The 243,793-nt window shown below is 40.0% G+C and overlaps 1 protein-coding gene across 13 annotated transcripts; it reads right to left on the bottom strand.

Moving 5' to 3' along the window:
- Positions 1–60,254: 60,254 nt before the first annotated feature.
- DISP1 (dispatched RND transporter family member 1) lies at positions 60,255–234,319 on the bottom strand. Of its 13 annotated transcripts, XM_072948690.1 has the most exons (12): positions 234,202–234,301; positions 178,016–178,222; positions 177,190–177,259; positions 175,349–175,448; positions 166,174–166,314; positions 111,610–112,135; positions 82,067–82,096; positions 75,450–75,573; positions 74,491–74,618; positions 74,035–74,132; positions 71,338–71,435; positions 60,255–63,882 (listed from the first exon to the last, which is right to left on the bottom strand). In XM_072948690.1, exons 5-12 carry the CDS (start codon positions 166,244–166,246, stop codon positions 60,274–60,276), a joined length of 4,686 nt encoding a protein of 1,561 aa, XP_072804791.1. In that variant the 5' UTR covers positions 166,247–166,314; positions 175,349–175,448; positions 177,190–177,259; positions 178,016–178,222; positions 234,202–234,301; the 3' UTR covers positions 60,255–60,273. The 13 variants fall into 13 exon arrangements, with proteins under 13 accessions (XP_072804791.1, XP_072804789.1, XP_072804790.1 ...); XM_072948688.1 differs by lacking the exon at positions 178,016–178,222 and having other exon boundaries at positions 234,202–234,312; XM_072948689.1 differs by lacking the exons at positions 177,190–177,259; positions 178,016–178,222 and adding an exon at positions 207,792–208,002 and having other exon boundaries at positions 234,202–234,312.
- Between the last annotated feature and the right edge of the window lie 9,474 nt (positions 234,320–243,793).

Genomic DNA, 243,793 nt, shown 5'->3' on the forward strand with positions numbered 1-243,793 from the left:
CCATGGCAGGAACTCGCTCGGGCTGTGGTCCTCTCAGGCCCCACAGGTCTGGGCGAGTGTGACAAGGAAGCGTTATTCCTGAAACTGGGGGCCCTGCTCCCGCAGGCTGGAAACAGTGTTTCTTTTCCCAGCGCAGGCACGTCACCTCTGCAGGCCCCTGTTTTCCTGTCTCCTCCACCGGAAGGTTGTCTCTCTGAGACGTGATAAAATCAATGACATCATGTCTCATCGGGCCCCAGCCACCTCAGGAAGCAGGTGCTTTGGTGTGGTGGAGCCTGGGGCGTTTTTCTGTGGAGCTGACCTGGGTTTGCTGCTCAAGCAGCTCTCAGGACCTAACGCTTGAGGCCGCTTTCATGGTTTTTCCAATGACCTTGGCCATGAATGGGTCCCCAGCTCTTTCCCCAGCTGCAGCTGTGTTGTAAGGCCGGCATCTTCCAGGCCTGCAGGTCTTGCCAAGCCTGGAGGGATTTGCAAAAATAAGTAACCAGTGTTTCTGTGCTCCAGAAAACACTGTGAAAACAAGAGAGCCCTTTTGGAGAGGGGACCAGGAGTCACCACTGGTGCTTCCTGGGAGGACCTTCAGGCTTAGCGTCCAACAAAGGAGGGAGCACTGGCTGGTGAAGGCACCGCCTCTAGCTGGACTCAGTCTGCAGCCTCGAGTGAGCCTGGGGCAGGCGTTCCCCAGCTCGCATCCACCTCAGACACAGCCATAGGAAACGCTCAGCTTGGAACCCGGAGATGTCCTGTCTGTGTGTGGTTTCACTGCTTGGAGCGTCAGGATTTGGTTTGTTGTTGTAATTTCCCCCCCAGGATTAAAAAGTATGTAGAAACTAGTAGCACAGTTCTAGCACAAAATAAATGCACATTAACACCTGGCGGCTGATGGAGACAGGGCTGTGTCGTGTAAATCGCCCATCCAAGTTTCCCTGGTTCCTTGGATCTGCCTTCAGTTCCTCTGCTCTGTCCCTGGGGTGAAACTGACCTCTTTGGAAGTTTAGGCAATGCCTTTGGAAATCTGAGAAGGAAATCCCTGAGCTGTTTGTTTGTTTGCTTTAAACATAAAATGAAATGGACAGATCCTAACTATATATACTTCAGTGCCTTTTGACAACTGTCTACACCCATGTCATCAAGACCTCAGTCAAGATACAGAGGACTGACATCACTCTGGAAAGTGCCCTCTTACTCTTTTTGGCTAGTACCTGCCCCCGCCCCAACTCAGATAACCACTGTCGTGACTTCCATCCGCCTGCATTGATTTTTGCCTCTTCCCGAACTTCACCTAAACGGAATCATTCAGTCAGTCCTTTGCATCGGCCTTCTTTTACTTATGACCTTTTGAGATTCTTCAAGGGGTCACATCCATCAGCGGTTTGTTCTCTTTCACCGCATTGTGTGGATTTTCCACCATTTATTTATCCCGTCTCCTGTTGAGATTTGTTGTTTGCAGTTACTTGCTACTGCAAATAAAGCTACCAGGGACCGTTCTTTTACAGATGTTTTTCTGGTTGTATTTTTATTTCTCTTGGGTAAATATCTCAGAGTGAAATTGCTGGGTCATAGGGTAGGATACATTACTTTGAAGAAAAAAAAAATTGCCAAGCAGTTTTCCAAAATGTTGAAGAACATTTTGCAGAACTACCAAGCAAGCATGAGGTTCCAGTTGTTCCAGGTCCTTGCCTGCACTTGGCGTGGTCGACCTTTTGCATGTTAACCTTTCTAGTGAGTGTGAAGTGGTATCTTAGAGTGGTTTTCATTTGCATTTTCCTAATGACTAATATGTTGGATACCTTCTCACGTGCTTGTTGCCCATTTGCACATATTCTCTTAATAACTGTCTCTTCATGTCTTGGGTCCATCTTAAATGAGTTGTTTATCTTTTCGTCATTGATTTGCAAGTGTCTTTCATACCCTCTAGGTACAAGTCTTCCTCAGACATATGAATCACTAATATTTTCTCAGTTTACAGCTTGCCTCTTCATTTTATTAACAGTTTCTTTAATGAGGAAAAGCTTTTCATTTTGATGGAGACCAATTTATCAATTTATTTTATAGTTGGTGTTTTTGTGTTCTTACCTGATAAATGTTTGCCTGTATCAAGGTCATGAGGATATTCCTCTGTGTTTTCTTCCGGAGTCTTTCTACTTTTCACGTTTATATTTAAATCTGTGCTTGCTGCCCTGCTTTGGGGGGCTGAATGCACAGCCCCAGGGAGCTGTTTTAGCAGGAGACGCACCCCAGCCCAGGGGAATGCTGACCGGACACTGAGGGGTTGTCCTTTGCTTCCTTATCCTTCTTCCTTCTGAATAGCAAGGAAGATTTAGAAGCTGTAGCCTCAGGCTGAGTAAAGGCACATGAAAGCTGCTGGGAGCATCTTTTTTTTTAAGCAAATGGCTGTCTCTGCCAAGGAGGAAAAGAATGAACATGTTTTGGGCGCTTCTATTGCTGGTCTCCTTGCTGGGAAGTCCACCTAAGTCATCTCACCTGAGCCCCAGGGCAGGCTCGGGTGATGAGTGGTCACCTCCCCACTCACGATCTCTAATCATTGGATGATCTTCCGCTCTTTTACAAGAAGGAAACTCAGACTCAGGTTAAGCAGGGCGACTGTTAGTGAGTGATTCAAATCTGCGTTTTTCTCTTTTGGGGGGGTAATTTTATTTTTTAATTTTTGGGATTTTTTTTTCCCTTAAGGGAGGCATGGGGGATTAAACCCAGAACCTTGTGCACACAAAGCATGTGGGCTGCCACTTGGCTACACCCCCCACTCCATGCAAATCTGTGTTTTTCTGGCTCTGCTTCTTCTTACTGGGCCACTGAAATGCTTGCTCAGGGAGGCTGCTCACTTTGCTGGGATCTCCCTTGTTCTTCCCTCGTTGCCAAGACGTGACCGCCCAGTCCTAGCAAACCACCAGAGGACGCCTGCTCTCGGAGCTGACTGCAAACATTTGCCCTCCCTGCACATCTGCTCTTTCTTTTTGTTTCAGTCAGGATTCAGCTGGGAAAACAGAAGTCACCCTAGGCATTCAAAGTTTCAATTTAGAGAATTAAGGGGTACAGTGAACCAGAGGGAGACCTAAGAGAGTGGAGGTCAGGGAGGTCAATGCCAAAGGCCAGCCTGCAACATGCAAGTAGGCGGACCCGGAAGTCACATCACTGCCAAAAGCCTTTAGGAAGCTCCCACCCGCTTCCTGTGCAGCAGCTCAGGGATGTTGCCTGAGAGCACTCCAGGAAGACATCCCAAATCTCGGCTCCCACAGCTCTCGCTGCAACTGCCTCCAAAGAATGACGGCCTTTCCTCTTCCTGCTTCCTAACTTTAGTAGCATCTCTCATTTGCAAACTCTAACCAGGAACCAGGCAGGAAGGGCATCAGGGAAATGTTCCTGGCTTTGCTCTTCTCTGCAGAAGCCGCCTTGAAGGTGGGGAGAGGTGGTGATTCCTGGTTGTCCTCAGACCGTCGGGTGCTCCCTCGAAGAGGTGCTCCAGCCCCTGAGGGGACTCTGAGTCCTCTGAGTGGTATTTTCCGGGCCCCCCATGGAGCTGGGGCTTGGCGTGCTTGTGTCCCCACAGGAGACGTGCAGAAGGAGAGTGATTCTGGGCGAGCCCAGACCTCAGAGACATTACCTAAGGTGGCGGGCCCGGGCAGCTGTGAAAAGAGCCACAGTGTTACCTGAAAACATCGCGCAGGGCAGCAATCTGAAGGGTCCATCCTGTGTCCCCTGCAGGCAGCCCGGGCCCTGCCATGGGGCTTCTGTGGCCTCAGAGGAAACAACACACACTGAACGACATGCATCCAGAAGCCTGAGCGACTCCTGCAGCCCCAGGGGGAGGGGACCGGGAGCTGGTTTGGGAACGTGAGGGGGCTCTCCTACCACAATGGCCAGTTGCTCAAAGGAAACCATCATAGAAACGAAAAAAATGTGGGCTATGGAGCATCACGTGTTGAACTGCACCCCCTCAAAAGCTCAACCTCCAGAGAGCGAACCTGCAGACACTTGATCTGGGACCTCCAGCCTCCAGAACTGGGAGACAATAAAAGCCTATTGTTTAAGCCACTCAGTCTGTAGGAACTTGTCACAGCAGCCCTAGGAAACCAGCACAGGGAAGGTCAATCCTTCCAGAGATGGGAGAGGGGTGAGGTGTTCCTGGCTGGTCTGACACAGATCGGGAGTGCCTGGCTGTGGGTTGGAAAAGAACTAGAATCTTCTACTGATGTCTCAGCATCCCGTTCCATCACATCACTTGGGCTTCAGTCTTGCTTGGCTAGGGAATCCCGTGGCCCAGGTGCTGGAGGTAGCCAGCAAGGAGACTGGAAGGCTGATAGGGTCCCTGGGCCAGTGGAGCTGGGCCGCGAGCAGGCAGAGCCCTGCTGTGGCTCCCTCGCCCCATTGTTGGTCCGGACCCCAATCTGCCTCCAGGATGTACAGTGTCCACAGGGTCTGCCTGTCCCCTGAGTCCTGCCCGCCCTCCTCTGCCCATAACGGTGGAGGAGGCAGACGGAGAAGGCACAATTCCTATCCACAGCCCTTCCATCCTTCATCCAGCCCTTGATGAGAACCGGTGTGAAATGCTTGGGCCGGTGGAATTTCTGCAGCAGGGTGAGGTGGTCAAACCTCTCACTGGCGGAGTTGGACTGATTTGGTTTTGAATCCCAGTGGTTCCGCAGATTAGATTTGTGAGTTTGGGCCAGTCAATGAACTCTCCTGAGTTTGCGTTTCCTCATTTGTATTATAGGACTAATAACAGAGTTTTGTGAGTCTTATTTGCAATAATCCACGCATTTGGCATCTAGCCCAAGTGCAACGGCCTCTAGTGATGCACACTATTTCTCCTGCTCCTTCCCCGGCTGAGATGCGCATTGATATTCCCTGCTGGGGAGAGCGGAGTCTTCTTCCTGGGAACGGGAGCTGAGTCAGCTCCCTTGGGACTGTCCAGGCGGCTGCCCTTTCCGCACCCCGCAGAGGAGAGCAACAAACCGAGCGTGCTCACTCGCCTGCTCTGTAATTTTTAATGTGTTTTTATCTTTGCATGAAGGGAGCGGATGCTATTTTTTTTAATCTTGAATCTTTCTGCATATGTAATGATTGACCCCTGCATATATTCTGTCTTCAGGTAAAAATCGATGGCGTTTCAATGGTGTCATCACCCCTGCTGCTCAGACTCCAGGGAAGCCTCATGGTGAGTCCATGTTTAAGATTAGGTTTATCTGTCTGTTTACACTGTGTGAGTTCCAGGATTTCAGGGCTGATGCAGGAAAAGAGCATGACCACTAGGTGGCAGTGCACACAGCGCGCTTTATTTAGATGGCACTTGGACAGGTTACCTGGGAGGGAGAGTCCCTCGCAGCAGGAGAGCTTCCAGGGACAGAGGCTCAGGGCCACCACCCAGAAGGGGAGAGAGCAAGGGCACTACATGTCTAGGTGAGGTCATTCAGCGGCATGGTGCAGAGTCTTCAGGCCAGAGAGCTCCGAAGGGCAGCCACAGTTTGGGGTCTTTTATAGACCTGGGATTTGTCTTCTCTACGGCCAGCAGATGTTGGGTGCAGGTTTGTGAGGTTATTAAAAGCAGGCAGGCTCTAAATGGGTTTAAAAAAAAAACTTATCTGGGCTATATCTAAAGCCATTGGGTGTGTAAAAATTTGACTTTGGTGCGGGTGAGCATGGAGCTAGTGGTTCTGTACCACTGTGCAGAAGTGAACAGCCTAGGGGCCAGTGCACAGGGGCCATTTTAAACCCATTTATACAACACAGCCCTAAAGAAAATTGTGGAAGGCACGCAGGACCTATTTGTCTGGCCTCCTTAGATTGTGTTGTAGTCTCTACCGCCATGGTGGTGAGTGTGGATGAGCCCTAGTGGCTGCCCAGTAAAGTTTACAAACTACTGCCCAGCCCAGCCCAGATCCTCAGCTGTCACGAAAACACAGTAGAAGGAAAAGCAGGAACAGCATAGAAGCAGTCCCAGCACGCTGGGGATAGGGTTGCCAGCCCCAGGGTCACTGTCTCCACAGGAAGTCCCTAGGCTCCTGCCGAGGGTCAGCACAGACCTGAAGTTTCAGGGCAGCAACAATGTGTGGGTGTCACAGCCTCAGCCGACAAAGGGCTTGCTTTCTTCATTGGCAGATTTTTCATTATTTCCATGAAGCAGATGATGATGTATTTGGCCGACAGACATCTTGTTCAATGGATTTCCAAGCTGGTTATAAAAATAAAAGCGAAATAATGCCATCGTATCTAAGATGTCATTGATTACAAGCTATTCCTTTATTGGATGTACCACTCATATATCTTAAAAACTGCCATTTAAATAATGGCAATTGTTTGTATAATGCATGCTGGTCGCTCAGTGTTAAGTATGAAAGAAATGTGTTTTGGAATTGATGAGCTGCAGTACTACAAACTGCTCCCTTGTGGATGAGCCCACACACATCCTCCCACACACACAGAGCCCGTGGCGACAGAGAAAAGGTGCCCTTTCCGCTCCCACATCCTGTGGTTTTGGTCCAATGCTTTCCTCGTGGGAGGCTCAGCATGTTTCCATGGGCCCAGATCCCCCGCTGGAACAGGGAGTCCCTTGGGGTAGCACTGTCAGAGGTTCCCCAGGTCTCAGACAGCAGGATCTGACATTCTTAAAAATGGAACACACTGAAATAGTGTCATTATGTAATGAGTTTATCCTCTGTTCCTAGCTGCGGCGCGAGGATTAGAGCAGAGGCTTGGCGAACTGACCCCAGTCGGGAGGGACCACCATTTGCCCCTGTAGAAGAGGAGAAATCATTTTCTCTCAACTGTTCTGAGTTCTTAGCTAAGACTCCTGTAATAAAAGACAGATTAACAAGAGAAGAGCAAATAAGTTTATTAACATGTGTACCTCCTGTAGACACAGGAGATACCCAGGGAAAAATGAGTAACTCCCTGAGATGGTTTAGAATTCAGGCTTAAATATCATCTTCATAGGGAAAGGGGCGGGGGGATATAGGCCTCTTAGGGGAGAGTAAGTGATTCTGGGGACAGGTGAATGGGCCCTCGGGAGACTAGACGGGAGATACGGTTTGTGACGGAGTCTGTCTGGATGCGGTGTCGCTGTCTGGTCTCCTGTCCTGTGATGAGTCAGTCTTCCCTGACTGATGAAAGTCCCAGGGAGGGGATTTATGACCAGTTATGTTTCTTTTGGAGGAGCCGTCTTTAGGCAGATAAAGGAAGTTCAGCTAAAGCTTTTCTTTGCATTGACTGTTTCTCAGGTGTCTGTAGCTCAAAATAATCAATATGCCAAAGCAGCGTATTTGGGGTGCAATATTCTGCCATCCTTCACCTCCTTGACCAAATCAGGAAAGCAGGGCACATCCTGGCCTTCACGTCCTGCCTCAGGTCCTCCGGTGCAAGCCATCACCACTCTCCGTCAGTGCTCTCCAAGTCCGGTTCACTCGCCCAGGTCACTGCAACACGGCTCCCGGCTGGTCCACAGCCCTGGGCCCGCGGCAGAATCACCCCGGCAGCTTTTCAGAAGTATACACACCCGGGCCCTGCTCCAAACAAACTACGCCGGACTCCCTGGAGGCCAGAGCTGGGCATTGTTTCTAAGTTCCCCCAGGGGGCGCTCTCTCGTGGGAACCCGAACTAAGGCATCAAGGATCACTGTTACCCCTTTTTGGCGCTGTCAACCTCTGCTGGACAGCGGAATCACTGTCACTCCCGTGGCCTTGCTCACACCGCAGACCCAGCCCGCCGCAGTCACCCGGCCTGGGTGTTTTGTGAGCTGTCCCGGGGCTCCGTCGTGCCCCAGGTGCTGGCACTGCTGCTCTGGGTGCTCCTCCCCTCTTTTCACTCCTCTCCCACACAGTAGCTGGAAGACCTTTCCATCCACCAACCCAATCCTGTCCCCCTCCAGCTTACAGTCTTTAATTGGCATCTTCTTGTTTTTAGGATGAAATGTAGACCCTACCTTGGCATCCAAGGCTGTTCCTGAGATGTGGCCAAGGTACCCACCAGCCTCCAGTAAGGGGCCCGGGAGATGACCTGGACCCGGAGCCCTGCACCACGCCCCACCGGCGTGTAAAGGCCGAGCAGGAAGCAGGCAGCTGAGAAGGGGAGGGCGCTGGAGGCACAGGGTGTGGACCAGGGAATCGAGGAACCCAGGAGCGATGCATTTCAGTACTTGTCACGCCGCATTAAAACTGTTCTAGGATGTGGCTCCTCCCACATGTGTGTGAACCTGGAGAGCAGGGCTCCTGCTCTTTGTCTGCTAGTGTGTCTGCCGCCTCTGCTCTCAGCGGCCAGCACGGCGCTTGCTGGCACAGAGGAGAGATACATGTTAAAGGAGGAAGGCTGGACGGGAGGGAGGCCGGACTCTGGGCCTCAGCAGGGCTGGGCAGGGAATCTGGGCTGCCTGGGGAGGGCAGAGGTCAGAGGAGCTGCCACAACCCACTCCCAGCCGAGAGTCCAGACTGTGTCTGTCCTAAGAACAAAGAGATGTCACTGAAGTGTTTTAAGACAGAGGGGACATGACAGGATTAGCATTTTGAAGAAATAATCCTCCTGCAGTGAGGAGGAGGAGGTGTGGGAAACATACCACCTGAGGACAGAGGATTTTAGTTAATAGACTTTTTAAAGAATTTAAATTAACAAAAATTGTAGGAACTCAGGCAGAAAAGAATGAGAGCCCAGGACTCTGACCTGAGCTGGATGGGGGTCGGCTTGGCAGCTGCTCTGGGATTGTGGTGTCAAGCACAAAGGGGCAGCCAAAAGCAATATTGGACCCCTCAGGCTGGACTCCCTAAGAGGCTGTCCACATGAAGGGCCAAGAGAAACCACTTCGGGCCTCGATTTTCCCATCTGTAAGATTGAGGTAATGTTAGAACTGAGCTCATAGGTTCTTGTCTCAGCACCTGGTACACAGTAGGCGCTCATTACATGTTAGCTGTCATTATTTCAACACCAAGGGGCTGCAGTGCGGGTCAGTGAGAAGCAGGCAGGTTGGGGCATGTGGATTGGAGGTCGAGCTGACCCTCTCTTGGGTAATACTGGGCTCCGTTCTCTGAAGGCACAAAGGAGCCATTAAGGGGAGGGATCTGAACTTGACCAAAGGAGAAAAAGAGTCAAGATGACCCCCACCCCAGGATTCTGGGGCCATTTTCTGATCACAGAGTGAAGAGTGGGCTGCAGATAGGATGATAACTTTGAATCAGAAGACCTGATAGTGGAGGGGCCCAGGGGGTTTCTGGAGCTTAGGGAAGAAGCCTGAGCTGCAGACTCAGTTTCGAGCATCATCAGTATCAAGGGAGAAGTTGAGGCAAAAAGTGGAAGGGTGTGGACAGAGAGCAACCCCAGGGTCAAGGACAGGGCCCTGGATAACACTGATATTTACGGGGCAAGTAGAAGAGATGCTGGGAGAGGGGACTAAGGAAGGGCAGCCAGAGAGGCAGGAGTAAACCAGGAGACAGCAGTGTCACAGAAGCTAGGAGGCTGGATCCAAAAACGGAGACACGTCAGACATCTGTGTGGTGGATGGATGGATGGATGGATGGATGGTTATGCAGGTGAGTGAATACATGGATAGATAGAAGGATGGATAGATGGATGGATGTGTAGGTGGGTGGATGGATGGATGGGTGGATGGATGAGTGGATGGGTGTATAGATGTATGGATGGTCATTGTCAAGTGCTATATGAAAATCCCAGAAGAGGAGGCCCGGCTTTGGCTGTGCAGAGGTCACTGATGAACTCAGAGCAGGGTCAGGAACCCACACAGCTGTTGTTCGGGCAGTGACTAGTGGAGACCGCAAGTGTGGACTGCTCTAGCAAGCAACTCAGTTGTGAAGGGCAGAAAATACGTGCGGTGTTTAGGGAGGGCGATGCGGCAAAGAGAAGGGTTTTATTCAACCTTAAGATGGAAGCGCCTGGAGGATGTTGAGTTGCTCATGGAAAGAAGACCCAGTGGAAGGGGAGAACTGAGGACCAGGAGAAGCAGGAGGTCCGTAGATGGGGGTGGGTAATAAAATGGGAGTGGGCGAGGGGAGGAGGGGAAGGACCGGGTGAAGTCATAAACCTCACCACAAATGCCTGTGCCTGAGCTCGCAGACAGGACCATAAGGATACTTTTGAACTTGGAAGAAACGGAAGTCAAGTACAGATAGGCTAAAAGGCAGTCTTCACAGAGCTGGCTTAAAAAGCGTTTAAGCTGTTCTGCATTCAGGCCTCTAACCCATCCTTTTGAGCAGACAGCAAATTTACTCATGGCTGAACTGACGCCTCGATTTATGTGTTTTTAAGAGACTTTCTTCATCAGTATTTTCAACGAATATAATGTGTGCATGTGTGTGTAATTTCATCGTGTTGAAAATTACAGCTGGGAAAATTAAGCCATGCAGATTTGTAATGGAAAGAAGGGTTCACTCCTCATAATAATCTGGACATGGGGGGAACAGGCCATGGATCTGTTACGTGTTTTATACGTGTTTGTCAGACTGCAGCGTAATTGATGGCACAGCAAACACTGAGGAATTCTTTCTGCCCACAGCTCCCTCCTCGTTAACTGCAGTTAACTTTCACAGGAAAAAATTTTCCTTGACGTGTTCCACAATGAGTCAGTCTTGGAGTGAATCTTTTGGGGGAAAAAGTGAGCTAAAATTGCTTCAACTGCCTTTGACCGATGGGATGTTGGAAAACATACACACACACTTTTTTCTTTAAAGAGAGGGAAGAAAAAGCACTGGCCTATTTTTACCGCCACATAATGCGCTAACGTGAGCAGTAAACTCCAAGCCTGGCAAGGCTGGGGCTGACATCTTTGAAGAAGCAGACCCAGCTGGCTCAGAGGAAAAAGGCCACAGACATCACAAAAGTTTAAAATCCTGCATCTGAGCCTATGGAGGAAACATCTCCTACCCAGAATTTCAGCAAACCTCATTATAGGAGCCCTACTAAAAAGCTTCAGGGATGTTGCCAATTGCCAGTTCTTTTCGTTAAAAACAAATCTCAAAAGAAGAAGAAGAAGAAAAAGAGGAAGAGAACAGAGAGCAAAGCATCGCTTATCACCCAGCAGCACGCTGGGAAGGTGACAAACGCCAGAGCCTGTCTTCAAAGACCTAAACTCCTGCCGACACCTTCACCGACTCTGGAGACAATTGCAAGAGTTTTTCTGAACCAATGCAGGTATTTCAAACCTGCACGTGAAGGCACATGCACTAAGTCCCAGGCACTGGGAGGTGGACTACTGAGCTCATGAAAGGAGTAAGGGGGCCAGCAGATTTTATTCCCCCAAGTGCATCTAAAAATTCAAGCACAGTGGATCTCCTATTAAAGCATTTTCTTTGCAGGGCTGTTGTGAGTCCTGGTACATAGTATGTGTTCAATAAACAGCTGAATGTAGGAATAATGGGAGGAGGGGCCCAGAGACACACATTCTGCCTCTGCTAATTACTTCTGGCTCTTCAGGGAGCCCCAGCTTCCTTGGGCCTCAATGTTCTCATCTGTGAAATGGAAATGACGATGATACCAGCTTTATCTAAAGTACACTCCTTGACTCCCCAGTGTTCCTCATTAGTGCCTGGGGGAGCTCCTGCTCCCAGACTTAGGGATCAACTCATAAATACACAAAAGGATTTGTAAGCTGTAAAGTACTAGAAAAATGTCAGATTGTGTTTATTACCACTACATGTTACATGAAAACATAATGTGTGAAACACGTTACACGGGTGTTTATCCATCCCCAGTGATGGGGGTGTGCCTGGAGCCTCCTCTCGCATCAAGCCCACAGCAGGGCTCCCTGCCTCTTGGTTTGAACATGGGCACCCCCCAGAGTCCCGGGGGCCTCTGAGACCAGAGCCCTCAGCAGCGCCAACTCTCCAAAGCAGTACGGCTGCTGTCACTGTCACTGGCTACCGGCCCACTGCTAGTATCACTGCGCTGGCAACCAGGAGCTCTCAAGACCCGATTTGCTGGAACAGCCTCGAAGAGGGGCTCCCCCAGGGCTCCCCCACTGGCCTTCCTGCCTTTGTGCTGTCCTCTGGCTCTGGCAGCCCCGACCCATCCCTCTGCTCACGACATGGCCCCGCTCCAGCTCCAGATTTGTACCTTCCCAGAGTCTAGATGGGCCATGTGTCCTCCTGCGTGGCCTGACTCAAAGCCAGTGTCAGCGGGTCTGGCAGCTGTGAACTCGTTGTTCTCCTGACCGGCCCCATCCATCTCGAACACGTTGTCCCTGAAACCATTACCATTCCTTTCAAACAGAATTTATTAAGTGGGAAGAGATTCTCGGAGACCATCAGACAGATTCCATTGCTTCGGCGCCTAAGGAAAACAGCCCCTGGGAGCCTGGTTTAGATCTGCCGGGGACGCCAAACGCTTCCCGGGGGCGCCTTTCCCCGAGGGCGGGCGTCAGATCAGACAGAGCAGCAGCCACAGACCCTCCTACACACGGGGCTTTTCTAGCAACTTCCAAACCCTCCGGGGCTGTGGCCAACATTTGTGAGAAGGGAGACATCTGAAGAGGACCCTGGGTGAGCCTCCCCCAAACTGAGGAGGGACGAGGTGTGCATCACTCTTCCCGCCGACACGGGAGGCTCGGGGCCAGCCTCTGGGGGGCCTGGGGCGGGTGTGCAGCCGGCGCCGCCTTAGTGCTGGTGGGAAGGAACGTGAGATGGGCCCGGCCTTCCAGCCGTCCGCGGTTTACAGAAGCATGCTTGGAGCACCTGCTGTACACAGGGCATGTTTTAAGCACCATGAGGGTGGGATTGAGGGAGAAACAGGAGTGACTTGTGTTTGCATGGGGGTCACTGACCATTCTGAACGCTCATCTAAGAACCAGCTGGAGAGGTAAGACTGACAGCGAGCGTGATGCCGGTGGTGGAAACAGTGTGGATGATCTGTCTACTGTGATGTGGGTGTTTTTGCTAGAACAAAGGCAGCTCTGCTGTGTGGGGACGAGGGCCGAGAGCTGGTCCTTGAAGGGTGACTAGATTTACTGGGGCTCCCCCAGACCCCGCAGCAGTGCCTGCCTTTGAGCTGATTGGCGTGTTTCTCGTGTTGCTTCCCCAACAGAAATCTAACTCCAGTCTGGACATAAATAAGGTAACAATTGCTAAAGTTTTCCAAGGAGATGGAAGAGAAATTTACCTTACACCCCAAGCAGCAAAACCTTCCCCGAAACCACATCCTACCACGCATCTCCTGATCTGTGTCGGAGTGTCTGTTCCACAACAGCTGCCTCGCCCACCCCCACGTCCCCCCACATCTCCATCTCGCTGCTCTCCAAGCTTCCAAGCCATCTTCCATTTCAGAAATCCATTCCCTTCAGCTTCCAGGTTCCATCTAGCAGGAGGAAGAGCCTGGTGGCGGCCAGACCAGCGCTATATACTGTTATGGGCTGAACTGTGTCCCCTGAAAATTCCTATGTCGAAGTCCTAATGCCCAGTTCCTCAGAATGTGACCTTATTTGGAGATACCGGCTTTAGAAAGGTAATCGAAGTAAAACAAAGTCGTAAGAGTAAGTCCTAATCCAGTTTGACTGGTGTCCTTATAAAAAGGGGAGGTTTGGAGACAGGCCCGCACACGGACAAGAATGCTGTGTGAAGAGACACAGGGAGAAGACAGCCGTCTCCAAGCCAAGAGGAGAGCCTGGGACAGCTCCTCCCTTGCAGCCCTTGTGAAGAACCAGCCCTGCTGACACCCCAGTCTTGGACTTCAAGCCTCCAGAGCTGTGAGACTGTGTTGTTTAAGCCTCGGGGTCCGAGTGCTTTGTCACCGCTGCCTGGCTGACTAACGCAGCCCTCCAGGGGTCCCCTGTGTGGGGGAGGCACCAGCTCACCCTGCTATGGTGAGAGGAGCAGGGCAGGTGTCCCAGCAGGGGTCCCAGCCAAACCCAACGCCTGGAGGCAGAGCATCCAGGGAGGCCAGCAGCCGGCTCTGGGGCAGAGGTGGTGACGGGGAGCATCAGATAACAGGGCAGGCTGCGGGTCAGAGATGTGAAATGCATCGCAATATTCATTCCTTCTTTGTTGCACAGAGATTGCAGGCAGCCAGCAGCTCCCAGGCTCTACAGGTCACTCTCTCCACCTCATGCCCGCAGCTTCGGTTCTGGGACATGCAGCTCCACACTCATTGTGGCCTTATTCTCTGGCTGGCCTCTCTCTCTTAGATTGTAGGTCCCTTCTGTTCCATATGTCACCTGAGCCCCTCTGCGGGTGCCCGACCGCCGCCCTGCACGGTGGGGCGAACCACACACTGCAGGACCAGAGTGGGAAGAGCTCTGGGCTGGGAGTTGAGAGATTTCTGAACTTCAGTTTCCTCACCTATAAAATGACCAGGTGGACTCCAGTCTCCCCAGTTTGAATAGTCTAAGGACCTGTATATAATTCTTACCTTTTAATAAGATATTTGGACAAAAAGTGGGGCAGGGAAGATGGGAAATGGTCTTCTAGTTACTCTGAAATCCCCAACAAGGCAACCCCAACGGAAGCCCAGGCTTTCAGGGTGAGTTTTTTTTCTGTCCACTGATGGAAACAGGAAACAGGTCCCCAGGGTGTCCCACAGGACTAGGGAGCCTCCTATGGGGCTGCCCTCTGGCTCATCCTCCAGTGGCCATTCTCCTCACCGCCCCCAGGTGGCGCTGCAGGACCACAGCCCTGAACCATCCTCCGCCCAGGTTCCCCCAGAGTCCTTGGGGATGAGAAACCAAAAGGCTACAGCGTAAATCCAAGGCCTGGCATTCTTCTAACACTCCAAAGCCTACCAAATCAGTTGACTCAGGCATCTAGCATGTCCTTGCCAGCTGACGTCAGAAGTGGCAAAGAGCGGAGAGCCTGGCTGCTGGAATTCACAAGAGCCAGCACCCAGCCCGTCTGAGCCCACTCTCCTGCAGTCTGTCCTCTTGCCCAGAGGGACCACCTTCCCCTTCGCCTCCCTCTCCTCCAGAGAGACCAGCACCACATCCACAGACACTCTGGCCTCAGGGAGGAAGACCTCTGTGAGTCTCAAGCTCACAAAAAACAAACAAACAAAAAACAAAAACACCAGAAAGTCTTCACAGATGGGAGACTTCTGGCTGGGAAAACAACTCACTTCTGGAATGCCTACCTCCTCAAGGGGGACCCACCCCACACACACACACCACACACACTCATCACACACCACACACACACACACATACCACACACACCACATAAACACACATACATACACACATACACCACACATACACACCACATACACCACACACAGCATCTCTGAAGTGTGAACCCAGAAATGGCCCCTGTGTGAAATTCACGCTGTTAAGGTAGCAACTGAGTGATCATCATCCTTCCACATGAAATGCTCGTCACTAGAAGAGCTGGCCAGCCCTCCGTTGCAGCCCGGTCTGCATTCACCTGCAGAACTTGCACACCTGGAGGCAGAGAAGGACTTGGGAATTTTCTGGAAAGTCTGATAAATGCACATTTCCTCAGACCTTTGCTATTTTCGTGGAGAGTTCTAGGCTATAGAAAGTAAAGAACCATTTATGAGGTAATGGAAAGGAGAGGATTAAAGCTAATAGACCCCAAAGCACACCTTTTACATATTCAGTAACCTTTTTGTCCTAACCCTGGGCTACTAATGAGGGAGAATTTTCTTCCCTTTTCTTGCAGAGGAAGGTCTCGTGTGACCCAGGAACAGTGTTCGTTCCCTCCCAGAATTCAAGGGCAGGCCACCACTTGGCATCAAGCCAAGAACAGGGGCCAGCAGGACCACTGGGACCCCAGAGGCCAGAGACCCCACGGAGTCGGCCAGACTGGCATGAGGGTCAGGGGCTGGCTACCTGGCCTCCAGGCCCATCTGCTGCTCACAACAGTCAAGGGGCTATGAGGGCCCGAGAGAGAATGTGGAGAGACCCCCTCCCTCCTCCACTGCCGAGATTGGGCTCCTTGCAGATATGAGAGGCCCGAGCACAGTCTTGGGGCTGGAATGATGGTCGATACAGTCGGGAGAAGCAACAGGTGTGGAGTGCCTCCTGTGAACTGAGCTGCGTGTCTCCTCCAGCCCATCTCAGCCGAAGGCCAAGCAGAGAGAGCTGCACAAGGTCATTCCTTGAGGCCCAGGTTCCATCCAGGCGTACTGAAGCGGAAACACTCAAAGCCACTTGGACCCACCTGACTGGTTTGTCATTAACTCGGTGCCCAGGTAGGTAGGATTCAACCTGCCAGGCCCTGTTTCTCAACAGTGACAAAGGATTGTCCCCCAAAACAAGGATTGCCAGGACTTGCAGAACAGTAACCATCACCAGCAGGGTCCAGACAGTTAGAATGAAGGGTAGTTAAAGGGCAAGGGGTTGGACCCGAGCCCCTTCAGGATGGGGATTTGTTCTCATTCTCTGGCAGGGGTGATCCAGCTTCTGCTTGAATACTTCTGGGGACAGGAGGCTCCCCCTTTCTAAGTCAGCCTGCTCTGTTATTGAGAGTTCATTCTTACATTGCTGTAAAATCAGCCTGCTTTCTGGAACTTTAGCCCATGCGTCCAAATTCCACATCTGAAGCGTCACAGAAGGGCCTCCTCTTCCCATGAGGCAGAATGACCCAGAACTTGGTGAATGACCACTGCTTGCAAGGTGGAGGGGAGGGCAGGGGGTGGGTCCCGTGCAAGGGAGCTGCTTGATCAAGAAGTCACCCAGAGCCAGCAGATGGGGGTGGGGGACAGGGCTTCAGGGGTCTCAGATTCTGTGGGTTGAAAGGATCCAAAAGCTGGCAGCCACAGAGAAGTTCATGGCTCCTGGGGCCGGACTCTCCCACATGGAAAGGCAGATGCATTGAACTTCCTGAGACTTGGTGCCCCTCATGCTGAGTGGAGATAGACTCCAGAGACGGCCTGCAGCAGCTTCCACATAGCAGCTTCCACATACGCACCACTCACTGGTGCCAGACTCTGGTCTGGTTCTGTGGCCGGCCTTGGCCAAGAGAAGGCAGCAGAAGTGACCACACTCGTTCTAGACCTAGCCTCTAGAAAGCCTGCCAGTTTCCACGGTCTCACTGGGGGCCTCCAGCCCCCTCCTGGAGAGCCACCCTGACGGGTCTCCTCAGTGATGAGACCCCCGGGGAAGAGAAGATTCCACGGCCCTCCTCTGGCCCGTCTGGGTCATTGTCCATGGCCCAGCTCTGCCCAGCCCTGCAGCCCCACCCCCCACCCCCCGGCCTCTGCCCTCGTCTCTGGCTGATCCCCAGCCCTTCCACCTGCCGCGTGCCCAGGCCGTGCCTGTTGGAGGCCTCCCTCCTTCCCTCCAGCCTCCCCTCCCCGGCCTCACACGGCCCAGGCCCAGTGGAGACACAGTGTTGGCGGCCAGAGCAGGGCGATGTCCAGAAAAGGTCACGGATTGGCTTTGATGGATGGAGTTGCAGGTTTCCTGAAGGCCTCATAAATATTGATCCTGTTCCCGCTCTGGCCCTCACAGCTTTACTGCAGGCGTAGCATGTGGGGGCCTTGGCGGGGCACAGGAGGGAGGGGGAGTCTGAAGGCGCGGGGCTGTGCGGTCCCATCTCCGCTGCGGAGCTGTTACAGACATTACCTCATCTCTCTAAGACCTGTCTCCACGTCTCCAGGATGCGAGGGGAAAGGGACTCTCCTTCCCTCCCTCCTTGCCCTGCTCCCCCCACCGGCCCCCGGGTGGGCCCAGGGAGGCCAGGAGGGCCTGGAAGGGCAGAGCGGGTGGCCTGAGGGTGCTCCCGGGAGAGAGCAGGACCTGCCAGGGTCCTTCCCCACAGCCCCAGAGAAAGGTCCCTGTGAGCCCGAGCTGGACCCAGACGCTGCCCCGTGGGGATGCAGGGGGCCCTCTGGGCCGGGCTTGCTGCCCGGCACCACCTCAGGCCCCAAGATTTGCTGGTCCCGCCTGTCTTCACCCCGGCACCCTGGCCTTCGTGTCCAGCTTAGCTGCGCTGCTCCGGCCTCCCCGGAACAAGGACTTGTATTCATTCTGGTCTCTCAGAGACCCTTGTGCAGGCCGTGTCTTTTATATAACAGTTGCTCAGTAAGTGAGATGTTAAATAAAATGAAGCAAATTAGAGTTTTGTGGTGTGGAGCTAATGGGGAAGCACCTTGACCCTCCCCGGAACCCAGAAGGTGGACTCCAGGCCAGAGGCCTCATCCCCACCCAGCCCGACTGTCCACAGCCGTGACCAGCAGAGGCTGCACGAGGCACAGGTGCCGGTGGGAGGCCACGGGGGTGCTGGGACACGTATCCCCAACCACGCTCTGCTTGTGGCGTGTGCTGGGGGTCAGGCTGGCCACAGTGGTGGCCTGGTGGCTCCCTGTGGCTGCAGAATGGAAGGGAGAGATTTCTGGAACAGAGCCCACCTCTTGAGTTGCGATGATGCCCGTGTACTTGGCCTACTGTTGTTTTCCTTCCGTTCACAGGGGGCTATTACTGGCATTTCCCACTCATCTTCAAGACTTTATGTGGAAACCACATGAAGAGGAGGTGGGAGCGGAGAGGAGCTCCACGGGCCCACTGCTTCTGAAAGTCACGGATCTCCAGACAGGAAGGCTGGTCTTTCCTGTTTAGACATCACCACGTCTGGCAAGAGGAAGTCAAGACCAAAGCAACAATTATAATTACATAAACCTCTGACATGTTAACATCGCTCATATCAAAAATGGCTCTGCCTTTGTAGGGCCTGCCAACCCCAACGGGCACAGCTCGGCTGTGGGCTGCTGTGAGCAAAGGATGGGCTGTGGAGCCTGAAAGACTTGAGCGGGGAGGGGATCCCTTAGGTACACCCCTGGATGCCCAAGGGACCTTTCAGGACCGGGGAGGATGGGCCATTCGGCAGAAGAGGAGAGCGGCTTGGGAGAGTGGAGGGGTGCGGGCTTCGCTCTCAGCCCAGGTTCACACACCGGCCCAGCCCGTGCCAGCTGAGGGACCAGCCTAGCTGCCCGGCTTCTCTGGACACTGAGCTGGAGAAAATACCCAACTCCTCTGTGTACGTGGCTTATACTACCCAGACCCTTGAACGTCTCTGAGCCACCTTGAGCCAATTGGAACAAACACATAGGCTAACGGTGCAAGCTTTATTTAATCTTGAGAAGAGAATGGTTGGATCCAAAAAGGGCAGAGGGACTTGATTTCCAATGGGAGAAGCCATCTCCTGTGGAGCCATGTGTCTCAGGCTTGATTCAGCTGCCCTTGGGGGATGAATGGCTTCACCCAGTGAAACCCCCAGCCCATTGCTGGTGACCTCTGCCAGAGGCAGTGACCATCCCCACCCAGCCCCGCCCCATGTGCTCAGCGCAGCTCAACTCCAGACACATTTGTTGAGAGCTGACCCCATGCTAGGCAATGTGTCTTGTCTGTACATACTAAGGGAACCAGGAAAAGAGACTAACAATTGTTCCCTGAAATCCAGCACTGCCCGGAGGGGGACAATCTCTCAGCTACTCCTTAACTACTGAGAGTGGGTTTTTCAAAGAATTTAAATTAATAGAGTATTAGAGGGGGTTCTAGTGAAATGCCAGAAGGTACTTCCTGAGTATGAGGTTTGTGCGTGGAGATCTCATGTCTTTCATTGCTTTGTCTCAGTTCTTCCTAGGATGTTTCAACTCCAGCCCTTTACAGGAAGGAACTAACAAGGAAGGGAACTGAGGCACAGTGGGAGGAAGTGGGCACCCCCTCCTCACACAAGTGATCCGAGGGCCCATCTGGAGAGCTGGCGGATGCCCAGTTTATTCAAGTTAATGTCGTCTCCTGTCCTATCACAGTAAATAAATTGGATCTGTAGGGCTGTCTTGATTGTTTAATCTAATGTTTTTTGTTTAACTGTGTTTGATATCTTCATGAGAGACCATTAAGATATCAAAAACAGTGTTCCCTAATCTAACAAATTGTTAGCAAAAAGATATGCATTAAAAGCTAATTGTTGAGCTATACATTTTTAACACACTGCTGATGAACCAAGAGCCTTTTAACAACAATTGAATAAATAAGCCTTTAGAACAGACCCCAATGTTCATAGCAGCACTATTTACAATAGCCAAAACATGGAAACAGCCTAAATGTCCATCAACAGGTGACTGGATAAAGAAGATGTGGTGTATTTATACAATGGAATACTACTCAGCCATAAAAACCGACAACATAATGCCATTTGCAGCAACATGGATGCTCCTAGAGAATGTCATTCTAAGTGAAGTAAGCTAGAAAGAGAAAGAAAAATACCATATGAGATCGCTCATATGTGGAATCTAAAAAACAAAAACAAACAAACAAACAAACAAAAACAAAGCATAAATACAGGACAGAAATAGACTCACAGACAGAGAATACAGACTTGTGGTTGCCAGGGAGGTAGAGGGTGGGAAGGGATAGACTGGGATTTCAAAATTGGAGAACAGATAAACAAGATTACACTGTATAGCACAGGGAAATATACACAAAATGTTATGATAACTCAGAGAGAAAAAAATGTGACAATGAGTGTGTATATGTCCATGAATGACTGAAAAATTGTGCTGAGCACTGGAATTTGACACAACATTGTAAAATGATTATAAATGAATAAAAAATGTTGAAAAAAAAAAAGAACAGAGGCAGTGAGTAGTCAAGGCATGCGTTTCTCATTTGCCGGTTGCTGGTGGACACAGAGCATCCATGCCCCGCCCCTGTCCCCAAATACGCTGCCCTCGAGCCAAAGACAGGTCACATGGGCCCTGCGCAGCCCATAACCGCATTGTCATCGGCTGTCTTCCCAAGACCACAAAAAGCAAACTATCTCTTTCTAAAGAAAGCAGTGACCGCCCAGATGGGGTGCAGGGCACTTGCCCTCCTGTGGCTGCGATCACCCCCCGAATGCTATGTTTCCCCAATGTCATGGTCACTCCTGGTCACTTAGGCTCCTCTCCAGCTGCCCCCACCCACATACCCTCCCAGACCCTGGAGATTGACAGCTTCGCTCCACACATCAGGGACCCCTCTGAAGCCAGGAAGTTTGCTCTCCGTCGACTTCTATTTTGGGAGCTTGGACTTAGCCCTGGAATTTTACAAGCCTAGGAGGAATTGGCGAGGCCTCGGCACTTTTCTTTGCTCCTGCCTCCCCTCCGCACAAAGCCCCTGTCCTCTGCATCCCCAGGAAGAGGGATGCCCAACACCCCCGGCAGACTGTGGGAAAGCCAGCCCCCCGTGCTGGTCTATAGTTGGCGGGGGTAGGAAGCTGGGAGGAGCAGAGTCCAAAACCTAGTGGGGAGGAACCCGGCAGCCTTCAACTTTGCAGAAGGCCACCAAGGCAGGGAAAATCTAAAACTTTGTGATTTTCAGCAGCAAAGGTTATGGTCCAAGGTGAGCACTACATCCATTTCTGAGCTTATGATACCGAGCAAGGAGGCTTGTGAATGAGCCCCTTAGCGGAATGCCTTTGTTTTCAGGAAATAAAGCCCCAACCTTGACAATCTTATCCTCAACTTGGAGTCCCTCCTCCTCTTTCCTCCTCTATTCCAGAGACCCACAAAAGCCTGCCTCCGGCCAGTTTCTTCTCTCCAAGGAGATGTATAGCCTTTATGTACCTCAACAGAAACATAGCAGGCCAGATTGTGGGACTTGCCTTTGTTAATTTCTCCAGCATGTTAATTTCTCCAGCATGTGTCCTGAGAACCATGAATAAATGCCCAAAATACACCGGTGTGACAAGAGGTCTCACCAAAGTCATCCTTCCAGAGCGAGGAATAAATCAGCCCAGAAGTGCAGCCTGCTTCTCCTTTTAGAGCCAAATAAAGACAATTTTGATTACTTTTAGAATAACCCTTTGCCTCTGCTTTCATGGGCTCAGAAAGATTGAGGCCGTCTCAGAGCACCTAGCTACTTGATAAAGAAAATACATTAATGATCAGGAAAGACACACCCATCTTTGAAATTGTCATTTGCCAGGCAGGAAGCTCCAATCTCAAACTGTGTGCAAAAAGCTAGACTTCTGGCAAAGTCTGGGCAGCCCCAGTTGGCAAGCCAAGAAGTTCCGGTTTCTGGTCTTTTGAGAATCACACAGTTGGTATCAGCGGTTTTTGGAGATTATTCCTCAGCACAGGAAGACCAGGAACTCATGAACTGTGGGGTCCCTGGGAGCAGACACGTTGTCCCCAGCACCCTGCACGCTGCCTGGCTCTCACTGAGTGTCCACTGAGTCAATGTTTGTCACTTGGTACTGAGCTGACACCCCCTCCCTCATCCCTGTTGCCTCATTTCAGACCAGAGACATTGGCATTGTACATGGTATTAGGATAACCAGTTTTCTGTACCTTAACCATCAACTCCTCACAATATTATTCTTTCTGGGAGCTACATGTAGGGCCACTTAAGGCTTGGTCAACCCGCACATCTGCCTTAGTCTGTCCAGATTGATTTTTTATGACATGTTGAGACCTCTCCCCACGCATCACCTTACAAGCTCCCGTGCTAAGAATGCCACTCTTGCTCTTTGCCTGCCCTGTCTGCCTGTCCTCCACCCACCTTCTCAACACAGTCCTTCCTAATCACTCTCAGACCACCATGATCCTTCCCTTCTTAGCTGTCTGAATCACCCTTTGGGACTTATTCATTGACTGAATAAATACTTATTGAGCACCTACTATGCACTAAGTGCTGGAGATGAAGGATAAATCAATCCTTCAAAGGTTCTTGGGAATCTTTGATTCCTCATAATCAAAGCTTTTTCCCTCTTTCAGCTCTGGCCTGATACCGTCAAATGTTCAAGTGCCTATCCCCTGGCTGTGCTCCAAGCTTAAAGACTAGCTTCTAATTGTCACTTAACTTCCCAAGCAGCCTAGATCTAGAGTGAGAACTCAGCAGACCCTTAAGTGGTTAAGGGTTTCATCTGGTCTATACATCATCCTCTGTGAGTTTGGCTAATGTGAGTTTGGCTCAAGAGACAGAACTATTCTTGTATGCTGACAGCAAAGTTTCTGAGCATATGAGGCTGAAAGCCAGACAGTGGGATTGTCAGATTCATGAAGAGGAAGCCCCCATGGGATTTTCCCAAGTTCATCTCTTCTTGTCACTTTGTACCTCCACAGACTGATCACAGTAGTCTCAGGACTGTGAGGAAATGCAGAGCACACACAGATCACTGTGGGGCATCCTCATTAGTGTGCATACACAGACCCCAGAGCATTCACGCTCTGATGGATTGGACCAGCTTGGATATCGTCTGGCCTCTGCCCTGCAGGGTCTCCACAGGTGTTTGTTCAGGAGCAAAGCACTGATAAATGCCTGACTTAGAGCTTTAAAGAAGCCCAGAAGGTTAATTAAAAGGAGAACATGCTTTCAATGACTTGAAAACAGTGAGCACAAGACAATTAAGTTAATCAGCCTCACTGTTTTTGTGCTCAATTAAAGTGTTTTTAATTCAATTACTTCTAATTCTCTGTCTATTAACTCAACAGAAGGAGAGTTTTACGATAATTAACTTGTTCTAAAAAATAAAATTTCAGACACAGCCTGAACCAGAAAAAGTCAAACCTGAGGAGGAATGTGCAGAGAGTTTCTGCGCTGGCCGTGCTTCAGGGTTATTCGCAATACTCGACACGTTGAAATTCAGTGATGCTAATATGTGATAATGGTGTCACAACTTTCCATTTGCTCATGGGAGTCTGTTCGTTAATTGACTGATGTTGATTTTAGCCAATGCTTAGACCTTAGCCAGACCTTCCCGCTGAGCAGCTGGGGAACTCAAAAAAGAGGACTCTTGAGTTCTTGGGACCCTCTTGTGAAAATAGCAAGAGGATGGCTCATGGGCAAGGTGAACCTCCAGCTTGTTACAATTCTACACGGAAACCCAGCCCGACTCCTGGCACGTGGGCCAGGCCCAGGGACAGACACCCTTGCAGCTCAGGACAGCTCTGGGATTTGCCAGGCCCTTCCAGTATTTCACACACACACCACCCACAACCCTCCAAGTTCACATCACGCATAGATTTGCAGCCCCACATTACAGATGAGGAAAAGAGACTCAGAGACCATCCCAACTTCATGCAGCTCATATCTGGACACAAATCCAAGTCTACTGGTTACCCCTGCAGTCTGCTGGGACAAAGAAAGGAAGGGTGTGGTCTCAGTGCTGGAATTAGAAAGGTCCTCTGAGGCCATCTAGTCCTCCCCCACCCTTGCAGGAGTCTCTTGGGCCCTGGGCCGAGAGGCATTGCCCAGCTGCCCTGGCTCAAGTGTGCCAGGCCTGCACAGTCAGTTTCCAACAAGACAAGCCACACCACTGGGGACGGCACGATGCTCGTCCTCACTTACTCATCTGGAGACGGCTCCACTTGAGTCTGAGCTGAGCGAGTCACTCAGAGCTCAGGCCAGACTGCAAAGCTCTGGGAGAACACGAGGACAGGCCCTCCAGGATTCTGCCAAATAAGCCACATCGGCGCCTCTGCTAGTCTCATGCTGAGGGCAGGCTCACTGGTGTGCTTCCAGATCCAGAATCCCCTTTGCATGGCCTCTTTTTGCAATGGGCAGTGAGGAGCATGCCTGCCTCTACTGCAGATGGGAACTGTCTGCTGTGTGTGTAACAGGATCGTATGGATACCCAGGAGACAGAACATGCTCCAAGAAATCAACTCAAGAAAGCCAGTCCGGTGGCATCAAAACAATGGCTATGAATAAGCAAGTCACAGAAGAGGCGATACAAATGGCTAATTAATACACAAACATGTGCTCAACACAAAATAATTTTAACCTCACAATAAGACACCACTATTCACTGGTTGGCAAAAATTTAAAAGTATTGGTGAGGATGCGGGAAAACAGGCACTTCGTGGGGATGTGTGCTCATACAGACCTCCTGGAGTATATTTTAGCTGGATTTATTAAAATTTAAAATATGTGTTTGCTTAGAGCTGTGCTATCCAATATATAATAGACACCAGCTATGGCTGCTCATTTAAATAAAAAGTAAATTAATAAAGTTTAACACAATTACAATTGCACTTCCTCAATTGCACTAACATTTCCAGTGCTCAAAAGCCATGTGTTAGCAAGTGTCTACCATCTTGGATAAGGGTGGAATAGAGCATTTTCGTCATTGTAGAAAGTTCTATTGGCCAGCACTACCTTAGACTCAGAAATTTCACTTGAAGTTATGAAATCTTTAAGAAATAATAACACATGAACCCAAAGTCACATGCGTAAGGGTTTTTTCCCTAAAACATTGTTTGCAATAAGAAAAAAATAGAAAAGCTGGAAACCAGGACCACGAGTAAGGGAATGGTTAAATCATGGCACATCCGTAATGAGGATGGAGTGTAGCGGTTAAAAAGAACAAGGCGATTTTCCATTTTACCAACATGAAAAGATCCCTCAAATGTAGTGTTAAGCAATAGAAAGCCAATTGCAAAATAATAGTATTACCCCATTTGTATAAAAATTTTTATAAAACAAAATTTCAGATTTCTGTAAGTTGTGTGTGTGAATGCATAGAAAAAGATCTAACCACGGTGAGCACCTCTGGGAAGAAGGTAGGCTTGGTGGAGATCAAAGGGGGACTTTAGAGAATATCAATGACCCAGGATTGGAAGAGAGGATTGGATCTGTTGTCAGCACAGTATCTGACACCCACTGGGCTCTGTGCTGGCTCCACTGAATCACACTGGGATCCAGGCCAGGACCCTCAAATATTGGGCATCTAAGTGTAAAAGCACCAGTGTGCACAGTGCGGGCACCAGTGGCCTTGGCAGTCATCAGCTCTCCGTCAACATGATGGCAGCAGAGGCCAGCAGTCTCGGGCAGACCCCAGGGCCCCCCTCCACTAGCTCGCCCTGGCCAGACCCAGTGAGCAGTGGGGTGGCATCAGCACCTTTGCCAGTCTCCCACCATCCACATGGCTTCAAGTTTGGCCGCAATGTGAAACATCACCGTGGGCGGGAGGGCAGACGACCATCTACTTGGGGGGGCTGGAGCAGGCAGAGTCATGTTTTCAAGACTCCAGAGAGATTCTGAGGAATTGGAGGACAGTTTGGGATGGGGATGGATTTGGAGAAATTATGCTTTATGACTGTGAACCACTTTATTCCTAGACTGGTATATTAGTTGGCTCGGACTACCGTAACAAAACACTAGGACTGGGTACCTTAAACCATCGAAATATATTTTCTCACGGTTCCGGAGGCCAGAAGTCCAAGGTCACGGTGTCAGCAGGGTTGGTTTCTTCTGAGATCTCTCTCCTTGGCTTGTGGATGGCTGTCTTCTCTCTGTGTCTTCTTCCCTCTGTACGTGTCTGTGTCCTGATCTCGTGTTCTTCTGAGGACACCAGGCATACTGGATTAGGATCCACTTAACTGACCTCCTCTTAACTTAACCATCCCTTTCAATGACCTGTCTCCAAACACAGTCACGTTCTGAGGACCTGGGGGTTAGAGCTTCAACTATGAGACCGGGGGAGGGGGACATGCTTCAGTCCATTACATTGGCATTGCCTGGGAAACACCGCTCACTAGTGCTGCCCGTCACGTGTTCACTCCAGAAGTGTTTATGGAGCACCATCTCTGGGGCAGGCCTGTGCCTCAAGAACCTTGAAATAAGGAGACAAGTGCACAATTACCTCAGTATAACACAGAGAGACCTCCCTGAGCCCAGTCACCAGCAGTCCGCTGACCTTCTGTTCCAAGCCACCAACCCCTGTGGACTCTCCTAGGCTCGGCTCTGCTTCCCCACTGGGACATCTGCCACTTGCGTTCTCTCTCTTTAATGCAAACTTCTTGCCTGAACCAGAACCGGAAATTGCCAGTGCCCCTGGACGTCATCCATGATTCATTATCCTTTTATCCCACACTCATCTTTTAAGCACCTTTGGTATGCCCAGTTCTGGACACTCAGAGTTGTAAACAGGCAGATGAGTCCCTGACCTCAAGGAATTTATATTCTCAAATAGGGATCATCTCACACACGATGATCAACAACAAAATAAGTATCATTGCTATGATGAAAATGGACTCAGGCAAGGGGAGGTAGAGTGATCAGAGGGGCTATTTTTAAAAAGTGGTCGCCAGTCTGATGAGGTGATTTTCGAGCAGAGATACCCGAGGACCTGGGAGCGTGATCCTTCTGCTATGTGTCTGGGAAATGCATTGAACCACGCAGATAAAACAGCCAGTGCTTAAGGTGGGGGCATAGACTATTTGGGGGGCAGCAAAGGGGCCAGCGTGGTTGTCACTGCATGGGGAGATGTGGTCTGGCACAGAACTGGGAGGCACTCTCCTGCAGGGCCTGGTGGGCTCTGGTAAGAAATTTTGCTCGGCTCACTCTGTGTGCTATGGGAGACCTTCACAGGATTTTGAGTGTGATCACTCACACTGCCTGTGCAGAGGGGAAACGACAGCAAATACTGGGCAGCTATTTAAGCATCCCAGGGAGGGAAGATGAAATCTAACACTTGGGTCCCAGCTCTGGGGGTGGTGAGAAGTGATCAGATCCAAGGCAGAGCCAAGAGATGATAGGATCAATGATTCAGATGGGCTCTCAGTTTTGTCTTGAAAGGGACACAAGACCTAGAAACAGAGTCAGTCTCCCTCATTTCAGCTTGCTAGTTCAAAATCAACAACCAGCATCACGAATGGGGCCAATGGCGATACTTTGGAAAGACACTCATGATGCAATGTCTGATTTTTATTAAATTTCATAAGCAAAGGATTAAATCCTATAGAAACAAAGGTACAGGCACGATCACAGCACAAATGAATTTACTCCCAGAGCTCAGCACAGGACTAACCAGAAGCCCTCCTTCAGATCTGACATCCAAAATTACTGTCAAGAACCCAAGCCAAAGAAAGATCAATGTTCCCATCCCACAGACGGGGTCCGAGGGGCAGAGCAGTCTCCACTCGTCCCAGTGCTGCTGGAGAGGGTATTCTACTCTGAGAGTCTCTGAAATGGTGATTGTCAAGAAAACCAAAACCATCTCAACTCGCAATTTCAGATCACAAAATGGGACATTCAGGCCTGAATTCAAGCACCAGCCCAGCCCAGTCCTACTCATATATGGTCTCCGGACAGCCTGACCCAAGGGACTGGGCAGTGGGTCAGCAGGCAGGATAGATTTTGGTCCTACTTCTGCTTTGATTGAATGCTGTGACCCAGTTTCTCCATTGATGGAGTGGTGATGGTATCCTCCCTTTCCTTCCTCGCTGGGAGACGAAGGCCCTAGTTCTACCCAAAACATTAATGCAGTGTTTGGCAGGACCCAACAATGCTGATTGGATTGCTGTCTCTGTACAGGACAAACAGTATTGTGTAGGGTCAAATGCAATTACTTAATCTTGCGCAAGAGAAGTGCTTTTATCATCAAAGCACTTTCTGCCATTATTATTGAGGAAAAGTCAAGAATACCCACTGTCACCACTTTTATTTAACATTGTACCATAAAGCAAAAGAAAGAAAGAAAAATGTAGAGCCTGCCCAGAAAAGAAGTAAAACTCTCTGGATTAGGAGATGACGTGATTGTATATGCAGAAAGTCCAACAAAAGAATCCACAAACCATTAGAATTAATAAGTGGATTTAACAAAGTTACTGGATAGAAGGTCAATATAAAAATTAATTGTATTTCTATATACTAGCAACAAAGAATTGGAAAAGAACATTTTTAAATGGAGGTATAGTTGATTTATAATATTATATTAGTTTCAGGTGTACAATATAGTGAGTCACAATTTTTATAGATTATACTCAATTTAAAGTTATTACAAAATATTGGCTACATTCCCTGTGCTGTACAACATATCCTCGTAGCTTATTTGTTTTATACATAGTAGTTTGGACCTCTTAATCCCCTACCCCTATCTTGTGCCTTCCCCTCTCCCTTCCCCCCCCTGCTAACCACTGGTTTGTTCTCTATATCTGTGAGCCTGTTTTTGCATTGTTAAATTCATTCTCTTATTTTATTTTTTATAGCCCACATTTAAGTGATAACATATAGTATTTGTCTTTCCCTGTTTGATTTATTTCACTAGGCATAATACCTCCAGTTCCAGCCATGTTTGTACAAGTGGCAACATTTCATTCCTTTTTATGGCTGAGTAGTGTTCCATTGTATATATACACAAGGCATCTTCTTTATCCATTCGTCTATTGATGGACACTTAGGTTGCTTCCATACCTTGGCAATTATAAGTAGTACTGCTATAAACATTGGGGTGCATATATCTTTTTGAATTAATATTTTTTTCTTCAGATATATACCCAGGAGTAGAATTGCTAGATCATATGGGAGTTTTATTTTTAATTTTTTGAGGACCCTCTATATTGTTTTCCACAGTGGCTGCACCAATTTACACTCTCACTGGCAATGTCCAAGGGTTCACTTTTCTCCGCATCCTTGTCAACAATTTGTTATTTGTGGTCTTTTTGATGATAACTCTTCTGAAAGGTGTGAAGTGATACCTCATTGTGATTTTTTTAATGTATTTATTTTTAATTAATTAATTCATTTTTAAATTTTGTTTGGGGGGAGGTGCTTAAGTTTATTTATTTATTCTTAATGGAAGTACTAGGGATTGAACCCAGGGCCTCTTGCATGCTAAGCACACGCTCTAGCCCTGAGCTTTACCCTCCTCCCACACTGTGTTTTTGAGTTGCATTTATTTGATGCTTGACCATGGTGAGCATCCTTTCATGTACCTGCTGGCCATCTATATGTCTTCTTTGGGAAAATGTCTATTTAGTTCTTCTGTCCATTTTTTAATCGGGTTGCTTGCTTTTTTGATATTGAGGTGAATGTACCTTTTATATATTTTGGATATTAACTCTTTATTGGTCATACCATTTGCAAATATTACCTCACTTTCAATAAGTTGTCTTTTCATTTTGTCAGTGGATTTCTTTGTCAAAAACTTTTCCATTTAATTAGGTCTCATATGTTTTTGTTTTCTTTTGTTTCCTTTGCCGTAGGAGACAGATCAAAAAAATATTGCTATGATTTATAGAGTGTTCTGCCTATGTTTTCTTCTAGGATTTTAATGGTTTCTAGTCTTACATTTAGGTTTTTAAACCATTTTGGGTTTATTTTTGTTTACGGTGTGAGAAAACATTTTAATCTTATTTTTTTTTTACAGGTAGCTACCAGTTTTCCCAGCACCACTTATTGAAGTGACTATCTTTTCCTCATTGTATGTTCTTGTCTCCTTTATAATAGATTATTTGACCATAAGTATGTGAGTTTATTTCTGGGTTCTCTATTTTGTTCCATTGATATATGTGTCTGTTTTTGTGCCAGCATCATACTGTTTTGATTAATGTAGTTTTGCAATATAATCTGAAGTCAGGGAGTATGGTACCCCAGCCCTGGTCTTCTTTCTCAAGATTGTTTTGGCTATTCAGGGTGTCTTATATTCCCATACGAATTTTAGAATTATTTGTTCTAGTTCTGTGAAAAATGTCATTGGTATTTTGATAGGGGTTGCACTGACTTTGTAGATTGCCTTGGGTAGTATGGCCATATTAACAATATGAATTTTTCCAGTTCATAAACATGGTATATCCTTCTATCTGTTTGCACCATCCTCAAGTTCTTTCACCAGTGTCTTACAGTCTTCCAAGTACAGGTCTTTTAGCTCCTTAGATTTATTCCTAGGTATTTTATTCCTTTTGATGTAATTGTAAATGGAATTGTTTCCTTGATTTCTCTTTCTGATAGTTCATTGTTATTGTATAGAAATACAACAGATTTCTGTATATTGATTTTGCATCCTGCAGCTTTACTGAATTCATCGATGAGCTCTAAAAGTCTTAATATTTTGAAGATGCCAATGTCACCTAACTGGATCTATAGAGCCAATGCAATCACAATCAAAATCCCAGCAGGTTTTGTTTTTTTTTTGGGGGGGGGTGGATTATTGAGAAGCTCATTTAAAAATTTATATAGGAACCTCAAAAGATCTAGATTAATCAAGAGTGTTTTGAAGAAGAATAAAATTGGGAAACAAATTTCAAAGTACAGTAATTAATTTCAGAGCTACAGTAACTAAGAGAGTGTGGTGAAAGGACAGATATATAGACCAATGGAACAGGACACAGAGTCCCAAAATATTTCTGATCACTTGGCTTGTGACTGCAACTCAATGGGGAGAAAGAAGAGTCTTTTCAATAAATGCCACTGAGCAATTAGATATCTACAAGTAAAAACATGAATCTTGACCTCTGCCTCACTCTATATATAAAAATTAATTCAAGATTAATCATAGACCTAATGTCAAAAAAAGAGAATAAAACTTCTGGAAGAAAATATGAAAGGATGTTTTCATGACCTTGGAGTGAGCAAAGATTTCTTAAATTAGACATAAAAGGATGAGCCACAAAAGAAAAGTTGGTAAACTGCACTTCATTGAAATTAAGAACTTCTGCTCGTCAAAAGACACCATCAGCATGAAAAGACAAACCACAGACTGAGAGAAGATATTGGAAAACATATAACTGATAAAGCACTCGTATCCCAAATACGTGAAGAGCTACTAAATCTCAGTAATGAAAAGACAGCCAAACTCACTTAAAAATGAGTTTTTAATGTGTATTTAGGACAGTGGATAATTACTGACAAGGGACAGGAGAATATTTTCTGAGCTAATGAAATGTTCTAAATCTTGGTCTGGGTGGTGGTTAAACTAAGGCAGACATATGAAAACATTTATCAAGCCGTACACTTAGGGTTAGTACATTTTCTCCACTTTGTGTGCATACATTTTGCCTCAATAAAAAGTAAATAGTAAGAAGAAAATATTTTTTAAAAATACCTACCACCTAGGTTAACATTCCCCAAATGGTGTTTTAAGGCATACTGACTTTGCACTGGAAGGTAATAGGTTTATCATATAAAAAATGTTCCATTTTCAAATATGTTAATGAAAAACTTGTGTTCAGCAAAAAATAACCCAGAAACTTCTCAGAGCTTTTTTCCATTAACATTTTGACAAATTGTATCTTATCTCTTAGTGCACGTGTAACAATTGTTCAGCAAAACACAGATTAAGAGATGCTGACTTGAAGTAACACAGTTAAAAGTATAACTCAGGGGGAGGGTATAGCACAGCATTAGAGTGCGGGCTTAGCATGCAGGAGGTCCCAGATTCAATTCCCAGTACTGCCATTAAGATAAATAGATAAATCAACCTAATTATCTCCTATCTCCCCCCACCAAAATTTTTTAAAGATTAAAATAAATAAAACAAAATTAAATTAAATTAAAAAAACATATAATTCAGATTCCAGGAAATCAGGGAGTAATGATTTTTCAGTATGTCAGTTGGGTCCTTCTGGGAAGCAGACTCCAAGATGGAGTTAAGAGTGCAAGAGATTTATCAGGGGTGAAGCCTGTGAAAGATAAAGGAGGGGGAGCAGGAGTGAGCCGTCCCACTGTGAGGACTGTGATGGGGACAGGAGAGGGGGAGGAAGGAGAATGCGGAAGGAGAAGCCTCTGGCTGATGTGCTGCTCCAGGAAAGTCCCGGCCAGCACAAAGGGGAGCGCTGGTGAAAAGTGCCTTTAGCAGAGTCCCCAGTTGGACAGAAAGAGCTATTCCCTGGGGCCTCTGCCCTGTTCTGTCACTGGCTGGGTCCTGCCTCGGAAGAGTGTGGCACTGGCTCAAGCACTGCAGCTGGAGGTTGACAGCTGGCTGCACACCTCAGAGATGACTGTCAAGTCCTTTCTTGGACGGAGATCCAAGTGGCGGATGTCCATGGTTGTCACAGGAAGCCTACAAGCTCTTCAGGAAAGATGAAATTCCCCACTGCTAAATTCTAAGAAGAGGGGATGACATGAGGTTTTTGTAGGGAACAGTGAAAAATACAACAGATCCAGGAGGAGACGTTGGTACAAAGCACTATTCAGTGGTTTATCGTAGCATTTGTTTTCAGCTTTATAATCCATCTTGCCAAGCGTCGTCTTAAATTGAGTGCAAGAGTCCCTTGTTAGCAGCTAGGGCATATCTTGTAAATGTCGTCCTTGATGTCAAATTGGAACATTCCATCTTTCTCACGGATCTTTTAGCACCTTCAGGCATTCTTGCAAGTACAAAGCCTTACAAAGAGGACTTAAATGACAGGCCCACTGGCCACATAGGGTCTGGGGCCAACACTGGCTTCCTGACATCATAACGGAGGGTAAGTCCACGGGAGCCTCCTGGGTTCTCCAATCCCTGCCCAATCTCCAGAGTCTCCACTACACACTCACACACAATCACTATTCCCAGCTTCTAAAAGGAAACATCCAACCCTCCCACCCATGGGTTCTGTCCTTTGCCCTGATGAAATCTGTCTTTTTCTCCAGGGATATTATTTCCCTTCTGCCTTCTCTTATGTTCCAAGACCATTATTCCTCTGAATAATGTTCATATTTTATGTGAAATGAGTCCTGGGTACGTGAGATTATGATGCCTAATGTAACTGATAAAAAAGAATCCTATTAAAAGAAGCAGCATAAACTAAAAACAAGAGTGACAGAAAAATAGGGAAACAAATAAATACTTGACAAATAAACAGAGCATCTGGAGTGGTATCCTGCTATGCCGAATGGAATTTACTTAATTACAGAGGGAAGGGTGTGATTTTTCTCAGGGAAATTTATTCTGTCACATGTAGAAATAATGAACCATGAATCAAAGAACATGTGACTTCCATTTCGACACCAAATTTCCTAATACACTCCCCAAATTACATGGTTTGCTTATTCGATTTCAAGAATTAATCCAAGTTGGGCTTCCAAATGCATATTTTGGAAAAGCTGAATATTAAGGAAAATCCAATAAACTACAGGCCTTGAACAGCAGCCTGCTTCTCCCGGGGGGATGAGGCTCAGGAGCCTGGCAGAGCCAGTGTCTGCTCTTATCAGCCTCTCCCTCTGCCTAGGATAGAAGCCAAACGCGAGTAGCTCCCGCAAGGCCGGCCCACGGGGGAGGCAGCTTCCATCACCCAACGCCTCTCAGGTTGTGTAGCATAAAAACAGTAGAAGACTGGTACTAAATCCTTGTTAGAAGTATGACTTTGGGCGACTCATCTCAGTCTCAGTTCCCTTCCCTGTAAGATCAGGTGTTTTCAGGGTCTTTTCAGATCTGACACTCTGAGTTGGTAAGTCTGCTAACTGACACGTGTTGGGGCCACAGAGGAGACATGGCCCGACTTGCGGGTTTTGCCACACAAGGAAGGCCAGCCCGGCTTCTCAGAGCCCCCCATGGCCTCCCAGGTGCCCAATCAAAGCCCACATCCACCAAGTATGGTTAAGAGCAGGAGACTCATGCACATTTGTGAACAAGGCCGGGCCCCAGCTGCCAGGCTGACTAACACATTAGAGGCCGAAGCTGTGGAGAGACCCAGACACACAGCACCGCGGCGGCCCAGAGAGGGCCGGCCTGCGCAGGAAAACACACCGCAGCCGGTGTGCCCCGCCCGCCAGGTGGGGAAGAAATGTAAGGAGAAACTAAACGGAGACTTTCTTGGATGTGGGGCTTCGGGACTGTTTCTGTTTGGGATTTAGTCATAAATTCATCCTCCACAGAAGCGTCCCCCAAAAGAGAGCCCAGGACAAACATTTCAATGTTAGGTGACGGAATAAATCTCCTCCCGGTTCCCAAGGTGCAGCAGAGCTCTCCTCCCTCTCAGCTTCCACGTCACCCACCCTCCTGTCTCTCTCTTCCTCCCTTTGGTGAGATGCCCGGAGTGTGGAGGCAGGACTCATTCTTCTGGAGAAAGAGGAGTTTGGGGCAGGAAGATAAGTGGTGGTTATGGCCGAGGGAGGCAGATAAACCTCTGTTTGATTTGGCTGTACTCGCCCAGCCCTGGTCCCTGCCCAGATCCTCAAAAATAGAACTGCCAGATGCTTGGAAGGAAAAGGACACACAGTAGGCATGCTTGTAAACAGATTCTAAGGGGAAGGTGAGGGAGGAGAGGTGGGCTGTGCAGGGAGCCCTCTCCTCCTCCTCCTGCCCCTCCTCTCACAGGCCCGGAGGGCGCGGGGCACAGGAGCCTCTCGGGGGCCTCACCGACCTCACAGCAGGTAAGGCGGGTGGAGCTGAGCCAAGCGGTTGGAGGTGGCAGATGAAGTGAGGGGATGGTTTACAAGTGATGTGGGTCCCCAGCCAGGGCCTCTATCCTGCCCCCAGTGGAAACATCCTGCAGGGACCATCAGCCCCTGTGCACGTCATAGCCACTTCCCCTTTGTGCCAAATGAGGCCCAGGGTCCCCACCACCTTAGACAAGAGGGCGTCCTGTTCTGAACCCTCCCCTGGGCTTCCTCAGGCTGCAGTCCTCCCTGCTGGGCGATCAGTATGACCAAAGGGATGGCCCTGCCTGGAGCCACGCCCTGCCTTTTAAAATCTCCGTCATGGTGGTGGAGACCTTGGGAGCTCAGGAGAGGCACATAGCCTGTGCTGACACACTAGCAATAGCTCTCTCCACAGGCTGTCAAGCCCACTTGAACATCAAAGACTGAACAGGAATCGCTGGGCCCACAGTCAAAACAGCTGAAGAGGACCTTCTCCCACAGCCCCGAAGCCTTTCCCCAGCCCTAACAGGCAGCAACTTTAGCTGAGGCAGGAGGCATCTCCAGGTATCCCAGGAGCAAAGGGCAAGTTTGGAGGTAATTGACCTTGCAGCCTGGGACCCTCCCTGCATCAGGAAATCTTTTCCTTCTAGCCGCCGCTTAACAGCCTCCAAAGTGCAGCTGCCTCTAGAGTTGACAAGGTTTCCAATCACTCTCCCCTGGGAGAACAATGTGGGAAAGTTCTCAGGAGACCAGGAGTTTAGTCTTCCATCAGCTGCCAGGCAAGCTGGCCTGGAACTAGTCCCTTAATCTTTGACATGCATCTTCTCATCCGTCAGAGGCCCCAACTTTAACATCTTTAAGAGACCCTATCTATTAAATACTCTGAAAAAGCTGAACATGAAAATAAGGTATCCTTACCATTGCTGCTGTTACTGCATTTAACATAAGAATAAAAAAGGACATGAGTTAGAGTGAGGCTCTCCACAGAGTTCACTACAGTGTATCACAGTGTAAATTTATTTTTATGTGTCTTGTTTATGGTTCATTATTTCCTGAATCGAAGGATTCATATATTTCATCAATTAGGGAACATTCTCAGAAAAAAAAAAGAAATCTCTTTGAATATTACCACTTCTCCCAATCTCTACTGTCTCTTTCTGGAGCGCCAATTATACCTATGTTAGATCATCTCATTACCTCCTCCAATTTCTTTTTCATATTTCCCATCTCCTTTCTTCTTTGTACCAAGTTCTGAGTAATGTCTTCAGATCTATCTTCCAAGTGACTAATAGTCTCTTCTATTTATAAACAATTAATTTTTTCAGTTGTGTTTTTAAATTCCCCTGGCTATTTTATTTTGAATCTCTGGAAGTATTTTATTTTTCAATTGACCTGGTATTTTTTTTTTCACTATAGTACGTTTGTTCTTTTCTCATATTTTCAACTTTACTTTCAAGTTTCTATAATAATTCTAAGCATATCTATTTTATAGCCTACATCTGACAATTCTACTATCTGATTTTCATGGGGATTTAATTCTTCTGTTTGTTGTTTTTGCTGATTCTTGTTCTTGGTGGCTTATTTTTGTAGTTTGAAAATGTTGAGCTCATGTTTTCAGGCTTTCTCCAGAGGACTGTTGGCCTGGAATAAAAGCTTCATCCTTCACAAGGGATATGTGTTTGTTTCTATCAGGCACCGCACCCACCCACTAATCTTTTTAGTTTGAGTTCTTAGAGATTAGCAGGCCACATCGTATTGTTTCTCTCATTTCTTCATGACTGGAGTGGAGTCCTTGTTTACTTTACTTTTTAACTTTAAAATATATATACTTTAACTACATGTGTTTTTGTATGCATTCATTGATTTGATTCTTACAACATCAAAGAACTGGAAATAACCTAACTATTCATCATAGGAAACTAGTAAGTAAATTGTGGTACATCCATTTGATGGAGTACTATTCAGTCAGTGGAAAAGTGAGATGGATCTATATATGCTGATGTAGAACACTCTAAAAAGTTATGTGGGAAAAAAAACCCCAAGATGCAGAAGAGCCTTATAGTTTGCTGATATCTACATTTGAAAATGATATATATAACAACATTATATCAGAGTACAATGTTATATATTATATAAAGTATATTATATAAATTATATTATATAATAGATTATATAAATTATATTTTATTTTATATATATTAATTAGGTGTATATATAATTATTTATGTATGAATATTCTAGAAGAATGCTTTTGGTTACTGGTAGTTAACTCTGGATAATGAGACTGAATAGCTGTGGAACATTTGGACTGATTGGTTTTTAAAAATGGGAATATATATTTTTAAACTAGGGATTTTTGTTCATTTTATTTATTTAGTTGTTTGTTTAAAGATGAAAGATGAGAGAAGAAATGTCAAAAAAGACAAGAGACCCATTTCACAACTTTGTCATATGGTTGCTTCTATCCCATATTCAACCAGCAATGAAGTGCAACTGGTACCAAAGGAACAATCATAACTCATCTCAACAGAGCACTTGCTACTTGCACCCTCATCCCAGCATCTTTACCAATAGTTTTATTAGTTCCCTAGTCATTCTCCCTACAAGATGCTGAGAACAAGAGGAAGAGCAGGCTTTCTCCCTCTTGGGGGAAGGGGAAGCTGGGCAAGCCCTAAATCCTTAGGGAGCAAACTGGACACAGACGCCATGTTTCTCTGCAGCTCCATCTAGACACATATCTCACCTGGGGTTTTAAGAACTTCCTAAAGCAGGCTTTGCCCTGTCAGTCATCTCGCATCCCACGTCTTTGAGAGCAGGGCAAGTCCTATTTCCAGTTAGCCTTAAGCACCCTTCCACTCAAAGCTGGACATCAGAGAGATCTCAACATACTCTAAATTCTTGTGTAGATGCCAGGCATAATGCCTGCCTTCAGGACAAAATTAACCCCCTGACCTTCTCAAGCTTGATCATATGCCAGTAAAAACTCATGTCAAAACCAGCAGTAATAAAGCACAGCCCCAGGCACGTGGCAGGAAGCAGACAGATGGGCCCTCCGCACAACAGCCTCCTCCTCTTGTGTTCACTGCTCCAGGCCAAGACCAAAGAGTGTGAGCGGGACACGAACTGCAGGGTCCCTGTGCCCTCACCCTGCTTCGTTAAGGACAACCTCGTCAGAAAACTGTTAAGGAAATTAAAAAATCTCTTGTTATTTCCATTCAGAGATATTACTGTCCAGGTTTTAGTGGCATTTGGACTTTTTCAAGGTAAAAGCTCAGGAGTCATCCCTGACGTCTTTGTGTCTCACCTCCCACATCCGACTCATTTGCAGGTCTCATCAGTCATGTGTCCCAGGTACTTCCCAAGTGTGTGTATTTCTCCCCATCCCACTGCCACCACCTCAGTCACCAATCTCTCTCTCCTCCCCCCACAATCAAGTCTCCTACCAGTAGCCAAAGTAAGCTTTTAAACAGGTGAGTCACAGCAGGTCACTCTCTCGAGCCCTCTAAGAGCTTCCCAGCCACACTTAGGTCACATCCTAACTATGTATATGGTCCCCCACCACCTGCCTTTTCTGCCTCCCTCCAATCTCAGCATCCCCCCACCAACCTGGCCTTTACTTATGACTCTCCAACAACGCACCGGACCCCTTGAGCATGACAAACCTGCCCCCGCCCAGGGGTGCGCTTTCTAACCTCTTTACATGGCTGGCTCTTGTCCTGGTTCCGATCTCAGCTCAGGTCACCTCCTCAAGACAGGCCGTCCTCGGTCATACTTTTTGGTCCCCTGTCGCCCCTACACACCCATGGCCCGGTTTTCTCTTCACTGAAGTAGCACTGTCTGTAATTAATGCATTATTTTATTTACCTGCGTGTCCATGTCCCCCCAAAGGTAAGCACTGTGACAGCAGGAACCTGGCCTTGCCTGCTTGTTCACCTTTGTGTCCTGGAAAGCTGGGTAGTGCCCAGGAACAGCATAGAAATGTCTTCAGTGAATGGATTATCTTTCCAGAAGGGGAATGGTCCACCTTCTGCTGCTGCGGGGTCAGGGCTGGTGTCTGCACTGGGAGGGGATGACCTCTTGTACAGAGCTACCCGGCCAAGGCAGGAGACTAACCAGAGCATGTGGCCTGATGACACTCCGTCTAGGCCAACTTTATCAGTGAGGTCGTGCCTACGTCAGACACACACATATTCCTGAAAGTGGGGAAAAGAGAGCACAGAAAATCATGCCCTGGCCCTGGAAGCTTCTGCCTCCAGTAACACAAGTCACCTCCGCTGACAGTTCCTTGGCCAGGAACTGTCTATGTCAGAGCCTCATGGGGCCAAAGTGACTACTCCTCTTTCCATTTTTCTCTCCTGCACTGTGATCTCCATTTACTACTTTTTGGGGGTTGGGGAGTGGGGATTAGGTTGATTTATTTATTTTAATGGAGGTACTAGGGATTGAACCCAGGACCTCATGCACGCTAGGCACGCACTCTACCACTGAGCTATACTATCCCGCCCCTCTGTTTATTACTCTTATAGTCAGAAAACAAAGCTCTGTTGGATAAAGAACTGCATGAACCCTCCCTTACAAAGACCAGGCTTTGTCTTTCCTTCAGTTTTCAAGTGGAAGAGCCCTGGTGGGGAGATGCCACCAGAGCTGAGATGTGGAGAGGCCTCTCTGCTGATTGGAGGGAACTGACGGGAGTGGGCGGGACTGGAGACAGGTGAGCAGTTAGGAACCACAGCTGTCCAGGTGAGAAGGAAGGAAGAGGTCCCACCAGGACCTGTTTTGGTCGTTTGAGTGATGGACGTCACCCTTCTCTGAGACAGAGATATGGGGAATCTGTGGGCGTGTCAAGAGGTCCCGCCAGGACAGGTGCATGAAACCAGGGCAAGGACTCCATCCAACCCCAGAGGCCATGAACACACCCCACCTGCACTGTCCTGTGACGCCAAAGCAGCAGCCTGCTGGGTTGCCCAGGGCGCAGCCAGCAGGGCTGGGACTGGAATGAGGGGAGTGATGTCCAAATTTAAAGGTGCTCCCCCATCGGTCTCAGGTCAGGCGAGAGCAGGGCTGGTTCTGAGCATCATGCCTCCTTAAATTTTGCACCCTTGCACCTTGCTCTCCTCACCCTAATCTTGACTCTGACAACCAGAGTGTCAAGGGCCTAAGACACTCTTCCCAGGGGCCCCGTGAGCACCATTTCTGATCTGCTGGTGCCAGGCTCAGCCTCTACTGGGCCCCCGTCTGGTGGGATGGCTGGGCATTTACCTGGCCTTCCTGGTCCCTGCCACTGCCCTCTCCAGTGCCCAGTTTCATCCATCTCTGACGTCTTGCCATCTGGAGTCCTGTGTCCACTTGTCTGGTCCTTACTAAGCAGCCTGGACATGACAGCCCTCTACCAGACACTCCTCTGGGCCCCAGGACGGGCCTTGCCGCTGCTCCGGGGGCCCTGCCAACAATCATGGGCTAATGTGTGGAGGCTGCCAGCATTCAGAGGCCATCTGAGCATCACAAGAACTGCTCAAGGGCAGCCAAAGTGGAGCTGGGCCATGGGGCCTCCCTGACACGCAGTGAAGGCATTTACACAAGCTGGCTGCCATCCTTTCCTGGATCTGGAGGAAATAGGTCTGCCTAGTTACAGGACTTCCACTAGCACAGCAATGCAGAGGGAGGAAGGACCAGAGGCTCAGAAGCCTCCAAATTTTGTTTAAAAGCAGAAACACCCAGTTGAAAAAGCCACAGGGTGGAACATGCAATCACACCTTAAAAGGTGGCAGAGACCACGTTTCCAGGAGAAGGAGGAGCAAGTGGGAGCTAAAGCGGGAAGATTCGTGAGTAGACGCCGGTCACACCCTGAGCTGGGCCTCGCAGGGGCCAGGGTCCTCTGCCAGGGTCCACCAGAGGCTGTCCCGGCTCCTCTCAGACACGAGGAAAAGCCTCCAGGAGCCGACATCTCCGGTCCAGAAGTGAAGAGACGTGACAAGCTCAGCCGTCCTTCACTGGGCCCTGTCCTGTCCCCAGAGCCGCTTCTCTGGCAGGAGCTGTGAGGCAAACACAACTCCTGGCCCTCGTCTTTGGGTGGCACTTGCTCCCTGGGCTCAGCGGAGAGCCCCGCCAGGGGTGGCCCTCTGGGCTTCCCCTTCTCCATTGTCCCTCGGAGGATGGGCCCTTCTCAGGGCTGCAGGAGGAGGAGGCACTGTCTCTCCCCCACCCCCACCAGCCCTGCCTGCCTGGGGTGGGATCTCAGCCCCCAACCCTCCTTGCCTGTGTGTAGACTGGGACCAGGCTGGGCACTGGGAGCCAGCACTCACCCTCCTCTCTCACCCCTCTTTCCTCCTGCCCTCCCCTGCTCTCTCCTTCACCACTTTCCTTTTCTCCTTCCCTGCCCGGACTTCCCTGGTGGGGATGGGGCAGGCAGGGCCAATGTCCGGGTGAAAGGCAGGACTCCCAGTTAAATCCGAATGTCAGAGAAACAACTGATTGTTTTTGGTACAAGTATAGCCCGCATTTTATTTGCTGAGTTGTCAACCCTTCCCACAGGGGCTGGGCTGGGGAGGCTGCCAATGGTGGGGACCCAGGGCCCCCAGCCCCTCTGTCCCATTCAGCCAGTACCTGGTGACAGAGGTGTCGGTCAGTGCTTGCTTTCCAATGGCCCTTCCAGGGCAGCTCTTCCCAGAAGCCGAGTGAGCATGGGAAATTGGGAGGGGTCAGATGGCGGCTGGGAGAGGAGCGCCTAATGGCTTCAGTATGGGCGAGTGCAGAAACCAGATGGCTGTGCAGACGGACAAGTCCATGTTCAAAACCCTGCTCTGGCTCTCACTGTTTCTGTCTTTAAGGAAGTCATTTAACCTCTCTGAGCCCCAGTTTCCTCACCTGGAGATGGAAATTCTACTGCCTAGTTGAATAACTAGGAGCGATGGCTGTGAAGTGGCAGGTACACAGAGACCTGGGACACACAGAGCCCATCGCCATGTTCATTGCTGGCTCATTAGTGGCCGCCTTGTGGTAATGAGGTGTACAAAGACCCCGCACTGTCCCTTCTCTTGAGGAGCTGATGGTCAGCTGGGGCAACAAGCAAGTCCCACCATGTAAAGCTCTGGGGACAGAGGCTTGTCCAGGTCCTGCTCTGGAACTGGCCAGGTGGGGCGAAGCCACCCAGAGCCACAGTGATTGCCTGAGAGCACCTGGAAAGTGTGGGTGTGGCACTCTCATGCCCTCAAGTGGCAGGTGCTGCCCCCGACACCCTCACAACCCATTTCCCCTGACCTGAGTGTCAGTCTGGTCACCAAAGAACCCCAGACCTGCAGGAGCTTCTAGAATGCCCTGGAAGCCAGCCCCGGGCTCCCAGAGACAGTCTGCTTGGGCTACAGCCCACCCAAGTGTGTGTTTCCCAGCCCAGAGTTCCCAGGGAAGGCAATTCCATGGCCCAAGACCTTAGGGAGGATGAGGGGAAGCATTTTGCTGGGGAACACCTCTTGACAGGGGGTTCAGTCGGGGTCCTGGCTCTGCTGGGTGTGGGGAGGGCTGACCCTGGAGGTGAAGGGTCAGGCCAGCCTGCCCCCTCCCATGCCCAGGACTCCCAAGGGGCATCAGAGATGAGGTTCCAGCTGCTCTTGGAATTGTTTGTCTCTGGGACCAGATGTGGAATCTGCAACAGTGCTGAGAAGGGGCCGCACGCCTGCCTTGTGGATCCCAAGTGGTTTTGGTCGTATTTCTGTCAAACCCAGCTTTCCTCACTACCAGCCCTGCCTGCGGGCTCGTCTCGCTGCTGTCATCTCCCGATATAGCATCCAATTTGAACTTATCCAAGCATCCTCCCTTCAAAATGCTTAATTATCATGTTTTTTGCAACAGGGAAGAAAATCTTCCCAACCATATGAAGTTCCCCGGAGGAAGAAAGGACAGACCAGCAATTAGTGCCACGAGGTAGGATCCTGGGAAGCCTGAGAGGGCCCAGGGCGTGTTCAGCCGAGGATGCCACCTGGGAGCGCTGGGTGCCGGCTAGGAAGCCACAGGCAGGCTGACGCTGTGGGTGATGTGGCACCGGAACGTGTTTGTCCCTGGCACCCCGCTCCTTGGCCCACAGCACAGGTGGCTCCCTCTCCCACAGCCTCCAACTCCCCTCCCCAAGCCACAGGGCTGAACTTGACTTCCACTCTCCACAATAGGGTGAGAGTGTTTCCTTCCCTCCAGGAAGGGCCACTAGGATGTGAGATTTAGAAACACGACTTTCCTCAGGTCCCCAGGGAGGAAGAAAAATCCAGGGAAGTTACAAGGAAGAAGATGATCAAGCTCTGTTGACCACCTGGATTTTTCCAAATACTGCCCGTGGCAGGCCTGATCCGGGCCCTGGAGTTGGGGTGGATTCACCGTGTTCTCCAGGGAAGAGCAAAGAGAGGCCGGGCTCTGGAGCAGCCACTTTAAGTAACACGGGGCTGCACCGCCATCAGCCCGGACTGAGGGAACACCAGGCTCCCCGGGACGCTGAGTCCGCAGGAGGCGTCTGACCATCGGAGGGGATCACAAGCCTTCTCTGCTGCTTGTTGCCAGCAAGACACCACATCATGGGTGTGGAAAGGAAACTTCCCGGCCCCTTCTGCCGAGAGGAGTGAGACCATGGCTCCCAGTCCAAGATCCCACTGCTCCATGTAGCCCAGACCAGGTCTCCAGACCACTCCCTCTGGGCAGTTTCGCTATGGTACCAATTTCCCACTCATCACAGCCCAGAAGAAACAGATCCCGTTCTCCACCCCCGTCCCCAGTCACCTAGATCGCAGACAACAGTGCTTATGCTGCCCCAGCTCCCTCTGTGCCTGTGACCCTGGCTTTGAGACCCAGTGCACTCTGACCTCCCTCCTGACCGGCCCCACCCACAGGGCTCACTGCATCGCCTTGAGAATTTTAACCTTTCAAGTTGTGCCCTGAAATCTGTCCCTTGCTTCACTTCTCTAGTTGTTTCTGGTGATGCCTGTGTTCCGTGCATGAGTTGTGAAGGGTTAGTGTTCTGATGTCGCTCAGCCCTCTGAACGCTGAGTCAATGGTACTGTTCTGAGGAATGAGAGAGAGTACAAATGAGTCACTGAGCTTGGGTATCATTTCCTCCAGAAGGATTCCTCCAGTGGTTCCTGCCTTGGCTGCGTGTTAGAATCATCCTGGAATCTCTCAAACACCCAGGTGCCTGGCCGGCATCCTGACCAATTAAGTCAGAATAGATGGGGAGAGGGATGGGCACACGTGTGTTTCCAAGCTCCTCGGGTAGGGTGGAGAACCCACGTACCAGGCCAGTACTTCTCGAACCTTGGAGAGTGCGTGAATCCCATGGGGATCTTGTTAAATGGAAGATTCTGGATCAGTGAGGAGGCAGTGGGGCTTGAGAGTCTACATTTCAAGCAGGAACTTTGGGGAACTGCCCTGTGAACAGCCCCAGCTGGGCCCTCTGATACCCTGATCGATGATGACCTTCTCACTAGACTGCAGGCAAGGTCATTGCCTCACTCAGAGTTGCGCCCCCATGACAGCCCAAACTCGTGTTCAATCACTTTCCCAACACATGAATGAAGTCATTAACAGAACAGAATGCATTTCAAAGTGCCTAAATCCGCAGTCCTTCAGATGCTCCCACTCCAGACAGACCCAGGTGCCTCCTGCTTGTTGGCAGCACCCAACATCTGCTCCATGGACAACCCAGAGCCCACCTGGCTGCCGGAACTGCTGGTCCCCTGGGTCCCAGAGCCTCGAGGCTACTAACCGCAGAAAGGCACATCCTGTGGCTGAAACACACACCAGCTGCGACTGCCTGGCGCTCCCTGCGGAAGGGTGGGCCAGTGCAGATAGGGGAGAGGAGACGAGCCGGAAGGAGGAAAGGGCAGGGCTGAGGGCTGGCCCCGGGGGAGATAAGCCTCTAATGACAGCAGCATCTGATCTGCCTTTCTTTCCTGCTAATCCTAAACCACAACAGTGTGAAATCTGAGCAAGTGTGAATGCCTTGGGCTCCAGCTGTTTTCCATGTCAAGCCCTCAAATCCCAGCCTGTCATAGCAAGACGCCCCCCCCCCCGCCACTCCCGGCTCTGAGGATGCAGTGGTGAGATGCTGCGGGGCTGGGGCCCAACCCCTGCAGAAGGAGAGGGGGACACCCCAGGCTGGGGTGCACTGTGAGGACCCCCACCTGGTCTCTGAGGCTCTGAGTCGGCGCCCTCTCAGTGCCCCTCCTCCCATCATCTCCGCCTGCCCCTGGGGACCCGCAGTTCTGCCTTCCTGCCCTTGTGAGTTTCATGGGGACTCTGGGATGCAAACCAGGCATCAGGGGATGGACAGGGGCAGCTGCCTCCCTGAGAGGAGGGGACTCAGGGGGACTGCCAGCCCTAGCAACTGTGAGCTCTGAGACAGACCCGGGCCGGGCCAGGCCAGGCAACCATCCAGGGAACCCACTGGGGGCAGCTCAGCTGCTGGGGCTGGATTAGGAGAGGCGACAACAAAGGTGGCTTCAGGGGGATTCTCCAGCACGTCACATGAGCTGGCTCTGAACCCAGATTGAACTGCCCTCCGAGAGGAGGTACCTGGAGAAACGCCTGCTGACCCCCGGTCAGAACCCGAGGCTGGGACACTTGGGGCCAGTGACCTGGGGTGGAATTTGTTCCTTGAACAGGGGCTGGGGAGAGTAAGGGAGCAAGGCCTCTTTCTGGTGCCGGGAAAGGGAGGCCAGGACACCCCATCCCACCGCTCTGTTGTCTCCAGGCCCAGCAGGTGCTGGCCGGTGGACTGATGGGTGCATGTAGGTAAGCACACTATGGTTTTAGAGCTGAAAGGGTATTGGAAGCTTTGGGCAACAGAACCTTTTGGAGTTGCCTTCCCAGCCCTCCTTCCCCCGCCGGAGTTGAAGGTGAGACCAGAGCCCTGTCCCAGTGACCCTGCTCCCCCCATGGAGCTGACTGAACAGGTGGGGAGCACCTGTCCTGGAGGCCCGGCCCATCGGGTTGCTGGGACTCCGGGAGCCCTGGTCAAGTGGCTGGTGGATCTGGGGACTCAGGGCTGGGGGCGCCGTATTGGAACAGTCCTGATGGGCCGTGTGCAAACAGGGCAGAGGAAGCGGATTCACACTGAGAAAGAGGAGAGGAAGAGAGGCTGACACCGAGACAGAGGCCATGTTGCCCAGAGACAGAGACGGAGCCTGGGGGAGAGCAGTTGTCTTGGTTCCAGCCCCTCAGGAAGCCTGCCCTAGGGTCCCTGAGGCACTCCAATTCCTCTAACAAATCTGCCCAATGAATTTAAACTGGACGGAGCTTCTGTTCTGTGCAGGCGCGCCGTTCACGTTCACGTGAGGTCAGTCTGCACTGACAAGCCCAGGCTGACAGCACCACGGCTCTGAGCCCAGAGGCCAGGCCAGCTCCGGGGGTGCCTGGCCTTCCTTGCCTGGGGGGCGGCCTCTCAGCTCTCTCCACTTGGGCCCCGAGAGCGCAGAGGAGCGCAAGGATCACAGGCTGACCTGAACTGTGGCCCCGGCTCCAAGGACCTTCTGGATCCCGTGAGGTCTGCAGGCTGCCTCCTCCCTCAGGAATCCACAGCTTCCTTTGGTCCCCTGCCCCAGCCCCTCCCCAGTAATCAGAGGAACTCGTAAGAGGTGAGGCCACTGCTGCCTCCCACCCCCGGATCCTTCACAACATCAGGGAATAATTGTGCTTTGGCCCTGGAATCGTCCAATATCTAGTTTCCAGGAAGGTGGACTACACTGTTTGAACCTGAAGCCACCAGGGGTAACAAGATCGCTCTGAGAAAGCTGAGACGCCGATCATTTATAGAGAAGAGCTCGGCAGACAGAAACCACCAGCCTCTACAGCGACCCTGGGGGGAGGGGGCGGGGCTGGGATTAAAGAGCCATCTCCTCACTGCAAAGTGCTTCTCTCTTACTCAGGAAATGGGGATCTGAGGGACCCAGAGCAGGGGACGGATGGTGGCCAGACTTCACAACTGGATCCAGACTGACCTTACGAACTGCTTGAGATGCAGTGGCTGTTTCTGAGGTCTTGGGGCCCCAGAGAGCTACTGGCGTGTTCTGAGGACAACTTGTCATTCCTGGTTTCACCTAGAGACCCTCGTCAAATGCCCGGGCCTCCCCAAGGTCTTTAGAATGTTTCAGACTCCCTTAATCTGCCATGAGGAGGGCATGGTCCCTATCCTCCTGGAGAAAGCCCCAGGTGGGATTTTTCCCAGCCCAAATCCTCAGTTTACCTGCTAAGCACTTTCTTATGAAAATCCCCAAAGTTCAGAATTCTAAGATATCAGGGGGCAAGTAGAGGCCGTATTTACAGCTGGGTGGTGGCTCTGTGATCCCAACAAGAGGCACGAGGTGAGATGCTTAATTTGCAAGGGTGCTGTTTCTCTGGAAGGGACCAGAAGAGAGTGAGGGATTGTGGCATGCAGGCAAGAACCCGCCACTATCGGATTCCACTCTGTGCCACTGAAACCTTGCAGACGTCTCGGACTGTAGGCATTAACCACCCTCCTTTTCAGATGAGGAAACTGAGGCTCAAAGATTTCCTTTGTCTACTCTCACACGTCTGACTGACTGCACCACCCTGGCTGAGGGGATGCAGTCTGGCCTCCCCACCCCAGTCCTTCACCATCAAGCCTCAGCCTGGCCCTTCAGATTCACTGTCTGTTCAGTTAGAGTGCAAAGAATGGAGATTAGGTGCTGGAGGGAAAGAAGAGAGCCACAGAGGAGGCTGGGCACTGGGGGGAAAGGAAGGAGGGGGAGGGGCAGATGGACAGGGGCCCTGAGTCAGTCTGGACGCTCATCTACATGCCCCCGCCTTGGGGCCTCTTTCCCGACCTGCGGAAACCTAGTCCCTAAGAGTCCACTTTTCACCAGGCTGCTTGGGTGACGCTTGTGTTTATGAAAGTTTGAGAACCGTCGAGGCCTGAGCTGGGCTATTGGGCTGTCCACTGCAGCAGTCACCAGCCATGTGGAGCCATTTGAGAGGAAATAAATTAAAATTTGAAATCCAGTTCCTCAATTACCCGAACCGAGTTTTAAGTGCTGGTGGTTATCGAGCCTCAGTGTCCATCTGGGATGTTAGTGTCCAGTTCTGCCCTGTTGCCCAGGCACCGTGGGAGGTTTGTGCCTCTCCTCGGGGGTCCTGTGTCAGGTGGTCCTCCCTGTGTCCTCAGAGGGTCCCCATGGGCCTGGGTGACTGCAGATTCGGCAGGAGTCTGCATGTGTCAAACAGTGACCAGTGATGCGGTCGCTCCTGGCCTGGGAGTGTCCCAGCCTTCAGTTCACAGGACAAAGCCTGTGTCCCGGCCCTTCCGATTGAAGATCTGGAAAAGATGCCGAGCAGGGCCCATCTCACTGATCAATGTCAGGATATCCCTTCTTTCCAGTTAAAAAGAAATACCGCGTGCAGGCATTTCCAGGGCCGGGCCGCCTCCTGTTTACTGCTCTCAAACTGCTCCAGCCGCAGATAAGGAAGAGCCGCCCTTTCTCCCCCTGTGCCCCGGCGCTTCCTGCCCCACTCCGAGCAGTCACTGCCGAGCAGGGCCTTTTTCCCAGGGGGTGGGGTGGGCGCCTCAGGGTCTCCAGCATGTGAGACAGCAGGGGACAGGGAGCCCGAGGGAAGTAATAGCAAGCAGGATGGTGGTGAGAAAGGGCCCAGGCCGGCCTGGCCCCAGGCACCCTGTGGGAACACACAGAAAACCACTTCACCTTCCACAGAAGTCAGGCCCCAACTCTCTGTCCCGGGGCCTCTCACCTCTGCACTTGATGGCAGCCCAGATCAGAAGCTGGCCACCCCCACTGGCCACCCCACCAGCTGACACTGTAACAGAGAAGAACAGACTTGACCCCATATGGGATCTGCTCCTTTAGCTCTAACCCTGGGCTCTGCTGCCTGAGTTTAGTCATGCTTCCTCCACGCAGGTTGTAAAACAACGTTGCCTGTAGCCTGAATAGATAGGACAGCCCATTCTCAAGGCTCTGGCCTTTAAAGCTATGACACTTTTCCATTCATACAGAGATAAAACTTTGCAGAACAGAGAATGACGATTGTCTTGCTGGAGGTTTACAGGAACATTGTGACCCGATCTATGTGAACAGCTGCAAGAACAAAGCATTCTTGCACTGGGAAGTTTGCAACAAAGCAGCCACACTCCCTCCTCTTTCAGTATAATTCCAGCTCTGGGAAGATGGCTCTTTGGGACACTAGTCCACCATCTTCTTAGTATGCTGGCTTTCCATATAATGTTACTAATCCTTGCCCCAGCAATCTGTCTCTTGATTTATTGGCTTGTGATGCAGTAAGCAGTACGAGCTTGAACTTGGTAACAACACGGGGCAGACTCTCCAGGTGATGGCAGACCCCACTGGAACCCTGTAGGCTCGGCCTCCTCCGGCCAGCCCAGTTGCCTGCCCCTGAGGCAAGCTGGTGACAGTCACCACTCTCAGTCTTTGCTTTCCAAATATGGCACAGGGACAGGTCACATGCTATTGGCTTAAAAGATCTACCTCATTCCTTTTCCTCTTACCTTGTCCTCCAGAGCCTCAGCTGATGAGTTGAGTTCCTGACTGGACAGTAAAACTGTCCTGCTCAACATTTAATGGTTGGTCTCTTAGTCTTTATTTTTGTTTTAACAAAATTTGGCTCTTTACATAAAGAGAAGTAATTCTGCCTTTAACTCCAAAGAGGACAGAGCTCTAGAGCATCACTTACCCACAAGATGGGCCTCCCATAGCCTCAGTGGGCTAATCCCCCCTCCAGGCCCAATGCTAATCCTAGAAGACAGCCCAGCTCTCCTAAATTGCCCTGGGCAGAGGGGAATCTATCGCAGGGCTCCCCTAGGCCACAGCAAACTGCCATGTCTAGAATCTTCTTTGTATGTCAGAACTCTGAACTCACCTCCCATCATGAATGTGGACAAGCCCCGGAGGCTGTGTGACCTCCAGCCGAACTGTCTCCAGGATGTTACCGCCCAGGCCCTGCATTAACAGATCGTTGTCACTGAAGGACATCAAAGGACTTGAAAGGTATCTCTCAAGCCTCCCCCTCCTCTCCCGTCCCCTCCATTCACATTCTTTTTCCGATGAGCAGGTCTCACAGGGACGTCACTGGGGAATTAGGCACAGCCCTGCCTCCGTCCCAGCAATCATGCATTTGGGTGGAGCTCTTTGCACCGTTAGCATTTGCTGGGGGAGGGGGTGTTTCAGATGCTACGAGGTCCATACATTATTACTAGAATTTTTAGAGTACTTATAAATAAATAGAAGATGCAATGGCTTCTGGGTAGAATTTAAAACTCCAGGGTAAATCCTAAACATGATTGGAATTCACCGACCTCAGGGACCTTGTATGAGGCTGAGACTGATGAGATTGTGAGAAACCTCTTCCTTTCCCCATCGAGCTCCCTTGTTATGGTGATCAGGGCTCTGAGCTGCAGACAACAGAATCTATTCTAGCTGATTTTCAGCGCTGGGATTTATTGAGGAGTATTAGAAAACTCACTGAAATGTTGCAAGGGCTGGAGGCACTATTTCCAAGCTCCCAGGAGCACCTCCCAACCCCTCACTGACAAATGGTCCTGGCAAGGTAGCTACTGTCATCTGCTAACCCAGAAGCACCTGCATTTGCAAATAAATGCCCTGATGCCTGCTTGTGGCATCACTTTCAACCCCAAATCTGACGTGGTTGCCTCGGTTTGGTAGAACCTGTCACGTGTCTGCAGCCTTGGGGCAAGGGAGCTGGGAAGCAGTGTTCTGGATGCTATGATAGGAAGGAAGACTCACAACTTGGGGGAAGCTTCCAAAATATGGAGAGACTGTAAAATTTGGGGTACCCACGGAAGTTCACTACACATGCAGAATTCCCCTTTCACTAATCACTGGGGGAGACAGGAAGTCCAGATTCAGAGCTATATTTTCTTGTTCTGCCTTCATTCCAGAGGCCTCCTGTTCAGAGTTCAATTTTAGAGGGAAAGGGGAAGTCTGTAGAAAAAAAGGTTTTGATTTTATTGTGACTTGTAGAGTCTGCCATTCTTTTATAGTCACGTGTGAGAAGTTTTAACAACTGTCCTCCATTGTTAGCGACGGCGCCTTGATCAGGTTACATTCTTTTAGGTCGTCTCTTGCCTGTGCAGTTTCTTCTGCCTGGGCTGTAGCTCTTCCCTCTGGTCACCGCCCACAATACCCGGACCAGGCGTTTGTGTGCGGGTCTGGGAGCCGGCCAGACAGACCTGGGTTAAAATCTAGCTCTGCCGCTATGTTGCTGGGTGACCTTATGAACGTTCCCTGATTTTTCTTCTCCTCAGTTTGCACATCTATAAAATAGGGATAATATTGCTGATCTTAGAAGGTCATTAAGGGGATAAATGGATGATGGATGCAAAGGGGCTCGGTAGATAGAGAGTAAGCCCTCGGGACTCCTCCTCTCTTTCCCATGGTATTTGGTACATACCCTGCTTACAGCACTTAGGCTGAACTGTGCCATTTGGACATTTAACAATTGCCTTATTTCAATAATATTTAAAACAAAGGTTTAATCATCTGTATCCCAAGCACACTGGGAAAAGCACGTAAGTGATATGAAGTTACTCCCACATTCAACTCTCTACTCCCCAGAGGGAGTCTCTGCTAAAAGTTCTGTGCATATCATTCTAAACACTTTATTTCCCTGCTTAACAAAATACCATGACCAGTTTATAAATTTGCTGCATCATTTTTTAAAGGGCAATACAAACTAATCCATAGTTTTATTTAACCAGGGGTCTATATTGGTTGTCATTAAATTTGTTTCAGATTTTTGTCACAAAAATCCCCATTCACAGTCACACCGCCATTTCTGGCACTCCTGTATCACAACCATAAACAGTCACAAGTGTTGTTAGATTCCGCTCTTTCAAAATAGTGGATTGATTTTCACTCATCTGAATAGCGCCTTTACCCCCACATTCTCTCCAACACTGGACCGTATCTAGCTTTAAAATTCTGGCCAACCTGATAGGTTAAAACCTGATAGGTCCATTTGTATTCCTCCTTCTGTAAAGTGCTTGTTGATATCATTTGCCCATTTTTCAACAGGTGGTCCTTTCCTTTTCGATTGTTATGATAGAGATCTCCATCCTCTGCCTGTTACAGGTGTTGTAAAATTGCTTTTTCTTCCAGGCAGTCATTTGTCTTTTTTAAGGATCTGTTTACTGTTCTGGGCTCTTGGAAGGCAGGGACCTGGCCATCTGCGGGCACCACTACCTGAGACAGTAGCTGGCTCAGTGCACGATCCCAGCAAGATCTGTTGCATAAATGAATGAATCTACACACAGATGGCAGACAAATCAAGGGAAAGTCAGTCTACATTAGTGAAAATTTCACATTAGGAGATTTTAAAATAAAATGTATCTTCTGGAAAATATGAATTATGTCTGTCCACTTTCTGAAAGCTTCATCTTCAGTTCGTTGAGATAAAAACCACTGTGGATCTTGGGGTTTACTTTTCAATTCTTCAAAATAAATGTGAAACAAATTTCATGTGGCAGTATTCACATGTATAAATGGCAAATAAAAATTAGAAAAATAGGTATCTACCTTGAATAAGAACTAAATAAAGCTTAACAAGATAGTGAATAATTGCATCATAAGAATGGTCATACAGACTGTTAAAATCAAGAGAATATCAAGGAATGATTAATCATTTAAAAATGACTTAATCATGGTAGGTTTGTATCATGGAAAAAACCCAGAATTCCTAGCTTGGCACTTGTCAATTGAGTGATCAAGTTAAGTCCCTTAACTTCGATTTCATCTGTAAGTTGGGCAAAAATATCTGCCCAGACTATTTCAAGCATCCATCCATCTATCTATCCATCCATCCATCTGGCCATCCTTTCATCAGTTTGCTCATTCATTTATTCTAAACTTAGCAGACATCTCACAGTGTAGGTTGAATTAACTTAAATGAGACTCATGTAAAGGTGACTCACAAACTATAAACAAATACAATGGTAATGTGAGAGATAACTTTAAAAAAAATTAGCTTATAAAGTTGGAGTAGAAAATATATCTGTGCTACCTCAAGAATATAATGGACAAAAACAATGATACAACTTTTGGAACATACAGAAATAGAGCTTATTTAAAATACAGCGATGGTCATAGTGAGACTGGAGCGGGATAAAGTTTTTATTATATTGATGTATTTGCACAAATACACACACTGAAAACATGTAAGTACACACATTTATCTACTCCACAATATACACACTCGTTGCAGTGCAGGCAGGTATGTGGATGGCATCTGTGGGACACAGAATCAGCTCACCAAGGACGGCTGCTCCGTCTGTGCAGGTTGTGCTCCAGGGAGAAGAGACCGACATAGACTGGCATAACAGCTCCTGGGACAGTCATGTCTGCAAGTGGCCCCTTCACCAGCTCTCATCTTATTTCATCCTTGCAACCCTGTGAGGTAGGTAGCATCAATTTTAGAGAGGAGGAAGCTGAATTATTAGAAAGTGGCTAGTCTTGCTCTTCAATCTAAGTCTTCGGTTTTTAAACTCCAAATCTCCCGATTTTTTTTTAAAGACCCGGCTACTTCAGACTTGGGTGATTCTAAAATGCTTGAGACTATCTGAATCCTAGTTTCAACATTTTTTCATATCTCCCATTTAAAAAAATTTTTTTACTTGTGCAGTGATTTGCTTTGCAAACTCCTTTTTCTTGGAGGGCATCAATTTTGCTTTTTAAGGACTGCAGCTTTCTTGGAAATAGAGGTTCTACATCATGAGAGGCCTTCCTCTGTGTCCTGAGTGCAATGGACTTTGGGGAAAGTTTTGTTACTTCAGCACAGCAAGATGCTGAAGAGTGCCTGCTCTCAATAGCTTGGTCTAATGAAGGAGACAGATAGCCAGACAATTATAATAGCAGGTGACGGGTGCTGAAGGCAAAACTTGGTGTCAGAGAGACTCCCTACTCCAATGGAATTGTGGCGTTTGAGCAAGTGACGTCATTTGTAGTTCCTTTCAGGACGGCTCAAACTGCTTGAATAGATTGATCAGCCTGACTCTTCCAAGACCCAAGTATGACATCAAAATACAGAGAATATAAAACCTTCCCTCCATCTCTGAAGGGGCTCAAGATGAGTTCTCCCAACCCAGTGTGGTTTTAGAGAATCAACTCACAGATGAGAAAAATCACAGTTTTTGTTTCCAAGGCAGGATTTGTACCTAAATTAGTTTTCTGAATCATAGTGATTTAGAGAAAGGATTGAATTTTGTCTCAAAATTGGCTTTTCTAACCTATGCTTACTCTCTGATGGTAACGTGTAGATATTTACCAAAGTGCTGTGTGATTTGTCATGACTGGCAGGGAAGTCATTCACAGAAGGAAATTTACCCTACCTGCTAATCACAGCCTAGGGTCCGTTTCAGGGTAGGGCAAAGAAATCCAAGTTGGGATCTGTGAACGAATTTTTCAACAGTTCAAGAGTATTCAGTATATATCTATTTCATCTGATATACATGACAAATAACAAACATGCACTTCAGAAAACTGAAGGTGAAAGAGATCAAACCACAGTAAAGAACAAACCCTGGTGAATATCAGTCTGAGTGAGGATGTCGCCAGAGACTTGCGTGTTTCTCAAATGCCTTTCCTCAGATCTCTGCAGGAAAAGAAATTTTGCTGGAGGGAGGATAAAGCTTGTGGCTTTCCATGTCCCATGCTTCAAGGCTACATTGAATTAAGCACTTCCTTGCTGCCAGAATGCAGAGAACAAGGTCGCCCTGAAGACCAGAGAGCTGCCCAAGGCAGAACAACTCTCATAGGAGTGGGGAGCATCCAACAAAGGTCACATTTAAGACTATTGTAAAAAAATGATATTTCACATTCTCAACCAGTATTTAAAACATCTGGTAAAGTTTTGCCTGGAGATACTCACACACATACATGTGTAATTTAGGTATCCATACCTAAAAACACACACAGCCACTACCTTGTAAGGTTGTACAATTTGTTTTATATCTCTTTACGCTTTTTGCTCTGGCCTATTAATACTGCTTCTGGCCAGTTTAATATGTTTTATGTAAATAAAAAGGATAAATTCTATAGATTAAGACAATTAAAGGACAATTATTGAACTGTCACAAAACTATTAAACTGGTATATTTAATGTGGAAAAAAAGAAAAACCTAGACTTTCTTTTTAAATCAGTAAGATTTGTAAATGATCATATTATGTTGCAAAAGCAGTAACACTAGAGTAGTTTTTTTTAAACTCTTAGAGGTTTGTTCTCTTAAGCAGGCTAACCAGGCTCTTTGTAATCTTGTTTAAGTTATTGATTTACTTAGCAAATCCTTTCACTTTTAAATAGTGGAAAGCTCAAGTCCAGTTCATTGAACAAAAATGTCCAATTAGTGGGTAAAGTAGAACAAATTTTACCCTGATTGTTACTCTGCCGCAAATTAAAACCAGTTCTTATAAGAACCTTAGCAGGTTACAAAGAAATATACCTGTTGCTGCAAAGAATCTACTCTTCACTTTTTAGGAAGGTGTAGATTGTGTGACAGAAAGTTATGTGGAAAAAAAATATGATTAGAAGAGTGAATGTCAAAATATAGCTATTCCAGTTGATCTGAGGACATAAAGTGTAACTTCAGTTTCACTATGATAGTCACAGGGTCAGAGGGAGCACAGAGTCGATAGTAATAAAAACAAGATCATGAAATGGATCCAATCTTAGCTGTCAGATGAGAATGGTGGAGGTGTGGGCCAGTATTTTAAATGTTGGCTTAAATCCCCTAGGAAGAGGGCACGTGTGCTCTACAGAATTCCAGTCAACAAATTGGGGCATTGACTCAACCTCTTACTCAAAATTGTAAGTGTGTGGGTCTCAAGTTTCCTTAAAAGAAAACCCATAAGGCTTGGAAGAGCCCTTTCTTCTACTGTGACTCCTGAACTCAGAACATTATTTATTCCATGCCCACCCCTCCCCCAGTTTAAATTGCACTCTCACGCTCCAGGTCTCAGGAAGGCAGACTTTCAGGCAGCAAACATCCATTAGGCTCTGCTGAGTTAGGAAACTGTGTCCTAGTTGGAACTTGTCAAGTTCATGTTCTAACTGATGGATTAGGGGAGTTGAAAGAAACTGTGTCGATCCTGGTTACTTAATGAGTTAAGCGTGCATGCTGTGGTTTTTAAGGCTGATGAAAAGAGAAATGACACTTTTTTTTCCATAAAAAATCCAAAATTAGGGCAGTTAAAACATTGTTAAGAACAAAAGGCACAAGAGTCTATTAATCAACCATGGATATTCATCACTTATCTTTTTTTCTATATATTTAATGCAAAGATAAGAAACCTCTTGGTGTACAAAATCAAACACTAATGAAAAAGGCTGTTTTACAAAAAACATTGTGAATTAATATAACAACTGAAGATAAACAAACTAAAATGAACTAAATGCCAGCAAACATTCTGGAAAGATCCATGAGGGTATAAAGGATATTTGAACATGATAGTTCCTTCTGCACTAAAAAAAGTCCTCTCATGAGTCAACATATTTCTACTTTCATGGTTATGTCGGCAACTTATGAAGAAAACCCAACTGAGTCTTTGGATTTTTTTTTTTTAACAGAGGCTTAAATTTTCTTCTAAAACGACTCTCCTCATTAAAGAGAAAAGATACAGCTGTTTTCAAAGTCATTGTTTCCTCATATTTCCTTTAGAATCTGTCCTAACTGCTGGTGGAAAGATGATTTCCATGTGAGACAATGTGAATGAGGAACATTTCCTAATCTTCTGTCAGACCACATTTGTTAAAATTACTCTTCAAATCACCCGTTGCAAAAGTTTAAAAATTTGGAATGACTAAGGCTGGGGCATAGATTATTGTAATGAAATATAATATAATAAGGTCTTAGCAAAACTTTAAAGAACATTGTTTTAGGAGGATGTGCATTTTATAGCAATTACACACAAGAAATGAATATACACAGATGAGGCTGTGTGGTTTATTTCAGACAATACAGATCTTCTATGTGAAAAACTTTGTGCTCTTGGCCTATTCCACTTTTCAATCAAGAAGGAATTTTAAAAAGTGATCTTGCAAGGAAGAAGTCAGGAACAAATTGGTAACACAGAATCAGATCTCAAAGGTATATTCTGTTGTAACAGAGTACGAAAATCTTTTCATCAGCAAATAGGACCCTTTTCCCTATGTACAATTTAGTCTGTTCTCTGTGTCGCAATTGTCTACAAGAGGACGATGGATGAAAGTTCTTTGCGGAACAGAACTAGAAACAGTGATCCTTGGCTGCTCAGTAATGAGGAATAATTTTTTTTTTTAAAGCTTTCCAGTCGCAGCTAACGAATTAGCTACAAAATTCCTGCATGAAAAATATAGTCAATTCAAATCCAAAGTCTGTAGGTGTAATTAATGTGGAAAGGGTCCAGCCACGTTCAAAGTTCAGGGTAATTAAGCAGAGGGGTGGGGGTGGGAGGGAAGACAGGCCCCTCTGGCCTTCTGGAACCAGAGCAGGTGCAAAGCAGTGCAGATGAACATCAGCGCCTGATTGGGGCCCAAGGGAGAAGACAAAGCTAACAGGGAGGAACAAATCTGACTCCATATTGGATCTGTTCCTTTAGCTCTAACCCTGGGCTCTGTTTCCTGTGCTGAGTCATGCTGGTTCTGCACCTTTTTGTAAAAGAACGTTGCCTGTCGCCTGAAATATACAGGACGGCCCATTCTCCAGGCTCTGACCTTTAAGGGTATGACACTTATCCATTCATACAGAGACAAAAAGTTGCAGGACAGATTATAACATTTGTCTTGTTGGAGGATTACAGGAACATCGTGCCCTGACCTACGTGGACAGCTGCAAGAGTGAAGGACTCCTGACACCAAGAAGTTTGCAACAACCAGCTACAGCTCCTCCCCCTTTTTAGTATAAAAGGAGCCTGAATTCTGACTGTGTAAGATGGTTCTCCAGGACATTAGTCTGCCATCTTGTCGATCTGCTGGCTTTCCGAATAGAGTCGTTATTCCTTGTCCTGTCACCTCGGCTCATGATTTACTGGCCTGTTGTGTGGCGAGCAGATAGAGTCTGGACTTGGTAACAAAAGGGTGTCTCCTCTCTTCCTCCTAAGACCCTTTCTCTTCAGTTTTTATTTTCTAAATGAAACAACACAGCTCACGTGAAAGTCTTTCAGGTTGGACTCTCTGTAAAGAAGTTTGCTTCTCCTGGTGCCCTTCAATTCAATCTGTGTCTGTGCTCAGCAAAAAAAAAAAAAAAAAAAACTTTGGATCGCTAAATTTGCACTAGCCAACTTTATGCTTACACGTTTCAGAAGAAAAAGAAAGAAGCCAGCGTTGGGGATTGTGAAGTCCTATTTTCAAGTGTTCCCTTCTCTTCCCCACTTCCTCAGATTTTTCTAACAGAATTAAGTGCACTGGAGCTGTACATGTGGTCCCAAACGTCAGGGCCAAAAACGAACTTGTCTGAAGAGGCAGCTTAGCAGCAGTGCTGACAGTGCGGCAGAGACCTAGTGGATTGAGTTTCCTCTAAGCTGCTTGAGAGGCAGCTGTCATGCTTGAGCCAAAAGTTATTTCCATCTCTAAGTGAACTAACAGACTATCATCCTGTCTCCCTGGGGCTGGTCCTCCTTCCTGTGCTGTATCACAGCCTGTTTTGGGTCCTGCACTTGGGCGGGGAGTTTGACAATCTTACTTGTCCAGAGACCATAATTGCTCAATCAGTGCTTTAATTGCTTAAAACCCAGTCATGAGAAGAACTGTGGAGTGAACTGGGGATGTTAGTGGGAGGACATGATTACTGCTGTCAAGTATCTTTCGGGATGCCATCTGGCAGAAAGATGAGAGATGTGTGTTTTCGCTTCAGAGAACAGAATGAGGATCAAACAAGACGAAAAGTACAGGACAAAAGATCTGGGTTCAGCCAAGGTAGGCATATAGTAAGTTTCCTGTCACTGAAGAATTCAAGCAAAGGCTGGAGAGCGACTTAACAGAAACGTGGTTTGGTGGAGGTGGGCTGGAGTCAGTGAATGTAACCCCTTCCAACTCTTGATAGCTCTTTTCAGGTCCTGAATAATATGCGGCTCTAATTTGGAAAACTATTCTTAGAAAATAATATAACTTCTGGAAAGAACATTGTATTTAGAAATCTTCCGGCCAGTTTTCTCCAGAGGACCAAACTGGAGGCAGAGCCCAGAAGGAAGCAGAAGGCAGTGGAACTCTCCCTGAACGGGGCAGGAATGCACACAGTTTCAGATGACACCCCGCAAAGAGGCTGTGTCATGTGAGGAATTACCCAGAGAGCGAGCTCCAACAGCTCGATGACTGTAGCTTGATCTAACATAAGATACACGAGTGTCATTTAAGATGCTGCCCGAAGGCTCTGCGTTTCCAGGTGTTAGTTGCACAATAAAATCATCCCTGCGCGTCTTGAGACGCTGCTTAACACAGGAGAAGGCAGCTGTCTGAACATGTCCCCTGAGGGTCAGAGATGGAAACAAAACTTCATAGAACAAGTTCGTCTTCTCTGAAAGCTTCAAGGGGCTGAGGTTCATCTGACCTGGGGCTATCTTGGTCATCGGGCAACTTATCTTAAGAAGTGTAGCACTTTTTCAGGTGATCACCTCTCTTCATCTCTGCTCTTCTTTCTGTGGCACTGACATAACTGTCACCTGACACAAGATGATGCCCGTGACTCCTGGCTTAGGAGCTATAATAATAGAACAACTGTATGTTTTAGCTAATGCAGAAAAAGACAAATTTGGATATAAATGTGTCATTGGTTTCAAGTAAAGTCTACCTATGCAGACAGGTGGAATGCACTATTTAAATGCTTGGTAATTAAGTTTTGAATGAGGCCTCACCAAAAATATACATTTTAATGTTGTGTAGCTCTCTTAGAACCAGTATTTATTTTGAACAATCCAAAGTCCTAATTACTGACAACTAAATGCTCCAGAATAAGGGTATCAGATAACTATAAATGCCAGGGAGAAATGAAACTCCCAGGTAATTCAAACTCTAAATCTCTGACTCTCTGCTATGGGAGGGTTAGAGAGAGAGAAAAAACAGTAACTTTTTAAGCTGGGTATAAATGTGAAAAAAGCAACTATACTTTTTGAAAATATAAAATTCAAAATGGCGGGGTGGGGTATTTAAAAAAGAAAGCCAACACTCATTAGAAACTCGAGTTGTTGATTGTTCACATGGAATCTAAAAATATTTCATGGTTTTAAACAAAGTGTTCCTGTATTTTGGGGTTCCCTTTCTTAAACTTTTGGATTTTACTTCCATTTCAAAGGAACAATTGAGGCACTGATTTAATACTATATTTATTAAAGTGTTTTTATTAACAAACTTTCACCAGAAAGTTCCGAGTGTGTTAATACAGCAGGCACATTGGCTTCAATGTTTGGTATCTGACAGTCCACAGAATTGCACTTAACTCTCACAATTCTGCCACAACTTTGTGGATTGTTTGGGCAGGGCCTAAAACCAGCCTCCCCCATTAAATGGTTAAATATAAATTTTGGTTCACTCTGATTTAAATGTTCTGAGTTCACAATGACATCAGTCTGTGACAAGCCCGGCTCCGCTTGCCTTTCTGCTTTGTTGGTCTGATTCACTGAACCCGAGTCCTTGTTTGCAGCCCCTCCGCTGCCCTCCATGTTTCCGATGTCTCTACTTTTACCAAGTCCCCTTGGGTGAGTCTCAGGATCACAGCATGCTTTCTGTAAAGCTCCAGCGCTTTTGCAGACAAACGATGGCTCTGCCACCTTTGGAAGATGCTCCTCTATGCTCTGAAGGCTGTGGACGCTGGTCTTCCCCATTTTCTCCTGGGCTTGAATGTGCTGCACTGGGTGGAGGAAGAAACCCCTAGGCAGAGAATTCTGCACTCCCGGCGGTTTCACTCTGCCCTGTAGGCAGGGACAGTGGTGGATGTGTGGGATGGGATGCATGAGGCCCTCGGGGGCTGGCTGTGCAGCCTTCAGAGGTGCCAGGCCATTCTGGACATGCACAAAACCGCTCGCAGTCGGAGCACACTGGTGGCACAAGCAGTCAGCCACCTGCTGGCAAGAGCGTGGGCCATATTTCAAATGTCTGTAGGCGTCTGGGCAGCTACATCGCTGATTCAGAAAGAAGTGACACACGGTGTGCTGCTCGAGAGAGGGCTGTAACAAGGCAGTGCCAGCTTCAGTTTTGGTGCTTTGGTTGAGCTCGCTGTTGTAAGCTGTGTGTACTGACATCCCTAAATTCTTGGCCTGGCTGTTGAAAAACTCTGAGCAGATGTGGGTCTCTTCGTAAGTGGTCTTCTCAGAGGCCGGGCAGCTGTGGGACGCCAGGGGTTCTAATTCATAAAACTCGTGCTCCATTTCAGATTTCTGGCTCCTGGGATCTAAATGGTAAGCGTTCATAGTATGTGTCTTGCTTTGTCCCTTGTCACCAGGACTCGGGGACAAGGCATGGGAGAAGGCACTGCACTGGAGTTTTTTAGGTAAAGGAATCTGACCACAGGTACCCTGCGGCCCAAGGCACCGACACATGCACTGGAAGAAGAAGGTGGCGAACGCCCAGCTGATGCACATGATGAGCATCAGGAAGGTGCCCAGCTGGGTGTAGGCCAGGACCGTGGAGGGCATCATCATGGCCCCAGCCACGAAGGTGGTCAGAGCGGCCATGGCGATGGCCGAGCCCATGCGACTCAGAGAGAAGATCACCTTTCCTTCTCGGTCAGCATCCGGGGCCAAGCGGTAGGCAACCCCGTAATGGACAGCAAAGTCCACAGACAGGCCAACTGCAACCGAAATGGTGACCGATTCCAAAACATTTAGCTCCCAGCCCAGCAGGACCAGAGAACCCACGGTGACAAATATAGTTCCAGCGATGGAAATGATGGCGTAGAGGCTTATGATGATGTTCCATGTGGTAAGCAGCATCACACTAAAGGCCACAGCCACGGAGAGCCCCATGGCGATGAGGGTGCCGTCGGAGAGGCTGTCCTGGAGGTCATAGAACTCCAGATTGCTGACAAACCAGCCGTTGCTGAGGCCCTCGGGTGCAGAACTCAGCTCACTGGAAATCCACGAGTCCACCTCTTTATAAAACTGATGCATCTTTTCATAAGCCAGCGTGAAGAGGTAGGTACTCTGGAACTCGAGCACGACTGCCCTGATGGTATCATTGATGTCAAACCTCGGCCCTGGGGTTTTGCTGTCTAAATGGTACCCCGTGCTCCTTTCCAGCTCCATGATGGCTCTCTTGATGCACAGTTCGAACACCTCTTGCTTATAGGGGAAGCTCCAGTGGCTGCAGCACGGGTACAGGGCGGGCTCATCACAGTCCTGGTTTTCCATCCACTGCTTGAATGTCTCAATGAAGCAGCTTGTGAAGTCCTGGTCGTCCGTCTGGTAAAAGAACGTCTGATTTCTCAGTTTTTGACAAAAGTGCAAAATCCAGACCTGGGAAGCCGGGCTGGCAATGTTAAAGCTGCTGTCTAACGTCAGCTTCCCCTTGCTCTTAGGGTTGAGCGGGTTGCCGTTGTCTTCCGGGGACACGCCCCAGATGACGGTGATGGGCATGTGGAGCTCCTCTCCGTGGTGCACGCGCTCGAACATGAAGAGCTTCTTGTACTCAGCGTCGTAACGTTCGAAAGGGTGGGACGCCCTGAACACCTGGAACTCGGACAGCTCCAAGGAGGGCAGCTTCATCTTCGGGTTGATGCACACGATGTAGGCCCCGCCCACCGTCAAGGCAAGGAACCAGAACAGCCAAAGGTAGCGAAACTTAATGACGATGCACGGCAGTACTTTTTCAAAAAAAATCCGAGATGCTTCTGAGACGGCAAACAGGACTTTGTGGCACTTCTGACAGGCCACCGTCCAGCAGCTTTTGTTATCGTATATCTGCGGCTGGGGCCTCTTGAAGCAACTGAATAGATTGAGAAGATACCGCTCGTGCAGAACGACCACCGCCGGGAGCCACGTGACCATCAAAACGTAGTTCACCAAGATAGCGGTCCCCGCGTAAACCCCAAAGCATCTGATTGCCGTAATATTGCTCACGTAGTTGGCATAAAAGGCAGCCGCGGTGGTGAAGCTGGTGACGAACATGGAGAGGGCGGCGTGTTGCAGAGTGATGCTCACCGTCTCCGAGGTTTCGGCGTGAGGCTTGTCAAACTTGGTGTAGTTCCACACATCACACAGGACAAAGGCGTCATCCGCTCCAATTCCAACCAAAATGATGAGTGCGGTGAGGTTCATAAAAGGGAAAAATTCAAAGTTGAAGACCACGCGGTAGAGAAAATAGGAGACAATCAGGGAACTGATGATTGCAAACATAGTCATCAGGGTGATAAACATGGACTTGGTGTAGACACACATGACTGAAAGCACGATCACGATGGCGATGGCGGGATACACGGTATCCATCAGAAGATAATCCTGAAACAGACTGTGCTTGATGCCGAACTCAATCCCCGTGACGGTGGTGACGCCGTCAGAGGAGTTCCAGTTTTCGAAGTTGTCCAGGTAAATGTTCATCATGCTCTCCCCTTTCTCCGTGGGCGAGAAGAGCATGCTGTACTTCAAGGAGGGCGTGGCGTAGTCCGCGGTCTTTGGGGCCATGAAGTCTTTGTCCACCAGGTAGTGGAGGATCTGGTACACGGCGTTGTACTTGGTGCACTTTCGCGGCACGTTCGTGCACTTGAGCTGGTCCTTCCTCCGGGCCGCCATGTCCCAGCAGTCCGGCTCCAGGGTGCCGTTCTGGTAGTGTTTGGCGCAGGTCCGAAGTAGCTTCAAGGTGTGAGAAACGTCTCGCTCGACGATTTTCTGACAGGAGGACCTGTTGTTGAGAATCGCGATGTAGTTGCCCAGCGTCCAGCTGGGGCAGCAGGAAGCAGCCGTGGTCCTCTGGCAGAGATCGCCGAACTGGGGGTGCGCTCTGATCTGCAGAGACAGAGACACGCGGGAAGGACTGCCGTTTAAAATCAGTTCACTGAAAGGTCTGAATTACGGTGGCCTTGAGGGATGGGAAAGTCACAGAAGCTAAATCAGCATCCTCTGAATTTGGTGTCAGTTTGAATACAAGGTTAGAGTCCCCCACCAAAGCTCTCTTAATGTTGCAGAGGGTGCATTTTGAACAACAAACCACTGTTTGGGGATGACACACAAGTGTGAAACAGTTTCAGTCAATGCCAGCTTAGTTTCAAAAAGGAGACAAAATTAACACCTCTTTAGTAAACACGCCTGTTCAAAGACAGTTTAAAAAGCAACACAATGGACAGGCTGTGAAGCTCATGTATATACACTTACGGGATTAATTAAGAGAACAACTGTCCAACTGATATAGGAAACACATTTGTGGCTTTGCCTAAACTTTCTGGTAATCAGCATGAAATTCTTGGTGACAAAGGTACTGTATTTCAATCAACTTAGTTGGAGGCAAAGATGATATTCTCTAGAAAACTAGCAGTGAATCAAAAAGTGATTCTGTCACTGTGCTGTACATCTGAAACTAACATAATACGATAAATTAACCATATTTTTTAAGGTGCTATCACGTAACAAAATCTAGATAAAAATTGGGAGATATTTTTAATTAGGTAAAGACTTATTGGTATTACTCTGTGTGCACTTTAGTTTAGGGTTGTTTAATCAAAAGTAAGTTCAAGATGTCGTGAAGGCAGGAAGGGCCCCAACCAACCACAGGAAAAATTTGAAACCAGTTTTTTAACCATCTTGGATATTCATGGATGTAACTTTCTTTAGTTGAAAGTTATGGAGCAGGGACTATAGTGCCTACAGAACTAGTAAATCTCGTTTTTACAGATTTTTGACATTTCAAAATATTGTTCTCTATACCTACTTAACTTAATCCTATATATTTATATCAATAAATACTGTATATTTAACTATAAAAAAAAGTGATTCTTGTGGTATCAAAAGAAATGATGTCAAAGATGCATGGAAAACCTGGAATAAAATTGTGTCCTGATGTATGAGTAGAAAAGGGAAATGTTTCTAAATTTAAAGTATATATATGATTTTAAATACACATATACAGTTCCTAAGTAGGAATTTAATTATTTCTTCCACATCCTTCAAAGTTTATTCAAGTAGACTAAATTCCCTTTTGGGGAGCTTTCTCTTCTGGTTAACAGGGTCTGCTGCACATTAGCAAGTATAACAATTCTGGATTTAATGTGGACAGTATTTCACTTAGAACACTATTCCCGGAGAAAGCTTTTCTTCTTATGGCTGTTCTTGTCATAGAAAATTGAAAAAGCGTTCCAGTGCCAAATCTGGCATTGCTAAGATTAGAATGAAGCCGGCACAATTCCATTGCCTTAAAAACCTATAAATTATGTGAATGGCCCTTCTTCCCTGAGGATGAGAAGAAGAAATATTCCCTCGCTGTTGAGCCTGTCCAGAGACCTCTCTGGAAGTGCCAGGGCTAAGAACGACCACTCCTATCACATTCCCTTATCTCTATTTAAAAAAGGTTGTTCCAGGGTAAAAACTCCAAAGTTCAAGAAGGGCGTGAGGATTTTTTTTTCTATTAAGATTAAAACCACCTTTTTATTTAAGTAGGCTTGATCAACCATGCATTGAAATATTTTCTCATGAACCACGTTACCTGAAACTAAACAAGCCCTGGCTATAAGGATACTTTCCTGGAACTAACCCTGCGGTGGTGACCTGTATATGTGATTGGCCAGCTACTGGGAATTGCTAAAGTTGGGTGACCTGTACAGAAGATTTCGTTCTACTCTTCAACTTTTGCATCTGCTTGAAAATTTCCATAATAACAAGTTAACTTTTTTTTAAAAAAGAGATACTCTATTTGGGGTAAAGAAGAATGAGTCAAATGGGTTGTTATACAAGTGTGCTGAAATAATGTTCATTTTAACAAAGGCTTAATTTTTAAGCTCATTTTTAAAGAGTGATAATTATTTGACTTTAAGAATAGGATAAGTAATATGTAATTGTTTCTAGGTGAAAACATTCGCATATGTTAACTCAGGGGAAACTGAACCACCTAATAAATAACATGAAACCCGAGAATAGCATCTCTCAGATAACCAGTTTTACTCCACAAAGAAATAACAGGCGAGTCCCTGGGGTCAGCCTAGGGATATGAAAGAAAGGTAATGAAACTGCAGCGTCTGAGAGTTTTCAGATGGAAGAAAATGAACTGTATCCATTACAAAACCCACTATCAGCTAGAGGCAACGTATCTGTACTTACTGAAATAACCAATTGCCGAAGATAAAGCAAACAGGGTTGCCAGCTAAAACTGGGAAAGGCACAGAATTCTGTCCTTGAATAACCTTTTCCAATAATTGCAGGGTTTTTTTAATGTGTGTATCTGACCAAAGATTAAAAAGCTGGCCATGATAAACATAGACCAAATACAACTTTGATGGATGCTATCAAAAATAAATGTGAATAGGCCTTGGGGCGGGGGGGAGGGGGCTAGTCCTCAAATTCAAAGGTGATACTGACTGATGTACAACCTTTGGAAAACAGTTTTTGAGGAGTCTCTTACAGGGTAAGACATAAGGACAGAGAAGAGCCATTTACCCTGAGCTGGATGCCAGTTCCCTGAACCTACAGGAATGGAGCTCAAGGACTATCTAGGCTTTCGGGGGTAAAGCCACGTGTCCCCACTCAGCCAGCCAGCCAGCCAAAAGGAAAAAATATTTATTGAGCACCTATGCAAGACGAATAAGGAAAAGTGGTTCTGCCCTCAAGATGATCACAGTGAAGCAGGGAATCAGACAAGAAAACCAATCATTACAATTCAGCATGAAACATAGCACATTACAGGTAAGGGTCTACGTGAACCTGTGGAGACCGCCGAAGTCTGTCAGTGCGATGGGACAGCGGCCCTAACAGCCGTTTGTGACTGAGACAGTTTAAATACAGAGTCATAGATTATACTGTGGGGCTTAAAGAGCTTGGCAAGCAGGTATATATATATATCTTCACGCAGAAGGCAGCTATATTTTTGCCATGGTTTTGGCAAAGGGATTCATAGGAATGATTTAGAAATCTCTGAAGTTTATAAAAATAAGAATGGCATTAGTGAGAGCAATTTCGTCTGACTCTCCTGAGGAAAACAGCCTTTTTCATTCTAGGTATTCACAGAGGGGTGTTTTAGGGAACCATTTTTGCTCGTGTGCTTATAACATGTCTTTGCGCACTTCCCTAGTTAGCTGGGGTGGGGTTGGCTTAAAATGGGAGTAAAGGAAGAGGAGAAAAAAGAGGAAACCAGCAGAGTTTTAAATGATATCTTAAACTTGTAAAAGTATTGGCCAAGTTGAAGATATGTTAAGAGGCCGAAATAGGAGAAAAGGGGAAAAAATTCAGCGCTTAATACCAGGTTCAGTCAACTGCTGGACTCTCCTTCCCCACGTGACCGAGTTCCTCCTGTATGGAGCTGAAGGCAGCCGAGAGAGGAAAGAAAAAGGCAAACAGCAAGAGCTCCACAGTCCTCTTTAAAACAACATTAGAAAACACATTTCTGGAGTCCTCTAAGCTATAGGGAGGCTCCAGCTGGTCCATAAAAGCTACCCTAGTAAAACGGGTCTTAGGTACCGAATTTCAACTACCTCCTTTAAGATGACTCGTCTGAGCTCCAACTGCTGCAACACGCAAAGGCTAAGAAACAGGGCAAATGGTTTCCAGCAGAGGCAAGATTAGAGAAACACACTTCTTGTTACTAACGACTATCTGCCAGTGCGCCCAGTAGGAACCAAAGTGCAGGAAAAAGTTATGAAGAAGATCAAGGGAGTCGACGGAGGCTCCTTTTGAAAGAGTCTAAGAAAACAAGCATTTCTGTGGGGAGGTAGACAGCAGCATCAGAAACAGAAGCTCTTCACTTTGGAAGCCAATGCCTGTCTGAACTCTAAGCGGCATGTAATTTAAATGAGATCGGGAGTCTGAACTCAATGTGCTATAAACACAAGACAGGCGACAATTGAAACATCTGGTCTCACTGCGATATTACACTGATAACCAGACGTTTTCTGGAGTCAACCCACCAACAATTAAGCTCTTCTGCTCTGTATCATTTGGTGTGTGTCCCATTCAAATTGATAGTTGTTAATAATCAAGTGCTTAGGTCAACAGCTAGGATTTAGAGGGTGGGGGGATTGCCAAGTGGCCTCAGGACAGAGTTTACTCAAACCACCATAACAAATAAAAATCCTAAAAGGCTCCAGAGCTGGGAGACTTAAAAAGGTACAGTCATAATCTGAAATCTGAACTGTTAACCAGTAGTTATTATTTAAGATATCACTGAATACATTATCTCAATGAGAAACATATTATTTTGGGTTCACAGCAGAGTTTGAACTAGAATATAAGGGCATTTGCAATTGACAAAACAAGTATTTATTTTTGGGGAGGATAATTAAGTTTATTTATTTTCTATGAAGGTACTGGGGGCTTGAACCCAGGGCCTCCTGCATGCTAAGCATGTGCTCTACCACTGAGCTATACCCTTCCCCCACAACAATAGTAATTTAAAAAGTTAAAATTACAACTCTGTTCCTTGAGGTAGAATTCTGGGGCCCTGAATTCAGTTTATTCATTTATTGGCATGGATCTATAATTGGCTTGCCAGTTCATTCAGACGTGTGGGTCTGTTCCTCAAATTTTCACGAGAGGATCACAAATCATTGAGTTGTGGTCAGGGATTACAGACTTGAACTCATAGCTCTCCAATCCTTATTATGAGCCCAGTAGAGAAAAAAAAAAAAAACTCAGACAAGCACAGTACATCTATTCCTCTAGACAGTCTAAACTTTGCAAATGCATCAAACTGAACCATCAGAAACCACGTATTTAGATTTCATTGCTTTATCCCGTGTAGAAATGCTTCTATAATGTTTTCCTGCTACCAACCAACCTGAGATATGGTTTACAGATCAGCTAAGATTCAGTACTGTACTTCTTGTAAACCTGCTGTTAAGAACTTTCTTCACATCACACGTCCTTTACGAAGCCTAAGGGGAATGGTCATTTCCTGCCTTAGTATGAGGGAAAGGCGGGCTTCTTCTAAAAATCAAATTTGTTACCCTATTTATATGACTTTTGTCTCTGATTATGAATTCCTTTTTGCTCTGGCTGCCAGGGAGGTTGGAGACAAGTTTGCCACTCACCACCACTCAAATATTTGGAAATGTGGGGTACTGATGCTGACTTTTACCATCTGAAATATATATATACACAGTGTTCACTTATAAAAACTGTAATGGTATAGTACTGCTTACTGGCTTTTGAGTCTTTGAGTCCATTAAGATCTAACATGTACTTACAGAATAAATTGCTAGCTCTTTAAAATTTTTTTTTTTAATTTTCGAGGTGGGAGGTAATTAGGCTTATTAATTAATTAATTTATTTTAATGGAGGTACTGGGGATTGAACCCAGGACCTCATGCATGCTAGGCATGAACTCTACCACTGAGCTCTACTCTCCAGCCTTGCTAGCTCTTTTTTAAAAAAGTACCTATTCGAGGCCATGATGATTCTTTGAGGTACGTTTGCGTGAGAAACGGCACATACAGTACAAGACAAAACAAAACTCGGGGGCAGTGATATGTGTGATGGAAGCATGAAGAATGGTGAGGAGAGGCACGACCCTGGAACTAGACTTGGCTGCCTTCAAATCCTACATCTGCCACTTACCCCCAGTGTGAACCTTCCTCATCTATAAAATAGGCAAAACAACAGTGTTTCATTCGTAATGCTGCCATGAGGATTACATGAAACAATTCATTAAAGTGTTCTGAACACTTTCTGACAAATATCAACAACACTTAGTAAACATCAGCTATTAATCAGCTGAGTGAATTCAATCACTTCAGAGTCTTCAAGGGAGGGAAGATCTAAAGACCAACTGCAAGGGCAGAATGAGGACAATGAGGTATAGAAGTTAGTGAACTGTTCTCATCCAAGGCGTGATTATCAAGTAACCCGACTGACTTCTCTAAGCTAAACTTCTCAGCCGCCAAAAGGTGTTATTCCAGGGTCCCAGGTCCATCGTGAGGGATGTAAAGGATGCAGCGTAAAGTCCTGCACAGAGCAGGTACTCTGCATGCATACTACTTTAGAGCCCTTTAGAGTTAACTTTCTGTATGAGAAGGGCTGTAACCCACAACAAGAGAAGTATGTTCACAGTTTCCAAATAACATGCTGATAGTTGTAGAACAGAAGGAAGTAGGACCACTGGTTGAGAAACTTTGGGCTGTTTATAGATGATTTGTGACTTTGGTCTATTTGGAGTTGCACAGAGACAAGATGGCACGCACAGAAAATCCCGATATCCTAACAAATGGACAGTTATTTTCAGAACATATAAGCAGGCTCTCAGAATGAAGAAAAAAGCCAGGCGATCTGGGACTAACTAACTAAGTGACCTGGGTACTTCTGTCAGCACAGTGAGAGTGCCAGTCTGTAGGTGATCTCAGAGAGTCCTTTCTACCTCCTATTCCATCGAGAAACCCTGTTGATTGGACAGGTGACTGCACTGGGTTGTCAGGCTAGCTCTTAGCAGGGCATGTGATCAGATTATCGACCGATCAGTGACTTGACGTTCTAGAATTATGCTAAGAACACCATGAGCTCCTTTTCTGCCTGGTTACTGTGCTTGGACAAGTGCATTAGTGACATCAGGCAGCAGTTTCTACTTGGATAAACTACCTCTGAACATGTGAAATTGACAGCTTTTCCAAGCTCAACAGGTGACTTTCCGTTTTCTGGGACTGACATCTTTTGGTCCTAGAGGAAGTGCTTGTCTCCTCGCATCCTTCTGTCTTACAAAGCAGCACGGTGTTTAGAGTGCAGACCAGTCTGGATTGGAACCCTGGCCACTTCCACAGATGATGCATTTGTCCTTTGGCATCTCCTTTCCTAGCCTGTGCCCTAAATTCCCCTTTGACATCACCAGCCCCAAAGACCCACTGATTGCCAGAAAGGTGAGCATTTCACTGTGCAATTAAGATGCTGACAACTGCCTTGGGGGTAAATGGAGTGAACAATGAAGCTAGATTAGTAAAGAGGAAATATAGCAAACAAAGAAGAAAAGGCTTAACAATTACCTGAAAGGAAGTAAGCTGTGAAATAATACTGAAGACTATCATGTACAAAGAACACAGTGGGAAAGGAAAAAAGAGTTCTTTATTAAGGAAGATAGTAGGTTTTAAAAGTGGGGAAACAGAGACACTTTGATCCTGGGATCGGAAAGAATGCAAAGCCAGCCTGCTGGTGTTTACTCCTCAGTAGGTAAGCCACTTAAGTGCCTTCAACTACTTAGGCACCAGGGTCGGCAGTAAAAGGAATTTTTAAAGTATAACCTTACTTGTACTAAATATATTTCAGTTTTACTTTACATACCCTTGAATTATCTACATTGCACATTGATTTAATTGCAGGTAAATTCCACAGTGTCTCCCCTCCAGCTGAAGCAAATACTACCCTGGAATATCGGTCACCTGGTGATAGGAGAAAAGAAAAGAAAAAGGGTTGTCAATTATTCATTTATTTCATAAGACTCAGCATTCAGAGACAATTCAAACTGGGAAACCACATAGGCAATTCATTAGCAGTAGGCAATCCTGTCCTTCAACAAATTCCTGGAGAAAATGTTAAAAAAAAAAAAAAGAAAGGAAAGTAACTTTATAATATTGCTTTAGCTCAAAGCCTTTGTCTAGTCACTATATCTTACAATTCATAGGAGTTATGTAACAAATCTAGTTCTGATCAGACTGTAATTAGGAAGAATAATCCGTAGGAACATTCAGCAGAAAATTAACTGAATGCCTCCCTCTTCGTTTCACAACGCATCACCATGATGGAATATAACGTCGAAGGATGATGCCCTGGGGAATATCAAGAATGGATTATAAGGATGTTCTCTTTGGCAGCTAACTAGAGAGCAAAGATGGCAGGTGATCAATTTCAAAGCACTAAAAACTGTCAACTAAGTACAGAATGCTGGCCAGGATTACAGACACAGTCCACATTCTGACTGCATGTTCAGAGTTCCAGAAAAAAATTTTGGAGATCACACTAATACCAAATATATTTCTGAATAGGGAGGTTGTGTGATATACTAGAAAGAGCATGGTCTTTGGAGTTAGAACTGGGTGTAACCTGCTTCTGTCATTTACTACCTGGGTGATCGTAGGCAACTACCAACTTCCCAGAGCAACAGTTCCTCATCCGTAAAATAAAGACAGCAGCACCTTCTCAAATAGGTGTGAGACTTTAATGAGATCTTGATAAATAGGTGCTCAATGAGTAGTATTTCTGCTTCCTCAGCCATTAAAAAAAATCAATATGAACCAACTGAAACAAAGCAGGTTAGTTTTCTATGATCTAAAATGCCTAATTGTGCTGACAAAGAAAATCAGTTTGCAAATTTATGAATACAGTTTTATTACATGAGCTTTTATTCATGACCATGAAGTTTTCTTTAGTAAACTCTTGCCTTCATCCAATGGTTTTTAACATATGTTGATTGATTCTGAAGACCAAAACAAGCCTTGTGGCAACTGGCACATTTCATTCTTAAAGAGCCAGTGATGGCTTTAGCCAAGGTAGAACCTACTACTCATGGGACAAATACTTAGCATTGACTACTAAAATGTATACAATGTATTCATGAATGTGCTAATGTTCTTCCCAGTTAAGATATTAACTGACAGATGTTGGTTAAGCAGTATATGGTAACACTTTGAGAGAAATAAACTAGTCAAAATTGTGCAACTAACCAGTGTTCAACTTTTCTAATATGTCTTTTAAAATTAATTCTTGTTTTTATTGAAGTGTAGTTGATTTACAATGTTAGTTTCATGTGTACAGCAAAGCGATTCAGTTATATATATACTTGTATTTATAAATATTTTTTTTCAGATTGTTTTCCATTTCTCCCATTACCAGAAATTAAATATAGTCCCCCATGCTATACAGCAGGTCCTTATTGTTTAATTGTTTTATATCTAATATATGTTTTAAGAGAAGAGACAGAAGAAGAAACTTGCATTGCTTTCTGGGATCAGTTAAACATTCTTTCTAATCTCCTACTTTCTATTACTATATAGTGAAACAGTGTTCAAAATAAAGACCCTGTGGTTTGACAAGATCTAGAAACATCAAAGACCCAATCAGGTCCCCCCAATGATCTATGGAGATAGGAAAATATACGTTTTAGAAGGACTTTCAACAATAACAAAAAGCTGAAACCCAAAGAGCGTCAATGTTAATATTCATTTAATCAGAAATTGGAGTTATCCACAATTCCTCATTCATAATCATGAGGGCTAATCAATGACTTACAGACTTAAACAGGGTTCCTAGAGACCGATTACCCCTTCCTTCCCCAGCAGCGCAGAGGGACTGGACTAGGGTGACGCCAGGCCACAGCAGATTTTGTTCGGTGAATTTGCTGCCAACATTTCGAGATCTAGTGATTCCACATTGAAATCTGGATTCCTGACAGTATCGGGCCTTTGTTTTTTCAAGGCCATATTCTGCTGCACCGTCACCTCCTGCTGTCTGACGCCCAGCTAGCGTTTCTCATTCATCCATGAGCTAGGTCCCTGAGGCCTTCCAGCTTTGGACCTCGGGCTTTATTTTGTTCATCTCTCTCCCTCTAGTGCTTAGTGATGAGGTGGGCACAAGAAGGCTATTAATATATGCTTTTTGAATGAATTAGAAATTTAAAAATTAATACAGTAGATTATTTCAGGGTTCAATCCAAAAATACATACAAGGAATTTTTCAAATGACTTGAGATTCTGGGCAGTGTCAAGAATTTGTATTAGATTTATAGCGTTCTTAAAACCGAATATAATTCAATCATCTCTTTCTTACTAATTTTTAATTCTAGGTAAAGAAATTCAGATTAGTGGCTGACTGACCTAGAGAAGTAAAATTACAAGTTAATTAAGCTAAAATCTCTTGAAGCACGGCAGAAAAGAATGAGGCTGTGGGACCAGCCACACACTCCTGGCGGTCTAGACTATTAATCATGTTCAGTCCCAAGTGCCAGGGAACGGTGAGAGGTTTGTCACCCACAATGTCACTCACTCGGAACGTCGCAGAAAAAGCTGTCTTTGTGGAAGTTCCAGTCCACTTCTCTTTTCTCTCTTTCATAATGATCGTCTGACCATCTATCATCCCGATGGCTGAAAGGGAACAACAGTTTGATCTTCAATAAAGCCCTCACCATTTCAAGGCTGACAAGCCTCCCGGTAACAGTACATCCTCAAAGTCATGGCCTATTTAGCACATGATATTAACTTGGAAGGATTAACATAAGCAACCAACATAAATCCTCTCACTTCTGAAAGAGGGAAAACGAAACCCTAAACCCTCACTTTTTCGTCCTCACACAACAAAATCTTTAAAGACAATGACAGTTGCAACAAATTTGGTGGCCAAGATTTCGAGCCCACACACTTCCGATTTAATCTGTTTGCTCAGGCAATGTTCAAAAGTGGAATTCATTAGCTGCATTTTGTCTCAAAGTTAATAAATGATTACCTTTTGGCTTGTTCATCTGCATATTTAAAGGGGTAATTTGCTAATGTTGCTTTGTATCCTGTATTTTTCACCATGTTATTCCATGTGACCAGCCTCTGGCCTATTGCAGTCCCTCTTGGTTCAAAACCCTAAGGCAAAATATTACAAATTCCCATTAGTGTACTTCATTTCAGGCCAAGTACAGTCACAACAGCTTGGCAAAGCAACGTCAAGGTGATGTATAGTTTTCAACAGAAAATATACACGTTCCTCTCAGCGACTCCAGAGGTGAACTGCATTAAAGCAGATGACTTGACCTAAAAATGATCACCTATTTACTGTGACAAAACGATCTGATTCTTTGGTAGCTTGCATGTCTCAGGAAAGAGGAAAAAATAAACAAACTCATTTGAAGCTTCTTTTTCAAATTCATACCTAAGCATTTAATAAATACTTATTTTTATGTTCTAAAAAAATCATGGTCAAATTAAATTGTTTTGCATGTAGTGGCATTTTACAAAGAGTTTACCATTATCTTTGCTCACATTTTCCTCACTATTCCACCCCAGAGAGACATTTACTTAAAAACAGACCCTGCTATTTCTTGGTTATACTAAAATTCCTTACAGTTCTTTGGGGCAAGAAGTGACATTCAGTCTTAAAGATTCTATGAAAATGTTTTTACAGTATACGGATTCTCCAAATTACTGTTTTTTAGTTTAAACATGGAGACCAAGAAGCAAATTTCCAGATTTTTGATGGTGAGCACGTTCCTTGATCCTTTTTGTGAACCTGAGAGCACTGCTATGTCTTCAACTTCCTGACAGAGAGCTGTTTACTTACTGATGACTTGAGAAAGTTTTAAAAAAATGGGATACTAAACAACACAGTGCAGCATGTATTAAAATGCTTCATCTTTTGAGATGATCCTGGACTAGAGAAAATAGATAAACAAATTCCACTGGCTCAATTCTCCTTACCAGCAATGGGTCAGAGAAGTCAGGAAGCTCTGGCACTAATACGCCAACCAAGGCACAGACCACGATGAACACAGTGCACATGCCCAAGACGACCACGGGCCAGTCTGCTATCAGGGCCGCGTAACTGCAAAGGCAGGGAGAAGTCACACAGAAAGCTTCTTAGAAGCGGAGCAAAGTTTTTTGCTACCTAAGAGAGCAATTTGTTGTATCCTCATATTTCAGACCTAGTACAGGGATTTATCAATAAAAGACCTAATAAGATTATAAATATGTATATGTAATTGTAGTAGAAAATTAGAAGATCACTCTCCTTTCATTTTTGTGATAAAGCGGCAGTGGTCATTGTTACAGGCCATTCAGACTCAGAATAAGGTCCATTTCTTTTTTTCCCCATTTTTTAAATTGAAGTATAGTCAGTTTACAATGTTGTATTAATTTCTGGTGTATAGCATAATGTTTCAGTCATCCATATACATACATATATTCCTTTTCATATTCTTTTTCATTATAGGTTACTACAAGATATTGAATATAGTTCCCTGTGCTATAGAGTAGAACCTTGTTGTTTATTTTATATACAATAGTTAGTATCTGCAAATCTTAAACTCCCAATTTATCCCTTCCCACCCCCTTTCCTCCCTGGTAACCATAAGTTTGTCTTCTATGTCTGTGAGTCTGTTCGTGTTTTGTAAATAAGTTTGTGTCTTTTCTTTTAGATTTCATGTATAAGTGATATCATCTGGTATTTTTCTTTATCTTTCTGTCTTACTTCACTTAGAATGACAATCTCCAGGATAATCCATGTTGTTGCAAATGGCATTATTTTATTCTTTTTTATGGCCGAGTAGTATTCCATTGTATATGTATACCACAGCTTTATTTCTGACAAATAACATTTTATTGCTACATCTGCACCTGGGAAAAAGAAGATCTTAAATCTCTACTTCCTAAATGGAAAGAAATATATTTTAACAGAAGATCCATCCTCCTTGGACTCTCTTCCAGGACTTTTGTTTCTCCAGTTATTCCCTTCCTCCATACTTTTATTCCATTAGTTCTTGCAAAAGAACTTAGCCCATAAACAGTTTCAAAGAGAAGAAACTTTAAGAATAACCAAAGCAAACCTAAAGCTTCCCATAAACCTATTAACTTTCCTTTTAGCTATAACTATAATGACCATGTCCACTAGACTATGAGTTCCATGAAGGCAAAGACTTTTGATTGAGTGAGTGAGTGAGTGAGTGAGTGAGTGAGTGAGTGAGTGAGTCCACTATCAGTGCCTTGAACAGTGCCTTTTAAAAGGAGTTCAGAAACTATTGATTGATTAGATGAACAAACACCCCTGAACCTGCCCTCCCTTCACTCTCCAATCAAACTGGCTTTAGTTTCTTACTACACCTCACAAACTCCTCTCTGTTACCAAATCTTACCATCAAGCTATTTCTTCCAGCACCCTCCCCACACCCCCAATCACCATCTTCCACTGAAAGACCTGTTTCTGGGGCCCTTTCATAAGATCGTGGGCCATCTCTTATTAACTTGACGCTTCCAGATCTCGATACGAACTGAGTGCTCAAAAGAAGTTGACTAAACTGAACTTTTCTCAAATTCAAAATGTACCCTGCCAACTTCAGGCTACTTGAGTTTTTTATTGAGAAGAAACATTTAACTTGTCAGCAATTACTGTGAAGTTCTCAACAGTGTTAGTTCCCTGGGCTGCTCTGATGGCTGTTTCTGGCTCATTTGAAATAGGCTTCTTGATAATATATTTTGAATTTTTTCTTCAAAATCATGCCAGTGGTGTAAAGAAAGCTGGCGGCTAACAACGTCATTCTGAAAAAAAAGCTACTATATGTCTCTAAGAATGGACTGATTTTTATATTCTAATCTCTCAACTTCATAGATCTGGCTTTGTGATGTTCAAATTAAATTTTAATAGGGAAGTTAAAATATAACATTATTATGCTTTAAGGGAGCACTTGCACAGGCATTTTTCATTATTGTTCCTTTAAAAGCAACCTTGGGAAAATAAAGAATAGCCTTGCACCCAGTAGGAGTTCCAGTTGCTCTTATGCTTTGCATAGATGATCATCTCATTTAATTCTCACCACAACTTTATGAGATGAAACTGAGGCACAGGCGTGTTAAAGAACGTGTTCAAAGTCACAAGCTAGACCGGCTAATAAAACAAGTCCTGGGGATGTAATGTGTAATGTACAGCACGGCGACTATAGTTAATAGTACTGGACTATATATCTGAAAGTTGCGAAGGGAGTAAATCTTACAAGTTCTCATTACAAGAAAGAAAAAAATATTTGTAACCACGTGTGGTGCTGAATGTTAAATAGACTTATTGTGATTATTTTGCAACATGCCAAATTATTATATTATACATCTGAAACTAACATAAAGTTACATGTCAGTTATATCCTCTCAATTTTTTTTTAAGCCACAAAGTGAGGAACCTAGGTAGTCTGGTTCTAGAGTCTGGCCTTTTAACTACGATGATATTATTTCTTGCTTCAAACACAAGAGAAACAAAAGGCATCAGGAATTTGCTTCTCAAACTTGCTACTGATGCTTCTCAGAATTGACATGTGAAAATTAAATTCATAAGCCACACTAATAGTTAATTCCTCTTTGCAAAATCACCTTGACCCAAAGGACTTTAAGTTTGAACATTATTCACTAGATTGCAAATTCTGGATTTAAAAACTCATTAAGGAAAAATTATGCTTGATAAGATGGAATAACTTTTCAAGAATAATTCTGAATGTAATGAAAACATGTAAATCACAATATGCTGATTGTAGCTGTTCAAATGTAGACACCAAGTGGTCAGAAGCTTTCGTATTTCTAGAACACACCCAACACTTACAGTCTCTACACTATATTTCCGCCTCCACCAAATGCAAACTAAGATGAAAGTACCTGGTTTGAAGCAATAAAGTCCTTTGTCAATAGCACGTTTGAGACTTTCTGTTCATTGCTTCAGACTTAAAAAGAGTCCTTTACATTTTTAGACCTTTAAAATATCAGCCCTATGAAATGAAAATGGACCCGGGCTTATACAATTACTCATTATACTTTATGTTAAATGGATCAATTTTCTTTCAAATGTATCAGAAGTTACGCATTTTTACCTACAAATATGTTATCAGTAGAGGGCGGTGGGCCCCAAATTGCTTAGTTTTCCTACTGTGGTTTAATTTACTCATATAATGACTTTTTGTTTGTGTTTTTGAAAAATCTGCACACATGCATTAGCAACCTGAAAAACCTCATTCAATAATTGCTTTTCTTGCCTTTGAAAACATTTGGTTTTGATTTTATAGCAACTGCTCTATACCGTATCCGTGCATTGACTACATATGGAAACTTTATGGCATCAGGGATTTCAGCACGTTTCTTCAAACACGTTTAACCTTACGATATTACAATTCCACTTCCTCACCCAGCAGGTGTTTCACAGGCCAACCTTTCCTAGAGACAACTGTTCGCACTTAAGGAGTGGAATCACCGTCCTGAGAACATAAAGCACCACGGGGGGAAAGGCCCAACTTGTCTGAGTGAACTGTACTCGGACAAGTGTTTCTCCTAAATATTACAAAACTGTTGAGGCTATTTGTGCTAAGACCCCACACCGCACCACACGTACAATAAAAAAACCCAGACAATGGTTGGAATATTAAGATAAGAATCTAATAAAGCAGTAAGATTGGTGAAGTAAAGGAAATTAAAAATGGCCTATAAACCTGACCACTATATTTTTTCGCTAATTCCACTCAGGGTGAGTCTGGGTTCAGGGACATAGTCCATGGCGTAAATCAGAAGGAAGTATCTGTACCCTCTTTCCTTTGAATGTGCATTAGACAAATTTTCAAGAGGAGCACTCCTTTGACCCTAATATCTTCTTTTGCATACCATGTGATATTTGTCTTTCAGCTGCCTAATCTAATTTTGTAACTCTTTAGACCACGTCACAACATAGTTGTAAATGCAGCCCACTTCTGGGACTCCCGGGTTGCAGCAGGCAGTCCTTTTGCAGTGACTGAGCAGGGGACAGTTTTCTTTGAGGCCCTACTGCCTTACCGGCCACTTAGGCTAGGGCTGGCGGTGTTATCCGTGGCCCTGCTGTAAACAGTGCACATCATTTCTCAACAGGTTAAGTCTCAAACAGTACACAGAGATGAAGGGCTCATCCTCCCTTTACAAGAGGAAGAAACAGAGGGCACAGGGTGAATGAAGGGTGCGCGCGGGTGACTTGGGGATCTGAGTCAGAGGGCACGCTGCCTGGCGTCTGGGCCGGGCGCCTCCTGCCATACTGCAGTTTTCATGAGCATCCAGTGGCAAGTCCCTCAAGTCTACTCATAGATTCTCAGCACCTGATTATTGGGTTTACTCTGGAAAAAGATCAGAAATAACTGTTAAAACAAATAAACTAAGTGTCACAGGGCTAACTTATGCTCAAGTGACATTATATGGGGGCCCGTTTAAATGGGCCATTTGTATTACAATGAGACCCTCCACAGTAAATTTTCCTTTCTCAGCTTACAAAGATTTTTTTCCTTTTGCCCTTTTGCAGCCTTCCTGCAAACACTCTCCTCTTTCTCCCCTTCCTTTCTGAACAGAGAGCCAGGCTTCAGAGAGTATGCGTACCTCCTTTTCCTGACCAACCACCCAGTCCTTAACCCCTGATAGCCTGACTTCTGCTCTCCTGGCTCTTCTGAAACCACCAGGATCAACTAACCAGGCTTGCTTTTCATCCTCCTTAACCTGAGCAATGTTTAACACTTTAGCTACCGCTTTCTTCCTTAAAAAAAAAAAACAAAAAAAAACTCTTCTTCCTCGATTTCTTCTCTATTTCCTTTAATATCTCTTCCCTATTCCTCTTGTCCTTTAAGGGTAAGCATTTCAAGATGTTATTTATCAAAACTTTTCTAGCGGCATCAACTATCAATTTAGTGGGAGGAATGATTGATGCTACAGGACTTCACAGAAGGAAACATTACAGAACTCCCTCTTTCTTGAAGGAATAAACTCATTCAACAATTAGTATGACTTACTAAGGAGGCCGGCGTTCTGGGAATAAAATAATGGCAGACATGGGATACTCCAAGGAACTTAGAGCCTAATTCAGAATATCACACAGGTACACAAATACCTGCAAAACCAGGTCAACGGAGATGTGTTTTTGGAGGGATACAGATAAAATGTTTCGTGAATTCTACAGAGGAAGAGGTTACTTCCAGCTGAGGTGGGAAAGAGAAATCAGAAAAGACTAATTTTAGGAAGAAGTAGTATTTATCTGTGTATATACCAAAAAGAAGAAATTAAGACTTTAATAAATACCAATCTATGAACAGAAAAACTATATATGAATCTTTCAAAACAGAAAACTTCTGGTCATTGAAGAAGACCCTATAGTTTCTAGAAAAATGGAAATTCATTTTCTTAATATGTCATATTTACTGGTATAACCTCTTTCCTTCATATTTTTCCATAATTTTTTGGCAAAAATGGGTAAACAAAAGGTAGTATATGCATACGATGGAATATCGATCAGCCTTAAAAAGGAAGAAAATTCTGACACATGTTACAACATGGGTGAAACTTGAGGATGTTATGCTAAGTGAAATCAGCTAGTCACAAAAGGACACATAGTGTACCATCCCACACATATGAGGTATTAGAGTAATGGAATTCATAAAGTTAGAGTAGAATGGTGGTTGCCAAGGGCGGGGGGGGGGGAGAAATGAGTAGGTACTATTTAATGGGTATGGAGGTTCAATTTTACAAGTGGGTAGAAGCTCTAGAGATGGACGGTGGTAATGGTTGCATAATAATGCAAATGTACTTAGTGCCACAGAATTGTACACTTTAAAATGGTTAAAATGGTAAATCGTATGCTCTATTTTACCACAATATTCAAAAATAACTTTTTAATGTAAAAGGCATTTCCTCATTAAAATTTATGTAGTTATTTTACTCCAAAGAGAGGATAACTCCTGAGGTAGGCTTCAGAGTTATCTGCATCTGAGCTAAAGAAGCAAATACATTTCAAAGATCACTAAGAGTTTCTTAATAATATTGTATCTGGAAACACAGTGTACAAGGACATCTGATGCGACATGCTTTTTTTCAGAAACTCTTGTCCATTGAAAATTTTGCTTTTCCACTGAAAAACTAAAACTTGACAATTTCCATAAAAAAGAATCCTTCCATCTTAATATGAAAGCAAAAATTTTTAGAAAGCGACACAGACAACCCATCTGAAATAAGCTGCCATGAATTCAAGTCATGGTAGTTGGCCAAATGGTCCTTCTCTCATTAACAAGTAAGACATTGAGAAGCCATTCCATTACAGAAAAGAATTCCAGATAATTAGGCAAATACAAATGATTAAACTCAAGCAGAATTTAAAGGCTAAAAGTCTACCTTGAGATTAAAACCACTTTTGGAGATACAAGATTCCTCAAGCAACCAAGTCAGGGGAAATTTATTTTTCCTTTACAAAAATATGAACGAGGAAGGTGAAAACAATAGCAAAATGTAAAGAAAATACTAAGAGGAAAAAAGCATGTCACTAGTTAATAAGATGACCCAGATTACTTTACCTTTTTGGTAACTTGAAAGGTCTGGATGGTCTGGAAAAAAAGCAAAGGAAAAAGAATCAGAAACAAGGCATCCTAAGTGAAACAAATGCTTTATATACGTGTTTAACATCTTTGCTTGCTATCTCTCCTTATGAAAGCATCCGGAAGGGATAAAAAAGACAATCTTCGTTTGAGAGATTTTGGATTTAACAATGAATGTTGACTGTCTTGTACACCAGTAAGTGGGACCTTCCCAGACTCTAATCACACCCTCCTAAGGGAATCACAGTCACACCCTGCAACGTTCTCCAAACCTGCAGCTACAGATCCCCTCATCCCTCTCACTACTGGAAGCCACATACCTGCCTCCAATCTAAGCTTCTTCTTACCTATCAAGGATCTCCTAACATCTTTTTTTTTTTTTAAATAGGACATCAATACCTTCTTCAACTGGAAATTCCCTCTTTGGCTACAAAATTCTCTACTCATGTTGCATCCTTCTCAAATACAGTGGCTCTCACAGTATGGGATGAAAACCCCTGAGACTTCCTGAGACCCTTCACAGGGTTTGTGAGGGCTTCCCTTTACTAACTCCATCACTGGTTAAGGCGAGGTTTTCTCCATAATTTTGTATGTTTCAACCGAATGGCAGACCGCAATAGATTGACTGCAGAAACAGATATGAGAATCCTACTGTCTTTGCAAAAATGTGAAACAATGTTAATCATCTCACTAAACATTTTTTTTTTGTTTTGGAAACTATATTTTTCATAAAAAATGTTATTTGTGTTAACATGTAAAGGGCTTATTGTCATTATTTTAAATGACGTAAATTAAAAATGTGAAATTTCACCATTTCAATTCCAATGTGGTACATAACAGAAATAACTCACATAAACAAAATACTTCTGGATCTTTAATAATTTTTCAAAGTATAAAGGGGTCATGAGATCAGAAAGTTTGACAACAATTACAACGAGAGGCTACTTATATATTTGTTGAATAAATGAACAAATTTCCTACCTGTGTACTCTCCCCTAACCTGTAATCTTCCAGCATGCTGCCCCATACTTTGAGGAAACAAAACAAAACAAAATGAAAAATCTATCTTCAAATCTTTCTACTTCAAGCTATTACTCTTCCAAATAGTTAGAGCCCTACTTTAGAATTTCTTTGAGATCTAAAGTTTCCTTTCTTATTTTCTCTCTCCATTTACATACAAGTATTCATTCTGTAAAAACATTTATTTCACTCCTGGTATAGCCATGAATGAGACCAACAAGCTTCCAATCTTCATGTAACTTACATTCTAGAATGTACTTTGTATTCATCTGTTTACATGAAAAATGCATATGTCCTAAATTCATGCTTTATATGTGAATGTCTTCATTAATGACTCTAACTCCATTAAAAATATTAAAGTCAAGGAAATGGAACAATCCCAGAGACTGCAAGCACTGGAAACAATCTTAGAGAATACATGTTTCAATTCCACCCCAGTCCTGTTTCTAGAGACGGGCCTCAGCTTCCCTTTGGTCATTCAGGGTCTTAGGAGCAGAGCTGTAGCGAGAACTCGTATTTCCTGGTCACTAATCCGCTGCTCTTAGTCCTGTGTGTGTCTGTCTGTAATACCAAGGGGGAAGAAACAACATAGGGATAATTATAAAGTATTCATCTGTCATACAGGAAGAGAAGTATTTCTTTTGGGAGATGTGGAATTGGAAGCCAGAGTTTTCAGTAAGAAGAGCATGAGAACTTGTTGCTTTACGAACAAGTATGAAACCGAATATTCACAGCATTTCTAAAGAATATCCCCCAAAATGCATTCTTTTTATGTATGTACAATAAAGAGAATGCATTTTCAAAAGCTAAAAACTGACATTAAAAGCATACACGGGGACTATATCCTCTTTGTGTTCACATCTCTGTAACCTCGTGTAATGTATGATCCTTTGTCAGATCAGACTTTGCTGGATTAATGAATGAGCATCTTTTATTACTTTTCTCAGGCTCAGCAGCTTTGAAGTCAGTAGTCAATGGACAGGAAGAAAATGAGGCCATAAACATCAACAGAGGTAGATTTAGTTTTATTTTCTGTTTGTTCATTTCTCTCTCTGTTATACACACACACACACACACACACACACACACACACGAGTCTATAACTTCAGCCCATTCTTAGCTGCCAGTCCTACGCCCCTTTACCACTTTACCACATTATCTAAGTTTTCATGTGTGTCTCTGAATCCTATAACAGGGTTCTCTTATTCAATGCTGCAGGAATCGTTAATCTGATGGCTAATCAGAAAGGTTAAAGTAAGAAATTCGAAAAAAGTGCCATATACATTCCTTAAATATCTAATTGTAACTTAAATGTATACTCTGCTGCCAATCTTTCCTTACGTGTCGTACTGCACTGTCTATGATTTCTAGTTTTGGAGGACTTAGGATACTTGTGAGTATCCCAAGTAGACTAATTACAATATATAATCTAGGTTTTGGTGATGTTCCCCAAAATCTTTTATAGTTCCTTCTCTCATGCCTAATTCAGTATCAATTTGTTTGGTAGCAATTTACCTTTACCTAGTTTTTCCAAAGCCTACTATTTTTTCACAAGGACAACTCTTCCTTTTAGAGCCTATACATAAATGGATTATTTTAAAAATTTAATTAAATGATATAAAATGGCATGCATAGGTTTGGTGAACACGTGTGTCAGATATGGGGAGGAGAAGCACGTGGATGTGGTAGTGAGTGGCCTGCTGGGCCATCTAAACGTGCAGTGGGAAGGCCCACACCCCCAACCCTGTAAGTTGGTACAGTTGGAAATGTACTCTACACAAAGTGGGCACTTCAATACATATGTTTGCTACTGAAGAAGTCATGAAGAACGTTTCGTTTTTTGGGGGGTAAATCTACCAAGGAAAAAACCCCACAGTATTTTCAAATATAATTATATATTGATTTTAATGTTTTATTGAGATATAATTCACACTCCAAATAACTAATCCATTTAAAGTGTACACGTTAATGGGTTTTAGTACTTCCACAGAGTTGTTCATCCATCACCACTACCACACAGTGCTTTGTAAAGGACATGTTATCTGAACACCAATGATGAAGCTATTTTATGAGCTTCGTGAGAAAATTTATTTTTACAGAGAGGTTGAGTAAGATAATGACCAAAGAAGCCAATCACTTAACTGTTACACAAAATCTCAATTTTTTACTCCCAGTTTTCAAGTTCCACATCCTCAAAAATACCACTTGAATTTTCACAAGAAGTTAATAGATTTTGCTGTCAGTAGATCTAAGGTGATCTCCAGAGCCACAGTTCTGGGCTAGATCATACCATGCAGTTACAATATATTGTATTATATACATTTTGGGTTGTAACAAATGTAAACATTCTCTTTTCACCAACTCAGCCTCACTAGCTTTTTTTTTTTAACTGAGAAATTCATGCATCCATGACTCGTTTACTCCCTAGAGACAGGAACAACTACATATTCATCACATTCTTTCTGCTTGAATAAGACTTCATTTTATGTTAAATTTGAGACAATAAGTAGAGATTGTGAACATCAGTTAAAAAAGAAAAATTGAGGTTACCACAAAGATACCTCCCGGGAAAACATTAGATCCCTTTGAAGTTTTTATACTAATGGACATGACAAACAGATGTTTGAAACACATGAAACCACAACTGCAGGTTACACATGAAACCTGTTTGATTTATGGGTTACTGTGTTGCCATCTTTAATTCTGTCCTTACAATCTCTTACCACAACATATCTGTTTAAGGAGCAAGCAACAAAATCCACCATATACTTTCAAAAGTAGTCTTCCTCCATTTATATGATCTTTCCGATTTGCTCCTTTAATAGCTATCTAACAAACTCTACAGAGTGATTTTTTTCATCCTAACCTCAGTATTGTGTTGCTAAATAACAACTAGTAAAAACAAACACACAAGAGAGAAACAATGTTTTTCCCAAGGTTCATTTACCTTTCAATACCATCTGGTCAAAACCCATGCCAAAAAACAAATAAAAAACTAATCTTAGGTAGGAACATCTGCCTGTTCTTTGGTTAGGGTTTTAGCCTTTTTTCTGCTGAGAAAAAACCCCAGGGCAGATGACATTTGCGTGCTCCACCAGGCTGTGGCGCAGATAAGCTTGAGTTGTGCACAATTCCCAGACAGCAAGCTGGAGTGTCGCTCTTTCCCTCCCACTTAAGAAAGCATTTCTGCATGCAAGTGGGTGACAGTGACATGATTGTAGGGCTAAGCTCAACCCTGCTTTCAGACAAAATAAAGCACTTACAAACTCGGTACTCATAATTAGTAATTAATTGCCCCAGGCACTTTACACTTGAGCAATGTAATAGCAGTTGAGAACCTTGGCTCCAGCACTCTGATGACCAGTGAACTGTGGTATGTGCACATACATCAGTCAGGGGGACAGCTAATGAGACTGTAAAGTTCTCAGGAGGAGGGAGGGTGGGAGGTATTCAGGACAATGGGGGTTGGGGGAGATACCGTGGCAAGAAAAATTTTTTTAAATGTTAGAAAAAAAGTATAGAAGGGGAAAAAGTTAACAAGAAACAGAAGAAAATCTAGAACAGTTACAAGTCGTCTGTTTCTTTATTTCCCTCACCTCTTCTCTCCCTTTTAATAATTTCTGGAAAAGAGTAGGGGATTGTAGAGTGAGGGACCTGGGAATACTAAAACATGAAAACATGCCACCCATCCAGGGAACTCGATTGTTGACATAGCTGCAGAATTAATATCACAACTTAGAAAGGGACCGTATCAAGTTTCACAAATTCCAAATAGCTCTTCTTAGCATTCAGGAAAAATCAAAGCTATGGAAAAAATAGCTTTGCATATTCTGAACAACTAAAATGCTATGAAGGAAATAGATTTTCTGCTTCATGGTAGTAACCAGATTTAAATAAGAAAGTGCTTAATGTAGGACATTTTAGTCTCAATAGTCCCATATTTTAGTCTCAGTTGGAGTGTGCCATATTGCCTTTTGGTAAAAGAGGATTCTGCACATAAAAACTTCAGTTAGGTGCTGGTATGTTAGGAAGAAAAGTATATGAAAGTAAAAAATCCACACTTTGAGGAGCATTCTTTAAAAGATTTCCAACAAAAACAAAACCAATCTTCATCACTAAATATTTCCATGAATCATCACTGGCACACGGGTTCCAAGGTGAAGATGAAAAGATACCCTGTAGACTAAGCTTGGCCTCTAATTCATCTTCATGCACCAGAACTAAATGTTTATGGTCTATGTCAAGTGATTTGAGGGATAACAATAACCACAATGACTTGTGTAATGTATTTCCTGACTGCTCAAGACACGTTGACTCAAAAGTACTGGTCATCTCGACGTCTCAAACTGTCATAACTGACCAGAGTCCCACCACTATATAATGTATAAAGTAAACTAGGAGTGGGGGAAAAGGTTGAGAATGGAGGGCAAATACTTAAAGAGCATCTAATAAATACCCAGCTCTCTATAAATGTTAAAAAAAAAGAAATCGAGCATAAATTAAATAAATATGAGTCTGAGGAAACTGTCTTTAAGAAAATAGTGAACCTAAGCGGGGGGATACAGCTCAGAGGTAGAGCACATGCTTAGCATGCACAAGGTCCTGGGTTCAATCCCCAGCACCTCCATCAAATAAATAAATAAAAACCTAATTACCTCTCCCCAAAATAAAGAGAAATAAATTAATAAATAAATTTTAAAAAAGAAAATAGTGAACTTAGTAATCAAAAGATGTGAGGTCAAGTCTGGGCCCTGAAACTCATTAGCTGAATGATCTTAAACAAGTCCTTTAATTTCTCAGGATTTATGAGAAATTGATAATGCCTAAAAATGATCTATATGAGTGACAGTGTTCTGTAAACTGTTGAGCATTAGCCAAAGGGAAAACAGGTGTAACAACTACCACTACTATCACTACTACTACCACTAACTACTACCACCACCACCTACTACTACTGCTGCTACTACTACTACCACCACTATCACTACTAGTACTACTACTATTAATACTACTACTACTAACTACTACTACTATTACTACTACTACTGCTGCTGCTGCTGCTGCTGCTGCTGCTACCCACCACCATTACGAGCAGTTCATCTGGAAATGGCGTTCAAGCATGAGTTAAGAAGTAACGCCGAAGACTAATGAGGAGTAAGGTGTAATGCCCTTCTATTCATAAGCGCCGTGAACCTTTATGGTTTACTTTGCTAGATTCAAATGGCACTTGCTACTAGCTGAATATAATAAAAATGAATGGGTTTCACCCACAAGCTTAATTAGAATAAGAAATTGTTAGAATTGTAAGAAACCCTAAAAGTCATCCCTCTAATCTTTGTTGTCATATAACAAAGGAGAAAAAGGTCCAAGGTCACAGAGCAAGTCCATGAAGAGCCAGGTCTAGAATGCAAATTTTCTGACTTGATCCTACAATTTTTGGCTGCAGTCTGGAAAAGAGTGCACTGGTGTAGGTTATGAGATACTGCTGGTGAACCAAAAATGGGAGGAAGATCAGAACAGGAAGACCTTTTTTAAGAGCAAATGCTACCTGTTCACAAGAGTACATACGCAAGGATGTTCACTGAGGTGTGGTTTATAATAAAGAAAAAAATGGGAGCAATCTACGTGTTCATCTATTAATAGGAGGATGCCTAAATAAACGGTGGTACATCCAAACAATGGGACACTGTACACAATCACTACACACACACACACACACATATACACACATGGGCTGGTATGGAAAGAGACATGAGAAATCTCAAAACAATTCATATGGCATTTATGGGAAAAACAATACACAAAATATGTAAATTTATGTTAAAAATTCCGAATCATGGCAAATCAACTGCCACATTCATGATAGGAGAAAGAATCAAGAGTGAGTTTTTACTTTGTATTTCTTCAGGAGAACGTATTCATGGATTAGTTGTATAATTTAAAAGAAGTGAAAAGAACCTTATAAAGGAAAACTCATATGTATTCATTTAGGTACATGTGACTGAAATATTTTATTTGAAACTTTCTCTCACTGATAAAGAATCTGGGGAGAACGCAGGCATCCCGGCTAACTATATACTAGATGAAAAGAGGTAACACTATACGTACATTTTCAAAGAACTTAAAACAAAATATATTAAATACAAAATCTATAGTTAATTTTGTTCAATTCAATATTTACTGCACAGTTTAAATGACACTAAGTCATTTGATTTTCATTGGAATCACCTGGGTAGCTTATTTTAAAAAGGGATTTCCAGGGTCCTCCCACAGGACCTTGTTCAGTAGGTCTTGGAATAGAGCCTACACAGTCAGAACTTGAACCATTGCTTTGGACAATTTGCCAGGAAAATGTGACTTCCAGACAAGAAACTATAAGGGAATAATACAAGAAAATAATTGGCCTTAAAAGTATAGTACAAAATGTTAAGTGGAGGGGGAACAGAGTAGTTCAAAGAGTAGCCCCTGAACCTGACATAAGCAGTAGAATTTGAACTAGGTCTTGAAGGACAGATAGATTTCAGACAGATAAACAGGAGGCAGAGGGAAGGAAACAAACACTGTACCAAGATCTATGCTAGAGGCCTTCACGTAGCAGCGTGAGCAACGCCAACAGGACTTATGAGGGAAAGTGAGGAGGGCAGCTTACTGGAGTAGGGAGCGGGAAGCAAGAGACCAAAGTAGGTAAGAGAAACAGGAAGTTGCTAAAGATCCTTGAGCAAGAATGGACATGATGGAAACACCATTTTAGGATGACTGATCCAATGGCAAGATGCAGGAAATGCTAAAGAAAAGAAGACCAGGTTGGGAGCCGGTGTAGTGTTCTAGGTAGACAGTGCTGAGAAGAAAAGAAAGGACAGACTTTAATCTTCCCTTCATGATTCAGAAAGCCTCTGAGAATCTTATAAATATGTAAATCTATTGTTATAAATACATATTATTATATATACTATATAATAATATTAAGTATAAAACCAATATATTTATTAATTATATAGCAATTTTATATAATTATATAATTAATATATAATTATGTAACTTCATACTATATTATAAAATATATAATTTTATATAATATATATTTTATATAATTCTACATTATATAGAATTATATAATTAATAATGTTAAAATATGTATATATAACAGGAAAAAATTTTGATGAAATTTTGGATAAACCAAGGTTTATATATTATATGTATAACACATTTCCATACTCTCAATTGTTTAATATCTATATATAATAATGTACCTTATGTATAATTAGAAATGCCTAAAACTACACTTATCTTTATATAATAAATTAAAAATAGTGGTAGTAAAAATAAAGAGTAGTAGTGCCTACTGAAATGAAGCTAGTGTTAATGTGAATCACAACACAACACAAAGAGGGTGTCCAAAAGGTTAATCTGGAAGTTGAGGGCATAGCTTTCTAAATTCATTTTGGGGGCTTACATCAAGCCTGATTCAACAAATGTATTTTATTACTTTCATTAAGGTAAGAAAGACACACAAGCACATCCCTATTTTCAAAATTTTATGCATCTTATCTGTAAAAAAGTAAAAAGGTTTTGCATCTTCATGACAAAGTGTACAAATTATACAAGTAAGAGCTTGTACAATTATATGAATAAGAGTTTGTACATTAATTAAAGCCTCAGTAAAGGTGTATTTGCATTTCTGAAAATGTTATCTATTTTATTAATAGGACAGATCTTCATCAACTAGACTAGAGATCAAAAGTATAAACATAATCATAATTCATAAACTTGCCAACATTTTCTCCAACATTTCTGGTTTTCCATTTTTAGTATAACATGTCCATATTTTGTTCAGTGTAAGAACTATAATTTGAGCTCAACATTACAAGATTATTCATCTTTCTGAAATTCATTTCTGGCATATTTTGTATTATTTTGGCCCCCACAAAATTACTCAGTATCATACAAGTTTGAGCTTGGAATGTTAAAAGTCACACCTGCTATCAAAAAACTTTGGGGGTGGGGAAGTTAAAAAAAATAATAAAAATCCACTTTATCAAAACGAATTCCAACAGTGTAACCAATACCTTGCAGCTGTTGTGATATCTTCATTTTACTGGACAGGAGGATAGATTTATTCCCTCAACTTCTATAGAAATTCTTTGGCTATGCTTTTAAGAACAAGATATAGTGAAATTGATTTTTCTTCCTGAATTAATTTTCTCATATTTATCTCTTTAAAAGTTAAATTTAACTCAGTGGTCAAAAGCTTTAATAAAAAAGATCAAAGTAAAACTCTAACACAGTTTTTATAAAAATAATACTGATAGAAGGTTTTCTTCTCAAAGTCTGAAGGTTAAAAAAAAATCAGCTATGCTTAAAAGAATTAGACTGAAAACAAATGAGAATTTTCTGAGGGATAAAATGAGGAAAACCCCAAGATGGCAGGACCATGTGTTCTCAAGCTGTGCTGAGGTCCTTGTTACACTCTGGGGCTAGGGTCACCAGCCTAAAACTGTAAGTTCACTGTATTCAGTTCATAATGCTGTAGATTCTGTTCACATCCCCAAAACTTATCAGACCAAACACCATGAAACAAGGTTTAGGAATTTATTCTAAGAATAACGTATTAAAAAGACCACAGTGAGAAGTCAGAAAACTTGTTACTAACTGGGGATTAATTTTGGGTTTTAACCTTTCTGGCTTCAATATCCTCATCTGTAAAGTAAAGAGAGTTGGATTAAATTATTTCTAAGGTCCTTTCCTGCTGTGAAAATCTATTGTATTCTCTTGCGGAATTTCAGAGAATTCAAGTCATCACAGAAGTATTTCAACACTCTGCCATGCACAAGCTGGGAAGCCAGGTTCCCCTAATCAAAATTCTATGTTAAAATACTTTACGTAAAATATTCAGTAAAATACAGCACCCTTCCCCGCCCCCACCACCCCAATTAGGTAAGTAGGAACTAGTGTTTTGAAAGGCTTGGGTGGGGCGAGAGTATAGCTCAGTGGTACAGGGTACGCTTAGCATGCCTGAGGTCCTGGGTTCAATCCCCAGTACCTCCATTAAATAAATAAATAACCTAATTATTGCCCCCCTCCAAAAAAGAAAAAAGATTAAATAGTTGGACTAAAAAATTTTTAAAAGGCTTTGAAAATGAATATTGGCTCTTTATGTGACTAGTTAGAGAGATTGCCTTTTTAAATGGCTAGATACACAGATTAATGGGGAAAAAAAGGGCGAGGCAGGAGGATGGGGCAGAGATCCCTGTGTTAACATCAGGTGAGCATGGAGAATGATAAAGTGTGATGGCAGTAACACATTTGTGCTAGTTTGTGTCAAAGGAGGAAAAAACAGCACAGGAAATCATACGAGGTTATCAAAGATGCTGGTGGCAAGATGTGGTCAGGAATCATCTAGTTCACCAACCTAATGGGTTTTACCAGAAGAGCAAACATGAAAGACTGCTCAAGTTGAAAGAGTTATTCTATGTCTGTGAGTCTATTTCTGGTTTGTAAATAAAATTGGTATCTTAAAAAAAAATTTTTTTTAAGAGAGACACGCAGACATAGAAAACAAACTGTGGCTACCAGGGGGAAAAGGGCGAGGCGAGGGATAGATTAGGAGTTTGGGATTAACAGATACATATTACTAGATATAAAACAGATAAACAACAAGGACCTATTGTATAGCACAGGGAACTATATTCAATTTCTTGTAATGAGTCGTAATGGAAAAAGAAACTGAAAGTGTGTGTGTGTGTGTGTGTGTGTGTGTGTGTGTATAACTAAATCACTTTGCTGTACACCCGAAACTAATATTGTAAATCAACTACACTTAAATAAAAAATAAGAATTAAAAAATAAGTTATTCTGAGGCGATGTATTTTCTGTTTTCATTTTGGTTTTGTTTTCTGATTATAAAAATAACACATACTTTTTTTAAAGTCTGAAAAATGCAGACAATGATGAAGAAAAAATATCAGCCACACTCTTACTACACAGGTCTAGCCTCTGTAATTCTCTTTGATCTATTTCCTTTCAGTATTTTTCCTTTGTGCCTAAATATACACCTTAACTATGCACACAATTAGGATTATACTAGATGCGTGAAGTATTGTCACTTATTATGAATTTTTTCCATGTAATTAAAAACTTCTGAAAATACGATTTTTAGTAGCTGCATAATGTTCCACTGTATTTCCCCAAATTTATTTAACATATGCACACAGTTGTAATCACATCAATATATTACTTTGTCTCTTTTGCATATATATATATCTTTCCTATTTATTTGTAAGAGTCCTGTATTAAAGCTATGAAACATCAAAATTTTCCTAGTTTGTGATATGCTTTTTAACATGCATTTTAAAATTTTCAATGGCTGTAATTTTCCGTTGTAATTTTGATGACTACTTTTACAGTTAAAGAGTTATCCTTGATCCAGATGTCAGTTTTTCCCAATTCCACTTAGTAATAATCTAGACCAGCCCTATTTCTTTGTGATGCTTCATCTATTATTTTCTGTAAGCCCTCACTTTAAGGAGAGAAGTAGAGTCCAAAAATTCATTTTTATAAAATATATGGCATTTGATATTGTGAGAATAAGGAGCTGATCATGGTACACCTGTTCAGCTAGGAGACTGAATTTCCACAGTTTGGCTGAACCTTCCAAAACTGTGCTGGTATGTGTTTTGGTGCCATCTAGTAACAGTTGTTCACTTGGGTGTAATTAGCAGTGGGAACAAATGTGGATTCTGAGGTTGACTGGTCCTTCTGGAACTACAATAGTGGTAACAGAAATCTCTCAGTTAGATGGTGCCTATTTTGTTAAGCCAGATTTGGGGAAACTGGGCTGAGAAAGTCAGAGAAATATGGAGATCCACTTTCTGCCTCCCCTCTTCCTTAAAGAGGATTGCCTATGATCAGAAGATAAGAATTTCAGCCTGGCCCCATGGGGGTGGAAGTCAGGAGCCCCTTGAGTTATCACAGAGTTTTACTGTAGTAAAGCTTTATACAGACTAGGGTTAGTCTGTCCCATTGGACCCACTGATCCAATTCTTTTCACAGAATCACATTGTTTTAGCTACTTTGGCTTCAAGATAGGCAAGTCTCAGGAGGGAATGCATTTAGGAAATCCTAATTCTTTTTAAACAACTAATAGATTTACAGCATTATTCTTGCATTTGTAACTTGAAAGCAGTTTCAGTTAGTGAAAGATCAAAAGAGATGATTAAAGGGGCCCCCAACCGAATACAAGAAATTTAATTCTCCGATGACATGCACATGGTAGATGACAGTCTAGAACAAAGATCCTTAAGGACATTTCAAAAGTTTTTTGGCTCAGTCAGAACAACTTCATAACAAGACAACTGCATGAACCTCAAGGGCAGTATTACAGCAAATTTCCCATCTGCTTCCCTTGTGCACAGATATTTCTTACAGAGTAAACTCACATTCAACTCTAAGTCAACTGAGCATAGTAAGGTTTCCCAGAACCTGACTTATGTCATAGGTTGAAGTATTTTGGAGGAAAAGGCTTACAGCTTACATATGTAGAAATCAAGAGCCCTCCCTTGTAATAAATGTTAAAAACACCCTTTCTTTTCCTTCTTCCCAGCCCTAAAATCTGGCTCTTCCATATGGAAAACTTAAATCTCTTCATAATCTTGGCTTACCTCTATCATAAAATCTTTGGCAGAAGGATGGGAAAGATGAGTTACTACCTTCCCTGAGGAAGGCTGCCTAAGGACAGCCCTTTATTTTCTCAGCATTATTAAATCATTCATTTTTGTCATCTCTTCCACACCCTAAAAATTCCAATTCAGTGTGTGCACTTCTGAGCAGTGAAAAGTAAAAACACATTTTTCTACTCTCAAGTACCAAAAAAGGAAGATGAGAGGCTGACAGAAGATGCAAGAGTGAAAGCAAATAAGGCAAGAAATGTGCAAGAATATGATTATGTCACAGAATATTCTACTTTTTAGATTGTGAAATAAAATTGCAGCTTAACTTTGCTATCTTCAAATTAAGGAGAAAAATATATACATATTTAAACAGTAAGGTGATAGCTCAGAGTGGAACTTGGTTTATTAAAAAAACTTTTCATGGGATGAGGTGAGTATGCTAGCCCCTAAGCTTTCCTCCTGCCTCCAATCCCCCTCCCACTGCATAATCAGGAATATAAAAATTAATAGACTGTTGTCCCTGTCTTCCAACTGTATAAAGGACTGGCTAAGAAGGTGAAAGGATATTTTAGAATTAAAGGGGAGAGATTCTTAACCATTTTATGTCATTCTTTTAAACCATTCATATTTCACCAAGTCTTCAATAAGAGGCACAGTGTTTAAGTGTTCAGGTTGATGGATTTTATATTCATGTAACTACCACTCAGATCAAGATATAGGACATATCCCAGAAACCCAAAAGGCTCGCCTGTGCCTCGTCCAGTCAATAATCATAATCAGAATTAACCAACATTCAGGCTTCTATTGCCATAGATTAGTTTAAGAGAGCCAAAGAAAAAAGTTTAAGTAGAACCTTTGGTAGTTAGAATTCAAATTAGTTCAAGTTTAGGGAAATAGATGAAAATAAAGTCCTGGCATCATTTTAAATGGGTAACTCCTAGATGAGTCTTAACTGATCTTTTGAAGTTTTAGAAATATCTGTCCACATGACTGAGAAAGTCGAGATCTTAGATTCTGATCCTTTGTTTGGTGGGATATTTAAATAAAGATGTCATACATGCTACTGTGAGCACAGGAATATCCATGACACTGAAGAAAACAGATAAGAAATGGAGATACAAAATTTTTAACAGTGGAGAGGAGGGTAAGGGGAAAAAAAAACAGTGAGCAAGGTATTATGGAAATGACAGTCATGTAAGGGTAGAAGAGGAGGCTCTGTCAACAGTGAGAGAGGTCAGGGTTGCAGTAGTTCAGATAAGAAGGAGAAGCACAGGGTCATGAAAAGCATAGAGTCATGGAATGCACAAAAAAAGAACAGTTTAAAAAGGGATGGTGAACAGGGATTACATGCTATTGAACTAAGGAGGAGAAGAAATGAGATGAGTTTGTCAAAAAGGTCCCTGACCTGAGTATCACCAGGAAAGGAGTGATGGTTAAAAGTTAGACTGCAAGGTGTTAAAAAGGAAAGAGGTCATACAAAGTAAAAGCATTAAGTGTATGAAGATATCAAAAATAATAACAGTCAACATTTATGGAACTTCACAATGTGCCACACATTGTCCTAAGAATTTGATATATATTAAACAATTTTTAATTCTTGAAACAATCCTAGGTGGTCAGTAGAGATTTTATAGATGAGGACTTGAAGCACAGAAAGGTTAAATAAGTTGCCCAAACTCACACAGCTAATAAGTGTTAGAGGCAGGATTCAAGCCCAGGCAGTCAACTGAAGAGCCCAGCCTCTGAACCTCTAGGCTATGCTCTAGCAAAAGATTCATTGTTCTCATAATATAGTAGTAGGTGATGCTGCCCATGGATCAGGGGTTGACAGAGTAAACCACGGTTCGAGTAAATTAGAGACAGAGGAGCACGTGAAAAAAAGCTGCTGTGGGAAATGTGTTTAGGAGTTAGCAGTGAGGACTGAATTTTACCAGACTGCATGAAGTCACATTAAGTAAGGTCTACAGTTTCCATTTTCTTACAGCAAGCACTATTTGGTAGTCTGGCAGCTGGAGCAAAGGTATCCCAAACTCTGAAGATGACAGCATGGGGTGTGACATTTAGACTGGAGAATTCAATTTAGACAAAAAGAATATGTTACACCTAAAATCTGGAAGATCTATTTATTACCACTAGCATGTCCAAGAACCCACTGTGCGTCCCCCACTGGTGTTTAAGTACAATGCAGACAAGGCACAAAGAGATTGGAGAAATCAGGGGAGTTCTTCCTTGGGGTCTGTGCAAGGTGGCACCGTGAACAGGCCTTTCCTGTGATCTGAAGGCGACTTGGGCAGCCCGAGGCAAGTCACCTGTGCTTGTCACGATTATTTGTGTGATCTGTGATCTGTGTGATCTCAGCTCTGCGGTTTCAACAATGAATTTGCACAAATGTTTACTTTGTAGCAAGCACTCAGTAATTATTTCTGAAACTCCTGCTAAAATGAAAAAAAAATTTTGCTAAAAAAAAATCATTCTCTTATGTTTGGGCAGCACAGAGATGTGATGAAGAGGAAAGGCTTCACAATCGGACAGACCAGGACTCAATTTCAGACTCTACTGCTTATTATTAACCATTTAATTAATCTTTTAAATGCTATTTCATTTTTTTAAGTCATAGTTTCTTCATCTATAAAATGGAAGTGACAAAAATAGCTCTGAATTCCTTGGGTTGTTTTCAGGATTAAATCAGAGAGTGCATGTAAAACATAGCATAATATCTGGTATACAGTAAGGGTTCAATAAAACCATGTTACTATAAATTTAATTGAGACCTTATGCCATTAAAGTCCATTTTCTTCACCAAATACAGGCACAATGCATGACCAAGTTCCACTTCACAATTTTAAAAAATTCTTTATACTCAGAGACTAATATTACTTTGGAATATTTTAGGATATTTGTAGTAATGATCGAACTTACTATTAAAATTCTTAGAAAGGTTATTTTATCATAAAATTACATAAAAGAGATACCCATGTGATAGCAGAATAAGAAATAATTTAAGTGTTGTGTAATCTAAATTGCAGTGTTGATGGAGAGCTGAATATTCCTAATTGCTTATATGACTAGATATATTTAAGTACCTCATTAACACAGAAGCAATTTACAGGTGATTATATTTCCATGCAAAGCCTACATCTGTAGGTGAGAAGAAGAGACACACCTCTTCAAAATGTCCTTCATCTCTTCCCATTTTGAAACCTTGATGAAACATGAATAATGTTCTATGTCAGTGTCCTCTAATTTAAATTTTACAGACTTAATTCACAGTGATAAATTGTTTTTCTTTTAAATCATGATTTTTAAACAGAACATCTGAGGTTAGTTGTTTTAACTAAGGAAAACTAAAATATTTAGTGTCTAAACTGTGTGATACTAAAAATCATACTTATGTTGAATTTACCTCTCAATATATATCTAGAACCCTGATTATGACCATTACTACTTTCAATAATGAACGTCCAAACTTTAAGTATAAAAATTTATGTTCTCCTTATCACTGACAGGAATACGCCAGTTGAAGGCAGTGAACTGCTGAACTGTCTATGGATTATGGGCAATCCGACTGCTGACTCTCCTTTGACATCTTTCACTTCTATCTATTTTACAGCCCACTTAAGCAAACAGTGGCTACTTATTAACTAAGAAAAACTTATCTCCAATTTAGCTGTTAAATCATTTGCAATTTTCCCCCTCGAGACATGAAGAATATCGCAGAGATGTGATAAAAGACTGCAGTGAACAATGATAAAAATGTGCATTCTGCATATATTTATAAATCCCCATGCCAACTAACCAAACTTGCTGGCAAAAGAAAAATACCTGACATTTAAGGCTGTCTGTCCAATGGGGATGATGAAAGGCAAAACTGCCCACTCATCGGATCTCCTAACCATTACCTCAATTAATAACCGAGCCTGGTAACCCATGAAGGCATTTCTATGCGATGCTCCATAAGACAAATATGCTTTGTGTATAATATACAATATTCCTGTCTGTCCCACTCAGACTCCAAACCCCGTAAAGCTGGAACAAATCAGACTTTCATGTTCCAATTTAAGTGAAAAAAAGGAAGTTTTCTCTTATTAGTAGAGCCTGGTCCTAAAAACCAAGCAAGAAATTATGCGATTTCCCTCCAGTTATTTCAATAAACAAGAAAAGAACTGTGTTATACAGAACTGAGTGAGAAGGGGGAGGGGCATCATTTCCTCTTACGTAATTAATTAATTACTTCTTCTTAAGATGATAGAGTTCCAAGGCCCAGCAGATCACTAGTTAAAGGGTAGCTATTCTGCTGTTCATTGAAAGGTGAGGGAAGCGGGGGCATGGGAAATTCATTTTCAAATACTTTTTGTCTCTGCCACTTATAAGGGGGAGGGGAGGCAGGACTGGAGGTCAACATACCACAGGGTTCTGGTCCTGTGTGATGCAGACCCCTAAAAGGAGAATCTAAGAATGCCTCTTTTGCTCACCCCCCCCCCTTTTAAGAAGCAGTTTAAAGCAATTAGCATTCTGCAAAGGACAATTGGTTAATTAAAAATATTTTTAAATGGTAGAAAAAGAATCTTTGCTTAAAAGGAAACAGTCTTCCTTAGCTCATGAAGTTAAATTTGCATGGTTTAGCTGAAGGTTATAAAGCAAATAGCCCCATGTGTTACATTTTAAATTTATACTAAATTATAAAGCACTTGCCCTTAAAGTCAAGCCTCTCCATGCCAGACTGTTGTTGTGAGCCCCGCACAAAACATGCTAAATGAGAGTATAGTATATACTTTTCTTAATAAGATGTGAATAATAATCACTAATAGGAGATCCAAGAAAAGCTCATAAGAAAGCCAGAAAAATCTTATTAAATTTAACTAACTTAAGAGGTTGGAATGCTGGAATGAATTTTGAAATTCTCAAGCCAAAATACTCACCAGACACTAATGCTGCTCACTTAGAATTTCAAGCTTTGGGAGATACAGGTCAAGGGTAAGGCGGTTAAAAAAAATTAAAACAATTTGGAGCTCAATGTAGGGTTTAACTCTGCCTCAGAGGGAGATATTTTAACAATCAAATAATACATTTAAATAAATCTCCCCTAAAGATTGCTTTACAATGAAGTGGTTCTTGTTTCTGGTAGCCAATATGGTAAGCCAATGGCTGACGGCTAAAGCACAAAGTCCTGGAATAATATCTTAAAAAAAAAAGACCCAGAATACTTAGTGTTGGCCAGGACCAAAAAAAATTATGAGTCTAGTTCTTGATTATATAGAAATGGAAACGAAGCTACAGTTATTAAGTAGATTTCTGTTTAACTTCTAAAATGTAGGGGGAAAAAAATCTGTTACAGTAATCTTATTCACTGAGATCTGTCACCTTGTTCCTGACCACAGCTAGAAGATTCCTCCTCCCTGAAACACCTTTCCTTCCCTCACAAAACACACTCCTTCCCTTTAAAGACTTTCAATGCCAGGTCAAGGGGAACCATGGAAGGTTTCTGAGCAGAGGAGTGACATAATGAGAGCAGTGTTTTAGGAAAGGGGAGCTGGGCAGGCCCAAGTGACCACAGACGCACAAACAGGGTCTGTAGGAATGTATGTGTTAACTGTCCATCCTTGCTTCTTGCTAGACACACAAAACAGTGTTCAGAAATAGTAAATTGCTCACATTCATGATAAAAAGCATCATACTTAAATCTCAAACTATTTGATAACTATCAGAGACCTGTACTATTCAAATGGGGAAAAGAAACTGGTTTAACTAAACCAACAACTCAGCAAATTCACAAAGAATAAGGCATCAGATCTGACTCTGGACCCTCTCGATTTACTCTTTTGAAGTCATAAAATACACACAAACAAAGAAAAGCCCAAACTTGTATTCAGGAATTTATATTTCATCTGCCAGTTTTATAATCTGCTGATTGCTTATAAAGTCACTTATATTAGATTTGCAAATATCCTGGAGCTGGCCAGAGCTGAGCAAACAGAAAGGTTATTCTGGGCTGACTCTCCTCAGAGCACGGAGTCTCCTGGCCCCTCCCTGTCTTTCTCAAACGGATTCCAGAATCATATATGAAAGAAGCTTACTAAGAGCTGTGGGAGTGAACTGGGTGCCTAACTTTTCTTTCTCACATCTTCATGAATGAGGCTATAATTTTTTGAGAAACCAGCGCAACTGTGGGGAGATTTAAAGGACAGGAGGAGATATTCCCCCAAAGAGGCTCAAACAACAATGAACAAAACAGCATTTTTAGGGAAACAGAGCCTTTTAAACCTTCTCCCATGCTTTGGAAAATATCTTAGTCCAGGAGACCACTATGCCTGATTTTCATTATCAAAATAAAACGTCATAAAATTGAGCTGTGCATAAGAAGAATGTGGCTGATGGTCAAATATTCATTCCATTCAACAATTTCTTTTTTTCCCTTTATTGTTCAAAATCTTTTTTTTTATTGACGTATGATCAGTTTACAATGTTGTGTCAATTACTGGTGTACAGCATAATGTTTCAGTCATACATATACATACATATATTCCATTATAGGATACTGTAAGATATTGAATATAGCTTCCTGTGCTATACAGTAGAAGCTTGTTGTTTATGTATTTTATGTATAGTAGTATCTGCAAATCTTGAACTCCCAGTTTCGATCATTCAACAATTTCTGAGTGTTGACTAAATGCTAGGCATCTTGGTAGGCCCTGGAAACACACAAAAAGCCGTACAAAAAAAGGTTCAACAAGCCTAAGGAAATAGCAATGAGTGAAAGGCATCAGAACCAGGTAATTGCCGAATATAAAGTACTTAGACACTAGTAAGTGCTTCATGATGATTCCACAACCTCTGGAACCCACTGTTTCGGGGAGCAGTCTTCTTTGACTCACTGTAGCTACTGTCCTCCAAAGGTCGAATGAGATGAACCCAGTAGGCACCGTGCCCTGTGCCGCCTCCTCGGGGCCCGTCTGGAGACAAAGGGCACCGCTTGCCAGGCTGCTTCACACTGGCTCCCACTCCCACATCCTCCAGGCCTCCTTTCCCCTGTTTCAGGCAGCTGGTCTCCCTTCCAATTGTGAAAGACCCTTTTCATTTCCCATGACTCCTCCTCTAGGCTCTCCTATGACTCCATCTCTCTTTGGGACTCACATGACTCTGATTTTGGTACTCAGAGACTGTGGTTATTTTCACCCCATCCATCGCTCTCTTATTAGACAATAAACTGCTTGATGGCAGTGACCAATCTGACTTTGTGAGGTTTTGAAAAAATTTCAGCTTTGTCAATTTTTTGCAACTAAAAGAAAAAGAAAGATGTCCTGAGAATTTGGGGGGGTGGGCAATCATTCATTCAACAAATATTTGAGTTCCAAATATGCCCCAGGCACTAGGCTGTCTTTCAAACTCCAGTTGACTATTTGGTTTGTTCTTTAAAAAAAAAAAGATATAATTTTGTAGAATCAATTTTGCAGAAAAGAACACAACATAGTACAGCAATAAAAATTCTCCTATAAATGTTAAGTTCTATCAGTTCTTTCAAACTACACCTAACAATCCACTTAAGCTTTGAAAGAAGAGGCAGTAGTACAATTGTTTCTTCCCTGGAATTAGAGATGTAACTGATCCGGAACGGTGTCTTTTAAGTTTTACTGTTTGCCAAATATCTTACCTTTCTAAATGTTTTTAACCAAAAAGAAAAAGAGAAAAATTTGGACCCTTCCTTTTTTTCCTTCACTCTCTAGGATCTGTTAAACAAGCAGCAGTACTACAGAAAGGGGGTGATTAAAAAATACATGTTTGCTTCATTCCAAAATGTTACATTAATTAATTTTATGAAATAAAGAGGGTATTGTTTCCTGACATTTATTATTATTAAAGTACAAGATGACCAGGACTCATATTCTGAAATGTATTACAGACTGTGCAATGCATTCCATGAGGCATAGCACACTCTAAAATCGGTTCATTTATAGCATAAAGAAGTCTCTACAAGAAGTCCTCCTCATAAAATCGGCCTTCACTCAGCCTGACTGCCAAGCTGACTTACTTTGGCAAGCCAGCTTGGAACATTTTAAATTTTACAAACATTATCCTGTTTTAAAAAAGTTAATTTTGACTACTTCAAGGAATGTAAAAATAAACCTTGGTTTCAGTGAAATCAAGATTACATCTTACCAGACTTCTAAAATTAACTGTCATAATCAGATTATACAATTAGTATAAAGTATAAAGGTTCTGAGTCTTTGAGGCTGGAGAGGCCCATTTATTCTTAACAATCCCTTTTTCCTCTTCCAGAAGGCAAATTAGTGACCATCTTTTCCACTTGCTCTTTTCTGAAGTCGACGTGGTAAAGCATGCAATGTATAAATAAGAATGAAAAGCAATACATCGTGTATTTATTTAAACCAGGAATCAATGATAGTTTGATTTCTGAAACAATGCTAACAAAATTAAGTACCCACAGCAAAGAATAAAAACAACAAAAACTTCACAGGAGAAAATGCAGGGGACAAAATAGAAGGAGGGGAGGAAGGGGGCTCAGATTTGGTTCTAGCTCTGGGCTGTGTGCAAAATAGCCACTGTTATTCTCATTTTTACAGAGATAGAAACTCAGGCTGAGAGAGGTGAAATGTTTACCCAAGATCACACAGCTATCAAATGGCGGAGCCAGAATTCAAACACAGCGTGTCCCTTCTAAAGCCCCTGCTCTGCCTACCCCATACTATGCAGCAGTGAGAAAGGAGACACGGTTGAGAAAAGAAAAAATAAGAGTGGTAATGTGGCACCAACGATGAATTCTAGAGGCTGGCTATATTTATCTACTTTTCAGAAAAACTTTGTTTTTAATTATATTTTAGATCTACTTCCAAAAAGCCCAGGCAACTGTAAATTCAAAAGTTGATACTTTTGCCTTCGGATTGATCTGCAGCAGTTTTTGTAAGATGTAACTGTGACCTCTAGAAGATGTTGCCTACCTGTTACAATTTTTTATCATATAGGGCTTCAGTCCTTCAGATTTTTGATGACAGATTTTATCTTTTGTCATTTCTTTGTTATATTTTAAACAAAATACAAGCAATTATACTCCAATTAATTAAAATGCTGTTGACAAAAAAGGGTATTTATTGTCAAATACTGCTGTTATTCTACCTCATCCAGGTTCCATTTGCTGCTACAGAGGTTAAAAAGGGGTCTCAGTTGCTTAAACAAAGCCAAGAAAGATAATCCTGTCCAATAAAATTTCTGCCATGATGGAAGTGGCCCATAACCATGCTGTCCAATATGGTAGCCACAAGTCACTTGTGCCCGTTGAGCACTGGAAATGTGCCTCGTGTGAAGAACTGAGTTTTTCATTTTATTGGACCCTGCTGAACAGCACAGGTCTAAAGAAGTCAGTTTAACCGTTCCTTCTTGCAAAAGACAGCTGCTTTGCAATCGTGGCCAGGTTACAATTTATAGCAACTGCATTTAAAGACAAATGCTTATTTAGCTATTAGAAACCTTCCAATGGTAAGAGAGGAAAAGAAAGGAAAATGAAGGTATAAAACGATATGTAGTCTGGTTCTCTTTTTATATTAATATATAAATCTGGCTTGTGCCTCTGCAAAAGCCCTGACATTTAACTTCTCTGCTCCAGAGAATACAGCAGCTATGCGGTCAATTTGTTGATCAAAGAAGTCTCTCTACCCAGGTCAGCCCATGCTGAAATCCAAGTATCTTATCCCATCCACATCACCTCCACATGTTTGAATTTGGGGACCATACTTGCAGTTTTTACTTCTGTCTCCATCACTTAACACTTAGTAAGTATTCATTAAATTCTTGCTAAATAAGTGAGTAACTAACCTCGAATTTCTCCATTCGTTGCTCCATCTTAGCAAAGCCATCTGGGTTGAGTCTGGTGATTCAGGCAAATCAAAGACTCTGGGATCTGTGTCAATGCCCAGGTTCATGCTGCACTGCTGATGAAGTGTTCAGAGTGATTTTTGGTTCAAATTTCCTAGCTAAATAAAATAACGCAATCACCCGGGATTAGGAAAAAGGGAAGGGTGGATCATTGCAGGCCAGGTGCAGCAAAGTAAGACCCTTTGGAAAATGATGCTCAGGTCTAGAATATACCCCTGGGCATGATACACCATATACAAAGGAACCAGATTTCAAGTCGTAGATTCTATCTCTTTTAACATAATACAAGAATTCTCATTTCTTACTTTTTAGGAGTTCCTTGCACAGAAAGGAACCAGTGTCCTGAGGGGAAACAACCACAAAAAACCTCTGAGAAAAGTGAGTCTGAAATTGGAAAAGTAATTTTTAAAAACCCAAAGAGAAAGGAAATATAGGTTACAAAAATTATATAGTCACAATGTATGGGGAGGCAGGGACAATGTTTATTCAACCTTTCAGGGACTGAGCTAATGCTAGGGTCCATGGTCCCCTCTGTGCCAAACCTTCTTAACTCAGTATAGCTCTAATTCCTCCAGGGTGCCACGGGGAACATTCAAAGTGACCATCTGTCTAAGAAATCACCCTCCCAGAAATAAAAATGCATTTGGCAGGTACCCAAAACTATCACAGGTTCCCTACTATGATAATGAGTCTCTGGCCATTGCCAAGTATCACTTAGAGAGTCCTCTGTTACGATCGAGAACATTTTTCAACACCAAATTAAATGTTACGTATAGTTTGGATTAGAAATCTTGTGTGCTATTTTTGGATGCAGAACTCCTTATTAATTGTGTCATAATACCATGACCCTTTCACTTTAATATGGCAATAAGAAGATTCCCAAATGAATAACTCAAAACCTCACATCAACCAGCACACATGGAACTTGACTGGCTCCTGAAATACATTTTCCAGATCTTTGTAGGACAAAGAGCAGAACATTACCATGCAGCCTTTCAGACAACTGGACTGTGTTTAGGATGTAAAACTAGTTAAAGCTCTCTCTCCTGACCATCCAAATGACTCCTTCACTCTGGCCATCCTGTTCTCTTTACTCTTCCTTAAGGATGCTTTCACTTTTGCATGCTTTCCTCTTATAACTTCCCCCCACCTTCTGTGTTCTCCCTCCTGCGGTCCCTTTATCATGTCTGGTCCTCCCACAAGGGTCACTCAAGTTCTCTCTTCTCAGGCTGCCCCTAACCTATTAACCTACAGGATCCTTCCCACCTCTGAACTCCTGAGTTCTTTATTGTTTCCACTGCAAAAGAAGCTTCTCCTTATTGTTATGGTACTTTTCTCTTCTTTAACTCCCCAGGTGATCCTGATGACTTGTGGGGATCAGCTGTGTTCCTAGGTAGACGACACTACTTTCTGCCTTTTCTAATTCCTTAGTGCTCTCAACCAGTCACGTGAATTAACAGCCGAGCAAAGAGTATGACGCTAGGAATCTACAAACGAAAAAGCTGGAAGCTTTAAAATGAGATCTATTTAAACTACTTAATGTTTGGTGATAAATGGAATTAAAAGAGGATACACTAAATGTGATCCTTGCAATGATCTTAATTTAATCCATCAGAAGATTAGCAGAAAATTTTAAAAAGCAAACATACACACACATAGGTGACTGATTCTAATGAATCTTTTAGAAAGATTTACTACAGCTTAAAGAGTCAAGAAGGGATGAAAGAGAACCTACTGTACTGCAAAAGGTGGGGAAAAGAGGAATGGGAGCATGAACAACTGAAAGGAGGTGGCAAATACACTGAGATAAAATTATATTTTGTATTTGACTGACTCTTAAAACATTCTCTATGGTTTAAGTACTTTATAAACAAATAGCAACTTTAAAAAATAAAACAAAATACCAACCAGATGGGCATGCATCTGTGGTGCAGGTGCAAAGAGCAATGGCATGTGAAGGTACCTAGACTCTTTCATCTATACAGCTTTCCTAGAGAGCCATCAACCTTTAAGACACTCTTTAAGCAATGTGAACACCGTGTACTTTTATGAAGTCATGAATTCATCTTAAACATTAATTGAATAATACTTCCTTAAGTATTTGAGATGATCAGTTTTTCAAAAAGCAACATTCCAGAAATCACAAAAGGAAAACAAACAGACGTAGAGAGTTCCTGGTGGAGATCAGCCTCTAGAACCTTTGTTCCAATAATTCTCCTTAAAGTGCTGGGTAGAATAAGTAATAGAAGGCAGCGAAGTGTCGTATGACATCCTCATTTTCAGAATTTCTTAGCGAGGACATCCCACGTAGACTATCCCAAACTCCCTGCTCTCCCTTACACAGTAGCTATTTCCACATCCACATTTGCTTCCGAGCTCATCTTACTGGTTTGAGAAAGAGAGACATAGTACGTGGCTGGGTGCCTTTCCCATAGCACAGTCCTGCAAATAAATGCACACTGGGCTGAGTCTAAATGTGACAGTTTTCATTCCAGGATAATCTCCAACAGTATAGTTTTCCTCAATGTAATTGTCATGAATTATCCAGCATCCTCATTCTTTCAAGAAATCCCAAAGGATCACACTCTTCCACTGTTTCTGCCCACCCCCGCCCCACCCAAGAAGCCCTGCTTGCTCAGAGCTCTTCCCCCATCCTCTCCATCTTAGTGACTGCCATTACCACCTACCCACCTCGTTGCCCAAGCCAGGAAACTGAAAGTCAGTTGTGATTCTTCTTCCCTTCCTCACTCATATCCAGTTGTTCACCAAATCTAGTAGATTCTACCTCATAAATCTCTCTAGCATGAAATTATTTCCAAATCTGGGATTGTCTCTCACCTGAATTACTGCAGCAAGCCTTCTAATGTTCTCCCTCCCTACAACCGTCCTGACCCAGGACAGTTCACTCTCCACAACACAGCTCATGGGCCGCTACTAAAATGTGACTTTGAGAGTGTGTCTTTTCTGCTTAAAAATCTGTAGTGTCACATCCGTTAGGATGGCTACGATAAAAATTAAAAAAAAAAAAAAAACCAAAACAGAAAAGAACAAGTGTTAGCAAGGATGGGCACTGCTGGGGGGGGGTATGTAAAGTAAAACAGCAGCTATGGAAACAGTCTGGTGGTGCCTCTAAAAACTAAACACAGAGTTACCATATGATCCAGTCACAGCACTTCTGGGCATATAATCAAAAGTGAAAGTAGGACTCAAACATCTCTGTACCCCCATGCTCACAGCAGCAGTGTTCACCATAGCCAAAAGGTGGAGCAACCTGAGTTGCTGTTAAGTGGATAAACATACTGTGGTATCAATATATAATGGGATATTATTCAGCCTTAAAAAGGGAGAAAATGTTGATACATGCTATGACTTGGAATGAACCTTGAAGACATTATACTAAGTGAAATCAGATAGTCACAAAAGGACAAATACTGTATGATTCCATTTATATGAAGTACCTAGGGCAGTCAAATTCATGAAGATAGAGAACAGAATGGTGGTTGTCAGGGGCTGGGGGAGGGAAGAGTGGGAAATTATTGTTTAATGGGTATGGAGTTTCAACTTGGGAAGATGAAGAATGTTCCAGAGAAGGGATGGTAGTCATGGTTGCACAGTAGTGCGAATGTATTTAATGCTTCTGAACTGTACACATAAAAATGGTTAAAATGATCAATTTTATGTTCTGTATATTTTTCACAATATAAAAAGTCATGCACACACAAAAATCTATAATGCCTCCCCACTGGTCTCAGGATAAAGTCCAGAGCTCTCCTACTGTGGTTTACAATGTCCTTCAGGATTTAATCCCAATACACCTCTCCTCTAGCTACTAGTCTCTCTTCTTTAAAAGATTCCACGCCTGTACAAATGGCCAATAGACATACGAAAAAATGATCAATATCACTAATTATCAGAGAAATGCAAATCAAAACTACAATGAGGTATCACCTCACACCAGTCAGAATGGCTATCACTAAAAAGTCCATGAATGATAAATGCTGGAGAGGGTGTGGAGAAAACGGAACCCTCCTACAATGCTGGTGGAAATGTAATTTGGTGCAGCCATAATGAAAAACAGTATGGCGATTCCTCAAAAAATTAAAAATAGACTTACCATATGATCCAACAGTCCCACTTCTGGGTATATATCTAGAGGGAACTCTAATGCAAAGAGATACATGCACCCCAATGTTCATAGCAGCACTATTTACAATAGCCAAGACATGAAAGCAACCTAAATGTCTATCAACAGATGACTGGATAAAGAAATTGTGGTATATTTATACAATGGAATACTACTCAGCCATAAAAAGAATAAAATAACAGCATTTGCAGCAACATGGACGGACCTAGAGATTGTTATTCTAAGTGAAGTAAGCCAGAAAGAGAAAGAAAAATACCATATGATATTACTCATATGTGGAATCTAAAAAAAAAGGACATTATGAACTCACCTACGAAACATAAACAGACTCCCAGACTTAGTAAACAATCTAATCTTATGGTTACTGGGGAAAGAGGGTGGGAGGGGATAAATTTGGGAGTTTGATATTTACAAATGTTAGCCACTCTATATGAAAATAGATTTTTAAAAAAGTTTCTTTTGTATAGCACAGGGAACTATGTTCTATCTCTTGTAATAACCTTTAATGGGAAAAAAATGAAAATGAATATATTTATGTATATGCAAGATTGAGACATTGTGCTGTACACCGGAGACTGACGCATTGTAATTGACTGTACTTCAGTTAAAAAAAAAAAAAGAAAAGAAAAGAAAAAATAGGTTCTATGTCTGCTACAGTTTATCAAAGGCTCAAATTCTTCAGATAAAATTTTAAAAAGAAAAATTTCTCACACAATATTCCAGTTTCTTTTACAACTTTCCTGATGGAAAAATATGACATTTTGTTTTATCAGTTTGTTTTTTAATGCCATTCTATTTAAAGTCGTATGTACATAGGACTCTCATTCCTTTAAAATTTGGTCATTGAGAACGCTAAGCCAAAGTCCTGAAAAAACCAACATGCCTGTTGTATTGAAACAACTGGTTGCTTGTGTGTTGTTTTACCATTTTGTGAAGTTTTTCAAAGGAGGAGTCATCTTCAGAATGTGGAACTATCTGTCTCATCTCACACTCTGCACCCATATAATTTATGATTCGAAAATATCAATGTTTTTATGACTATACAATTTCAAAATCAACCACTTAACCACAGTCTCACTCAGAGTGGAAAGAGCCTAAAACTGGCCGGGCAGCACAGTGCCGTCAGGACCAACCTTCTGAGAAATGACTTTGGAGAGTGTTCTTATCATACACAGTTCCTCAAACTAAGAGACTCACATCTGATATGGAAAAATGGATTCAGACCCTGTAGAAACACTGCAGAGGACTCCTCACTCTCTTTCTCTTCCTCTCTTTTTAAAAGAGTGAAACCAGATCATCTCAACAGCATCTGAAACCTGATAAAGCTGAAAAGTATTTATTACTTAATCCCTGTCTAGCTGTGACTCTTTTTTTCTATTGAGGTATAACTGACATATAACATTATATCAGTTTCAGGTGTAGAACATAATGATTCGATATTTGTATATATTGCAAAATGATCACAAGAAGTCTGGTGGACATCCATTACCACACATACTTAAAAAATTTCTTCAGTGATGAGAACTTTTAAGATCTACTCTCTTAGCAACTTTCAGAAATACAATGCAGCATTACTAACTCTAGTCACTGTGCTGTACATGACGTCCTCATGACTTAAAATTTATTACAGAAATGGAAGTCTGTACTGACTCTTAAATTAAAAGTGAATTTGCTACATGCATATGATGGATTACTACACAGCAATAAAAAGGGAAATGAATACACATAGCAACCAGGCAGTCTCAAAAATGTTATGCTGAGTCGAAATTGCCAGACACAAAAGAGTACCTACAGTTTCATAGCAAAGAGAATAATCGGTGGTAACAGGACTCAGAGCTGTGCTCCTGGTGAAGACAGTAGGAATCTTCTGGGGTGACAGAAGTTTCTACATCCGACCGAGGTGTGTATTACACTAGTGTATGCAGGTGTCAAAACGGATCAAACTGCACACTTAAGATATGCACATTTCCCTGTACATAAATTATACCCTAACTTTAAAAAGAAAATGTTCTCTTCTAGCGCTTTAAAAACTTTTTATTTCCGAAAAATGTGAAATGGTTCTTGGTCTCTGCAGAGTACCCAGTATTTCATAAAATATATTACCATTGCTCACCTGCGATACATGTGACTTACCCATGAGAAAAACAGTTGAAAAGCGCATGCCAGAGAAACAATGGCCTAAGCTGGGAAGGATGTGGCAATGATAGCGATTTTTCTAGTACTTTTCACTCTACCAGATCTGAAAATGCTTTACAAAAATTTTTTTTAAGTCCAGTGCTACAGATTTATAGGTTTCATCTGCTGTGAAAGAACTGTTGCTTTTGTACGATCTCCACCCAGATAACATGACTAGAAATTGTAAGTAGAGCCGTAAGGAAGCAACTGGTTTTGTACCACTTTTTCATAAACACTGACCACTATCAATAATAGCAAATACAAGACTCCTATTTAGGCTGTCTCATGACAAATATAGCCCCCGTGTTTAGTAACGGAAATTACTAACAATAAAGCCTTATACTGAACTTTACAATTCAAAGCCTACCAGGGATACCTACCCAGCTCGCAGACAAGAAAAAAGGAAGGGAGGGTTTAATTGACTAAGATGTCAACAGATAAAGCAGATGCAATATTCGTTCATTTGCATTTTAGTAGGCTTCACACAATCCATGAAATGCACATTTTTCATTGGTTTCCTTTCCCTGACACATTTTTCCCTCCTTCTTTTGGAGAAATCCTCAACAGAAGCTGTCACATTCACACAGAATCAGCTGAATGCTAACGTCCAGCAAAGCTTTCACACCACTCACCTTATGCTGGCTATGTGCTGCTGCACTGGCTGATGCTGAAAATGGTCAGGCCACGGATGATGCAGGCAGAAGGATGGAGAGGGCTGGAGACAGCACGCAGTCTGATAAACAGGCGAATGGTTTGGACAGAGAGATGCAGAGTACTCTGAGTGTGGCTGCATGCAACACGAGGCCAAAGCGGGAGGTGCTGCAGGGCCAGCCTCGGGATGGCACTCTTGGTGACTGTCATGGCCAGTCAAAGGGTGATGGTATGGGCAAGGATGGCAGCACTGGGACAACCTCTGAGGTGTTCTTTGGTCGTCTAAAGGCAGAAAGGATGATTTAACTGTGCCATTAACTTGCAGGCATCCATTTGGACTCACTTTTGTTCTTGGTGCTTCTTTGGGTGTGAGCTGCTGGGCTGCAAGGTCTCCATCACAGGGGGTGAGGGGACCAGGACTGGTAGCACTGGTTGTGATGCTGCCATTGCTCAGAACCACAAAATCATTGTTTCCGTTGCTCATAGCCATGCTCCAATTTCTTGGCCCTAAGAAAAGAAAGGATAGAAAATCATCAGGCTACAGTCCAGCAGGCAATTATATAGAAAAGACAGGAAAAATATTAAAACACAGCTCTTTGAATCCTCCCCACCCCCCCAAAAAAGACACCAATGAACTTATTTACAAGACAGAAATAGACATAGAAAACAAACTTATGGTTACCAGTGGGGAAGGGATAAATTGGGAGTTCGAGATTTACAGATACTAATTACTATATAAAAAATAGATAAACAACCAGTTTCTACTGTATAGCACAGGGAACTATATTCAATATCTTGTAGTAGCCTGTAGTGAAAAAGAATATAAAAAGGAATATATGTATGTACATGTATGGCTGAAACATTATGCTGTACACCAGAAACTGACACAACATTGTAAACTGACTATATTTCAACTTAATTAATTAATTTTAAAAAAGGAAAACAGCTCTTTGAAAGCAAGGGTTCTTGCAGGAGTTGGAAAAGTGTTGGGGGAAGGCCGGCAACACCTGCAAGAGAAGCAGCCAATGCGTCCGGCCCCCTGTTCTTTCCTGCTTGCTACTGCACGTACCATGAGAACCCTCTCCTATCCTCTTCCTTCCTTCCCGCCCCTCCCCGACTTTCTGTGCCTTTCTTCTCTCCTCATCCAAGCTGTGCAAGTGTCAGTTAAGAATTAGAGCATTTTAGGATGGGGGTGGGGATGGGGAGGAGACAGAAGATACCACTATCAGCTATAAGTATCAATAATAGTATCAATATTAATACCCAGAGGATACTCATTGTACTAGGATGCAAATTAGCATTACTGATTTATTTACTTTTTGGACAGAGCTCATCAAACACTCACACACATACACACATTCAGTTATATAAACAGCAGTGCTATAAGAAATGGAAGAATTAATGTGGACATTAAAAATTTTATTTATAAATTGTTTCAGTGAAAAGACAAAGCATTTCTAAACATCAAAACATATGTGTAAATCAAGTAGATGTTACTTTTCTCATCAGTTTTATCATCACTTTTGAAAGTGGTCTGTCTGCCAGTCCCAACTTCCTTTTATAATGACCATTAAGAAGGATTCTGAAGTGCAGTGAACACAGTTGCTCTCTCCTTCAGTAAATCACTCCTGCGTATAAAGACCCACTATAAAACATTCAAATAATATACTCAGCACAAAGCAATGGTAGTTAAATGGATGATCCAACTAGTAGGAAGCCAGGGTAGATATACTGGTATGAGCCCCAAACTGACCCAGGAGGCACAAACTCTAATCTTCCTTCCGTGACTTGCTGAATATGCCATCACAGCAAGACCTGCTCACTTAAGCTTCTGTTGACTGAAGGACATATCCTCCCTTTTGTTGTCAACAAAAGAAAAAGCTGTATGCAAATATCCTGGAAACAATAAAACATAGCAACTGAAGGCCATCTAAAAAAGGCACTAGACTTCTTAAAATCTTAATTGACATTTAAGATGTTTATTTGTATGGTTCAGTGAAAGAGTCTAGATCATGCAAGAAGCAATCGCTCGAGGAGATAAATGCAGTCATTTCTCAGAATTCAAAACCCTCACTGTACAAACACCCCACAGGAATCACGGAAGGCACATGCTTTCTCTTGCCTCCACCCGTGACTCATATCCCCGAGCCTTCTCTTCCGACCTCAGCCGAGCTGCCCGAGCTGATGAGATCTGCTGGGCTGAATGGGGGGATCAAGACCTCCTCCTGACCCTTCCATCAGGGTAGAAGGAAGACGTTTTCTGGTTTGGGTGTGTTCTTACCATCCTAGATTGGTTAACATCATCTCAGAGAGTCTTTTCTCTAAGTATTAATTCAATCAATCCTACCGACTCCAATCACAGCTGTCGGGTGAGTTATGCTACTGCGAAGAATCTAACAACAAAAATCCTCCAAGTTTTCACGTGAAACTGAGCTTAACACAGAATGCCATCAATCTTGAACAGCCTTCAAAACGCCCTGAAATCCCCTCTACAGTCTCCAAAATTTCATCTGTTTCCTTATCTCCTAATTGAATCTGCTTTTCCTCAGGAAAAATAATTTTTCTTCTTTGTCACAAGCATTACAACTATCATTGTCTCTCATTTTTATTGCAAATGCATCATTCTGTAGTTACAAAAGAGTTAAATAGATTTTTGCAGGCCAGCCGAGGGACCTAATCACCATTTATAACATTTTTTTCCCCAGCGTGGTTCAAGTGCCAAATAACTGACTTAAAAATGAATTTGGGGAACACAACTTGTTTTGTAACTTGGAGACTTCTTGCTATGAAGTAGGTATGAGTGGACAGTAAGGAGTAATTTGAACTCTGACTTTGGCTTGTATTTGAAGTTAAGTCATATGAGCTTTCTACGATTTAGTTTCTTTAATCATAAAATGGCAACAATCAAACTGACTTTATAAATAAGTTGTGAATTATAAATAAAAAATAATAAAAAAGGAAAAATACACAAAAATGTGTTCTACGAAATGTCTACAGATTAAGTTCAGTGGGTGTGTTTGTGTAAGACCTCAGGTGACCAGGAGAAGAGCAAAGTTTCAATCTGAAGTCAAGAGGTGACCTTCAAGGCCACACAGAGAAAGACCTTCTTTCATTAGAACTGAAACAAATGAGAAAAGATTTTGAGAGAACAGGAAAGGAGGTGAGATAGAGGAAGATTCAACATCATAAAAAGGAATTATTGTGATAAATGTAAGGCTATGTGATTACAAGCACAGGGGTAACAGTATTTATGGTGGAAGTTTAAAACATGTTTTGGATCAAACATAATGAACCACTTTAAAAGAGCTATGTTGAAATCACCTGTTTTCCCCAGGGCCATAACACACAGGAACTGCCAAAAGAAAGCTAGTCTTGAGGTGCTGGCTTGAGGTATGATGAGGTCCACAGCCAGATATTTCAGTGTATTTCCTGTTGTTCATGAATATAATATGCCAATATCAATACAACCAAATCCACTAATCTCACACCCCCTATTTCACTTTTCTACTAGCATTTTCATGTCCTGAGTCCTTTAGCCATTTGGGGACTATGAGTCCTTTGGCCAAGGACAATCTTTTGATTAGATTTTTAAATTTCAGATTTTTTTTTTCTTTGAGCCTCACTCAGTTCTTTACATGTATAAACCAGGATACAAATCAATGTCCGTCTCATAGGATTATTACGAGAATGTAGAAATGTTTTGAAAACCATAAAGGGCTATGTATTTACAATGGAATAATAATTACTATTGCTTGATTGAGTGATGAGAATATACAAAAAATATAGAATGATGTTTCCTAGTTTCAAAGCTCAAATTATGTTTTAAAATGGCATTGGAGATATCTGTAGCTTAGAAGAAATGGCCTGTGTAGGTATGAATTTGAAAGCTGACTCTTACTAGTTACTGACTGAGAATCTGGGTCAAGTTATTTACACTCTTAGAGACTCTAAGTCTTGGTTCTTCTTAGAGTTAAATTTGTTTGAAATGCAAATTGGTACAACCTTCTAAGAGAGCAACATGGCACTACTAATCAAAATTTAAAATGCCCTCATCTCTTGACTTACATTTCTATTAGGAGTTTATCCTTTCGATATACTTGAACAATGTGTAAAAATAAGTGTCTGGATAAAGATGTGATTGCACCACTGCTTATAATGGTGAGAAATGAAAATGATCTAAATTATCAATAGGGGGCTTAAATTCTGTTACACCCATACATTGGGTATTCTGCACAACAAAAAAGAATGAGTTTGATCAGGATTATTGTTAGGGGAAAAAGTCCAAAGTAAGTCTTTATGTGTGAATAAAACCTAACTGCAGAACAGCCTATATGGTATGAATCTATTTCATTAAAAAAAAAAAAAAAGCAGGCGAGACACACATATGTTATCAGTATATACATAGATAATTTCTAGAAGGACACAGGAAAATGCTAACATTGTTTCCTGCTGGAGAGTTGGACTGGGCCATTTGGAAAGGTAGAGAAGAGTTTCACATTTTACTTTCTGTATTGCTTGCAACTTTTACTATAAATGAGTCTTCTTTATAGTAATAAATTTCAATAAAACAACATATAAAGTTTTTAGCACAGTGACTAATAAGAACAAAAGGTAATTATTATTAAAATGCAAAAACAGGTACAAATTTTTTTTACCTTAAAGGATAACTAGTCATCTATTTACCGGATGCATTTTAAATTATCTTCCAATATATATCTGCTCTCACACAATAACACTTTACACAATATATTAAATAATTGGATAAAACAGGAAATCAAAATTGAGTTAAGGAGCAAGAACTGATAAATACATTCAGAAAAAGGTTTTCAATATATCTTCTCTCATAGCTTCCAAATTTCTGGAAACATAAATTATTATTTTTTGGACCAAAGCTATCTATGAACCAAAAGCACCATGACTGGTTTTCATAAGCATTAAGCAGACAACACAGAGAAGAAACATAGAGGCATTTAAACCATGTTGAATTGTAGAGAGAAAAGTCATCAAAGCTCACGTGATTAGAAGGTTCAAACAATTGTACCCTAGTCTGGTTTGGGACTTAGGAAACTTACACTTATAAGATAAAAGGAGATTACCCTGTTTGAAACACTAAAATTAGTATCTCATTGAAAATGCTATCATATAATCATAGTAGGAACTGTTTGAATATGAAGTTTTATTCATCAACATACTATACACCAAAATTCGTTAATGACACACAATTTACCTCAAAAGATACATTCAATCTATAGGTGTTCAACATTTACAAAGTGTTATGTAAACCTCATAGTAGCTCCTTGAAATTGGAAGTCAGAACTGCTAGTGTGGCCAGAAAACTGTCAAGTTAAAATCTAAATGTAATGTTGAAAGAGAATACACAGGCCTGTTCCAATTACCACAGTAACCACTCAGCAAAGCCATCACTACCCTTAACAAACACAGGGCTCAGATGGCCTGGAGGAACAACATCTTCCTCCCCATCAACAGTTACAATGGTTCACCTCTTAGATACTGCCAAACACTTTCACACACATGATCTCACTTGAGCTGATCCCTCTAACAGCCCTCAGAAAAATAGGCATGGCAGGCGTGACCACTCCACTGTGCAAAACAAAAAACTGGAGACACAGAGTCTCAAATGGTAAGGCCGGGAAGTCTGCTACCGAGGATTTGAGGGCGTCCTGTGAAACTACATTCCCCAAGCTCAGATAAAGTATTCTAGAATAACCCTTTGCTTCATCAGATTCATGAACACCAAACTTAACAATAAATGGCAAGTCTGGATCAAAAACAAGATCCTATACTGTAGCCAATCACCTTTTTCAGAAGAGTGCTGCGCCCTTCTCCACAGCTTCACTAGACAAAACACAAAACCCTGATACAGTTGTTTCTCAAACATAAGGATCACTTGGGGATGCTGCTAACACATAGATTCTGATCTAGTCCATTGGGAGTGGGGCAAGAATCTTCCAACAATGGGCCCATATTGTTGGTCTTTGGAACACGCTGTGTAACAAGGCAAAACCACAAACTAGTGGGGAGGCTACAAGAGAATTAGGCCTAAGTAGTCACAAAATGATGCACAATTAAAGCAGAATGGATCAAACAAGTAGGGAAATGATAACAGTTGACAGAGAAATAAAGGCCCATTTTTCTAATTTAGGCAGAGAAAAGTAACATGTTTTACCAGTTAGAGTTTCTAATTGATAACCAAGTTTCATTATGGCTTATTTCATGACTCCTAAACTGCTGTGTGCATAAAAATAACAACCAATCAGATTTTAATCTTTTTGGTGTAATGTATATGGATTGAAGCACCTTGCCCAGTTAACTGGGTGAGACAATCTTTTTCTCTCAAGTGATACTAGATATTGGAAGATGAACATATAAAGATACCTGAGGTCTTTTTTTTTTCACACCAGGTATAAAGGCAGTTTGGAAAGTACCTGTATCCATTATGCACCAGATTTGTTTTAATATGAAATCAGTCCCCTAAAATTGCTTGATGCTTCTAAAATGATGGCCTCATTTCTTATCACTGGTACCAAGATGGCCTATTAATACTTAGTGCTACAGCCAGAAAATAAACAGCTTCTCTGTATGCACCAGAGAAACTGACAATCATATTTTGGCATCTTCTGTCGTATGAGCTACTACAGCTGGATGGCAGGACGGCAGCCAGGCTCTGTCTCTAGGAATAGTTTTCCCTTCAAAGGATTATTTAAAAATTTTTTTTTCAAATCATCTTACTATAGATGAAGTATTGTGAGGAAAGTGTTTGACTCAACACCTTCATGAAGATCTTATTAAACCCATTATAGAGAAAACTGAGGGTCAAAAATATTATAGGGATAATCAATCCAAATTCAATCTTGTACCAGCATGTCTCTGAAAGTAAGGCTTTTCTAACAACCTCAGGATGCTTCTAGAGCAATGCCAAGTTCAACTAGTTTTTATAGGACCACTAGAGGCTACTGATATCAAGTTTAGTCTGAAGGTCCACATGAAAAATTGTCCCTGAATTCAATATTCCCCAAGACAGTTTTAAAAGGTACAATTCACCATTTAAGAGTGTCAGAGACATATTTCACTGAATTAAAAGGTGCTATCCACCCATGTATCATATTGTGCAAACCTGAAAAGAGAGGCCATAGATCCATCTTTGCTGTCACGTAGTATTTGGACTATTTCAAAATAAGATAATTGTGACCTGACAGCAAAATCTGTATGTTTAATCAAAGAATCAGGCCCTCTTTAAGCAACTAAAAAGAACAGTCTTAAATAAAGAAATACAATCTTCTCCCCTTCAGAGACAAATTAAATGTTCTTATTTTTCTTTGAGTTCATGAACTTTCTACCATTAAACTCTCCTTCAATAAGAACACTTATAAATGTCTTCATTTAATCACCTATAAGCATTTTATGTGTTGCAAAGAACTCTACAGAAATCAAGTATTATTGCTATCATTCCCCTTAATCATAAACTGCAATAAATTAGAAGCTATTTTCCCAAAGAAACAATATTATACATTTGAGAATCTAATCCACTAAACAAACATTTCATAAGGACCCACTAGATATTACTATGATTTCCATCACACCATGAGAAAGCAAACTGATCAAGTTCTAGGAAATCTGAAGGTAAAGGATCACTGTTCTTTTACAATAAAACCTCATTGTTGCCTATTAAGTTTATATTATTAACAAAGTAGTTTCAACATATGATAACAAACACCACCTCTGCAAATGAAATATACCTAACATTTTTATATAACCTCTTTTAAATACGATTATGTACAAGATTGATATTGATATAGGCGTCAATAAAGATAAACTACAAATGTTACATGTTTCATTTTTACAAAGATCATTCACACTTATAAACTGCTTAATGACACAGAAGAAAAATTAAAATTGACAGATACAGTTTCCCCCTCCCCAGATTTACAAAACTATATAGATAGATAAGAGTTAAATTACATTAAGACAATATTGTAGTGTACGTGCCACAGCAAAGCTGAAAACCCTGAATTTGGAAAGCGGTCCTATTGCTAGATATGAGTTAGCTTGTCAAAGCAGAGTTTAAACCTATTGGGGTGAGTGATAGGAATTTCAGGTTTGGGGAAACAGTCTCATTTTTCTCGTGTTTAATGTACCTTTGGTAACAGGTCTACATGGGAAGAGAAATGTGGGTGTAAATAAAGTTGATCTTTGATCTTTTACAGTCTGGGATAAATGATAGTCGATAACATCCTCTTTTTGGCATAAACAGTAATCTTCCTAAGTATATATATTTTAAGAGCACTATCACTGTATTGCAGTCATTAAAGCAGTTTTCAGAGATCTCTTTTCCAAATTCATCCACCAAAATTATCATTCCATGAAATATTCGCCACTTGTCCCTACAGTTATGTGTTGTGTCCATAAGCATCAATGCCCTTAAAAGAGAGAGAGAGTGTTCTTTTATCTCTGAGTTCCGATTTCAGATGAGTTTCAATTCTATTAAGCTGCTATAATTTCCTCTAACCCTAAATCTGAAGACTTATCTTCATTTGCACAACTAATAATCTAAGACTATACAAAATAAAACTAGAGTTCTCTATCATCAGAAATGTCAATCACAACACATTGTAAACTGACTGTAACTTAATTTAAAAAAAATCTCTTTTTACCTATCAACTTAAAGAAGATTAAGAGAAGATGAAACCCAAAGTTGGCGAGGGAGGGGAAATGAAATGAGTATTTATCTATATTGCCAGTGGAAATAAAAATAAGAATTCTCTTTGTGAAAGCAATTTGGCAATATTTATCAGCAGTCTTAAAAGTATCCCTCTCTTCTGACTCTGTAATTCCACTTCTGGGAACCTATCTTAAACAATAATAATTCTAAACACAAACATTTGTCCATGAAAAAGTTCAAATTATTAAAAAATGGAAACAACCTGATATTGATTCAATAAATGATACATCTTAAAAAAAAAAAGAAATGTCAATCAACAGCCTTTCAAAAAAATTCTAGAAAGTCCTCTGATAAGTCGTTATCTAACCAAAGAACCAGCCGAGACATTCACTTACTCTGTTGCAAGTCTTGAAGCGAACACAATAATTATAACAAATATTCACAAAATTACAAGTCTATTACAGCAGTTTCAATCCTTTCTGCACATTAGAATCATTTCTGTAATATAAAAAAATTTACAGCCACAAGGCTCTGACCCCAGAGGTTACGATTTAAGGCATACTGTAATGGGGTGTGGACATTAGCATTTTTAAATGCTCCCCAGAGGATTCTAATATTGCAGCTGGGGTTGAGAACCACTGATTTATACTTTATATAATGAATACTGATCAATTTATAAGAGCAAGCAACTGCCACTCATAGTATTCAACGCTGGTTCAGAAAACACTGCTTAAAACACAGAATGTTCCTGTGTTTTCAAAAACATATGGACCTGGTGGTACTTGGTACTAGATGTGCATTATAGTATCTGGATTATCTTGACATCCTTTGGGGTTACAATGAAAAGAGATTTCACCTACAGTATTTTTGAAGTTAGAAGGGTGGGGACAAGGGTGCAGCAAAGAGAAATCCTTAATAAGACATTTGTTTGAGAGACAACAGTGCAAAATTCACGTGGAACAATGCTGTGGAAATGTAAAACAACCTGTCAACATAGACTGAGTCACTTACGGATCGTTTGAATAAAGTTTAGGATACAGCCAATGTGACTAATGAGTTTATTTAACCCTCAAGAAAAAATATGTCCCCAACATGAAGTCCCAAGCTTCTCTATTAAAAGAGCATGTTCCCTAAGGTTATGTGCCAAAAAAAGAAGGAAAAGAAAAGAGGAAGGAAGGAAGGAAAGAAGGAAGGAGAGAGGGAGGGAAAGAAAAAGAAAGAAAAGAAAAATACTTCTGATTGCATTTTAAGCATTTAAAATGTTTCAACTGTAGAGTCAGGCAACTTGCAGACACCAGGCCTGCTACCTAGCCCCAGGTCCCCACTAAAAAAGAATTAATTACAAGATGCTTTGGTAATGAACAGGACCCTCAAGATGAGATAGGTCTGTCTTTGGCCACAAGATTTCATCTGAAATTATTTTGCCTCAACTAAAATTGCAAAACAAGCAACTTCACAATTGAACAATCTATCTGTATCACTACAGCTCTTCCCCTGGAGAAACAGTATCATATTACTGAGCTTAAGTTATGCTGAACAGATCACAAGCATGTCTAAAGACACCACGAATGCTTAATACTTCACACATCTCAAAACCTCAAAACGTCGCAGCTCAAAGGGAAAAAACTCCACTGAGGTAAATCAAATTAAGACAATTCAATATCCACATATTGTGAGGCGGGAGAATGTGAAGGAATTCTTTAAACGTCTGCCATAAAGCCAAAAACTGAGATCAGTCACCAGAAAGCACTTGAAAGCTGTCTGATTCAGATGGTAACGTGTTGTTTTCTAATACCACACTTGGAATGATCTGAGCTTTCCCCACAAATGCTAAGGATCTGATACCAGGCTCCACTCCCTGCTGTTTTGTGAAGTTTGAGAAGCAGCAAATCAGATTTCCTAGAGCTCCCCAAATGGGTTCTTCCCTGCAGAGTCCAGCAAATAAAGTCTCAAAGGTATCCTTTAGTCTACTGAGCAACCTGGGAAACATATCTCAAGGCATTTGTATGAGACAGAATTGAAGATACCTTTTTACTTAAAGGACTCTGAGATTTACCTTAACCTTAGAAAAACATCAAATTTTTCCTTGAATTGGATCAGTAAAGTAATTCTTAGCAAGAGTCTGGGTTTACCTTCTCATAAATCTTTTCCTATTCCCTACTTAAATTATCACTATAAATGCTTGTGAATTCTGCTATTTGTTTTCTTGCATATATTGGATGAACTGAAACTACATTTACACTGTTCATAAAGATAATTAAATGGCATTTTCAGTTAATTAGGCAAATGTCCTTATTTAGCAAGCATATAATAAGCACCTACTGTGTTCCTTGTGAATAATTCTCATCTAATATGTGAGCCTGAAATAAATGAGACTGTTGAATAGCAATTAGAATGATGAAAGAATAGAAATTAAGAAAGAACAAAGGGACACCCTCTTCCCCAAGTCTTGCTTTTCACATATTCTTAAGTTGCTTTGTTTTTTATTTTTTCCAAAAGATTGAGAGATTGAGCAGTTCATTTGTCTTGATCCTAAACACCCAGTTTCATTTCCTGTGTGAGGATGCGATCTGGAATTGTCAATCTGGGCGGAAGAATTGTAATTTTTTAACAATCGGAAATGTTCAGAGAGTCAGTGTGTCAAGGCTGTCCGTCACCCATACGTGAGCTGTAAGAGAGCTTGAAGCACTTGTAACAGCAACAAGTTACAAGTGCTCTGACCCAATCCCAGAAATCAGAGTCGTTAGAATGAAAGGTAAAGAACTGGTGCACAGCAAGCACTGAAGAGCAGATGTCCCTGGTTGCCAAAAAGGGCTGAGTGCTTCAATATAAACTAAAAAAGACAACTGGGATTAGATTAAAATGTCGGCTGAATCCATCTTACAATATGTATCATGTCCCAGACTGAGGCAAGGTTCACAGGTATTTTCTAAACTGCTTTGTAAATCATTTCAGACACTTAAATACTACATATTTTTTCATCACCAATCCAAATAGTTCATGCACACAATTCTATAATTCAGCTCTAAGATGGAAGCTATATGAAGCACGGAGGTGCCTTATTTTTGTATACTATACAAACACTGACAAATGAAGTATAATAATCCAATAAAATACTCTAATATTCAAGATTTGGCAATGAAAGCATTCTAAGGTAGTTTATTAAGAGATGTATTAAAAAACATAATGCCAAGGCTATATATTTGGCAGTTTAAAAAGTAGAAAGACAGCAGACATTAAAACCAGTGGGAAGTAGTAAACCCACTGTCTACAAGTGGAACACTCTAGTTTAGAGTTTATTTACATAGTTTAGTGACTTCCCAGCCATCAAAGGCAACTGGAGTTTTCTCAATTATAAATACTATCATCTAAAACAACCCTCTTGTGGGTAAAAAGGACATAGTCCTTTTTTTCTTTTGATAGGAATATCTGTTAAAGAAAATTTTAGCAAACTGTAAAGTATGGTTTCCATTTCCTGCATATCTCTGAAGCAAGTCATTTGTGGCCAGTCAATAATTTGCTTGAAATACCTCAGTTTTCGTGAAACTTTTATCCACTTGTTTTTTTAAAAATTTACATTTTACTGCCAAACATACAAATATTTCACAAGTTAAACTAGTTTGAATTTTTCTACCAGTCACACATAAATTATCCATTCTAATTTTAAGCAAAAGTAAATATGGCAAGTACATTCTGATTTCTACTTTAAGTAGTAAATCCAATCATGATATAGTTAATATTGCCATAATTAAAATGAATACCATGCACGCAACATTTAACTGCCTCAAATACAACTTGAGGGTGTATAGTGAGAGGTGCATTTGAAATGAACATTGATAAAAATTAAACTTGCTGTGGAAGCTTAGCCCCTAAGTGGATTATCCTCACACTTCTATTTTTATGAGCTGGAAGATGCTACTATTTTACTATTACAATATTTAAGTCACAGAAGTGATGGAAGTGATTCCTACAATTCTACATCTAGTTGTCTATCACCTGGTAATGAAAGAAGCATATATTTTCCAAATTCTCTGATACAGATAATGGTTCAAAGAAGAATCTCAAAGCATAAAACAGCCAAACGACTTTAAATCTGAGGTTTCTTTCCAACTTCATTTTAAAAAAGCACATTTTAATAAGTCTTCTGAAGAAACAGCTTACCTTACCATGCTAGACTAGAATTCAAAAACCTTCATAAGACTTGAATGCATTCAGATGCCGTTCAAAGTTTGCACTGAAAAAAAAAATTGTGTGCTGGAATTTTACATTCCATCTGAGAAGCACAGAGCAAAGTTCAGTTCTTAAATAAATTCTCCCCAAATAACAAATTCAAGCATGAGTAATGTATTACCTTTCTGTTAAGAGAAGAAACGTCCCTGGCTCAGTTTGGTCTGCAAATGACTGCAGCAGCAACAGCCCAAGAAACTGGCCCCAGAAAGGCTGCACAACGGAGAGCGACCAGGGAGTCGCAGGAGCAGCTCCGCGGCGCGGCAGGACAGACTGAGTGACAAGCACATGCAGATTGCTCTGAATTAGGCATGTTAGGGGCTGGGACTTTCCGTGTTTGCTCTCCTATAGGACAGGAGAGTTTTTCTCCTACTTCACCCCTGGGGGCGAGGTCTTAATAATGGTAACAGCTGGCATACAGAGGGGCTTGATCTGAGCACAAGGTCAGCAAGCCAGGATATGAAGGTGACATGTAATTTCTAGCCTTTTCCTGCTTCTACAGGGAAACTGCACGAAGGACTGTTTTTAGTTATAAGTTCCTTTGATCTTCTGGATTTAAAGTTACTTAGTAGATTAAAGCCATGTTAGCTGATATTATTTGCGAGCTTGGGCTAACCTAAGTGTTACAGATTCCGTTTTTCTGACACATAGGGCTACTGCATTTAAACGAACAACAAATAAACACCAGTCCGTGTTTATTTCCAAGTTCCGGGGATTCTTGTGTTCTTTCACAAATGACTCTTGAGACTCTGCTTTAGGGCAGAAAGTTCAGAGTCTTTCAAAGAGGCAGAGTCTTCTTTATTAAAAAGGGAAGTATTATTTAAAGCAGTTATAAGTGTTTCTCTTCAATTTTCCTAAACAAAAACAGTGTGTTAAATAAACTTGACACTGCTTTTTATAAATCTGTGGTCCTGTTGACACCAGTATTTAAAATTCTACAGCCACAAAAGCACTTTCAAAATTAAAGAAGGTAACACCAAAATCACAAGAAAAAAAATAAAATCGGGCTTCATCGTAATAAAAAAACTTTTGTACATGAAAGAACTTTCTCAAGAAAGTGAAAAGAAAACCTACAGAAGGGGAGGAAATATTTGCAAACCATATCTCTAAGAGGCTAGTAACCATAATACATAAAAAACTTCCAACTCAACAATAAGACAAATAATCCAATTTTAAAATAGGCCAAGTTTTAGAATAGACATTTTTCCAAAGAAAATATACAAATGGCTAATATGCATATAAACAGATGATCTGCATCACTAATCATCAGGGAAATGCAAATTAAAACCACAGTGAGGTACCACTTGACATCCACTAGGATAGCTATAATCAAAAAAAGAAGGGAAGGAAGGATGGAAGGAGGAAGGGAGGGATGGAGGAAGGCAGGGAGGAAACAAGTGTTGACAAGGACAGGGAGGAACTGGAACCCTCAAACACTGCTGGTGGGAATGTGAAACGGTGCAGCCACTATGGAAAAGCCCAGCAGTTTGTCACAAAATTAAACACAGAGTTACTACAGGACACAGCAATTTCACTCCTAGGTACAGCTCATTATTTGTGGATTCCATATTTGCCAATTTGCCTACACGCTAACATTTATTTGTACCCACAAGATAATCCTCACGATGCTTTCACAGGCATTCAGACGCATGCATGCACAGAGTGGGGAGAAGTTTGCCTCCTCCGAGACACGTGCTCCTAGGTGAGGTTGATCAAGGTGACACACTGCCTCCTTGTTTCAGCTCTGACACTGAAGACAAGTGTTCCTTCTGCAGTCTATTGGGTGCCATGTTTTTCACATTTTTTGTACTTTTTATTGGCAAATTCACTGTTTAAAATGGCCCTGAAGTGTCATGTGTGGTGCTGTCTAGCATTCCTAAGCTAAGAAGGCTGTGATGTGCCTTATGGAGAAAATGCATGTGTTAGAGAAGCTTCATTTAGGCATGAGCTACAGTGCTGTCGGGTGTGAGTTCAGTGTTAATGAATCAACAATGTGTATTAGATAAGGTATCTTTAAACAGAAACAAACACAAAACAAGGTCATGTTTTGATGGGATGTCAAAAATGTGACATCCCTAATCCTGTATTTCCCTGCAGAGCAGTGACTCAATATTCATTAATTCAATGTTTGCAGAGACTTTATAGAACATAACTACTATGAATAAGGAGAATCAACTGTATAGACCCAAGAAAATTGAAAACATATGTTCATTAAAAATCTTGTAAGGAATGTTCATAGCACTGTTATTTACAGCAACCAAGGAATCAACTCAAATGCCCATCAACTGATAAATCAAATGTGGTGCATATGTATGATGGAATACTATTCAGCCATAAAAAGGAATGAAGCACTGATACATGACAACGTGGATGCACCTTGAAAACATTATGCTAAGTGAGAGCCAGACACAAAAGGTCACATATTGTATGACTCCATTTATATGAAATATCGAGAATAGTTAAATTCATAGACAAAAAAGAGATTAGTGGTTGCCAGGGGCTGTGGGGGAACAGAGAACAGGGAGTAACTGATAATAGGTATGAAGTTTCTTTCTTTTGGGGTGATAAAAATGTTCCAGGCTTAGGTAATGGTGACAGTTGCATAACTTTGTGAATACACTAAAGCCCACTGAATTGTACACTTTAAAATGGTGAATTTTATGGTATGTGGATTCTATCTTGATAGAAAAATAAGGAAAGCATAAAATTCTAGTCATGAGACCAATGGTTCTCAAAACTGCGTGTGCATCAGAATCTCCCAGAAGGCTTAGAGGGAAGCAGATCGCTGTGTCTCACCCCCAGAGATTCTGATGCTGAGGGTCTGGGGTGGGGTCTGAAAATCTGCTTTTCTGTAAGTCTCCAGGTGATGCTGATGATGCTCATCTTAAACCCACATTTTGAGAACCACTATACTAAAGACAATGTATGGGCTCCTGGAGGGCAGGAAAGGTAACTTTTATCTCTGCTTCTTCTAAGTTTACCTAGAAAAGAGCCAATCTTGGGAGGAGGGGAAGATAGAAAGAGGGAGGGAGGGAAAAGGAGAAGTATTTACTCAAGTAAATCTATTAAAAGATTCAGTCCTGAAATCTTAGGGTATGCTGGTTTCATACCAGATGTATGCCAAATGCTGTAATACCTTAAAATCCCCCAAAAGGAATTAAAGAATTAAAATGATAACAAAGGTATTTTAACATCCCTTGATCATTTCAATAGCACTTTGGCTTAGATTAAAACAGCTAATCCCATTTCATTGTGCATGTTGCTGCAAGAAATGCAAACAAAGGTTCTAGAGTTGTGGGTCCCCTAAATTACTTCGAGAAATGTCTTAAATTAGTCAAGGTGTCACAGCAGCCAAAGAGCTGAGCTCTCCAACTCATAAACATGTAAATCCTTATTTACACTTTTAGCAAAGTTACTGATTTGTACGCTTAATTGCTGTATTTAAAAATGGGCCTATGTTAAAATACAGTTACAATACAATTTAAAGTACACTTCTGGTATTGTCACATGGAATACATGATTATTTCCAATCGATTCAGGATGTTTCTCAACATATTATTTAGAGTGAAAAGGAAAAGTCTAGTAACCGTGCAAAGTCCTAATGTTCTCTGAAACCAATATCCCTTTTCTCCCTTAGGTCACATTACTTGGTGTCTTTCTTCATTACTAGGGAGACAGAAGGGTATAGGAGTGGGACAGAGAGGCCAGAGCGGGCCGGAGAGGCACAACACTTGGTACTTTTTAAAAAGTGAAAAAAAACACCTGCTGGTTAATGAACTCTGTCAAATCTGTCTAAAGTGTAATTCTAGATTTTATTATATTTATTGACATTTAGAATTTCTATTAATTTTTTCAGGTTATATATATTTTTAATTGCGGTATAGTCAATTTACAATGTTATGTCAGTGTCTGGTATACAGTGCAATGTTTGCATCTCTTAATCTTTTTGTGTGTGCTAAATGTCCAAATAGCTATGAATGAAGAAACTGTAATCCCAGGTAGATGGTAGTGTACTACTTCAGCAAGATCTTTATTTCAGTATGGTCAAGTCAATAGCTTTGTGATTGGAAAGTACAAGTTCAGAAAAAAGTAATGATAGGAAAGCTCAGCAGATAATATTCTACATTGTGTTTTAGTGTTTCTAGGGAATAGATTGATAGGTACGCACTAAAGACGTCAGCCCAGAACATCATGCTGCTCAAGCCACAGCCAAAACTGGGAATCAGTTGCGTCTTCAAGTGCAGTCTCAGCTCTGCCACTCACTAGCTCTGTAACCTTGAACTAGTCACTTAATCCAGAGGTTAGGGCCTCCTATCTACAAAGTCCATACATTAGAAGGAATGATCTCACAGGTCCCTCCTGACTCTGAATTCAGTTTTTATGAATTTGGAGATCGCTCAAATGGATCAAATAAATTCCAGTTTTACTATTCAAATTTGGATTAAGAAAAAACTATACAAAGTTGAGTTAGCGAATTTGGAGCAAAGACCATATTGCAAGCAAACTGGAGCAGGAACCAAATAATTGCAGTATGCTGAAATTCCTTTCCATCATGTTGGAAATATGTGCATCCATCTTATATATTCCTCTCACCTGACAATTTACATTTTTAAACATCTTACAGCTTCTATTTAAATACTACTTCCTGTTGGAAACTCTACCCCCAAAAGCTACAATTCTTACAGATGAAAATTTTATGACCTTGCTCATCTTCCACAGTGTGACATCTAAGGAACCTGCTCTTCACCCTTATGGTGACCTCCAGCTCTGGAGACCTTCCCATGTCTTCTTCTAGGTTGACTTGCTTTGTAGCTACTTCATACAGATCTTATGGTCAGCAATTACTTTATGAGCCAGTCCTTCAAAGGTCTCCCCTAAACTTGCACAGGCCTAAACCAAAAGCAGACTCTCACCTCTGGAGGGTTCTCTGAGCTGCTGATTTTCATCTCATCTATCACAGATTCTTCAATAAACTAATGTTATTTGCAGCAATGTGGAAGGACCTGGAGATGGTCATACTAAGTGAACTAAGCCAGAAGGAGAAAGAAAAATACCGTATGATATCAACTTATATGTGGAATTTAGAGAAATGACACAAATGAACTTATTTACAAAGCAGAAACAAACTCACAGACATAGAAAACAAATTTATGGTTACCAGGGTGGGGAGTGGTGGGGGTGGGGGAAGTTGGGAGTTTAGGATTTTCAGATATTAACTACTATATATAAAACAGATAAACAACAAGGTCCTACTGTATAGCACAGGGAACTACATTCAATACCTTGCTGTTTATCTATTCTGCACATGGTAGCTGGGAGTTTAAGATTAGTGGATACTAACTTCTTACAATTTTACCATCTAATGGAACTGTTCTTTCAAAAACAAAATTCAGTGGCCCTTTCTCAATACTCATTTTCTTTACATTTTTTCGTTTTCCAACCCCACTGGCAACGTTCCTTTCTCTTTGCTCAGTTTCCATTATTCTAACACCCTCTACCTCTTTAATCTCTATTCCATTTTCTTGGCAGATCCTCTGAAATCTCTGATTCTAAATCTTAGGCATTATTCAGGGCTCTGTCCTTTGTCTTTTTTGCTCTATGTTTCCTGCCTATGTCATCACATTTAACTTCTTTTAGAAGTCCCACTTTTGCAACTTTTGCTGTCTAAGGACATTTCAATACAAAATGTCCTGCCAGCAGCCCAAACTCAATGACCTACAACACAAATTACTTTATCCTCAAACAACTTCTTCTTGATTTTCCTATTTCTATTTACTCAGTCATCTAAGCCCCAAATTTTAACTTAAATACTTATTTATTGAGCACCTGATCCATGCTGCATCTGAGGTCGGATGAGAGTCATCGCTGACCTGTTCATCTACCCTGTTCATTTGTTCTACCTACCCATTGCCACATAAATGCATCCTCTCCTTTCCAGTCTCTCTCCCACTTTCTATGTACTACGTTCCCTGGAATTACTGCAAATGTCTACTAGATGTGACCTAATCTATGGTCTCTTATTTCCAATCTAGGCAACACAGAGCTTCCAGATTCATCATCATAACAGATGGATCTGATCAAGCTGCTTCTGATCCAGAAAACACTAATGGCTTCCCAATACCACGGAGTGAAGCTTAAACACTTTAGCTGGCACGCAAGACCCTCCGATGTCTGGGCCTTTTCCCTTCCTACTCAGTGCCCTTGCCAATCAGAATGTGCTTGACATCCAGACAAGCTTGCACACACCCCCTCAGTGCTTATGCTATTCCTTCTCCTTGCAATAGTCTTTGTTCACGCTTTCAACTGCCATGATCCCATCCATTCTTTACAACACATGACAAAGAACATGTCTTCCATGAAGCCTTCTCTGGTCACCTGAGCCAGGAATTCTTTCATCCTCTTCTAAGTTATATGAACCCAAGAGCTCTCTTATGGCACTTAGCATGTGTTATTTTTTTTAATCTTGGTCACTTGTATACCTCTCTTACCCCCCTAATCTATACTGAACAGCACAAGTTCTAGTGTTATCCTCTTGGTATCCCTCAAGAACATCTAGTACCTGGCAGGTAACTTGACAAATACTTACTGAAAAAAAATGATTTTTTAAACAATTTGTTACTATTACCTAAATCCTTTATTAAATAGAACAAGCGTAGTTTTAAAATGTAGTCTGCAAAATAAAATTCAGTACACAAAATCCTATTTGCCTGCTGGTTTATATGGGCCCCAAGGACCACTTCCACTGTGGTTGTGGGAAAGAAACAACAGCCAAGATTCAATATATTTTAAAAATGACTGCAATATGTTGCACTATTCTCTGCTTTTAAATTCTTTAATATTAAATTTCTGCTGAATAATAAGAGATGCCAGTAATTGGCTTTTCACCCTTTTCTCCAAACCAGTAGAGGTCACTCCAGAAGCTAACATGCAAGCTTACTCCTGGACAGTTTTAAAAATTTCTCTTTGTTTGGTTTCTAAGGTACGATTTTCTTTGGCATTAGCAAAATTATTTTTAAACAATGAAAATAAATGAAAGAGATTTCCTCCACAGTGAGCCATTAAATTTAATAGGCAATAGACTTTCTACTTAATTGCCAATTGATCTTATTGTAGCAAATATGATTTCTGTGATAAAATGTCTTGGAAACAAGTAAATCTGGGAAATCTTAACTTTTATTACCTCCTTTGTTTGATTTGATTAAAAATTAGGAAATCATATGCATTTTATCAATAATCAAGAAAGCAATTTAGTCACCCAGAATGAAATTTACTTAGTCTATACACTCCCAAAAATTTTAATGAAGCATCAGAAGCCAGGATGTGTATTTTAAGCAAAAAGCACAGAGATAAGTAACTTTCAGAGAAAAAGTCGTTTCTGTAAAGAAAAAAAAAATCTTATCAAGCAATACAAAAAATAAGCAAGTTTGAGCCCTCCTAACTTAACAAAAAAATTACCAGTGAAAAAAACCTTTTTAAATGTGAAAAATAACTCAAGCAGGTTAGTTTATTATAGGTTTCACGTTGGTATTCTGGTGAACATCTTGTCTTGACATGAGCAGCGTAAACAGCATGCTGTGTGAGAGCCTTTCTCCCACACAAAGCATGAAGAATGTGTTATATTTTAGAGGAGGAGTGGAGGCTCAGATTTGATAGTTTTATACCAAAAACAAGCTGGGTCATTTCAGCCATAACAAAATAACTAGACTGTAGATCATCTAAGAATATACTCTCATGATGCATGATGATTTAAAAGCAAAGCACATGGGCCCTGGAGAAATTCCAACATATTTTGGGTTTGCAATATAGGATTTCAAAATAAGATATTTTACTTTTACAATAGATGCTCCTAGCCTGAAATACACTCCGAGAATGAAGACGACTGGGTCTCAACTTTAGTCTAATTAGAACATTATTTTAATGGTTTCAGCTGCAGTTACCAAACTTTAAACGAATCTAAATGAATGTGGTATGCATACGTTAAGAAGGATTATGGCCAATAAACTGGAATTTTCTGTAAGTCAGACTTCTAATATTTATGGAGAAAGTTACCCTTACTTTCCTTATGTCATGAAATAAAAATACGTGCAAGTTAATTTTTCCAAAAGTCAGACTTCATAGGAAAATATGTGTCACTTGCATACAAACACCTGTCATCATTGCTAAAGGCTTAGATTAACTAACACTATGACACATCACATTCTCTGATATAAAATGAAGTTATATGCAAGAAACTAAATGAAAATTCAAATCCTATTTCATTTATTTATACTTTTTGTACTATGTGGTAATATTATCTTTGGCAATGAAAGAACCTTACACTACCCAACCTCTAAGACAGAAGACGTTTATTAAGGTTAGATATTTCATAAATGTAGCGGGAGTTGTTTTATATGTTGAAAACACACTCATTAGTTATTCAGAAGTTCAAGCAGTTCAAAATTATGAAACTCATGCTATGTCTGGCTTCAGAAAGTTGTTTATATGAAATAAAATTCTGTGAGATAGCTGTAAAAAGATAAGAAATAATGCAATCAGTAACAAGTGGGAAAGGAGTAAGGATATTTATTTCTATCTGAATTTAAGAATGTGAGATGTATTCTAAAATACTAAAACATGCCAACATAGCAGTGTTGTTAGACTCAAAACATAGATCTGGCTGAAAGAGCACATTTACAAGTGGGGTATATTAGAAAGTAGGATTAGGTCAAGTATAGTAAAAGCTTATCATTTTTTCATAAGATTCAAATTTTATTTCATTCATTTTCTTTTTTTTTTAAATTGAAATAGTCAGTTACAATGTGTCAATTTCTGGTGTGCAGCATAATGTCCCAGTCATGTATATACATATTATACTTGTTTTCATTTTCTTTTTCATTAAGGGTTATTATAATATATTGAATATAGATCCCTGTGCTGTACACAAGAAACTTGGTTTTTAATCTATTTTTATATATAGTGGCTAACATTTGCAAATCTCAAACTCCCAAATTTATCTCTTCCCATGCCCTTTCCCCAGATTGTTTATTATGTCCTGGAGTCTGTTTCTGTTTTGTAGATGAGTTCATAGTGTCCTTTAGCAAAAGCTGATCTTAATGTATTTAACGTATTAACAGCACAACACTAAGCTCCGCAAACGCCACTTCAAAGACACACACAAAAAATCATCACAATGATTGGTGTGCTCCCCAACCAGCCTCCTCAAGAACAAGGCATCTTAGACACATTCATGGCAAACCCCAGTGTTAAAAGCCTAAAGCAAGCTCTGCTTGGTTATTCCCATCCCTGAATGGTGAACCTTTCTGGGCTGTCAGCCAGACAGTCTCCTGGGTATGGACTGGTAAATGCTCCAGCTCCAGTGTTTATAAGTGTGGATGTGACAATATAGCTGTCTGACGCACATACACAGTTACCATGTGCGTGCCACTAGATTTGGGCATGCCCCAAAGACTCAAGATACTGTCACAGGGGCTAGGTAAAGCTTGCAGCAGTCAGTGGAGGCATCCTTAACCTTAAACATCTTTAGCAAAGAAAATGCCACAACTTTGTTAACCAGTTTCAGGTATCCAAATAACCTAAGATCACTAAACTTTTGACAAAAATGTAGGGAGAAAATATTTAAAATGAATTTAAACACTTCTATTCCTTGGTAATAAAAACTCACAATCTAACTGTATCATGAAAATTACCATGACAAATATGTAACAAGCTTTGGTCCAAGCACTGCCTTTGGACAGAGACGCCAAAGGAGATGGGAATTTGGTTACTTTGAATACAAAGCAACAACAACAACAAAATAAGCTTACATAATTATTGGCATCAGGAAAGTACTTTATTTATTAAGCAAGTATCAGAGTTCCAAGTTTATGTTAACAGTAGAATACCACCAAGACAACCTCTGCCTTGAAAAGAAACAGAAAAGAGATAATTTATCACAATGTTAGTAGTAACATCCAGTATTTAGACTTTGCAAAGGTCTGTCACTGAAAGTGCCTTAAACTACAGGAGAAGGAAAGATGAAAAAACAAGATCTGGAGAAATCATACTAGTTGGTTCTTTGTTTTGTTCCTAAATTGAGGCGTTGTCTTGTTTAGTCACCCAACCGTCTTTGCTTTCCTGGATATCTCAGTCAACGACCAAGAATTCCTAAGTATCGTGTGCTCTACTTAATATCCTCAAGTCACATTCCCTTACATAGTACACAGTCAACACAGCCCTCATTCACAGCAAAGGAACATAATGCAGTTCCCCTTGCCATCCCTATGGGATATTAGGCAATGCAGTGTTCATTCCTTCCTCTGCCAAGTGGAATGCCTTAGTAATATGTACCCACACCCTGTTGGCTTTGCAAGGACTCAAATCTTGCATCAAGGATCAAGCTCAGATCCCTTATATAAAAACAAGGAGAACTGTCACAAATCTCTAAAATAATCCCTAATCTTGCATAAAGCTAAAGTGTACCTTTTACTTAGATCAAAGAAGCCCAACTTTTCTAAATAATTGCTTTTCCTAATCTCTGATAAGATGTGCAATATCGCTGACTGTTGATTTGGACACACTGACAACTGGTACTTGACCACTGTGTCCAGGACAACTACAGTTGAACTCAAGAGTTCATTAAGCCAGGAGTATATGAAAGATTTTCAATCTTTGCTACTATGAGCTTAACTTCCTTATGTTCTTGGACACTGTCAAAGACTAAATTTTATAAGCTCTCTCATCATACCTCCAAAGAGGGAGCCAGTATCGACAGTGCTTATTCTCACAGTGATAAATAACTCTGTATCCTTTTCAAGAGGGCAAGTGATAAAAAGGGGAGGTGAGAAAATTGAAAAGGAGGTAAGGTCCTGGTGCCCATGTCATCTTGTCTCTGAGGGCAAAGCCCCTTGAGCTGGTCCAAAGGAAACTTGAATCCAAATTAATAATAATGCACAGATGTCACTAGGACACGAGAAAAAAATTTTCTGATCCCAACTTCAAAGCATAAAACGAATATCTCACTGGTGTAATACATTTTGAAAGGCAATTAAGTTTGTATATAGTAATACACATTTATATCTGGATTCTGGTACTAGTACACTTGAAAGGTTCAGCTGTGCGTTTGCGCAAGTCTCCCTAAAAGAGTTTTTATTTTGAAAAAGTTCTTTCTAAAAAATTAAATCCTGGTCCCTTTGATCAAAACTAACTTCAAATAGAGGAGCAAGGAATTTTATAACAGCCGAAGATTTTAATGATTTCCTTCGGATCACCTGGAATCAGAGTAAGCCTACACTGGCTTGGGTAAGAGAAACATATAACAATATTAGTTACACAAGCAGACCTTATCCATTTTTTTGTTTAGAATGTTGTTTTAAAAATGGATTACTCTCCCTTTCAAGTACAAATTTGGGAATAAAATAAGTTATCCCTAGTTGGCTCTGGAGTGTATCAATTATACAGAAACAAAGAGTGTTTGAATCTCAAATTTCATAAAAGTTATCCCAAAGATGAATGCTAGTAAGAGACTCCTATTTTATTTTTCATCTACTCTTCTATTGAAGGTTTAATGCTAATATCTTGGGACTTTTTTTCTTAAAGACAAAAGTTTTTTTAATAAAAGCAAAGGAAAGAGGAAAAGGAAGACTATCAAGGGTAAAATCCTGTTGCTAAGCAAATAAAAGAATATAGTTCAAGTGGTTTAAATATTTTATGAACCAACTTCTTTTTCAATAAATGCATGAAGTTGAAAGTTCCTATTTTGGATAAGGTGGGTCTAACAGTAACATCTCCACTCTATACCGACACATATGAGCTCATATTTTAATACATGAAAGCCAATTATCCATGAAAAATAAATTTAATCTGTTAATTTATTTGCTTAATTCTTTAATATTTTATAAAATGATTCAGTCAATTTTATATTTCACTTCTATTTCACAGCTAAGCTTTTTAAGAAATACAAGTGACTACCAAGAACCAAGGAGAAAGGGTGGGGCAATACTTTCCACAACACTGAAGTACAGCTTTTTAACGTAGTAAGTTCCAATCACTATTTTTTACTTTATTTTAAAACTCTGAAGTATAGTTCAAAATTTTTTAAAGTACATTTTTATCTTTGTTTTTAGTATTCATGCTATAAAAATCTAGTCATGTGGGTCGAGAGTCCTGCAAATTATCTCATGTCCCATGATCACATCACTGCATATGGCGGCTCCACTTCATTCTTGCTCCTACTACATCATCTGTCAATACTCAGACATGAAAGCATTTCCCTATCACACTGCTATTTTTCTAGCTCACATTCTTTAGTGAAACCTCAAATAACCAAATAAGTTCAACAAAAGTTTACTGAAGCTTATGAATATAGTGTGATTGCTTTTTACTTTCTGCCGCCTAATAAGCTCCTAGAATAAAGTTAAAAGGAACAATCTGATTAATACATGAATCAACCTCCTATAATTAACTTTAAGAAATCCCTGTAGAAAAAGAGTTCAACATATGAGGAAACTAAAGCAAACAGGGGTAGGAGAGGAGAGAGTAAGGGAAGGAGTAACAGAAGACGAATGGTAAAAGGAATACGGGGAATGGAAAACAGTCGTGGTATCAGGGCGATCAATTTAAGACGCACATCAAATAACGGGGAAGAACAGAACTAAGGTGGGGGAGGGGGAGGGTAAACGCCTGCCTAGCATGCACAAGGTCCTGGGTTCAATCCCCAGCACCTCCACTAAAAAATAAAGCGATAAAAATAAAATTGTTATTTAAAAAAAGAAGAAGAAATAAGGCAGAAACTGAGGCAGTCTGAGGGGAAAACAGGAAACTGAGGGGAGAGGACAAAATATAACACTGAAAATAGATAAGGCAGAAAAAAATTAGGTGTTTTATGCTATTATCTAACATAGAGTAGTAATCTTGGCTTTTAATGCAATGTATTAGGAGAAAAAAACACAGAGGAAGAAAATTATGACACTACACGGATCTACAGTTATTGCAAAACTATGACTAAGCACCCTTGAACACTGTGGTTCTTCTTGAAATTCCAACTTATTTTTTCCTAAAATCTCATAACATTCGTTATAATTCTGGACACATGGGAACTTGGTTAAAGCACATTAGTTAAGAGCTTATGGAAAATAGGGGACTACTGGTTTCCTGGAGACAGACATCAGCTTCCTCTGGTTTACAGACAAGGGTCATAGGAGTGCTGATTGCTGCCTGCCCCTGTGCACCCACTCCTCACGACTCCTTGAGTGGGCACCCACCACTTCATGCTCCCATTAAAATAAAGAGGCACCCAATATTGGTGCCCTTCCTTTTAAGGTTCCTTAACTTTGCTCCACACAGTCTTATACTTGAAACAAAGTGAATCCAAGTTCTCCCAGTCCCTTTGTTGCAAAGATATCTTTGTCGCCTAGACAATTCAAATTGGAAAGAGCTAGAGGCTTTGGTTTAGAGAAGACACCCTCTGACCCTATGATACCCTTACTTTATACTGGTACTTAATCATCATTTATTCAGTCTAAGGATAAACTAAGGGACAAAGTGAAAAACAGGTTTAACCGTAAGTTAAAATAACATAAAGAGATGGAGGCTTTCAAATTATCTAAGCTAATCCCTCGGGAAAAAAAGAAAACACAACTTAAGATAGAATTTACCAAAAAAAAAAAAAAAAAGGAAAGCCCCTAAATCAATTACTCTTAAATCTCAAAGAAATGTATGCTGCACATCTATAGGATACAGATACTAGACTTTGCCTAGAAAAAGTAGAAAAAGTCAGGTTTTTAAAAAAGGATGCCATCCTATTTCTCTCAACACAGAGATAATTTAGCAGAAAACACAATTCTATGCACTTTTTTTCCCCTCAGAACTTTGAAGTTTTAGTTTGCTGTCTTTTGGCATCTATGTTGCCAATGAGAAGTCTATTGTAGGTCTAGCTATAATTCTTTAAAGTAAAGCCTTTTTCTCCCAGTCGTTTTCATATTTTCTCTTTTATTTGAGGTAGTTCTACTACAGTGTTTCTAGGTGTGGGTTTGCCTTTATTTGCCCTGCTTAGTACCTGTGGGCACTTTTGATGTGGTGACTCACGGCTTTCAGCAGTTCTGGAAAATCTGAGATATTATCTCCTCTGCTCTTTGAGCATCCCAAACATACTTATTTTATAACCTTTGTTGGAGCTGCATAGTAGTGAATTCATGTTCTAATTTTTTTGTGGGGGGAGGGGAAGTTCTTTAACGTGTTTTGACAATTACATTTGCAGGTTCATTTTTAAATGGGAGTATTTTTTGTTCTGCTTAACCTAGCTTTTCTTTCTTCTCCTCTCCTGACAACTCTTTTTACAGTTGCGTGCACTTGCTTCCTCTCCCAGCCAGATTTTGTACAATTATTAGTTCTATAACTTTGTACGATTATTAGTTCTGTAACAGTCGGATAATAACATTTAAAAACTTCAGCTCTATAGTGATGTTAGGGATATTACAGAGCCAGCAGACACTGACTCAGTTTCTGGTCACTCACCTGTGTTTTCATCCTACTTTCTCTCTATGGCTCACAGCTTCCCATGGCTTCTCACCATGGCCCCCAAGGTTGGCAGCGCTGGCAACCTCTTACTGTAACCTCCAGTCACAGTAATGGAAGTCAGGCTGGATGAAGGGCTCTTCTCACGTCACTCCTTCCTTCCAGCAGTGAGCTTGCTCCATTTCCCATCTCCAGAGGAGCTGCTGAACAAATTTGTGCTTCTGGCCAGGAGCTTGGCAGGCTCACAGTTCCAGTCCTACCTACAGCTTTCTATTCCTGATCACTTTCTGGTCGTCTGAGATGTTTGTTTTGATTCTGGGTCAGCCATGTCATTTTAGTTTTCTCTTTTCTATCCTGTCATTGCTGTGTGGAGGATGGTGTGGAAACAGGACCTTAAGGAGCAATCCTGACCAGAAGTCTCTTGTATCTCTTGCCTGCACTTGAGTGCCCAGTGTCGTGTCGAATACAGAATAGATTCTTAATAAATAACTTCCATACAAAAAGTGAAAGTAAATGTGCATATCCGAAAACATGTCAATAAAATCTTGAATCACAATAGAAGAGCATTAACACATTCATAAACAATCATAGTGGCATATATGTGTTCTTTGCTCTGATTAAAAATAACCATACTGTGCATGTCAACCACATGAATTTGATAATTGCCTGTGTAAATCATAACGAGCTTGAAACAGTTATAATCTTAAGAAAATGAGTTGGCTAATTGGTATAAAACACCAACCATAGTGCCTGATCCATCTGTTTCTGAATCCTTTTATTCTCTACACACAGTGTGTTACTGGTGACATAGTTCTAAGAAAAGTTTATCTTGAATCAGAAACTGAAATTAATATGAATCAATCCAAATCCATTTAGCACACATTATTCTCAGAAGTAACCCATCCCCAGAAGCTCTTTTTGTAGGAGGTGTATACTGCAAGGGAGGGTATCCCAAAGCACATCATGAAGCAAGAGGATACAACACATTTACAAAGTGTCCCATAATAACATCAAAAGGAGGAGAGATATAATCCCAGGAATTCTCCAAAAAAAGTAGGGGGAAGAAAGAAAGAAACAGAACAAGTCAAAGAATAAAAAAATCCATCAGGGGTCTTCAGAATTGACCAAGAGAAAGTAGTCTTTGATTTTGGAAAAGACTTCAATTTGTTTTACACTGAAATATTCTTAGTATGGAGAAAGTAAATTCATTAGGTTATTGATTTCAAAAGAAATAATGCTTAAGAATATCCAATTGCCTTTGATTTAATTCTCTGTCCATCACAGAACCTCTTCATTTATAATTTTCCTTCTAGGAGAATAAACACAGCAAATGGAAGAAGGTGTATTATTCTGGTTTGAGCTACTTTTGTTCCCACCAAAGCATGATAAACCGACATTATACTTTACAAATATGTCTCCCAGTTACTCTGGGTAAACTGGTAAGTGTCCTTCTACCAGTAAAGCTGGAAGCCTGAGGTTACTGCACCAAAGTCCAAACATCTCTATTTCTTTTAAAACTCTGTACATTCAATGATTAATAATTTCTGCACAGTTATACTAAATCATCATATCTTTAAATCAAGCAGTTTACAGTTGGAAATGACCTTAGTGATAAGTTATCTTTTTTATAAAATCCTGAATCTCATGGCTGTTACCTATCACCTAATGAGCCTGCTGACACTAGAGTCCACTGGAAGGACAATTAGAACACAGTTTGCTGGGTCTTCCCCTTCCCTGCTCCTCACCAGATCTGGATTCAGCAGTTTCGGGTGAGGGCCCTGGAATTTGTGCTTCTAACGAGCTCCCAGATGATGCTGCAGCTGCCAACTGAGGAACCAACATTGAGAACCACAGCTCTAGCTTCATTCCCCTTTTACTTCATCCTACAGAATTAATCAAACTAATTCCCAGACCAGACGTTCATGTAATAATCTACTGCTCTCTTACTAAAGCTACTCAGTTTAATGTTAGCCCCTCTATAAATTAGACTCATCTCTTGTCTGACCTAGCAAACCCTTTCGCAATTCTTGCCATTTCTGTCTCCCTCTGCTAAAGGCTCTCCCTTTTCTGCCAATACATTTTCAGTATTTTCTTTATCAATCCTTATTTATTCATTCATCAATTCAATAAATATTTATAGAGTACCTGCAATATGTTAGTCACCATGCTTGGTGTTGTGAAAAATACTGAGGTCAAAACCTTTCATACTTCACCTTGAATCAGCTCCAAACACTCCATGACTTTATGTCCATCTTAGAGATTAAATTTTTTAAACAATCAAAAACTACTGACCCCCAAAGCATTTCAAACTGATTTTTCTAGGAGTGGAAATGGAAATACAGTGGACCTACTATATTCTCTTTCCTGGCCCTCTTATAAGTTAGAATCCACTTTAGAAAATTCTAAAAAGAGTTAAGTATTTAATAAAGATTCCACTATGTAAAACTGAATAGATTTGTAGTATCTTCCTCTCTGTAGCAGGTTTTAAAAAAGTAATTGCTAGTAATTACAAGCTGATGCTTGGTGTTCTCTCCAGATAGAAGGAAACTAAAATATTTGAGGGCAGGAAATAAACCTTCCATCTTGGTACTTCTGGAGCTTAACAGAGCTCACAACAGATGCTCAGAAGTTAGACAAAAGGATGAAACCATTTAATGCCTGTTAACTTTTTCAGATAAAGCATTTTTACAGATAACATTATAGCGATGCATATTTAATGGTAACATTTTACTCAGTCTTTTGAATCAAATATTTTTTTTTAAATCCTCAAAGTCCTACGGGTACATTTTAAATTTTGCTTTTACTCATGCTTACTTAATTTTTAAATACTATTTATTCATATTCGGGTACAAATCTGAATGAAGTCATACAAGTTATCCAAAACTAATAACCCCATGGAATAAATGGAATTATTAATGCCAAAGGAAGCTTTCACACAGGCCCAATTAAATCAACGTTATAATTTTATTAAAGCATGACAGAAGAGTCCATGTTAACGCAATAAAGTTTAATGGAAACTCAGTCTGGTACTAAGAGGAGGCATTATATGCAATGAAAGCATAAATTATAAATAAGAAATAGTCTTACAAGAAGAAGCCTGTCGTTTCTTAGACAGCCAACACATACTTATAATCACATTTATACATTCTGAGTTTGCAGATAGCTACAGTGATGCTATATATTGCTTGTACAGTCTGCATTTGAAAAATGGAGTTATTCTTTAATTAGCTATTTCTAAGCCAAAGTTAATGGTTGCTTGAAAATGAGGCTCATTACATGATTCTGTAAATGTACTCTGTAATAACTAACATTACCACACAGCTGTATAAACATATTTACCATGACATATTCTCCTCCACAGGTGTATATTTTCCACTGTGAGCATTACTAATACGTATCTCAGACTAGCCTGATTTGGAATTAACGTTGAAGGAAAGCAATATTTCTTAAATTATTTAAATAAAATGTTATCCCAACAGAACACTAAATGTGTCATAAGCCATCTTATTTTTGTATTTTTATGCTCCAATTTGTTCCTAAAAGGGTTTATGGTAGCTAATTTCTTTTTTATTTTAGAAACATTAGTAATATCCTTATCTAAAAAGTAAGATCATCCTGAAAATAAGTGATAATTTGCATTTACCAGAAAACATCACTTGCAGTATATTTTATATTTTTCTAGTAACATAGTAAAATATAGTTTAAAAGGCAAATAAAATAGTCTAATAATATAATCAAATGAGTAGAAATCATTTTACTAGTTAAAACATGAGGCCCTGAATAAACTAAAGATAAGTTATCCTTTCTAATATAAAGTATTATATTAAGAGAAAAGACTTTACAAATGAACTTTTAGCCTCTTCTGAATATCAAGAATGCTAATGTGTTAAATGATACTGAAAAAGTTCATAAATATGTTAGTATATAAATAACATCTTTGGTATAGTTGAGAACAAATGGCTCAGTGATGACTTATCATGATGTAACAGACCAAAGGCTGATTGATCACTTAAGAGTAGAGGATTAGGAAACTCACATAAATATATCTTCTGTCTAACACATAATTCAGACTTCAACCTTGGAGATTACTTTTTGGTTCTGGAAAAACAAAACAGATGAAAAACCTCACATTGGCGGGTAATCAAACGGTCTCTTTGTTTCAAGGGATTTCTAAAGATGTCTAAATTTATATAAAGGACATGAGAATATTTTTCAGCTGTTGTCCAAGCTTCATTCTTCCTGATTAGGGAAAGGAATAAGCAGGCTACTTTTCTTTGCCATAAAAGGAATCACAGGAGTACACAGCATATATGCTAGGTTTCATTTGACCTGAACACAAATTCTGAAGAAGGCAAGGAATTTTTTTAAAATTATTTAGGCACAACTTCTATGTTTATTCTACTCTACCATCTCCTTCTGAGGGACTACCCAGAAGTAAGTATTCTAACATACAGATCTCTTCCCTAGCCTCTGAGCAAACTTCTCAGAGCCTGGGGATACCTTTGGGATCCAATAAATCAAGGATTTAGACTACTAATAATGTTCAGTATACTTGGAAAGTAATGTCAAATATCTCTGGTACCTGCTGATTTTACATAGTGTAGACTAAGGTCACACTACACCTCAAGTTTCTAAACAGTGATCACAAAGGTAGCGTAAATAACATGAGCTCTTTAAAACCAGCTCACAGAACATTTTGTTGTCTCACTCAAAGGGAAAAACACAATATCTTATGCAATTTGATACAATAAAACCAAATTCTTCAAAATTATTATAAAATTCTTCAAATTCCTCATATTATTATATGAGTAGGTATGTGCAAATATACAACTTCACATTTTATTTTATTTTGGATTTAGGGACAAGCTTTATTGTTGGATCTTTTCTCTATTTTTTAAAAATTTTATTTTTTTAAAGTGTATTTGATTTACAATGTTAGTTTCAGATGTACAGCAAATTGATTCAGTTATACATATACATACACATACAAATATTTTTTCAGATTCTTTTCTAGTACAAGAAATTGAATATAGTTCCCTGTGCAGTAGTTGTTTATCTATTTTATATACAGTAATGTGTATCTGTTAATCCCAAACTCCTAATGTACCCTGCCCCTACACCTTCCCCTTTGGTAACCATAGTTTGTGATCTATGCCCATGAGTCTATTTTTGGTTTGTAAATAAAATTTGTATCAGTTTTTTCAGATTCCACATATAAGTGGTATCATATGATATTTGTCTTTCTCTGTCTGACTTACTTCACTTAATAGGATCATCTCTAGGTCCATCCATGTTGCTGCAAATGGCATTATTTCATTCTTTTTTATGGCTGAACAACTTTACATTTTAAAACTTACTTTTTACAATGAGTGCTTATTCAGACATACCAAAATATTTACCCATTTCTTTGTTCATATTGACTCTTGCATCTCACACTTTTTATCTGGGTTCACTTTCCTTTTAGCTGAAGCATATGCTTTTGTAGCTCTATAGGCAAAAACCTATGAATAGGATACATCCTCAGTCTCTGCAGGTTCCAAAATGCCTTCTTTTCACTCTTACTCTTAAATTATTTCCCTCAGGACTCTGAAGATGTTATTCCACAGCTGTCTGGCATCTGTTAAGAAGCCTGGGGTCAATCTTAATTTTCATTCTTGGTACGAAACCTTTTTGTCTCTAGTCACTGTTAAAACTTTCTCTATTTCTTTTAGATGACTATTTCATACTTTTTCGTGGCTCTTCAAACCTCTGACAGATCCCTCTCTATCATCAGGTTGTACTCAGAGACCTGGGTATCTTTTACTGCACAAGAAATCAGAAGGAACTTCCACAACTGTCACAGTTACTCACCTACCAACATCTGTACACAAATTTGTTTTCTGCCATCTCATCTGTTTCTAGATATAAACTATTCCCACTTCTAAGGCTAACCCCTACCCTTGTGTACTAGATTCCATTCCATCTCACCCACTAAAGAACACTGTCGAACAATTCTCATCTTTCTCACAAAATTTTCCCTTTCTACTGCATCAGTCCCATCAGTTTACAAATGCGCTTTTTCCCATTTTAAAGTAACAACAAAACAAACCAAAACCTTTCTTGGTTGGGGTGGGAATAGCTCAGCAGCAGAGTGCATGCTTAGCATACACAAGGTCCTGGGTTCAATCCCCAGTACCTGCGTCAAAAAAAACAAGCAAACAAAAGAAAACCTCTCTTGGTTCTACATTTCCCTTGAGCTTTTTGCCCAGATCTCCAGATAAAGCACCTAACCTTAGCCCCCACCCATCACTCTGTTTATATAATTAACTAATTGAGATCATAGTTTCTTTGCAATGAGATCACACTTAACTTAATTGGAATCATATTGTGATCAACTGAAATCATAGTTCACTATTTTTATTTTGATTTCCTATCTCTAATTTTTCAGGTGAATTATTATCCTGCCTTAAAAGTACATTCTGGAAGGAACCAAGATATTTTTAGGTAGATGAATAACATATAAATGAACTTCTGTACATCCATACAATGGAATATGATTCAGCACTAAAAACAAATGAGCTATCTGGTCATGAAAAGACACGGAGGAAATTTAAATTCATATTACTAAGTGAAAGAAGCCAATCTGAAACGGCTACATACTGTATTTTTCCAAGTATATAACATTCTGAAAAACGATAAAACTTTGGCAACAATAAAAAGATTGGTGGCTGCTGGGGTTGAGTGTGAAGGGAAGGGTGAATAGGCAAAGCACTGAGGTTTACAGGGCACGGAAAATAGTCTGTATAATACTATAATGATGAATACATGCCATTATACATTTGTCCAAACCCACAGAATGTACACCACCAAGAGCGAACTGTAATGTAAACTCTGGACTTCAGGTGATTATGATGTGTCAGTGAAGGTTCATCAACTGTAACAAACATACCACTTGGGTGGAAAATGTTGTTAGTGGAGAAGGCTATGCATGTGGCAGGGAAGGGAATGTATGGTAAATCCCTGTATCTTCCTCTCAATTTTTCTGTTAACTTATAATGCTCTTTTTTTTTTAAAGGTAGATTCTGGGTTATTTTGACTATTGCTATTTTAATTTAAAGTGTAACTACAGCCAAGTTTCAGTCTTTCAGATGATCTAGCTATATTCTGTCTAGTTTTGCAAATTTGTCGAGGGTCACTACCTTTCCATATTCTGACTGATTCATTACTCAGTAGGATCACTGACAGAACAAAGAAAACAGAAGTATGAAAATCAACAAAGTCAAAACCACTCATCAAATAGATTTTTCTTTTTTATGAATCTCATCTACTGATATAGATAATAATCCAAATTAATTGTATCATGTGAGTGTGTATATAAACATAAATGCTTCACGTATATTATCTTATTTAATCCTCTTTCTTACCTGTAGAGGAAAGGACTATGTTTATCCTCATTTTATCAATGAGAAAACTAAGGCTTACAAAAGTCCCAAGTTATACAATGAGAAAGTGGCAAAATTGACCTCTACACCTAGGCATCCGGAGCTTAAACTCCTAACCATTGTACTGTCAATCTCAATTCTCAGGATTAATGTTAATAAGGATATGTACACTATTCAATACATGAATCTTGTTAGGATTTTAGGAACTAAACTACCTGAATTTTGTTTATTTTAATTAATCTTACCAACTTACCTAATTATACAGCACATATTATACCCTCTATTAAACAAACTGTATAACAAAATTATTTGAACTGTTGAAGTCAGAAACTTTGATGGTGTTAAAAACGAACCATTGTTTTCTGAAAACTTTTATTAAGGCTACAGACAGCTCTACAGAGTACTTACCATTAAATTTCCTCTCCCTCTAGTTATATAATCTCATTCCTTCAAGCCAGACAATATAAAATAAGGCCCTCACCCTTTGCAATGAACATGTAATTAAAATGGGAGATTTTATTTTACATACTCGATTCACATAAAATTTGGGATTCAATGCCCGTCATTATTCTCAACCACTTATTTCATTACTGTTAACCATTTCATCAACTTGGAAATCACAGATGATCATTCATCAGCTAAGAAGACACGTTCTAATTTTCTCAGCAGCTATTGAAAGCAAATAACCTTAAAAACTTGTTATAAACTTCCTCTTAGCATTAGAGTCTGAGACTCTATTTTCTTGATTTTCCGCCCCCACCTAAAATCAACAGGTTGAAAATTTCGGGGAGACACCACAAGGATATGGAAATACTATATTAAACATAATTGCTGTGAACTTTGGTTTTCTCATAGCCTGGCTGTAGGAATCAACCAGAAAAGTAAAAGACTATGTTCATATAAAGTGTTACTTCATTTAGACGCTGCTTTAAAGGGTATTTACAATTTATTTTCTAAAAAGACATTTACATCTTTTCTCCGGAAACGTTAAAGATTAAATGTCACAAAAGTTAAATTCAATGTTAGGTGTGTGCTTAGAAAAGGAAGATCAGAACCCAAGTACACTAACTAGATAATTTAATTTAAACTAGTCAAAAGCTGAGCTCAGATATATAGGCGGAGATGTAAAGGAATGAAAGGAATGCATATAACCAAACCCTGAATGCAACCTCACACAATATCTATCAAAAGTGGAAACCACACCTTCCGCAGTGAGCTGCTCTGCTGGGTAGGTAACATGAGATGACACATTTGAAACTTTTAGGCACTTTTTATTGAATGACTATTCTTGCTATTATTAAACTAAAAATGCAGCAGGAAGGATTTCAAGAGTTATAAATTATCTACGAATTTTCCCATTTCTTTTTCAACAGAGTCACTTTTACTTTTAAAGAACACACGAGGCCACATTTTTAAAAACAAAGTTGAAACTTCAATCACTGTCTTTCCTCCCCTGCTGTATGACCTGAGTTTACCAAAAATTCTCTTTACCACCTTTAAAACAGAACTTTTGATACTGGCTTAAACTTTTACAATACATCAGCCAGTGCAGATTTTTCCATTCAAAACAATGTTTATATCCCTGCAGTTAAAGTTCTTCCATATACTATAAGCTATAATCCCTGAGAAGGTGACCAGAACTTTACAAATAAGAGGATTTAATAAGAAAGCTTATGTTTTTTCTCAAAGAGCATGACTAGTGAAAATCAGATGTCAACAGTTTATCTGCAGGACATCAGGACACAAAGCAGAAGAAAAAAATGACAGTAAAAATGCACTACTGACTGTAAAGATTTAAGACCTGGATTGAAAAAGATATACTCTTATGATTCAGACTAGACATAAACTTTTTTTGGGAAGTAAATCCAAAACGCTGTTTTGTTTTAAAGGCATGTGTAGTTTAACTAAACCCCCCTAATATTTTAGCCTCTGAAAATATAGCAGAGTAAGTATAATAAAACTGGTATGTATTTTTAAAATATAAAACACTCAAATGACAGTGAAAGCTACAGATGTTAAGAAATGTTCCCACAAGGGAATGGGGCCTACCTCATTATTTCTACATTTAACTACAACTATTAGGTGCAAAATTAAATTATTCATGACAGGATCACTGAATTGCCTCCTAGAAAGTTTAATAAAGCATCCTAGAAACACAGAACAACTCCTCATAAATTTAAGTGACAAATGCATCTTCAAAAATACATGAAACTCGATGCCAACAATATTTTAATTATTTTTAAAACAATTTCATCATGTTCTTATTTTTAAACAATTTTATTGAAGTATCATTTACACATGATAAAATGTGCAGATTTTAAGTATACAGTTCAATGAGTTGACAAATGGATAGATACGTCCAGGTAATCACTAACCCAATCAAGCTACAGAATATATTCACGACCACAAAAAGGTTTCTTGTACCCTTGTATAGCCCACCTCCCTGCTGTAGCCTACCCTAGTCAACCAATGATCTAATTTTTAAACCCATATATTACTTCTGTCTGTTCTAGAACCGCACACTAAGTACCCTTTTGTGCCAAGTCTCTTTTACTCACCATATGTCTGTGAGATTCACCCACACTGTTGCATGTATCAGTCTTCTGTTCATTTTTATTGCAGAGGAGTATTCCACTGAAGAACTACACCACAATTTGTTTACCTGTTCCCTTACCAACAGACATTTAGGTTGTTTCCAGCTTTTCGTCTATCATGAATAAAGCTGATATGAACATGAATGAATAAATCTTTTTGTGGGCATATGCCTTCATTTCCTTGGGGTAAATATGAAGGTACAGAATTGCTGGGTCATAAGGTCTGTGTGTCTATGAAAAAACTGCCTGTTTTTAAAGTGGTTAAGCCATTTTACACTTCCATCAGAAATGTTCCATTTGTTCTATTTCTCTCCACTACTTATTATTCTCAGTCTTTTTTAATTTCAGCCACTCTGGTGGTTGTAAGTGGTATCTCACTGTGGGTTTTAAACAACTGAAGTGTCTCTTCCAGACTTTGCCCATTAAAAACAATTGTTTGTCTTATTATTGTGTTGTAAGAGTTCTTCAAATATTCTAGGTACATGCCCTTTATCAGGCATTGTGTTACAAATATTTTGTACTACTTTGTATCTTGCTTGTTCATTTTTAAAATGGTTTCTTTTGAAGAGCAGAAATTTGTAATTATCTGGAAGTCCAATTTATCCAAAGATTTTTTTTAATCTTATGAAAAGTGCTTTTTGTTGTCCTAAGAAATTGCTGTGGTCTGCATGTTTGTATCTCCCCAAATTTTTACATTAAATCCTAATGCTCAGTGTGATGGTATCAGGATGTGGGGCCTTTAGGAGGTGACTAGGTTATATGGGCAGAACCCTCATGAATAAAATTAGTGTCCTTATAAAAGAGGCTCCCGAGATACCCCAAGCCCTTCTCACCACATGAGGATACAGGAGAAGCCTATGACCTGGAAGAGGACCCTCACCTGACATTCAGGTATATTTTGCTTCATTTAAGCCCACTTCCCTTTTTTTTTTTTAACAATGAAATTATTTTGTCTGCTGGCCTTGATTGTACTTTTGCCATTAAAGTCAATATTGCTTTGCTAATTCAGATGACAGATCAGTTTCTGATTTCAGTTTGTAGTATTACATGGCCACATTCATGTTTTCTCTTTGCATCTGTCCTATTAAAGTATTTACAAATAATTGCAGCCTGTGGCAAATACCAAACACTGGAAACCCTTGATTATTATTAGGAAGCACTGGAATAATATAACATTCAAATCTCCTAGCGGATTAATAACATTACAGAGAAGCAAAGCACATGCCCAAACTGCCAAGTGAGGAACTTATTTTGCTGTCAAAGCTTGTTATTTCTTGGAATGTTACTCATTGGAATCATACAACGTAGAGTGTGTGAATCAACTTATCAATACTTATTTTGTTTGCAAGAATGACTCACAATTAGTGATATACAGGGCTAGAAACACGTACTAATGTGTGGCAATGGCCACAAGCAAGACTGACCGTGAAGTTCCCAGAAATGTGCATCTTCACCTGTGACGCCCTATGTCAAGGTTTCCTGCTCTTGCTTTGGACTTGGTACCAGTGGACTCCTTTGAATCCACAATCTCTGCCTTGATAGCCAAACCTTAATTCTTACAAGAGCATTTTACTTTCCCTGTTTTCCTGATTTCTCTACCATTTGGGATTTGGAAAAAAGGAAGCAAATCCAACCTGGAAACACGTCTCTTTGGTATCTTTATCTCCCTACCCCGAACTCCCACCCCCAACCCCAATGACTTTCTGCTCTTGGCTTTTCAATCACGCCATCTTCTAGAACTTTCGTGCCCCTGTACTCATCCCCTTCGCTTCACTCCCAACTCTTAATATCTTTATTATACGTTTATAGCACAAGTATACAATATATCGTATATAAAAATATTTACTATATTTACTCTTTCTGCTTCCTCATTTGCCTTTCACTCCTCAACACACAAAAACCTGGTTTCCACTTCCATCATGCTGCTGAGTCTGGTCTTAACTAAAGGTTGCTAATGGCCTCGAACTGGCAAATGAGATCTCTTTTCAGGTCTCATTCTACTTGACCTTCGTGTAGTATTTGATGCCATTAACAGTTCCTCTTCCTCAAAACTCTCTCCTAACTTGGTTTTCTAAGTAGTATTCCTTTCTTTAAATTGATATTTAATATTTAAGAATATTTGCCAATGGGGGAGTGGGTATAGCTCAGTGGTAGAGCACGTGCTTAGCATGCACGAGGTCCTAGTACCTCCATTAAAAACAAACCCAATTACTCCCTCAAAAAATATTAAAAGAATATTTGCCAGAAAAAGAATTTGAAAGGCACAGCTCTCAGCTATGACTGATCCCAAAATGATTTAAATTCATAGACTCAAGGTATAAAACTTTTCATTACTTTCTTCATTAAGGTTTCTTTTCCAAACTAGCAAATGAAAAAGGCTTATTAAAAAATTTTTTTCAAGATTGTCAAAAACAAAAATTGTCTTCCTTTGAATGGCATGTACTACTGAAGTAAGACATTTTTATAATTATTTTCACCCATTATCCCATATCTCTAACATAATACATATTTCCCTTTTTCTGTGTTTATTATGGCCTTTGCTCCAAAACATATGTATTTCATGTAGTTGTAATAATATGTGGCTATGACTATGAGAAAAATAGTCACATGGGGAAAATGATAAACCAAGTAAAAACTACATTTGGAAGAAAAACAGTATCACAAAAGCCAAGAGATAGTGTCCCAAGTGCTACTATTTATATTCTGTCACCTTTAATCTGAAAATCTCTTGGAAGAGTTCCTTTTAAATAGGAGTCTTTAGGAATTGCAGAAAAACACTTTCTGGGGGAAAACAGATCCACCTATCATCAATCAGTTCAACAGGCAAGGCACACACGGTAACTGGACACCAAACAAAACCCTGGCTTTCAAGGGATTAAACACCAATTTATTTAATACGAGCTTACTTACATTTTGAGGGTTTTTTCTTCCCTCACTCTTAACTTAAAAATTCTTGACCTCAAAAAGGATCCCAACACCTTTTCCCCAATCACCATAATCAGAAATATAAAACATATACTACTCAAAGTACAAAATGTATTCTTTAAAAGTTAGAATCTCAGAAATGTTTCAAGATTAAAACCAAGTAAACAACTAAATAAACTAAGAAATCTCTTAGAGCTCTTTCAAATAGAAAAAAAAAAATACAAAAAAAAAAAAAAACCTAACACAGTCGGTTACTCAAGGTAAGGTTGTTCCTAAAGTAACATTAACAAAAAAAACCTTAAAAATTTCATAGTTCTGATATGAATTAACACTGCTGACGTTTAGGAAGATTTAGTTGCTCTCTCCTAGTTTTGGGGACAAAGTAAGGATTATTTGAACACTTTGTGGTTTGTCTGTTAACTTCAATGTGCAGCAGAATCTTCTGTTATCAGAATACATTCTGATGAAAACACTGAGAAACTCAAAATTTAAAAGACTCTCCCATTATTTTGGGCCTTCTAATTTCATCATTTTTACATTGTCCCACCCTCAGTATTCCCTTGCTCCAGAAAAAAAATTTACTAAAAGGAAAACTTTTAATTCTTTTCACTCAATAAAACACTATAGAAAATTTTGCTTTAACAATCTTTTCCTTCTTAAGATTGACTTGTTCAACATATGTAATAGCTTGAAATTTTTACTCTTTAAAAGATGGTTTGTTAAATATATATTACATATATTTGTAGGTAGAGATCTGCTTCATCTCATTCACATGTAGTAGCAGCCAGCCTTTCACATGTGATGCTTATTATGATTGGCTAGTATGTCTAAAATTAAAAATTATTGGTGGGCCTGTCTCTCCATTGCACACCCATCACTTAGAAGTGAATGGAGGAAAGTCAAGTAGGGTCATGTTGTGACTATTTGGGGTAACTCTATAAAGCCAAACCATCTTCTAGAAATGATCTGAAATGAAACAAGTGGTATGAAATGCCAGCTTGTTCCTAACAGTCAGGCAGACCCACTTTGCAAATCTACCCAAAACTGTGAGCTCCCTAAAGTTCCATAGTCAATATTCTAGAAACTTGTAGTAGCCAAGGACTCAGAAGTGTCCCAGTTTGAACCCAGGATCAGTAACTCAGATTAGTGACTAAACAATCAAATGATAATGGGTCAGCCATGTCACATCTCTGCTACTATGACCTCCAAACCCCGTTCCAACCTGCTAAATTAGGACAAAAGCTCTGTTCCCATTCTCAAAGACATCATTATTTCAAAAATGAAAATATTAAAAACAAAATCAATGTGACATTTATAAATAATTATCTGGTTCAGGAAACTATGATACCTGAAACTAACAAGTATTTTATACAATGAATTTAAGAGTAATGGAGAATAAGATACCTTGACAAGTTTCTTTTAATCTCAGCTGCATGAAAAATGTCCAGATGTTCTGGCTATGATCAGAAGAGCGGCCAATCAAAAGGATGACAAGCAGGCAAGAAAATAAGGGCTTGCATTTCAGGTATTCAAACAAGTATTTAAAAAATGTGCCTGTCTTAACAAGCAATATTTTAAGGTGTAGGAGGGTAATACATACCAGCTTTCAGTTTCCAATTTCCCATTAACCTGACATCAGAGAAGAAACCTGATAACCTGGTACCTCTGAAACTGAAACTTCAACTTCTGTGATGATTTCTTCCCAAAGTCCTTTTTAGCTGGCTTTTTAAAATATCTTAACTACACACTTTGTGCTTCTGTGTAGTTGTGCATTTATCAGTAAACTGGTCCTACCCAGAAATGCCTGCAGTTGAACATGCTGGAGCCCAAAGAATTCTAAGAGACGCATTACGCCGCACTGTAAATTCCCATAAGGAATCATTTTGAACAACTAATCCTCTGCCTTTAGGTAAACCAGATTAACTCCAAATGATCTCTCTGGAAACTCTTTAAGTAAACATGATGTTTCAAATCACTTGCAGCTATTTTTCAACTCCCTTTTTGGCAAAGGATTTTTCTTTCTAGGCTTTCTAGGTCAAATGATTGGCCCTATGTAAGCAAAGATTGCCTCGAGTCACTCTGCTTCAAAGGAACGCAACATAAGATGGTCTCTCAAAACAGTTCTGACATCAAAGTACACTCCAGCTTCCTATACCTTTGGAATTGACAGGGTTAGTCCATGCAAGTTAAGGAACTTCAAAGAACTGGCCCCCAGCCAGCCACATTTGTGCTCAGTTGCCTCCGATACTAAGTTAATCCTCCTTAAGGAAGAAATGCAGGTATTATTTACCAAAGAGATCTAAACTTTGTCTTCTTAGAGTCAGTGGAGCTTTGTTTGAAAATAAGTTTGGGGGCTGTGTTGACTTTTTCAATGTAATGTTAAAGCACATAGTAAGTACTCAATAAACATTTCGTGAATGCAGGTAATACCTGATTCTGATAGCACACAAAACAAGTGCAAACTAACGGGGGTGGCAGCCCCTCCTATCCTCAGGACTGTTACCTAACACACCTCAGGATGTTGCTCTGCTCCCTGTCTCAGGTGATCTCTCCCCACTCACCATTCAGATTTTCCACGGCCCAGCTAGCTCTCTTGATCATCAGCACCAGAAAAACGTACAGGAGAAACATAACAGGAATTTGTGCATCAGCTCTGTTATCTGAGTTGGAGAGGTATCACTGAAAAATCTTTTCCTTCATCCCTTCATCTCCCCATACTGGAAATGGTGGGACTCTATATGTTAATATTAAATACATTGGTTTAAGGGAGGAGGGTATAGCTCAGTGGCAGAGTGCATGCTTAGCATGCACAAGATCCTAGGATCAATCCCCAGTACCTCCATTAAAAAAATAAATAAATAAAATCTAATTACCCTCTCCCCCTCCAAAAAGATAAATACATTGGTTTAAGCCTATACATCTCCTTCCAAGTTGCCCTCTACAAGGGCTTTCAAACTTCTTCATATGGCAGAGAACTGAAAAATCATGATGCTCTTCATGAACTGTCATGCCAGTTCTTTGTGGGATACCATAAAAGAAGATGTTTTTAATGCTGTCATGAATTAGGAATAATTTCACAGCAGACAATATTTCTGTGTATTTATTTTTTTAACAAAACTCAACCAAGAGCCCATATATCAAAATGAGAAACAAGCTTATAAATTTTATATGATCATCTCAAGGTCTTAAATTAATGATAATATAACTGTTTGTTTGTCTTGCCATCTAATGTTTACTAACAGAAAGTAGTAACATGAAAACTTACAGCAGAAAAACTAAAAACTGAGCAAATCCTATGCATTTTTTCAGCCAACTTAGAAAAGATCACCTTTACTGTACTTAGCAGACACAACATAGCAGCTTGTGAGATATGGGTGCTTAATTTGAGACTGTAAATATGACATAATCAGGGAGAATAAAATAGAGGGGCTGGCTGCACCCCAAAGCAGCCCCAAATTATGCCCCTGCCAAACCTCTTCAGAGAAGTAGACTGAGCCTTTTGGAGCTCCTGGACAGCCCCAGCAACTCTTTCCTAGGCTTAGGAAGCAGGGCAACACCTCAGGGTCCCAGAGACCCTTTCAGGGGATCTGTAAGATCAAAACTATCTTCATGAAACAATATCAAGTCATTAGGTGCCTTTCTCACTCTTAACCTCTCACGAGTGTCCAGTGGAGTTCTCTATAGGCTACAGGACGTGCAATATTGCAACAGACTGAGTGTAAAAGCAGATTGGAAAACCCAGCTGTCTTCTATTAAGCCACACCTTAAAGAGATTTGTAAACAATGTAAAATAATGCCACTACTCTCATTTTTTTATTTTAGGAAATACAGTTACTTTACATAAAAAATATGTTATTTATGTTAACATGCAATGTTCACTAAACTTACTGTGGCAATCACTTCATGATGCATGTAAGTCAAATCATTATGCTGTACACCTTAAAGTTAGACAGTGTTGTATGTCAATTATATCACAATTAAACTGGAAGTAAAAAAAAATTTAAGTTTGAATTTAAAAAGTCATAGAGGAAGTGTTGTAAAAAAATGATAAACAAAATAAAAAACCCTGTTCTATAATAAGTGACATATATATCACTTGAATGTTCCAGTATCTAAGAACACTTGTCACCTGTCCACAGGTACTCACTAGCAAATTCAACTTCAAATTGTCTAGTATTTATACATTTTTAAAACCTTGAAATGACTTGTATTTCAGAGTCAGAGATACATAGCTATCTGTGTCTCCAGATTTTTTTTTTACCATGATAGTTCACCAGAGAGATACATACACAGCCTGCATTCATTAGGTTTTCCAGAGACAGCTTCCATAAAAGCATGACTTAATTATTGCCTTAGCCCCATTGCACATCGATGTAAGAAATAATCATTGTATCTTCTGAAAAACTGCTTTGAGCCCTCTAAAATGTGAACTACTCAAGGGCATGAATCATGGCTTAGTTATCTTGTATCACTGAGAAATAGTACAGTGACTCAGGAAACAGTAGCAATGCAATTAACATTTGCTAAATTAACATTTGCTAAATGGATGTATGAGAGAATAAATACAACTATTATGTGGGCTCCCATCCTTTGCAGGCATTGTCATAAACATTTCATATATATATTTTTTATTCTCACAACAATCCTTAGAAGTAGGAATCGGAGCTCAGAGAGGGAAAGTAACTTACCCCCATTACATACATGAGAAGAGAATGGATTTAAATTCAGGTCTAACTTCAAAGCTCATAAACTAGACCAGTGGTTCTGAAAACAACTGAATATCAGAATCATCTGGAGGACTTTTAAAATATAGTTTCACACTTCTCTGAGTACACCTTTTTGTACTGCTCTGACTCAGAACCATGACATTTCACATAACCACAAAACAAATAAACAAATAAATAAAAATCCTAAACTGAATATAAATAGTAACACATTTAGTGAAGTGTCCATAGGAGCTCTCTGTAAATTTTCTGAAGGTTTTTAATTATTTCAAAATTGAAAGTTTAAAAAAAAGTCCCTGGGCCTAAGTGAATGAATAAGGATTTCAGAGGAGGAAGACCCAGGAATTTGTATCTTTAAAATAGCCCAAGTGACTCTGACGCAGTCACCCAGCAGGAGTTTGGGAACCTAATTAGCAACCAGGATTTTGAGAAATTAAAAAATAACAGATCCTAACAGTAATTGTTTGCTGAGAGCCAACTTCCCAGTTGACAGGTACTCTATGAAGATCAGTAAGTCAAGATGGGTTCTTGTCTTCAAAGAGCTGTCAGTCTGGTAGCTTTCCTTACAGTCAGAGCCCCTCTCACCTTATAAAGTGTGACTGCCCTCCATTTTAGTACAGAGGATGTGTTTTGCATTTTGTCCACTTGTAAGGAAATGTAGTATATTGCCAATTTTCCTTATTTAAGTATAGAATTGTAACACTACACACTGTACACTTCCAGAGTCTTGTATATACTTCCGATAAACCTTTTGCAAGCACACTCACAATCATATGTGTATAATTAACAAACCTGTGTATGCTTATGCCTATGCAACTACTTCTTGTAACTCTTGTGTAGTCTTTCTATAAATAATGTGTGATCTTTATTTTGGAAAATGTGGAAACTGGAAAAAAAGGAATGTTTCTATTAAAAACTTTGTACATATGTACACCCTTGGTGGTTTCTGCTTTCCCCTTCATTGTCTTTTAAATTATTTTCTTGGGATAAATTTTCATGCTTGGAATCACTGGGTCAGAGGCTATGAACATATTTACAGGGCTTAAATTGCATTGTCAAATTGCACTCTACACCCTACAACATGACAAATACCAGGCCTTATCATCTTTAAAAAACAAAAAAATGTTAGTTTGAGAGACATGAAATTATTCTTCTACCTTATTTTAATTGGTATTCCTTTCAGTCATGGTACTATTTCATAAGTTTCTTTGCTATTTGGAGATATACTTTTTCTATATTTATATATCTATATTCTATATTTATATATTTTTTTCTGTATTTATATATATATTCTAAACCTGGTCCAATCATAATCTTACATATTTCACCAAAGTTTTACATGTGATAGACTTCAGCATTCTTTCTGAAAATCTTCTTTGTAAAATTTTATCTTCTTTTAGCTTCTATAATATTTTTAAATGTTTCCACTATATTAATTTCTAAATATTCATACAGATACACTATTCTGATGTTCAAGATTATCATCATCATTTATTTCCAGTAGATTTAACCTATAATAAGAAGATAACAAATTCATATAATTCCATCATAAAATTATTTATTCTGTCAAATTCCTTAGAAAACCAAGTCAGAGAAATGAGACATGGCCCAAAAGTAAAACATATAGGAAGTTTTAAAACTGAAACAAAGTAAACACAGAGAATGTTTTTCTCTATTCATTCATAAGTTACGAAGAGAAAAATTTAGTCCTTTTACATTAACCTGAAAATTTGCAATACTTCTTCCCTCTCTAGACAAAGATACTTTTAAATCTAGTGCAGACAAGAGAAGATCCGAACAAACTTCAATTTCCTTCTCCTTCTGCCATTGTATTGGAGTTCTTCTAAATATTTGCCATTCCCAGATTACTAAAATAGAATGAGAAACTGCTCCTTTGTAGTGCGGATGATGGACTAGCCCTCTAGAAGTAAAGAAAAATTCACACGCCTTCAAGGAGGAATTAAAATTAGAGGTTAAATCTTAGAAGATGAGACAAAAATCATTAAAAAATTATTTTTTTACTTGCAATGTATATTTTATATTAAGTTATTTGCAATGTACAAGTATTTTACTCTTGATAATCTCACATGAATACATATGGCAAATAGACCATAATGGAAAAAAATTAAGAAAATGTGAAACTTCTCCATGTCAATTTCAGATAGAAATTAGATCATTCCTTGTATGTTCATACAGCATTTCCTTTAAAGATTTGTCAAAATTCCAATTCTAGAGAAACAAAAAAACTCCTTTTCTCTAAGTGTTAATCATTAACATTACAGTCCATAATTCTCCCCATCTCAAAATTTCCCTTTTATTGGTCCATTCTTATTAACTGCCTTCATAACGTTTTAATTTGGTACAATAGTCTTATTTTATGTGTACATGTTGGATACATAAATGCACATAAATGCATATGAAATACTCAAAAATTTGTTCCAGCTCACTCTTTTAAAAATAAGAATATCTTTTGTGTCCCTTACAAAATCTAGAATTAAAGATCATCAAAGCAGTATTTTTCCTTTAAACCAAAACTAAAGGCATAAATGACTCATGAAAACCTTCAAGCACAACAACTGAAAATATTATGCAGCTAATTTTACAACTCTGAATTGTCCCTAATGCCAACAGTCTTTTATCAATAAATCCATTATGGAGTAGCTGTAAACATGTCTCTCACCTCAACACTGTAAAGAGAACTGCAAGGAGAAAGAAAAAATAAAAGCACTTGTGTCCACATCTTGTTCCTTTATTAAAATCCTTTAATGTGAACTGAAATGTTTCTTTATCAGCAACTGTAAAAGATATGGACAAGTTCTGCTTTAGCAGGGTATAGTAGGCCTCCCAGCTTTCTCAAACAAGTTAAAACCAATTTTCCTATACATAACATTTTTCTAGAACTCTTCTAGACACTATATTTTAGGATGACTGTCCACCAAGTTACATGTGGTCTTCTCTCTCCACACTCAGGAAAGTCACACTTAATAGGTGAAAACAGTATCTTATTTTAAATGTACATTTCTTTGATTACTAAAGAAACTAAATCTTTTCTAATATAGGCTAGTGACATATATGTCCTTTTTTTGTGAATTGACTTTTTGTCTGTTAAGATTTTACTCTCTTTTTCTTACCAATCTGTATTTTTTAATAATTTATATTTTATGGATATCAATCTTGTCATTTTTGATGCAACTAGCTTGCTTTTTAGCCTTCTCCTTTTCTTCATAAGTATTAACTTCTAAAAAATGACTTTACGTTTAAAATACATTCTTTATACCCTATCGGCAAAAATGTAGACAAGTACATTTTACAGAAACTGAAAATTCTATAATATAAGGATATTCCTTATATATTTTCAAAAACGTCTTCAGTCCCTCACGTCATCATGTGCTATCACATGAGGTTACTAAAATAAATAAATAAATAAATAAACAGAACACGGTTCACTCATTTCATCATTACCACCTCCCTCACCAACAGTTACTCTTCACTTTTTAACAACCATTTCTAAACATACTCAAGTGTGATAAATAGGCATCAAACGTGCTTGTTTGGGTTTAAAGCACTTCAACATATTTTACATGGCCAAGGAAATGGAAAAGTGAAAATGTACCATTGAGGTCTTAAACAACTGAGCCTGGTGTCATTGCCAGAGAATAGACAGTCACTTAAGATATTAAATAATTCTGTTTTTAAAACAAATGTTACACTAACAAGAACAGTTAAGAAAACTAAGTCTTCAAAAGTCCTCCTGTGAGAGTCAGCTTTAATATAGGGCAAAACTGTTAGAACCCCTAGTTTACCAAAGGGCTGAGTCTTTAACTACTCAAATGAAGAGAAGAAAAAATAAAAAAACTAAGCTGCCAAATAAACATACATTAATTAAAATGCTGCTTCTGTTTATATCCTAAAAGCAAGTATTTGCGCTTAGTCTCTCCTTACACATGAAACTGTGCTGCTAGTATACTGAAGGGCAGCGCTCAGTTCTCCTGAAATTAATTTTTTAAGATTACAGAAGCTCCATTAAAGATCTTTTGAGAATTAAACAGAACATTTGAAGATTTTGCTTCCAAAGTAAGTAAACTTACAAGCAATGTAACATGTCATATTTCCGTATGACTTTACAGTTTCCAGAAATGCTTTATCTATAAAGTGTTGTTGCTGACCATTATGATCCCTACCCCCCACAGAGGGCACCTACGCTGACAGTAGTATATGATTCTCCATTAAGCTCATCACAGAGCACATCTCCTCCCCTCAAGACCCTTCTAGAACACCCACGGTGCCTTCTTATAAAGCCAAATATCTGTGAGCATAATCAAAGCCATGAAGCACGTTGGAACCTACCGAAGCATTAAAGCTAAGGACTTCTGGTTAGAAATTAATATTAAAAAGTACAGTCCAAAAAAACGTGAACAAGTTGCCAAAAATTAATAATAATAAATTGAAATTAACTTACTCATAACCAAATTACATTCAAGTCAAAGCATTCAGATGCTATCTTTACTTATCACACAGGCTAAATTTAAGTTTGCTGAGACCTCACACTGGCAGAGGTAAGGGGAAATGTACCCTGCTATGCCTGTGGGAGGTAATGTAACCTGGGCTACATTTCTGGAAGACAAACACGGTAATTGTTATTAATATTTTTAAAATACACATTTTAAAAACACCCTTTAACCTAGAAATCCCATTGCCACAGTTTACCATATGACTCACCTAAAAGTTCATCACAATAATATATACAAGGATATTTGTTGTACTATTCTTTATTTAGGGAAGAAGAAAAAGAAGAAAAAGAGAAGGAAGAGGAGAAAGAGAAAAGAAACAAATTATCTAGCAGAGCTAGTTAAATAAATTAAAGTCCACCCCTATAGCAGAATTTGATGCAGTCATTAAAACTTGTTTATCTTCATATTTCTCTATTTTTTAAACTTTTACTTTAAGTCCTTGATTCTTTCTTTCCCTTTACTTACCAGTTTTCATAATAACAAGTTGATTCCTTAGCACTCTCTAAATGTGACCAATGAGGAATGAGATTTTTTTTTCCCCTTTTTTTAACTTATTTTGGAAGACCTGCTCTCATCCTCTCTCCTTCTCTCATCCAATTTCTGGTCACCCCTTCATTGCTGGAGGTGACATGGAAATGCCTCAGAAGCCAAGGGGAGCAGCTCCATAGCAGGGGAAGGGAGGGGAGTGATCTTTCAGAGTCAGAAGGAACACGTCAACAAACTCATTTATCAATCACCTGCCGTGTGTCACGCAGCGTGGTGCCTTGGACACAGTAAATTCTCAACAAGTATTTGTTTAATTCATTAATGTATGGAAAACACTAAAGACATTACTGTATTAAGCACTTCAGTTGAAGAGGGGGTTAAGGAGTATTCATCGGTCATTTTGGTAACAGTGGTTACACCCAATGGAATCTATTTAGAATACTGTTAAATTTCTTCGTATTGGTTCACTATTTTTGGCTCTAACTCTGTATTTGAGTAACACAATGTAAACTTAGAACCTATACAACAAAGGATTCTATTATATTTAAAGAAGATGACCATTAAGGTGAGCAATTATTGGCAAGCAAGGATCACCGGGTGACCAACACTCCAACTGCACAACAGTCAAAACAAACACCAACCGGTTTGTGGATGCAACTTGTGCTTCCTCACTCTTGTCTTCTTTAAAAGGCCATCAACACGAGCTCTGATTGCTCTGGGCCAGCTCAGCAGACCGTTGTTTAGGACACCCTAACAATGCCCCATTGTTTAAAGTTGTTTCCAAACTGTCCTCCAAGCATTTCTTCTGTTCATCCTGATTTTAAGAAACTTTTGCTTAGAGGTCAGCGTCTTCCACATGCTCTTCTCACACCCCAAATTACCCAACGGGGGCTACAGAGCGCTGCAGATCTGGCCTTCTTACTCCTTCAGCGTTACCCTGCACCTGCCCTCCCCCAGGGCCCGCCACTCCATACCGCTGGCCTCCTTTCCGGTCCTGATGGCTGTGCTCCCTCCTACAGCAGTCCAGGCTGCTCCCTCAGGTTGGACCACTCTACCCTCCCTCCTTCACTGAAGCCCCTGCTCTTTTCCTGCAAGGCCCAGCTCTAAGGCACTTCTCCAGGAAGCCTCTCATGACTTTCCCAACTAGTTCAAATCCCCCTGTCCTAGCCAGTTTGGCTGCTATAACAAGAATACCATGGAGCTGGTGGCTTAAATAACATTGACCTATCACAGATCCGGAAGCTGAAGTCTAAGATCAGGGTGTCAGCGGGGCTGGGTTCTGGTAAGAGCCCTCTTCCTGGTTCCTCACATGGCGGGCAGGGGAGGGGAAGTAAACTCTCCTGTGTCTCTTCTTGAGAGAACATTAATCCCATCACAAGGGCTCCACTCTCAAGACCTAATTCTCCCCCACAGGCCCCATCTCCAAATACCATCTCACTGGTAATTAGGGTTTCAACACAGGAATTTGGGGGCGTGGTGGGGTGGGCAAAAATACTCAGTCCATAATACTCCCTATTAGAGGGAGTACCTTGCACTTGTCCTTTAAGACACAGATCACAGGTACCATTTACATGTGTTTGGGTGATTAATTGATTATTTATTTCCCCTAGTAGATCTGTAAGTTATGTAAGGGCGGGCACAATGCCTGCTGTTGTTCATATTTTGTTCCCAGTGCTTGGCACTTCTGCATCTCAAGAACTAAAAAAGCCATTTTAGGTATGTTATTTATTCCTCACAACGAACTGGGATCAAGAAATTATTATCCTCATTTTATAGATGCGGTAACAATCTCCGAGAGAGAAACCAACTTGCCTGAGGCAACGGAGGCACCAGGAGGCAGAGAGGACAAGCCTCAGCCTCTCTGACTCTAGAGGCCGAATTCCTTCCCTCTCTTCTTGCCCCTTTTAGAACATCTTCCCAAATATATCTTAATTTGCATGCATGTGAAATATTTCAAACTTAGGAGAAATAAAAAGATTAATATAATGAATATTCATGCACTTGCTTCCTAGCTTTATAAAAATCCTAACATTTTGACTTATGTGCCTTTTTTTTTTTTAAATGAAAATATTACAAGCAGGATGGAGTCCCTGTGGAACGTCTTGGACTACTTTTCCCTTTCTTCCCTCCTTTCCATGCGTAGCTCACACTTCTACTACGCATGTATCAATAAGTAATACATGTACTATTTTGTGTGTTTTCAAACTTCATATAAATACTATCATATCATTTCTTTCTGCAACATTTTCACTCAGTGTTGGTTTAGAGCTTTATGTTCATACACAGCTCTATTTCATTCTTTCTAACTGATTAACGGTATGAAGACATTACTCTTCTTTTTGGTGTTTTGATATCTTACAGTTACAGAGAGTGCTGCAAAGAACTATTTTATGCATGTCTCCTGTACATACACAGGAATATCTTCAGCGTATTTCATTAAGAAGTGAAATTGTTGGTAAAAAGGATTTGTGCACAGAAAACACAAAACTGCTCACCAAAGTGTTGGTACGCTACTTGCATTTTAATCTACTTAGTAAGGATTAAAGATGTATCACATTATAAACTCCAGAAGCCGAGTCTTGTTCTTTTCTTCCTCCACCATGACTGATCAGCCACACCTCTCCCCGTACAAACACAGCAAGCAATTAATGTTTATGAAATAAAATCAATATCCAAATCAGGGAAGTAAGAATAGCAGTTTAAAATTTATGAAACATTTGTTCTGTGTCAGACACTGTTCTGGAATTTTAAAGAAATAATACCATTTCATTTTCATGACAACCCTAAGAGGTAAATATTATTATTATCCCATTTTGTTACTTGACAGATCAAGTTTCCCTTCGTTATTTTCCTTTTCAAAATATTCCTGGCTGTTTTTCACATATTTTTTCTTCCAGGTAAATCTTAGAATCACGTACATATCTCAAAATGCAACAGTAAGATCGAGAACTCTTTTAATTTTCATTCATGACAAAAAGCACCTAAGAAATATTTTCTGATGTTATTTGCTATCTAAAATACTCTTTGCCCCTCTAAGAGGTTAAGAGAGGCTCTGGCTATTTAAAATCTCTTTAGGCTCCTAGTCTATGGGAAAAGAAAAACAAAGCCAAAATAGAGTTTAAATAATTTATAGTATATTTTATAGTTTAATGTTTTTAACACAGAGACAAAACATATATGATAGTATATTATGACCTTAATTGGGGATAATATTAAAAATTTAAATTTAAGAATGGAAAGGTCCCAGCTCAATGACCCACTAGCCCCACCCCATCACAAACCCGGAAATTGCTCTCATTTTCTATCTTTGCCTTTCCCTCTCTGCAAAATTAGTAAACTAAAGTAATGCTTTCTTTGGACCTGATAATTATCTGATTTTCACTTGGAGTTATTAATAATAGCAGGTACAAGAGATGGTCAGAGTTCATGAAGGCTTAACTTTAATGTTTCATTTGAAAAGGAAACTATGCAAATTTATAATTTATAAAACTAAACTATGCAAATTTAGATGCCTGTAATAAGTAACATCTCTCAAAATGTAGAAAAGATCAAGGATAAGATACGATTCTCCAGTTTTCTTTGTAACTGTTTCATCATGTATAATTTATTTTGTTCCTTTGTAGCCTGAATCAACTAATCCGTAAAGTTATCACAAGCTTTTAGATCAGATACCCATGGTTTCCGCATGCTTTACTAGCTCCTCAGAGAGAAAGCATTTCCTCATTAAACTGCAGTGCTTGAATCAGTTCTAGGTTACAATCTCATGGTCTTTTAAAGATATTAATTCAGAGCTACCTTACTGAAAACATAAAAGCTTGGTACAAGAGCAACTCATTATGACACACAGACTTTAACCAGCAAAAGGGTTAGTATTTTGTTTCCTCCAACCCAAATACACTCAAACTGTTACTGGTATTTTTCTTATAGTTTTTAAATTGACTAGTTTTAAATTTTATGTGAAGAACAGCTTTGTTAGTGTTACAAGAACCCTATGACTAACAGATTCCTGGTAAATATTTACGTTCAAAAATATTTTTCTTTTATTAGTACCTCTGATTTAAAACAAACAAACAATCTCTTAGGCCCTGAGGCATCTCTAATGCTGGAAAATTACAAGGGCATTTACACTTTATTCAGAGTTATTGAAAGCTCAGAACCTTAGAACTTGATGAAAATTTACAAAATGCAAAGAGTTTATTTTGTTCTCTTTTTAAATAAAAACATTAATTACACTACATATACATTTTTTTGGCAAAAGGAAGGTTCAAGTCTTGATTAAATCAGGGGCATGATGAGAATTTGTTAGCTTGGCTTCGCGTGGAAATGACAGTCATCTTTCATTGGTGAATGTACTAATTTACTCAGTTCACTGCTAAATGCAATAGATTTCTAAAATAAACTAAGATGAAAAATGCTTAACATTATGTGAATCAAGAATATAAGCTTTAGAAAAGTTTGATCTTAGGGAAAGCATATCTAAAAATTACCTTCAAGATGTTTCCATATATACGTTATTACTGGAGTATTGCAGTGTATTAGAAACCACCAGAGTTTAGCCATTCAGTAGCCAGATAATCCATAATCTTCTTCTGTAGGAAATTCTCCTAACTTCACTATTATAAATTCATCTAAAAATCATAAATACGAAAAGCTATAGATTGATTTTCATTTCTGTTTATTAGAGCTCTTTAATAACAAAAGTATTAGGTGCTTCTTGTAGCAAATTAAACAATATAACAATAAATGAAAAAACAGTTAAGTATTCTTCCACCAAATCCGACTCCATAAGATGATTAATGCTAACAGCTTGGTTAGTCTTCCACGTTCACTCAAATATATGTAAACATCGCATATGTTTGTAGGGTATTACTTTAGTTTTGATGAGATATTACATATCCCACTGCAACTTGCCTTTCTCACTATGATCATAGCTGTGCCACTGATCAGTAGACACACAGCTAACCGAGTCTTTTTAATAGCTACAAAAATACTACACGCTACAGACATACCATAATTTATTCCCCTCATAATCATTCTCGCCCCTCTTGATAGATGTGAGAGATGTACAGACTCTTTCTAAATGTCTGCTCCAAACTTAATACCGAAAGATTCTCCTTTCCCTTTAGTTCTCCCTCTGCAATCAACACACCAGCTTGAGCACCAGGGAGGAGAGAAAAGTTTCCTTTCGAAATCAGTTTTACATGTAAGGTTACCCATCAGTGTTCCATCTTTTAACATATATCATTGCCTAGATAGATCTGCACCAAAAGACCCTGATTTCTTATATTATATGGTAGTTAGAAGTTTATCATTTACAATAAAGATATTACTGGACAGGGAACCATAAAACTCAGGCTCTGCTTCTAGCTTTGCTGTGAACCACTGATGTGACACTGGAGTTACTTAACTACATGGAGGTCCATTTCCTCCTCTAAATAATTCATTGCTTGAACTAGGTAATTTCTAAAGTTTCTTCACTCTAAAGTCAATGATACAATATTGTTCAATGAATGCAGACTTTATGAGAGCTCAGAAAGAGTTTACTAAAGGAACTGCTGTATAACTTCCACAAGGGATTTACCTACAAATTAACAGTACAAACAGCACTAAAAAAAAAAAAAGAAAGAAAGAAAGAAAAAAAAATTAACTAAACAAGAAAGCCAAGTTTATGTATCTCTACAAGAACATTATAATTACATATTTACTGACAAATAATATGCTAATCACAACTATAATGGCCAATTCATTGAAGCAGTATGCCTAAAAATCTCATATTATTATATATGCTTGGCTTGGATCCCACTATTACACATCTTAAAAAATAAAATTAATTTCTTTTAAAAGTGCAGTAAGTGTTGAGTGGCCATCAGGAAACTTGGGTTCTGTTTCTGCCTGAGCCATTCAGTTTCTAGATGAAGTTTTTTCATCTGTAAAATTAAAAAGTAACCTCAAAACTTTTAAAATTCATTCATCCACCAGCAAATCTTTACCAAGCATCTACAACGTTCCAGGCAGACGCTGTGCTTTGTATTCGGGATACAGCTATGAAAAAGAAACGTGGCCACCCTGGGCTAGTCCCATTGCTAAGACGGTATCAGTCTATGGTTCTGCACCTTAGACTGTTTTCTAATTCAAACTGGTCCTCGCCTTCAACTTCCTTTAGTTAAATTTTAATGTATACCTTTTAAAATATTCATATATCATTTTTTTCAAATATTCTGCTGCACTCTCAAAGAACAAAAAATATTAGTTTTTACTTCAACTGGCAAAAAAGCTTAGGAAACTGCAAGTTTATAGGAAAGGGATGGCAATGAGTAATTTAATATCTGTAATTACCTTTAGCTCATAAGTGATATTCAGATATGCCTGGGTTTTAATTTGCTTAATCTTTTGCTCACTTTAAAAACATGCACAAAGGAAGGGTATAGCTCAGTGGTAGAGTGCATGCTTAACATGCGTGAAGTCCTGGGTTCAAAAGTAAATAAATAAACCTAATTACCTAACCCCAAAATTAAAAAAAAAAGAGCTAAAAACATGTACAGAAGAAGGAAATACAAAACTATCTCAAGAATACCATGCACTGATCATATTTCTGAGGTTACATTCTCCTGTAAAACAAAGAAGTGAAAATAAAAGAAGTCACAGAAAAAAGATGAAGTGAGAATAAAGACAGTGAAGGAGAGAAAATGCTATTTGCTCCAGACAAAATAAACAAAAATCAGAGAAAGAGCCCTTAAGTAAAAATTCGAAAAGAAAATAAAAACATAACTGGCTAAAAAGTGCAGACATTTTTGGAAATATGCCAAGTATAGCAGCCTTTAATAGTTAATATTGTGTACTTGTGTGGAATGAAAGTCATTAACACTAGGCTATATAAAAATTATTAACATTAGGCTGATGCTGGAGCTATTTAAAGATAACCAAAACAGGCAGCAAGGAATCTATGAAATGACAACACCACCCACCCCAAAGTACCTTTTTAGGCAACAATTTTAGGATTTTAGCTTTATATGCCTATACTTAAAAGATATAAATCCAGAGGAGTGGCCAAGATGGATGAGTAGGAAGACACTGAGCTCACCTTCTCCACACAGGCACAACAAAATTACGACTATTTATAGAGCAACTATTGATGAGAAAAACATGAAGACTAGCAGAAAAGATCTTCTACAACTAAAGATATAAAGAAGGAACAACAACAAGATAGGCTGGAGAGATGCAAGAATGGTTCAGTATCTGCAAATCAATGTGATACACCACAGTAACAAATTGAAGACTGAAAATCATATGATCATCTTAAAAGATACAGAAAAAGCTTTTGATAAAATTCAACATCCATTTGTGATAAAATCAACATAATAAAGGCCATATATGATAAGCCCACAGCTAACACCATACTCAGTGGTGAAAAGCTAAAAGCATTTCCTCTAAAATCAGGAACAAGACAAGGATGCCTACTCTCACCACTTTTAGTCAACATAGTATTGGAAGTCCTAGCCATGGTAATCAGACAAAAAATAAATCAATAAAAAGAATCTAAATTGGGAAAGAAGAAGTAAAATGGTCACCGTTTGCAGATAACATGATGCTAAACATAGAAAATCTTAGAAATGCCACCAAAAAACTACTAAACCTCATCAATGAATTTAGTAAAGCTACAGGATACAAAACTAATATACAAAAATTTGTTGTGTTTCTATGCTGTAACAACAAACTATCAGAAAGAGAAATTAAGAAAACAATCCCATTTACAGCTGCACCGAAAAGAATAAAATACCCTACGAATCAATCTGAGGTAAAAGACCTGTACTCAGAAAACTCTAAGACACTGATGAAAGAAATTAAAGGTGACACTAACAACTGGAAAGATACACTGTGCTCAAGGATTGGAAGCATTAATATTGTCAAAATGACCATACTACCCAAGGCAGTCTACCGATACAGTGCAACCCCTATCAAAATGCCAATGGCATAGTTCACACTACTAAAACAAATAATTCTAAAATTTGAATGAAACCATAAAAGACACTGAATAGCTAAAATGATAGTGAGAAAGAAGAATAAAGCTGGAGGTATTAGGCTCCCAGATTTCAAACTGTGCTGCAAAGCTACGGTACTCAAAACAGTAATGGTACTGTCACAAAAAGAGACACATAGATCAATGGAAAAGAGGGTCTAGAAATGAACCCATACTTGTATAGGCAACTAATCTATGACAAAAGAGGCAAGAATATACAATGGAGAAAAGATTGTTCCTTAAATAAATTCAAAGTGGATTTAAGACTTAAATATAAGACATGAAACCATAAAACTTTTGGAAGAAAACACAGGCAATATGCTCTTTGACATAGGCCTTAGAAATATTTTTTTTTGGATATGTCACCTCAGACAAAGGAAACAAATAAAAAATAAGCAGTTGGGACTATATCAAACTAAAAAACTTTTGCAAAGTGAAGGAAACTATCAACAAAATGAACAGGTCACCTACCGAATGGGAGAAGCAATATATCTGACAAGGGGTTAGTCTCCAAAATACACAAAGAACTCATACAACTCACCATCCACAAAACAACCTAATTTTAAAATGTACAGAAGACCTTAATAGACATTTCTTCAAATCAGACACATAGATGGCTAACAGGTGCATGAAAAGATGCTCAACATCACTAATCCTTAGGGAAATACAAATTAAAATCACAGTGAGATATCACCTCACATCTATTAGAATGGCTATTATAAAAAGGCAACACATAACAAGTGTTGGTGAGGATGTGGAGAAAAGGAAACCCTCATGCACTATTGGTGAGAATGTAAATTTGTGCAGCCTCTGTGAAAAACAGTATGGAGATTGCTCAAAAATTAAAAACAGAACTACCATACAATCCAGCAATTCCACTCCTGGGTACTTATCTGAAGAAAATGAAAACACTCATTTGATAAGATATACACATCCCTATGTTCATGGAAGCAGTATTTACAATAGCCAAGATAAGGAAGCAACCTAAGTGCCTACTGACAGATGATGGATAAAGAAGTTGTATATACATATACAGTAGAATATTACTCAGCCATAAAAAATGAAATCTTGTCTTTTGCAACAACATAGTTGGACCTAGAGTGCATTATGCTAAGTGAAATAAGTCCAAGAAAGATAAATACTGTATGATTTCACTTACATGTGGAATCTAAAAAACAAAATAAGTGAACAAAGTAACTAAACAGAAACAGTCATAGATACAGAGAACAAACAGGTGTTTGCCAGAGAAGAGGGGTATGGGGTGAGAAAAATAGGTGAGGGAGATTAAGAGATACAAACTTCCAGTTACAAAATAATTGGGTCATGGGTATGAAATATACAGTGTAAAGAATATAAGTCAATAATCACGTAATATCTTTGTATGGTGACAAATGATAACTAGATTTGTGATGATCATTCTGTAATGTACAGAAATATCGAATCACTATATTGTGCACCAAAAACTTAGAGTGTTGTAGGTCAATTATACCTCCAAAACAAAGAAACTCATAGAAAAAAAAGATCAGATTTTGGTTACCAGTGCTAAGGAGGAAGGCTGGAGGAGGGAGAAGTGTATGACAGTGGTCAAAAGGTACAAACTTCCAGTTATAAAATAAAAAAGTAGTAGGGATGTAAAGTACAACCTGATTAATATAATTAGCAATGCTGTATGTTATATATGAAAATTAAGAGAGTAAATCCTAAGGGCTCTCACCACAAGGAAAAAAATTTTTCATATGAGATAATGTATGTCCACTAAACTTACTGTTGTAATCATTTCATGATGCATGTAAGTCAAAGCATTATGCTGTACACCTTAAACTTACACAGTGCTGTATGTCAATTATATCTCAATAAAACTGGATGGGAAAATAAAAGAAAACCTTTAGGCTGAAACAAGAACATGATTATGAGAAGGAAAAAAAAGAAGAAGAGATGAATCCATAGAACCTTTAAAACTTTGCCCTCAAAAATTTAATCTTGGGAAAGAAGACTGTTTATGTAAACTGCTATAAAGTTTTTCTTTACGAAAGGCTTTCCAGACTAAAGTGCTTTAAATGTCTTGATTTTTCTATTCACTTTAAAAGAAGCAGACTCTGGCAATTCCCCCTTATATGCGTGGGGGACAAAGTTTTAAATAAATGTTTCCGTAAGGGGTTAAAGAAGCTATGCTGGAGAAAAACATCTTTAAAACAAAAATAATCCTCAGCCAATCTTGTGGAAGAGTCATCCTGAATATAAAACTAAACCCCTTGTTTCTTTCCCACTTTTGTGGCAGAATGACATGAGGAATTATACACTGCGAATTATATACTAGAAGTTACAATGCACATGCTATCTTTAACATACTTCAGTTAAACAGAAAAAGCAAAAATAGAAGAGAGTAGTTTTAAGCAAATTTCTAGGGATAAACTTAGAGTTTATGAGCAAGGAGTTGTTGGTTTTAATTACATCAGAGAGAAAAATAGACCACATTTCCTGAGGTTTAAGGAGAAAAAAAAAAATCCACTTCAAGAGGTAACCTCATTCATAGCTGTCCTAAAATTTAAATCTAAAACCTTTGAGGGCATAGGTAAATGAAACCCTACTGTTTTCCCCCCAGATTACTCACAGAGTTAATAATATAATTTGGCAATGAGTCTTCAGGTTATCAGAAATTTTCAGTCACTGGCTCATAAGTTATCTTCAAGCATTCTTGTTTATAGCAGCTTAATGATAAGCAGCAGTGAGATGGACATTCTTTTTGCCTGACGGCACGGGGTATAGGAAGAGAATTCAGATGAAGAACATATTTCACATCGCCAGAGCTGACAAATGTGAAATATATGCCAGACAAACTCTGCAAGCTACAGTTTTTGTAATGAGAAATGCTGAAACCTTTTCAACGGCGCTGCCCACATTCGAGGGTTTTTCTTTTTTTTAAATAAAAAACAAAGGAACTATTTTTCCTATACAGAAATTTTATTTTTCTTTATGACTTCTTATTAGAAAAAGGATTGACTGCTCAGATTCATTGAGTAATTTATCTGGATTCATGCTGTAAATGGTAGAAAATAAGGGTACTCCTATGGAGTAATATCTCATCTAGTTTGAAAGTGAAAAATGAAGATATTGGAGAGAAGAGAACCGTTTGTTCAAGAAAGTTTTAATCAACATCTGCCTCATGCCAAGCATTGATCACAGCCATGAGGATGTACAAAGATGACATAATAACTATTTCATTTACTCATTCATTTATTCAGATACTTAAAATGTGTATTTATCATTTAATGACAAGGCTTGGATAAGACACTGGGAATACAAAACAATATCACAGAGCTAAGTTTCTCATTGTTGGAGGTGGGAGTTATGAACATGGAGAGGGACTAGAATGAATCCTGGGGTGCTGGATTTCAATGGAGTAATTAATATGAACTCTTAGATACAGAACTTTAATTTAGACATAGTATACATACACACACATATTCCCTAGCTCAGTCTGAGAGATCTGAGACTTGAGATGGTCTAGAACCAATGACACGTTAGTAGCAATGAGCACACCAATAACTTACATCTTGGCTTTAAAATACCATTCTCCAGTAAAAGGCACCAGGGCACCTGAGAAAAAGAGTGAGTCCAGAACGGGGGCAAGGAAAGCACACAGAGCACCTAGAACATCTTGTTGTACCGGAAAGTGAGAAATTCCCAAAGAATGATAAAGACATATCAAAAGGACAGAGGAGCAGTTTGTAGGAGCTCTCACTGGCCAAACCTGGACTAATTCCAGCATCAAAATAATTAATGACAGTAATGCAATATAACTCCTTGAATAAAGTAAGAGTCTACGAGTTTGAAATAACATAAATTAAAAATAAAGAAGAAAAGAAAGTTCTTCCTTAGAGTTGAATGCCAAGTAATAAATGTGGAAGAATGGAATGATGGGTGCTACGTCTATTGAGTCAAAGTTTGAGGAAGGACAAGATATTTACAGTTTCAAAAGACCTTCCTACAAATTACATATCAATTACAAAGGAAGAACAGTAATTTTACAGTGGAGGAATTTGATGGATAGAATTTAGCCGAGTGACAAATCAGTGATATTTGTAGAAACTGATGTCATGGGCCGCCTGATAAGATGTCCTGAGAAGGGCACAACCTCCCTTCTATGGTTTTTCCACCAAAACTGCCCTCAGTTTGGACACATTAGACAGACCCAAACTGAGATTCTGCAACATAATTGAGCTCTACTCTTTAAAATAGGTTAAGGTCAAGAAAGGAAAACAAAGGCTATATAACTGTTTCAGATTAACGAAGGCTAATGAGACATGGAAATTACAGCTGATGTTTGAACAACACAGGGGCTAATATGCATATAACTAACAGCTGGCCCTCCCTGCCTGTGGTCCCTCGGCATCAGTCAGAGACAGAGCAGTACTGTAGCTCTGACTACTGAAAAATACCCATGCGGAAGTGGACACATGTAGTTCAAGCCCATGTTATCCAAGGGTCAAGTGTAAATGGAATGTTTGATCCTGGAATAAATACCAGACTGAGGAAAAAAAGGCTATAAAAGATACCACTGAGGCAAGTTTGGAAAAGCTGAATATGGACTACAAATTAGAAAACAGTATTATATCGAGGCTAAATTTCCTGGTTTTGATAACTGTACTGTATTTTATATAAGCGAATGTTCTTCTTAGGAACTGTACACTGAAGAATTCAGGGGTAAAGGGGCACCATGTTGGCAACTTTTTCTCAGATGGTTCAGAAAAACATTATACATATATAAACACGTTTTAAGTTAGAAAATCATCAGTAAATCTGGGTAAGCAGCATATGGGATTTCCTCATACTAATTTTATAACTCTTCTTTAAGTTTAAATTGATATCCAAATAAAAAGTTATAAACAAAACATTATAGCCAATTCACTCATCAATGTAGTCATTCAGTCAACAGTTAAGACTGTACTATATGTCAGACAGTGGACAAAGGTAAGTGGAAAACAAGATCCCTACTCTGGAGTACATCCCAGTCTTACAAGGGTTTCTAAGCCTTTCAGAAAAGCACGTTGCAGAATTATCTTCTTACCACTCTCTTTTAATGCAGCCAAAACACCTTATGAGGAAAATGTTTTGTGAAGGACTAGAACATCTTCCCCACTATACTATAAGTTAGATAATACACATTCCTAAAAATAAGTAAAACAGAAGTTTTGCTTTAAAAAATATTTGAGTTGTAATGGGATCTACATTGCAATACATTACTAGGGAATTTGGATTAGGGAGGGTATAACTTGCTTTATTGATGCCAAATATTTTTAAATGCCAAATTAATCACTCATTGTGATTTGAAAGAACAATAATACAATGATCAGGAACAACAAATGATGAGAAGATGAAAATATATTTATGAAATGGATGGCCTTTAGGTGTTAACTGAAAACAAAAAGTGGCAATACTTAAGAAAGACATGGGTTCAGACACAGAATAAGAGGACAGAACTGAAGAAATACACTCGAGTCATTAACACTTGTTGAATGCTTTACAAATAGGAAAAATTCTTACTTCACAGCCAGACTGGGTTTTTGAAAGACTGAGCAAATGGTAGTAACATCAATCAAAAATAAAGTAGAAATGACAATAGTGTACACTGACTGGGCACTTACTGTGTGCTGAGTACTTCACCTGCTTTATTCCACTCAGTCCTCATCACAACCCCCATTAGGTAGGAGCAATGCCCCCATTGCACAGATGAGGAGACTGGGTCTGGGAAGAGAAGTGGAACAACATGGTTAGTAAGTGACAGGGATGGGATTCAAATCCAGATTTTTCTAACTCAAAAGCCATGCTTTTAAACACTACATAATCTGCTTTCCTATGAGGTAAGAGGATGATTTCAGTCAAAATATCTGAAGATCTACTATATGCACATAACTGTGATAGACACTGAATAGAAGACAGCGAACAAAAGCAACAACATAGTCCCTGATTTCACAGAATTCAGAGTCTACAATATGTAACTGACTGGAACAACAGTGAAACATTAGTAGCCTTCTTGACAGTGAAATATGTTACCGGTCCTTAGAAGTTACAATAACATAACTATCAATGACTTAAAAGCCTTGGGGGAAAGTATCCTCAGAATTAAAATGTAAAGTCACCGCATAATAGAGGCAAGAACTTGGAGGCAGAATATTCCTGGCCACTTGGCTATGATTTGACTGCCTGTATTAACATGTCTAAAGAAATACATTAATTCAGAAGAGAGGTGCATCGACAATGGAAGTAGAGGGAAAAAAAGAGAAGGGCTGTCCAGGGACAGGGTTCTTTCACCCCCGGACAGTCACAGTCTGGAGATGAGCATTGCCTTAATGGATGTAGGAAGATGGAGGAAGATGTAGCCCAGTGCCATTAAATATCTTTAATTTTTATTTTTTATCTAAACAATCTATTTACATAGTTTAAAAAGTAGTTCTACAAGACATACAATGGGAGGAAAGTGGCCCCTACCTCACCTTTCTCCAGCTATCACTTTCTATTGTTTCCACTAGTACTTCTAGAAAACATGCTCATAATTGCTTTTTACAATTTTACATTTTAAGCATTACATGTTGACTTCCTACTATAGGTGATGTGGATTTAGCTATCTACAGCATTCCCTCCCTACTTTCTCAATATAATTACATCACAATTGTTGGTGAAATCAATATTGGGTGTTTTATATTATTATTATGACAACTGAACCATTTAAAGAATAATGATCAGATTTCCTTTCCTGGAAAAAAAAATGTTTCCTTCTAATTAGCTGCCTATTTTTTTTTAATTTGCTCAGTTTTCTATACATCTTCTCAATGATATGAGGATAATTTCAGTCAAAACATCTGAAGATCTATTATGCGTACATGCTGTGATAATGAACAAGACCTCACAGAGTTCAGTCTAGAATTTATCACTGACTGAAGCAACATTAATTTACCCCAAACTCTTCCTGGAACTCCTCCTACTAGTCAAACAGTAGACACACTGGCTTTCCTTTAATTATATCTTCTTTTATCTTCCATCACCATTTTATTTTCTGTCTCGTTGTCTTTTTAATCTAGTTTTTTTAGAAGATAGTCTCAATTTTATCTCCCAAACCTTCTACTGAAATAATAATCTTTTAAATACCCAAAAGCCTTTATTTATTCTTTAAATGATCCTTTCTAGAGCATCTTATTATTTTATAGATACAGTATCTTCTCTTACCTCTGAGGATTTTAATTAAAGTTTTTTGAAATGTCTTTTGCTCCTACATCGTTTCTGTTCCTTTCACATTCTTTTTTTTTAAATTTTCCTGTTTGTTTTGGTTTCTTTCGTGTCAGAGGCTTTCCTCTAACATGTCTGTTAAAGTGAACAGTGAGACAACAAAAAGATGAATAAAAGCTATATATGGACGGTAGAACTTACTGACTGAATAGATTTCACCATTGCAAATCACCTTTTTCACTGGGGACTGCAGTGTGCCTACCTGTAGCTCTTCTTTCTTTAGCTCCCTTTCCCTGGAGATCTCCTCCATGCTCCTGAGTGTGTTTGCTGGGCTAGAGGGAGAGAGGTGGTAGTAAGCCTGGCGGCCTTCTGGGTGCTGCCCGGAAGCGGGTAGAGAGTATTACAACCCAGTATGCAGACTCTGATGTATGATCCTGTTAAAACCTATGTCAGACCCTGTTACCTCCCCTGATTCTGAGCACCTCAAATCCTTACAACGGCCAACAAGGCCCCACGTGATCTCCACCACCCACCCCATGCTCCTCATCTCTCACTCCCTCCAACAGCCAACCTCCTTGTTGCTTCAGGCCTGCCTCCACAGCAGGGTCTCTGCACTAGAAGTTCCTTTGCCTGCGACACTGCCCTGCGACCCCCACAGCTCGTTCCTGTTCCCTGTCTTCCAAGTTATTGCTCAAAGGACTCCTGCCATGCCACTTCGTTTTAAACTGCAACCCCTCCCACCCTGCCCTCCCTTTCCCTCCTCTATTTTCTTTTTCTGTAAATACTGATCAGCTTCTAACACACTATACAAATCACTACTGTGTCTCCTGCTTATTGTTTGTCTCCTCCCACAAAAATAAGAGTCTGTTTGGTCTGTTTTTGATCACCAGTATATCCCCAGTACCTGCAACAATGCCAAGCACATAACAGGTATATGCCCCTGTCCTCAACTATGCCCTAGTCTTCTGTTAGAGCGGGGAAAGGGCAGCATGCAGTACAGGCAGGAGCCCAGGAATCCTACTCTTCCGCATATCATTTTCGAACAATCCTGTCTTCAACTCCACCAGCATGCTGGCCTTCAGAAATACCTGGTACCCTCCATTTCTGTGGTTCTCCAGGGCTCTCCTCTTCAAATACTTTGCTTCTTCTTTGCTTCCACCCTTCAAACGTTTAGGACTCTATGTTCTCTGCTCTCCTGAATCAGTTAGTATCAGTCCATCTACTTTCCAGCTTCCAAAATTCTGTTCAACTTTCTTCTACTGTTGTCACCTCTCCATTCTATTACAGTCATTTCACTGGGAGCAGAAAGTGCCACATGTGGTCAATCTACCATACTTACCCTTACAGCTAAATATTTGAATCCGATAACCAACTCCCTTTCTTTACATTCCCTGCTCCCCAAGGAATCACCCTATGATGATGACTTCTTCCACAGGTAAACTCCAGTGCTAGCTAGAAAAATCATCCTATTTATTCCCTTTAGCAGGTAGTAACTCCACACACATTGGTCTATGACCTTGGTAAAGTCTCCCCAGGAGAGATATCTACTCTTAGGATGCTGACACACCACCAGCCCAAAGTCACACTAAGATAATACAACCTTAGAAGCCTCTCGGGAGATAGCCAGCAACCCTTTAGTTTTTCATTCATTTATCCATTATGCTGAATATTTTCATATTTTAAATTTCAACAGACTAGAGCTGGATTAGCAAAAATGGGGAGGCCCCCCAACAACTAGAAGATAAATATAAACAGATAAGCAGGTATATGGGTGGTGGGTAGACAGATTGCACAGAGATAATTTATAATAAATATATAACCTACCATTTGCTGAGTACCAAATATGCCCTAGGCCTTATGTAAGTACCTTACAGCTACCATATTATTATCCTCACACTAACTCTGTCATCTATTAGGCCATTTTATGAATGAAAAAACTCAGAGATCTTCTATCACTGGCCTAAGGTCACAGAGCCAGCTGAGATAAAGCCAGAACTGTTCGATTCCAAATTCTATGATCTTCATTTTGTACATACGGTTTTCAAGTATCAAGTAAGACAGGTTAAAATGCAAAATAATTCTGACTTTAACAATACGATCATTGGTGATAACATTTTGAATGTTTCTGAAAAATTCTACTAATTTTACAATAAGAATTCAAAGAAGCATGAAAACATAACTGTCCATCCAATTCAACATTCTGTCCCAAATGGAAAGCGGCATCAGTGATAGCTTGCAGTAGGAAGCAGCTGCCTTTCGCGACACTGACTTCAAACACTTGGGGCCAATCCCTAATACGTCCTTATTTTTCCTTAATGCCCTACTCTAAGCCGGTCCTCCATTGAATCATGTCTATCATCAAGGTCGTATCTACGACAGCCCTAGAACAAAGCCTAGCTGTGTCAGTGTAGCAAAGGGCCACGATCTCCAGTTGCCGGAATTTCAGGCACATTATCACTGGCTTCTCGTGGGAAAAAAGGCACACACTGCCTTTAAGTTCAGAAAAAGAAAATTGAAAACAGTAAGCCGCCATACCTGGATTAGTAATGAATGACAGCAACATCGCCTGGAACTATTAGTTTCATCTGGGCCGGAAGGAATCTCAGTGGAGGAATTTTTGGCTGCAGCTCTGCTATTTGCTGAGAATTTTGAAAATTAAACACTGATCCACTAAAAGTAGAATGTGCCTACGCAGATCACAGTAACGTGAAGGCAGTTGCAGCCAAAGGCTTATTTGAGTTCTAATAAAGGACTACATGTCAGAATAGTTTTCAGTTTTTCCAATTGAACTCAGTAAAAAATAAATGACGGTGATGGGGTTCAAAATATTCACACCCTGGAGCTGCCAAGCTAAATCATTTAATATCTTTTTGAACAGAAAAGCCTTTTCCCCCAGGACATATTTTTCAAAATATTAAATGTTCTGTTAGTTTAGCTTTCCCCTCGCAAGCAGCTGCATTCTTTTTTGAAACTGGAGAATGATGGTCTTGCTACTCCTATAATTGGAGAAAAATTCCAGGCACATTAGATAGGAAGCCCTCAAACTTTTATAGCTTATAAATTATGGTACTCTTAATATTATGCAAAATTTGAGTGAGTCAAAATCTCTTCAAAAGGTAGGGAGAAAAACATGTTCTGAAATAAAAAAAGAAGAAGCATTTCACGTTGCAAAGTTAAGCTAGTCATCTCTCTAAATTTTGTTTCATTAAACCTGGAAAGCATTTATCAACCAAATAATGTTAACTGAGAAAATCAGAATGCCGTGCATAATGAGGGCTCCTTTCTTGACTTAAGAAGTATGGTGACATGGATCTATCTACTGGGACATAATAACGACTTCCATGTGCTAGTCCTGTGAAGGTTAAAACTCATTATTGGCTAAAATATGTTGCCTGCTAAATAGTTCAGTGTGCTGGTTACTTCCATATATACTCTTCTTAATGAAGATAATATATTTTCCCATTTAATTAGAAGACTCAAGACTATAGCTTTTAGGGCTTTCAAATATCAATTAACTGTTTACATCTATCATTTCGAACTGGTCTCACAAAGCTCCCACAGTGTGGAAATTCAAATGTTGTGTTTCTTTTCCTTACTTTCCTTTCTACAAAAGGGCTGCGTGAGGAGAGGGGCACAGGAGGAGTGGCAGAAGGAGAAAAGAAGAGGGGAGCCCAGGTGAAAGGTCTTGATGAGGTGCCTCTTCATACCAAGAGCTGGTATATAAACGCTCTAACTCAGGAAGGTTCTATGACAAGGAATTCGTGTACTGTTTTCCAGTTCTTTGTTTTGCTTTGTATCTAGTTCCCTAGTTAAGGGGAATAGTTGGGGGGACAGGCAGAAACCTCTCCCTTCTTGACAAACCTACTCCCACTGAGAGCCCTGAGGGTTCCCTGAAGGGTCCCTAAGCTCCCAAGACAAGTCTGCAGATGATTTAGACTGAACTGCCTCAGTGCCCCAGAAAACAGAATGTTAGTGCTCTAGGGAAGCCACTCTCCCATTCCCCCAGATCTTGATCATCTCAAGAAGCTGGGTACCACCATCATACCCTTAACACTCGGGTTTCAAAGCACAGTCTTCTGGGTAGGCATACAATTAGCCATTTACAATGGGGAAAGAAAAACTGAATCAGACTCTTTAGGCTCCACAACAGGATCCTCCTCTAATCACCTAAAAGGAAGGCTCTAAAGCACACCACTCTATCACCTGAAAAATGAAAGGGTCTGATTCATTTTGGTAATAGTCATATTATTCCTTAGAGCCCAGAGTTCAGAGCTTTCTCCAAAACAGGAACTCTGGGACATCAGCTTCCATGATTCAGCCTTGTTAAAGGATCTACAAGTCAAGAAACTCAGTTATGAAAAATAATAAAGCTCTTCCAGCTTCACTCCCCTGTACAGGCGGCAGCCAACATCTCTTGCATATATGTCTACGTGTTTTCACCTCCAAAGCAAATTTTATGTTTCAAGGCACAAACATTTTTCGGATGACTAGAGTGCCTTCTTTTTGAAACAGCCAAAAAATCACGGCCTGCCATCAACTTTATTATTAAAACATAGAAAACAGATTCATCAAGAGTAAGTGAGGGAAAAAAAAAAAGTAAGTGAGGGCTTCCTTCTTCTATCAAATAACTAATGGTAGATGGCATTCTAAAGCAAAATTCAGACCCTATTCATTTCTTCACTGCACTTTTCACTATCTGTATACAAACACATATAGTATATGTATACATATATTCATATACATATATATATATATATATATAAATATATATTTGTTTTCCTCAAGGGCAAGTATCTGAAGCTCCATGTTAGTATTATGCACCCAGAGCCCAGCGTGTGCTAGGCACTCAGCTCATATCTGTTACATATGTATATGGTGCTGTGTTAACTAAGCTCCACACAGTTATGGCACCTAGTTAGTTAAGCCAAATCACCAGTATTTTTTTTAAGGGGGTGGGGGAGGGGGTTGTGTTTGTTAATTTGGTTTGATTTTTCCCCAGTAGAATCAAGACTCTTGAAGACAGGCATTTTCTTTTTGAGGTCAGAATTATCAGTGCAGAGATGAAGAAACGCTATTTTCAAAGGAATATTTTTCTTCTCTAGACTTTCACACATGATAAGATGTATGAAGAATGTGATACTTGGGTATCTCTTTTTCCTAGAGGAGTTCTAAATTTTTCAAGCTGTCATGATGATTCATGTGAATGATGATTTAAGTTAAGAAAACAACTCTGGCTCTTTGGCCAAATAGAAAAAAACATACTAAAAGTCTACATTACTGTTTTGTTATAGTCGACATGCCTTTCTTCAAAGGCTTAAAAGAAACCCAAAATGCTGTCAGTTTCAATTTTTTTCCTAATGAATTTATAACTGATTCCAAATACACTGTTTTTTCACTAGACAATTAGCACCCAAAATACTGAATGCTTTGTTTCCAAGTTGGCTTGCGTGCATCATATAGAAATGGAAAAAAATAAAATTAGCTTCAAAAATATCTCCTTTGTTTTAAGTTAAGCTGGCCATTTGTTATGAATATTTGAAATAGGGAAAATAAATTTTACAGAATACACAACGTTGTATCTCTTAGACGACTAACATTTTGAAAAATAAAGCTGTTTGCATGCAAACATGAAACCACAGTGTAGTAATGCAACAATTAATAAATTACCTGAGAGTTAAGTTTCTTTGTAAAAAATTCTAATGGTACAAATCTCATGTACTCTCTGAGTGTAGAGAGCAGAGTGATGAGCACCTTTCCATATGTAAAAAAGGTCCCCAGATACCAGCGAGGCAAATGGCACAGAAGCCCAGCAAGTCATCTGGGAGGGAGCAGTTACATCCTATGGAGCAAAGATTCTCAACCTTGGAGAATTCGTGAAATCCTCTGAAACCCTGGTAAAGAACTATGGACCCTCTCCCTTAAAAAATGCTTCTTCGTAAGATTTTGTATACAGCTTCAGGGGTTTTTAGACCCTCTAAAGGGCATTCAGTGATCTCAGGTTAAGAGCCCCCAAGGCAGAGATACAGGCAGGCCTAGGAAAGGAAGAAAGTGTCGCCACTGGGTCTGTCAGACAAAAATAAAAGGAATTGGGAAATTTAAAAAAAAAATTTTTTTTAATTTATGTATTTATTTTTTAGTCGGGGTACTGGGGACTGAACCCAGGACCCTGTGCAAGCTAAGCATGTGCTCTACCACTGAGCTATACCCATCCCCTTGGAAATTTTTTAAGATAATAAAAACTTGGGGTAAATGGGAGAAAAGAGAGTTAAAAGAAAGAAAGAATGAACAACACGGAAGTTAGTGAAATAAAAACAGAAGTGGGAAAATTAGAAAACAAAAGAGAAAGAGGAAAAAATAAGAGTGAACAGAAGAGAGAGGAAAGATGGAGCAAAAATGCATGAGGGGAGAACGTCTGCTTACACTGAACTTTACTGCCAACGTCTACCAAGTGTTGCTCGAGTGCTAATAGCACACTAAGCATTTTTCACTTAAATCTCACAACCACCTTAGAAGATCTACCGTATATGTTACACAGCTCAAGAAACTGAGGTACAGAAATGTTAAGTATACCGTTCAATGGACCAGTGCAGAGCTGGGATTTAAACAGATCTGTTGTTGGATCTCAAAGCCAACTCTATGTTTTTATAGCCATGCCCACTATACAGCCTGTCTTTTGGACACTTGAAAGGCATCCCTAGACCTCTTATACTTGTATTCCTCTTGAGGACAATTTTCTAATCATGAAAATGGCACTAGAATACATTCTCTCTCTTAGTAGACACTATACCAAAATCTAAATTGCACTCTCATCAAGATCTGAAATTGTTATGATTTTCTTTTTTATCCTAGCTTTATTGAGATACAATTGACTTCTAACATTCTATACCATGATTTTCATTTCAACTGAAATGGTACTTTTATTTAGGTTTTTAATTTTTGGAAATTCCATAATTCCACTTGTCAAAATACTTCAAATGCATTAAGATGTTATTAAAAATGTAAAAAAAAAAATGGCCTGTTAACAGTCCGCTAACATTTACTCTGCACACTCACTAAGGTGGTTTGGGTTCCAAAGCTTCCTGTCATGGTACATGTTTGTCAGACTGGTTGCCAGCTGTTTCACTTTAGTTATTTTTAACAATACTGTTTTGTTAAAGCTGCCTTCCCAGATCATGGATATTTTTTTTAGTTACATTGATCTTGAAAGGTTTATGTTATACAGATTTGGTCTATTGCATCTCAGTATGGTTTTGATTTAGAGGGCCTTTTTTGTATGAATACTAGGTTTACAAGTAACTTCATTCTTCTCAGAGTTTCAGTAATTGGTATTTTTCACATGGTTACTAAGCAAAAAAACAGAACGTATGCTTCAAAGCTGTGGTACCCCCTAGAAATGTGTTTCTCTTTTATAAGTGAATGGTTAAAATCATCTTGTCACAGGTGTGGAACATATACAGAACAGATGCTTGGATTTTTAAAGTGTATTGATTTGATCTTATAAAAGTACAAATGAATTACATGATTTTAGTCACAGAACTAAAGGAAGCATTCAGAGAAAATAATATTAGAATGAGGTACTGAAATCAGCAACATTTTGTTAATAATGTAATATAGTATATGCATTCACTGTTCAGGATCAAACATGGAATACAGAATTTTCAATGACTTTATAATTTGGAACACCTATAATCCTGAATAACTGAGTGTCATTTAATCTTGGTTGCATTTTTAATATAAATTATCTGAACATAAAGAATATGAGCTCTTGCCATTTCTATAAGCATGGTATGAAAAATTAGGAGCTCTAAATTCTTACATAAGAAAAGCGATGTCAGTAGTTCTTACTATGCTTTTTCCCTTTTTATTGCAATTTACTCTCCTACTATCTTAAAAATTGATTCCTTTTACATTGAGACAATAATAATGGTGAATGTGTGTTGACTACTTTCTACTAGATGGCTGGCCCTCATCATTTTATATGCAATTCTCATTTAATGATCACGATCACCCTGAGGTAATATTACACTGCCCCGCTATCAGGCATGCAGTGGAAGAAACCAACATATAAGTAGAACATAAAAGTAAAGAAACAAAACAATGTAAAACAGGATTCAACAGAGATGGCAATCAAATCAGCAGGGAAAAGGTAGACTAGTCAATATTAGTGTTGAAATAACTGGCTATTCATTTGGAAAAAGAAAATTAAAATTAAGTCCTAAAATACTCCCCCCCTAAAAAAAACTCTTAGGGGGATTAAAGATTAAAATGTCAAAAATAAAACAAAAGGCATAAAAAGTACTAAAAAATATATTTTTATGAATTTAGTTTGTGACACGAAAGCCAGAAACAAACTCTTTTTTAAAAGAGAGACTGACTATTCTCAGGTTTCAAATTCAATTATAACCCCTTTCTTCCTTCAGTTCTTTTCATTTAATGGAATCATTGAGCCAAAATTCACTAGGAGGACCTCCCTCCCTTTCCTTTCTCTTTCATCCTGTTCTCTTTGCCCTGGGCTGGGTATGGCTACTAGAGAGAGAAAAGTCGGCATGTCCTGAAGCAAAATTTGGCCAATTATAGCCAGAAGATTTGTTCTAGTCAAGGGAACTGAGAAAATAAGTAAATATATTACAGTTAATGGGAGACAGGTTTCCTTACATGGGGAAGAAAGCCTAGGAAAAGAATCCCATGATACTGGATTACAGTTAAAGGTACAGATATGAACTCATGGCTATTCATATAGATGGACAGATATAAAAATAAGTATACATATGTACTATATAAATACACACCTGTGTGTATATACATGCACATTTATATATGATGCCCAAGCTCTGTCTGCTGACAGGACCTAAAAGCAATGAGGCCTTAGTAGCCATGAGCACAGCTAGTATCTAGATCTTTGTTTCCAAATACCATTCTCCACTGAAAAGAACCAGAGCTGCTTGGAGAAATGACTGAGTACAGGGCTTAGGAAAGGAAAGTACAAAATGAGTCTAGAATATTTTGTTAGGACAGAATATAAGAAAATGCTCAAGCAATCATAGGGACATGTCAAAAGGACACAAGCAGCCTGAAGCAGCCCGTTTTCACTGGCCGTTCTTGGGATAATTTGAGCATCAAAATAAATAAAAATAATTCAAACTTACTCATGTGAAAAGTATGATATGCAATGTCCACATATCTGGACAAAACCTGAAAGACTGTATTAGTGGTTATGTTGTAATGGAAACAGGAGAGAAATACAGCAGAAACCATTTTGGTGGCATCAGTTTTTTCCTTTAACCATTCTTTTATACAGCAGATATAGTAGCTTCACTCAAAACTTTAATATTGGGAAGCTGTAAAAATTAACATAATGGAGGCTATGTAACAACATAGAAATTTGGTTACTGAGGGTTAAAGAAAGAAATGTTTTCACTAAGAATCTGGCTACGCTCCAACATGTGTCCATGTGGACAGGGACTAAGTGTCCTGCTATCACATAAGTCAATAGTGTGAAAACAGAACCCTTCTCCACTCACCATAAATCTTTTCCTTATCCTATATTCCAGTCCTGGTCACAGGTCATACTATTTCCTGGAACCAAAAGCTTTATTCTCATCTTTATTCCCCATCCAGTTCATGCTTACTATCCATCCAATTCTTTCTAAAGTGCCATAAAATCTGTCTTCTTCCCTGCTCTCTCCACATGTGTGACTGCTGTCCTAGTTCGGGTCGTTATCAACTCACACCATCTGTCTTTTCCTCCTTTCACTGTAACCTCTACACTGTCTTTAAAGCTGTCTCTATGTACAAACATTTTCAATGGATTTCTACTGACTAAACACATACAAAACTTCGTACTCAGTAGATACAAAAATCAACTCAAAATGGATTACAGACCTAAAAGTAAAAAATTAAAAATTAAAAACTGTAACACTTCTAGAAGAAAATCTGGGAGGAAATCTTCAAAATCCTAGGCTGAGCAAAGATCTCTTAGACAAGACACAAAAAGCACAAACCATGTAAGGATAATTGATAAACTAAACTTCCATCAAAACAAAAATGTATACCCTCAAAAAATACCATTGAGCCAATGAAAAAGCAAGCCACTAACTGGAGAAAGTATTCACAATCCATATATCCAATAAACTACTTGTAGCTAGAACGTATAAAGAACTCTCACAATTCAATAACAAGATGAAAACTCAGTTTTTAAATGGGAAAAAGATTTGAATAGACATTTTACAAAAGAAGCTACATGGATGGAAAATAAGCAGATGAAAACACATTAATTCAAACCAAATGAGATACCACCATGCAACCACTAAAATGGCTAACATTGAAAAAACAGTATCACGTATTGACATGGATGTGGAGCATCTAGAACTTTCATGTATTTTTAGTGGAAATGTGAAACAGTACGACGACTCTGAGAACGGTTTGGTAATTTCTCTAGAAGTTAAATATAAACTTAACATGTGACCCTGTAATTCCACTTCTAAGTATTAATCCAAGAGATCTGAAAACATATTTCTACACAAAGACTTACACATAGATGTTCATAAGAGCTTTATTTGTAATAGCCAAAAAGCTAGGAACAACCCCAAAGTCCATCAACAGACAAATGAATAAATGCATTGTGGTATACCCATAAAATGGAAACTACTCAGCAATAAAAAAAAAAAAAACTACTCGTACACACAACATGGATGAATCTCAGGAACATTACCCTGAGCAAAAGAAGCCAGACACAAAAGTGAACTAATTCTGTGATGCCATTTGTGTTAAATTTGAGGACAGGTAAAACTAATCCACAATGACAAAAGCAGATCAGTGGTCCCCTGGGGCCAGTAGCGGGAGGGGAAACTGAGGAGTATGGGGGCACGAGGGAACTTTTTAGATGATGAAATGTTCTATATCTTGACTGTGGTGGTTGTTACATGGCTGTATAGATTTGTGAATCAGCTAAAACTAAGTTAAAATGAATCATTGTATTATACACAAATTACATCTCAACAGTTAATTTTAAAAGAAAATAAAACTGAGACACTCAAAAATGTTCATTCAACACTGGTTACTGAAGTCACGTAAAGCTTCTGACACTTGCCAAGCCCCTCACACTATTCAGGGTGAAGGTATTTGGCCTTCCACAAAATTTTGTTCGGTAGTACAAAGTTTAGGTGCATATTATTAGTTCTCTTTTATGAGTCATCCCACTTCAGCATTGTTCCAAATTATTTTTTAAATGTTTTAAACAAGATTTGGACACAGAAAGTTTCATGGCAGTATTATTCATATAAAATCCAAGAATGGAAACAACAGACAGGTCCATCAAAGAGAAGAAGTTAATAAATTCTGCCCATCCCTACAATGGAAACCAAGCAGCTCTTCATACACTGATACATCTACAATCTACAATCCTCATAGCAGCCAGAACTATCTTTAAAAAACCTAAAGCAGATACTACACTCTTGATAAAACAAACAAGCAAATAAACAAACCTGTTAATGGCCTCTCATCACACTTAAAATGAAATCCTTTACCTTGGCTCTACATGGTCTGGCTCCTGCCCATTTACCCCCTTCACTCGCCACACCCCATCTCCACTGGCCTTCTTTAGGTCTCTAGCCTGGCCCTTCTTATCATTCTGGTCTCCATTTAAAAGTCACCCAGTTTAGTTATTTTTTTTACCACATAACCCTATTTTAATATTCTCTCTCTTCCCCTCCCCATCTCTCTTTCTCTCTTCTCTCTCTCTCTCCTACTTGAATGTGAGCTCCAGAAGAGCAGAGATCTAGTCAGCTTTGCTTACATTTGTATTCCTAGGATATACACTACACATTCAATTAATGTATCTCAAATAAATGATCTTCAAGATATGTTGTTAAATAGGGGAAAAAAGGAAAAGGGGAATATTACACTGTTTTAATTGTACTACAATTTGGATAATAAGTTGTAAAACATATGCACACATTACATATATGCATGCATTGGTATAAAATCTCTGGAAAGAAATTTGAGAAACTGGTATCAGCTATTGCCTCCAAGAGAGGAACTGGTTGGCTGAAGCACAAGGTTAGAGAGACTAATACTCTATACCTTTATTCCTTCTGAATTTTGTACTATGTGCATATAGTATCTATTTTTTAAAGTACTCTGAAAGATACATAAGCCATATCCCATAAAACACAGTGATATTTGTCACGATCAGAAAATGAACTTAGAGTTCGTGTCCTCTTACAGCTTTCTAGATTTCCAGCTTTACTTCACCTTTGAACAGAAAGTGTCAAGAATTGACATTGAGCTCTTAAACTCTCCCATACTTGTTGCCTATCCTTATTCATCATCATAAAATTGACATTTTGATTTCATTAATCAGGATGGCAGTGTTGACATCATTGAAAATGCTTTCCAAACAAATCAACCCACTTTCTAGTCTTTTTTCTTCCTGTTGAACACCCATAGCTCTTACTCTGCAGACAAATCATACTGGCCAGCATAGACAAGAAAAATCAGAAGGCAACATTCACCCAAAACAAAAGGCTCAAGAAACAACAGAACACTATAGAAGTATCACTGGGATGATTAAAAAAATTACTCAAGCCTATCTGGATCTAATGATGTTTTATTCTAAGAGCAAGATTCTACAATGCGGATCTAGAACAAAATAAATAATCAACCGACATAAATTTTAAAAAACAAGTTAATAAACTAAAAAGTAAAACTTTATATTTAACTGAGTTGACTTTTTTAAATTAAAAATTAAACTGTTAGAAATAGACTCACAGACATAGAATACAAACTTGTGGTTGCCGGGGGCGGGGGGGGGGAGTGTGGGAAGAGATAGACTGGGATTTCAAAATTGTAGAATAGATAAACAAGATTATACTGTATAGCACAGGGAAATATATACAAGATCTTATGGTAGTTCACAGAGAAAAAAATGTGACAATGAATATATATAACTGAATATATGTATAACTGAAAAATTGTGTTCTACACTGGAATTTGACACAACATTGTAAAATGATTATAACTCAATAAAAAATGTTAAAAATATTAAACTGTTAGAAAGTCAACATTTTTTCATCCTATAAATTAAACCTGACAAATCTGCAGTTTATTTCATTTAAAAACAGTAGATAAAGGATATTGACTAGTCACTGAAAATTCAGTTTCACTGTAAACTATTCTAAATATTGAAGCATGTCAAGTGATTCACACATTTCAAATACTATACTGCAAAACATATTTCCAACCAAAAAGTTGCATAACAGAGAGGGGGCAGAAAGTAAAGAGTAAAGCTTCAAAATAATTTTATGATAGAATTGGCATTAAACTATCTAGTTGAGATCCAGATAAAGCCAAAATACACAAATGCACACACACACAAAACAAATCAGTTCATAGTCATAACAAAGTAATTCAAAACAACCTAAACATCTTGTTTAAATAACCAGAAACTCATAAAGAACTGTGTTAAGAAATGTTTATTGTGCTACTGTGAATACATACTGCAAATCCACATAATGTTTTGAAAATACTTGTGGAAAACAGATCTAATAGTTGTGTGATTTTTTAAGCCTTTTATCTCCCATTAAAAATTACACAAATGAAAACAACTTTGAATAAAAAATACAGAGATGAAAAAAAAAAGAGTTCTCGCAAGAAATAATGTCCATAGTTAAATGTCAAAACACACATATAAATCATTAGATTCTATTTACTATCAATCTAATTATTTTGTCTTCCATTTCTTTTTTTGCATTAGGATGACAAATGAAGCGCAAAGTCAATTTTGATTGCACATATAATGTTAGTAATACTTAACTGTACCTTTCTTTGGCATCTACATAAACTTCTTTAAAAGAAGAATCCTTTTTGCCAAAATCTTTTGCCCAGCTGAAAACAAGCAGTGAGGGATCTTCAGTTAAAGTTTTACCTTTTTAATTACTAGATCACAAAAGGTCATTATTTTATCTTGATAGATACATCAACTGTCAGTGTTCTTGAAATGTACAGTCAGAAAACTTGAAGCATCCCATTTTTAGTCAGGTTAATTAGCCGTAAACCCTAAATGTCGAGTTTGTTTTAATTGTTCTCCAGCAACTCCTATTCTTCTTTATATTCAAAACACCTCTTTCAAACAACTGGGAAAAAAAAAAAAACCAATTGTTGAACACGCTGGGGAGTTATTCTAAACTCTGCTTTACAGTATCTTAAAGTACTCACTTAAAAACACAATTATCAATACAAATCCCGTTGTAATTGTTTCATTCTGTTTCCTTGCCACGTGGCACAGTGCCACATAATGCATTTTTTTGCATTCTGAAATACTCTATGTCTTACTTAGAAACAGCTTTGAAAATTGGCTCATGGCCTATTTGCAATTGATATTATAGCTTAAATACCTTCCCAGCAAAGTTACACTAACTTCAAAATACTCTGGGATCAACCATTAAAATGTTTTTGTTTCGGTTACAACACTAATGAACACCAAATGTTAGAATTTGTTTTAACAATCTAATACATCAAGGATTTTCTTAAAAGGAGAGGCTGGATCAGCTCTCCATTAATAATGAAAAGGCAGATTAGTCAGTACTGATATAGATAACACTTGAAAGATTTAATACTTAAGTGTAGAATCAAGCATTAAAAAGTTAAATTCAGAAAGTCTGCTCAATTAGCCATCATATTTTTCCCTGTAAAAATACCAAACTCCTGTGCTCATTTCAGCAGCATATATACTAAAAAATACCAAACTCCTGGTTTCTAAGCTACGTTTGAGAGAATCCTTCCCTCTATTCCTTGAAAAGCCACTTAACCTCCACCTTCATTTCCCCATTTCTACAAAATGGGTGATACCCTCTTCTTTACTATACTTTCTTATACCATAAAAGAATATAAAATATCAAAGGAAGTAAAAAGGAATTGAAGGAAATCTCAACACATTAGGTCTATTAAATCTGGTAAGAACACTTGATTTGACAAAATTTTAGGAAACAAGAATGTGTAAATACTATTTTTAAAATACAAAACTAAAGAGTAGAGAATGGGCTACTCTGGATCTATTCTTGAGATAAATGCTTTGCATGTAAAAAGGTAGCACGTGAAGAGCTACTGTAGTCCCCCGGGGCGTCTTTCCTAGTCCCAACACCACACTGCAACAGGGGTGTACTACACCAATTTTCAGTGGCAACCGTCACAGGGACACCATTTATCTGCTTCTGCTGCTGCTTTAGCTCCTTTTGATGCTGACTCTTCTGTGAAGTGTTTCAGACCTCCCCAACATCTAACTATCTTGGCTGCTACAACCAGCACTATTAACCTCATCTTTCTTTTCCAGCATCTTTTCATTGTTTTCTTTGTCATCTTTTGATTGCTCTTTGTGATTTAACACTTCTTGGCTTGCATTCTGGATTTTTTACAGAACTCAACAAGCAGATGCCTTTCTTTTTGGTTTATTATTTACTAACTACTCCTTTTAGCTGTAATAGTCAAGTCTTTGGTTCTTGTTATTTTTATCAGTGCTCAAGAGAGTTTTTTCCTTCTGCACCATTAGAGAATATCTCTCCTCTGCCTTATTTCCATGTTTTATTCTACTCTCATTTAGGATACAGATTGCTAAATAAGGTTTTATAAGACATAAGAATTTGCATTAGATTGATCTATAAAGAAATAGTTTAGCAAGCAAATACTATAAATAAGATTCATGTAATAAAAGTTAAAACTTTTGAAAGTAATGTTTTAAAATAATCTCAAGTATTTCAAAAGTGCCTATATATTTGCACCTGAACTAATTACAAGTTACCATTATTTATTCTTTAAAGAATTTCCATCCAGAATCTTTCACTTGGGAATATTTTGCTGGTATAATTTTACATGAAGTGTTTACAGTGGTAAAATTGGATTGCTTTAAAAATCTTCCTTTTTTTTTTTTTTACAATATCTTGGGTTCACATAGCTATCCCAATAGCTGGAATTAATGAAGTTTATCATTCTATCAAGTAGAGAGATTAAGTCTTTGGAAAGTTTATGTCAATAAATGTAAGGTACTATAGTAAAATAAATTCAGGGAAGATTCACTGCACCTTAAGTTTCTAACAGCTTCTAAATGCAATTCCCTAAAGTCAATTTATTAGCTATAAATGAAATATAATGGTGGATTTTTGATGGGCCATTACCTTGAAACTTCATCAAAGTAACACACTGTTACACTGTTCACTGGAGAGCCTCATTATTCAAAGAGAAGTCCCCGGAGCACAAAGGGCATCCGACAACCAACTAATATTAAGGAGAAAAAAGATTCCTAGTTGTAGGAGATGTTGAGCTAAACAAAGCCAAACCAGTTTTTATTACTACAGGACTTCTCAGTGTCATTAATACGTTAATGTATACTGTAACTCCTCCAGGCTCGTGCTGACACATGGATCCGTGTATGTTGGGAAGGCAGTGTTCACGTGACTGTTCCTCAGTTTACGATTACAGTACTGTATTCTAGCAGGTCGTCTCCCGAGACTAGATTCCACAGAATATACTTTGAAAAATACTAGTATTTATAGAAGATGATCATACTAGTTGCTATTTTTCATCTTTAATATAAAGCAATTTCTGTCAGATACTATATTTGTAAAAGTCTAGCTATTTGAGGAAAGAAGGAAGGCATAAAGGTTAAAAAAAAAACAGAAATGTAGTTATTCTTCTTCTCTAAAACAGTTAACACCTGGAAAGACAAATAGTGCTCCATCCATATTTAACCCTTCTGCTGTAGCTATATTTGAATATAACAGTTCATTTTTTTTTAATGACAGGTTTTGTTTACTACACGCCACAGTGAATTCAGACATGTCTTTTTTTTTTTAATTTAAGCTATTTGGGGACTTGAAACAAAGTACTAAGAAATACCTCAAAAAGCTTTAAAGAAGGGCTGCATATAATGATAAATAAAATGGGACTTGAGTGTCTTAACTTGTGAAATTTGAAACTCAAACTTGACTAGAGCTTGAGTCTTCAGAACTCTTTCCGAGACAACAGAATTGGGCAAGAAACAGAAACACTCCAATTCCACAGGTACCAAGACAATTAGCAGACCAAGGGCGTTACAAGGTTCAAAATTCATTAAATACCTAGCACAGATGTCAAAAATAATTGCTAGATGTCTAAGAATCCAATTCTTCTGATCCCATGCCTCCCACTTCTCCAACACTTCAAAGGTGTGTCAGGCAGAAAGAACACTTTACCCAAACCAACAGAAAGTTAAAGCACCCCAACAGTCACAGTACACATACCACTAATTTTTTAAATAATACCCACTTCCCACTATCAACATTTTATTAACATAAATATTACTAGGCATATGTTAAATATGCTTATAAAACATAACTTTTTAAATAACATGGCAATACTCATTAAATAGCTTGATGCTAAGTACAGTGACTATCACTGCTAGAAAACTTCTATTTTAACAAAATTTGCTATAAGATAAGCCCCAGTAATATGGGCAGTCTTCCGGGGAGATGAAACAATCCTTAGAGGTGGTATATGTTAAAAATAAAGAGTCTGCTTAGTGTGGTGGTTAAAAACAGACTTTGGAACCCAGACATGGGTTCAAATCCCAGCTGAGACACTTACTAGCTGGATAACTTTGAGCAGCTTACCTAACTTGTCTGTACCTCAGTTTCCCCATGTAAATGGAATAATAATAAAAATAACAACCACCACCTCATCAAGTTTTTATGAGTTTTATATGACTTATGGAGAATAGTACGAGGCACACAGTAAGCACCATAAATGTTTGTTAAATATACCTTTATTTATTTGTTATGGAATCCTATTATAAAATAAAATTACTTTAAATAAAGCTTCGTAAGCTTTTTTAAAAATTTTATTTATTTTTTGAAGGCCAGAGTAGCTTTATTAAAATGTGACAAAAGAGACTTCAGAATAAGGAATCTTGCCAGGGGTAAAGAGGAACACTGCATAATGACAAAGGAGTTGATTCATCGAAAAGACTTAACAATCCCAAATATGTATGCATATAAAAACAGACATTCAACATATATGAAGCAAAACTGGACAAAACTGAAAAAAAGGGACAAATTCACATTTCTGTTTGGTGGCTTCAGTTCTTCTTTTACAATAATTGATAGGATAAGTAGACATAGAATCAATAAAAGTGTAGAAGATCAGAAAATACTGTTGCCCAACCTTACTGGATTGACACTCAAAAGGAAGGAGTCAAACATCTTGGGAAAGCAAACGAAACATTACATTCATAAAAGAAAGATTTATAGATGAAAATCATATTTTTCCCAATTCACAAATTGGTACATATTCATTACTTTAGTCACTCATTCAAACATTTATTAATAGCCTCTTATTTGCCTACCTCTATGCTAGGTACTAGTGTTACAAAGATAAGAGAAAGTCTTTGACCCAAGTTTAATCAGGTACTCTGCTCACTTTTGCATTTATTAAGAATTTAAAGAAAATGTGATACGTATATAGTACTTAACTAAGCGGTATGACTATGCACTGTGATGTGGTTTTGTTGCTGTCATCATTTTTTAAGAACCCTTCTAAACACACTGCAAATACAAGCTGACGGCTGGTGAAAAGGACGGATAAGCATAGCCAAACACATTTTCTCTTCCCTCTTGTCTCAGAACCCAGCAGCTAACTAAAGAATGCTGGAAATAAAAACCTGGCTCTGATGGCTACACTTGAAAGAAACTAATACTGTCTTCTGTATCAAATAATTTGATCGCTCTGAGAAAAATGAGCAGGAGTAATTGGAAGCATGCGATTTGCCCTTTTTTCTCTGAAGCAGATTTATGGTTCTTTTTACATCCTCAAATTTTTCTGTAGAAAGGCTGATACTTTTAACCCGCATCTTAGCACTGCAGTATACATATCTTCTTTGTAATCTCTTTATAATCTCTAGATTCGATTATTCAAGCAGACACCATACACACAAAACTATAATCAATATAAATAAATGGTCAGATGGTATGTAAAGGAAACCTTTATACAGAAATTTTTAGAGCTTTAAGTCTACGGTCCTTTTAAAGGCAGACAATTATTACGAAAATGATGCTCTCCCCCTGTACTGCTTTAGCAGTTGAAATCAGCAGCATATTCCCAAATGTTTAGGAAATGAGATAGTACGTTCTTAGGAAAAGCCTTTCAGACTCCTAGATTTCTCTTCTCCTTGACAGACTACTCCATTGGACAAAATTAGTTGTATGTGTTTATCTTTAAATTGATTTTTTTAATTTTTTAATTTTGTGGTAAGATAAACATATAAAAATTACTGTCTTAGTAACCATTTTAAGTGGATAGTTCAGTACTGTTAAATACATTCACACTGTGTACAACCAATGTCCAAAAAGTTTCATCCTGCAAAACTGAAACTCTATACTCATTAAACAATAACTCTCCATTTTCTCCTCCCTCTAGCCCCTTGAAACCACCATTCTATCTCCATGAATCTGATGACCAGGTACCTCACACGAGTGGACTTATACAGTATTTGCCTTTTGGTGACTAGCTTATTTCACTTAGCATAATGTCTTCAAGGTTTATCCATACTGTAGCATGTGTCAGAATTTCCTTCCTTCATTTTTTTTTCCTTCCTTCTTAAGGATGAATAATATTCCATTCTACATATATATATATATATATATATATATATATATATATATATATATATATACTACATTTTGTTTAACTGCTCATTTGTCAAGTGGACACTTGGGTGGCTTCTACGTTTTGGCTATCATGAATAATGCTGCTATGAACATGACTGTAAACTAAATGATTCATCAAAAGTTCACATTACCAAATTATTGCATATGAAAGGTAAGAAAAATACAAAAAGTCGAGGAAAACAAATGCATCACTTGGTTTTTCAATAAAACGTGCTGATTTCTACTCAATGAAATCGTCAACAGAAAACAGCAAAAAGCCTGTTTATTTATTTGAATTGTCACTAAGTTCTCCTTCTTTCACAATTAGTGTTAAAAGTCTACCAGGTCAATTGAATAATATGTAATTTTGATATTTAAAATTAATACATATCAAGAATTTAACACACAGAAACCTTCAGAAATATTTTTCCATGGCAAATACTCTTATAATAAATTTCATGGGAACGTTTAAAATGATGCCTGATTTTTTTTTTCCTGAAACATCCTTACAACTTCACTGACTGATTCACATTTTCTTCAAGCTCCATATTTCAAAGAGAATGCATAATACACTTTTTTTGGACAAGCATTTAATCACAAAATCAATGAAAGCTACTTAAAGGTTTAAAATATCAAGAATGAGGAACTATTATTAAGTCTTAGATAAAAGCTTTTCTATTTTAGACAAAGGTACTCATGAGGTGAATGTAATACACACATGTATTATGCACATATGTCAGAGCACTCTCTTCATCTTCTAGTTAATAATATGTTATTATGTGTTCAATAATCCTAAAACCTTGAAGTATATGTTATAACCTTCAATTTCCATACCAAAGTGGCATTATTGTGTAGCATCAGTTCTGCTACCTGACAGTCTCCTTCTAAAAAGCACTGCTCAACAGCAAAGGCATCGTGGGTTTGGTCCTCAAGGCCACCAAAAATCCCTTCCTTCAAGAGGTTTCCAGATTGTTGACTCTACTGCCACTGGAAAATATGAGGTATCTATATGTACCAAATGGAAAGAGACCCAAAATGTATTGTTTTATTAAAAGGTCAAATTGCAAGACAATCCTGAAAAGACACACAAGAAAATACTAATAGTAGTTTCCTAGAGTCAGACTGGGATGATGGGTAGAAAAAAGGACTTCTTATTTTTATTTAACAACCCACAGAGGATTTTTCAGGCAGTAAAACTATTCTGTATGAGATTGTAATTGTGTATATACAATATTATACATTTGCCAAAACTCACAGAACCATACAACACAAAAAGTGAATCCTAATGTAAACTATGGACTTAAGTTAATAATAATGTAACAACAGTTCATCAGTTGTAACAAACATATACACTAATACAAGATTTTAATAGTAGGAGAAACTGGTGGGATTTGAAAGTGGGAACAGAATATGGGAATTCTCTGTACTTTCACTCAATTTTTCTATAACCTTAAAACTGCTCTACAAGAATAAGCCTATTAAATAAAAATGAAAAGAAATCTGTACTGTTTAGTTGTAAATGACAAGTTTATGCATGCTAAGAAAAACAAATTCTAAAACTGTTAAGAACTCTAAATATTTTAATCTCACAATGCAGATTTGGGAGACGAAATAAATACACAACATGTGGTAGCAGGGTTTTCTAATCAATAGGAGATATTTTGCCATTTCAAGTTGGTTAGCATCAGGGTGGGGGGGGTGGTATAGCTCAGTGGTACAGTGTATGTTTAGCACGCACAAGGTCCTAGGTTCAATCCCTATTACTTCCATTAAAAAAAAAAGAAAGGAAGAAAATTTTAAAACGTAAAAAAAAACCCAAAACCCATAAAAAATAAAGTAGGTTAGCATCCAGAATATAAAAATACACAGTATATATAAAATAAGAGATAAGGAGGATCCTGTATAGGTGGGTCCTACTTTATGGTACCATCTAAGCACAGTGTACTACACAAGAAGTTTCTACGTTCCAGATCATTGCTTCTTACCATTTTTTTCATTATCATCTCCCTAAGGTGCCTTTTTAGACATTTTCTTCCAACCATGCTCACCCATGAAATTTTAATGCCCCCCAATATACTGACTGTTCATTTGTACTATTGTGAATAATCACGTACCCCTACACATACTATATTGTAATTGCCTGTTTCTGTATCTTACAGGCAAAAAAAAAAAAAGATGCACTCAATTCTAATCAGCCGCTCTAAAATTTAAACTGGTACACCAAACTGCACACAATAAGGTCCAGAGAATAGGCACTAAAAGTTTGGATAAATAGTCTCAAATCACTCATCAGTTATTCTGTTCTAAAACCTAACTTACCTAAAACATGTATGAGTTGTTTCAGGAGGTGCAGAAGGAGGACATGTCAATTATTACAACTTTTTGATGTTTTTTGCAAAAATATTTAGAGTTCATTTAGCCTAGAAAAGTAGGCTAAAAGAAGGAGCATTAGTAAAATCTCTACCAGCCTTTATGTTTTCTAATGAAATACTTCCTTATCAGAGAATTTTTGTAGGTGGTTAAAAAAAAAAAAAGGAGCGGCATAGGAAAGCATTCCAAAATTCCAGAGAAGGGATTTCCTTAAGAAAATATTACTAAATATTAGAACATGTACAAGTGTGCCAGGAAACCTACTGAAAATATCAAGGAGTACTGAGGAAATCTTCGAGATTTAGGAAAGTATTACTTGTACTCAGCAGGGAAGGGAGGAAGGAGAGAGGGCCTTTTTGACATATGCATATTATGGGGCAACATGGTACAGGTTCTGAAAGGAGCCAGTAGGAACAGGACACATGTTCTCCTGCACCCAGCATTTCCGAAAAGTATGCTTCTAATACATCCAGACCTCCACTGCTGGGTTTATCTTTCTTGAAAGAGCCAAAGGCTACCTGAATTAAGGGAAAGAAAATAGATTAGAGCATCCCCTTGCCTCCCTCCATCCTTAAAGGTAAACCAGGTTCTACCTTTGGGATTTCATATATACACAGTGCAGTTTTTAATGCAACAGCCACTTAAAAATAACTTCTTTGCACTTTACTGATTGTTAAAATTTCTTTAAGGTGATAATTACTTTTACATGATAATTATGGATAAAAAGAATTTAAAATGAAATTTAAAATTTCAGGAAGAAATATACCAATAGGTTTAACAGTGTTTTCCCCTTTATTTATAGTAAAAGTGTTACTTCTGCAATGGAAAGAAGTTTATAATAAAAAAAGTTTAATTGGCTTGATCAAGCATTATCTTTCCAATTTTCTTACTAAAATACAATTAATCTACAACTATAAATAACTGGTTATCAATTCACCATTCTATCAAAATTGAAAAGACAAGACCAGTGGCCTTGAAAGAAGATAAAGATTTTCTCTCTAAGGAGAAACAACATAGGAATGAAAAGACCAAGCTCACCAAAGATAAATAAAAATGACTGTTCTTAACATTCAAGGACAGAGAGCCAGCACAGCCTAGTGTCTTAAGGGTGTGAGCTCTAGTACTAGAATGCGGGTTCAAATCCCAGTGCTGTCTCTTCATAGTTATGTAACTTAGGGTACCTAAGAGAGGCATCTTAACTTCTCAAAGCCTCAGCTGCTTTATCTGAAAAATGAAGACACTAAAAGTCACTATCACATAGATTGTTTTAAAGTTCAAATGAGATCATGACTTTAGCAGAGAGGCTGGCACATTATAAACACCCAATAAATGTCAGCCTGAAAAAAAAAAAGACACTATTAATATGAGGCGATAAATGTGAACATATAGTTTCTCAGGCACAGTACCACACAGGAACACTGCTACTGAGCTGCAGGACACACGGCCACAAAGTTCCATTGGCTTCCGTGAAGATATCATTTGAATTGTGACCAACACATTACACAGAAGCTTTGTAGGGGTTAACATTAATACCATAGACTATAAAAAAATAATCAGGAAACAGCTATCAAGAACTGCATGATCACTTAAGCTGGCACAGAGGTGGATTTGAATTTACTCAGCCTCTGGGTTTCATTTTTCTTACCTCTAAAATGAAGATAATAATGCTTAGCAGACAAGGCTGTTGGAATAACAGAGAATAAATCATGTGACATACTGAGCATAGTGTCCAACACATTATAAATAACCAATAGATGGTACTGAGATAAGAACAATGAGGATAATAGGCACTCTTCTTCTCTTACAATCAGATGACAATAGAAGAAATGAACTTAGACTGTTCTATTGAAAAAAAAGGCTATTTCTTTTTTTGAAAAAAAAAAAAAAGTCAAACCCACCACCCATTATCACTTGGAATGCAGTTCTTTCTGAGAGCAGGCTGAAATATACATGATACCTCATTCCTATCCTTCCAGAAAGTCAATTTGAATGGACGAGTGAATCAATGAATCAATGAATCAATTAAGAAATACATCACTGAAATGACTTCATCCATTACTGAGTAATTCATTAGACTGCTGAAATACAGCCACTGCAGTGATGTAATATGGTTGCTACCCATAACTAGACACTCCTCACCAAGCCACAGCTGATGAAGCAGTAGTGGCATGAAGGAGAGATGGTATTTAAAGAGTTTCAGCTTTGTGCTGCAATGTTCTAACTCTCTGAGTATAAGAAAGAGAATTATTACTAGGATGAATATATAGCAGAATAAAAAGATATTAGCTTTAAGTGAAAGAAGCCAGTCACAAAAGGACTCATATTGTATGATTCCATTTATATGAAATGTCTAGAACAGGCAAATCCATAAAGACAGAAAGTAGGTTAGTGGTTGCCTAGCATTGAGGCGGGGAAGGAAGGACAAGGAGCAGGATGAGGAGTGACCGCCGATGTGTATGGGGCTCTTTTTGGGGGTGCTAAAAATTTTCCAAAATTAGATGTGATGGTTGCACAACCATCTGTGAATATACTAAAAACCACTGGACTGTATGAGCATGTCTTTTGACTTTTCTTTTTCATGAATCTCAGAAGTTAAAGCTGCAGGACTTGGTTCTGTAAAAATATTTTTTTATTAAATAAGCTGGCAATATGATACCTTATTACAAAACTTCCTTAAAAAAGAAATTGTATCACCATCACCAAAAAAGTAATATCTACCCCTTAAAGTAATAAATCAATTATGCCTAGGTTTATCTCAAAAACATGATCTTTCATTCCAGTAATATGATTAATGATTCATATACTTCTTTGAAAATGAAATTTCTGCTAAAATGAGGATTCAATGACTCAAAAAAATCATATCCAAACTTGTTACTTATTAAGAAAAAGAGTCCCCGTAAGAATGTATGTTCTAAATGCTTGGGCTAGTTTTTCTTTCTGGCAATACTGCACACTAGGATACTTGAAACCATTCTGTAGTGGACACTATGGTTCACTTAGGCCTTAGGCCAGGTCTTAGGCCTTAAGACTCAATGCCCCAGCTGCCAAGAATGTTAGCTACTGTTGGCTCACAACCAAGAATCACTCCAGGAATTGACCTCCCCCAAAGGTCCCTATCACTAGAGGGCGATGTAGTACTGTTAGCCCCTGGCAGGTGGCAGTACAGTTGTTAAAGCTTCCACCACTAGTGATCTGGGATGAAATACCAGTAGAAGGGGAATGCACTGGTGGATATCACATCTCAGGCTTTGAGAAGTTAAGGGAAAGCAGGAATTATAAGGACTATGGAATCAGATGGCTCTTGCTGGGTGTTACTGGTACAATGGGCAATTGACTGATTAATCAACAACTGAAGATGAAGTACAAAAGTCAGAGGACCTCCTGGACAGCATACAGACAAGGTCAGGGTTCTGGCTAGGAAGGTATGGAACCCTGAGACTTAAGACGAAAATATCTGGGTGTTGCACTCGAAAATCTTGAATCTCCAGATTCCCAGAAATCTGACCCCTCAGGATTAGCACTTCCCTTGCCTGAAGATGCAGCAGAGATTTCTGTCTTACAAGACAACCTGTGTCCTCCAGTATCAACCTCCACTTCCCCTCCTGGCCTCCAGGCCAATCACAAATGGCTATGCTTGGGAAGGGCTGAAGTGCCACGAAGGAAAAGGACTGTTTGCAGAAGGAGCTGCACGCCTTACTCAGCCAATGTGTACCAGCAGAAGCCAGAAGACTGTATGTAGGACCGGATCCTGAAGATGCTGGATCACGGGAGATTGAAAAGTTGGACAAAGGAGAGCTTATCTAGCCGGGAGCGGGTATTCTCCCAGGATACAGGATTCAACACCTTGGCAAGGCCCCTGGAAGTGATACTAACCCACTACTAAGTTGGCTCTTGAAAGTTTGAAAGAAGTGAAGCCCTACAATCAGTGATGGAAAAATGCAGAACTGCTGTGGCAGACAGTGAAATAAGGAAATGAAAGGTTCAGAGAAGTGGGCACGCTAGAGAGCATATACCAGGTAAGGCTGAGAAAGCTGCCCACGGACCGTACTCCACAGGAGGGCCCAGAGGACATTCCATTCCCCAAAGAGGTAAAGAAGGTACTGGTGAGAAAGGCACCAGTACTGCTCAGAAGCTCAGTGGCAGCTGTCTTTGTAGGCCAGTTTGACCATAAAAAACACTGTTGGCAGAATTCCCTGAGGTACGAAGACCTGGCCCCGTGTCTGGATTTGGGATATCTCTGACGGTGAATCCCAGATCCAGAGCTCCCCAGAGAAGTGAAGTCTTGGTTGCAACTGCACTATGAGCTAGCTTTTTCCTTTGCTCAGTCCTGCTTTACAATCTCTCACCTCCCCACTGGTGTTGTTATCAAGAGAATTGCCTCAAAAACCGCCTACATGCCAATCTCTAACTCAAATCTCTATTCCCTGGGGAACCAGACCTAAGACAACATTAAACATCTCAAAATGCTGGATGAAATAAAACAAATGTTCCTTTAAATGCATAGAAGGAAATTAAATACTGAGCATCCAAAAATGAGACAGGAACTGAAAACCATAGTATGAATTGATTCTGGCTGCTGTGGGGAGATACGCCAGTTTCAGGAACAAAGAGGCTTGAATTTTAACACCTGTCAAATAGCTAGAAATGAGGCCTTAATCTTGAGAGACAGAGTTACAACAAAATGCTCCCATAAAACCAAGTTCCCCATCAAGGAAGCTTAACTATTTCGGCCAGGGTTCTAGATGGACCAAAAAAGTCTACACTGAGAACTTAAGTTGTGGGCCAGCCTTCACAGAGGTCTGAAGTTCAAATTTATACTACCTACATGGTCCAAGAAATCCGAGGTTCAGGAATTTATAAAAAGAGTAACCTCAGGCCAATAATGCCCCAGAGGTAACCTAGCAAAAACAAACGTAAAACTACTTTGGACCTACTACAGATGAGCCCACAGTCCAAAGTTACAAAGCACGTGAAGAAATAACCCACCATGAGGGAAACGGAAGACACAAAAAACAACAAAATTAGACCAAAAAAGCTTCAGTTAATAGTACAGATAGAACTTATAGAATAAGTATCCTTAAAATTATTTTAAAAAACACAAAAGACATTATAAAACTTGAGGGGGAAAAAGACTACAGGCAGATTTTGGGGAGGGGGTGGAAATAGGTAAACCAAATAAATCCCCTCTATTTTAGCTACTTAGGTTTTCTGTTACACATAACTAGAAATATTATCTGATACATATGGTATAAGGTTAAAGCTCTATTTATCACTAAAATTTCCACTGATTTAGACTCAGCACAAGTTTTAGACTAGACAGTTATTCAGACATCATACAGAAACAGCTTCAGAAGAAAAACAAGAATATGCTGGACATGGGAGATTTTCAGTAGTCACAAGAAAGCAGTTTGCCAGGAGCCAGGAAAACTGAGCATTCTAAACATCAAAGGCCCTCCATGCGCTAATACAAATTGTGCAGAATAGGGTAAAGATGCTGGAGACAGAGAGATAAGGAGACATTCTTAAATGAGATTTGCCCCTGGAGAAACCCAGAGAGCATCAAACTACCTCCTCTTACCAGTGTTTTTGTTTCCAAGTTATTTTGTTTAAACTTTGTTTACTGTTTTTAAAAATTGAAAGATTTCTGGATAAAAGATAATATATGCATTTATCTCCATTTGCTCCCGAAACGCCACTAAAAAGACAGTAAAAGGGGGGAAAATGTAAGCATTAAACACTAAGGATAAAGCCTGGAAGAAGTTAAAGAGAAAAGAAGTTAATAAAATTTGGGGGGATGGAAAGCAGAAAGTTAAAGAGTTTCTGACTTAGCAGAACAGAAAGTTAAAACTAACTATCTGTAGTGAGGAGAAGGATGCCAACAAGAATGTAATTCACAATGAAGAAGCCTAGAAAGGCAAGGATGGGGCAGAGTTATGTGTGGGCTAAAATCAGGAGGATGATAGAAAGTTCCCATAAGGAACCATCAGATACTAGATGCTCCTTTCCAATTCTCCAACAAACTCTCACTCTGACAAAAGAAAAGCAATTCTCTGGTAAAAACTGAATCTGACAGACTTGAATTAGGGACTACAGGCACTGAGTATGAGGATAAGATACTGTACTGAAAACAAGGAGAGTAAATACAAGTTTATACTCAGCCTTGAGATCACCCACTACCCACCAGCTCTCTTCTCCTACTCAATTGCCAGAAACTAGTGGCCAGCCTTATATCACCTAGGCAGGAAACAGATGGATTCCTCCTTGGGAAGAAAAGTCAACCCAAGAGAAAAGATTAAGTTTTAAGAGTCAGAGATGTCTCAATAAAATAAATCTGGTCTTCAACTAACAGCCCTAGAGTAAAACTTATGCACACAAAATTTCCACTAAGATTTCCAGCATTAACTAAACATTTGAGAAACAATTGAGAGATGCTTCTAACATGAAAAAAAGAAACCCAACTCAGATAGAAAAACAAAAAAGAGATCATACAGTGCAAAAAGAAATTGTTTTTTTTAAACTATAATTAATACCTTTAGCAAGATGAAGAGAAATTGTATCCATAAAACAAGAATATGGGACTATAAAAAGGAACACACAGAAAACAAGAAAAAGCTTTTGGAAATTTTAAATTGAGAGCAGAAACTTAAATATATATATATATAATAGTAAGAGTGGAAGATAAGGCTGAGCAAGTCTCCAAGACACTAGAAAATTAGAAGATCAAAATCCAGGAAAGCCAAAATATGGATGTAACACCAGAAAAGATTAAAAACAGTTGCCTCTGGGAATAACAACCCAGGGTTGAGAAGGAGTTGGCCAATGATCAATGGTTTTCATTATACACTACTTCATTATTTGAGCTTTTAACATTAATTAAACTTATAAACTAACCTTTATAAGACATTTTATAACATTAAGCAACATAAAAGAATGTAAATATTTTAATATTTTAATCTCTCCATACATTAAAAACATTTTTTAATTTATTTTTTGGGGGGGAGAGGTAATTAGGTCTATTTATTTATTTACTTTTGGAGGAGGTACTGGGGATTGAACCCAAGACCTCATGCATGCTAAGCATGAGCTCTACCACTTGAGCTATATACCCTCCCCTCCTCCATACATTTTTACATTCTTTTATGTCTTAAATTAGATTGTTACATTTTTCTCACACAGGTCCTCTTGCCCATTTCTTTTTATTTCATTCTAGATAAAGTGTATTTTGGTTACTATTATGAATGACACCACAAAAATTATGTTCTCTAAGTGGTTGTTGCTAGTTATTTTACATTTTTTTAATTGAAAGAATCCTTGTTCTCAATTTTCTAAAATCCACTGACAATAGAAATCATTATCATGACCTTTCATTTAGCATTGTGCCTCCCCTACAACAATAGAAAGTAAATATTTAACAAGTAATAGAAAACACTGACAGAGCGCTTAGTAGGTGTCACACACTAAACTAGCCAATTTATAATCTCTAGTCTTCACAACTCTTTAAGGTCGTGTTTTATTTAAGCCAGGAGGTAGACTGTAGCCAACTGTTAATAGCTATAACAAAGGAAAACAGAAATACAAGGGATTAAGATAGAAGTTTATTTCCCTTTCATATAACAGTTCAAAGATAAGTGAGTAATCTGGGGTGTAAACAGCTCTGCTTCACGGAACCCAGACTAGCTAGTCAGTTCTGCCATCTTCATCATTTGACATCCATCTCTGGATCCAAGGCTGCTGCTTCAATTCTTGTCATTTCCCAAAGAGAAAAAGAAGAAGAGGACATCCAGGACAAATGACATATTTTTTAAGAAGATGACCCCAAAAGTTTCTCACATCTCTTCCTTTAGAATTCCAATGTCCCAAACTTAGGCACGGGGCCCCTTTTAGGTACATCTAGCTGAGCTGTAGTTGGGTGATCGTGGGCTGGCTAAAACTCAGGGCAAGACTGGGGATCGCATTTCTCAAAAAAAGGGGAAAAAATGGCTACTAGGGTATAGTTAGCAGTCTTCATCACAGGTAGGCATTATCACCTCTACTTTATAAATGCAGAAATTGAAAATCAGAACTATTTGCCTAAAACCACTTGGCTAATAATAAAGCCAGAATTCAACTCTACCTTGATTCTACACCGTTTCCATTAAATCATGTTAAATAACAATAGGAATGTACATACATTTTAAAATTTCTTGCTAAATGTGGCACAACTGGACTGGGTCTAACCAAACAGTCCTGGGTGTCCAGCAGGAGCAGCCTCTGCCCACATCCCCCACAATGATATCAGCCTTTCCACCTCTGAGGGGATGAACCCCACACTGCCTAATGAAACAGTAACCATCTTCCTAGAGGCAGTTGCCACTCAAGGCAGTGCTGACTCATTTCCACCACCCATCTTGTAGATTTATAACTAGACTCAAGTCCCAGCAGGTCCCTAAAGGTGAGGAACAAAGTGTGACCCACAGAGGGGTATGCTACATGCACTCTAAAAGAACTACTTTCTAATTCATACAAGCAGAAATCCATGGAACACGTGGGGGAATGGATATTCAAGGGTGTGCGGTAATTTTACAAGGAACATAAAGTTGAATCAGGCTGAATTTATTGATATGGGCTCACTATGCAGAGATTCTGCATTTAATGTTGTAGCTGGGGAAGTCAGAAAGGGCTCTAACAGATTGGTTGGTTGGCTGAAACATCAAAAGATGGCTCATTGTGAGCAAATTAAAAATGCCCAACTCCTCATTCTCCCTTGGTTTCATGCAGAGAAAGAGATTCAAAGGCTTAGTGAAACTGGAATGTTAGAGAGAACTGTCATTTAATACCTACTCACCCACGGTGGGAGGGTCCAGGAGATACACCTTTCACCAATACTTTGCGAAATGCACTTGTGAGAGGAGCCCCAGCATCCCCGAAGTGCGGCCTGATCGCTCTTCTCTGTAAGTCAGATCTGACACTGGGAACTGCAACCATTCAACCAGAAAACTTAAACGCAGTGGGAGTGACTGGGTCCCAGGGTGGCCGGGGCCAAGTGGCGTATGCAGCTGCCAAAGGCAAAGTGGGAGTAGTTACTGTAATGAACAAGCAGCAGTGAGAATAATATGATTCACACAGACCTGTGGCGTTGGCTGATCACAGTATCGTAAGAAGTGAAGCAGATAGGAAGCCTACTAACTTCTTAATTGATCTGTATAAGCAGAAAAGTCTAGGTCAAAGGAACAAAAGTGTAACTCAAATTATAAAAACACAGAGTCATGGCTCCTCAATCAATTTCTAGATATTAGCCAGTTCATAGACCAGAACCCTTAAATGAAAAGAAGGCCAGACCCCTTGAGGAAGGACCTCAGTACACTACTGGAAATGTACACTTTTCATCTTTCTCCCAGTCGTCCCCAAAGAGACCTACAGCCTTTAACCAGGGTTAGTGTGGACTGGGGAAAACAAAACAAAGAGACCTTTCAGGGACTAATGGACACTGGCTCTGAACTGACACCGAGTCCGGCAGACCCAGAAATTACTGCTTCCCAGTCAGATAAGGGGCTTACAGAGGACAGATTGCCAACAGAGCTTTAGCTCAGGTCCATGTCACAGTGGGCCCAGTGGGTCCCCAAACCCATCCTGTGGGTTCCCCAGCTGCAGAATGCATAATTGTAATACACATACTTAGCAGTCCCCACATTGGCTCCTCCCTGACCTGTGGAGTAGGGAGGGGCTTACTACGGTCGGAAAGGCCAAGTGGAAGCCATTAAAACTGCCTCTACCTAGGAAAACAGTCAATCCAAAGCAATACCACATCCCTGGTGGGACTGCAGAGACTAGCGCCATCATCAAGGATTTGAAAGCTGCAGGGGTTGATTCCCACCACACCCCATTCAACTCTCCTATTTCGCTTGTGCGGAAGACAGATGGCTCTTGGAGAACAATGGATTATGGTAAGCTTAACCAAGTGGTGACTCCAGTAACAGCTGCTGTACTTCCATCGCTGGAGTAAGTTAATACATCCCCTGGTACCTGATATGCAGCTACTGACCTGGCAAATGTCTTTTTCTCCATACCTGGCCATAAGGCCCACCAGAAGCAGTTTGCTTTCAGCCGGCAAGGCCAGTAAGACATCTTCACTGTCTTACCTCAGGGGTATATCAACTCTCCAGCCCTGTGTCATAATTTAGTTCACAGGGATCTTGACTGTCTTTCCCTTCCTCAGGATATCACACTGGTCCATTACACTGATGAGATTATGCTGGCAGGATTAGTGAGTGAGAAGCAGCAACTACTTTAGATTAATTGGTCAGACATTTGCATATCAGAAGGCAAGAAATAAATCCAACTAAAATTCAGGGGCCTTTCACCTCAGTGAAATTTCTAGTCGTCCAGTGCTGTAAGGCGTGTCATGATATATTCCTCCTGAGGCGAAGGCTAGGTTGCTGCCTCTGGCCTCTTCTACAACCAAGAAAGAGGCACAATGCTTAGTGGGCCAATGTGGATTTTGGAGGCAACACATTCCTCATTTGGGTGTGTTGCTCCGGCTCATTGACCAAGGGACAAAAACAACTGCTGGTCTGAGTGGAGTCCTGAACAAGAGAAGCTTTACATCAGGTTTAGGCTGCTGGGCAAGCTGCTCTGCCACTTGGGCCACACGATCCAGCAGACCCCAAGTGCCTGAAGCGGTGGTGGCAGACAGGGACACTGTGTGAGCCTCCGGGAGGCCCCTACAGGAGAACTGCAGCACAGGCCTTTAGGATTCTGAAGCAAGACCCTACATCACCTTTGGATAACCATTCTCCTTTTAAGAGACAATTCCTGGCCTGCTACTGGGCCTTGGCAGAAATCGAACACTTGACCACAGGCCACCAAGTTACCCTGAGACCTGAGCTGCCCATCATGAACTGAGTGTCATCTGACCCACCAAGCCCTGAAGTTGGCTGTGCACAGCAACAGCCCATTGCCAAGTGGAAGTGATGTACACGTGACCGGCTGAGAGGCCCAAGCAAGATACATGAAGAAGTGGCCTAGACGCCCATGGTCCCCACTCCTGCTACGCTGCCTCTGCCTTCTCCCCACCCCAGCCTTCACCTATGCATGAGGAGCTCCCTACCATCACCTGCGGAGGAAGAGGAGACTCGGGCCTGGCTGACGGGTGGTTCTGCTGGATATGCAAGACAAGCAGAGACCTCGATTCCTGACTTCCACTCCAGGGCTCCTTTCATTATCCTGTTCTGTCTTCGAATGGAAGTAAGGTTTGTCCAATCACAATTATAGTCCTTCCCAGGTGTTACACGGTTTAAACGATAATTTTTTCTTCCAAGTGATAATAAAGCACTAGTCTTGAGTAAAACCTAAAGTCTGGTCATACATTACTACTTCTGTACATTGAACTGAGAATTCATCCAGCAATGTTACCTTTGAATGAGCATAACACTTCACAGCCACAACACTTTCTCTGTATGAATATTTCAAAAATCTAGTGTGCACACTTATAAACACCATTAGAACAGAAGAATTTAAGCCTGATTTTTTTTCCCAATTGTGTTTTCCTTCATGGTCACTAAAAGATCCCAGTCCCAAGTTTGTCCTTAGAGAATAAGACATCATATTCCCTCTATCTCGAGTCAAAATTACTCATATTTCTACTGCAAGCTCTATTTGCTCTATTTGATACTTTTTGCTACTACCCTAAGTACAAAACAGAAATCCAGAAAGTCTGCTGAATTAAGCTAAGTTTCTAAATAGATGCCAAAGTTACCTAAAAGGAGTATAAAATTTACCACTGCACACAATTTCTTTCAAGCTTATCTTCTTTCCACCCCAGTAACAAAGTCCCCACTAGGATGATATCAAATATATCTGATGTTTTGTCTTGAGACAAAACATATTTTAAATAGTTTGGGGGGAAAATTAAATATTTGCGAGGCAACAACTTACTCTGTCCATGTCATATAGCAACTGGAAAATCAACTGTATTACCAAAGACGGGTGGGGGTTTGGGAGAGAGGTGACAACTCCAGTACAGAGAGATGATGATTTAATTGGTATAGCTTGCATAGGCCTGACTGACTCCAATTTAGTTCGAGAGGACTATCAGTTATCTTTGCCAAGGATACAAATATAATTAAAGAATAAGTGACCCTTTCAAAATCTGAAATTATCTTTTTTCCATGAAGCTGCTTCTGACGCTTAATACGTGCCTTTTGAGTTACTACAAATATCTCAACAGAACTAATATGGTGTCTGCTCTCCCAGAAATCTATGTAAGAACATAATACATATTTAGCCAAAAAACCAAATCACAAGAGCGACACTTGCAAGTGCTCATATTCTATCAGTGGAATGTATTGCCAAATGATATACAAAAAGTCACACATTAAGCCTAGATCAAAAAATAACTCCCATCATTAACTGAATCCCTAGCACGCACCTCACACTGTACTAGGTACTTCACATATTTTTTTCCACCTCAACAGCATTTCTGCAAGGGTATTACTCTGTTTTGCAGCTGATTAAAAAAATTCAAAAGAAATTGACTGACTTGCCCAATATCACATACCTTATGTGTAAGAGAGCCAGGATATGAGTCAACAGTTCTCTTTCAAGAAAATTAACTTGAAGGATATTTTTAGCTTACTAAAAAGAATCACAGGAGTATGTCTTTAAAAACATAAAGTCTGTCATGATCAGTACTCGAACACTGTTCACGTACATAAAAAATACAAAGAGGGTAGCATCTTGGCAGCGTGCAGCCCGGGTGATACAAGAGATGTGGGAGCTTGGTCTGCACTACTGGCTGTGAAAGAATACCTTGATGGTAAGGCCTCGTGTACCCCGTTACTGCCTAGATTATCTTTCCTGGACCCAGACCAAACTCCATTTCTGAATTCTCCGTTCAGCTGCTAAGCCTATCTCTGTCTGTCTAGCTTTTACCCAAACATTTTCCTTTCAACGTTTGTGTCCTCCAGATTCCCATCTACTATCTTACTCCTTTTTATCCGAGGCAGACAGAGAACTAAAAGAGAACCTTGTTGTTAACCTCCCACCTCTCTACTTTCAGGGATTAGTCTACAAAGAGTCAGCTTATCTACCCAGCCAGAGGATAGGGTGCTATGCTCTGCTATACCTTTTTCCTAAGATGCAGAAGGAATAATAAAACTTCTGAGGAAATGGAGAAATAGAAAAAAAAGCAGTTAAAAAGTTCTTAAACATAGAAACAGAGAACATGAGATAAGCACGGTTCTGTAAGAAGGCTGGGTGTACAGTGGGGCACCAAGGTCCTGCCCTCACGGGGCTCACAACTTCAAGCCCTGTGCATTAGCACTGTGGGGGCTGGGGACACACTGCCTGCCCCCAAAGACACACAATCTACCCATGACACTTCACGTTTAAATAGCTCTTTAGAACTTTATAAAGTGCTCTCTCAGCATCTTAGTTATGCCTCATTGCGACAACCTGCAATAGAAATAACTATCCTTCCCTTTATTAAAGAGAAAACAGATTAAGAAAAGCTATATGTCTTGCACAAAGTGACACAAATAGTAAGAGGTGGAGCCAACAATCAAGCCCAGGTCCTCTGGCTCCAATTCCACCACACTGGGGGTCTCTGAAGAGAAGTCTGGTTTCTGTCAGGTGAATTTTGAGCCCCATTCTTACATCTGAAATGAATGCCTCATAATCCATCCATCACGTTGCAGTTTCAAATGGTCATGGCAAAGCAGTGGTCATATATGCAACCAAAGGGACATAAATACTAGAGGCCAAGGCACAGCACCGGGCCTGAGCCTTTCCTTCTCCCCTCTGCCTGGGCCAAACCCCATGTGCCACTCTCCATGACAAGTCTCGCAATATAGTTTGAATACGTAACTAAACTGTCCAACGGCGCCAGAGATCGAAAGGTAGTTTATGGTCATATTATAAGGTAGTACAAGGGGGCAGTTGTGGACTATCCAAACGTTAAATACTGTCAGCCCAAGATCAGAGCCTATGAAGTGTCCTTGAACAAAAAGTTAATAGTCTGGAAGGACCTACTTAATGCCCACACATTTGCCACTCTAGGTTCCTGTGAGGCTGTCCTTGTGACACAGCTCAGCTATCCTTACCACTTAATGAAAGGTCTGCTCTCTAGAAGCTGTAACTCTGGCTATCCAGCATGCTTTCCAAACTCCCTTTTTTGATTAAGCAAACAACAGGAATGACAAAACAAATAAACATCCATCCACTTTGTCTTTGTGAAAATCATTCCCCACTACATGTGGTATGGTTAGGGCTGTCAAACACAGAACCCTCAAAGGCTCCATTCCAGCCACAGGATGGGTTCAAGATTGCTCTGATTAACTGTGAATTCTTTGGGGTGCTTTGGATTTTATTTTTATTTAAATTTAAACTTAAATTTTTAATATAATTTAACTTACGTTTATCTTCATTTAAAATTAATTCAACAGTATCCAAAAGAAAGCAAAATTATCTAAAACAATCCATTAAAAAAATCTCAACTGAAAAAAAAGTCCTCAACTAAAAAACTAAGCAAAATAGTAAACTTCTTGTTAGTGATGAGAAGATATCTATATATTTTATGCTCAGTAACCCTAACTGAGGGTTCCTTTCTATAAAAGCTATTAAGACCTTTAACACTAGAAAATACAGTAAAATCAATGACTTGGTGATTTGGCAAATTTATCATCACAAACCAATCTAGATCTGTCAGAGATGGTCCAGACACTTGTACAGGTTACTAAGTCATCAGGTAGTCAATCAAGACTCAAATCTGGACGTTTAGTCCCTCCAGAGTCTGTGCTCTTATCCATCACACTGTTCTGCTGGTTGGTTAATGAATGGATGATCAAGCATCTTACAGTTTCACAAGACTTAGAATCTCCTCAGGATGGTATTTGGTGTCCTATGTGTCCCAGCTCCAATCTCCACCTCCTAACATGTATCCCATATTCTGCAACCAAACTGGTCTCTCAAACACACCTGCAAATGTCCCACCTTCACCCTGGCTCCCGCTACTGGATATTTCCTCCTCTACACACACACCTCTTCAAATCCTGTCAAGCCCCAGCCCAGGTCATTATGTCTATAAAGTTTTCTCTGATCTCTTTGTCCTGGAATAATATCACTTTCATGTGAACTGCTACAACACTAACATTCACCAGTTACAGCTGTAGGGTCTTTAAGGATAAGGGATAAGAACTTATGGCTATTAATAAATTATATCCAGCATCAAATATAGTTCTGTATACATCAAGGACATTTAGCATATATCTGTTAAATGAATTTAAGATACTTTATTACCAAGAAATAAACATTGCCTCTGATATGATCTTCCCATTTTTTAATGTTATTGCCTAACTTTAACTTACAATTCCACGTGTGTATGTGTATATAAATGCCAAGCTGTATAATACTTAGAAAGGAGTAGTAGCTTTTACCAGATAATAATACTGAAATTCTCAATGTTGAAACGACTTAGTTTTTAAGAGAAGCATTTCACTTTAGCACAATCAAAGGTCATCATATTAAAGATTCTCTACAGTGAAATCAGTACACATATCCTGCAGAAGAAAGGACCAAGGAACAATTTTAATTCTAAACATATGTTAAAAACACTGCAGATAACTAATCCAAAAGATCCATCAGTCACACGTGTCACCACAACAACCTTGGCAGGTTCTTCACAAACTCAGATACCCTTCTTTAGGCATTAGGCTCCTCCTCCATTCAGCCTAAAACAAAAGGACAGAGAACAGATCTAAATAAAATGCACAGGCGGCAATCTCACGGATGCGGACTTAACTGTCATCTCTGAAAGAGGGCTGCCAATCACCATACCCACTATTAGACTTATAAGAATGTAATGGCCTATTAGCCTTAGCACAAAGCTAACTCCGTGGACGGCAGGGACCACGTGGAGAAGACCAACCACAAAGTATAGTCGAAATCTCTGCACTGAAACTTGCTTTAAAGAAAGTGCAAGAAAGGAAAGGGGGGTGGGGTGGGGAACGTTCTATTATGTATACACAAACTGCACAATCTTCATTTCATTGCGATGGCCTCCAAAAATAAAAAAATTAAATCTACTTGCAAAGAGTCCTTTGAAACAGCTGCTTGATTTCATGGTCAAGTTATGTGATTTTTTAAGACTTGAAGATATTCAAGTCAGTGATAAACACCAAATCACATGACCCACTTGAGGAAAAGGCACGAAAGTATCTGTCCGGAATTTATACTGGCTGTGCAAATGAATGTCCTTAGTCATTATTCAACATTGCCACTTACAAAGCAAGCAATTGTCTCCCTCTGGATGCTCATCTTTTCCATCAGCACTAATTTAAAGTCACTGCCAAAAACATTGAATTAACATGGCCTGCTACATAAATAACAACTTGATAAAACATTAACCTTAACCCATTAAAAAATATATGGGTTAAGCATCTTTTCAATTAAAATATTATTTTTACAGTGTTTATCTAGTGAGAAAAGGAAAACACATCTCATTTAGATAATCCTATCACAAGATTATATGAAAGAAAGAAGAACATAGGAAACAGTATTCTAAAGTTAGTTTCTACTTCTGGATGTCCTCCTAATATTTATTGCTAAGAAAGAAGAATAAGTAAAAATAGTTACAGGCACCATCTTTCACAATGCGTGGTTTTTTTCACTTAAAAATAAATTAAAATACACATGAGAAGAACTTCTCTTGTATAGATTTTTTGTAAAAAAGGAAAAACGATCTTTGAGCCTAAGATTTAAAGAGGACTGATGGGAGGACGGTTATCATCTCTTTGAAGAACACTGAGGCCCTTGAAGAGGACAAGTTCTCAGAACAAACTCTGCAAAATTCCAACATAAGTAAGTTTTCACATGTTCATGGCAATTTCAGCCTAATGCTATAAACTTTCTTAGGGTATATCTGGTCCTACCTGAGCACCACACGTGGCAACCCATGCTCAGATCAAGTAATCCTTGGCTCCTGTTTATCTCAGAATAAGATGCAAAAGAAAACAATACTTAAATGTCCCATTAAAAGATCTGTTTTCAGATTTTTTTGCTGCCTGCAGAGGGCAGTCAATGTAAGCTTCCAGTAAAGGGAGTTTTTAAGAAAATTTTGAGGGGTCATTTGATGGAAGTCACTTGGTCTTGCAGGGCAAGAAAAATATCTTTTCCATCTACCTTCTAAGGTCTCAGCTAGGTCTCTAAACAAGGCAAATTAACAAGAGAAAAGGATACAAATTTACTTCATATAAATTTTATGGGACACGGGAATCTTCGTGAGGAAACAAAGACCAAAGAAATGGTTCAGCCTGGGTGTTTTCATATCAGGTGTGATGAAGAGTAGAGAGTCATGGAAAAATATGACAGAACAAAATGGAGTGTGCACTGAGAGTAGTAAACTGGGGGAAACTTAGCAGGGCCAGTTTCTTCAAATTCTTCTCAGTGTCCATCCATCTTCCAAGAGAGGGATGCTCTTTCCCTCTGGATACAGGAAGGGCATCTCTCACATGGCCTTCAGGGGAAGCTCTTTCATTGACTTTTGTCAGCTTCCAGAGTGAGTGGGGCCACTCACTTTCATGATCACCAGGGACGGTAGGGGAGGAAAAATATCTTTTTCTTCTACCCTTCTAACTCAGCTGAGTCTCTGTAACAAAAGACAGATTAACAAAAAGAAAAGCATACAAACTTATTTAATAGAAGTTTTACGTGACACAGGAGACTTCACAGAAAATGAAGACCAAAGAAATGGTTCAACCTGAGTGCTTTTATACCAAGGTTGGTGGACAGCAGTACAGTCATGGAAAAATGTGGTAAGACAGAAAGGGGTATGAGCTAAGGGTAGCAAACCGGAGGAACTTAGCAAGGGCCATTCATTCCGATTCCTCTGGCGTTCCTCTATCTTTGGAGATAAGGACGCTCCTTTCCTCTCTGTACAGGGAGGACACCTCATACATTGAGGGTTTTGTGGCCTGCTTAGGAAAAGTTCAGAAGGTCCCTCCTGTACCTGCCACTTCTCAAATCCCTTCAGCTTAAAATATTCAATATGCCAAGGTGCCATATTTTGAGGTAGCATGTCCTGAACTTCATCATTTTCTTTCAAACAGTTATTTCTTATGCTCTCAATTAAAGAGTTTTGCCAGTTACTAGGTAGGGGCATGACAGATTAAAATAAATCAAGTCCTCTCCCTACCTCTCAGGGTTGGTACAAAATACTCCAATCCAGCACAATGACAATATGAACTTCTACTCCTGGCAATGTAGACCCAGTGACTGGAGATCACCTAAAAAATTCTAGAATAAATATTTTTAAAATGTATGGCAGCAGGGGGAGGGTATAGCTCAAGTGGTAGAGTGTACGCTTTTCATGCACGAGGTGCTGGGTTCAATTCCCAGTATCTCCTCTAAAAATAAAGAAATAAATAAATCCAATTATCTCCACCCCACCCCAAAAAAAATGTATGGCAGAGCTAGATATAAAGTAAGAAATGCTCCCAGGGCAGCAATGATAAGAAAGCACAAATTTAGAGAGCTGAGTTAGTTTTGAAGCCAGCATGCCCTAGGGACATCTTCATAGTCCTGATGGTATGAACTTGATGAGGGGAGAAGGGAGCCTACATGAAACAGGCCAACAGGAGGCAAAACTCGAGGGCCTATGCAAGGTGGCAAGCCAGAGCAGAGGCCTCCCACATAAGCCCCATGGGGGTTGGGGGGTGGTTACAAACTAATTCATCTTATAGCTAATTTGCATGAAGGAATGATCAAATGATCAGAAAGAAAAAAGAAAACATAAATGTATATGGGTAAATCTAAACACTGTTACTCTGTTATTTCTGAGGTTAAAAGACCAAGTCCCAGAACTATAACATCTAATAAACATAGTTTATTTCAGTAGGAGGTTGATCTTATTGTTCAGGAAGAGGGTAAAGATAGTATTTACATTTAGACTTTGGTAAGTATACATATTAATATTTCTTAGGGTAACTACCAAAAGAAAAGAAATAGTACTGAAAACTTCCAATGGAGTTGAAGCGTAAAAATGGAATAAGAAAAGGAGAAAATTCAAAAGAAGACAGAAAGCATATGACATGAATTCAGGCCTTAGAATAAGATATCCCGAGGTTCAAACCCCCAGGTCTGCAAGCATTTGCTCTACCCACAGACAAGTCAGCTGCTTTTTAAATTTCAGTTTCCTCATCTTTAAAAAAAAAAAAAAAAGAGAGAGAGACTAACACAAAGTTTTTAACCTAGGATTTGAGATAACACATAAACACACAATACCTAGCACAATGCCTGCCACAGAAATGTACAAATAACTTTTTTCTTTCCCTTCTTTTCATGACACTGAAGCACATTCACTAATAAGCAGGTTGTTGTTTTAAACTGAAGCAGACATTTTAATCATGAACACCACAACTATTACATAGAATTCAGTCTCCCTGGCTTTCTATTCCTTCCTTATTCAGGACTAAAAAGCTTGCAAATAAAATTATATTACGTGTAGTACCTCAAGCTTATTGCTGTTCCCAAACTATGCTTAAACATATTTAGGTTTTCAAAAGAAAGATTAAGTTCAATCTGAAAAAAATATTCCTTCCATAGCAAAATGCAAAGGTTAACACTTCATATAAAATAAAGAAAACTCAGTGACTTCTTTATTAAATAGCTACCTGCTCTTGCCACCCCCTACTTTCTGAGGAAAAAGAGTGACTATGAATTATGTCACCTCGAAGATGTGTAACTCACCTTACCTAATTACAATTTGTCAAAATTCAGAATGAGGGTGTAATCCCAAAGCACAATAAAACAGCATCTTGATGTATGAAGACTATTTCATGGATTTAGAAACTGTGCTCCCAAAATTAAAAGTGCTCAGTAAGGAGTTAGTAAATCAAGTATTTCCCATAACAGTGTATAAAGGCTGACTCCAAGGACAAAAAAAAAAAATGAAAACCTTTTAATTCAACAACCTACACAGGGATTATACATCCCCACACCACCTCTTTAAATTCTTATGACCAATTTCATATTCTGAGTGAACTTTTTTCTCTTCTGCACAGGATGCTTCCAGAATTTCCCCATCTGCACATTTACAGAGTAAAAATTAATTTCTGTATGTGTCTAAGATAAACTTAAAATGGCAAATCTGCCCCCAAACTTATAATCCAAAATAAAGCATAAATGCTTTAGCTGTTCATTTCTACCCATACAAAGGATTGAGTGCCCCCAACCTGAAAACACGTATGCCAGTCAGCAAGGTGACACAATCCTCTTACCTGAATAAAAATGGTACAAGTTTTCAAAGTTTTGCAGGAAACCAATTGGCAATCACTAAAACTGAAGATGAAAGTTTTAGTAGAATAGAAATGGAAAATCCGTATATAGACTCTAATAGGAAACAACACGGGGGAATTTTAAGAGTGGAAATTTTAAATAGAGTTATGTATAAAACAGAAGGCATTGCCTGATGTTCAGCAGAGCAGTTAAAGGGCTATGGCCCTGAAGTCAGGTTACCCCAAATCAAATCCCAGCTCTAACTACTGTGTAAGTTAGGCAAGCTAAACAAGCTCCCATACACCTCAGTTTCTGTATCTGTGAAGTTGGCATAATAAGGGCCCTTAATAAGACTACAGTGAGGATTAAATAGATAACAGATGTAAAACACTTAGCACAATGATTGGCACACAGGAAATATTTAAATTATTAGCCAGGAGTATAATTATCCTCTTTCTAAAATTGTTTTGTGACACCACACTAAAAGTGTCAAAAATCACCTTAAGCAGTGATTAAAGAAATTATGTTCTCATTCCCTGATGGGAGTAGTTAATCCTAATGCCCATCATACAACATTCAGCAATACAATAACCTGGAAGTCAACACCAAAGAACCACAAATGAAATCATTAAAAATTATTAAAGCATAAAGGTGACTACTAATCTACTCACTTGAGCCCAGAGATCTAATCACTAATAATTAGACTGCAGTATTGAGCGACTAATGCAATTCCTCTACACTACATTGCTACTGAAGTGATCCTGAGGGGCAACATGATAAACCATAACGTCAAAAAGAATCAAGAGCCACCAACTCTTCTGTGAGAGCGGGAAATCCGTGAGCCCCACCACCACCACCACCGCAGCTTTAGCGGCTGGCGCGGAGGGCAATATATTCGAGATATTAGCTCTTCAAAACAGCTTAGTTCTCTCACGTTGCAGTGAGTAAAAGGCTCTATGGCACATAATTCCAGAAGTTTGGTTTGCTTTTGACCTTGACAGCCTAAGAAAACCTAAGCAGTTCAGGGAGAGTAACACCTTTCTCTGAAACCTCTCAGTTGGGGGTGAAAAGGAAAGAGTCTTAAGGATGCCTGAAGGCTTATACTATCCCCCAGGGAGAAACTATTTGCGACTGAACTGTTAACAGGCAACCACCACTGTCAGTACCTCCTGAACAGGCTTCTAGAGCAGGAATGTAATAACTACTCATTAGGTACGCCACTAATTTACTCTTCATTTCAAAGCACCCTTTTTATCTAGGTTTAAAAAGAACGAAACTGTCTAAAATTTTTTTTCTGCAGCAGATGGAAATGCATTCATCATTCCTCTCCATTATTCTTTCAGCTGGCAAAAACCTGTGGTTGTAAAGGAAAGAAATAATAGAGTTGGGGTGATTTTAATCAAAGCTTGGATTCTAACGCTGCCCTGCAGCATGCTGTAATATGGGCAACATTCCTGCCTCACATTCCAAAAGAAATGAATTTTTATATGAATACCGACTCCCAATAACTGTCACCTCTCTTTTTGTTATTGTTTTGATCCATGCAGCCAATATTTCTTAAGCATCTATTTTATGTTGGATGCTACATTAATTATAGTACCATCCTTGAAAAAAATTCATCAATAATAAACTGATTGTTTTAATAAAAGTTTAAAGTGGAACAAATGGGTCATAAAACACTTTTAGGAGTACACAGATACACAAAACAAAAAAAATTATAGACTCAACATGCTGCTCACACTCTCTAAAAAGTACTATCGGTAAGGCACCAAAATATTTGGGGTGCTTTTGAGATGCAGAGGAAAACAGTGTGCATAAGCGAAAGCAGACAGGCTTTAAAATTGGTTCCACCATTTACAAGTAGCATAAAATTAGACAAATTATTTACTCTCCCCAAAATTTCCTCATCTACAAAAGGGAAATACAAATATCCCCCTTATATAAGGGTTGTTGTGAGGACTGAATATAATGATATTAAATGCCCCGTGCAGTGTTTGGGCAAATGGTATATTCTCAATGGACAGAGATCAACATAATTAGGAACATTTTCAAGAGGGCATACTAAGAAATGGAAAAAATTCATGTCAATAGAACTTACAGCTGTTCTGAAAAACAAAGTAAAATCACAGGTTTCATAGAAGAACATGTAACGTGACAACATATAAATTAGGAGAATTTCTTTTGGCAGGTTGGGAGACAGGAACCTGTAACTAAGACATGAGTTGTATTCCATAACAGGAGTATTTAAACAAACAACAAAAAATCTATAGTGAGATTACAGAAGAAGAATCTGGAGAAGGAAAAAGTCAAGCAGCAGCTATACCCATCTGTTAAACTGAAAAAGGTCCTGTCTCTTCCTCTTATTCTTTCTCCTCTTCTTAACTCCTCTAGGAAAGAAATACATTCTCTGAGAAACTGAGAGTCCAGGACAAAAAAAAAAAAAAAAAAAAAAGGAAGGCAAACAAGCAATCTCTATATATTAAATCACTTGCTAATTCTTTGACTCAATAGGTTTTTTGTTTAGTTTTACAAGTTTTACTTCAAAATACAGGTAACTTACATAATGTACCTTAGGGTTAAGTATATGTCATTCCACCCTTACTCTGAATTAACTTAAATAATTATGGATTAGCTATAAGTTATGAGAGAAATGGAGATTTCACTTGGAGGAGAGATTTGGGGACAGAAGAAAGAGAAGGGAGTGCTTTTAATGTGTGGGGCACTTGTGAGATGAGAAAGCATCATTATCAATGGAAGAGAAAACAGTGGGGAAAGGAAGAGACTGCAGGAGAGGGTACACCAAGCGCTACAGAACAAGCGCTAATGACCAACACATCACTTACCTGCTTTTCTAAGAGACAATAATTGCCAACATTTCTCACTGAAAATCAAATGCTACTATAGACCTATATAGACTACCAATACTTATCAACTGTAGGACTGTGAAACAGAATACCGTATAATTTGAAATACTGGGGTCTGAAAATAAGAAGCTGTTTTATCTTATGATCAAACTACAGAAAAATCATTATCATGCAAAAAGCAATGTTTATTTAATAGCATCTCTGGGGAAAAAAAGGGATTACTAGAAAGAAATATTCAAACTTACTTCTTAAAGACCTCTTTCAAGCTTTCCTGAACTCCTTTTGCCTATGAATATACACAAACACAAATTTCTCAATTTAAATGTAAAACCTAGCATACAAAATTGTGCAGAGAAGCTCTCTTCCAGTTCAGGGGGTTTCCAAGAAAGAATCCTTCCTTAACAGATCATCAAGCATTGCAAAGGCTCCTTAGAATGATAACTGAACACACTAAATTACTCTGAATCAGGTGCAAACTCTACCAACCTTCCAAACATAAGTGAAATGGTTTCCAGGTCTGGTTCAGAAACAGTTACACTATAAAGTTAAGACAAGTAACTCTATGCCTCATATCTAGTAATCTCACTACTGGATCCTGGGCTCATACACTGATTACCACTGAGTCTACATCCTTAAGTGTTTTTTCATATCTTAAGATACAGTTATCACAGAAAACATCTTTTTGTTTAACTAGTTATCTTTGGAGTTGGCATCTATCGAAATATTTTGGTTTTTACTCAAACCTAAAGGGACTAACCCCATGAAGAGAAAAGGGAGATGTTTTTTCAAAATTCTGTACTTTCCACTTCCCTTTCCAACCACATCTTCACAGTTAAATTCCAAAAGGGGGAAATTAAAACAGGGGCAGTAAAATTGGAGATAGCGCTGTAGTCAAGTACATCTTCTCAGTCTGATGAAATGGAATTTGCAATTGAAGTATGGCCCCCAAAAGATACACAGTTTATTCAAAAAAGGACAGGCTGGAGGATCACAGAGGTAGAGAAGTACTACACATAATCAAGATATACACCTGCCTGGAAATAAGAAATCTGAGGCAAAAAGCATGCTAAAGAGCTGTGAAGGTTACATAAAAAATTAGGGGAAGGGAAGTAGGGGGAAAAAAAGGATCTTACTCTAGTGATACCTTTTACAAGACCCTTAACCAGTTGCCATGATGTAATACAATAAATGCGATTATTTATTGAATACCATGTACCAGGCATTATGCTAAGCACATGATATACATTATCTCCTTTACTTCCTATAACAACTATGTGCATCAGGTATAATTACACTTATTTTGCCGGTAAGAAAGCTCAGACGGTACCTGAAACCCGGCAGCCTTCTAAAGGATCCACTTACATCCTACAATATTTTCTCTGTGCCCTGTGTCCTTAAAATTCCCTCCTAGAGGATTTCCAAATTCCTGCCCTATGCTGCTTCAAGAGAGCATGTTTCTCTATTCTTAACCTCTTCAACAAAGAAAGCTCTCTCAGGAACTTCTTTTGGTCCATGCACTCACTACATTTACGGTCTTCTGGAATATCCCCTATGAATCATCCAATGGCTAGCTTGTATTTACTAGCAAAATCTTTTCTAGCCGCAGGGGTATCACATGTCACTGTGTGCCGCAGTGGATATATTGTCCATCTGGATATATCTTATGATAAACACACTTCTCCCTGCCCACCCTGCCCCCAGGGTCACTGCATGGCCTGAATATCACCACTATTCTCTTAACTATCCATTCATATTCACTCCCTTAAATAGAGACTCAAAATCTCTCTCTTCATAAAACCTAACCGTGATTAGCATCACTTAACTTAATTTAATCACTTTAGTAGCAGAAAGGCCCAGGATCAGAAACCAGATCTGGCTTCTAATCATGGTTCTTTTTCTCAATAGATTACCTAGGCAAATCACTCCACCTCTCTAGGACCAGTTTCTCAGCCATAAATGAAGGGAATTGGACTACATAAGCTCAAAACTAATTCCCAGCTCTACAATTTTTTTTATGCAAAAAGATTACCAAAAGCATTAACTTATAAAAACATAAATTCATAATTTTTAATAAACTTTATTATTAAAATAAAATAATTGTTTTAAGTTATAAATTTTTAAAATTACTTAAGGCACCTTAAATTTTTAAAAAATTTTCATACACAACATATTAAAACCACCAAAAAAAGAGAATAACTTACATTTCAAAGGGTGACAATGTTGATTAAATTTTTCATTTTCCATTCTTTATCTGACAGATGACTGAAAACCCAGGTAATCCCCTTAGACTACTAGGCTATGAATATACACACTCTCCCATTAACTAATCATGTAATATTTTATGCACCACGTGTTTAACATACCAAAAGTATTCTAAATACTAACTGTGATGATTAGTCTTACCGGTCAACTTGGCGAGGTTATAGTACCCAGTTATTTAATCAAACCTTAATCTAGGTGTTACTGTGAAAGTATTTTGTAAACGTGGTTAATATCTACAGTAAACTGACTTTAGGTAAAGGCAATTACCCTTGATAATGTGGGTGGGACTCCTCTAATCAGTTGAAGGACTTAAGAGCAAAAACTGAGTTTCCCACAGAAGAAGGAATTCTACCTCAAGACTAAAGCATCAGCATGACCTTAGAGCCTGCCAACATGCCCTACAAATTTTGGACTTGCCCCTCACAATGCCGTGAGCCAATTCAATAAATTAAACCTCTTTTTAAAAACTCACACATACACAAGTGATTCTGTTTCTCTGGAGAACCCCGACTGATACACTAACACACTAAATACATAAACTGGTAAGTTGTTCTTTTTTAAGTAAAGATTAACAAATGCCTATTTCTTGTAACCTCATTAAAATACTAAAGTATTTTAAATAAGTGCTCGGAATGTTATTTTGTAAGTTAGTATTTACTACACAATGCCAACACATTAGCCACGCTATTATCTCACTGTGCTTTTCTTTATTAAAATACATAGGAAGAAAAAGCTCCGAAACTGATTTCAGAAGATTCTGAGATTCCATTTTTTTCTCATTTTCATGGCTTTCAAAGTGTTTTATAACTAGCAGTTAGTACATGACTGTGAAGAAAGTCACTTATCAGCCCAATTTTAAAGACCAAAGAACCAGTCAAAGAGAAGTCGTAGACCTTGCACTACTTTATCTAGTGATATTTGCAGAATCAAGCTGAGAATTCTCCAGCTCTAAGTTTTACTGTTGATCCATCAATTGGTTAGTCTTCCGGGCTACACCGACATAGAAAAAGATTTCAGAATCACAACATACACAGGAACTATTAAGGTCACAAGAATGACGCACTTAGTAACATCAGTCTACATGCTGGTTCCATTCAAGAAGTATTACTGACACCAGGTCCCGATAAACTTTCTCTGTAGAGGGTCAGCAGGATTCTGGCTTTGTAGACCATAAATACGGTCTCTTCGGCAACCACTCAGCTCTGTCATTATAGCCCCAAAGTAGCCAATGACAATACATAAACAAATGAGTACAGCTGTGTTCCAGTAAAACTTTATTTACTAAAACAGGCACCTGAGGGCCAGAGTTTGCTAACCTTGACTTACACTCATGAAATCATGGAGTTGGAAAAGACCTCGGAGGTCATTATGGTACAATCTCCCATTCAGTGCCAAGATACCTCTGTATCTAGTGCCAGTGACCATCTGGTTCAGAACAGGTTCCAGAAACAGACTGTCTTCCAAGCTAGATCAGTATTCCTCAATGAGGGACTTAAGGCTGTTTAGATGGGATATTTTCCCACAGAGTGGGACTGTCCAGAGTGCTGTGGGTCATTCAGCATTCCTGGTTCCCAAACAGTAAATGCTAACTACGCACGCACACATATACACTCATCACTAGGACAACCAAAAACTTCCCCACATATTTCCTAATCCCATGGGGTGAGGGTGTTGGTACCCAATGGGTTAAGACACAGTTCGCTATATCGAGATGGGATATCGGCAGCTATCCATGCAGCCATTCCCCCGTCTACCAATGGCAGATATGACTAATCAATCACAATACTCTTTCCTACTGAGGTTGGACTTTGCCTCAGAATTTTTAACACAAGGTTCAAGACAACCACCTCCAATGAGCCAGAATTGTGACCTTAAAACATATCTGTTATCCCTAACCTAAAAAGATAGTTCTACATACCCACTCGGAAAAGAAATTGGTTTCCTTTACATTTACAAAGCTGAAAAATATGATTTAATTTGAAACCCTAAGGGATGTTTTGAAAGTTCGTGAAAACACCTCTTGGTCGTGACAATGACTGGGGGCACTGAAGGCACTTGGTGCACTGAGGCAAGGAATGCCTGGGAACAGTACTGCATGACAAAGGACAATCCTGCATCCCTCATGATTTTTTAAAATTCCACTAATAATAGATGTGGATGAAAAAGTTGTTTAAATTATCAAAGCCTAGACTGTTAACTCCATTTAACATATAAACAGGAATTCTCTTTTTCACATTTTTAATAATCATTAAGTTCTCCCAAGAGGTAACTGCTTTGAAAGTCAAGATAAGACTGTACTTAGCTTTTCTCTAAATTGTGTCAAGACTTATTCACCATTTTGGAAAATCATCTCAATGACAGCAATATAATTCAGTGTATGTAAGTACAATTTACCTACATAAGTCTGCATTTGTAATGATTCCATTCATAGCAATCCTAGATACAAGTACAAAAAGTTTAACCACTTAATATATATAGAGTATATACATATTAAAAATATATTTTTAATGACTTTATTTTTATTTCTCCTTTATATTATGGCTGGAATATTATGTGCATTTCTTTGCAGTCAGGTTTGCAAGTAGTTACAGTATGTCTATGAATTCATTTCAGGATAGTAAAAGAGGAACTGCAAAATATTTACTATAAAAATAGAGTGTTGGCTCTGACAGGTTAAGAACCACTCACCTAAATCACTGACACCTTTTTGACCAAATTTCATTAACACAGACACCAATCTTGCCCATGCTTCTGAAACAAATGTAATAATGGCGGGGAGGTATAGCTCTGTGGTAGAGTGTATGCTTAGCATGCACAAGGTCCTGGGTTCAATCCCCAGTACCTCCATTAAAAAAAAATAATAAAATAAACAAACGTTATTACCCCCAACTCCAAAATTAAGTGGCAAAACAAATGTAATAATGTGTTTCAAGGAAGGGTGCAAACACAGCTTTAATTGTCTATATGAAACAATTTTTACAGAAAAATACTAGAGCTCCCAATTTAGGAGCAGTTTCTGCATCTCCTTTCCCCTTTTGTATAAAATATACAAGAAATGTCTATGAAAGCCAAGTGCTTAGGACCTCTAAGTCCTCCAGCACATTGTATCTGTCACTGCAATTACTTCTACCCAACTGTGAAGAGAACTGGCAGAGATTAACAGTGTCAATGAAAGAACCCAGTCATCACTGAGGCAACTCCCTTGAGCACCAGACACAAAGATTCTACACTGAGTCCATTTTCCACATTAAATTATGTAATTGAGAGCTGCCCTTTGTTTTACACAGAGCAGGCTCTAGACTGCATCAAACAGAACACTCTGAGAGGGCAGAAATGTTCGACATCTGCACTGTCTGCATAAGATTTCTAGCTTAAAATGGAAAGGTTTGACGTTGACTAAAAGTGGAAACAACCTCTATATAAACCTATTATATATACGTATGTGTGTGTGTGTATAAAACGAACTAAGGCCATTGGAGAGCCTAATCCAAGAATATTAATTATTGTTTCCCCCTACAAGTCTTTTTTAAAAATCTTTTTATAGCTCATGGCAGTTTTTACATCTTTCAAGTGTGGATAAGAGGTCATACACAGTTCAAAGACTAAACTCCAAAGCAAAATTATAAACATAAGCAAGGGCAGGCCCCGGATACTTTCTCTAAACCACGTTTTTCAACTATTCTAGGTTTAAGGGGTGACATTTAGCTTTGAGAGCTAAGAGAAAGACAGGTATATTGGAACATAATTCCAATAATTTGTCTTTTCTATTCTTCAGAGACATGCAGTAAAACCAGTAAAGGCTTTGAAATTGCCTGTAAGTAATTCTTGGGTCTCCTAGGGAATAAGGCAACCAGGGCCAGAGAACTAGCACTTGCCACACTTCTTTGCAGAAAACTTTGTATAAAATCATCCATAAATGATCTGCTTCTAAGCCCTACAAGGCACATTAGCTACCTAGCTGTAATCAGCCCAAAGCCAGCCCTGACTCAACACAAGCTTTAAGGGGTTTTATAAATGGAGAAGACAAAGCTGAAAAGGATGGCTACAGCAAACAAGAATATTGAGACCAAAATATATCTCTGTATGCTAAAATTCTGGACTGCTGAAACACTGGCAGGATAAAATTTAATAGGGAATAAGTATAAAGTCTTGCATTTCTATTCAAAAATCAGTTGTACAAGCACAGGCACCAGACTAACAGGGAGTTCTTGTGAAACTTCGGGGAGCTTTGGCTTACCAAATGCTTAATACAAGAGCAAGATGTGTCTACTTGAATATTAATGTAATTTGGACTTCATAATACTGAATATGCAATAACAGAGAGAGCATGGTGCCCACTTTACAAGAAGTAACAGTCCCACTATTTGCTGCCTTGATCAGACATCTAAAATAGTGTACACATTACAGAAGCTGTATTTTCAAAATACGGACAACCTAGCACATCCAGAATAAGATGATTCAGATAGTGAGAGATCTGGGTATTAGCATTATTTACCCTGGAGAAGAGATCTTAAGAGACAGTTATCTTTAAATATGTGACAATTTTATGTATCAAAGCAAAAACAGATCTTCTGTGTTTCTCTGGCTGATATCACTAAAACCAACAGACTACACAACAGGTAATTTGGATCTGTTATAAAGAAAAGAATCGCCTTATAACTGGAGCCACCCAACAATGAGCCAAGGTTGCATAAAATAGAAATGAACACCTTGTTATTTTACGTATCCAGGCAAGGGCCTCAAGTCCTCTGGGACAGGAAGTGTTATGAGGGTACCCAAATCAGGTAGAAGACTGGATTAAGGGGCTGCTACAGGCTCACTCCAATTCTGCAGTGATATTATTTTAAGTGCGGAAGAAAAAGTACAAGTGGAGTCAACAAACACTTTATTTCCCTAACAGCAAGTGACACTGGTGAAAGGGGAGAAGAAATGAGAGAGCCTAAGTGACCCTAAGGGACACTTAACAATACACGATATGTAAGGACCTCCAAGGAGATGCCGTGGAAAAGGGAACTGGATTTAGGGTTAGAAGACTGAGCTTGCATCCCACTTCCAACACAGCCTAGCTCTGCAGGATGTAGGGCAAGTCCCTGGACCTTTCTGTAGGTCAGGTTTTTCTGCCTCTGAAACAGGGATACCACCTGTCCTGCCCCATGGATCAAATGACTATATAAGAAAAGAACTTCCTAAATAATTTATACATAAAGCATCATTGTTATTATTCTACATTAGTCAGACTCTTCTAAGCTTTGTTCACCACACTTTTAAAAGGATATGAAAAACCCAGAATCTTAAAAGATCCGCCAAGATAAAGCCTTGTGACTTGACTAAAGAGATGGAAAGCATGTTTTAGGTAGAAAGTCTAAAGGAAAAAAAAAATAGTCTTACCCAAGGAACGTTAACGAGGTATTTATTACAGAATAGTTAAGTGTTCTTAAAAAGGATGTTGTTCAGTTGTTTTCTATAGGAAAAGGAAAAGAGATTCAGAAGAGGTGGACTTAAATGAACGTAAGCGAGATTTCAGGTAGGTCTAGGAAATAACATTTTACATGCTTGTTTTGAGATCAAATTAAAATGTATAAGCCACAAAGCAACAAAAAGACCCAGGAAAACTACCTGTCTGGATGATAAGACCCTGGAGGGGCCATGGAGGTTTAGAATTCAAAACCCATCTGTCCGGGATTGGTCAACATTACCATCCTCAAAGGAGTCAAATCAGATTATCTCCCAAGGTCCTTTCTAGCTTGAGAACTCAGAGACTTAGAACCATAGATAACTGTTCATTAGGAAAAGAACAAAAGTTAGCAGTAGTTGAACCTGGGAGTATATTTTATGCGAGTTTTCTACTTCCATCAAAAGTACTCTTATTCTTAAGTGATAAAGCAAATGAGGTAAAATGTTAAAAATAGGTGAATCTGAATAAAGGGTATACAGGTGGTTCCTTGCACTGTTTTATTTTTGCAACTTTATTTAACTACTATGAAATAGTCATCATTTAGGTTTAAAATATTAGGAGTTGACTAATACTTCTAATCTTATTAGTTCTTGTGGGGAAGTCTAGAACTGGATTATATAGCACTTCCTAGGGCCTTCCCTCCCTCCTCAGCTTTAACTAAGACAAGTAGACTCACATACAGCACTTGGTCATCTCGCATCTACAGTGTTCTCATCAATCTCTGTGCTTTTATCCTCTCAGAATTGAAAATAACCTTCCAAATTAGTTCTTTATTCATATTTCAACCCTTCCCTCAAACCTCTCCATGACTCTTAATTACTATAAATACTCTGACTTCAGGAAACTCCGCCAGGTCATTCTCACAGAGATGGAAGGGATTTCTTTCCCTGCCTGCTATAGGCAATAAGGGGGCACATTGCCTGTAGGGTATTTTAAAACAATAATAAAGGCAACTAAAAGTCTTTCTGCTTTTTATTATCACCAGGCACTGGCAATTCTAAACAACCTTAGTGTGAAGACACCCCTTCTGACCAGTGCAGACAGCTCCAAACATCATCCCCTTAATATGTCACCAATAACTGTCAGCCTCCCCAACCTCTGCAGAAATCCCTTATCCAGTAGTTTTTCTTTTCCTCAGGATCTCAAATTTAAAAAAAAAACAAAAAACAATAAAAACAACACAAAGACTAAAGGCAATCAATCTGTTTTCTACTGTATTTGCAATTGTGAGGTATATCATTATCAATTTAATAGAAAAGCACATATATAAATTAATATGATGTCTCACTCTAAGCAAAACTAAGTAGTGTCCATTTATCTAATTCTGATCAATTATGATTTAGTATTGAAACTATTTTTCAAACAACAATAATGTAAACAAGTGGTTCACAGCCATTACTGCAAACCAGGAGCCTGGAAAATTGGCCAAGATTTATGGGATCAGACTCAGTGGATGCATAAGGCTCTACTAACAGGACTGCAGTCTTTCTGGCTGCTCTGATCCCCTGGTGTCACTTTGAGGCCCAGTTCATCTTAGTCACTATGAGAGAAAAGGTCTAACTCAGCAAAAGGACAAAAAGAGATACTAAAAGAAGGGGTCAATTATGTCTCAGTCAATCTTTTTGAGGGCCATCTTGCATAAAAGGCAATGCAGCAGCTGGATGGTGAATCAGCAGAAGGTCAACACTCTATTTGGTACTTTGTTGTCCAAAAGCTGTATTCTCAACTGCAACAAATCCTCCTAATTCTATCAAAAGGCAGGGAATGACTTTCTAACTAGGGTATACAGGTAACTGAGAATGGACAATATAATAACAAAATTGATAATCACAAGAGTTTAGAACCAGAAAACTCAATATAGCAGGTTACTTCATATATTACAAACTGGTGATTAAGGAAAACAAAATGGGTTAGTATGTATATATGAAGACAGTATTGGCTATTGCTATTTTAATAGTGTTTCCAATGTACAGACACATATTTCACTGCAGCAGAAATGAGTAAATCCATAAGAATAACTAGCAATTTTCTGCACCCTGATTTTTAAAAAAGCCACTGTTGGTTAAACTGTAAAATACATCTAAATCTTGCAGAACAACACGCAGAATTTAACTTGAGAAAGCTAAGAAATTGACTCAACAATTAGTACAAAGAACAAAAATTCCAAAGATTATCCAGAACAGAAGGCAATAAAATTTTAAATATACTACTCAGATATATAACTAGAAACTTGCCACAAAAGGTAGGGCTTATGTGTGTCAACAATGAGAACTTCTTCTCCTAAGAACTAACATCTAATGTCCTGCAGGCTTTCTCAACTACTTCATCTCCCAAAACCAAGGAAAACGGGGGAAGAACATTTAAAAAGCAAGATTATATGGAAAAATCAGATCAAGCCTTAACAGAAAAAAACAGTATTGTCTACTTTAAAGAAGTAAGACTGAATTAAGACATATACAAATCTACATAGCAGTTAATTCAATAACTTTAAACATCAGTGTCATCTTTCCATTTTCTAATTTGAAAATTTATTCAATATGCTCAATCACGTGTTAAAGCATTATTTGTATTTAGGCAATGCTTCCACTTGACGTATCAGCTGTGCCCCTAAACATAAGGAAATTATAACCATCGATCTTATTCAAGCATAAATTTCCAAGGCTATTAAGAGTTTATAAGCTACAATTAATAATACTGTTGTATATTTGAAATTTGCTAAGAGAGTAGACCTTAAGTGTTTTCACCAGAGGGAAAAAAAAGAGAGGGAGAGAGAGAAATTAGTAACTATAACTATGTGAAATTATGATTTGTTAATTAGCTTGACTGTGGTAATCATTTCACAACATATGTGTATATCAAAACATCACGTTGTACATCTTAAACAAACACAATTTTGATTTGTCAATTATACCTCAATAAAGCCGGGGGAAAAAAGAGTTTATAAGCTAGCAAGACACTAAGGCAGCAATAAACATAAAATGGTCCAGTTCACTTGAATTAGTACAAGTCAGATCACCAAGTCAGATCTAAAAGTTATTTATACCAATACAGTAGTATATTTAAAATTTTATTGCCTTCTGTTCTGGATAATTTTAAAAATAAAAAATTGTAACACCTGAAATATGAAATACTGGAAACAAGCAAAAGGTTCAATCATCAGATATCACCCTCAACCAATGACAATGTTAGGGATCTCCCTAGTTACCTTGCTCAGTTTGTGACAAAAACCAAATCTGCCATCTACCCAAAGCTAAAAGAGTCTGTAATTCACAGAAGTGAGACACTATATGATGCAGATTAGGAAGTACATATTAATTACAGTCAATAAAACATGAGTAAACTGTAGACAATAATTACGATTAATAATAATTACCCCTTATAATGATAAAAGCAAGTCCACGTACTACACGATGGCCAATAAGGAAAACTACATATGCTAATGTGTTTATAGCAACAGATTTTGGGTTATCAATATTTTTTAGAAATCTGCCAATAGCAAATGTTTTCCTTGTAGCAGAAATAAAAAGGAACAGTAAATCCTTAGGAACTGCGAGTAATTGGCTTCACCCTAATCTAAAATTGCCTTACCAGTTAAACTACAAAACTAGACGCAACAGGATAATTTTCAGTAAAAATGTTTTAGAAAGTTAGGCAGAAAAACAATAAACTGTATCGCAAACGTGACAGCACTGGTTTTCCATGTAATTATCACTGTAATTCTAAACACACTTAGAAGTTCATTCCATGACAAAGGAAATAAGACAACCTAAACTCTGCACGGTAGAGAAGATTCCAAAAGGAAAACTTTGGTAGGCTTGTTTGTATGAAGACAACTTCAAAGCACTATCTGTTTGACAAAGAAATGCAGTATAAATTGGACCTGGGTAAGGAAGAGTTCAAGTTTTCCCTGAGAATATAAAATTTCTTCCCCGAAATCCACACGGGTAAAATAAAATAAATAAATCCACATAAAAAAGCCAGCGTAATTGCAAATGAAGCAATACAAGTTCAGCATCCAATAGGTGGCTGGTCATCTTTCTGATCCGTTAGGTCAAGACGTCCTTCTCATCTACGACTCTAGGAGAAGGACTGACTGCCTCCTCTCAAACCTCCCCTGGAAGTCAACCTTTGCCAACTCGTGCCGCCTCACAGTCTGCCAAGTCCCGGGACACTCCCCCAAGCGGGACTGCTCTCCTCCGAGATGCATCCTGCCTAGTGTCACCCGCCAGTCCCCTCCCCTTGTCAGGGCCTCTTCGGCCTCAGGGTCCCCAGTGCCTCCCTCCCCAGCCCCTCACGGCTGCCCTCAGGGCTCCCCCTCGTTCCCCGACCCCCAATCCTGGCCCCCTCCCTCAAACCTGGGGCTCTCCCTCTGCCCGCGCGGGGAGTCCCGACTCTCCCGTCCCTACCGGGTCTCCCCGTCCCGCGGCGCGGGGGAGCGGCGGGGCCGAGAGACATCCACTGAGGAGACAAGTGCCTGAGACTCTCCGGCTCCAATCCGGACCGGAGCCCGGCTTCCGCCTCGAGCCGGAAGGCATTCAAGAGCGGGACCGGAAGTCCCGCCCCGCCGGCTCCCCGCCTGCCTGTGGGCTTGCGGGGCACCGCGGGGTCTTTCTACTGCTCAGAGAGGAGTGGAGGGAGAGAAGGGGTCGCCGGCGGCTGGCGGGGAGCGGAGGGGCTTGCCCTGAAGGGGCGAGGCTCCAAAAGGCTTTCTTATGCTTCGCTCTCCAGCGGATCAGTCAACCGATCTGCAATCGCTTGACCAAGGGTCTACTCTGCTCACGCCCCGTGTGGAACTAGATGACTCAGACACTGACCCCTGCCCTCGCTATCTAGTTGAAAGTTGACATAAATATAAACAGAGGTTAATCACACCACAAGGCAGTTTTGCTTCATTCCTTAATCCAAAAATTTATCACCTGCTGTATATCACTCGTTAGACAACTAGGCTGTAAACAGGTGAAAGTCCCTATCATGGAGTGAGGGAGGCACTCAGGGCAATGAACTGGGCAGAGAATAAATCAAACATCAACTTGTCCCTCGGGAAGCTTAGGGTAGTATAGGGACAAATATATGGGAAACAAGTGCAATGAAACTATCAAGCGTTAGAGGAACTGTGGCAGTGCTAAAGGCAGTGGTGGGGTGTAGGGAGCTGGGCAGATACAAGACTCTAGAGATAATCGCTCTTCAGTTGAGACGCAAATGAATGATGAATAAGAGTTAAAGGTCAGACAAGGTGGGGAAGGGCATGCAGAGAAGAAATATGCCAGAGAGAGAGTTGGCTTGATCAGGGAGCTGGAGGAGGGAACAGTTAATCTGGCAAAGTCTGAAATCAGAGACGCAAGAGAAAGCACAAAGAGAGGAGGCAAGGCCAGATCAGGAAAACTACTGTGTATTATGTTAAGGAATTTGGACTTTAGACTCCATGCAACACGGAATCAGTGCAGACCTCTAAGGGAACAGACAAAATGCTGAGTTATGAGGTTGACTAGGGTGACGGATATAGTCATCGAATAAAAATAAGAACTTGAAAGTCATGGAGAGAACACTTTACCTGTGAGGATGCTTTCTCAAACTGCCATACCCAGGTGTACAAATAATGGATGACTACTTCAACTCTATAAAGGCAGGGCCACCAGAGTACAGACCCCTCAGGTTGCCCATTGGGCAGATCACCCTGACCGAGTTGCCAGGTGAAGCCATAGGAACCATGGTATGAGGGGGCCGAGGAGGAAGAAACCTCATTATCAGCTACATTAATGAGGACTGTTCCCTCTATTGCTGTTTTCTTGCTTGCTACTACTGTTAAATAAATACCCTCTTACACACCATGCCCCATTTTTCCTGTTTAAAAGGAAACTGTGCAACCTTTTTCCCCCTTCATTTCTTTTCCTTTTGCCAGAAACAAACTATGTTGCAATATATGGAGATAGGATTAGGGTACACAGAAAGGAAGACTGGATACCATGTAGACAATTTATACCTAAAGGGCACAAAATCCCCTCTGCCTGGAGTAGAAGGACGTGGTTTTGAGTGTTTTCCCTTTGAGAAGGTTAGCAGTCAATTTGTGGTAGGATGTGAAATAACCGAATCATGTAGTGGAGAAGTGTGTCTTTGAAAGAATGGGAAGAGAGTGTGTATATGGGGGGTTTGTGTAGGTGGGGGAGTGTGTTGGGCCACCAAGAAATAAAATGTAATAGACATTTTATGAGTTATTTCCCTGTAGCTCACCACAATTCCTCTTTTTGTAGGAATGGCCCAATACACAGAGCAATCCTTTAAAGAGCCACCTATGGATGCCCAAGTGATCATGCTCTAGGGTGACCAACCATCCTAGTTTGCCCAGGATTGAGGGGGATCCCAGGAAGCTGGACTTCTGGTGCTTAAACTGAGATAGTCCTGGAAAAACTGGGACAAGGTGGTCAGTTACATGATCACATCTCCTGTATAACAGATTAATTCAGATATGAACACATCCTAAACTAGGGCATTTAGACTCTTCCCTCAAGGAATTTTAAATACGGCGTAGGGAAACACAGAGAGAAGACAGCTATTAGAGCCGAATCATATAAATGGTGGTGCCCTAAAAAAAAGATCTATTGACACCCTTTACCAAGGACCCATGACTTGCCCTGTTTTCTTCGATTACGGGTGATATCCCTGTGTACTTCCAAAACTTTTTTTTTTTTTTGCTTATCAGCCAAAGAAGATTTCTGCTTCTTGCAACCAAAGTAATTTGTTTAAGATAATCTGCCCCCAGAGCCCCTGTTGAATAGACACTGAGCCAAATGGTCCATACTTATTGTTGCAGCAAACTGGAGTAGATGTAGACACAACCCAAATAGACTAAGAGAATCGCATGCATGGATTTTAGAGTTGACATACAGAGTGCCAACTGGTTTTCATGTTGAGATAGAAATGTCATGTAAACCTAGGATTGGGTTAGGAATGAGCGAAGTGTCCCATACTGATAGAGAAATGAGGGTGGGAGGAACTAGCACAAAGAGAGAGAGAAAGGATAAGGAAGAGAGAAAGAGGGGGAAAGAGAAGACAGAATTATCTGAGAGGTGGTCATCTGAGTTCCCATCTTTTCAATTTTGATTCTACTCCCTCATGAGGACTAGCTAAACTTTGTCCTTAACTTCTATGAAAATTCTGTGTCCTTCCAGTAAATTTCCCATTTGACTTGGGTTCATTTTACTAGGTTTCTTTTGCTAGTAATTAAACACCAAGATATCAGTTCACAAGACACCAAGACATAAGATTGCCTGCTCACTCTCTTTTCTGCATCCACCTCTTTTCACCAGAACTTTGGAGTCAGCTTCTCTCCCCAGGCCAATGGCAGAAGGAAGATTGGCACATTTCCACTGCTGCCTGGTCCCTACAGGAAAGCTGTCACAGTCACCATGGGGTTGATGGGTGGGGCAAATCATATGATCAGTACGTAAATATGAAAGGAGATTTTAGAAACCAAGTATTTCAAATTCTTCATTATACAGAGGAGGGACCTAAAAGTCTAGTTAGACACAATGATTTCTCTAAGGTCAAAGGGTTCAATAGTCCCAGAGATAAGACTAGTTCAAAATCTTCTCTCACCCAGCCCAGTTACCTGATTATCTGATGTGCAGAAAGTGCAAACCCCAGGAGGCTACTGTGAAATCCTTAAAAGTGTGCTACTACCCAGCCTCCTCCCAGCCACTTCCTGGCCTTTGGTGTTTACTCGTATCTACATAATGGCACTAGCCTGACTGCAGAATCATGACAGCTGTTCAGGAGACACTGGTGAGTGACAGTGGGTAATAGACATGTTACTTTGAACCAGAAGAATATTTTAAGGAAATCTTTCCTACTTTTATTTTTTCAGAACTCACCAACTGGCTCAGACAGATGGATGGGTTAATTAACAAAGCTAATAAGCTTAGATGTTTTAAAAGTTTATTTACACATTCTACTTTCTCTTTAGTTCATACATGAGAGTTTTCCTTATATTTATTTATTCTTTTCACAACCAACATAAACAATAACATCATTAGCAGTTATGTCTAAAACTATATCCTCTTCCTTTTGGACATGGAGTAGGTTAGTAATTTGTGGCAAAATTAACTAGTCCATAGTTGGAGGCAGTCACAACAGCATGTTTCCTGGAGTATAAACAGTTTGGTATAAAATTATATTAGTAAAAGACTATGAATTGAGTGATACTTAAGATCACCCAGTGTTTGCCAATGAATAATTCCCAACTCTACTGCCAGGTACCAAAAGCAAGGTATTTTCTATGAAGATCTCAATCTTCTATAATCCGATAGTATCACTTAGACTAAAGAGGAAAATGACTCATAACATTAAGGATGGTGTTTCCTTCCTTAAAAAGGAGCTGCCCCAGAAATGTTCCAGTTCAATTGAAATATCTAAAAACATGACTTTTGATAGTTTGATCTAAATTTTACAGTGGTAAGATATATAAAATGTAGAATTTACCACTTTAGCCATGTTTAAGTGCACACTACGTTGGCATTAACATTCACAGTGTTATATAACCACCATCTCTATCCATCTCCAGAACTTTTTCATCTTCCTAAAATGAAATTCTATACCCATTAAACATTAACTCCCCATCTCACCCCCTACCATGTCTAATTTTGGTCTAATTTTATAAGTTTGTATATCCCATTAAAATATTTTCAACACTGATTCATACCCTCTGGAAGTAAACATATTTATAAATAGAAATAAAATTGTGCCTTATTCATCTCTTTTCCCCTGTGGAATTCAAATGAAACATGTGATTTCTACAGGGACACACTGTATAATAATCAGGTATTTTTACCTCTTTAAAACCCCCACCAATGGCGATTCCATGTGTCAAAGAGAAACACCCAACAGGGAAACTTGGCTTGATATTCACTAACCGGAAGTCTGGGTGGGTGTGTTTGGAAGGATTTTTATGCAAGTTAATAATTTTAAACTCCAATCTTTGTGTTTCTTTCTGCAAAAGCAGTGGGCATTCTGCATATCTGACTCAGGCACAAACCTCACTTTGTTTTCTTCCCAACAAGATCAGAGCTAAGCAGGAATTCTCCTGCCAGAGAAAGCTTTACCTGTTAAATTCCAACAGTAATAGGAAAACAAGCCTTTCCTCTTCAATAAAGATTTCATTCCAAGGCTTGGTAACTGAAATAGACATGCACTTCTACTCTTAAGTTGACAGTCTTACCACTAGGTAGAGTAATAGACTGACTTTTCAGCTCTGAGTCTCAATGATGCAAACTTATTTTCCAAGAAGAAATTTGCTAGGCTGAGACGACTGAGACAAAATTTTCCCTATAGGAGGGACAAGGTATAGCTCAGTGGTAGAGTGAGGTTCAATCAATTGAACTCAGGATGGGTTCAATCCCCAGTATTTCCATTAAAAATAAATAAATAAACCTAGTCACCTCCCCTTCCAAAAAAAAAAAAAGTTTCTCTGTGAAACACAATGAACTGGATATATGTCTTAAAGAGGAATATGCCTTCTCTACAAAAGTATCTTGATTAATTCATAAAAGGACACTTCCTTTGTTTTTAACATTCTCTTAAAATTTTTGATAAGCAAACAGTGCTATACAGGTTGGTTGTATCTGCCTTGAGCAGATAAGACAGGATCATAGAGGGCTATTTCTTATTACTTGAGTACTATAATAAGTACTATACTTATTAAAGTATTTACCAAATACTTTAGGAAAAAATAGGGCACAATAAAAGGGTGGCAGTTGCAATTACAATAATCAATAAGTGACACTGGGACAGAGGCTTGAAAAAAGTGAAATAAAGGGCCTGTCTGGGGAAAAATGTTCCAAGATGGAAAGAACAGCCAGGGCAAAGGCCCTGAGACAAGAGCGTACAGATCAAATCCTGGAAATCCAGCTCTCACACTTGCAACATGCTCCAACGTTTCTCACTTCCAGCTAGGCTCACCCTGGACCGACCCCCTGCTAGAGTGACAGATTTGTTTGCATTTCTGTCTCCACAAGGGTGTCAGCTCCGGAGACATTTCTCCTTTGGCAGACGTTCCCAGCACGGGGAGTGAGAGGGAGATTGGAAGCCTGGAGGCAGGAGAGGGAGTTGTTTAATCCAGTCTACTTCCTGTTTCCTGTCAGCGTCACTTCTGATGGCCCTTTACCTTGTAAATGGCTCTTAGGAGTTAGTTAGCATCTTTTGCCCAACTCCTAAAGCCAGCCTCATCAGGCCCCTCAGAGTATCTGCTATGGAAAGCAAACTCACCTCCAAGCCCCAGGCCCCATTGCCCCATTTCTGCAGACTCTGCTCTTCCCTTTGTTCCCACAGCCCCCAGAGCATGAGCTGCTTCCTGCAGCTACTGTCTCTCTATGATCTCAGTGCTCTGGTTCGTTCCCCTTTTCAGTGGTCCATCACCCATATAACAGATTCCCAATACTAAATTCTCTCTGTTAAGATAACTGGTGTGGCTTCTTTTTCTTGACTGGAACTTAACTGATATGGGAGCTAGAACGTAACATTCCTGAAATCACAAACCATGTTTTATTCAGCTCCAACTCCAAGCACTGAACACAAAACCTAGCATATAATAGTGCTCCATCAAAGTTTGTTGACTGAATAATAAACAAATATCATATCTACTCCCTGGCAAAGTAAATTGAGACCAATGCCTGGGTGTGTGACACCCATCCCTGTAAGTATTCAGCAAATCACCTGGGTTTGCCTTGTCAGAGTAGACCAATAGCAGGTTCTTAATGTGAACAGCAACACCCACCCACCAACCCCTAGTCCCATCCCCTACAAAGAGGGAGTATGTGCAGAACGAAGAGGGCATGCACGGAGAATGAAGTCAGGAAAAATCAGCCCTTAGGCAGGCTACTATTCGTCCAAGGAAATTTTGAAACAAGAAGAAAGTGTTTGGGTTAAAATTATTTACCAAAAGCATTTAGTGTTTGGTCCACTGCCCACCAAAATGCTGCCAAAACATTGGCCACTTTCTTACAGGGATTCATAGCAAGACACTGAGCAGCTTATTTCAGTTTAGTCAGAAAGTATAAAAGAACAGCTCTCTGGGAACACTTGTGCAGTGAGGAAATACCATGCTACATTTTAAATGCTAGACTATATTCCTGTAAGGAAATTTGGTTGTAATCAAAATGAAGCAAATGATACCTGAAAGTAAAGTTGCCCAGAGCCTTGCATGTAGTGAGCGTGTTATAAATCATTGTTAAGTTCTCCTAATGGGACTCTCCATCACAGCTGTCTGATGAAATCATCCTAGAGAACTCAGAGTGCTTTGGCTCCCGTAACTAGCATGTGCGAGATCGAATTTTGGCACAGAATCATTTTGATGTACTTTTCCATCCCAGCCACTATCTCGGTATAAATTTGCCTTTTTTTTTTTTTATAATAGTCTTCAGACTGGACTTCTTGCCACTAACTCTGGATCATAGTCCACAGCACTTTCAGTTATTTTTCCAAAGCTCTCATGCTTAGTTCAATTTTCAACTTTGTCACATCCTAGCTGTGTGGCCTTAAGTAACTTAATTAACCTCTCTGTCCTTGGTTTCATCATCTTAAAATAGGGGTAAGGACAGTACCTGCCTCATAGGATTGGTATAAGTTCTAAATAAGTCAAAAGATCTAAGATACTCGTGGCAGGAAGATCTAAAGACAATGCACAGCACATTGAAATCGCAATATATTGGTGACAGCTACTATTACTTCACTTGAAAACACAAGTTGGCTTCCTGTTGCTGATAGGATAAAATTCAGTTCCTTAGTAGATATAGGTTTTCCTACTCACAACCTCCAGCTCTCTTTCCAGATTCATCCTCCACCTTTTCCCTCTCTATTCCTCTCCATAATTACCTGTCTCTTCATCCCCTCTGACAAAACCTATTTTCCCGCTGGAAGTTTTCATGAGATGGACCTCTAACCACCACTATCACTACCACCACCACCACCATGTCTTTCCAGTCTTTCTTTTGACTGTCTTTGGGTTAAAATTAATGTATTTTTCTCTTTACCTGGAATGTCCTCCTTCTGCCTCTTCTTCAACCTTCCCCCACTCGACCTTCAAGGTCTTCAAGCAGAAGCTGAGTGACCCTCTGCCACCATTATTTTAACGAGAAATGGGTGAGAGTTTGAATCAGATAACCTAACTTCTGACTCTGAGATTCCAAAAGAAATCCAGGAAAAAGTTTGTGTGTGTATGTTAATATATTTTGCTTGATGCAAGTGAACTCAAATTGGACACCAATATTATCATTTAATCTTATCACTCTATTTTTAAACAAAAAAATTTGTGTATAAGTTAATCACAAAAGGAATGTTGTCTATAACTTAAAGTATGCATACATACATAATGGCCCATCTCCAAGAACCCTGCCTCCCATGCCTGAGCATTAAGCTAAAATACTTTTGTTTAGCTCACAGGAAACATCCTGACCACGCCAACCTGTGAATGACTGCAAGGAGAGAATTCAACACATTCCCCCCAGAGTCTGGCCAGAACTAGGAAGTATTTGCAGGAACCAGGAAATATTTGCAGCAACTTATCACGTTTTTACTTTACTTCCTCACCTCACCTTGTTTCTTTCATAAAAGAAACTTTCCAAACCTGAGCAAGATGGTTCTTTAGGACTTTAGTCCACCATCTTCTTGTGTCTGCTGGCTTTCCAAATAAAGTTGTGATTCCCTGCCTCTGCTAAAAGACACATATATATGCATATGACATACCAAAAACTGGCTCTCGAGCAAATGAATTTTGCAAAAGTTCACGGAAGGAAGAGCTCAACTTTACTTGTATTACACACAAGGGGTCATTCTTCCAACTGGAAGATCTGAAAAATGTAAATTTAATCTCTTCTTACTACTAAGGAAAGTCAAATACAAAGAGAGAGGAATGATAAAATGATAGGTGAAGAAATGTAGGCATTGGTGGTGAAGTGTATGCATAGCATGCCCAAGGTCCTGGGTTCAATCCCCAGTACCTCCATTAAAAATAAATAAAATAAAATAAAAATAAATAAACCTAATTACCTCTCCCATCAAAAAAAAAAAAAAAAGGTAGGCATTATGAAAAGAGAGTTAAGGAACTGCCAGTGTGACTAGAAGGAAAAATAGACACTCAACAGTAAGGTGAACAGTGAGTGACTCTAGATGACTGAGGAAAGCTAACTGTCAAACAGTTCCAAATCTCAAATTAATGTTTATTTAAATAATACATAAAATGAAAAAAGCTGAGCAGTAAAATCAGTAGCAGGTTTACCGTGCTATGGCTTGAAAAAGACCTCTTTTCGTTTAAGAGGTTACTCCTTTTTTCAGACTTGAGTACTTTACATACAAATGTGGCATGAATTATTTTGTAGAAGCAGATGTTGAAAGAATAAGCCTGGAAATAAAATCACCCAGAGTGACTTTAACAAGTGTATGTTTGAAATATTAAAATTGTTCAGTCATGATGTGAAATGTATATTGTTTTGTGTGTTTTTTTAATTAACAAAAAGAATCAACTGTTTTGGACAAATCAGTTTGAAACACTTAAAATATTGGGTTACCCAGCTAACTCAGTTTTCACCTTTCTCTTCCTGTTTATTCATAGACCAAAGAGAAAGATAAACTTCCCTGCTTTTTTTCTTTTTAGGGTCCCAAAGAGATCTCAATTGACAGAGGTAGATAACATTCTTTCTATATCTTAGAAAACAACTTCTCGGAAAAGACGAACTGGCCTGACACTTTCAGAACTCGAAGCCCTCACACGCCCTTTAGAACATCAAGAGCAATTCGCTGCACCTTCCTTAAGAGTTCATTCTTAGCGGCTCAAATGAATTTACTACGGCCAATAATCACTTTTTCTTGAAATATAATAGTTTAATTTTTGAAACCTATGAAAGTAAAATAGAATTTTTTTTAAAAAATGAAAGTCTTTCAACAAAAATGCCCAAATAAAAAGTATAATAATACCTCAAATTTTAAAGCAGTAATTTTCCTACAGTTTTCAAG

Source organism: Vicugna pacos, chromosome 23 (assembly GCF_048564905.1).
Source record: "Vicugna pacos chromosome 23, VicPac4, whole genome shotgun sequence".
Classification (NCBI taxonomy): domain Eukaryota; kingdom Metazoa; phylum Chordata; class Mammalia; order Artiodactyla; family Camelidae; genus Vicugna; species Vicugna pacos.

Bases quoted from the DNA above. Each gene is read 5' to 3' on its own strand.
- DISP1 (XM_072948687.1), bottom strand. From the start codon at position 166,246: ATGGCTAAACTCTGGTGGTTTCTAATACACTGCAATACTCCAGTAATA. The intron at 82,097-111,609 runs GTGAGTGGTGTG...CTTTTTTTCCAG, and splicing joins CAGCACATAGCCAGCATAAG to ACCATCCAGACCTTTCAAGT. The intron at 63,883-71,337 runs GTATGTAAAGTA...CTGTCTCTGCAG, and splicing joins GCAATGTAGATAATTCAAGG to ATCAGAGCGCACCCCCAGTT.